The 249,923-nt window shown below is 49.9% G+C and overlaps 3 protein-coding genes and 2 long non-coding RNA genes across 22 annotated transcripts; 2 read left to right on the forward strand and 3 right to left on the reverse strand.

Annotated features, from left to right (window-relative positions):
• The first annotated feature begins 11,483 nt into the window (after nt 1–11,483).
• MEAK7 (MTOR associated protein, eak-7 homolog) lies at nt 11,484–113,213 on the forward strand. Of its 9 annotated transcripts, XR_012328138.1 has the most exons (13): nt 47,419–48,028; nt 55,737–55,914; nt 59,094–59,324; nt 59,684–59,828; nt 69,826–70,248; nt 74,593–74,711; nt 76,315–76,494; nt 76,932–82,778; nt 89,928–90,116; nt 90,786–92,161; nt 92,438–92,853; nt 99,595–108,036; nt 109,706–113,213. XR_012328138.1 is itself a non-coding variant. In XM_033844290.2 (9 exons), the coding sequence occupies exons 3-9, from the start codon at nt 55,762–55,764 to the stop codon at nt 77,043–77,045; spliced, it is 1,365 nt and encodes a 454-aa protein (XP_033700181.1). In that variant the 5' UTR covers nt 47,419–47,890; nt 47,994–48,028; nt 55,737–55,761; the 3' UTR covers nt 77,046–79,921. The 9 variants fall into 9 exon arrangements, 6 of the variants coding, with proteins under 6 accessions (XP_033700182.1, XP_073652510.1, XP_073652509.1 ...); XR_012328139.1 differs by lacking the exons at nt 89,928–90,116; nt 90,786–92,161; nt 92,438–92,853; nt 99,595–108,036; nt 109,706–113,213 and having other exon boundaries at nt 76,932–77,916; nt 78,273–78,427; XM_033844290.2 differs by lacking the exons at nt 89,928–90,116; nt 90,786–92,161; nt 92,438–92,853; nt 99,595–108,036; nt 109,706–113,213 and having other exon boundaries at nt 47,419–47,890; nt 47,994–48,028; nt 76,932–79,921.
• LOC141277178 (uncharacterized) lies at nt 40,107–44,149 on the reverse strand. Its single transcript, XR_012328141.1, has 2 exons — nt 43,883–44,149; nt 40,107–42,889 (listed from the first exon to the last, which is right to left on the reverse strand). It is a non-coding gene; the product is annotated as an uncharacterized lncRNA (long non-coding RNA).
• ATP2C2 (ATPase secretory pathway Ca2+ transporting 2) lies at nt 90,737–181,027 on the reverse strand. 8 transcript variants are annotated; one of them, XM_033844284.2, is made up of 27 exons: nt 165,498–165,747; nt 136,350–136,460; nt 134,853–134,969; nt 127,801–127,890; nt 126,502–126,537; nt 126,336–126,397; nt 122,406–122,514; nt 117,659–117,808; nt 117,504–117,572; nt 117,097–117,172; nt 112,936–113,002; nt 106,638–106,762; nt 106,395–106,492; nt 105,687–105,788; nt 104,446–104,535; nt 103,417–103,518; nt 101,538–101,694; nt 100,073–100,243; nt 99,193–99,290; nt 99,046–99,096; nt 97,127–97,293; nt 96,612–96,680; nt 96,419–96,535; nt 95,070–95,217; nt 92,805–92,903; nt 92,576–92,717; nt 90,737–91,118 (listed from the first exon to the last, which is right to left on the reverse strand). In XM_033844284.2, exons 1-27 carry the CDS (start codon nt 165,594–165,596, stop codon nt 91,000–91,002), a joined length of 2,841 nt encoding a protein of 946 aa, XP_033700175.1. In that variant the 5' UTR covers nt 165,597–165,747; the 3' UTR covers nt 90,737–90,999. The 8 variants fall into 8 exon arrangements, 7 of the variants coding, with proteins under 7 accessions (XP_033700175.1, XP_033700174.1, XP_033700177.1 ...); XM_033844283.2 differs by having other exon boundaries at nt 90,737–92,717; nt 165,498–165,736; XM_033844286.2 differs by lacking the exons at nt 126,336–126,397; nt 126,502–126,537; nt 127,801–127,890; nt 165,498–165,747 and adding an exon at nt 180,986–181,027 and having other exon boundaries at nt 90,737–92,717.
• Nucleotides 181,028–188,483: 7,456 nt separating this feature from the next.
• WFDC1 (WAP four-disulfide core domain 1) lies at nt 188,484–216,512 on the reverse strand. 3 transcript variants are annotated; one of them, XM_073796412.1, is made up of 7 exons: nt 215,994–216,512; nt 201,574–201,757; nt 197,535–197,618; nt 196,293–196,430; nt 191,920–191,961; nt 190,682–190,754; nt 188,484–188,918 (listed from the first exon to the last, which is right to left on the reverse strand). In XM_073796412.1, exons 1-6 carry the CDS (start codon nt 216,135–216,137, stop codon nt 190,696–190,698), a joined length of 651 nt encoding a protein of 216 aa, XP_073652513.1. In that variant the 5' UTR covers nt 216,138–216,512; the 3' UTR covers nt 188,484–188,918; nt 190,682–190,695. The 3 variants fall into 3 exon arrangements, with proteins under 3 accessions (XP_073652513.1, XP_033701118.1, XP_073652514.1); XM_033845227.2 differs by having other exon boundaries at nt 196,293–196,433; nt 215,994–216,505; XM_073796413.1 differs by lacking the exon at nt 191,920–191,961 and having other exon boundaries at nt 196,293–196,433.
• Nucleotides 216,397–220,369, forward strand: LOC141277179 (uncharacterized). Its single transcript, XR_012328142.1, has 3 exons — nt 216,397–216,533; nt 216,647–216,817; nt 219,998–220,369. It is a non-coding gene; the product is annotated as an uncharacterized lncRNA (long non-coding RNA).
• The last annotated feature ends 29,554 nt before the right edge of the window (nt 220,370–249,923 follow it).

Below are 249,923 nucleotides of genomic sequence, written 5' to 3' on the forward strand. Positions count from 1 at the left end.
AGATTTTTGGGTGAAGCATTTAGATTATGCCATGAACCGGCAAACTGCCCTCCTGAAGCCCTGTGTCGATCGACACCCTGCCCCGTGTCCCCACACCCTCACCATCACTGGCTATTAGCCAACTTTTTTGTTATGGTAAAATGCACACAACATCTACCATTTTAACCATTTTATTTTTTTAAGCATTTTGTGAGAATTTATTTTTAATTTATTTATTTGGTTGCACCAGGTCTCAGTTGCGGCTTGCGGGCTCTTTAGTTGTGGCTCGCAGCTCCTTAGTTGCAGCACGTGGGCTCCTTAGTTGCGGCAGCCAGGCTCCTTAGTTGCAGCATGCATGTGGGCTCTAGTTGCCTGACCAGGGATCGAACCCGGGCCCCTTGCATTGGGAGTGTGGAGTCTCATCCACTGCGCCACCAGGGAAGTCCCATTTTAACCATTTTATTTTAAAATTTATTTATCTATTTTTAATTTTTGGCTGCGTTGGGTCTTCGTTGCTGTGCGCGGGCTTCTCATTGCGGTGGCTTCTCTTGCTGAGGAGCACGGGCTCTAGGCGCACGGGCTTCAGTAGTTGTGGCACGTGGGCTCTAGAGCGCAGGCTCAGTAGTCGTGGCTCACAGGCCTAGCTGCCCCGCGGCATGCGGGATCTTCCCAGACTGGGGCTCCAACCCGTGTCCCCTGCATTGGCAGGCAGATTCTTAACCACTGAACCACCAGGGAAGCCCCCATTTTAACCATTTTAAAATGAAGGATCCATTGGCATTATATTCACAACACTGCAACCGTCACCACTACGTAGTTTCAGAACTTTCCATCACCCCGTAAGGACACCTCATACCCCTTAAACAGTTGCTCCCTATCTCCATCCGCATGCCCTGGCAGCCACTAATCTTTTCTCTATTTTTTTTTTTTTAAGATTTTTTGATGTGGAGCATTTTTAAAGTCTTTATTGAATTTGGTACAATATTGCTTTTGTTTTTTTATGTTTTAGTTTTTTGGCCATGAGTCATGTGGGATCTTAGCTCCCCTACCAGGGATCCAACCCAAGCCCCCTGCATTGGAAGGCGATGTCTTAACCACTGGACCATCAGGGAAGTTCCTTCTTTCTGTCTTATTGTTAACCTTTCTACTTTTTTGCCAACTGGATATGCAAATAGGGGTGTTTTTTTTTCAAACTGCTTTGACAGGAGGATAATGCACTGTCCTCCTTGAGCTCAGGCTTGTGTGTTTCAGTTGGGGCTCAACAAACAGCAAATGGACACATCCTCGCCCTCCGGTTCCTCCCTGCGTTCCGCATCTCTGTCGACCTCCATCTCGGCATCGACCACCTCCCAGATGGAGACCCTCATGTCCCTCCTCCCTTACTTGTCCGAGGTCTGTTGATTCCAACTGGGAAAGCCTCCTGCCTCCCATCCTGTTCCCCGCCCCCTTCAGGCCCTCCTGTGGCCGGCAGGGGACAGGGTGCAGGGAAGGAGGCTGAGTGCCAGGGAGACAGCAGGGAGGGGTGGGGACTGCGGCCACGGGGCGAGGCCATGCCCTGGTAAAGAGAGCACCCTCACCCACACTATGGTGGCTGCGTGTTCCCAGATCTTCTGGTTTTCAAAAGAAGCCCCAGATCTGGATACTGAAATAAAAGGGATTGGCATGTTACTCAGAGAGCAAGTTCTCGGTGTTCCGGACAGCCCAGGGGGAAGCGGGGGCAGCGGGGGGAGGCCTAGAGCCACGTTTCCCCACAGGCGGCTCTCTTGCCAGAAGAAGGTGTGGGGACAGCAGTTCCCAGGTTGCCAGAGGCCTGAAAAGCCCCAGGCAGACGTCCCCAGCTAGTCTCCAGGCCCTGCTCCCTCCTGCTAGGCCCTTGAAAGATTCTGGAACGTTCTCTCCAGCTGCCCGTGTGACTATGGCCGTTTCCATAGCGCTGCCTAGCGTCTGCAGAGCAGCAGACCCGTGTGTGTCGCTTTCCGGGGCCAGGGCCGAGCACCCCACCCCGTGTGACAGGGAGATGTCCGGCGGGGGTGTGCGGTGGGTTTCTGAGCAGAGGCGGGGGGGCGGCTCTGACCTGCCCAGGCTGGTGAATTGTGCTGAGAAAGTGTTAGGAGCTGCGGCTATTACTGGGCTGAAAGAAAGAAAACCTCAGCCCCAGGCCAGGCTTTGGGAGCTGGCCGGGGCCACAGCAGCCGTCAGGGAGCGGGACGGGGTGCTGGGCGTGAGGGCAGGGAAGGCTGCCTTTGACAAGCTCCAGGGACCTTAGGACCTGCCTCCTGCTTGCAAGTTTCTCTACAAGGCTCTTCTTGGGAGCTTCCTGCTGGTCTAGTGGTTAGGATTCGGCACCTTCACGGCCAGGCCCGGGTTCAATTCCTGGTCAGGGAACTGAGATCCCACAAGCCGTGCTGTGTGACAAAAAAAAAAAAAAAGGCTGCTCTTGACAATAGCCATTAGGCCCCAAGGTCTGCTGTTACTTAAGATCTCAGGTTTCATTTCCACGTGGGAAGGCATTAGCTCTGGGCTTCCTGCGGGGCCCACCACTAAAACCTCTGTGCTCAGAGGAGAAATTGGCAGTGTAGGTGGGGGGAGGGGAGCAAGAACCCCTCCCTTGAAGAAAGACCCTGTTAATTGAGGGCCTACTATGTGACAAGCCTACCTCATTCTCATCTAGGTGGAAGGCAGTACTATTAAGCCATTTTACAGATGTGGAACCTGAGGCTCAGAGAGGTCAAGCTACTTGCCCAAGGTCACAAAGCTAGAAAGCGGTGGAGCTGGCATTTCAACCCAAGTCTGCTGGCTCAAAAGTGCACCCTGATATCCTTCTCTCCCTCCCTTGCTCCCCCTCTACCTCCTTCCTTCCCTCTCTCTTTTTCCTTTTGTCCTTCCCTTCCCCTCTCCTTCCCCATCACCTACAGAACCATCCATCCTATGGTCTTTTATACTCCAGGTTGGATATTCCACTGGCCTCTCAAGCCTAACAGACGGGGGTGGTCCAAGCTGCCACAATCCTTCGCGTGGACCGTGGCCACAGTCTCCTGACTCCCCTTTTTGCCTGGTTTTCAAGATCTAAGTCAGATCACGTCCCTCCTCTGCTCAGATCCGGTATAGGTCCCCGTTCACACAGAGTGGTTACAACAGCACCAAGGCCAGATGTGACTGGGACCCCGATGTCTCACCAACCTCACTATCTGCCCCTGCATCACCGCCTAGTGTCCAGGCACACGAGCCTTCTCACTGTGCTTCACGCTCATGTGGCACAGTCAGCCTCAGGGCCTTTGCACGACTCCCTCCCCTCCCTGTGCCTGAAGCTTGCTTACGCTGACATTCCTGTGCTGCATCCCTCATTCACACAGCTCTCTGCCCATGATCACCTATCAGAGAGGCCCGCCTTGACCCCTGTTCTAAAACAGCACCCTGCATCCTTCTCTAGGCCCTGGGCCTTACTTACTTTTCTTCAGAGTGCTAATCACCCCCTCGAGCAGAACAAGTCTATCTCTGCATCTGCGTCTGCATCCATATGTCCATCTGCATCTATAGCTGTTTCCATATCTGTATTTCTACTTTTTCTGTATCTGTGTCTATATGCATATCTATCTGGTACCCTAGCTATATGGATAAATAGCTTGGGTTTAAAAAGCTGCGTACGGTTCTGTGACCTTGTTTCACATTGTTCCACCTTATTTCACCTTGTTTAGTGCCCTTGACTTGAGGTCAGACCGGTGATTCTCGACCACAAGTGACTTTGTCCCTAGGAGATGCTGGGCAATGTCTGGAGACATTTTTGGGAATCTTGACTGGAAGGGTGGCGGGTGCTACGTGGCATCCAGTGGGTCCAGGCTTGGACCATCTGCTCCTTCACTTCTCCCTTCCCAGCACCTAGGAGGGCACCTGGGCCACAGTGGACGCTCGGTAAACAGGGTTACTGTCTTCGCCCTAAAATGTCAGCAGTGTGACAAGGACTGGGGAGGGAATGTGGGAAACTGTCCTAAACCTTGTGTTGAGGAGGCTTTTGTGACATAAAAACTGGAGATGATTGAGATGGTCTGTGTATCGATTTCTCCAAAGGCCAGACTTGTTACTTCACTAGTTATTTGTACTGAAGTCAGAAGAATCTTTTTTTTTTTTTTTTTTTTTTTTTTTTTTTTGCGGTACGCGGGCCTCTCACTGTTGTGGCCTCTCCCGTTGTGGAGCACAGGCTCCGGACGCGCAGGCCCAGCGACCATGGCTCACGGGCCCAGCCGTTCCGCGGCACGTGGGATCTTCCCGGACCGGGGCACGAACCCGTGTCCCCTGCATCGGCAGGCGGACTCTCAACCGCTGGGCCACCAGGGAAGCCCAGAAGAATCTTTAATAAACCTGAAAGGGACTTCCCTGGTGGTACAACGCAGGGGACATGAGTCTGAGCCCTGGTCTGGGAAGAACCCACGTGCCACAGAGCAGCTAAGCCCGTGCACCACAGCTACTGGGCCTGCGCTCTAGAGCCCGCGAGCCACAACGACTGAAGCCCACGCGCCACAACTACTGAAGCCCGCGCGCCTAGAGCCCATGTTCCGCAACAAAGAGTAGCCCCTGCTCGCCACAACTAGAGAAAGCCCGCGCGCAGCAACAAAGACCCAACGCAGCCAAAAAAAAAAAAAAAGCCTGAAAGGAGAGGGTCGGGGACGCAGCGGTGAGGGCTCCAGGTCAGGAGAGAGACAACACACATCACCAAATACTCTGGGAACCCCTGGGGCTGTATCCTAAGGATGGGGCGAGATGGCTATTTAATTATTCATGATTCGCACTTTATTTCAGTTAAAAAAAAAAAAAAAGAGAAAGTTAATGCCTGAGGCCTTGGTCATGGGGTCCTCAGGTTCCCCCTGACACGCTGCTTCTGAGCTCTGGTTTCAGTGTTGATTTCAACGCTGGGATGACCCTGGGCCCCTTGGCCTTCGGGTGCCAGGTGTTAGCCCAGTGACCCCATCTGCTGTGCTGGGAATGGGATCCTGCCCGCCCAGGGTCACGGAGCCGGCACTTGAAAGGCTGTCTGTCTGACCCCCAAACCTGCGCTTTCTCGCATGAAATCGTGTTCCCTTCACCCAGCGGAATTTTGAGCATCAACACGTCCACCAAAACAAGAGAAGTTGAAAGGCCAAATGCATCCGCTCAACCCCATGTGTCACTGAGAGGGGCCCTGGGCAGAAAAGGGAGGGTTGGCGGTGTGGGGTCCTGGCTCTGACTCTGGTTGTGCTGGGGACAAGCTGTGTGGCCCTGGGACAGTCCCTTTGTTTCCATGGCTCTCAGTGTCCCTGGGATTAGGTCGGTATCCCCCAGAGTTGCCAGATATGAGACTGGCCATTTCCGTGGTGATTTCAGGGCACACAGAGGAACAGTCATTATGTTAATTGCCGTGTAATAATCGGAACATATTAAAACACGCAACAAAGGGAGCTAACATTTCCCCCAGCAGTTCTGACACTTGGGCAGGCACAGAACCCCCTGGAGGGTGTGTTAATATCCCCAGGACCACCCCTAGCATTTCTGACTCAGTGGGTCTGGGTAGGGCCCAAGAATCTGCGTTTCTGACCCCCAAGTGTTGCTGATGCTGTGCGTCGGGGGACCCCACTTTGAGAACCACTGACCAGCAGGACACTTCCCGGGTGCGATGTGCTCAGCGAGGTGCTGGAGCCGGCTTGACCTGGGGCTCATTCCTCCCAACACCACGGTTGGTGACCTCACATCTGTAACTTGAAATTGACTGTGATGGAAATATTTACACCAGGGAAATTGGAAATTCGTAAACGCTGCAAGTCAGGGCTCCCCTCAGAGCCAGTTGTTAAAGTTCCCAGCATACCACTGCCTGCCCAGAGCTGTTCTAACCACCGCACTTGTATTAACTCATTGAATCCTTTCAACCACCCGAGGCAGTACATGTTATTGTTATTCCCACTCTACAGATGTGGAAACAGAGGCCCAGGAATTTTAAATAACTTGCCAAAGATTACACAGCTCACGCGGGCTTTTCAGCCTAAACATTCTGGATTCACAGTCTGTGTTTTTTTGGTTTTTTTAAATTTTGATGTATTTATTTTTGGCTGCGTTGGGTCTTCGTTGCTGCGCACAGGCTTTCTTTAGTTGTGGCGAGCGGGGGCTACCCCTCTTTGCGGTGCGTAGGCTTCTCACTGCAGTGGCTTCTCTTGTTGTGGAGCATGGGCTCTAGGAGCACGGGCTTCAGTAGTTGCGGCACACGGGCTCAGTACTTGTGGCTCACGGGCTTAGTTGCTCCGAGGCATGTGGGATCTTCCCAGACTAGGGCTTGAACCCGTGTCCCCTGCATTGGTAGGCGGATTCTTAACTGCTGCGCCACCAGGGAAGTCCCCCACTGTCTGTGTTGTTAATCACTGAACTGTATAGCTCATCAAAACCCTGATTTCATGGATATTGCCTAGGGTATGGCTAAGAAAAGAAAAACCACAGTAGGTTGATTTTTTAAAAAATATGAACTGAATAATAGTGCTGCTGTGTTGCAGACGACAGAGTTAGCTCAGATGAGCTTTTCTGGGTTTATTTATAAGGAAAAGGTGTCCCCTCCTTTGGAGAAAATATTCCAAAGCACTTCCACTGTGGTAGAGGGTCATACCAGGTGACAAACAGGGGACTCTTGGGGATTAAGAGTTCAGATGTGTTTCATCGTGTTCAGACGATGTTTCTAGATGTTTCTGAGATGCATGTTATGGCTTTGAATTTTATTTTTTATTTTTATCTTTATCTGTTTGGCTGCACCGGGTCTTAGTTGCAGCACGCGGGATCTAGTTCCTTGACCAGGGATCGAACCCGGGTGCCCCGCTTTGGGAGCGAGGAGTCTTAATCTCTGGACCACCAGGGCAGTCCCAAGGCTTTGAATTTTAAACAGTGATGCCAGGTTGAACTTGTCGTAAAATTTGGATCTATGCCCATTCCTTCAAAGTCTTATCAATATGTAAATAGAAAACAAGATTAAAAAAAATCCACGCTACATCGTCGTGCCTGGATGTGGGGAAATGTGTCAAGGTGACCTTGAATGAAGGTCTTGGGGATGCCACGTGCTGTCGTGGGACCAGAGCCAGTGTTGACTGCACACCTCAGATGTGCTGGGTGGATCGTAGGTGTTCACTGCCTATGTTACACGATAAGGACTGTCTGCCGACTGAAGCTTGGGGAGGCTCCGAATAAAGAAATGATAGAGAAATCGGGAAGTCAAACTCGGGACAGTCCAGTCTCAAGTTCCTGTCCGTCGCCTGTGCCGTCATAGTGCTTCGCAAATCAACTCAGGGCTTTGTGAGTGTGTTCAAAGACAAAATGCCAACTCATGTGTTCATGGAGCAAATAGTTATCGTGCTCGTAGTACGTGCCGGGTGCTGGGCTAGCAGAAGCCAACGATACACTCAGTTAAAAAAAAAATGCAAATAGTCCACATCATTATAGTTAGTGCCACGCAGGAAAGAAGCAAGAGGGTGTGCTAAGAGCAATAGCCGTGGGTGGGAGAGGTGCGAGATCTCCTTTCAAACAGGGTGATCCTAGAAAGCCTCTCTGGATGCTGAAACTTCAGCTGACATTGCAAGGCTGAGGAGGCGGGGTCAGTTGGAGATCTGAGTGTGTTGGGGAGAACGGTGGTAGGTTGCCTAAGAGCCTCCTAAGGTATTCAGGTTTTAATCCCCGGAACCTGCAAATATTACTTCCTATGGCCACAGGGACTCTGTGGGTGAGATTAAGATTCCTGACACACAAGGTGCAGGATCCCAGATGATCCAGGGGGGCCTATGTAATCAATCACACATTTTCCTCTAGGAGGGAGGCAGGGGGATGTTTGATGACAGAAGCAGGTGTGGTGATGGAAGCAGGAGATTGGAGTGATGGGGCTGTGAGCTAAGGAATGTGAGCGCCTCTGGGAGTGGGAGGGGCAAGGAATGGATTCTCCCCTGGAGCCTCCAGGAGGGAACCCACACCATGGACACCTTGATTGTAGCCCAGTAAGACTCATTTCAGAATTCCGACCTGCTGAACTGTAACAGAATCATTTGTATTATTCTAAGCCACTGCCTTTGTGATGATTTGTTACAACAGTGAGCAGTAAAGGATTAACCTTGCCCGATTTGACCTGAGTTCTGGGAGGCGACCTTGGAATATCCTGCCTGAGTGCTTTTTTTTTAACCTGGAGCCTTGGGCCACACTGTATAGTCTAGGCCGACAATGGGATGTATGGTGGCGGCCTTGGACTCAGCCTCTGGAGGGGCTGCAGGTTAAGGTTGACCATGTGGGTGGTCAGGTCAGCCAAATCCATATGACTGAGCCCCGATAAAGACTCTGGACTTCAAGGCTGGGTGAGCTTCTCTGTCTGGCCATATTCTGAGTATGTTTTCACATCAATGATGGGAGAAATAAGTGCTGTCCACACGACCCCCTGGGGAGGGAGCAACTAGGTGCCCGTGCTTGGTCTTTCCCGGACTCCGTCCTTTGCGTCACTGCCCTTTGCTGATTTTAATCTATCCTTTCACTGTAGTAAACTGTAATCACAAGTATAATGGCTTTTCTGAATTCTGTGAGTCCTTCCAGTGAGTCATCAAACTGAAAGGTGGTCTCGGGGACCCCCACGTACAGTTGGTGTCGGAAGTGAGGTGGTCTTGGGAGTCCCAAGCCTTGTGTGCAGCAATGGGAAACCACCGCAAGTGCAAAGGCCCTGTGGTAGGAAAGTCACATTATGCACTTGGAGCTTCACTAAAGCCACTGTAGCTGGGGCATAGAGAATGATGGGGGGTAGGGGGCTGCCAGCCATGGAGACACAGTGTCCCCACCACTGACCATGATGGGGGCTCATCCACACCCCCCCTGCTGGAGATGGGTAACGTGGGCCTCCAAAGCTGGGCTGTTAAACCTGAATCCTTCGCTCCTCTGCCTAGCTCTATCCCTGAGATCCGGAATCTGTTCTGGGATGGTCCTTGGGCTCCTCTTAGATCTCTGCTTCTGCACTGGCCGCCGGAAGTTGTTTACACTGAGTCAGTTTCAGGCAGCTTGTCCACCAGGCATGTCTCACTGTAAAGGAATCTGGCTCTTTCTGGCGGATATGTTTCAGCCTCTTGTGTCCCGAGGTAGCATGAGCCCGGGTGCCAGGAATCTGTCCCCCAGGGTGCTGACAGTCTCATTAGGGGACTCCTGGGGGTCCTGCAGGTCGAGGTAGATGGAGACACCAGTGGTGTCAACGGGAACCACACACAGTAAACATCTGGGGAGCGCTCACCCTGCACAGACCCTGCCATGAGCCTTCCTGCCTCGCTCCCGCTCATCCTTACAGGCACCCTTTGGGGTGACCGATGATTATTCCCATTTCACAGGTGAGGGTCCTGAGGCTCGGGGGGTAGTAACTAACTCTGGTAAGCAGACACACATGTGACTGGAATCCAGGTCGGACTCCAAAGCCCAGCTCTTAGGCCACGATGAGCTGCCTCTCACTCAGCAGGAAGGCTTCACACACCCCGGGGAAATCTGCTTCTTCCCTGGTTTGCTCAAGAAATGGTTTCTGAGCGCCCCGGCTGCCGGGCTCTGCACTGGGGATTTCACGGTTGGTCTCGTTTGGGCTCCCAAACCAAAGAACTCGAGGCAAGGATTCAAGTGCAAGGGGTTTATTTCGGAGGTGGTCTTGGCTAGTGAGGAGGGGAGTGGGGGTGAGACAGGAAGGGGAGGAGCCAGTAACGGGAGGGGCTGTGACTGCCATAGGACGCTTGCGGGACGCGCCTGCGTGTCTTTCCACCCGAGGTCAGGCGTTGGCTCAGGGCTGCTCTCAGCCTGTCTGGTGGGCCAGCCTTACAGGTGGGTCAAGTGGGTCCCGGCCAAAGAGAGCTTCCAGGCAGAGAAATGCAGGTGCTGGCGGTCCAGGGCAGGTGGGGACATCACATGATAAAGGCAAAGGGGAGTTGGGGCTAGAGTGGCAAAAGAGCCTGGTGGGGGGGGCATGTGATTAACATGTAATTAACTTATCACGAACAAGGTCCCAAACTGTGACTCTGGGGCCAGAGGAACCAAAGTGAGCAAATGGTCTGGGTGGGGACCAGGGTGACCAAATGCCCCGGTTTGCCCCAGGAGCATCCAGTTTTAAAACTGGAAGGCCCACGTCCTAGGCAATTCAGCATGATTGGTCCCCCTACCTCCTGCCTCGTGGGGACTGTGGGACCATGCAGAGCAGGTGCTCCCTCTGAAGGGACAACCCCACGTAGTTCCGCGAACTTCACCGTGCTGGGGGTGCGGCTTGGGTCTGCCGGATCATCTAACATTTCAAGGAGAGTCAGGAATCTAGATCTTATGTGAAATTTCTCAATTTGAATTGTTTGGAATTAATCCACATTTTAGAAGCTCTAGGTGTGTCTAGGGAGTGATGGGACAGCTTCCCCCGTAAGTGGTCAGAAGTCATTGCTTTGGTGAACAAGAGGCACCAAGGGGGCAGGACCCAGGGCAGAGCTCTTTGTTCTTTGCCCTTTGGTAATCCAGGCCGCCTGTGGGTGCCCATGAAGGAGCCCGTGGCTGAGGACGGCCCTCGCTGGGTCTACAGAACCCCATGGGAAGGGAGCTGAGTACCTCTAGCCCCTCATTTCACAAAAGAGGCCCAAGACTGAGAATCCTCTCCAGGGCCCCAAAGCAAAACCGTGAACCACCATAGTTCACCCATCCCTCCATCTGTTTGGCCCCCAGCCTCTTCCGCCTCACCACCCCTTCCAAGATTTCTATGACAGGGTCTGAGATTCTTCTCGAACACAAGCACCACGGACAAGCAACAAGATCCTTTGACAAACAGGAAGGGCCAAGGACACAGCTGCTCCTGAGGTTTTATTAGAGAAATCTGCCCAATGAAAGGAAGTTGCTGGTTGACTTTCTTTTCCCCAAAACAAGGAAGCTAATAAAACATTGTCTTTAGAAGGAAGGATAAGTATGCACTTTCCTAGTTTATTTTTCAAGAATCCTATTATGGAGAGAAGCCAGATCTCCTCTGATGTTGCTTCAGCACACAATTATTTTAATGACAGAAGCCTGGGTTTCTATGCAGCTGAGTTTTGAACTCTTACAAACACAAGCCCCCTGCTTCATGCGAACATGGAAAGTGTGAGCACAGCTCTCAGGGTTGCTGGGCCCCACCTGGGCGAACTTACGAGGAAACGAGAGGAATTTATTGGAAGACACACGGTTGACTCCTAGGGAGTCAGAACCAGACGGAAGGCCATCAGATACCCTGGTAGTGTCCCTCCTCCATCTTCTCTCTATGCCGGTCTACTTACTCGCCTCAACCCACGTGGCAGAGAGCTGCCCGCAGCACCTAAAATTATGAATCACAAATCCAAGACACAGTATGATAAGGCATAGGCTCAGAGGAAGAACCTGATTGGCCCAGATTGAGTCAGGTGACCACCCTTTGTCCAATCACCTACAGCCAGAGCAGCTGACTTGCAAGGTGCAAATATGGCCGCTAGCGTCCGAGCCGCCCGAGGGGCTTGTGGAGCAGAGTTGCGGGGAGGTGGGGTGGGTGGGCTCGAGGGTGGAGCCCCTACCTGTGCTTTTCATCTTCTGGTGCTACAGAAAATACCTAAGGACAAAAAGCCACTGAAGATTTAAGACGCCGATGGTAAGGGAGCTGTGTTTTATTCCTTAAAACTTCATTTATATAAATTTGTGAAATAGTGAATATATATTGGAGCCATTTTAAAATTCTGTTCACTAGTGGATTGTAGACCCCTTGCAAGGACCCCACCCGCAGCCTGAAGTTCAGGAACGGAGGTCTCAGATAGCTTCTTGCATAAGGATAATGAACTCTTTGCCGATATCGGCCTTTCTCCCCCAGGCGTGCCTCGCCTGTTTGGGCCCCGGAGAGGAAAGAGCTCGACCTGTCCGCTTTTTAGAAGGTCCCTCTGAGCTGGATTAATCCCCCCCAAGCCGAGGGGCAGGGAGGACCTGCCTGCGTGTTTTCTCCGAATCCTAAAGCAGGTGGAGAGCCAGGAAGGGAGTTGGGGGGGGCGGGGAGGGACCCTGAGGCTTAGCACGTGGGTTTATCAGCTAATCAGTCACCTCCTCCTTCACTCTGGTAACCCGTTCCATTCCTGTATTCATTCCTGAAAGTGTTGACCAATGAGAAAACGTGCTTTCATAATGCTGCCAGACCACTCTGGTGAGGGGTGCAAAGCCCCAGGGCCGGGACCTATCAGAGAGGACAGGTACTTGAATTAGCCTTAAAAGGTGCGTTCATTCATTCATTTACTCATTCGGTCACCAAATACTTACTGAGCGTCAGCTGTGTGCAGACACCATTCTAGGTGCCGGGGATACACTGGGGAGATAAACAACAAAGTTCCCGCCCTTGTTACAGGCCAGGGAATTGATTCCACCATTTAGGGATGAGGGCGAAGCCAGCTGCTAGCGTTTAGACCCATCATACTTGTAACCCAGCAAAGGGCTTACGTGCCCGAGTTTCAGAAAGCCAAACTCTGGCAGCGGGAGTTTGCAGCAGGGCACCAAGCAAAGGAGTGGGAGACCAGCCTCAGACCCACTTGAACTTGGTCTTTGAGTTGGGGGTGTTTTAAAGGCAAAGAGCAAAGAATCTGGGTTTAATCATGGTCTTGTGACATTTCTTTTTTTTTTTTTTTTGCGGTACGTGTGCCTCTCACTGTTGTGGCCTCTCCCGTTGCGGAGCACAGGCTCCGGACGCGCAGGCTCAGCGGCCATGGCTCACGGGCCCAGCCACTCCGCGGCACGTGGGATCTTCCCGGACCGGGGCACGAACCCACATCCCCTGCATCGGCAGGCGGACTCTCAACCACTGCGCCACCAGGGAAGCCCTTGTGACATTTCTTAATCATAGTTTGGGGATTCAGAATGTCTCTGGTTTCCGATTCTCTGGCCAGGTGGTCCATGGCCGGGGGCTCTGTGAGCTCACGTTGCCCTGGAGGAGCAGCCCGAGTCCGTCCATTAATGATGACATCTGTAATGGCCTTTTAGTACACTAACGATGTTATCTACAACAGCTGTCTTAAGTCATCTGATTCTAGCTGATTAGTTAGTGATCAGTTAGGCCGGAATTAAGGTCAAAGGGGACAAGAAAGGGAATAAAGTTTCTGTTAGAGAGGTTAATCATAAACTCGGTTAAGGGAATTCAGTTTTAGGGGGACGCGGTTTCATATTCAGCTGGTGAGACTCCCCGGGCCGGGGTCAGCCCCTCCTCCCCACCTGGCAAGCACTGAGCACCTCCTGCCCGCCAGGCACCGTGCTTAGTGCTTGACCTGACTTTCTCATCCCGTCTTCATGCCAGTTCTCCTCAGTGGACACTCGCGTTAGCCCCACTTTGCAGATAAAGGAACGGAGGCTTAAGCCACTAGAGCCTTGTTCGCACCTGTGTGATTTGCTCTGTCCTGTATGCCGGGAGATTTGTCTGCTCGTCTATTATAATTCTCCATTCATCCGCTGCCCTCTCTGGAGGAGGAGGACCTCCCCTAACACAGGAAGTGCTCAGTGGGGTTCCTGGAGGGGACCAGTGTCTTCCCCACCCCCGGATCGCAGGTGTCTGCCCCCCACCTTGGAACCCTTGTTCTCAGCTCTTTCCTCCATGGTAAGGACCAATAGTAGCAAAGCAGTGCCCTTCCAGGGGAAGAGAAAGGATGACAGGGATGGAGGCTTTCGTGCTGGAATTTCAGGCATCAGGTTGCGGAGAAGATTTTAACCTCCACTTTCCGTGCTCCCGGAAGTGTCCCCATGGAATTGGTGGCAGTAAAAGTATACGGGTTGGGGAAGGATCTGAACCCAAGATTTCCCATTTCTATGTCACTGTGATTTACTGGCCCATGGGGCACCTGCCTGCATTGATGCCCAAGGTCCCCCAAATCTTGGGGAGGGTACCTGATGCTTCTGTTCCCAGAAAAGTCACCCCTCAGCTTACGCCTCGCAAAGGAGTCAGTACCCCTTTCTCAGTGGGTCCCAGTTGCTTTAAAAAGGAGAGCAGAATCGAGAGCTGCGGGGTTTGAAGCCATGTATTCTTGCGGGCAGTCAGTGGAGTTAGAATCCAGAGGGGAAGGGTCCCGGCCTTCTGTTCACTGCAGTCATAGCAAGAATGCAGCTTTAACCTCGAAAGTGACGTTGCCTCCTTCCAGTCCAGATGAAATTAACCTGTCCTGCATGGGTGATGTCCTGAGGGCCCCATAAACCTGGATTCCAGCTACCGCTCTGCTGCCCACCTCGGTGTGTGGCCTCACTTCCTCTGAGTCTCAGCTTCCTCTGCTCAGAAGTGAGAGACTCTTGGGTGCCTACAGGGGCCAGGGCATGGGTGAAGCAGATAGGGAGGTGGTGCCCAGGCTAAGTGAGCCTGGGAGACCCCTGCCCTTACTATGTGGGAATGAGGGTTCGGGTTTCTAGAGCTGCTGATTTTTCAAGAGAAACTAGAACGTTGGCTTTTTTGTCCTTTGAAGATTTTTATCATACTTTTGTCATTTTAAAGTTTTTAATTAACATACAACATTCATGCCCCAAAAAGGTGTTCACGTGCAAAGTGTCCAGCCAGATGGATTTTTGAGAACTGAACACAGTTCACCGCATCCAGAAACAGAGCACACCTGCCCCGAAGTCCCACCTTCCCCCAGCCCTCACTATCACTGCCCTGGTGGTTCCTCATCCCCAGAGGTGACCACCGTCCCAGCCTCTAACACTGGACATCAGCTTTGCCGGTTTGTATCAACACTTTACATCCAGGTGTACTTCTGAGGCTGGCTTCTTTCCCCCACATTGTCTGAGATTCGGGCAGATTTGGGGTGTGCTTGTAAACCATTCTCTCTCAACTTCTGCTTTAGTCATTTTACTGTGATGGGCATTTGGGTGCTTTCGTGTGTGACGCCAATAATAAGAGAGCTGCTGTGAGCATCTTCGCGCGTGCCTCTTGACGTCTACACAAACACATTTCTATCGAATTCATGCCAGGGGTGGAATTGCTGGCTCATAGGAAGGCACACATTCAGAGAAAGATGAATTTGCTCTGAAATCTCCCTACTTTATAGTGACAGAAAGCAATGAATATTCGTTTAAACAGGGATTCAGCCAAGTGAAACATTCTTCAGGCAGATTAGGCCTGCTGGCAGCCAGTTCATACACTATGGGCTGGGTTGAACTTGACGGTCTGAATTAACCCTCATAGTCTACAATTAGCTTCATTGGTGTTTTGTCTTCTTAAATTTTTTAACATTTTTCATCATAAAAGAGCTATAACCGTGTTATAGAAAATTCAGAAAAAGGAGAAAAGTAAAAAGTATCCCTGAGTGTTCATCCCCCTAAAACAAACATGGTAGTATCTTTGTATCCTTTGTGTTCTAGTGCTTTTTTCCCCCTGTGGATATATGTATTTTTTTTTCTTACAAATGTGCAATATTGTGCTGTATACATTTATATATTCTGCCTTTTTGATTCAATCGTAAGCGTTTGCATGTTATTACATGGTCTTCCTATCCAACTGTGGTTGGTTTTAGATTCGTTTAATTTTCTGGGTGGAGAGAAAACAATTCCTGTCTCTGTTATTAGATTTATCATGACATCTGTAAATAAAAGGGCTGCTGGTAAGAGAGCTTTTTCTCTTTTAATAATGAGGCTTTATTCCAGGCGCATAGGAAAGTGGTTTTAAGAGCATGAAGTCTGCGGCCACGCTACTCGGGTTCAGAATCCTGGTTGTACTGATGGCCCGCTGCGTGCCCTCTCAAGGCCTCAGTTTGCTGTATCTGGAAAATGGGCACAATAAACAGCGTTTACCTCATGGTTTGTTGTGAGGATTGAATGAGGGGATCCATGTCACGTGCTCAGAACAGGGTTTGGCATTTCGAAAATGTATAGCAAGGGCTAGGTATTTAGTCTGAGCTACAAGAACTATTTGTTAGGTGTATTTTTCTGCGTATAAAACCAATACTTGTTCATTACAGAAACATGAGAATACTCAGAGCGAGACCCCCTGTGAACATTTATGGGTACATTTTGCCGGTCCAGCGTCAGTGCTTATGTAATACGCATGCTTGTCTGCCCATAACTCGAGATCGCAACATAGGGACTGTTTGTTTCTCGGTGACCCCACATTTCTCTCTCTGTCATTGTTGGGAGCTGTTGTCCGTGGGCCTCTTAGGTTTCTGCGTGTTTTCAATGGAAAACATGGACCCTCTGTTCAAGGATGTTTGTATAGTGGTGGTTAGACGTGGCGCTTCTCTCCAAGTAAAGGCCAGGGTTGTTTTCTGATCAATATCAATACAGAATCTCCCTCCAGGACAAGGTCAGGCAGGCTGCCTGCCCCGCAGAAGAGATCTGGGTGCCTTAAGCTCGGGGTCCCTCAGCAGGGGAGAACATGCAGTGTGAGTGGCATCCTGCCGGGGCCCCCTCATGTCGCCCTGGGGAGCCTGGGCCGATGCTCATGCCGCCTGCGGTGTGCGAGGGATCAAGTCCTTTGTCTCTGATCCAGGACTCTCGTGTCTCCTGCGGCAGCTATGAAACTGTGGCAGGCTCACCTGTGGGCTTGCACGTTCGGTACAGTCTCTGCTCATCACAGGCCTTGAGAGCCATTCCACAGCCTCCTCCAGCATGATTTCCAGTGGCTGTGTCGTGGTCCCTCATTTTGCTTTTCTGTCCCTCTCTGGACCAATCTCTCATCATCAGAAACAGGTTAGTTTTCATTTGTTCACTATTTTAACCTTTTTAAAACTTTTACGATGTTGTTCATTTCTGCTGTACAGCAAAGTGATTCAGTTGTACGTATGTATACATTCTTTTTCATATTCTTTTCCATTATGATTTATCACACGATATTGAATATAGTTCCCTGTGTTATACAGTAGGACTGTGTTTAATTTTTTCACCATTTTCACAGCGTTGCAATGGACGGTCTTGTAGCTAAGCTTGGCTCTCATGTGACTATTTCCGTGCCATAAATAGAAATTCCAAGGAATGACAAGATGCTGGTGTTGGCATATCAATACGCCCATTGTGGATTGAGACCTAGCTGATCCTGAGCCCTGGGATTTTCTGTGTCACAGATTCCCAGCTCTTTGAGAGCAGGGACATCCTCATCCTTGTGTCCCTAATACCAAGCACATAGTAGGTGTGCATCCAGTGTTAGTTGGACTCAAATAGGGTCCGTAAATCAAGAGGGTGCCTCGGCACTGTATTGGATGACGTTGAACCCGCCTGTTCTCTCTCTTCACCGTTGTCCTCCAGGAGACCGTCTGAATGCCACAAAATCCCATTCAGTGTAAGGAGATAGGCAGAAGGCAAAGGAAACCCAGGACTTGGGGGGCTGCCCTGGGGGGAGGGGGCCGAGTCAGCTCCTTCATCCCCTAAATCATCCCCACAGTTATCTGTGAGATCCAGCCCTGTTGTCGTTTGTATTTGTAAGTCATTCTTTCTTCTGTGTGGGTCCCATCACCTGGAAAGGCCCCATTTGTTGAAGAATTCTGCGGTTGATGGGCACTTGGGTACTGCGTTTCCAGCGTAGGGCTCTTGTGAGCAACGCTGCAAAGAACATTGTAGTACAGGTGCTCATACAAGTAGGTGTTCCTCTTGGGTGTCTACGGAGGAGTGGAGTTTCTGGTTGATACCGTTATGCCTATGTGCCGCTTCAGCCGGTGCTCCCGAATGGTTAGAAAGCGTTTATTCCATGAATGACTTTCTGGAATCCAAGAATCAGGGCGATGGATAAATCGGTCATCACTGCAGTCAGGGCTGGCCTCCCGGGCAAACGGCCCTGCGCTCAGACGGGCCTGGGCTTGGGATTTAAGGCTCTGTGGGAGCCTTCTTGAAATTCTAAATAATTTTATCTTTATGTTTGTGTTTTGTAAGTGATGTGTGATGGGTAATGGAGCATGCGCCGGGGGCTGGGCGGGCCTGCCTGCTGCCACCTCCCTGCTTCCCAGAATGAGTTCCGGCCACCGGCTCCCGCCTCCGCCCCTCCCAGTAGCCAGGGCTGCTCTCCACCCACTTGTCCCATGAGCAGCCTCTGTCTGAGGGAGCCTGTCATTAAATAACAAACGAAAAACACCGTGACAGTCTGAGAGAGAGAAAGAAGAAAAGGAAAAGAGGAAGCAGAGGAAGAGGTTTTTTTCTGCACATTTTCCCTTCGCCCGGGCCCGCAGATTCCTCAGCGGCCCTGGCTGGAGTTCACGCCCTGCTCCCTGTGGCCAAGACCTTCTGCCCAAGTACTTCACACACGTGATCACACTTAACCTCTCACCACCCCGTGAGATCAGCATTACTGTCATCAGCTCCCTTGTGCAGACAAGGCGCCAAAGGCAGGGAGCGTGGAAGTAACCCTCCCGAGCAGAAGCTGGGAGGTGGGCACTGGGCAGGTGTGAAGGCTGCTGTTTCTGCCCCCAAAGCCTGTGCTTGTTACCCCCTTAGGGCACCCGGCCTCCCTGCCGGTCTGCACGCCCTCAGGCAGGAAGGGCCAGCTTGTCAGGGCAAGCGGAAGAGCCTCGTGGAGAAGGGGCCTTCTGACGGCTGGTGTCGCCCAGCGCGGCATCCGCAGAAGGCCTGGCGGACGCTTCTGGCCAGGGGTTAGTCCCCGGGGGGCTGGCGTGGGGCAGTGGGGGGCCAGCAAGGGGGCTCTGCAGTGTGTGCCCCGTGGGTGGGTGACGAGGTCGCGATTCATAATGCGTGAGGGGCCGGGTGGAGACGCCTCTCGGGACACAGGGCCTTTGTTCCCGGCTTGTAATCATCTCAGAGAGGAAGGAAGCAAACAAGATTTATCTCCCAGAGTCTAATCAACTTCCTTTTGGGGCGGCCTCTGTCTGTCGCGCAGAACTCTGAATGCCCGCCAGGGAATGCTTTGCGATGAGTTAGTATTGGTCAGACTTTGAAGGGCCGAAGATGTGTAACTTGCTTACAGTGTCTTAGAAAACACGCGTTCTATTGTGTGTGTGTGTGTGTGTGTGTGTGTGTGTGTGTGTAGCTCCTTTCCAGACCAGCCATCTCACAGATCTCTGTATTGTTCACCCTTCCGGCCTCTATGAGAAGTTTTCTTTATTTCAGTTTGGTTTGTTTTTAAATGGGAGGAGAAAGAAAATGACAGGAGGGGAGATGGTTTGCGCCAATCAGTAGCTCAGCTGGAAATGGACTTAAGGTCAAGGGTCGGCTAATCAATCCCCGAATAGGCTTTGAGGAGCTCCCGCCTAGGAGTGAAGCTCCTGGGAGAGAACACCGGGTGCTTAAGCCGTAAATTCCGGGTGGCGGCAGCCAGGGGGCTGCTGACCGAGTGTCACGGGAAGCTTCAGGGCAGATGTGTCTCTTGCCAACTGCTGACTCTGGTTTCCGCCGGACCCTGCCCCCTGGGCCAGAACTGATTGCACGAAGGCTGGACACCCGATCCGCGCTGGGCCAGTCAGCATCTCTGCCCCCTTGAAACGCCATCAGGGCTGATTCTGGAACAGAGGAGATGAAATCCTGGGTGGGGCTGGCAGCCGCTCAGAGAGAGAATAAGCAGGGGTGGAGAAGGGGAGCTCAAGGGGGAGGCAGGGGCGGGGGAGCTAAAGAGAGAGAGACCTCCTTCCCGTTTTCGAGGCCCTGCTTCCAGCACTGCGACACCTAACCACATGCGTGCCTTTGGGTTCCCTGAGACACCCCCTGACCTTCCACTAAATCTCCTTTGGTAATTCAAGTTTCTAGAATGGCTTTATGCAGGACCAGCCACATAATGCTGGGGCCTTAGTGCACAAAGAACCCGTAGGGCCCCTTGTTCAAACATTGTTGAGAATTTCAAGCTGGTGACAGCAGAGCATGAAACCAAGTGGGGACCCTTCTAAGCCAGGCCCTGCGCTGTGACTATGCAGGTTGTGGGCCCCTGGGAGCCGGCCCTGGGTTCGTGTTACCTGCAACCCAGAGAGTCTTGAGCTAGACAGACAGACCCGGCCGGAAAGGTGGTCTTCCCACCTGAACAAAAGGTATTTCAAAATTCTTCCCAGAACTGCATCAAAGAGGGCAGCCACGGACCAGGAAACCAGAATGGACAGAAAAGAGTCCAGGAATAAAATGAAGGAAAAGGCAGCTAGCAGGGAGCCCTGGGGTGGGGTGGGAGCTGCGAGCAAACTCCCTTACATTCCCTCCTGCCGGCCAAGTGCAGACAGAGCCCGAGGTCTGGGGGAGGAACGCGCCGAGGGCAGAGCAGTGCAGCCTGAGGACCCCACACGGGGCCACCACAGTGTGTGACAGTGAAGAGGGGGAGTCTGGCTCAGATCAGCGCAAAGAGAACCTTCCCTGCGCCCAGTGCAGCGGAGGGGGGCCCCATCAGCCGTGCGGAGAGCGGGGCTGCAAAGCACCATGGGCACCTCTCAGTGATGCAGGTGCACATCCCCTCTCTTGGTGTCTGCCGCCGTGTTTAATGAACTGAGGAATTAACTGAATCCTCTTCTCGTTCTCCTTTGTGAGTTCAAGTATTCCCTTCCCATCTACACCCCCAAAGGCCCATCCCCAGCTGCTGTCACGTTTGGGGCTTAAGGCTTCAACCTAACGAATTCTGAGGGGACACAGACATTCAGGCGATAACATCCAGCTGTGTGTGGGTCTTTGCCTTCCGATCCGGCTGTGTATCCTGACTCCGCTGCTGTCAATACAGCTTTGCCATGGAAATGGCTCTGTGCTGAAACTCGTGACTTCTTTCAGTGAGTCTCTGAATGTGGGTGTGGTCTGGGAACCCTCGCCGCAATGGGCGTGTGTGGTTTCTTGCTTTTTTGTTTCTGGTAGGTAGTTCTGTTCCTTTCACAAGGAACACATAAATAGGCTCTAAGATTGTGTCGAACGAACGCGCAGATGCGCAGCCACGATGTTATTTCTGCAACAAGATCCCGTTCTCGGTGCGGCATCCGCATTGAGTGTTTCCAGCCACCGCTCGGCCCGGTGGCTTCCTTCCCACTCCTGGCCCTCGGCTCTGACGTCCCTCCGATGAGGGGCAGATGGTCGGAACCCACGCCCGCCTCTCCTCCTGCCACTGAAGCCAGGAAACTGCTGGGGTACCCCGGAGCAGGGCCTCACCCCTGGAAGGGAAACCGAGCGTGTGCATGTTGCCAGAAACCAGAACTCCCAAGTAGAGAAGGAGACTGTGAGCAGTGGAGGGGCACGCTTCCAGAGCTGGTTCCGAGGTCCTCAGTCGCTCCTGGGGAATTCCTCTCAGGAATGCAGAGGCGACTGGCCGTTCTTTTCTGGAAGGGTCACTGCTTGCATCCCATGCACTGTCCCGGTGACTGTCCTGGTTGCGCCCCAAATGAGGGAATCAGAACGGAGTGATTTCAGCCAGCAGAGTGGGCAAAAGATCGCTGTGCCAACAATGCAAACCCGGCAGAGTCCAGAGTGCTCCTAAATTTGCAAGTCGGTAACATTGTTGCGTTCCTTTGTTCCTGTTCTGGCTTGTCTGCTTGGACAGCGCGTTTGTCCAGAGTTTCCCAACTGGTCCCCAGGGGGCCGTCTTCACACCGGGAGATGACGCCTCTCCCGGCTCCTGGAAGCCGAGGATGGAGGAGGGGAGGGAGAGCGGGCCCGGGGGTGGCTCTTGGGAACGCAGCACGCAAGCCCAGGGTTCCAAACGGTGCAGGCTGAGTGACATGGCAAGAGAGCGCAATGGTTAGAACAAGGGCTGGGGCATCAGACAGACTTGGTCCCCCGCCTGCCTCGGCCCCAGGGAATGGGGGCAAGTCAAGTGACCTCTCTCTCTCTCTGAGCGTCTGCTTCCTCATCTGTAACGTGGTGACAGTATTTGTCCTTCACCTGAGGGTGAAATGAAATTGTGTGTGTGAAGTGCGGGCACTGGGCAGCGGTGGTTCACCTCTGGCTCCCTAGGGCCATCGCGATCGCTTGCCGGCGGAGGGTGGAGCGGGGGAAGGAGCTGACCTTTATCGAAGCCAATAAGGTACCAGGAACTTTAGATTTTCTTGACTCCAAACAAGAATCCCGTGAGGCAGGGCAGGACTTTCCAGACTTTAACGTGCAGACACATTCCCTGCAGGATCTTGCTAAACTGTAGATTCTGGTTTGGCAAGTCGGGGGTGGGGGGTGAGATCCTGCGTTTCTAACAGACCCTGAGACCTCACTGCTGCTGCCGGACCATGACCATACTTTCCTGCAGCCTGGCCTGATTTGTCCTCTCTCCTTACTGTCCATCTCCTAAGCGCCCACCCTCCCTGACCAGGTCGCATTCTTTTTTTTAATTTATTTTATTTTTGGCTGTGTTGGGTCTTTGTTGCTGCGCGCGGGCTTTCTCTAGTTGCGGTGAGCGGGGGCTGCTCTTCGTCGTGGTGCGCGGGCTTCTCATTGCGGTGGCTTCTCTTGTTGCGGAGCACGGGCTCTAGGCGCGCGGGCTTCAGTAGTTGTGGCGCGTGGGCTCAGTAGTTGTGGCGCGTGGGCTCAGTAGTTGTGGCGCACAGGCTTAGTTGCTCCGCGGCATGTGGGATCTTCCCGGACTAGGGCTTGAACCCGTGTCTCCTGCATTGGCAGGTGGATTCTTAACCACTGCGCCACCAGGGAAGCCCAGGTCGCATTCTTCTGTGACCCTTTCTCCTGGTCCTGTTGTATTATCCTTCACAACACTTGTGATCAAGTGTTTATGTACATTTTAAAGATGGGGAAACTGAGGCCAGCTAAAGCGTGGGCGCAGGTCCCACAGCTAGGGAATCTGCAGAGCTTGGCTCCTGGGCCGCCTGTCTTTACCCGGAGGCTCTGCCGTCTGTTTGACGGTGGGTTCATCACAAAAGCTGTTCGGTGCTAAAGGCCAAGGGTATTTCTGCCCTTAAATTCAGTGAGTTTTGATCCTTTTCATGAGCCAAACCCAGTTCTCTTGTGTTTCCTTTCTTTCCTCTGTGGCAGAGGGCAGCATTTAAAGCTCATTGATGCCAAACCGCATGCCCGAGTGTAAGTCCCAGCTCCGACCTCCTTGTGTGATTTTGAGGGAGTCCATTAACCTTCCTGTGCCTCGGTTTTCTCAGCTGTAACACTTGAACCTGCCTAATGCCTGAACCTGCCTCCGAGATGATCAAACGAAACAGTGCCGGTGAAGGGCTCAGAGCAGAACCTGGCAGGTTGTGAGCATGATACGTGTGCTTGGTGTTGTTACATTTTAAAATAACAACAAACCTATGTTTGCTCAAAGAACAGCGCTCTGTTGGAAGATTCTTTTGGCCGGTTCCTGGGTGGCCAGGCAAGCTGCCCTTTCCAGCTGTGTGACATTAGGCAAGTTCCTAGACCTTTCTGAGCGGCATTTCTCCCACCTGCAAAATCAGGGGTCGTCCTCCCCACAGGATTCCTCTGAGCAGTTGGAGAAATACTGGGTCTAGAGAGCAAGGGACTGAACCTGAGAGTCTCTGCCTTGGAACCAACGATCTGAGATTCACACGGGCAAATACAGCTTCAGAGGGAGAATCGTGCTTCTCTGAGCCTGGCGCGTGCGCCGCTGGAGAGCCTCTGGGTCGTCGTTGATGGCGCGGCCGCTGCCTCCCTGTTTCCCACCTTGTGGGCTGCCGAGGGGCTGGGCTCGTCATGTCCACGGTGGGGTTGGTGGGCCTTAGAAGAGCATCAGGAACTCTTCAGTCCTGACCAAAGAGGCAACACACCCGAAGTTCTCCGAGGCCTCGGCCTCCACTGCGCATGTGCTGGGGCCGCTCGCCCCCGCTCTGGGCGTCCCGTGGCTTTCCGGAGCGGGAGGTTATGGAAGGTCGGGGCAGCCTCTTGGACTGGCGGGGCTGGCAAAGGCGGATTGTGCTCTCTGAGGGCGATTTGCATGGAATCTGCTTATGCTCTTAGCTTGGCCGGTTCGGATGAACAAAGGATGGAGGCAGAGCCCCGAGGCCACGTGGCTGCAGGGAGGCCAGGAGGGAGTTTGGGGTCAGCAGGAGAGGGGGAGCCCTCCCCAAGCCTGGGGCTGAGGTGCTTCTCTGCACACAAGGCTTGTGGGGTGGGGAGTGGGGTGCTGTCAGTTCCAAGGTCGGGCTGGGGAGAGGGGCGATGGGGGCAGCCCTACGACAGAGCTCCTGAAAGTGTCTGGGGACCACTGGCTGGTCAGGAGGGGCCTTCCTTAGGTTCTTCTGGGCAAATGGTCAGCAATTCCCTGAACTTTCATCTCGATGTAAAGTAAGGGATGCTTAGCAGTAACTCAAAAAGCGAGTTATTAAGTTATTGTAATTATGAAGTTGGTGTCCATGGGATGCGGAAAATATTAACAAAAAGTATGCACGTCCTTCTCTGCTCTTCCAAGTGGGACTGATGGCAGGATTGCCTGATGGACATCTCTCAGGTCTTTATAGCTCTGATCAGGGAAATGGGTTATGTTTCTATGAGAAAGGGCACAGCGGAAAGATGCAGGGAAGAGGAGACCAGGTGTTTAAAAGGGAGAGAAGGATGGGAGAGAGGAGAGAGCAAGGGTGCTGGGGAGGGAGAGAGAGGGTCGGCTGCTGCTTGGGGTGGGACTTTGGGGAGTGAGATGCACACAGAGGACACGTGTCATGTTGTGGCCATGGGTGTCTCGAATCCCATTCCTGGGTGTGGGGACCCGCCCACCTGCCGGCTCCTGAGCTAGAAGCCAAGTTGAACCCTGTGCCAATTCAGAGGCCTGGTTGGAATTAGACGTGCAAGAGCCTGATTGGGTGGGAAGCCTGTGAGGGATCGGTGGGGAGGGAGAAGGAGGGGAGACCCACGGTGCGGGTCTGACACCCGGGAAAGGAGATGCAGAAGGAAGAGGCTCGGCCTGCAGGGCAGCACAGAGGGGCTCTTGGCCCGGCTGGTGGGGAGCCCCAGAGAGAAGGTGAGGTGATGGAGGAGCCCCCCGGGAGGCTGGAATGACCCATTCCTCCAGGTCTGTCCTCGGCTGGGAGCAGGGAGGCTGCTGAGTTCTCTCTTGGAGAGAGATGTGAGCAGTGCACCCCCATGGCCACCACAAACCCAGGAGCACAGACAGAGTAGCCCTGAAGAGCGTGGGTTCTGGAGGCAAAAGTCCGCTGCAGGACAGGGTTAGAAGAGGAGGGTCCCAGGCTGAGAGCCGCTGGTCTACACCAAGAGCGACGGGAAGCTGGATCTTTCGACTCAGTTATGCTCTGGATCCAACAGCCTGTGCTGTCCAAGTGTGTGTGTCACACGTGGCCCAGCTCAGGTAACCTCCAGCACCTGAGCCCCGAGGCCTGGGGACACTCACAGTCGGTGGGTCTCATCAAAGCAACTCCCAGACCCTTCAGTGTCGGGTGTTAGGTGTTTCAGGAAGCACCGCCAGATGAGCATGCTCGTATTTAGGGCCGGATCCTTCCCTGGTGGCCTCTCCTGGGTGCCCCAGTTTATTTTGTGAAATTTGCTGGTTGGTGGGTGGGGCCCTGTCTCAAGGCCACGCCCCCACCCCTGGGGGAGGAGTGCCACCTGGCGGTCCCTCTCCAGCCTCAGTCTCCTGGTGGGTGTCAGTGGGCGCTGGTGCCACTGTCATTGAGGCTGGAGGCACCTGTCTGGGATGAAGCCAGCCTCTGCCATTAGCTCTCGGAAACTGAAATCTCTTAAAGGAGGATGCAGCCTTTCTTCCTCCCAGATGAGAGTGGAGACTTAAACATAAAACCTCCAGAGAAGAGGGGCTGAGATACTCAGAGGTGTAAGTCACAGAGCAGACCTTCGGGGGGCTGAATGGCAGCCCCCCTAAAAAGGCAGGTCCCAGCCCTCATACCTGGGCCCTGGGCATGTGACCTTGTTTGGAAGTAGGGTCTTTGCAGATATAATTAAGGCTCTGGAGAGGAGCTCATCCTGGATTAGGGTGGGCCCTGAATCCAATGACGGGTGTCCTGATGAGAGAAGTCACAGCCTCAGGAAGGCCGTGCGGTGATGCAGGCAGAGACTGCGCTGATGCGTCTACGAGGTCCCTAATGCCCAGGAGTGCTGGCAGCCACCAGAAGCTAGCAGAGGCCTGGGGCGGTCTGTCCCTCGGAGCCCCGGAGGGAACCCACGCTGCCGACACCTTGATTTTGGACTCTGACCTCTGGGACTGTGAGAGAACATTTCTATTGTTCTAAGCCCCACAGTTTGTGTTGCTTCTTTACAGCAGCTCCAGGAAGCAATAGTTACAAGACCCATTCCAGGAAAATCGAGCTTGAGCACTGGGGGATGATAGCTAACACCTGTCTTATGAAGAATAGGTGGGCTTGGAGGCCTGGGAGGCCCCAACCCGGGAGGCCACCACATTGACCGTGTCCTTGCATTTTGCCTTTAGTGAACCAGGTTGAACCTGGGCGATGCTGGGTCTGCCGGGGGTCTTGTTAAAATGCAGATCCTGAGTTAATAGTTGGGGGCGGCCTGAGGTCCTGCATTTCTAACAGGCTCCCAGGTGATGCTGCAGGCCTAAGGACCACCCCGGGCAGCGAGGCCTGAGGATAGTGGGTCTGTGAGTGCTCCCTGGACCACGTGTGCCAGGATGGAGACGTCCCAGGCCCCCACTCGTGACCTGCAGAGTCAGCCTCTCTGGGACCACGCACCACATCTGCGTGTTTAAGCACCTCCCCAGGACAGCCTTACAACCACTGAATTTAAGGTGCCCAGGACCGTGTGGGTTTCTGGGGGTGGTCAGGACTGGGGAGACAGTGGCCCTGAGGGAGCCAGAGTCCCTTTATTGGGGCCAGGGAAAAAGCATCCATGTTTTTTGAGCTCCTATTGTGTGCCAAGCCCTGTGACAAAATGCCTTCATCATTAGCATATTTAATCATCAGAACAGCTCCTGGGAGGCAGCTCTTATTCTTACCCCCATTTTACAGATGGTGAAACTGAGGCCCAGGGAGAGAGAGGCATCTTACTCAGTGTCCACAGACAGACACGGCGGCGGAGTGGGGTGCACAGCCAGCTGTCTGACGGTTCACTGCCCCCAAATTCACGCTGTCTGAATGCATGCCTTTCTGGGTCTCTGCAGAGCTCGGCTCGGGCAGCCCTTCTCAAGCTTTCCGGTGCCTGCAAGTCACCTGGTGAAACTTGGGTTCTGGCTTCCAGGTGCTGCTTTCTGCTGCCCTCAGACCAGGCATCGATGGGCCCAGTTTAGGAGACATCCGCGGGATCCCTCTGCAAACACTCATAGGAGGTGTGCGACGGCGAGCTCTCCGGGAGGGGCGGGGGGCGGGGTCAGACCGCCCTCCTGTTTTCTAGCCATTTTAACACCTGGATAGTAGAGACCAGGCAATTGAATTACGGAGCAGTTGGTTTCATCAGCTAGAGCTGAGTGAATGAGGACCTGCCAAAGGATTTCTTTGAGAATGAAATCCAGCTGTCTCAAAAATCTCATCAGACACGTGCTTGGAATTACCTTCCCCGAGCAACTCACTTGGCCCTTCCTCGTGAGGACAGAAGGCTCATTCTGCACTAGAGACCCCGGGACAGCAGGCGGCGCTGAGAGCGGGACGGGGGCGCCTGCTGGAGCCTCTCTTTACAAAACGACGCCCTTGGGGACGTTGGTGGGTGAGTGCACGTGCGCAATCCTGGATCCCTTCTTCCCTCGAAGCATCGTGTTGAAAACCATTCCAGGAGGAAGTTACTGCAGGTCTGTAGTAACTGAGAAACGCGAATCTTCTACGAAGCAAAGTACGTGGTTTTTTTTTTTTTTAGCCTCTTAAAATAATCTTGTCTTGCTAAGATTTCGGTGTTAAAGTGGTTTTACTTTATGGAACAGAGGTGATGATAAGTGGCATTACTTTTTTTGTTTTTTAACATGCTTGTCGGTAAATAAGAAGCAGGCAGCCTCGTATCAGCCCCTTGGTGTTTTTAATTCATCTGTGAAATCCACAAATCTGGAGACCTTAGCGTTCGGCCGTTGGTATAAAGGTATCTGCAGAAGGGTGTTAAACGTAACATCACACATAGAACTAAAAGTTGGGGAAATGCTCCTCCGTGGCGGATTGGCTTAAATCCGCTCAGACAGTGGCATGTAATGAAAACAGAGGCTTGTGTGGCTTCGTGATTAAGTAGAGGAAGGAGAGGTATGAAACTGCAGGGCTGCCGGAGTGTGGGTTTAAGGGAAATGGACGGCTGTGAAGGTGGATTCATAGCAGAGCTCTGGGAAAATCCACCAGAAGCTTCTGGCCGTGGTGGCCTCTGGGGAGAAGGACTGGGAACTGTGGGGAGATTTCCTTCCTCTCTTGGACCGTTTGAAATTGTTACTGTGTTGGTGTGTTAATATTTCAACGAACAAGTTAATTAACAAAGAAATTGGGGGGCTCCCCTGGTGGCGCAGTGGTTGAGAGTCCGCCTGCCGATGCAGGGGACACGGGTTCGTGCCCCGGTCCGGGAAGATCCCGCGTGCCGCAGAGCGGCTGGGCCCGTGAGCCATGGCCGCTGAGCCTGCACGTCCGGAGCCTGTGCTCCGCAACGGGAGAGGCCGCAACAGTGAGAGGCCCGCGTATCGAAAAAAAAAAAAAAAAAAGAAATTGGGAACCAGAGTCAGAGGGGGGATGCTGGTCAGGAGGGTCAGGAAGAAAACATCTGGTTTGTGGCTAGCAATGGAATTTGCTTCGTTTCGCTGATGGTTCTTAAAACTCCCACCAGCTGGCTCGGATGGAGGCTGTTAAGTGCACGCCGGGATCGGGGCCCACACCTCTCTGAGGCTTGTTCTCAAACTTGAGGTGCATGGGAATCACGAGGGGGGTGCTCCTTCAAACACAGCTTTCTGGGCCCCACCCCAGAGTCTCTGAAACAGCTCTGCCTGGGGCACGAGCCTCTGAATTTCCAACGAGCTCCCGGCTGGTGCCGAACTACTGGTCCAGGACCCCTGCTTTGAGGACTCCTGGCGTTGGGTATTTCTCTCCGCAGGTAACCCGCTAGCCCTTCACCACAAAGCAGTAGGCAGCAGGTGATCCGCTGGCTGATGGTTAACTGGGGAAGCAGAGCAGTGATTCCAGCCCGGCTACAGCTGGGAACCCCTCAGGAGCGTTACAGACGTCCACCCCTGAGCCTCTGCCTCAGACCCGTTATATCAGAAGCTTTCAATGGGGGCTCAGCTGGGGGCACTTAACCCCCCCCAACTTTGAATACTGAGTGTCCTAGGTCTGGCGCAGCAAAGTACCACAAGTTGCATGGTTTAAACAACAGAGGCATATCCTGTCTTAGCTCTGGGAGCCGGAAGTGTGAACTCAAGGTGGCTCTCAGCAGGGGTGGTCGGTCCTTCTGAGGCCATGGGGAACGGGTCTGGTCCAGGCCTCTCTCTTTGGCTTGGAGACGGCCGTCTACTCTCTGTCTCTCTTTAAAAAAATTTTTTTAAATTTTATATTGGAGTATAGTTGATTTACAATGTTGTGTTAGTTTCAGGCATACAGCAAAGTGATTTAGTTATACATAAACATATATCTACACTTTCTCAGGGTCTGTTTCCCATATAGGTTATTACAGGATATTGAGTAGAGTTCCCTGTGCTGTACAGTAGGTCCTTGTTTGTTATCTGTTTTATATATAGTAGTGTGTGTATGTTCATCCCAAACTCCTAATTTATCCCTCCCCCCACCTCTCCCCTTTGGTAACCATAAACTTTTTTTCTAAGTCTATGTGTCTGTTTTGTAAATAAATTCATTTGTATCATGTTTTTAGATTCCACATGTAAGTGATATCATATGACGTATATATCATGTGACAAATAGTCTTTCTCTGTCTTCACTTAGTATGATAATCTCTAGGTCATATTGCTGCAAACGGCACTATTTCATTCTTTCTTATACTGTCTCTTCACATCACCCTCCCTTTATGCATGTCTGTCTCTAATTTTTAAAGTAAGGACACCAGTCATATTGGACTAGGGGCCACCCTATGCCAGTCTGACCTCGTCTGAACGAATTACGTCTGCAATGACCCTATTTCCAAATAAGGTCATAGTCCGAGGTCCTGGGGGTTAGGACTTCAACGTGTGGATTTTGTGGGAGACAATTCAATAACAGACCGGATGTAAAGTTTGTTTCTCAAACTAATGGGCACACGAATTCTTCGGGACCTTATGGAGATGCAGAATCTGATTGAGAAGGCCTGGGGCAAGGCCCAGGACTCAGCATTTCTAATCAGCATCCAAAGAGTGAAGACTGGGTTATATTAAGGAAATATTGTTAATGGCATTGTGGTTGGGTATGAAGGTGTCATTTTTTACAGAGATGCAGACGGATCTATTTAAGGCTAAAATGTTAGGGTGCCTCTCATTTTCTTTCAAATACTCCCATGAACAATAGGAAATAGGGCAAAATGTTGATCATGGTTAAAGCTAGGTGGAGGGGTAAGGTTTGTTTTATTACCCTGCTTTTCCTCACGTTAGAAATTTCTCTTTGTGTGTGTGTGAATGTTGGTCTGGTATTTTTTTTGTTTGTTTTTTTAAATTGAGGTATAGTTGATTTACAATGTCCTGTTAATTTATGCCGTACAGCAAAGGGACTCAGTTTATATATATACACACACATACACATTCTTTACTGTTCTTTACCATCCTGGTTTCTCATAGGATATTGAAGATAGTGCCCTGTGCTCTACAGTAGGACCTCGTTGTGTGTCCATTCTCTATGTAAAAGCTTACAGCTGCTCCCCCAGCCTCCCATTCTACCCCTCCCCCAGCCCCCTCCCCTTGGCAACCACGAGTCTATTAGGCTGAGGTCGATGGAAGGACAGGTGGACAGGTGGGGGATGTGGGCCTTGGGTTCCGGGGCTGGCTGCTGAGTTCTCTGACTGGAAGCACCAGCTGTATACATCAGTACCTGTGTGTCCTCTGTGGGTCGGCACTTTGTTTTTCTACCATTGTCACTTCCTTCCCTGTGCCTCTTGCTGAGTTCTGGGAGGTGTCAGGAAGGCGGTGGGATTCTAGGAGTCCCCTGCTGGATTTACCTGCTCTGGGGGCCAGGGACAATTCGTGTTTTTGAGCCACAGTCTTTGCTTCTGTGTCCCCAGCCCTTAGCGTAATGCCCAGCATGCGAGAGGCACTCAGTAAATGCACTGAATGAATGAGCAGTTGTACAATTACTTTGAAGGCCTGGTCTACTCCAGAGGAGCCAGGCTCGGGGAGGTCAAGTGACCTGTCCTAACCGCCGAGCTGGGTCTGAACTTCCAGGTCAGCGCTGTCCAGTGGAAACAGGCAAGCCCCGTGCACGATTCTAAATGTTCCAGTGGCGCATTTTCAAAGCGGAAAGAAACGGGCGGCATTAACCCCGATGATTTATTTTGTTTAACCCAACACAGCCGAGATAATATTTCAACATGCCATCGCTATTTTATAATTACTGTATCTCGATCATGGCGGTGGTTACACGAATGCACACATGCGGTGAAAGGACGTAGAATTATACACACGTCAGTTTCCTGGTTTTGATACTGTACAATAATTATGATAATTACATAAGATGTCACCATGTGAAACTGAGTGAAGGGACCTCTGGGTACTATCTTTGCAACTTCCCATGAATCTATAATGATTTCAGAATGAAGCTGAAAATTTTGGAGATAGTTTACAGTTCAGATTTTTTTAACTTAAAATTTAAAGATGCAACCAAGTCTCTGAACTCTGGTGTGTGTTCCACACTCACAGCACATCGCAGCTGGGACCAGTTCAAAGGCTTGGTAGCCACATGTGGCCCGTGTGGCTGCTGCGTTGAACAGCGATCCTTCTCAGAGGGGGATTCCTGGAGGCCTCTTCAGTCTCTCCCACTTGCTGGTTGTCTGGTAGAAAAGCTACTTATCTTACCTTAGATAAGTTACTGCCTTCCTCTGAGCCTTAGTTTTCCTTATCTGCAAAGTGGGACTAATAGTGGTACTTATCCTACCCAGCTGTTGTAAGCGTTAAATGAGATACTGCGTGTCGGGTACTTGGTTCAGGCCTGGCCCATGGTTCACTAGAGCCGACATGTACTAGTATTGTCATCTTCGAAACCCCAAACTGCAGCTTCATCTGGTTCCCCTGATGTTATAATGCCCTCCTGCCTCTGTCTGCTAGCTGCTGGCCTCCCCAGGCAATGAATGTCCAAGCATCTCTTCTGGTTTTAACTGCTGAAAAGGAAGTAGGACCCTGTCCCCGTGCGTCTCTGGCACCTAACTCCTGTTGTTAACAGATACCCTGAGATACCCTGTAGCAAGCTGGCTGGGGGCTTGGAGGCCAGACCTGCAAAGATCGGTGCAGAGCTTCTTGCGAAACTCAGGACTTCCTTTCTGAGCCCTGGGCTGAACCCACAGCGGGCGGGGCAGGCGGGCGGGCAGCTGCTTTTCACCTTATAAGGCAACCCCTTGACACACAGGTGAGCAGGGGTGAGCAGGCCGCTGCAGGGGCCTCGCTCAGCCCAGCCCCCAAGGCGCTCCTAACTGGGGGTGTGCACCACAGGATCTCAGCCATGGGGGCAGGGTGTGTGTGATTTGACATCTTTTATGGTTTTAGAGAAGAAGGAAAAGACCGTGCACCACAAAAGCAGAAAAACAGTGCTTTATCGTGGTGAGAAATGCTGGGTTGACCTCCCAGACACTTATTGCAAAACCAGAATGTAACTAACCCCTCAGAGCAGAGCGCCTGGCTCACAAGAGACCGCGAAGGAGGCTGTGTGTGCCCCCCGGGGTGGCCACAGGAATCACCTGCAGAATTTAAGCCCGGTGGGGGGGGGTGGTCATTGGTTGGGGGGGCGTAAACCCCCATCCCCCCTCCGGAGCCTCAGGGCTCATCCTTGGGGTCTTCCCTGCTGGCCAGGTTAGGTTTTCCCACACGGTCCTTGAACCCTGTACTGTCTTCAGGGGACATCACCCTCTCTGCTCCACTTCATCGAGGCATCTGGGGTAGGGACGGGGGTGGGGGTGGAGGCAGGAAGGTCTCTGGGAGGTGGGATCTGAGCCGAGGCCTGAAGGTGAGGGAGTGGAGAAAGTGGGACACCTGTCCTGGGCAGAGTGGAAGGGCCCTTACAAAGGCCCTGAGCTGGGGAGTCGGTGTGCCCGTGACCCCATAGGTGGAGGGATGTCCAGGCCCAGGGTGTGGAGGCCGCAGGGTCTGCCTGGGACCGGAGGAGGTCACACAAGGGTTTCTAAGCAGAGAGGTGTGATCTGACTTAACTGATGGAAACTCACTGAGCTACAGGGAAGCCGGCCTGGGCAGAGTGGGGTGGGGGGCGGGTTGGGGGCACCAGTCTCCGTTCTGAGCAGCGCCGGTGTGTGTGGGGGGGGGCGCATGCGCGGTGCCGCACTCCTGGGACGCCAAATCCTCGTGCTGCTCCCAGGGCAGCGTGACAGGGTCCCCTCTCCCACCGCTCTCCCTGGCCGCCCTCTCCTGTGCTCTCCTTCCTGTGACCCCTTCGAGGACACTGATGGAGGTTTACTTGGATCATCGGTGAGGTGGGAAGAGGCAAGAACCGCGAGTAACTGTCCTAGACTCCAACCTTTGTACACCCTGGGATGCATGTCTCCACTTCTCATGCCATGTGAGGGGCACCCCCCGCCCCCTCTTCTCACACCCGCCCCCACTGTCCTAACTGAACCAGGGGTGACACGAACTGATTTAAAAAGGAAACCTTTGGGAGTTCCTCGGTGGCCCAGTGGTTAGGATTCCAGGCTTTCACTGCCATGGCCCAGGTTTCAACCCCTGGTCAGGGGAACTGAGATCCTACAGGCCGTGCGTCCAAAAAAAAAAAAGGAAACTTAAAAAAAAACACATGATCCAAGGAGCTCATTATGGAAAAGGGGAGCACGTGTAGAGAGCAGAAGCTGGATGGGACTGACCTCAGCCAGGTGATCAAGGCCAACACCAGCAGTGAGGGGTCTTGGGGCCCGTGTGTGCCCTTGATACCTGGGATGAGAGGGCACTGGACCTCTGGGGTCCTCATTCCCCAAATCCCAACTCCAGTCTAATCGTGAGAAAAACCTCAGACAAATCCCAGTAGAGAGGCACCTTACAGAACACCTACCCAGGTCATTACTAACCAGGAAAAGTCTGAGAAACTGTCAGAGCCCAGAGCTGCCTAAAGAGATACGATGCCTAAATGTAACGTGGGATCAGTATTGGTTCATCAGTGCTGACAAATGTTCGACACTAATGTAAGACGTTAATCACAGGGGAAGCTCGGTCTGGGACACACAGGAGCTCTTTGTATCCTATTCTCAACGAGCTTGTAAATCTAAAACTATTGTAAAATATTTTTTTGTGACAACAATGACCGGAGCAAATTGTTTTGCAGTGACCATGAGCGCCACCTTGTGGGCACACGGCTATATTAGCTGTGTCGGGTCTCCTCAGACACGCAGGGGCACAGACTGGGCTTGGGGAGTGGGATAGGCCTGCTTCCGGCCCTGCACTGGCTGCACATCCAGTGGGGAACGTGCAGAGCAAACACAGGACTCGTCATCGCAGCCAACATCTATCTGCACCTTTACCTTGGGCGGGAGACGGAGCTGATGCATCCCATTGTCACTGGTCCAGGCCAGCCCGGCAGGTGTAGCAGCTTTATTTCCTGCTGTCCCTCCAACCTTCTCAGCGTGATGGAGGGAGGGAGCCACCTTCTCATCCTTGGATGAAAAGCCCAGACATTTCCTGTGGTTTTTTTCTCTCCATTCTTAGGAAATTAGGTCCCAGGGTCACTTTAGATTGAAAGTGGTCCCATTTCATGAATTAAAAGTGTCCAGTCCCAGGTAGTAAAGTTTGGGGCTTGATTTAATATTAAATCTCTCTTCTCCCCTGGAGCACTTGCCGTGGGTGTCAGGGACAGGGCAGTTTTCCTCTTCTTTGCTCTTTTCTTCCCCTACAGCTGCTGTCTGTGGCTAGGGCTGCCAGATACAGCCACAGTATCCAGCTAAATATGTATTTCAGCTGAAAAACAGATCATTTCTTGTCAGTGTAAGTAGGTCCCATGCAATATTTGGGACTCTCCATGCTAAAGACCTAGTCATTGTTTACCTGAAATTCAGAATTAACGGGGCGTCTTGTATCTTTATTTGCTGCGTCTGTCCATCCTATTTCTGTCCCCTCCAGGCTCGTGGAGGAGGGAGGAGAGGTGGAAGGTAGGCAGAAAGTTTGTACTTGCCGGATGACAGTTTATTCATTTCCCATTGCTGCTGGAGCAAATTACCACAGATTTAGTGGCTCAAGATGTTCATTTATTCTCCTACAGTTCAGAAAGTCAGAAGTCTGAAATCAAGAATTCCTTCCCTTGCTTTTTCCAGGTTCTAGAAATCCTTCATCTTCAAACCAGTAGGCATAGCATCTTCCAGTCCCTCCCTCCCTCCTTCCTTCTTCTCCCCTCCCCCCCATCATCACATCTCTTTGTCTGACTCTGACACTCCCAATTTTTTTTAAAAAAACGATTTATTTATTTATTTATTTTTGGCTGCGTTGGGTCTTTGTTGCTGCGCGCGGGCTTTCTCTAGTTGTGGAGAGCAGGGCCTACTCTTCGTCGCTGTGTGTGGGCTTCTCATTGCGGTGGCTTCTCGTTGCGGAGCACGGGCTCTAGGCACGCGGGCTTCAGTAGTTGTGGCACACGGGCTCAGTAGTTGTGGCTCGCGGGCTCTAGAGTGCAGGCTCATTAGTTGTGGCGCACAGGCTTAGTTGCTCCGCGGCATGTGGGATCTTCCCGGACCAGAGATTGAACCCGTGTCCCCTGCATTGAAAGGAAGATTCTTAACCACTGCGCCACCAGGGAAGTCCTGTCCTGCTCTCTCTTATAAGGACCTGTGATGACACTGGGCCCACGTGGATAATCCGGGATCATCTCCCATCTCAAGATCCTTAATGTAATCACATCTGCAAAGTTCCCTTTGCCATGTCAGCTCACATATCCCCGCAGGTTCTGGGAATTAGGACCTGGACGTCTTTGAGGGCTGCTGTTCGGCGTCCCGCGGGAAGCACGCTGGCTTCAGGTCATCTGGGCCTGGCCCATGTTTTGAGCTGACTTTGATCTCATGGTCACCTCTGTGCATCCTTGGGAGGCCTCCTTGGCCACTGCAACTCCCCTGACTGGGCACTGCCTGCCCTGGGCTGGCTGATGCCCTGCAGCCTGTTGCCCTGGGGCCCTGGGGAGACTCAGTGTGATTCCAGGCGTCTGCGCCCAGGGTGTGTCTTGAATCCTGTCCCAGATCCTCTTCCTCTGACGGGCTGCTGGGTGGCAGGGTGGTGACTGCCGGGAGCAGAGCCCGCTCCGCTGCCCTCACACCTCAGCTGTGGCATGTGTGACGTGGCCATTGGCTGGAGCTCTCGGAGGGGCACTGTAGCCCCGAACCCCCAGGGCCTGAGGTCAGAGGCAGGCTCCCCCCTCTCCTCCCGGGGAAACAGACTCGGCCCTCCAACAAGTCTCTCCCCAGATCTCCCCTCATCTCCATGACCTTGACCCTTTTACACCTTCCTCCTGTGAGGGGTTGAGCCTCCCTGCAGTGGAGATGTGAGCTCACGGGAGGGAAGAAAGAAGGCATGCCTGGTAACTGGAGAACGGCCGGTGAGGCTGGGAGAGATGCAGACTGGGCGGAACGTTCCAGAGAAAGCGGAAATACACAGGGGACCAGGGGGTTGAGGGTCCCCGGCCTGCAGGCCAACTTCAGAAGAAGCTGCCTTTGCTGGGTCCGTGATGAGCTGAGGGCTCCCCAAACCAAGGTCACAGAGGGACCCTCTGGTCAGAAGGTCCCATTGTACCCATGTAATTTATGACTGTTGATGTCAGCTGTGATCATCTGCGTGCGGTAGCCTGGTCAGTTTCCTGCCCTGTATGGTTCACTCCGGTCTCCATTTCCATTCTGATCTCTCTGGAAGGAAGTCGCCGTGTGCAGCCCAGGCCCAGGGAGAGGGAGTCATGCTCTGCCTCCCCCACTTGGGAGCATCTGCATAAATTACTGGGATTCTTTGGAAAGGGAGAGGTACCTTCTCTTCCACATTTATTTAATCCATCACATATGTATGAACAAGTTTTATTAGCTTTGCTTTCAAGATTGCTTTCATGAAGCAGCAGCTGTATGAGTAGGGAAGGCCTTAAGCCTAAGGCTACGTTTGACAGAGATTCACCCAAATTGCATTACATGCTACAGTCCAGAAACTGAAAAGCCATTTATGCCTCAGTTCCTTTGGGATTTATTCTAAAGGCTTTTAGATTGTTCTGGAGTTGAGAATTTTTAAGCATAAAAAGTCCAAGTGGTCATGTAGAATGTCAGCACTGAAGTAGCCCAAGGCCTGTTTCTTGGTCATGCGCATCACTGTATTGGTGATGTTTATTTCAAATCTATTCTTTCAACGCAGGGGGGGCTGGAGACCCAAACTGCACCCTGAGTGACCTCAGAAAATTCCAGGTATTTCAAACTTGCTCTTGAGTTGAATGCCTGTAGCTGTATCCATGTGTGTTGGGGCCAGATCTATAACTGGTGTTCTCCAAATAAACCCAGTGTTTTAAAAAAGTCTACTTTTTATTGAAGTATAGTTGATTTACAATATTGTGTTAGTTTCAGGTGTAAACTGATTCACTTTTATATATATATGTGTATATGCGTAATGTTTTTTCAGATTCTTTTCCATTATAGGTTATTACAACATATTGAATATAGTTCCCTGTGCTATACAGGAGGTCCTTGTTGTTTATTTTATACATGGTGGTGTGTATCTGTTAAGCCCATGACCCTTTTTTCCCCTTCGGTAACCATAAATTTGTTTTCCTTGTCTGTGAGTCTGTTTTGTAAATAAGTTCATTTGTATCATTTTTTAAAGATGCCACATATAAGTGATATCATATATTTGTCTTTGTCTGACTTAATATGATAATCTCTAGATCCATCCATGTTGCTGCAAATGGCATTCTTTCATTCTTTTTATGGCTGAGTAATATTCCATTGTATATATGTACCACATCTTCTTTATCCATTCATCTGTTGAGGGACACTTAGGTTGCTTCCGTGTCTTGGCTATTGTAAATAGTGCTGCTATAAACATAGGGGTGCGTGTATCTTTTCGAATTATAGTTTTGTCTGGGTTTATGCCCAGGAGTGGGATTGCTGGATCATATGGCAACTCTATTTTTAATTTTTTGAGGAAACTTTGTACTGTTTTCCATAGTGGATGAACCAATTTACATTCCCACCAACAGTGTAGGGGGGTTCCCTATTCTCCATGCCCTCTCCAGCATTTGTTATGTGTAGACTTTTTAACCATGGCCATTCTGACGGGTGTGAGGTGGTACCTCATTGTAGTTTTGATTTGCATTTCTCTAATAATCAGTGATGTTGAGCATCTTTCCATGTGCCTATTGGCCACCTGTATGTCTTCTTTGGAGAAATGTCTCTTTAGGTCTTCTGCCCATTTTTCGATTGGGTTGTTTGTTTTTTTGCTGTTGAATTGTATGAGCCATTTGTCTATTTTGGAAATTAAGCCCTCGTTAGTTGCATCGTCTGCAGAGATTCTTCTCCCATTCTGTAGGTTGTCCTTCCCTCTTGTTTATGGTTTCCTTCGCTGTGCAAAAGCTTGTAAGTTTGATGAGGTCCCATTTTTAATTTTCATTTTTATTTCTATTGCCTTGGGAGACTGACCTAAGAAAACAGTGGTACAACTTATGTCAGAGAATGTTTTGTCTGTGCTCTCTTCTAGGAGTTTTACGGTGACCTATCTTATGTTTAAGTCTTTAAGCCATTTTGAGTTTATTTTTGTGCATGGTGAGAGGGTGTGTTCTATCTTCACTGATTTACATGTAGCTGTCCAGCTTTCCCAACATCACTTGCTGAAGAGACTGTCTTTTCTGCATTGTATATTCTTGCCTCCTTTATTGAAGATTTATTGACCATAGGTGTGTGGGCTTATATCTGGGCTCTCTGTTCTGTTCCATTGATCCATATGTCTGTTTTTGTGCCGACACCACACTGTTTTGATTACTGTAGTATTGTCTGAAGTCTGGGAGGGTTGTGCCTCTGGCTTGGTTCTTTTTCTTCAGGATGGCTTTGGCAGTTCTGGGTCTTTTGTGGTTCCATGTCAATTTTAGGATTATTTGTTCTAGTTCTGTGAAAAATGTCATGGGTAATTTGATAGGGATTGCATTATATCTATAGATTGCTTTGGGTAGTACACCATTTTAACGATATTAATTCGTCTGATCCAAGAGCATGGGTTATCTTTCCACTTCTTTGAATCATCTTCTATCTCCTTTATCAGTGTTTTATAGTTCTCAGCGTGTAGGTCTTTCATTTTGTTGGTTAGGTTTATTCCTAGGTATTTTATTATTTTTTTTGACGCAATTTTAAACAGGATTGGTAAACTCGGTTTTTAAAGAAATGTCATAAAAATGTACAGTTTGAAGCTTATGTAAATATTATAAATATACATGAAAATATATAAATAAAAAATATAAATATTATTAAAACATAAGCTTCTTCAAGCTCACTAATTCTTCCATATGGTCTGCTCTATTTCCAATGCTTTTTTTTTTTTTTTTTTTTTTTTTGCGGTACGCGGGCCTCTCCCTGTTGTGGCCTCTCCCGTTGCGGAGCACAGGCTCCGGACGTGCAGGCTCAGCGGCCATGGCTCACGGGCCCAGCCGCTCCGTGGCATGTGGGATCTTCCCGGACCGGGGCACGAACCCGTGTCCCCTGCATCGGCAGGTGGACTCTCACCCACTGCGCCACCAGGGAAGCCCTCCAATGCCTTTTAATGCATTTTTCATCTCATTGAGTTCTTCAGCTCCAGAATTTATTTTGTTCTTTTTTAGAGTTGAGTATCTTTACTGAAGTATTTCTTCTGTTCCTTAATTTTAGTCCTGAGCTCACTGAACTGCCTTTCTGAGTTCTCTTGTAGCTCTTTAGTTTGTTTATGACAGCTGTGTTGAATCTCTATCAGTTAGATCATAGTATTCCTTGACTTCATGTTTGGTTTCTGGAGACTTGTCATTTTCCTTTTGTGAGATGATGTTATTGTGGCTCTTCATGCTTGATGAGTTGTTCCTCTGTTGGCACTTTTTTTTTTTTTTTTTTGGTACGCGGGCCTCTCACTGCGGTGGCTTCTCCCGTTGCGGAGCACGGGCTCCGGACGTGCAGGCTCAGCAGCTGTGGCTCACGGGCCCAGCCGCTCCACGGCATGTGGGATCTTCCCGGACCGGGGCACGAACCCGCGTCCCCTGCATCGTCAGGCGGACTCTCAACCACTGCACCACCAGGGAAGCCCTGTTGGCACATTTGAAGTAGCAAACAGCTTTCTTCTTTGGGTAAAGTTTTTTTTTTTTTTTTTTTTTTTAATTCTAAGAATTCATCCTGCTAGTAAAAAATAAACCAACCAAACAAAAAAAAACCGTAACAGTAACTGCAGTCCAGCCACTGTCTGCTTTTATATAGCCAGTGAGCTAAGAATGACTTTCATGCTTTAAACAGTTGGAAACAAAATCAGAAGACTAATATTTTATGATGTGTGAAAATTATGTGAAATTCATATTTCTGTGTCCATAAATGTGTGACATAAACAGCCATGCCCAACTGTTCTTCTATTGCCTGTGGGTATTTTGGTGCCACAAGAGCTGTGAGTAGCTGTGACAGAGATGGTATGGCTTGAAAAATCAAAACTATTTACTGTCGGGCCCTTGACAGAAAAAGTCTGCCAACCCCTGGTTTTGTGCTTAGCCCAATAAAAGGCTTTTTCAGGGAGGAGAATGATGTCACTTGATGTTGCTTAGAATTGCTGGCGCTTGGGGATAAAAAGCAGACCGACTTTTAGTTGGTTTTATTGTCGGTATCTCTACAGCCGGGGGGCCCCCGCTGCCCCCCACTGCCTGCACCTGGGACCACCATAGCCCCCTGGCCCCCTGCCCTGGGCGTGCTCCGGCCTCTAGGAAATTGCCTTTTTGCACAGAATGCCACCACCTCGGATATTCCTGAAAGTATACTCACGAGGTTTGCACGCATAAGTACAGGGGATCTTATCCTTCCACTCCCTTGGCTGCAGGCGGCAGAAACCTGAGCGAGCGGAGACGAAGAGCTGGGGTTACTCCCTCGTGTCCAGGAGGGTGAGGGCGCCTGGGCTGCGGAACACTTTGCTCCCACGGGACAGCCTCGGTGCTCAGACCCATCTCTCCACGAGGGCCTGTGCCTTGCGGGCCTGAAGCATCCAGGCAGTCCCCAGGCAGCAGGCAAGAAGGGGCTCTGGCCAGGAAGCACCCGATTGGCAGGAACGGCGGGGACGAGGGTGAACAGAAAGAGTCTGGAAGGCAGTAGTCCCTTGACACAAAAAAGGAAAATGTTCAGATGGCCTCTGAGTTCTTTTTTTTTTAATTGAAGTACAGTTGACTAAAATGTCGTGTTAGTTTCAGGTGTACAGCAAAGTGATTCAGATATATATATATATATATATATATATATATATATTCTTTTGCAGATTCTTTTCCCTTATAGATTATTACAAAATATTGAGTATAGTTCCCTGTGCTATATCGTAGGTCCTTGTTGGTTTTCTATTTTATATGTAGTGGTATATGTGTGTTAATCTCAAACTCCTAATTTATCCCTCCCCTCCCTTCCCCTTTGGTAACCATAAGTTTGTTTTCTATGTCTGTGTGTCTATTTCTGTTTTATAAATAAGTTCATTTGTACTTTTTTTTTCCTTTTTTTAAGATTCCACATATAAGCAATATCATATGATATCTGTCTTTCTCTGCCTGGCTTACTTCACTTAGTATGATAATCTCTAGGTCCATCCATGTTGCTGCAAATGGCATTATTTCATTCGTTTTGTGGCTTAGTAAATTCCATTGTATATGTATGTATATGTGTATATGTACACTACATCTTCTTTATTCCTCTGTTGATGGACACTTAGGTTGCTTCCATGTCTTGGCTATTGTAAATAGCGCCGTTATGAACGTAGGCATGCATGTATCTTCTCGAGTTATAGTTTTCTATGGATATATGCCCAGGAGTGGGATTGCTGGATCACATGGCAACTCTACTTTTAGTTTTTTAAGGAACCTCCATACTGTTCTCCAGCTCTGAATTCTTTTTAAGCCTTGAAGTCTCTGTGTAGTTTTTAATATCCCATCTATTTTCCCGCCGTAGCTTCTCACCGTCCTGGTTTTTCTCCCTCTTATCTTCCCCAGCCTCTCCTCTGCAGCCAGAAACCCCCCAACCATCCCCTGCCCTCAATTTAATCATGCTCCTCCCCACTCATTCAGCAGGTGGAACTGAATGATAAAGGACTAGAAGACTGAGGGCAGGGACTGTAATGCTCACTGCTGTATCACCAGGCCTGGCAGGTGTATAGCAGGTGCTCAGTATGATCTGGGGACCTGTGACCAGCACTGCCCTTGCCCTTGGGACCTTACAGCTGTCCTAGCCCCACAGGCCCAGGACCATCAAGGTCAACCCGTAGTCTGACAAATCAGGCCTGTTCACCCAGCACACTGGGAGCCCTGGGCAGCTCAAACTGACAAAGGCAAAGACAGATTTCATAGGACTTTGTGGAAAGGTGGGGTTTGGGTGAAACTTAAGAGAAGCAGCGTTTCAACAGGCTCAGGGCCAAACAGGGCTGTGTGGGAAGCGGCCAGCATCTGGCCTGGGCTGCAGTGTAGACTCGGCTCCCGTTCCCTTGGGAACCAGAGTTAGGAGGCCAATGGGCCATCATGTCCAGAAACCACTTATATGGATCTGCACGGGGGTTGGAAATCCAGGCTGCTTCTCCATCAAAGTTGACTTAAATTCTCAGGCGGGAGCAGGAAGTTTCATTCTGCGTGATGTAATTTCAAAGAGTGAAGTTTCTGCTCATCTATGATTTTACAGTTCAAAGTTCTTTTTGAGTAAAACAGTCACTACACAAAAAAGGGGGTGATTATGGCACTTTACAGCTGCAGCTGAGTGTCCTTGAGAAATGTTGTTCCTCGTGAACTTGAGGACAGCAAAACCCAGCAGCTGGTTTCATCTGTGTCTGTTACTCTGCTCGATCCTGGGCTGCCATTTCTCAGTCTTGGGGGCAGGAGGAAGATTTCTGTGCTCACTGTTCCATTGGTTCTGGCTGGGAGATGGGTTGGAGGAGGCAAGGAGACTGTTATTGGGGTCTGGCCCAGACAGGGGGCCCTGGGGACATGGAGGGAAGTGGGTGGATGCAGGCCAGATCTTGGGGGTAAAACAGATTTAGTGAGTAATGGAACACGGGGAGAGAAGGAGGAGGAAGCATCCAGGATGGTTCCAGTTCTCTGACTTGGGCCTGGAAGGTGGTGGACGGCCCTCAGGAAGGAAGTAAATAGGAGATGCAGTTTTGGAGGGAAGAGTTTGGATTTGGCTGGGCTGAGTTTGAGATGCAACCTGATGGGCGTTAAGGGTCAGAGTGCAGTCTAGACCACCAGGTGGACGTGCAGGTTTGGGGGTCAGCAGAGCAGACAGGTGGGAAGTGAAGTCACCAGGAAGACAGGAGGAAGGAATTAATCTCAGGGAGGATGCGTAGCGTGAAAACTACCAGGGAGGGAGGGGAGAAAAGGCAGGGCTGAGTGACCTAGATGCCCAGGAAGGAGAGTTTTAATAAGGCTGACTGTGAACCCCTGCATGTAAGGACTGAAAGTGCCCCATGGATTTAGTGACAGAGCCCCTGGGGCCAGGTTTCAGTGGTTTGGGGAGCGAATGGAAGGTTTATAAATCCGGACAACAGTCCTGAGACATTTTGGAGTGAAGCTGGGGTCGAGGGGTTGAGGATGGGATGGGAGAAGCTGGAGAAGGCCTGAGGGTCTAGCTGAGTTTATTTATCCAGACTGGACAGACTTAAGAACGTTGAAATGCCACTGGAAAGGACTGGGGGTCAGAGAACCAAGACAGAAGTGAGGGCTCCCAGGAAGAGAGAGGGGCTGGGCTGCCGAGGGTTAGAAGCGGGGGTGGGGGGTAGGCAGGAGCCCGGGCCCTGGGATGCGAGGCTGCGCCCAGATTAGTTGGGGGAGGGAGAGGGGTGCCAGAGGAGGGTTGCCTGGGTCTTAATCTATGGAGGCCTCAGTAGCGGAGGGTCCCGCGGCTGGGTTACCTGCCTCTCTCGTCTCTCGCTGGGTCTCACTTAGGCCCGCTCTCCTCTCTCCCAGCTCCGTCCTCATCCCGGCCACACCCCGTACTCCCAAGGCCCAGCTACTTTACCCGAGGCCAGACAACCCCTCCCTCCCCAGGTGCTCCTCCCTGGCTCCTCCCGTGAATCCTCAGCCACTCTCTTTCCCAGTTCCGCCTCTAGCGCCTTTTCCAGCTCCTCCCACGGCGGCTCCCCAGGAATCCCACCTCCTTCCTTCCTGCATCCGGCCCCGCCCTTACCCTTCTGCGCCTGGCCGGCTCCCCATGAGGTGCATATCCATTGGCTGAATTCTTTATAAGGCTCCGCCCCTAGACTTCCGCTTCTGCGATTGGGGCAGATAGCCGTCCGTCAGCGCTGTCGCCTGGCAACGGGGTGGGCGGCTCTAGAGGAGCACCTGTGGACCGCAACCGGAAAGGCAGGTCGGGTCGGCTCTGGGGCTGAGGGTGAGGGCTTCGGTGGGAGGAAGGGTGGGGGTGTGGGAGGGGGAAGGTCGTTGGTCAGGAGGCCTGGAGGGAGCAGCCTGGCCAACTTAGGGTTGGGGGCGATGACCCTGGTCCTGGGAACGAATGGTGCCAGAGTGGACCTGGGCCCTGCCCCTCCCTGGCAGCCCGTGCCTCTCTGCCCAGCGGCGGGGTGGGGAGTGGTGGGGGGATAGCTGCGAGGGAGGAAGAGTCTCTCCGCGTGTTGGAGCACAGAATCACTCCTCACATTCTGCTTGCCGTGTGGTTGAGATCGGAGGGTTCCGGCAGATTCTTACCCGAGGGTTCTCAGGGTGGAGGCCCGCTGTCAGAAGGGAAAGCGAGAGAGAGCTGTAGAGACGCAGGAAGAACTGGGGAGCGTCGGCGGGAGGAGGCGAGGCAGGGGGCTGTACTGGAGTGTGTGCCGGGCTGGGGCGGTCTCTCTAATGACCACAGCCTACTCACTTTGTCCCCGGAGAGTGGAGCTGATGGTTAAATTTAGGGCAGAGGGGAGAGAAGAAAGTGCTCCTAGGCTGACACCCTGCAGATGAGCCACTGGGGCTCCCTGGAGGGAGGGAAGCCAGCACAGGGCAGGAGCGGGACAGGTCACCTTCTGGCTAGCAGGGACTCTGCACAGCTGGCGGCTGGCCCAGGCTCAAGCTGACCCTTCGCGGAAGGTTCTGGGATGTAAACAAAGCTTGAAGCAGATGAGGGGCTGGGAGTCTTCGCAGAAGGGGCGTACTGAGGGCCAGATTGCTGCTCCCAGGACTGTGGCACCTTGGAGGTGGAGGGTCCAGGGTGTCCCTCGAGCACAGGAGTCCTCAGAGAGGCTCTGAAAAGAGGTGCCTGAGCCATGCTAGGATGCCAGCAGGAACTGCGGCCGATTCTGCAGAAAAACAGCTCCTGGCTCCCTCCCTAGCCCTGGGGAGCTTGTTCCTTCCAAGCTGAGCTGTTTTGTTCTAAGGCAAGAAACCTTCTGTTGCCTTGGGCTCATGTGTCTCCTCCTCTGGCCTCCAGAAAGCCGAATTATTGATAAATGCCCGATGCTGCCTCATTTAATCCTTTCCCCTCATTACAGGGCTGGTGGCACTGTCCCTGTGTTACTAGGGTTGGAAAAGGCTTCATAACGTGCCCTCAGTCTTAGCACCGACCAGTGTCAGAGCTTGGACTCGGATCTGTGCACCTTTGCTTACACCGCCTGGATGCCAGCACACTTCAGTGCCCACCCTCCCGCTCTGCCCCACGGCCCTGCATCTTTGGAAGCCAGTTTCTCATTCTCAGTCCTACTCACATTTGGGGCCAGGGACTTCTTTGTTCAGGGGGGGCTGTCCTGTGCGTTGTAGGGTATTTAGCAGCACCCCTGGTTGGTATCCTCTAGATGCCAGCAGCACCCCTCTCCCTGGTCGTGACAACCAGACATCATTGCCAGCTGTCCCCCCGGCAGACAGAACCGCCCCCAGTTGAGAACCGCTGGGGTTAGCCATCTTAAAGGAACACTGAGGCGCGTCCTCTTGAAAGAGAATGTGATATACGTAAACCTGCAGGAGACTCAGGCCAGCGCTGGGTTGTTTTATGCACAGCTTGCCCGGAAAAAAAAGCCTGTGGCACATATCGAGGTGCACCCAGGACAGTCCCGTGAGAAAACCATGGCCAGGGACTGAAAGAAAGTTCAGGAATATGCATCTGGGGAGAAGTAAGGACGCATCAAAGGCCTTCAGTTCCTCCCCAAAGTTGATTGAAGAGATTTCAGGCCTGATAAAATGATGCAGTCCAGGCTGGAGGAACTTGGGGACGCTGTACCACTGCCACTACTTCATCCCGCCGTGTGGAGCTCTAACAGGAGCGGGCTGTCCTTGGAGCTGCCTAAAGATGTGTCCTCTTACCAGTGCCCTGCGGACGCCGAGAATGGTGGGCCAGGGGCCTGGGGCATGGTCTGAGAGGCTGCCCTTCCTTCCACCTTTTGTTGACTCCAGGCCGGTGGCTCCTGCTTGAGGGCGTAGCAGTTCCTCCTCCTAGAAGAAAAGCCAGTGTTGCCAGCTGCCCTGCTTCTGGGCCATCCCTGGCATCTCTTCCAGGGGCCGCCCTGAGCCTACCGCATGCATGCCGATGGGCCGCACCTCTCCTGTGCATTTCTGCCCTCCAGTCCTCCCTGTGGGCACCTCGCCCAGCTCTGGTCCTTTCTCGAAGGCATTTGGACCCTGAGGAGGCCAGGCTGCTGTTTCCAGACAACAGTGGAGGAGCCTGTTTCCGGTGGGACAGAGGAGGGGGCTGGGATGGGCTGGAAGTGAGTGGCTGGGTGGAGGCAGATGAGGCCGCCTTGCTCTGTAGACCCCTCTGGCCCCCTCCGCACACCAGACCTCGCCTGGACGATGTCAGTTTCACCCTGCACCTTTGTGTGCACTGTCCCTGCTTCCTGGGTGAACCACCAGTGGGTGCCGGAAAACCCAGCCAGAACATGTCCTTTGGGACATTTTCCACTCTCGCCCCATCCCTGCCGATCCCCGCAGCATTTGCTGGACGGGACGCTCCTGCAGGCCCTGGGCCTTTCTGAGGCTTCTGTCTGCTCTCCCTCTGACGGGGGCCTGGCCTAGGAGACACTGAGTTATCTGTTGGAGGAATTAGACGCATGTGCTGATGTCAGGAAGGCCAGTGTGCTGGAGGGGGCAGGCCCCATGACCTCTCAGTGGCGCTGCCCCTGGTCGCCCTGATTGCTCAGTCATGGAACATCTGGGAATGTCTGAGAAGAGGCATTTACGTGTTGGCAGCCTTTTAGCCCCAGACGTTCCCCTAAAAGAGGCTGGTATCCCCCGGTCGAGCGATTCCTTGGTTTTGAGAAGGAAGGATGTTTTCCCAGGATGTGGGGAGTTTGAGGTGCGGCATGTAGATGGAGCCCCTGTCCTTGCTGTGAGCTCTCCCTGGTGGCCCAGGCCTGGTGGGCCATGGGGTACAGAGGTGGGCCGGGGACTGGTCACGGGTGGTGGAGTGAGTGGCACTGATCCAAGGGCCCCTGAGTGCCTGGGGTCTGGGAGTGAGTCCCCTGGGGCCCGAACGTGAGGGACCCAGGCAAGGCCGACCTCCTGGAGTGAGCACACGGGATCTCACGAGCTGGTGAGAGAACAGGCTGTCCACCCGAGGGGTGGGTGGGGAACAACATAGCTGTTGGACCGGCACGTCCCCGTGCGTGCGTGTACCAGGCTGACTCAGGTGCTGGCCAGGTGGCCGTGCGGCAGTCTCTTTAATGGCATTCAGATTCTGCGGTGGGTGAGTCAGGCGTGCAGGTGTGGGTGCCGCGCAAGCAGAGTGAGTAAGGAGGGCCCTGTGTCCCCGTCAGTTAAGGCAGCAGTCGGTTCTAGGAAAGTCAGGAATGCTGGGTAGTCGTGGAACCTGAGGCTGAGTAGATGATGAGGGGTGCAGAGGTGGACATGAGGGTCCTCTGAGCCAGACAACGGGCAGAAGGGAACTGTCCACAGAGACTGGTGTCTGACGTTCCGAGGGGACCACACGCATCCGCCAGGTCGGCCTTGGGAGCCCACCTGGGTGGGCACGGCTGTCACCGGCCTGGAGGGTCCAGCTCTGATATGCAGCTGTGCTGACATCTCAGAAACCTTTCCCCGCAGGTGTTCAGAAGGCCGCCATCTCTTCCAGAGTTTAGGTGAGTCAGGGGCCTTCTCATGTCACAAACCTTAAGGTTTTCTAGATGAAGTGAAGAAACGTGGTGATCTTTGCTAGGAAGACCCTGAGAACGAAATAGCTTTCACTAGGGTACATTTTAATTCATTTATCATTTCCAGGATTTCAGCAGGATAACAAGGGAGGGACGCAGGGAGAGTTGTGTGACAGATCTTTTGGTGACTTGACAAATTAACACAGATTTTGAGAGAATCTTGAATTTCCCTGGTTGGAAGGGTGTGAATCTAAAAATACTGTTGACTAAAGCCATCGTGATGTATCGCTAATGGAAGTAAAGCGGGGGTGAACCCACTGAAAGCAAAATCATGCTGTGTAGACAGATCAGGTCACTGTGCGGGGACCCAGAATAACTCGCGGCCTGCTTTCTGGTCCACAGAACAGGGCAGCGTCCTTCTTAATTATCACCCTAGCCCTTCTCTGTTCCTCCTGCATCCTCGATGAAAAGGATTAAGCTACCCGGTCACTGAATGGCATCAACCCCTTCTTTGAGCCTTCCAAGAAAGCAGCCCCCTTCACACTCTCACCGAGACCCCGCGCTTCCTCGCTGCCTTGGGTTGGAAATGCAGCTCTGACCACACGCGTACTCCTGCTTGTCGATAGCCAGGGGGCACCGACCTATTTTCTATTGTGATTTCTCTTAGGCGTGGCTTTCAGACACTTAATACTAAGAGCACGGCTTGGCAGTTGGCAGAATATATTAAATTAACTGCAGCGTCAGTGATGTTCGTACCTTCTTTCTGCCTTTGCTTGGCACTCTTTCCTACTCTCTTCCGGAAGTGGCAGGTAGTTAAAAATCAGATGATGATGGCTCGTCTCCTCATCCACTCCTACGTGATCAGGTTGTTTCCTGGGGCTCTTAGAAAAGTTGACAAACAAGACGGGTCTGCCTTGGCATGGCTGCTTGGGCTGTGCCCCCTGGAGGGGACCAGGCACCCGGTGGTGCCACTCGCTGTATCTTAGACATGAAGAAAGCCTCACGCAGGCAGGACCTTGAGCCCAGGGCCAGAAGTTTTCCTTCTTGGCTCTTAGGCTGCTGAAAAACTTGAGAATTGGAACCAGTTAGATCAGGTGGCCCGTGAATGATAGCCCCAAACTGGGCTGCACAAGCACCCGTTTCCAGCAGCCTTTGCAAGTGCGCTACAGCTCCTGTCCAAGGAGCCGTCTGCTGGACGCTTCCTGTTTGGGGCAGATGGGCACCCCTGCCAGAATGGCTGGATTAAAAAGATGGAAAAATAGCAAGAATGTCAGAGAGGATATGGAGAAATTGGAACCCTCATGCTTTCCTGCTGGGAATGTAAATCAGAAAATAGTTTGGCAATTCCTCAGAAAGGGAACATCAGATTATACAACCCAGCAATTCATTCCTAGGTATAGCACCTGCCGCCCCCAAATTTGAAAGCAGGGACTCAGACAAGTACATGTACACATATGTTCACAGCAGCACTGTTCACAACACCCAAAGGATAGAAACAGCCCCCAATGTCCATCAGCAGACGAATGGATAAGCCAAAGACGGCATCTCCATCTACCATAATTATTATTCACCCATAAAAAGGAGTGAAGTACTGATCGTGCTACCATGCAGATGAAATTTTAAAACATTATGCTGAGTGAAAAGAGCCAGACCCCAAAGACCATGTACTGGATGATTTCATTTACATGAAATGTTCGAAATAGGCAAATCCACAGAGAAAGCGCATTAGTGGTTGCCAGGGGCTGAGGGATCGGGGATGGGGAATAACCGCTCATGGGTGTGGGCTGTCTTTTGGGGTGATGGAAACGTTTTAGAGCTAGATAAAGGTGGTGGTCTCACAATGTTGTGAATGTCCCAAATGCCACTGAATTGTTCACTTTTTTTTTTTGGTACCTGGAGTTTATTTTTTTTTATCTTTTGTTTTTATAAATAGATCTTTTGGGGGGAATAATCGCTTTACAATACAGTTTCTGTTGTACACCAAAGTGAATCAGCCATATGCATACATATGTCCCTTTAGCCCCTCCCTCTTGAGCCTCCCTCCCACCCTCCCTATCCCATCCCTCTAGGTCATCACAGAGCACCGAGCCCATCTCCCTGTGCTATGCTGCTGCTTCCCACTAGCTAACTATTTTACATTTGGTAGTGTGTATATATGTCAATGCTACTCTCACTTTGCCCCAGCTTCCCTCTCCCACCCTGTGTCCTCAAGTCCATTCTCTATGTCTACCTCTTTATTCCTGCCATGCAACTAGGTTCATCAGTACCATTTTTTTTTTTTTTTTTAAGATTCCATAAATATGCGTTAGAATACAGTATTTGTTTTTCTCTTTCTGACTTACTTCACTCTATGACAGACTTTCGGTCCATCTACCTCACTACAAATATCTCAATTTCGTTTCTTTTTATGACTGACTAATATTGCATTGTATCTATGTGCCACATCTTCTTTATCCATTCATCTGTCGATGGACACTTAGGTTGCTTCCATGTCCTGGCTATTACAAATAGTGCTGCAGTGAACATTGCAGCATGTCTCTTTTTGAATCATGGTTTTCTCAGGATATATGCCCAGTAGTGGGATTGCTGGGTCATATGGTAATACGATTTTTAGTTTTTTAAGGAACCTCCATACTGTTTTCCATAGTGGTTGTATCAATTTACATTCCCACCGACAGTGCAGGAGGGTTCCGTTTTCACCAAACCTTTCCCAGCATTTATTGTTTCTAAATTTTGTGTTAATAGCCATTCTGACCGGCGTGAGGTGATACCTTATTGTAGTTTTGATTTGCATTTCTCTAATAATTAGTGATGTTGAGCATCTTTTCATGTGCCTCTTGGCCATCTGTATGCCTTCCTTGGTGAAATGTCTATTTAGGTCTTCCGTCCATTTTTTAATTGGATTGTTTGTTTTTTTGATATTGAGTTCCATGAGCTGTTTGTATATTTCGAGATTAATCCTTTGTCTGTTGTTTCATTTGCAAATATTTTCTCCCATTCTGAGGGTTGTCTTTTTGTCTTGTGTACTGTTTCCTTTGCTGTGTAAAAGCTTTTAAGTTTAATTAAGTCCCATTTGTTTATTTTTGTTTTTATTTCCATTTCTCTGGGAGGTGGGTCAAAAATGATCTCGCTGTGGTTTATGTCAAAGAGTGTTTTTCCTATGTTTCCCTCTAAGAGTTTTATAGTGTCTGGCCTTACATTTAGGTCTTTAATCCATTTGGAGTTTATTTTTGTGTATGGTGGTAGGGAGTGTATTTCATTCTTTTACATGTAGCTGTCCAATTTTCCCTGCACCACTTATTGAAGAGGCTGTCTTTTCTCCATTGTATGTTCTTGCCTCCTTTGTTGTAAATTAGGTGCCCATATGTGCGTGGGTTTATCTCTGGGCATTCTGTCCTGTACCATTGATCTATATTTCTGTTTTTGTGCCAGTACCGTACTGTCTTGATTACTGTAGCTTTGTGGTATAGTTTGAAGTCGGGGAGCCTGATCCTTCCAACTCTGTTTTTCTTTCTCAATATTGCTTTGGCTATTCGGGGTCTTTTGTGTTTCCATACGAATTGTAATGGCATTCTAATTCTGTGAAGAATGCCATTGGTAGTTTGATAGGGATTGCATTGAATCTGTAGATTGCTTTGGGTAGTATAGTCATTTTCACAATATTGATTCTTTCAATCCAAGAACATGGTATATTTCTCCATCTGTTTATGTCATCTTTGATTTCTTTCATCAGTGTTTTATAGTTTTCTGAGTAGAAATCTTTCGCCTCTTTAGGCAGGTTTATTCCGAGGTATTTTATTCTTTTTGTTGAGATGTTAAATGGGATTGTTTCCTTAATTTCTGTTTCTGATTTTTCATTGTTGGTGTATAGGAATGCCAGAGATTTCTGTGCATTAATTTTGTATCTTGCAACCTTACCAAATTCATTGATTAGCTCCAGTAGTTTTCTGGTAGCATCTTTAGGATTCTCTATGTATAGTATCATGTCATCTGCAAACAGTGACAGTTTTACTTCTTCTTTTCCAATTTGTATTCCTTTTATTTCTTTTTCTTCTCTGATTGCCGTGGCTAGGACTTCCAAAATATGTTGAATAAGAGTGGCGAGAGTGGACATCCTTGTCTTTTTCCTGATCTTAGAGGAAATGCTTTCAGTTTTTCATCATTGAGTATGATGCTTGCTGTGGGTCTGTCATATATGGCCTTTATTATGTTGAGGTAGGTTCCCTCTTTGCCCATTTTCTGGAGAGTTTTTATCATAAATGGGTGTTGAATTTTGTCAAAAACCTTTTCTGCATCTGTTGAGATTATCATATGGTTTTTATTCCTTAATTTGTTAATGTGGTGTATGACATTGATTGATTTGCATATATTGAAGAATCTTTGCATCTCTTGGATAAATCCCACTTAATCATAGTTTATGATCCTTTTAATGTGCTGTTGGATTCTGTTTGCTAGTATTTTGTTCAGGATTTTTGCATCTATATTCATCAGTGATATTGGTCTGTAATTTTCTTTTTTTGTGATATCTTTTCCTAGTTTTGGTATCAGGGTGAAGGTGGCTTCATAGAATGAATTTGGGAGTGTTTCTCCCTCTGCAATGTTTTGGAAGGGTTTGAGAATGATTAGGTGTTAGCTCTACTCTAAGTGTTTGATAGAGTTTGCCTCTGAAGCCATCTGGTCCTGGACCTTTGTTTGGTGGAAGATTTTTAATTACAGTTAAAATTTCATTTCTTGTGATAGGTATATTTTTTATCAAAAATAGTTATATTTTTTAAGATATATTTTCTAATTCTTCCTGGTTCAGTCTTGGAAAATTGTACCTTTCCAAGAATTTGTCCATTTCTTCGTGGTTGTCCATTTTATTGGCATATAGTTCTTTGTAGTAATCTCTTGTAATCCTTTGTATTTCTGCAGTATCAATTGTGATTTCTCCTTTTTCATTTCTAATTTTATTGATTTGCATCCTCTCCCTTTTTTCCTTGATGAGTCTGGCTAAGGGTTTATCAATTTTGTTTACCTTCTCAAAGAACCAGCTTTTAGTTTTATTGATCTTTGCTCTTTTGTTTGTTTCTATTTCATTTATTTCTCCTCTGATTTTTATGATTTCTTTCCTTCTACTGACTTTGGGTTTTCTTTGTTCTTCTTTCTCTAGTTGTTTTTTTTTTAAATTAATTAATTAATTAATTAATTAATTTAGGGCTGTGTTGGGTCTTCGTTTCTGTGCTAGGGCTTTCTCTAGTTGTGGCAAGCGGGGGCCACTCTTCATCGCGGTGCGCGGGCCTCTCACTATCGGGGCCTCTCTTGTTGCGGAGCACAGGCTCCAGACGCGCAGGTTCAGTAGTTGTGGCTCACGGGCCCAGTTGCTCCACGGCATGTGGGATCTTCCCAGACCAGGGCTCGAACCCGTGTCCCCTGCATTGGCAGGCAGATTCTCAACCACTGCGCCACCAGGGAAGCCCCTCTCTAGTTGTTTTATGTGTAGGGTTAGATTGTTTGAGATTTTTCTTGTTTCTTGAGGTGAGATTGAATTGCTATAGACTTCCCTGAACTGGTTTTGCTGTGTCCCATAGGTTTTGGATCGTCATGTTTTCATTGTCATTTGTTTCTATGTTTTTTTTTTAATTTCTTCTTTGATTTCTTCAGTGATCTCTTGGTTATTTAGTAGCACACTGTGTAGTCTCCATGTATTTGTGTTTTTTACAGTTTTTTTCCTGTAACTGATTTCCAATCTCATAATGTTGGGGTCAGGAAAGATGCTTGATACGATTTCAATTTTCTTAAATTTTCTGAGGCTTGATTTGTGACCCAAGAGGTGATCTATCCTGGAGAATGTTCCATGTGCACTTGAGAAGAAAGTGTATTCTGCCACTTTTGGGTAGAATGTTCTATAAATATCAGTTAAATCTAACTGTTCTATTGTGTCATTTAAAGCTTGTGTTTCCGTATTTATTTTCTGTTTGGACGATCTGTCCATTGGTGTAAGTGGCGTGTTAAAGTCCCCTACTATTATTGTGTTACTGTTGATTTCTGCTTTCATGGTTGTTAGCATTTGCCTTATGTATTGAGGTGCTCCTGTGTTGGGTGCATAAACATTTATAGTTGTTATATCTTCTTGGATTGATCCTTTGATCATTATGTAGTGTCCTTCCTTGTCTCTTGTAACAGTCTTTATGTTAAAGTCTATTTTATTGGATATGAGTATTGCTTCTCCAGCTTTCTTTTGATTTCCATTTGCAAGGAATATCCTTTTTCCATCCCTTCACCTTCAGTCTGTATGTGTCACTAAGTCTGAAGTGGGTCTCTTGTAGACAGCATATATTTGGGTCTTGTTTTTGTATCCATTCAGCCAGTCTGTATCTTTTGGTTGGGGCATTTAATCCATTTACACTCAAGGTTGTTATTGATATGTATGTTCCTATGACCATTTTCTTAATTGTTTTGGGTTTGTTTTTGTAGATCTTTTCTTCTCTTGTGTTTCCCTCCTAGAGAAGTTTCTTTAGCATTTGTGGTAAAGCTGGTTCGGTGGTGCTGAATTCTCTTAGCTTTTGCTTGTCTGGAAAGCTTTTGATTTCTCCCTTGAATCTGAATGAGATCCTTGCTGGGTAATCTTGGTTGTAGGTTTTTCTCTTTCATCACTTTAAGTATATCCTGCCGCTCCCTTCTGGCCTGCAGAGTTTCGGCTGAAAAATCAGCTGATAACGTTATGGGAATTCCTTTGTATGTTATTTACTTCTTTATTTTTTAATAAATTAATTTTATTTATTTATTTTTGGCTGCATTGGGTCTTCATTGCTGCATGCGGGCTTTCTCCAGTAGCGGCGAGTGGGGGCTACTGTTTGTTGTGGTGTGCGGGCTTCTCATTGTGGTGGCTTCTCTTTTTGTGGAGCATGGGCTCTAGGTGCACGGGCTTCAGTAGTTGTGGCATGGGGGCTCAGTAGTTGTGGCTCGTGGGCTCTAGAGCACAGGCTCAGTAGTTGTGGCGCATGGTCTTAGTTGCTCGGTGGCATGTGGGATCTTCCCGGACCAGGGCTCAAACCTGTTGTCCCCTGCATTGGCAGGTGGATTCTTAACCACTGTGCCACCGGGGAAGTCCTGATCTCACGGCTTTGGCCAACCATGATCACAGCCGTCTGAGGTTGGGCTGTGATTATTCCCATTTTACAAACGAGGAAACTGGGGCACAGAGAGTTTTGGTCGCTTGCCCAAGACCATACAGCCAGCCAGGTGGAGCCAGGATCACAAAGGGAAAAACATGTCTAATAGCACGTCTGCTCTCTAGGTGATATTTGCAGGGTGTTGATTTTTTTAAAATGTGTGTGATCATCCAGCCTTATAGATTATTTTTTCAACTCAGACTTTTAAAAAATAAATATTTAGATTGAAATCCTGATTCTTCTACATTTTAGTTACATTAGCTTAGAAACTGTTTTCGAATAAAGAAATCGACTTTTGGTTGGCAATTATGAGCAGGCCTCAGGCAGTCAGAAGAATTAGAATTGGGTTTTCCCACTTTATTTGTGTCGACCATTAATTTCTGCCACACTGAAACAACATTACATAGCTCTGACGCGTTGTAGCTGCATTTTGCAAGGAGGTCAGTATTGATTACCTTGACCATGTAATTATCGATGTTTATTTTCTGTGATGATTACCTCTTGATTTCCCTGCTAACTGGGTGTGAACTTTCCTTCTGCAGAGACTCCTGCCAGCTACCAGGACAGATGGGGAATAGCAAGAGCCTCTCGGGGCAGAGTCTCTCCCCGCGGTTTCTTCCTGCGGAGCAGGCCGAGATCGACAGATTGTTTGATGCTCTGTCGTCGGCGGAACTCCGCTCCAGTACCTCGCCCAGATCCTTCTCTCTACAGGCACTGAAGGCAAGAGTAACAGTCAGAAGTTCACGTTGAGTTTGGGGAGGGGTCAGGCCAACATTGGCTGTCTGTTCCCGTAAGACAGGTGTGGGAACACGGAGGGGTGTGTTTTCTAGAAAGGGACAGATAGTACCTATTTTCAGCTTTGTGGGTTCCGTGGTCCGTGTTGTAGCTGCTCTGCTCAGCCTTCGTATCACAGTGTTTGGGGGACTTTTCCCACTTGAGGTTGACTAGAGGGGCTGGCCTCTTCCTGTCTCTTGAACCACTGTCGCCGGTTTCCCTCCAGACGAGTGATAGGCTGCCCTTAGCTGTATTTGTGGGTCCAATAACTGCAAAGTTTCAAGTCCACCTTGGCCTTTAGGATTCGTAAGCGTTTGACGTCCTGGGAGTTTGGTGGTTTTCCTAACAAAATAACGAAGTTTCAGAGTCAAGATTCACCTGACAACGAGTGAGAACTGCCCATTTACCCATCTTTTGGCCCCGTTCCATGGGGCTCTTAGCCACATGTTTGGGTGGTTTGGGTGCTCAGACAGAGCGAGACAACAGCAAAGAGACCTCATCAGCCCATCCCCCTGGGCAGTGGGGAGGCGGTGCAATGTGTGAAGACATTTCAGAGCCTCCTCTTTCAAATTTAGTTTTTTATCGAACTCTAGTTGATTTACAACGTAGCGTTAATTTCTGCTGTACAGCAAAGTGACTCGGCTATACACATATACACATTCTTTTTTATATTCTTTTCCATTTTGGTTTCTCTCAGGATATTGAATATAGTTCCATGTACCATATAGTGGGACCTTGTTGTTTATCCATCCTATGTATAATAGTTGACATCTGCTAACCTGAAACTCCCACTCCATCCCTCCCTGACTCCCCCTCGGCCTTGGCAACCACAAGTATGACCTCTTATGTCTGTGAGTCTGTTTCTGTTTTGTAGATAGGTTCTTCTGTGCCATATTTTAGATTCCACATATAAGTGACATCGTATAGTATTTGTCTTTCTCTGTCTGACTTACTTCACTTAGTATGATAATCTCTAGGTCCATCCAATGTTGCTGCAAATGGCATAATTTCATTCTTTTTTATGGCTGAGTAGTATTCCATTGTGTGTATGTACCACATCTTCTTTATGCATTCCTCTGTCGATGGACACTTAGGTTGTTTCCATGTGTTGGCCATTGTCAGTAGTGCTGCTGTGAACATAGGGGTGCAGGTATCTTTTTGAGTTATAGTTTTGTCTGGATGTATGCCCAGAAGTAGGAGCGTGGGCTCATATGGTAGCTCTATTTTTAGTTTTCTGAGGAGAGCCTCCTCTTTTAGGACATGCAGAATAGGAGCGGATGGCATTGGGGATCCCCCCAACATACTCACGTTATAGTTGAGGAAACTGGCCAGGGAGGTTATTGGGGTTACAGCTTGTGCGTGTGTGTGTGTGTGTGTGTGTGTGTGTGTGTGTGTGTGCATCATGTGTATCTCCACTAGACCAAAAGCACCCCAGTCTGCTGGGTCGCCCACTAAGCTGGAGCAGACAGAACAAGACAGGCCACTTAGGGACTTAACTGCTGAGTTCGTGACAACGTTCACAGGTGTTTATCAAGATAAATAGGGTGGGGCTTCCCTGGTGGCGCAGTGGTTAAGAATCCTCCTGCCAGTGCAGGGGACACGGGTTTGAGCCCTGGTCCGGGAAGATCCCGCATGCCGCAGAGCAGCTAAGCCCGTGCGCCACAACTACTGAGCCTGCGTTCTACAGCTCACGAGCCACAACTACTGAGCCTGCATGCCACAACTACTGAAGCCTGCACGCCTAGAGCCCATGCTCCACAAGAGAAGCCACTGCAATGAGAAGCCCGCGCACCGCAACGAAGAGTAGCCCCCGCTGGCTGCAACTAGAGAAAGCCTGCGCGCAGCAATGAAGACCCAGTGCGGCAAAAAAAAAAAAAAGATAAATAGGGTGAAAAGTTGGTCAGAAAACCTTGGCAACCAAATAAAGGTTCCTTTGGGAACGAATTAGAGGTTTCTCTTCCAGTAGAACTTTGGAAACACCGACAGAAATAGGAATACTCTTTTTGAGCAATGAGGGTGGGAAACTGCTTTACAAGAAATACAGAATATTGATGTTGTCACAGACCGTGTAGACACGGGAAGTTGTTACAGGAGAGTTCAGTTTTCAGACCTCGCTGATTTAGTTCATGGTTTGCTTTCTCTCCCCCTGTATTTATGATCCCTGGACAAAATCAGATTTGATGTTGGAGTCAAAGAGAAGAGGATATTTACAGAACGTTACTGGCAAGACGATTAAGAACTAGATTTTTTTCTTTTAATTTTTTGGCCTTGCTGTGTGGCATGTAGGATCTTAGTTCCCTGACCAGAGATTGAACCCATGCCCCCTGCATTGGCAGCGTGGAGTCTTAACCACTGGACCGCCAGGGAAGTCCCAAGAACTAGAGTTTTAAAATTTTTAAAAATTTTTATTGGAGTGTAGTTGATTTACAGTGATGTGTTAGTTTCTGCTGTACAGCAAAGTGAATCAGTTACACATATATCCACTCTTTTTTAGCTTCTGTTCCCATATAGGTCATTACAGAATTTTGAGTAGTTCCCTGTGCCATACAGTAGGACCTTATTCGTTATCTATTTTATATATGGTAGTATGTATATGTCACTCCCAATCTCCCAATTTATCCTCCCCCCCCCTTTCCAATGCATACTGAGCACAAAGAACTCGGATTGATAAAGCTAGCTAATATATTTGGAAGTCCATAGTATAGAGCATGCCAATTTAGCACTACACAGACCGTATGTTCCATATGGAAATGAATTTAGACATGCAAATGACAGCTACTAGAATCTAGAATTGAGGAGATGTTGTAAGCAGAGTGAAGAGCAGACGATGGCCAGAGGCAGGAATGACACAGCCAGTCTGGGAGACTGGGAAGTCTGGAGGGCAGGATGGGAACAGATGATGGAAGAGTCGGACGGCCAAGATGAGCCACGAGCCAGGACGCGTTAGGTGTGTGGGTCCTGCGGTGTCATGATGCCCTTAGGTGGGGAGAGATGGTGCATTTGGGGATCTAGGAAGGTTATGTGCTGGTAGCAGCGGTTGGTCTTTCTCCCTTAGCTATATTTCCATCATCCTGCCTCATTTGACTGGCACCCTGTCTGACCTCTTCACCTACCTGTCCCCGCAGAGCCATGTGGGGGAAGCTCTTCCCCAAGAGATGGTCACCAGACTGTTTGAGGGCATGCGGAGGGTGGACGTGACTGGGAAGACCAAGGGGCCCAGTGAGCGCATCTCCCAGGAGCAGTTCACAGTGTCCATGTCCTACCTTTTGAAAGGAAATGCTGAGGAGAAGAGTCTCGTGATCCTGAAAATGATTTCTGCCACAGAAGGTCCCGTGAAAGCAAGAGAGGTCAAAAAGGTAAGAGGCCACCAGGCCCTTTGCAGCCATCCCAAGCAGCCTTGGTATCCTTTGGTGGGGGACCTAGGACGATTAAGCAGCTGATGGAGGCATTGCGCACAAGTCCACCCCGGGGGGCGGGTACCTAGACCATGTCACTGGTTGAGGTCAGAACTCCTGGACAAAAAGGCACTGGCAATCTAGACCAGCCAAATGTGTCATTGGAAAAATGAGTAACTACCCAAGTTACATGATCTGTTCCAGATTGTGGTCCATCACAGCTGGCCTTAAGGACATGAGACACCCTTCCCCATGTTGATATGATGTAGGTCATAGGTGACAACGGAAATGCGATTAATGGTAAAATTGCGGTCTTCAAGTTTACAGAGGACCTGGTTGGCTCTGTGGCACACGTGCTAAACTACAGACAGGAGCTGAGAGGCTGGACTCAGAAGCAAGGCCCAGGCTCCCTGTCCAGGGTGCAGGTGCTGGCTGCTCAGCTGTGCTCCGAGATGAAGCTTCAAGGCAAGTGCCCTGCCTCCGTCCTTAGACCTTGGCCTTGTAGAGTGGTACCACGCCATCTCCATTACTGTAGGCTTGTACTGAACCTTTGAAGCCAGCAAATGTGGGTCTTCCAACTTTGGAGGACTATTTAGATTATTTAACCGTGGGCAGTCGTTCATAGTATTCCCTTATAATCCTTATTTCTGCAGGGTCAGTAGTGACGTCCCCACTTTCATTTCTGATGTTAGCCATTTGATTCTTCTCCTTTTTTCTTGGTCAGGCTAGCTAATGGTTTGTTCACTTTTTGTTATTTTCAAAGAGCCAACTTTTGGTTTTATGGGTTTTCTCTGTTGTCTAATCTCTTTCATTTATCTTCATCCAAGTCTTTTCTTTCTTTCTTCTGCTTCTTTTAGATTTAGTTTGGTTTTCTTTCCTTTTTTTAAAAAGAAATTTTATTGAAGTATAGTTGATTTACAATGTTGTGTCAATTTCTGCTGTACAGCAAAGGGACTCAGTTATATATATATGTATATATATATATATGAATATATACATTCTTACTCTTTTTAAAAAATATTTATTTACTTTTGGCTGCATCAGGTCTTAGTTGCAGCACGCAGGATCTTTCATTGCAGTGTGCGGGCTTCTCTCTAGTTGTGGCACATGGGCTCAGTAGTTGTGGCACGTGGGCTTAGTTGCCCCACGGCATGTGGGTTCTTAGTTCCCTGACCAGGGATTGAACCAGAGTCACCTGCATTGCAAGACCTGCATTGCAAGTGATTCTTAATCACTGGACCACCAGGGAAGTCCCTATATTATTATTCTTTTCCATTATGGTTTGTCACAGGATATTAAATGTAGTTCCCTGTGCCATACAGTAGGACCTTGTTTATCCATCCTATATATACTAGTTTGCCTCTGCTAATCCCAAACTCCCAATCCTTCCCTCCCCTCCCCTACCTCCCCCTTGGCAACCACAAGTCTGTTCTCTATGTCTGTGAGTCTGTTTTTGTTTCATAGATATGTGTCATATTTTAGATTCCACATATACGTGATATCATATGGTATTTGTCTTTCTCTTTCTGACTTACCTTTCTTAGTATGATAATCTCTAGGTCCCTCCATGTTGCTGCAAATGGCATTATTTCATTCTTTTTTATGGCTGAGTAATATTCCATTATATATATCTGCCACATCTCCTTTATCCATTCATCTGTCCATGGACATTTAGGTTGTTTCCATGTCCTGGCTCTTGTAAATAGTGCTGCAGTGAACACTGGGGTACATGTGTCTTTTTGAATTATGGTTTTCTCAGGGTGTATGCCCAGTAGTGGGATCGCTGGGTCATATGGTAGTTCCATTTTTAGTTTTTTAAGGATCCTCCATACTGTTCTCCACAGTGGCTGTACAATTTACATTCCCATGAACAGTGCAAGAGGGTTCTCTTTTCTCCGCACCCTCTCCAGCATTTATTGATTTTAGATTTTCTGATGATGGCCATTCTGACTGGTGTGAGGTGGTACCTCATTGTAGTTTTGATTTGCATTTCTTTAATAATTAGCGATCTTGAGCATCTCTTCTCTTCTTGGCCATCTGTATGTCTTCTTTGGAGTAATGTCTGTTTACGGCTTCTGCCCATTTATGAATTGGGTTGTTTGTTTTTTTGTTGTTGTTGAGTTGTATGAGCCATTTGTATATTTTGGAAATTAAGCCCTTGTTGGTCATATCATTTGCAAATATTTTCTCCCAGTCTGTAGGTTGTCTTTTTGTTTTGTTTATGGTTTCCTTTGCTGTGCAAAAGCTTTTAAGTTTGATTAGGTCCCATTTGTTTGTTTTGGCTTTTATTTCTATTGCCCCGGGAGCCTGACCTAAGAAAACATTGGTATGATTTATGTCGGAGAATGTTTTGCCTGTGTTCTCTTCTAGGAGTTTTATGGTGTCTTGTCTTATAGTTAGGTCTTTAAGTAATTTTGAGTTTATTTTTGTGTGTGGTGAGAGGGTGTGTTCTAACTTCACTGATGTAAAATGCAGCTGTGCAGCTTTTCCAGCACCACTTGCTGAAGAGACTGTCTTTTCTCCATTGTATATTCTTGCCTGCTTTGTTGAAGATTAATTGGCCGTAGGTGTGTGGGCTTATTTCTGGGCTCTCTCTTCTGTTCCATTGATCTATATGCCTGTTTTTGTGCCAGTATCATGCTGTTTTGATTACTGTAGCTTGGTAATATTGTCTGAAGTTTGGGAGGGTTATGTCTCCAGCTTTGCTCTTTTTCCTCAGGATTGCTTTGACAATTCTGGGTCTTTTATGGTTCCATATAAATTTTATTATTATTTGTTGTATTTCTGTGCAAAATGTCATGGGTAATTTCATAGGTATTGCATTATACCAACAGATTGCTTTGGGTAGTATGGCCATTTAAACAATATTCTTCCAATCCAAGAGCATGGGATATCTTTCCATTTCTTTGAATCATCTTTTAAAAAATAAATAGTTAATTAATTTATGGCTGTGTTGGGTCTTTGTTGCTGCACACGGTCTTTCTCTAGTTGTGGCAAGCCAGGGCTGCTTTTCATTGTGGTGCATGGGCTTCTCATTGTGGTGGCTTCTCTTGTTGCAGAGCACGGGCTCTAGGCATGCGGGCTCAGTAGTTGTGGCCTGCGGGCTCAGCAGCTGTGGCTTGTGGGCTCTAGAGTTCTAGTAGTTTTTGTGTGGAGTCTTGAGGGTTTTCTATATATATTATCATGTCATCTATGTATAATGATAATTTTACCTCCGCCCTACCAAGTTGAATACCTTTTATTTCTATTTCTTGTCTGATTGCTGTGGCTAGGATTTCCAATGCTATGTTGAAGAGAAGTGGTGAGAGTGGTCACCCTTGTCTTGTTCCAGATTTTAGCAGGAAGGCTTTCGGCTTTTCACCATTGAGTATTATGTTGGCTGTGGGTTTGTCATAAATAGCTTTTATTATGTTGAGATACGTTCCCTCTATACCCAATTTTGTAAGGGCTTTTATCATGCATGGGTGTTGAATTTCATCATATGCTTTTTATGCATCTATTAAGACGATCATGTAGTGTTTGTCCTTTCTTTTGTTGATGTGGTATATCATGTAGGTTGATTTGAATATGTTGAACCATCCTGGTGATCCTGGGATGAATCCAACTTGGTTGTGGTGTATGACTTTTTTAATGTGTTGTTGGATTCGGTTTGCTAATAATTCGTTGAGAATTTTTGCATCTATATTCATCAAAGGTATTGGCCTGTAATTATCTTTTTTGGTCGTGTCTTTGTCTGCTTTTGGTATCAGGGTGATAGTGTCTTCATAGAATGTCTTTGGGAGTGTTCCTTCCTCTTCAGTTTTTTGGAAGAATTTGAGAAAGATCAGTATAAGTTCTTCTTTGTATGTTTGGTAGAATTTGCCTGTGAAGCCATGTGGTCCTGGAATTTTATTTTAGGCAGGTTTTGTTTTGTTTGCTGTTTTTTTTTTTTTTTTAACAGGTTTGATTTCTTTTCTAGTGATTGGTCTGTTTAAGTTGTCTCTTTCTTTGTGATTCAGTTTTGATGGGTTATATGTTTCTAGAAAGTTGTCCGTTTCTTGGAGGTTGTCAGATTTGTTGGCATATAATTGTTCATAGTATTCACTCGTGGTTTTTTGTATTTCTGTGATATCTGTTGTGATTTCCCTTCTTTCATTTCTTATTTTGTTTATTTGGGTCTTCTCTCTTCTTTTTGGTGAGCCTGGCCAAAGGTTTGTCAATTTTGTTTACCCTTTCAAAGAAACAGCTCTTGGTTTTATTGATTTTTTTGTTTGTTTTTTAATCTCTCTTATATTTATTTCATTTCTGATCTTTATTATCTTTCCTTTGCTTTATTATCTTTTCCTTTAGGTTTTGTTTGTTCTTTTTCTAATTTTTTTAGGTAGTGTGTTAGGTTGTTTATTTGAGATATTTGTTGCTTTTTTAAAAAAATGTATTTATTTATTTAGTTTTGGCTATGCTGGGTTTTCATTGCTGCGCGCGGGCTTTCTCTAGTTGTGGCGAGCGGGGGCTACTCTTTGTTGCAGTGTGCAGGTTTCTCATTGCAGTGGCTTCTCTTTGTTGCGGAGCACAGGCTCTAGGCACGCGGGCTTCAGTAGTTGTGGCACACGGGCTCAGTATTTATGGCTCGCGGGCTGTAGTGCACAGACTTTGTAGTTGTGGCACACGGGCTTAGTTGCTCTGTGGCATGTGGGATCTTCCCGGACCAGGGCTCGAACCCGTGTCCCCTGCATTGGCAGGCAGACTCCCAACCACTGCACCACCAGGGAAGTCCCGAGATATTTGTTTCTTAAAGAAGGCCTGTATCACTATGAACTACCCTCTAAGAACTGCTTTTGCTACATCCCATAGTTCTTGTATGGTTGTGTTTTCATTGTCATTTGCTCAAGGTATTTTTTAATTTCTTCTTTGATTTCATCATTGACCCATTGGGTTTTTTAAATTATTTTTATTTTTGGCTGCATTGGGTCTTCGTTGCTGTGTGTACGCTTTCTCTAGTTGTCGTGAGTGGGGGCTACTCTTCGTTGCAGTGCACGGGCTTCTCATTATGGTGGCTTCTCTTGTTGTGGAGCAGGGCTCTAGGCTCGTGGGCTTCATTTGTGGCATGTGGGTTCAGTAGTTGTGGTGCATGGGCTTAGCTGCTCTGCAGCATGTGGGATCTTCCTGGACCAGGGCTCGAACCCATGTGTCCCCTGCCTTGGCAGGCAGATTCTTAACCACTGTGCCACCAGGGAAGCCTGACCCATTGTTTTTTTAGTAGCATGTTTAGCCTCTATGTAATTGTTTTTTTCTTGTTTCTTTTTCTGTGGTTGAGTTTTAGTTTCATGCTTTTGTGGTCAGAAAAGATGCTTGAAATAATTTCTTTACTCTTAAATTTGTTGAGGCTTGTTTTGTGCCCAAGTGTGTGGTCAATCCTAGAAAATGTTCTGTGTGCACTTGAAAAGAATGTATTTTTTTTAGATGTAATGTCCTGAAGGTATCAATTAAGTCTAACTGTTCTAATGTATGATTTGGGACCTCTGTTGCCTTATTGATTTTCTGTCTCAAAGATCTATTCATTGATGTGAGTGCGGTGCTAAAGTCTCCTACTATTACTATATTCCTGTCAGTTTCTCCCTTTATGTCTGTTAGTATTTGTTTTCTGTATTTGGGTGCTCCTATATTGGGTGCATATATGTTGACAAATGTAATATCCTCTCCTTGTATTGATCCTTTTATTATACAGTGTCCTTCTTTATCTTTTTTTATAACCTTTGTTTTAAAGTCTTTTTTGTCTGATATGAGTATTGCGACCCCTGCTTTCTTTTCATTTCTGTTTGCATGCAGTATCTTTCTCCATCCCCTCACTTTTAATACACGTGTGTCCTTTGCCCTAAAGTGGGTGTCTTGTAGGCAGCATGTTGTAGACTCTTGTTTTTTATCCAATCTACCACTCAGTGTCTTTTGATGGGAGCATTTAGTCCATTGACATTAAGGTAATTATTGATAGATATATATTTATTTCCATTTTAAACCTTGTTTTCCTGTTGATTTTATATTCTTTTGTCCCTTTTTCTTTTGTGCTTTTCTTTTGTATTATGCTTATAGTTTTTTCTTTTTGATTTTTGTGAGTCTGTTGTATGTTTTTGATTTGTGGTTGCCCTGTTTTTCAAGTATATTAACCCCTTCATTTATCTACTTGCTTTAGACTAGTAGTCACTTAGGCTCAAACACATTCTAGAAAAATAATTGTGATTTTCTCTTTCCTATAGCTTCTTACTACTTTTCTATTTAGAGAAGACCTTTCAATATTTCTTTTAGGATAGGTTTAGGATAGGTTTGCTGTATTTTTTTTAGCTTTTGCTTGTCTGAGAAATTCTTTCTTTCTCCTTCTGTTCTAAATGATCATCTTGCCGGGTAGTGTCCTAGGTTGCAGATATTTCCCTTTCAGGACTTTGGATATATCTTGCCACTCCCTTCTGGCCTGCGACGTTTCTGTAGAGAAATCAGCTGACAGCCTTATGGGGGTTCCCTTGTCGTTAACTCTGTGTTTCTCTCTTGCTGCCTTTAGAATCCTCTTTCTCATGTTTAACTTTTGGTATTGGTGTGGGTCTTCCCGGGTTTGTCTCGTTCAGGACCCTCTGTGTTTCCTGTATCTGCATATCTGTTTCCTTCTTTAGCTTTGGGAAGTTTTAAGCCATCATTTCTTCAAATACGTTTTCAGTCCCCTTTTCTCTTTCTTCTCCTTCTGGGATCCCTATTACGTGTAGATGGGCATGCTTTACATTCTCCCATAGGTCTCTTGGGTTGCTTTCATGTTTTTCACTTGGCTTTCTGTCTGATGTCCTGATTGGATGATTTCCTTTACTGTATCTTCCAGATCACTTATTCGTTCTTCTGCATTATTTATTCTGCTATTCATAGCCTTTGGTTCTGCTTTTGTCTCAGCAAATGAATCTCCTAATGTTTCTTGACTCCTCCTTATAGTTTCTAGTTCCTTTTTAGTTATCTGCATTTCTATTGATAGCCTTTCTTAGTTCCTTCAGTATTTTCATTATCTCCTTTTTGAACTTGGTATCTATTAGACTGAAGAGACCTGTTTCATTGTTCTTTCAGGGGAATTCTCTCGATATTTTAATTGGGAGTGGTCCCTCTGCTTCTTCATTTTACTTGTATTTCTCTTGCTCTATGAGTTTAGGAGAAACAATTATCTACTGTGGTCTCGGAGGGCTATTTTTATGTGGGAGCATCCCTGCGTAGCCTGCATGGGTTTAGTATTTTTTTGGTGCAAGGACTGTTTTCAGTATGGATGCCTGCTGCCTCTTTCCTCAGCGTGTGCTGGCTGTTATCCCCTTGATAGGAGGTGCGACTCGTGTTGCGATGACCAGAGCCAGCACTGGCCAGTGAGTGGGGACTCGTCTTCCCTCTGTGGTTATCACTGCCCTGTCCAGGGCAGGGTCTGCTCTCTAGTTGTTGGTGTAGAAGCCCCTAGCTCTGTTTCTGATCTGCAGTGCAAGAATAGGCGGGATTGGAGCGCTCCCACTGGGAGAGGAGCCACTGAGTATTACTGTGCTGGAGCTGTTCCCCTGTGAGTGTGTCACCTTTCACCTGCTGTGCGGGCTGACCGAGTACACTGTTGTTGGCACTGCCCTCAGCCCCACCTCAGCTCTGGGTGTGCTGGCAGGCAGCCCTGGTGCCTCTCAGGCTTTGTTTTCACAAGGCCACCAGCGCAGATCCACTGAAGTCAGGTCCCAGGACTGCAGTCGTTACATACCTGGACCCACTATGGGAGCTGTGGATGCAGCCCAGACCCTGGCCCAGCCCAGCCCCCGCGTGTACGCGCCCACAAAGCCCACAGCTGCTGAGGCCAGACCCGTCCCAGCTGCGGGAGCACCAGTTGTCCGTTTGGTTGTTCCACAGGCATTGAATTTACAAAGTCGGCCGTGGAGGTATAAATCCAAGGTTCACGCAGCCGTGGGGAGAGATTTCAGCTCCGCTTCCTAAGTCACATGGCCTGTGGGCCTCAGCTGTGATTTCAGCCCCACCTGTGCGTATGGGCAACCCACTGCTGTCTGCTTCTGGGGGCACAGGGCAGTGGCTGGGGCACACGAGCCTGCCCAGGCAGGAGGGGACCGGGGTGGCCGGGGTGTGTGACCTGCCTGGGCAGGAGCCTGTCCTGGAGCCTGCGTAGGCAGGAGCCGGTGGGTGGGGAAAGAGGCTGCGATGGCAGCCCCGCCTCTACCTTGGCCACTTAACAGCGGCGCCCGGGGTTCTTAACAATGGCGGCCCGGGGTTCTTCCGCAAACACTCCTGGTTGCTGTGCCCCACGCTCCAGCCCCTTCAGGCGTCTCTGCACAGCCAACAGCAGTCCTCTCCCTGGGTCTGTCCCCTAAACCCCGTATTACAGCCCCCAGCCCCCACCCATAGCAGCGGACGTGCGTCTCAGGCTGGGGCACACAGGGCGGTGGCACAGCTATACGTGTAGGTCTCTCTCTGTCCTGCCCGCCACTAACTGGTTGCCGTGCTCTCCTCCAAGCCGCTGAAGCTCCCTTTCTGTCCCGGCCGATCTCCCCACCGGTGAGGCTTCCCTGGGTGCGGGAACCTCTCCTCTCCTTCAGCTCCACCCCCCCAGGGGCACAGGTCTCGTCCCACTTCCTCTATTGTTTTTTTCCTTTGTCCTGCCCAGTTACTTGGAGATCTTTCTTGTCCTTTGAGGTGTTTGAGGTCTTCTGCTAGTTTTCTGAGAGCATTGTTCCATTCATAGATGTATTCTTGATGTTTTCGTGGGAAGAGGTGAGTTCCACGTCCCACTACTGACCATCTTGATTCTGATCGCTAGTTTGATTTTCTTTTTTTCATTTCTCAAGTTAGAAGTTTAGGTTATTGATTTGAGATCTCTCTTCTTTTTCATATAGGCATTTATGACTATAAATTTCCCTCTAAGCACTGTTTTAGCTGAAGCCCATAAGTTTTGGTATATTGTGTTTTTGTTTTCATTCATCTCAGTTTTTTCTTTCTTTTTTTAAAAAAAATTATTTATTTATTTATTTATTTATGTGGTCGTTCTGGGTCTTAGTTGTGGCAGGTGGGCTCCTTAGTTGAGGCTCGCCGGCTCCTTAGTTGTGGCCTGTGAACTCTTAGTTGTGGCATGCTTGTGGGATCTAGTTCCCTGACTAGGGATTGAACCTGTGTCCCCTGCATTGGGAGTGTGGAGTCTTATCCACTGCGCCACCAGGGAAGTCCCCATCTCAGTATTTTCTAACTTCCCTCGTGATTTCTTCTTTGGCCTGTTGGTTGTTTAGAGGTATAGTCTTTAATTTCTATGTGTTTGTGAAATTCCCAAATGGCCTTGTTACTGATTTGTAATTTCATTACATTGTGGTTGAAGAACATACATGACATGATTTCAGTTCTTTTCAATTTATTGAGGCATGTTTTATGGCCTAACATATGGTCTGTTCTGGAGAATATTCCAGGTACACTTGAGAAGAATATATATTCTGCTATTGTTGGCTGAGAAACAGTATATAATTAAATTTACTTGCGATTTTAAAATACCTTGTGGTGAATCTCTTTGCAAAGTAGATTCGTTTTATAAAAGTGTTACTGTTTTATTATAAAGCTGGATTTTTAAACACAGTTTGAAAAATTAAGTGAGGTATTTGGAACTTGGAAAGAATAATGACATCATATACTATATAATACTGTTATATATATACACACACATATATACGTGTGTATATGTACGTATATACATATATATGAATGAAGTACCGACAGCTCGTCTCTTGGTATCACCTCCATGTCACCTCTGTTCTTAGTAGATAAGAGATGGAAATCAGAACGACGGGTGCTGGTCGGAAACAATTAAGTATAATTTGCAGTTAATGATATCCGTTCTCCCCAGATAAACTAGGGGGGTGCCCAGGAAGTAACCAACCACTACCCTGCCATAGCTGGAGGACAGCACACTTTCTAAATCCTTTGCAAATGATTTTGTTAGCACTAGTGGCTTTTGGTGTAGCCCTCTCAGGAGGGATTGCTGGGGAGTCTTGGGGCCCTGGGGTGAGGGTGTAGCTGTCTCCTGTGTCTCTGAAATGCAGCTTGGAGCAGAGAGAAAAGATAAGAGTGTCGATATTGAATTGTTTAGATGAGCACTGTCGGATAGAGACAGAATGTGAACTCCAAAGCCAACCACATATGAAATTTTACGTATTTCAGTAGCTACATGGAAATACCAAAAAGAAACAAGTGAAATTAATCTTAAGAATATGTCCAAAGTATACTTTAACATTCGCAATCAATGTAAAGAAAAATGAGATATTTTACGTTCATTTTCTTTTTCACGCCAAGCCTTGGGGTGAAATGGGGTGTGCATTTTACACTTACTGTGCATCTCAATGCAGACGAACCACGCGTGCCTCCCCCGCTGGACAGAGCAGGTTTAGGTAAGTAGAGAAAAGGCGATGTCCTCACCCACTAATACTGTTTTCTCCTCCCCTAGGCGGTGAGAAGCCTCTGGGGCCTCAGCGGCTGGAATGTGACCGCACCACAATTGAGGACTGGGTGTTCAGGGCTCCCCACGTGGCCACGTTTCTGAGCGTGGTCATCCACCAAGGCTTCCTCCTCCTGGGCTCGTCCCTCGATCTGGCCACCCTGGTCCCCAAGCGCCAAGTCGACCAGGGACGGGAGTTTGCGAGCGTCCTGGATGTCCTGTCCGTCATCTACATCAACTCCCACCTGCCCAGGGAGCAGAGGAACCACTGGCGCCTGCTGTTCTCATCCGAGCTCCACGGGCACAGCTTCGCCCAGCTCTGCGGGCGCATCACACACTGCGGGCCCTGCGTGGTGCTGCTCGAGGACCACGACGGCCATGTGTTCGGTGGCTTTGCTTCCTGCTCCTGGGAAGTCAAACCTCAGTTTCAAGGTGAGTCTTGGCCACCAAAACCCCACACGGTAGCACCAGTGCTTGTTCCAAGTTCTGGTCAGACGGCTGCTGTGTGGAGACCTCCGAGCCCGCCAGGGGATGTGCGTGTTTCTTCCATCTCCTCCCGCAAGCGTTTTGCGAGACGTGTTTGGGGGGATAGTGAAACGAGGTGTTTCTTTATGATGGTTTAACTTCATGGATTTCCTTATAGATTCTGGCTGCAGGGTCAGGTAAGCAGGACAGCTGTCCTCACCCCTGGCCTTCAGGTGAGGAAACAGCGGATCAGCATTAAACGATGCCAGGTCCTGACCGCGGGCGAGGCTGGGCCGTAGGTGCTGCATAGGGGACTGGGAGATACCGGCTCTTGCAGGTGGAGTGTGTTTTCTCGGAGGACCGTCTTCCTTTCCTGGAACCCCCTGTGTGGGTCTGCTTTGCTGCTTCTGCCCGTAGTTTTTCGGTTTTGTGATTTTGCTGGAGATTGGAAGCTCTTTGCTAGACCTTGAATGCCCTGGATCAAAGGCCCTGATGAAATACTTCCCTTCCTCAAAGAACTACTCTGATAAACGCTCTTAAAGGACTCTTTTTGAAAACGCTCATCTGTCAGTGGGCTGTTCTCGTACTCAGAGGTGAACCTGTCTTCCCAGGATTGATGTCACGGTGTGTCCCCTGGGACCTGCCCCGGGCTGCCCGAGTCTCTGTTCTCAGAAGGTCTCCTGGGGGCCAGCAGCTGTGAGATGGAGGCCTTTTCCTAGTGGCTCTGAGCAGCTGGATACAGGCCTGTCATCACTCCCCTCAGCTAAATGGGGCAGCCTGGCCGACGCAGTTCCGGGGAGAGTCCCTCCCAGTGAGGGCGCGAGGCTAACACCCTCCCTGGCTGGGTCAGTGGAAGGGAGAACCCAGGGTCCTGAGATGCGAAATACGGGGGAGAAAGGCCACGTGCTCCTCTGGGATGGGGGCTGCACATCGTAGCCAGACAGCTGTCAGCTGCATCCACCTTGCCTGCGTCCCCGCTCCCTCTTCTCTCCACCGCACTCTCACCTGCATTGCTGCGGGTGCCTTCTGCCTGGCCCTCGCCTCCTGGTCTCACCCGTCCAGTTCATTTGCCACATCCCGGCCCACCTGCCGTGGTGCTTGTGCCCTGGAGACCCTTGGACGGACCCCCCGTGCACTCAGAATGGTGAATCCTTATCTCCAGCCTCACGACCTCTCCTGTGCCCTGGGCCCTGGGCTCAGTCTCACTGAATTACCCAGAGTTTCCAGAACAGGCCGCGCTCTCATCTCAGGACTGGCACATGCTGCTTTTTCTCCCTCTTCCACCTGTGCACAGTCAGCTCCTTGTCGGGACTCAGCCCAGGGTCACCTCCTTCAGGAAGCCTTCCCGACCACACGAGTGCCAGCTACTCCCCGCGGTCCTCTACGGGACTGCACGCTTCTGGAATTGTTCCCATCTTCCTTGCACCAGGGAAGCTTCTGCTGGTTGGGGAGCCGTGTCCAGGTGCAGAGGTGCCATTACAGGAGGGGTTTTAGCAGTGGTGGGGTGGCCCTTGTCTGGGGTGGGTGGAAGGGATCATGGTGTGAAGGCTGGGTGCCTTCATCCCCGAGATCCTGTTGCTTCCAGGGTTTGGTTTTCTCTAGGTTTTAGATTGTTCTAGATCTTTAATCCAGCTGTTGCTACCAGCCCTGTGTCAGGGTCCCTTAAGACCACCCACATATCAGTGAGTCGCTAGGAGGACTCGGGGACGCAGCACAGCGCTGTCATCACAGCTGATCTATTACAGTGAGAGGATGCAGAGCACGATCAGCTCAGAGGCTGGGTAGGGGTTGGGAGGGTGAAGTCCGGGGGAACCAGGCTCCAGCATCCTCTCTAGTGGGGTCGCACAGGACGCGCTAAATTCCCCCAGCCGCGAGCTGTGACAGCACGTGTGCAGCGTCGTCCATCAGGGACGTGTTAGAGGTTCAGCGCCCAGGGTCTTTACTGGGGGGACTGGTCACACGAGCACTCTCTGCCTGGCATGCACCCAAACCCCAGACTCGCAGGAGGACAGCAGGAGTCCGGCACCAACACCCCCGTCTGTACACACGGCCTAGGCACAGGGAGCCGCTCATCAGTCTTGGGAGGGGGGGACCCTCCCCAAATCCACCTTCCCAGACGCCAGCCAAGGGCTGACCTTGGAAGGCGGCCCTTCTGGGGACCCCAGTCTCAGGCCTGGGCTTCCACACACCCAGGTCTCTCTGTCACGGTGTCACGGGGAGGGGCTCTGGGGGGGTGACGGGCTGGGTCTCTGTGTGGTTGGAGGATGTGGAAAAACCCTGAGAATCATTATTATAGACGGAACTTCCGCTTCTTCCAGCTCCTTTAGTATTAACTCCAGGTCAGCTCTGCTGCGTCTTCATGTTTTATTAACAAGCAGAATTCATCTTCTTGAAGAAAGGTGGAAAAATGAGATTACCATGTTTTCAGACTTGAGCTCATTCTGTTCTGAAGCGTGAGGACAGAATTCCAGCAGGGGGCAGCCTAGCATCACAGATTCCAGTCAAGTTCAGGGCGTTCCTGTCCATTTGTCCTGGGAAACAATCACTCCGAGTATCTGAGCCTTGAGTATTTGAGCCTTGTGACAGCCGCTGGGTCACTTCATTTTCGGCTCTGTCGTCCAGGGGGCAGCTACAGGCCCGCAGCTCTGAGCTGAGTCCGGCTCTGTCCTGGGCAAGTTGCTTACCCTCTCTGGGCCTCCGTTCCCCAGAACCACAGGAATGGCAGCTTGTAACCCACTGGGCGATGGGTGGTGGTGTCACTGTGAGAGTTGGGTGAGGAGCCCCTCTGTGGAAGTGATGTTTTTACGGGTCTTATGACTCCTTGGTCCTTGCCCTGCACCCTCGAGGGTCATCTTCCCCACGGGGCCCTTCTCTCTGGGCACAGACCGGAGGATGGACTAGAGTGGGGTCCGTTGTAGCCAAGGGGCCCATGCTTTGTGGCCCCATCACCTCACTTAGCATCCGGGACCCAGTAAATGTTGGTTGACAGGCAGCCTTAGGATGGCAAGGCAAAGTGATGCTTAGGCCCAGTGCCCGGGGCCACAGGTGGGACCAGGCAATTCCTTGAGGCTAAACCCAACCTTCTGAGGCACATGGACTCAAGCCGGAGTCTTAAGCCTGGAGGGGAGCCCTGTGCCACCTGGTCCCGGTGACCTCCCCAGGCTCACCTCCCCCTTTCCCCAACCAGGGCTCACACCCTGCACTATAGCCGAGGGCCCTGCTGTTTCCCCCATGCCCTGCGGGGTCCCTCCTCCCTGAGTGGCTCTCACCCAACTGTCTGCACCTCAGGACGTCCTTCCCGACTTTGGGAGAGCTAAGTCCCCGCAGAGGCCCGAGCGTCACTGGTCCTGACTCGGCAGGTCCAGGCCCATCTGTGGCAGAGGGCTGTCCTCCCCAAGGCCCCTCTGGGGCTCAAAGCCCCCTTCCTGTCCGCCCTCCACATTCGGGCTCCCTGGAGCTTCCTGGAGCGTCCTTCCCACCTGACGAATGGCCCGACCCCCAAGTACCTGAGCTCGGTCCTGTGTCAGGTGCCCTCACGCTGTCACCGTCAAGGGGCGGTCCTTCCAGCCAAGGTCTCACAGCTGTGGGCCTCATGCTGTCACCGTCGAGGGGCGGTCCTTCCGGCCAAGGTCTCACAGCTGTGGGGAGCATCTCTGGTCTGGCTCTGGCCTAGCCGGGAGTTCCCTTGGTGAGGTGCAGCCTCCGTCCCCTCCCTAGCGAGTGCGTCGGGGAGGGCAGGAGTCTCTGAGATGGAGGGTGCTGTTCATTTCCAGGATTTTGACCGGTACCTTCTCTGAGTGGTGGCATGCCCACTCCTGTGCCCGGGCAAAGGTAGAGGGTCCCCTTTCCCTGCGTGTCCCCGCCCCTCCCTGTGGGCAGCTGTGTCTGCAGGTACCCTGCCTTCTCCGCTCTGCGTGATGTGCCTGCTTGAGGCCACGTGAGTGCCCAGCCAATACGTGGAGTGGCCGCCTGCCCCTTGCTCCTTAGTTGAGGCTGCTCTTGCTGACTCTGGGGCGGTGGGGCAGGGCTCCCATCTCCCCGGGAGAGCGCTAACAGGTGTTCCCAGCAAGCAGATGTCACATTCCTTTGTAACGGTCACCCGGTCACCCGCAGCTCATCCTACGGTCCCGGGCTCCGCCCGCTGGCCGGCCGGCCCTGCCCCCAATGCACAGGAGCCCTGCGCACGCCGAGGACCCGAGGGCAGCCCTTCCTGCTCAGCCATCCGAGCCACGGCCCGTTTCCATTTCCTGCTTTTCCCCATGCCCAGCGCCGATGGCTGACCTTGCTGCTTTTTGCTCTGATCGATTTCAGGGGATGACAGGTGCTTCCTGTTCTCCATCTCCCCCAGCATGGCCGTGTACACCTCCACGGGCTACAATGACCACTACATGTACCTGAATCAAGGGCAGCAGACCATCCCGAATGGACTGGTAAGGACTTGGGCGGGCAGGGCACGTCTCCCCTGTGGTGATGCACTGACCCCGACGTGCCCGGGGATGCTCCGCCCTGCGTCAGGGCAGCCGTACGTGCTCAGTTCGTTCTGCCCGAGTCTCAGGGTGGTGATGCGATGAGCGACAACGAGGACAGAATTTCTCTCATGGAAAAAAGGGGCCTCTATTGGGGCATTTCCGGGGTTTGTGTGCAAATGACGGAGTCGCCCAGTGTTCCTGGCCGTCAGGTGGTTGGTCTGTGGCCTTCGTGGCTGGAGATGCTGCCCTGCCTGGGGCAGCACCCAGGCGCGGGGCCGGGGCTGGGCACCCCAGACCCTTTGGACCCATTGGGGGTTGTCTGCTCTGTGCTCCAGCCGGAGCACAGGAAGAAGAGGACGTGGGGGAAGGCCGGGGGCGGTGGTGGGGACGGGCGCCCGCACAGATGCTTAGCTTGGGTGAGAAATGTGTGTCCTGGCAGCACCAGCCTATTTCTTTCCCCTGCTTCTTAAAAAGCCCCTCTCGGGAGATTCCAGCCCTGTCTCTGCAAAGCCAAGGGCCGGGGGGGCTGGTCCATCTTGTCGGTGTGGAGAGGGCCCTGTGCTCCTTCCCAGGCTCACTGTGAGGCTCCCACGGGGCCACCTGATGACCCCGGACGCCTTTCAGAAAGGGGCTTCCCTGGTGGCGCAGTGGTTGAGAGTCCGCCTGCTGATGCAGGGGACGCGGGTTCGTGCCCCGGTCCGGGAGGATCCCACATGCCGCGGAGCGGCTGGGCCCGTGAGCCATGGCCGCTGAGCCTGCACGTCCGGAGCCTGTGCTCTGCAATGGGAGAGGCCACAACAGTGAGAGGCCTGCGTACCGGGAAAAAAAAAAAAAGAAAGGTCAGTTTGGTGATGACAGGGGCGAGGGCCTTGGCCTCAGGAGCAGCACCCAGTGGGTCTCGGTGGTGGTCAGTAATCGGCCCGAGGGGAGAAGCAGCCCTGAGGTTAGCTGCGTTTCCTGCCCTGGTCTCTTGCTCTGGCGTTAGCTTCAGGCTCTCCGGGCCCGGGGCGGGGAGGCACTGTTGGAGAGGGAAAGGGATCAGAGAGGTTGAACAGCAGTCTGTTCCCATCGGCCGCTAGCTCAGAGCCCGCCGTGTGCCGAGTGGTTCCCGCCTTCCCGGGGCTGCCTCCTCCTTTCCCTCCCTGCTGTGCTGAGTGAACGACCTGCCTGCTTGAGCACCGGGTCCTGGGCCGGGTACGGATCGGCATCCCTGTCCGGGAAGTGCTGTGTAGACCTCTCCCCTTATTTTACCGATTGGGGTCTCTAGGCCTGAGGGCCTGTATTCTTTTGTCCTCTCTTGTCCCTTGTGTTTCCTGCCAGTGCATCCCCGTGAGAAGGGGCCATGGCGTACGAGTCAGGACACCTTGATGAGTGTTCTAGGAACTTGTCATGGGATACTTAAATTGTATCAATCTGTGAATATGTATTTCACAGTTAAAAAAAAAAGGAAGAAAGGAAGAAAATTGCGTTCACTTCTCATACGCCCCGGTGGCATGACGGCTGGGGTGGGCTTCAGGTGTCTGGTGCTCCAGACCGAGGCGGTGCTATGCCCCTCCCTCCGCAGGGCATGGGAGGGCAGCACAATTATTTTGGCCTGTGGATCGATGTCGATTTCGGGAAAGGACACAGCAAGGCCAAGCCCACATGCACCACGTACAACAGCCCTCAGCTCTCGGCCCAGGAGGACTTCCGGTTCGAGAAGATGGAGGTGTGGGCGGTGGGAGATGCTTCGGTGACACAGCTGGTGAGCATGGGGGCGTTTCTCCCCTTTCTCGGCTTTGTCCCTTTTACTCCTCCATCTGGAGATGGTTTATTCCAGTTTGTTTCCAGCAGCCGTTGCTGGCCAGAGGGATGCCAGTGGGTGGAAGTTTAGTAGAAAGAACCACCCCAGGGAGGTGGGATCCCGGGGGGGGTGGGGACTTGTCTGCAAGATGAGGAGGGTCTGGGGTTCCTTCTAGTTCCAGGGTTTGACGATGAGTCACCGTTGGGGCCCCTGTGTCTTGTCACCTCCCAACGATGGCGTCCCGGGGCGGGGGGACTCAGTGGGGCTCGGGGGAGAGCCTCTACCACATTTCCCTTGTGGCGACAGTAGGAAATTCCCCTCTGATAAACTTGACAGCAGCAGGACGTCACTGCCTGGTTTTGGTCACTGAACACACCCATCCTTCCCTTCTTCCCAAGGCCAAGAACACCAAGAGCGTTCTGGACGTGGACCCTACGGCCCAGGCCCTGCTGGAAGTCAGCGGGCGGATGCGCCACAGCGAAGGGCTCCGGGAGGTGCCTGAGGACCAGTGAGGCGGAGCCCCCAGCACGGGCCTTCCTGGAGCTGGAGCACAGCCTGCAGACTGTGTTTACTTTAATCCAGAGCATGCTGGTCACGTCTAGGTGGTCCTGGAGGTGCCTAATTGAAACAGAGTACAGTCCCTTTGATGCTATATATCGATTGGTGGGTGTGTCTCCCCGAAATATGTCCGATTACCAGCTTGATTCTTGGACTTTGCTCGTTTTGTACAGATGAAATCCAAAGACGATGCTGAGACGTTTGAGGCCGACTGGAATTAGCAGTGGTTGGGGATTTGAGTTCTTGCTGGAGGGGAGGGGGGGGGTCCACTCACTGAGGGTCACTTGGCCTCTGCACAGGCCTCCCAGCTAAAAGCCTCGATGTCCCATTTCTACTGGTAAAGGGCAGAGGTGCTCAGATGGGAATCTCAACCCTTTGGGGAACAGCTTCCTCTGACATGGAATTTTTGTATTTTGGAAAAAAAAAAAGCACAGGAGTGTACTAACGGGGGTAACAGCTGGAGATTTTGAAGATAACAGTGATATAGGTCTTCAGTAAGGTTCAGTATCTGCCTTTCTCAGATGTTTTTAACACATTACTGGCCAGAGACATATTACTACGTCTTTTGTTACCCAAACATCATTGACCAGAGACGTTTCAGTATTCATTTACCTAACAAATCGCCGTCCACAGGCGTTAGTTTCTGCAAAAATCCCCCAGTCAATGATGAGTTAAGTGAGTCTGTGCTATGAGCAAATGGGAAAACCAGGAGGTCTACAGAGAAGCAAAGTTGTGGTTCTCTTACTAATTTAAACGTGGGGCCATTCGGGGCCCTGAGGCTAAGATTCCTGTTAATACACGTATGGCCTGTCGCAGGAATTAGTGGTGAGTAACTAGACTGACCCAGGCTCCTGACCTCCCAGCATCACCCCCACCCCGTGCTGCTTCCCGAGGGGACGTTGGGTACTTTGACAGCATGGACTTGCTTTAAACGAACAGTGATCCTGAAGCGCTAGCACAGATGTTGGTGGGCTGGACCTCAGGCAGAGCTGCCGTGTCCCTTCCAGTCCCTGCATCCCTCGGAGGCGGCCTGAAGAATCTCCGGACACTGAGAATCCTGCTCAGCGGAGCTTTGCCCTTTGCTACCCATTGCCCTTCTGCAGATCTGACGAGATGCTGCCTTGTTACTGAGTTGCCCCCGATTATAAGCCGTAGTAAACCGAGCTGTTTGCATTTCACAGGCTCTGCATTTTCCACCGGGAGGCTCGTCAAACTCTGCGCTGAGCCCTGAGCAGAAGGCCTTGCACATGGGCCTTCGGAAGAGAGGTGCTCAGACAGTGACATGCACGCTCGGTCATGATCGATTTTCCTTATAAAAAGCCAGTTTTTAACAGCTTCTCAGGTACATTTTGTGACTTCTTAATTGATGGGAAGCAGATGCAAGATACTAGGATCCTCACATATCCTTACCGTAATCTGAAGAATTAGGCCCCGAGTCTTCAGTGTGTTACAGAATATTTTTTTAGAAAAATGCAATGAAATAATGCCTCGCTAATAAAAGGTCCGTTGAAGACCACTTCCTACGGCCTCTGTCTGTGGCTGTCAGAGAGGCTGGATGTGTCTGCCGGCCTGTTTTCTGCCTTGTGCCTCTTCTAACAATAGTGCAGGTCATACCTGGGGGCCTGACGGTTTCCTAAGACAGCACACCTCCTCGAGGGAAGCTGGGCGCCGAGCCCAGGCGCTTGGTCACCTGGGGTGTTCGGCCCTCGCAGGGGGTGTGGGGCAGCCGTGTGATTCCCCAGCATGTGTGGTCCCGAGCACACAGACCAGTTTGGTGTCAGCTGTGCCCGGGGCCACAGGACCCGAGGAACCACGCTCCTCCTGGGCCTGAGAAACCCGTGATGCTAGTTTTAACATGTGATGAGTTTGTTCTTTGATAAAATGGGAGTAAGAATTCAGGTTGTAAGGACTAGCGGTCTCCCTGGAGGTGAAGACTCATAAGGGCCCCTGATAGGCGCTGGAAGGAAGGGGTGAAAAAACGCTGTTCATGGTACAGCATGGCTGTTGTTACTTTTCTCCCCCACCATATTTTTTTCTGGAAATTTTTTTCTTTTATTGAATGAAAGAGTCTTTAAATTCTCCAGTGCTTTACAATTTTAAAAGGTTTCACACACGTGGTCTTATATAATCCCATAATCCCCCCCCATATCGCCCCTCCCCACTGGTAACCACTAGCTTGGTCTCTGTATCTGTGAATCTGCTTCTTTTTTGTTTTATTCACTAGTTTGTTGTATTTTTTAGATTCCACATATAAGTGATATCAGACAGGATTTGTCTTTCTCTGACTTACTTCATTTAGCATAATGCCCTCCAAGTCCATCCATGTTGCTGCAAATGGCAAAGTTTCATTCTTTTTTATGGCTGAGTAATATTCCATTATATGTATGTACACACACACCACATACTCATATGTACGTATATATGTGCACACCACATGTTTATCCATTCATCTGTTGATAGACACACCATATTTTTTTTTAATTAAAAAATTAGCTTATGCATACACAGCAAAAAAGGTCAAAATACAAAAGGATGTAACTTGAAAGCTAAGTCTTCCTCCTGACTCCGCTCTAGCATTTTGTTCCCAAGAGGTAATGTGTTGTACACACTGGTGTGTCCCTCACCTTTTTTTGGGTGGAAATTGCTCTGTCTACCCATTTATTCTCATTGTCTATGTGATGTCCCATGAGATGGACGCCCCATCCTTTCTGGTGGTCAGCCATCCCCGGCTGGGGAACGGTCTGTTTGTAGCTAATTGTTACTGGAATGAATTTCGTTTATATACATCTTGGTGTGGTTTTGTCTGGCGAATAAACTCTTTGAAGCTGAATTGCTGGATCAAAAGGTACGTGCTTTTTTATTTAGGTATTAACAAATGAACCTCTTTCAAGCTAGATTTTTACTTTTGAGACCTGGCATGCCTGTTTGCCATGTTTTCACCAATACTATATTAAAATTTAGTTTTTGTTTACCGGATGCTTGAAAACTAATTTTTTTTTTCTCTTATGAATGACAGTGAAGAGCTTCATTTTTCAAGAACGGTGTGTGTCCTATCCCTCACCTGGTTTCCTAGGGTGTGGGTGTTATTGGTTTGCAAAAGTGCTCTTTTTAAAAAAAAAAAAACTTTATTTATTTTTGGCTGCGTTGGGTCTTCATTGCTGCACGCGCAGGCTTTCTCTAGTTGTGGCGAGCGAGGGCTACTCTTCGTTGCAGGGGCTTCTCTTGTTGTGGAGCACGGGCTCTAGAGGTGTGGGCTTCAGTAGCTGTGGCACGCGGGCTGTGTAGTTGTGGCTCGTGGGCTGTAGAGCACAGGCTCAGTAGTTGTGGCGCACGGGCTTAGTTGCCCCGCGGTATGTGGGATCTTCCCAGACCGGGGATCGAACCTGTGTCCCCTGCATTGGCAGGCAGATTCTTAACCACTGCGGCACCAGGGAATTCCAAGAGTGCTCTTTTGAATTAAGCAAAATGGCATTGGCCGCGTGTGGTAAATGTTTTTTCCAGTTTGTCTGCCTTTATTTTTCCATACATAAATTTTGCATTTGATGTCATCATATTTCCCAGCTTCTGAGATGTGTGGTTTGCTTAGGAAGTTTTTCTCCACTCTGAGATTAAACAAAAAGAAATACCGTGTTTTCTTCTACTACTACTGTGCTTTCCACTTATACTTCTGAATCTTTGATCCATTCAAAATGTATTTTAATTTTTTGTTTTTTTGATTCTCTTTAAAACTTTTTTTATTTTATATTGAACTATAGTTGATTTACAATGTTGTATTAGTTTCAGGTGTGCAGCAAAGTGATTTGGTTATACATATATCTGTTCTTTTCCAACTTCTTTTCACATTTATGTTATTATAGAATATTGAGTAGAGTTCCCTGTGCTGTATAGTAGGTCCTTGTTGGTTATCTATTTTACATATAGTAGTGTGTACATGTCAATCCTAAACTTCCAGTTTATCCCCCCATTGCCTTTCCCCTTTGGCAACCATAAGTTTGTTTTCAAAGTCTGTGAGTCTGTTTCTGTTTTGTAAATAAATTCATTGGTATCATTTTTTAAAGATTCCTCATATAAGTGATATCATATGATGTTTGTCTTTCTCTGTCAGGCTTACTTCACTTAGTATGATAGTCTCCAGGTCCATCCATGTTGCTCCAAATGACATTATTTCATTTTTTTAATGGCTGAGTAATATTCCATTGTATATATATACCACGTTCTTTATCCATTCTTCTGTCGATGGACACTTAGGTTGCTTCCATGTCTTGGCTTCTGTAAATAGTGCTGCAATGAACATTGGAACTATGGTTTATAAACTATGGTTTATAGCTTCCGAACTATGGTTTTCCCCAATGTATGCCCAGTAGTGCGATTGTTGGATCATATAGCAAGTCTATTTTTAGTGTTTTAAGGAACCTCCATACTGTTCTCCATAGTGGCTCTACCAGTTTACATTCCCACCAACAGTGTAGGAAGGTTCCCTTTTCTCCACACCCTCTCCAGCATTTATTGTTCGTAGGCTTTTTGATCATGGCCATTCTGACCTGTGTGAGGTGTTACCTCATTGTAGTTTTGATTTGCATCTCTCTAATAATTAGCGATGTTGAGCATCTTTTCATGTGCCTGTTGGCCATTTGTATGTCTTCTTTGGAGAAATGTCTGTTTAGGTCTTCTGCCCATTTTTTGATTGGGTTGTTCGTGTTTTTGATATTGAGCTTCATGAGCTGTTTGTGTTTTAGAGATAAAGCCCTTGTCGGTTGCTTCGTTTGCAAATGTTTTTTCCCATTCTGTGGGTTGTCTTTTCATTTTGTTTATGGTTTCCTTTGCTGTGCAAAAGCTTTTGAGTTTAATTAGGTCCCATTTGTTTATTTTTGTTTTTATTTCTGTTACTCTAGGAGACAGATCACAAAAGATATTGCTGCGATTTATGTCAAAGAGTGTCCTGCCTATGTTTTCCTCTAAGAGTTTTATAGTATCTGGTATTACATTTAGGTCTTTAACTCATTTTGAGTTTATTTTTGTGTATGGTGTTAGAGAATGTTCTAATTTCATTCTTTCACATGTAGCTGTCCAGTTTTCCCAGCACCACTTGTTGAAGAGACTCTCTTTTCTCCATTGTATAGTCTTGCCTCCTTTGTCATAGATTAATTCACCGTAGATGCGTGGGCTTTCTATCCTGTTCCATTGATCTACATTTCTGTTTTTTTGTGCCAGTACCATACTGTTTTGATTACTGTAGCTTTGAAGTATAGTCTGAAGTCATGGGGCCTGATTCCTCCAGTTCTGTTTTTCTTTCTCAAGATTGCTTTGGCTCAAACTGTATTTTAAAATATACCTCTATCTTACCCCCAAATAAATTCCAGTACATTTTATATTAAACTGTGTGTCTCTTTCCCACTGACTTAAAATGCTACTTTCTCACTGAAGGTTTCTGTCTCATGTTTTAATTATCAGAGTTTTGTGATAAAAAGATGTAAGAGCTGGGCTTCGCTGGTGGTGCAGTGGTTGAGAGTCTGCCTGCCGATTCAGGTGACACGGGTTCGTGCCCCATTTCCGGGAAGATCCCACATGCCACGGAGCAGCTGGGCCCGTGAGCCATGGCCACTGAGCCTGCGCGTACGGAGCCTGTGCTCCGCAAAGGGAGAGGCCACAACAGTGAGAGGACCGCGTACCGCAAAAAAAAAAAAAGAGTAAGAGCTATTCCTTTATTACTACTGGGTTTTTTTGCTTGTTTGTTTTGTTTTGTTTTTCCTTCAAATGCTTGCCTGCTTATTTTGTCTGATCTTTGGTAGCACTTTGACTACTTCTAAGAAGTTTGATAGTATTTTCTTTTTCTTTTTGGATAGTATTTTCAAGATGGCATTAAGTATCGATGAACGTAGGCAGAACTGACATTGGCTAATGCTGATTCTTCCAAGAACAGGAACATCTCAGTTTGCTATGTAAATTTTTGTTGTCATTGCTGGCACTGTGGGTGGACTTCCCCCTCCCCCCCACCCCAACTGATGATTCTATGAACATTGGAAAGCTCTTGATTTTTCTACATAGTGTTGTACCCCGTTACCTTACTGAATTCTTTTATCCAGCGGTTCTCGACCTTGAGCCCGCATCAGAATCACCTAGGGGGCTTCTTAAAGTACAGACTGGGGACCTCCACTCCCAGAGTTTGATTCAGTAGTTCTGGGGAGGGACTAGAGAATTTACATTGCTAATACATTTCCAGGTGATGCTGCTGTGGCTGATCTGGGGACCTCACACAGAGAACTACTGCTGTTCATTGTTTCTGATAATCTATGAATTCTCTGGGAGTTTGCAGCTATTATGATTCTTTTTGTCTGAAAAAAATTTTTGCCTTTATTTTATTTTGGCTGCGTTGTGTTTTCGTTGCTGCGTGTGGCTTTTTCTAGTTGCTGCGAGCGGGGGCTACTCTTTGATGTGGGCTTCTTATTGCGGTGGCTTCTCTTGTTGTGGAGCACGGGCTCTAGGCACGTGGGCTCAGTAGTTGTGGTGTGCGGGCTCTAGGGCGCATGAGCTTCAGTAGTTGCGACGCGTGGGCTCAGTAGTTGTGGTGCATGGGCTTAGTTGCTCTGTGACATGTGGGATCTTCCCGGACCAGGGATCAAACCCGTGTCCCTTGCATTGGCAGGTGGATTCTTAACCACTGTGCCACCAGGGAAGTCCTTCCCTTTATTTATTTATTTATTTATTTTACGGTGTGCGGGCCTCTCACTGTTGTGGCCTCTCCCGTTGCGGAGCACAGGCTCCGGACGCGCAGGCTCAGCGGCCATGGCTCACGGGCCTAGCCGCTCCGCGGCATGTGGGATCTTCCCAGACCGGGGCACCAACCCTTGTCCCCTGCATCGGCAGGCAGACTCTCAACCACTGCACCACCAGGGAAGCCCGAAACTGTCACTCTTAATGTGTTCATTCAGTTGGCCCATGTTTAGTGTTTTTGTGGCAGTGTGTATAAATGAGTTGGTCTGTGGTTTCTTGTTTTGTTTTGGTCAGATTTTATGTAAGTCACGCTTTAAAATTGTGCTGGCCTTACAAAAAAAATTTAGAATCTTTCTTTCTTCCAGGTTCTAGAAAATGCAAATGAAAGGAGTTCCTTAAAGTTTGGGTAGAATTCATCTGGTATTTCTTGGTTTGGTGGTGGAGGGAGGGGGTTAATTATTGATAACCTTATCCTTTTTTTTTTTTTTTAATCATCTGGGTTGTCTGAAATCTCTGCTGAGATCAGTTTTGATGATTTTTTATATTTCTTAGTAAATTTTCCACATCATTTAAGTCTTCAAATTAATTTACATAGATTGACTGAAATATTTGAAATTTTTTATAGTTGTAGATTTTTCCTGTGTTTTCCTTTCATTTTTTCCCCTAGGTTAGGTTCTACCAATTTTGTTTTGTAGTTAATATTGTTTTTATATTATTTTTGCTGCTTTTTTATATTTATTTTTCATTTTCATTTTTTGAGTTGATTATTAAATGACTAACTGAAAAGAGAGTAAATGAGAATATATGGGGCTACTACTGTTTTTCTGTGAGCTCTGCTTTACCTTGCGGCGTGACCATTGCATTTACAGATTCTGATTGGCGTGTGTGTGATGAGCTTCCAGGTTTTCTGTAGTTCCATTTTGATTTTTTTCTTGGGCCCAAGAGTTTTACAATTTTGGTGTGCTAGAGAATTTCTCCACAGCTTCTTTTGTGGGTTTTTTTTTTTTTTTTTTTTTTTTTTTTTGCCGTACGTGGGCCTCTCACTGTTGTGGCCTCTCCTGTCGCGGAGCACAGGCTCCGGACGCGCAGGCCCAGCAGCCATGGCTCACGGGCCCAGCCGCTCCGCGGCATGTGGGATCCTCCCGGACTGGGGCACGAACTCGTATCCCCCGCATTGGCAGGCGGACTCCCAACCACTGTGCCACCAGGGAAGACTCTTTTGTGGTTTTGTTGAACAGTGATTAGAGAGGTCGATTGTATCACATCTACTTCCTGGAATCAATCGAGGTTTCAGTGGTGTCCTTACATGGCAGGTTAGTGATGAGTGAGGTCACCTGTATCTACTTTTTGAGGTCAATTTATTTCCTTGCTTGTGGTCAGTTAAGAGTCTCCTAGTGAAGTTTCTGTGTTTTTCCTAAATTTCCTCTACTGTGCTCTATGAATTCGGATGTTGTGTTGGTACATACCGAGGCCTATTAGATTTTCGGTGGTGGTTATGTCTTATTAAATTCCCTTCTTTGTCTCACTGAATGCTTGTGTCCTGGATTTTTAAAATCTCATCTGACGTTAGTAGTGTCACCCCTGTTGCATGTGTTGTTGTCTGCATTTGCCTGGTATATTTTTGCTCAATTTATTTGAGTCTTTTTTTTTCTTTGAACTTTATTTTGAAATAATTTTAGATTGACATAGAAGTTGTAAAAATAGTGCAGAGAGTTCCTGTGTACCCAGCACCCAGCTTCCCCCAATGAAAACATCTTAAATAACCACAGACCAAATGATCAAAACCAGAAAATCAGAGTTAATGCAGTACTATGAACTAAACAGCTCAAACCTTATGTGAATTTTACCAGTTTTTCCATAGTACCTGATTTGAGGCCTACTTGAAGTTAAGGGCACAGTCCTCCAGATAGCAAAGTCTACCGAAGGCTTCTGAAACCAATTGCAAGTTCAGGGAATTCCCCAAACCACCCTCAGGTTGGATAATTTGCTAAAAAAAAAAAAAAAAAAATTCATGGAAACCTATCATACTGATGGTCATATTTATTACAGGGAAGGGATACAAATGAGAACCAGATAAAGGGAAGATTCTGGGAGGGTTCAAAACACAGAGCCTCTGGTTGTCCTCTTCGTGTGAGTCCTTCTAGAGAATCACTGAGCCTGAGGGTAGTCTTGGGGACCCCTGCCACAAGTTATATGAAATTTTATTACACGTGTAGATCAGTGAAACCACCACTACAATTGGGATACAGAACTATCCCATCACCCCCAAACTCCTTCAGGTTCTCCCTCGACAGTCACACCCTCTTAATCCTACCCTTAGCAACCTCAAATCCATTTTCCATCATTATAATTTTGTCACCTTGGGGATCTCTGTAAATGGAACCATTTAGTATGTAACCTTTTAAAACTGGATACTGTCACTCAGCATAATACCCATGAGATCCATCCAAGTTGTTCTGTGCGTGTTCCTTCTCATTGCTGGGGAGAATTCCAGTGTATGGTTGTACCAGTTTCTTTATCTGTTCACCCTCTTAAGGACATTTGGGTTATTTCTAAGATTTGGCTCTTGTAAATAAACCTGCCATGAACTTTCATGCGTAGATTTTTGTGTGGTAAGTCATCTTTAGGATCAATACCTAGGAGTAGGTGATGGGTCACGTGCTAAGTGTATGTTAAAGTTTACAGGATGTTGCCATGTTCTCCAGAGAGGCTGTAGCATTTACATCCGCATCAGCAACATATAAGAGTTCCAGATGCTGTGCATCCTTGTCATCACTTAGTATTGTCAGTATTTTATTTTAGCCACTTTAATAGGTGTGTAGTGTATCTCATTGTGGGTTAAGGTTGCCTTTCCCTACTGGTTAATGATGTTGAACATCTTTTCTTGTGCTTACTTATCGTGGGTATGTCCTCTTTGGTGAAGACTCAGTTCAAGACTTCTGCCCTTTTTGTAAAATTTAACTGTTAAGTTTTGAGATTTAAAAAATATTCTGGCTCAAGTCCTTTGTTAGATATGATTTGAAAATGGTTTTCAGTGTGTAGGTTCTAAAAAATTCTCTTAATTGTAACTTTCATGAGTAAAAGTTTTTAAAGTTGTGAAATTCAATTTATCAGTTTTTCTTTTCTTTTACGGATAGTGCTTTCGGTGTCACGTCTAAGAACTCTTCGCCTAATCCTCAATTCCACAGATTTTCTCTCTTGTTTTCTTCTATGGTTTGGTCTATTGCCCATTTTTGGTTAATTTTTGTAGAAAGTATAAGTTTCTTTTTTGCTATGGATGTCCAGTTGTTGCAGCACATTTGTTGAAATGAATATTTTTTCTCCCTTGAATTGCTGTTGCCTTTTTGTCAAAAATAAATTGGCTATACTTGTGTGGGACTATTTCTGGACTCTACTCTGACATTGATCTGTGTGTCTGTTACTTTACCAGTATTGCCCTGTCTTGATTACTGTAGCTATATAGTAAGTCTTAAAACCAGGAAATATGTTTCTTCCAACTTTTTGCCTCTTTTTCAGAATTGTTTTAGCTATTTGATAGTTCCTTTGTCTTTTCATATAAATTTTAGAATAAGATTGTCTATGTCTTAAAAAAAGATCCTGCTGAGATTTTGATAGAAATTGTGTTAAATCTATAGACCAATTTAGGGAGAACTGATATCTTTACTATATTGAGCCGTCCAAGGCATGAACACAGTATGTCTCCCCATTGTTTTAGGTTTTCTCTGATTTCTTTCATTGGCATTTTGTAGTTTGCAGCACACAAACAGATCCTAAACATGTTTTGTTACTTTAAGTATTTCAATTTGCTTCATTGTAAATGTGTATTATGTTTAAAATTTCAGTTTCCAATTGTTCATTGCTAGTATATAGAAATACCAGTGATTTTTTGTTAACCTTGTATCTGTGGCTTCCCTAGACTCACTTATTGGTTCTGGAAAGGTTTTAGTGTTTAGATTCCTTGGGAGTTTCTGCATACACAGTGTCATGTGAATAGGGACAGTTTTATTTTCCCCTTTTAAATCTCTTTTCCAGTGCCTTTTAATTTTTCTTGCCGTATTGCACTGACTAGGAATTCCAGTATTATGCTGAATAGGAGTGGTGAGGCTGGACATCTTTGCTTTGCTCTTAATGTTATGGGGGAAGCATTCAGTCTTTCATCATTAAGTATGATGTTGACTATAGGGTTTTTTGTTTTTTATTTTTTCTAGATACTTTTCATTTGGTTCAAGAAGTTTCCTTCTATTCCTAGTTCACTGAGTTTTTATCATGAATGGGGTTTGAATGTTATGCTTTTCCTGCTTCAATTGATATGACCATGTGGTTTTCCTTCTCTAGATTATTAATATGGTGGATTGCAGTGATTATTGAATATTGACCTAGCTTTTCATTTTTGGATTAATCCCACTTGCTCATGGTGTCTTGTACTCTTTATATATGGCTGGATCCAATTTGCTAATATTTCATTGAGGATTCTTGTCTCTGTGTTCATGAGGGATGTTGGTCTATGGTACTGTGTTTGTATGGTTTTTTAAAATTTTTTATTATTATTTTTTTTGCCGTACGTGGGCCTCTCACTGTTGTGGCCTCTCCCGTTACAGAGCACAGGCTCCGGACATGCAGGCTCAGCGGCCGTGGCTCACGGGCCCAGCCGCTCCACGTCACGTGGGATCTTCCCGGACCAGGGCACGAACCCGCGTCCCCTGCATCGGCAGGCGGACTCTCAACCACTGCGCCACCAGGGAAGCCCTGTATGGTTTTGATATCAGGGTAATGTTGGCTTCATAAAATGAGTTGAGAAGTGTCCCCTCCTCTTATATCCTGGAAGGGATTGTGCAGGATTGTTATTTCTTCAAACGTTTAGTAAAATTTACCAGTGAAACCATCTGGCTTTGGTGATTTCCTTTTCGGGGGATGGTTTTAATGATAACTTCAGTGTCTTTGCTAGTTATACGACTACTCAGATTATGTATTATTTCATCTTCAGTGAGTTTTAGTAGTTTGTGGTTTTCAAGGAATTGGTTTATTTCATCTAACTTGTTGAGTGCATAAAGGTGTTCTTAGGGTTCCTTTATTTTGGGAATATCTTGAGGGATCTGTATGGTATACCATCTCTCATTCCTAATATTGGTAGTTTGTATCTTTTTTTTCCTTGGATGAACCTCTAGCAAGACTGATACTTCCATTGAGTTTTTTCAAAGACTGGTTTTGATTTTTTTTTTTCTATTTTTGCCTTTGACTTCATTGTTTTCTGCTCTTTCTTTACTGTCTATTTTGGTGAACGGCCCCCTGCTGTTGATGGGTGGAGTTCTATAAAAATAAATGGAGCTAAGCTGCTTAATGGTCCTGTTCTCTCTATTACATCCTTGACGAGAAGAGTGTCTTCACTTGCATGCAGTCCAGTCCATCCTGTATATATAACACTTAGTGGCTAGCTCTTTGTGTCTCATTTGGTAAAAATTTACCTATCCCTATTTTTTCTTTCAAAAGCTTTACTGTTTTACCTTTTACATTTGCAGTTTATCCTGGCTTGTTCTGTATGGTATAAGTAAGGGTTAAGAATACTTTTTTGTTGTTTCTATTGCAAGTATCAGTCGACCCTAGTTATTATTTTAATGAGAAACCTATTGCTTGGGCCAGCAATTTGCTGAAGAATCCTGAAAAGGGAGGGAGCTGCAGGGAGTGTCCCTGACTCAGAGAGAAGCCCCGTAGCAGGCTGTGTGTGTGTGACGTTATTTGGCTTTACGTCTAGGCAATCGCTAAAGGTTGGTAGCTGTGGGCAGGTATCACCCCTGCCCCAAAGGGGTCTTCTCCAGCCAGCCCCTCCCCTCTTCTCGTGGGGATGGCTTTTGTGTGTGTCTCCTCATTCAGCTCTGCTGTCACTGGGGGCCAAGGAGCCTAGTGAGGCTGTGAATCTTACTTTGGAGGAATGCGGGCTTTGCCTGGGAGCTTCAGGGGTCCACTTTGACCTTCTTCACCCTGTCTGGCCTGGGTGTTACCACCCGGGGCAGCCTGTCTCACAGCTCCTGCGGCTGGGTGTAGTGATTCACTTTCGTGTGTCAGTTTGGCTAGGCCATGGTGCCTAGATGTCTCTGGGATTTTTTAGATGTGATTAACATTTCAACCAGTAGACTCTGAATGAAGCAGATGACCTTCATCATGTGGGAGGGCCTCATCCAATCAGTTGAAGGCTAGAAGACTGAGGTCCCCAAGAAGAAAGGAACCCAGACCCGAGCCCTGCCGTACCAACTCCTTCCTGAGTCTCCAGCCTGTCGGCCAGCACTGGAAATGTCGGACTCCCTGGCCCCGACAGTCACGTAAGCCAACTTCTTAACACCAACGTCCTTCTCTTCCTCTCCTCTCCATCCTGTTGGTTGGATTTCTCTGGAAAGCCCTGCGTCGGGGGTGGGGGGGCGTTATAGCTATGGCCTCATTTCATGAAAGGTGGAGTTGCATTTCTGGTTCTCCGTGGTGGTTTTCGCCTGGCCACAGACATCCCCGCTCTGCCATCTTTCAGCTGGAAGGGCGGACACGTGTTAAGAACAGCCCTGGGGCCAGTGGGAAAGAAGCCTCAGGCTGGGGGGACATATTCCGGTTCCTGATTCTGGAGGGCAAGGCCACGCCTTGTTCAGCCTCAAAAGCAGAGGCCTTTGCTTAGGCTGTTCAGGATGTGACTGCCTCTTGCCACATACGTGGTCATGAACATGAGGTTGTGCGTTTCCCACCCGGCCACGTGTAGGAAAGGGCTGATTAAATCCATCAAAATAATCATCATTAAAAATACCGAAAGGCCCCCTTTTACGGCTGAGGAGAGGGGGCCTCAGTTGGGCAGTGCGACCAGAAGCCTGGGTCCTGCCCCCTCCCCCGCCCCCACCTTCCCATCCTACCAGGGGCTGCACGGCGTCAAGCTATGGCACAGATATGTAGCCACACGTGGTTAATAAAAATCATTGTGATTTAATAAATAGTGAGGTGTTTCTGTGCAGGTCCTTCACTGTTTGTCCCAGGGCCTGGCGGGACACAGTGGTGGATGGACGCAAGGCTGAGCCCAAGCTCCCCGCCGGTTTCCCAGGAATAGCCAGGTGAGTGACCTGACGCCACGGTGTCCTGAAAGCACCTCTCGGAAGAGGCGGGGCAGGGGGAGGGCCACAGTCACATAAAAATATAGATTTAGGGGAATTTTACATGGGTCGGGGTCCACTATACATCTTCCTGGTGGATCTGGGCTTTCTGGGCTCTGGAGCAGAATTTTTCACATAGTTTGAAGAGCTCTGACAAAACGAACACGGAGGAGGCCAATCCAGTTAAAAGCAATAGATCTGCCAACAGGTGAAGAGGGAAAAAGGTCAGAGAGCACAAGCTGGCCCCTCTGGTCCCCAGCCCTGTGCTGCCCAGCACTGGAGCCCAGGGGGCCGCGGAGTTCCCCGTGCTTGGTTCGTTCTGAGTCACAGAGGCGAGGGGCCGGGACCCGGGAGCCGAGGACCAGACTTTCCACTGTCCTGATGGGGCAGAGATTTCCCCAGCCCAGCATCCAAAACGCTGCAGAGCCAGCTCCACCAGGACCAGCTGGTCTTTGCAGGCAGCTCAGAGCTGGGGGGCGGGCAGGCTGCAAGCCTCAGCTGTAAGGAGACCCTTCCTTGGGCAGACGCCCGGCCACAGCTCAGGCTCCCAGTCCCGCCCAATTCCGGCTAGTTCTGACCCCTACATTCTCCCCGAGCCTTTTCTGGGCTCCCTGCTGTCAACGGTGCGTGACGGACATGGTGTCCGGCACAGGCCCTGCACTTCCTTTAGACTTGGGAAGCTTCCTGAATTCCCAGTGGATGGAGACATCTGTAAAAAAACATTTTTAGGTTTTTTTCCTTTCTCCGTACCCTCAGGGACCCTGCTTTTTAGATTTTGGGGAAGGAGAAGCTGGGGGTTCCCAGTCTTGCCCAAAGGTTTTCAGTGCCCTTGTCTCCACCACCTCGGACGCTGCTGAGCATTTCAGGATCCTGGGCGGTACCCCGCACTGTGCTCTGCCTTGGAGGCTGCCCTGGGGGGCTGCCTCCCCAGCCCCCTCACCCTCTGGCTCCCCGGTGGGGTCTGGGATTGCCGACGGAAAGCTGGGTCGGCGGTCACCCTGGTGCTCTCCCTGCACTGCTGCTCTCCAGGCCCCCTCCTCCCACTTCTGGTCCCCGTCACCACCGTTTCAGGCACAGGAGGCCAAGCCACCCGGCGCAGCTTCCGAAGAGAAGCCTGCTGAAGATGCAGGGCAGTCCCCGGGGTGCCCCACGTGGCATGTGTGCTTGGGGCCCAGAGAGCTGTGGTCATCGCATGTGGTCCTTTCAGCAGGAAGTGCTTGCTGGCCCACTCCTGCCTCCAGGTAAGCGGGTCCCAGTGACACAGGCCCTGTTAAAACCCCCAACAGGGTAAACTCACTCCTAAGCTGGGGCAGCACATCACAGGCTGAGCCTAGACTGTGGTCCATCCTGGCGCTGCCCCTGGGCCTCGCCGTCCCTGCTCTGAGCCTCCTGCTGTGGGGCGGGGAGGGGGTGGGCCGGGACGTTGAGACCCCTGTGCCCTCCCTTGACTCCTAGGAGGTACCCCCGTGTTTGCCGCCTTCTCCACTCCCCCCATCACATCGCCCCCTCCTACCCAGTGCAGATGTCCAGGAACGAGCCCAGTCCTTTGGGGACAGGAAGGCCCCATGCGGGGACTTCACGGCCCAGAAAGGTCTGCAGCTGCCCCGTGCATGCGGCGAGGACGGCTGCGGTCCCGGGTGACCCCTCCCACTCACCGAGCGCCCCCAGGTTCTCCGTCTGGAAGACCTTCTGCAGGGGCGGCAGGTATATCACCGCTAGCTGCCCCAGGACAGACCCGAGAACAGAGTAGAGGAAGGTGCGGTTCCTGAGGAAGCCGATCTCGGATATCAGCTTGGTCTGCGGAGAAGAAGGTCACAGTTGGGGCACAGGAGCCGCCTAGAGACGCGGGCCGGGAAAGCGTGAGCCGGGGCCGTGGGGGCTCACCTGGGAGCGGCAGGTCAAGGCGTTGAAGAGGTCAAAGAGCACGAAACAGGTGAAGGTCATGGTTGTGGTACGTGGGGTGCTTGCCTTGTCTTCGGGCATCTGGAACATGAGTGCACAGGGTGAGAAGGTGCAGGGGAGGCGGGGACCCCATCCTCAGGACCCCTGTGTGAGAGCTGACAGATCTGTGCCTCTCTCTCCCGCCTGGCTGAGCACACGCGCTGGACAAACGCGGGGCCTCTTCCACCTTCCGGGCCGTTGAGGATGCAAGAGCCCCGCTGCTCCTCGGGGATGGTGTGGGGAACACCTGAGAAAAACAGAGCTGGGGGCTGTCCGGCGCCCCATCCCGCCTCCCGCACATGGGCGAGCTGGGGTTTAAACGCCTGGACGATCACCTGCCTAATTCTCTCTCTAGCTCCCTGGCCATGTCAGCACAGGGGCTGTCTGAACCTGCAGGCCATGGAAAGGTGACGCATAGGAGGAGCCCCTACAGTGAGAACAGACAGCCTCTTCAGTGAGTGGTGTTGGGAAAACTGGACAGCTACATGGAAGACAATGAAATTAGAACACTCCCTAACCATACACAGAAATAAACTCCAGATGGATGAAAGACCTAAATGGAAGGCCAGACACTATAAAACCCCTAGAGGAAAACACAGGCAGAACACTCGGACATAAATCAGAGAAATATCTTCTTTGATCCACCTCCTAGAGTAATGAAAATAAAAGACGACCCACAGAATGGGAGACAATATTTGCAAACGAGGCAACTGACAAGGGCTTAATCTCCAAAATATATAAACAGCTCATACAGCTCAATATCAACAGAACAACCCAGTCAAAAAAGGGGCAGAAGATCTAAACAGACATTTCTCCAGAGAAGACATACAGGTGGCCAAAAAGTGCATAAAAAGATGCTCAACATCACTAATTATTAGAGAAATGCAAACCAAAACTGTAAGAGAGAACACCCCACACCGGTCAGAATGGCCATCATCTAAAAGCCTACAACAATAAATGCTGGAGAGGGTGTGGAGAAAAGGGAACCTTCCTACACTGTTGGTGGGAATGTAAACTGGTAGAGCCACTATGGAGAACAGTAGGGAGGTTCCTTCAAAAACTAAAAATCGAATTACCCAGACAAAGCTATAATTTGAAAAGATACCTGCACCCCTATGTTCACAGCAGCACTACTTACAAAAGCCAAAACATGGATGCAGCCTCAACGTCCATCAACAGAGGAATGCATAAAGAGGAGGTGGTACATACACACAATGGAATATTACTCAGCCAGAAAAAAGAGTGAAATAATGCTCCTTGCAGCAACATGGATGGACCTGGAGCTTATCATACTAAGTTAAGTAAGCCAAAGACAACTATATGCTATCACTTATATGTGGAATCTAAAAAAATGATACAAATGAACTTATTTACAAAACAGACTCACAGACTTTGAAAACAAACTTATGGTTACTAAAGGGGAATCGTTGGCAGGGAAGATAGATTGGGAGTTTGGGATTAATTTATACACACTACTACATGTAAATAATCAACAAGGACCTACTGGGTAGCACAGGGAACTCAGTATTCTGTAATAACCTATAAGGAAAAAGATTCTGAAAAAGAATGGATACGTATATATGTATACCTGAATTACCTTGCTGTACACCTGAAACTAACACAACATTGTAAATCAACTCCACCCCAATATAAAATAAAAATTAAATAAAAAATAAGATCTCGGGCTTCCCTGGTGGCGCAGTGGTTGAGAGTCCGCCTGCCGATGGGGACACGGGTTCGTGCCCCGGTCCGGGAGGATCCCATGTGCCGCGGAGCGGCTGGGCCCGTGAGCCATGGCCGCTGAGCCTGCGCTCCACAACGGGAGAGGCCGCAGCGGTGACAGGCCCGCGTACCGCAAAAAAAAAAGATCTCCCAAACAGTCACCTCCTGAGAATAAGACAGGAGTTTCTTTTACTAGATGTCAGATTGTTTCCTGGGGATAATACAAAGCAGGAGAGGCACTGTGTCCCGTTTAGGAAAAAACCTGCCGCCTTTTCTCTGCCTGTGAGGCCTCACCTCCCTTCCGCCCGGTCCCACCTCTGCAGCGTCAGCTTGCAGTCCCTCCCCACCCTCTGCTGCCCCCTCCCCTGCATGTGTGTTTGTCTCCCCCAGCCACGGCGCCTGCACCCCTGGGGGCCGGGACCACACCCCTGCCCCGCGTCCGCGACCACACAGACCCGCTGGCCAAGCCCATGAGGACTCCCCCACCTCTTTCCAGAAGATGAAGAGGGTCCCGCTGATGATGGTGGCGGCCGACAGGAGGATCTTCAGGATGAGGGCTCTGCCGAGTATCACGTCCTTGACGTTCCGTGGCGGCTGCCTGAGGGTGTCCCTGTCCACCGGCTCTACCCCCAAGCTGCTCGGAACAAAACCAGACGCTTTGAACTAAACCACTGAAAAGACGTGCAGTGGTTAAATGCGCGAGGCCACCGGCAAAGTGACGCACAAGGGTCCACAGTGAAGGCCTGGACGGGCGTGGGCAGTGCCTCCAGGCTGTCCCGGCCCCTCCTGCCTCACGTCCTCTGCTCCGCCGCCACAGCCTGGACCCCACCGGCAGCCTGGCAGCTCCCCCGCCCTCCTGCATCCCCAGCCATGAGTGCGGTGAGAGAAGACCATGCCTGTGGCCGACCACGTGGTCCTGAATGGCGCCCGGTTGTTCCCCATCACCTCGGAGACCCCTGCCCCCAGCTCAGGCCTGGCCTCATCCCCGCTGGCCTGGAGAAATGGGATCCAGGCCCTGCCCACGGAAGAGCCCCCCAGCAACTGAGGGGTCCTGCCTTCAGCCAACTCCAAGGCAGCGGGATCGGGGCCAGGCCCGCAGTGGACGGTGTGGGGCACCCAGGAGGGAGCAGGCTGGGGGATGCCCATGCTGGGCAGATACGGCTGGGTCCAGCTTTGCTCACGGCCCCGTTCCCAGGGAGAGCACGTATAAGAGGTGGCCCTCTCGCTGGGCGTCGTGGGGGGAGCAAAGCCGTCACTGGTGGTGATTAGATTAATAACTAACAATTCAGCTGCACCGAGAGCAACACTGCTATGTGCTCAGACACAGGGAGGTGCCTTGCTTGCTCACATCGGCCTCCCTGCCTCCAGAGCCCATCCTTCCTCCTGCAGCATTCATTCCGTTAGCCTCACGCTCCCTCCTCATTCACCCAGCCAATAACGTCCTGAGCACCTAGTGTGTGCCAGGCACCATTATAGGAGTCTGGGATCCTACAGGGAACAAAAAAGCCTTCCCCCAGGAAGCTGACGTCCTAAAGGGAAGATGAATTATGACCAGATAAACAAGGAAATATGGTCCCCTCTAGACAAAAATAAAGCAGGGTAAGGCGACTGGGAGAGAGGAGGCTGCTGCTAGAGAAATCAGGGAGGACTTCTTGGAGGCAGTGACCTGAATGAAGAGAGGGCTCGAGCCATGCAGGTAGCTCAGGGAGAGCATTCCAGGCAGAGGAGCAGAAAGTTCGGTCGTCCCCCTGCCCGCCCACCAGACGCCTCCTCCTGCGCCTGGTGCATTCCCCTCGCCATCTCCCCTGCACGCTCCCGCCAGCCCACTGCCTTACCTCTGCGCCGGCGGCCCATCCATGATGATGTTGATCCACAGGATCTGCATGGCATTGAGGGGGCTGGGCAGGTTGCACACGGTGGACAGAGTGATGAGGCTCAAGGCCGAGATGCTCCTGCAGGGCACACACAGGGCACTGTCACGAGCTGCTCCCAGACCTGGCACGTGGGGGGACGCCGGCGTCGACTTACGTGCTCAGCTGAAATCGGACAAAGTTCTTGATGTTATGAAAAATCCCCTTGCCTTCCTCTACCGCATTCCTGCAAGAGAGGAGAAAGCATTTATTCACCAAGGCGGCCGGGAGAGAAGGGTCAGCCAGCTCCGTCACCTGCTAAAGGAAGCGACGGTGTCAGCAGAGGTCACGATTCTCCTTGCTGGCATTCTCGGGGAATCACCAGTAGAGGATATGCTCATGTCCTAACAGGTGCCTTCAGCCACTGGGGGCTGGTCGCCAAGCCACGATCGCCCTTCTGTCCAAAGACTGTAGACCATTCTCTCGTCCGAGCCCTGGGACCCCAGCCCTCACCCAAGGCCCCCGAAGTGCCCCCTGCCCCTCGGTGACCCACCAAGGAGACGGAGCCCCCGTGGCCCTGCTTTCCATGGGGGGAGTGGGCCTGGGGACACCGTGTATATACACCACAGCAGAGGAGGCGGCTGCCACCCCAGGCATTTTTGCCACCAAAGAAACACCTAAAGAGCAAATTACATGATGGCTGAGAAGTCGTCGTCCACCAGGATCATGTTGGCGGCCTCCTTGCTGACGTCCGTCCCTGTCCGCCCCATGGCAATCCCGATGTCCGCCGACTTCAGGGCGACCGCGTCGTTCACCCCGTCCCCCGTCATGGCCACGATCGCCCCCGACTCCTGCAAAGCCTTTGGAAAGAGGAGGCCAGTGGAGGCCTGCAGCCTGAGGACCTTCCTTCCAGATCCTTCCCTCCTCCTGCCCCGCCTCTCACACAGAGTGGTCCACGGCAAAGGCCCCTCTCTAGAGGGCACTGGGGTCAGCTGGCCCGGGTCTGAATCCCAGTTCCCCCCGTATGAGCTGTGGGCACTGGGCAAGCCCTGAACCTAACCTCAGCTTCTCTATCTGCAGAGTGGGAGCACGGTCTCTCCTTATCAGGGCTGTTGTGAACCCTAAACTAAGAACACAGAGCGAACAGTGCCCGGCACCGAGCGCAGGCGTGAATGTGTTATCCGTCACCACGCCAGCTAAAAACTACCGCTTGCCGTCTGGTTCTACAAGGTCGAAGTCACTGGCCACTGCAGCCGCTGACCTTCCACACCCGCTGAAAGGGGTTCAGGGCGGAGATCGGGAACGAGGGAAGAACTGGCAGAACAAGCCTCAGATGGTTAGCTGTTTCCAGGAGCAGATTTTATGCGCCCAGATTCGTACAACTTTTCGTATCTAGAAAAGCACTAAAATCACTAACAGAGACGTCTGCTCCTCGTGGCCAGGAGCGGCCTTCTGCCAAAGCACGTGCATGCCTGCTGGTACCGCCTTCACTGGAGTCACATACATACCCCACCCCTACCTCTTCGGAGTGGCCCCTCAGAGACCCTCAGAGCTGAGACGCTGTCTCCCCAGCTGTAGTTCTCTTTTTTTTTTTTTTTGCAGTACGCGGGCCTCTCACTGCCGTGGCCTCTCCCGTTGCGGAGGAGCACAGGCTCCGGACGCGCAGGCTCAGCGGCCATGGCTCACGGGCCCAGCCGCTCCGCGGCATGTGGGATCCTCCCAGACCGGGGCACGAACCCGTGTCCCCTGCATCGGCAGGCGGACTCTCAACCACTGCGCCACCTTCAGGGAAACCCTGTAGTCCTCATTTTGCCCCCAATAAAACTTAACTCACAACTCTCACGGTGTGCTTTCTTTTTCAGTCAACAACCATTAATAATAATCAGCTCGTCCCCTGAATCCATGTGGTACCCAATAAGGATTAATATTTTCTTTGAGGAATGACTGGCACAGAGATTTACTCTGTAGAACTAAAAAACCCCAAAATGACACAAAAGAAAAAACACAAGTGTTAAAGAACAACTTTTCAAAGCATCCACGTGTGGGAACCACACAGGAGTCTCTCGTTCTAGTCGTTTCGTTTTTGATGCGCCATCAGAAGGCACCTGCGGTGGGCCAGGCGGCGGCCAAGGGCTTCACAGGCCCAGCTTCGTTTCTTTCTTTTTTTTTTTTTGGCCGATCCCATGTGGGATCGTAGTTCCCTGACCAGGGATTGAACCCGCACCCGCTACATTGGAAGTGTGGAGCCTTAACCACTGGACAGCCAGGAAAGCCCCCTGGCTTCGTTTCGTCCTCTCCTGCCTTGTGAATTAGCTGGTGTCATTCTGTCATTCATATTATCCCCATTTTACAGATGAGGAAACTAAGGCCTGGAGTTAAATAACAGGAATACGCCAAGGAGCACCCGACTAACGAAGGCTGGCCTCTGCGCTTCTCCCTTTGCACCACCCAATTCTCGCTCCCCGCTTTTGGTACACGTGGCATGGGGCCCCCAGTTCTCCCCTCCCCAGAGGCCAGTGCAGAGGAGGCGGCCACCGCTGGGCTCACCTTGTGAGCAGAGCCGCCACCGCCCTGGGCTGTGCCCTGAGGGACCAGAGAGGCACACAACTGACCTTGATGATTTTGAGTTTGTGCTTTGGGCTGGTCCTGAAGAAGACAGACACCTGCATACGGAGACGGGAGAGGGCCGGGCATCAGTGAATGAGGAGGTGGCACCTTCACCCCGTGCCCCTCGGCGGCGAGCCTCGGGAGGGCCCCACCTTCCCGACGCGCTCGGCCAGCTCGCCCTGCTCGGCGCTTTCCACCTCTTCCCCGGACATGGCGCTCAGCTTCCCGTTGCACAGGCCGATGTTTCTTCCTGCAAGGTGTGGACAGTCCCTTCTGAGGGCCTGAGACTGTGGTCCCTGCACTTGCCCCTCACTCCACCTACCTGACATCAGGCCCCGCCTAGGCCACAGGGAAAAACAAAACCACGGTGGCCCCAGTGAGAGAGCCCCTGCTACGGTATCTGACCTTAATTCCATCCACAGAATGAACTGGCAACCAAGGCCTCTTATCCCCACTCTAAAGATGAGGAAACAGAGAGCGGTGACTTTCCCAAGGTCCTAGGGCTGGTAAGTGCTAATCCTGGAACTGACATGGTTCTTTCTGTCTGATTCCAGAGTCTGTGATCTTTCCATGGTGCCAGGCTGCCTCAAGACAGAGGGGGAAGAAACCCAAGGTGTGGCAACCGTGCTAACAGTAATAAAAAGAGTAGGAGGAGGAAGGTTGCTAGCCCTCTGCTGATGAAAAGCCTGAGGGTCAGAGTGGCTCAATGATTTGCCAAGGGCGCACCGCTGCTGGCAGAAGCCAGACTGGAAGTGTGCACTGGCAGTGATGCTGCCTGTGCAGATGAGGTGAGATCATGGATGGAAGGCCCCAGGGCAGAGAAGGTTCTTGGTGCACGTGAGGTCCTTTCCTCTTTGGGAGAACCTGCCAACATTTTAGAGACAAACACCCACTCGGAAGGTGGGATGCTGGTCCTCGAACCTCAGAGTCTCTTCCAAGCACGTGGAAGGTAGGCGTGAGCTCTCCTGACCAGGTCCCTCGAGGAGTAAGCAGTGGTAGCGACCCTCACCCTCCACCCCATTCCCTGGTTACCTATCGCCAAGGCCGTCTCCAGAGCATCTCCCGTTATCATTTTCACGGACAAGCCCGAATCAGAGAGAACGTGGACCGCTTCCTCCACGCCAGCCCTCGGAGGGTCGATGATTCCGATGAGACCCAGGAAGGTCAGCTCCCCCAGCTCAGGCCCAGAAGCCAGGGCCAGCACTGCGGACAGAGCAAGACCCACAGAAGGTTCAGAAGATTATCGTCCCCAGTCAGCCCCAGCCCCACTGTGTCCCAGACTCTCTTCTGTCCGCGAGGGGCTTGGGCACTAAGTCCCTGGACCACAAAGGGGAGGGATGATCTTTCCGATGGTCGTCAGGCCCGTGCAGGGCAGCGGCTGTTGACGGCTCACCCACGATGGAGAGCAAGGGAAGTAGCAACAACCTGCCCAGCGGGAGATGGGCCTCTGTCTGCTGGTGGTACAGTCCCCACGGGGAGTGGCCACGAGCACACCTGTGGGCTGGCACATAAGGGCACATTTAGGATGGCCTATCTGTCATTGCTCTGCCCTCCTCTGTCATTGCCAGCAGACTGGGGGCGACAGCTACCAAGGTCAAGAAAAACGTGCAGGAGGCAACACGGGTCAGAGGACTCTGTTTCAGGGGCACAGAAGCCAGACCCGGCTCTTGGGGACAGGTGCTCTGAGAGGGGGTGGTGTGAGAACTGACCTTACTGATACTGGAGGGGAGCTATGGCCAACAAGTTCCAGCTGTGACCCCTCAGTCATGACACTGTACCAGTGATGCAGGGGGGTGCGCCAGCGATGCGGGTACCATTCCCCCCTTTCTCAAAGCAACCCTCCCTGCCCTGCCAAGCTCAGCTCTGTCCTGACATGTCCTCACCTTATAGGCTCGTCAGTTTATAATTACTGTCCCCTGAAGGGGAAAACTAGGCCAACTGAAACGAATACAGGAAGCCAACGCTTCTCACTTTCCCCTGAGGGAATACACGTGTTCCAGAGTGTTTTCCGACATTTTCTCCGAAAACGGACGGGCTGACACATGACACTACGGGAAACGTGAGGTTTCATGTTCAGCCCATCGGGGAAGGCGTTGGCCCTGGTGCAGAAAATTGGAAATGGCCAAGGAATGAAACGTCTGTATTAATTTACAAGAGCTTTGGGTTTTCCTGACAGCGAGCCGTGAGCAGGACGACCAGTCGGGAACATCATTGTTTCAGGGGCGGCCTGTCCACCTGTCTTAGAAAACTCAGAACCTCTCCTTGCACGCGTGAGCTGCGTCTGGGATAACGGGTATCGTCTGGCGGCTGAGATGGGTGGGGGTCTCCCTGTCTTTCATCTGCCCAAGAGAGTCCACCCTGGCTTTGCTTGCATTAGCATCCTGCCTGACACCACTCTGATCATCACTGCGTTGACTCGGGACGCTGCGTCAATACACCTGAGAAGTCAGTGTTAGGTGCAAACTTAGAGCTTGGGGCTGGGACCATAGGCACTGACCCCGCAGGCCAAGCGACCCCATCCGCTTCTCCTCCTGCTGGCAGAAGGCTCGCTGCTGGGGCGTCAGCGGCAGGGGGATACCCCCGTGGTTGTACATGGTACAGTAACGAATCACTTCCTCGAAGGCCCCCTTCATGAAGTAGATGTCTTCCTGCTCCTTGGAAAAGACAAAAGGAAAAAAATGGGCTGACACTGGCTGCTTCAGCTCTTGGTGACCGTCACCTCATCCACACAGAGATGTTCACGGCGGGGCTATTTACCCCGGACCGTCACTGTTCACCAATACAGGACAGGTTAGAGAAGTTACAGGAAATCCATGTGATGGAATACCGATCTCTGAGCCAACCCAGGCCTGCCCTACATCGGGCTCCCCGGTTAATGTCACTCAGAGCATCTGCACGTTTCACGAACTGGTCATATCCCAGCCATTGCTGTGTCTTTAAGTGTGTGACTGACCCCTAGATGTCTCTTTCAGGGAGGCTTCCAAGCAAGGCAGGCACCATGAACTTGGCCCATAAGAATGAACCCAAATGAGCAGCTGACCCGTTTCCCGTGCATTTGTGAAGCGCCGTCTCCCTGAGAGAGACCGTAAGCGCCAGGTGCCTTGTCAGTGTGGGTCACCCTGTAACCCCGGCACGAGCACAGCACCTTCCTGCTTGCAGTGAGCAGCGAATGAGCCTGTGCAAACTGACACGGAAAGCTGTCCAAGACAGCACTTCAGGGAAGAGAGCAAATTACACACACTGTATACGGCATGACCTTCTTTTGAAACTACTACCCCCCGTGTTGCATTCGCACATTTAGAACCTGGAACACTCTATCTCTGACTGCTAAGGGGTGTCAGCACGGGTGGGGAGTGGGGAGGGAGAAAAGAGGGGCAGAATTGTCGTGAGCTTGCGTTTTTGAAGTTACATTTCTATAATTTTTTCCAATGAAAATATATTACCATTGCCTTTGGGGGGAAAATAAGATTTGAAGGTATTAAAACATAAAAAAAAAAATCCAAATCCCTTCTTAAGCACCCAGAATTTATATGCCTGTCCACTCATGGCAAAGAGCTGGGATAAGCTGGCCCAGCTACCCGCCACTGTGAACGAGACGGGAAATCTCAGCATGGGCAAGACGTGACATATTCCAGAAAGAGCAGGAAGTTTGGAGAAAAAGGTAGAAGGCGATAAAAATCTCTTAAAAAAAAAAAGTTTCTTCATTGTAGAAAATCTGAAAAGCTACAGAAAAAGAAAAAAGTGGGGGAAAAATGGCTGAATCCCCCCCAGGCACAGCTAGTAGGAATTTGGTACCTGTTCCCCAGGTGGCCTAGAACCTATGGTGCACACACGTGCGAGCCCACCGTCCACACCATCTATGGTGGATGCTGGGGTGTGTGTCCTGGATCCCCCTTCAGGATGAAGGCTCGTTCCCCCGTTACGACAGTTACGTGAGATCATGCGTGTAAAGAACTCAGCACAGGGGTGCGAAAAAAGGACCCTAAGTTAGCAGCGGGGTCAGTGTCATCAGTAAGGACATGCAGTCACTCCAGTGGTAATTACTCAGTCATTGTACTGTAGGCGAGTCTCACACGTGAACTTGCATCAGAACCCCCGGCAGACACAGATGACCGGGTCCCAGCCCTGGAATTTCTGAGTCAGTGGGTCTGGGGTAGAACCTGAGAATCTGCATTTCAAACAAATTCCAAGGTGATGCTTCTGCGGGTTCAGGGACCCCACTTTGAGAACCAGAGATTCAGATGACAATCTCAGAAGAGGACCCGAGGTAAGCAAAGGTTTATACTTTCACGTATTTGGAAGCTCACAGAAGTAGCCAGGAACCTTCTGACGTCTGCATTTTGCTTTGCTGGAAAGGGGCAGAGAGGCAGACTCACCTCATTCCTGGGGCTGCATTGAACCGCCATCCACTTCTGTTCCGAACTGAATGGAATCTCTTTTTTTCGCTTGTATGAATCTTTAATATCATTTAAGCCCATCTAGGAAAATAAAATGGGACGTTTTCAGCGAGTCATCCTAAACCAATCTCTATGCAAAGCTCAGTCTCTTTAAATTATTCATTATTCAAACCACCTCAGGCAGATGAGAAATCCAAGCGTTCAGCACACAGAGAAAAGCCATTTGCTTTCAAACGTCCCACGGGAAAAGAAATCAATCTCTCTTTTCTCTTGTCCCAGGGGCAGAGCCTGATGGCCTCTGCCACAGCTTCTAGCTGGAACCTGTGGGGTTTCTTGCCGGGACGAATGTTTCAGACTTGAAGACGTGGCAAAAGGAGCCCTGGGAAGTGGGGCGCCTGCGGTCACCACCTGGGGTCCCTGCCAGGCCTCACATTCACTCGCTCTTTGATGCTTTCAGGCCAGTTCCTTGACAGCTCTGAGCCTTGGTTTCCCCAGTTGTAAACCAATCCTAACCCGTGCATCCCATCGCCCCCCAAGGGGTGAAAACGGGTTCTTAGGGGGTGAAAAAAATCTCCTTTATGTATAAAGCACAGACACCCATACAGTACAGGAACAGATACATACTATTGGGCTGACAAAAAAGTGCGTTTGGGTCTTTCCATAACATCTGAAGTATTAAAATCTCATGGGGGGAGTAATAAGGGAAAAAACATCTAAAAAGTCTCCTTAGGGGAGTGTCATCGGTTGCACTGTGTCCCTCAAAGACTTACGGAAGGTGTAATTCCCCAGTGCCTGCGAACAGGATCTGATTTGGAAATAGGGTCTTTGGAGGTGTAACGAAGTTAAGATGAGGTTGTTGGGGGAGCCCACGACGGCATGACCGGTGTCCTTCCAAGAAGAGGACAAGGCCACGTGAGGACCTCCCTCACTCAGACAGGACCTCGAATTGTACTGCCAGTGTAGCTCCGAGAGAAGGAATTCCCCACGCAGACGTCACAGACCTCCTACCTTCATTGCCAGGGCCACCAAGGCGCCCTCCGTGGGCTGCCCCATCATGGCGTTCTTTCTGATGGTGGCGTTATTGGCGACACAGCCTGCCTGGAAGGAGAGGTGTCCGAAGGTCGTTTGTTAGTATTTGGAGCTGCACCCGCCGGGGTTCCGGGCTTACTCAGGCACGTGAAAAGGTGCCTGAACGCTGCACCCATTTTCAGAGCTGGGGCTGGCGTGGGGGCCAGGGACAAGTCTACTCTTCAAAATACATCAGTCTCAAAATCCACACGATTAATATTCACTGACTCTGCTGAATGTGGGTCGTCACACAGCTGTCACGAGGAACTACAGTGGGGAGGCAGGCAGACTGGGGGGTCACGCGTGTGGGGTGATGGCCAGTGCCTGATAATGGGGACGGGGTTTCTGATTGGGGCGACGAAGCATCCTGGAATTAGATAGCGGTGAGGGCTGCCCAACCTTGTGAATATACTAAAACCCACTGAACTGTACACTTTAAAAGGGTGAATTCTGTGGTGTGCGACCTACATCTCAATTTAAAATAATAACTGAAAAATGAGAAGTACAAACAAATAGACAAAAAGAGCACGGGGGTGAATCCCGGCTCCCTCCCACTCACTGGGGGACTGTGGGCACTCACGCTACCTCTCTGAGCCCCCGTTTTTCTTTCTGGCCGGCGCTGTGCATGCCAGCATGCCGTATCTTAGTTCTCCAACCAGGGACCGAACCTGTGCCCCCTGCATTGGGAGCGCTGCGTCTTAACCACTGGACCGCCAGGGAAGTCCCAAGCTCCCGTTTCTTAATCTGCACAACTGAGATCATGGGGCAGCCCTCTCAGGGCTCTGTTAATTGTCACCGTGGAGGTGGGACCTGCGCGGAGAGGATGATGGTCAAACTTCCTGTGGGGAGGGGACGTGAGCTCCTGCGAGGACAGGTATGGCTCACGTTACAAGTACTGATGGTCACAACAGGCAGCGTTCATCCCGTGCTTGTTTCCCAACATTCACAGAGCCCCTTCCCTGTCCAGCAAGCAAGGGGGGAGGAAGGGGCTCCCAGCTCTTCCCTTACGTCCCATATTTCCATCTGTATCTGGGCCGCCGTGACAACCTGACCCCTGGGCTGTGGCCCAGTCATCACCGAGAACCAGCTGGTCCAACTGCTGTCTCTCTTTCCGGAGAGAGTCCCCATTACCTCTGTTTTAAATGCATGTTTACTTCCGCGGTGGCGCTTTTGACACTTACCTCCACTAATTTCCCCACTGAGATGTTGGAAAACTGCTTAATGACTTCCTTTGAGGGTAAAAGACAGACAGTCCCTTGGCCGTTGTAGCCAACTCCGCTGACCTACAGGGCAAAGGCAAAAAACGGGGTGTCACTAGGAGGCAAAAAGACGCTTCCCCGGTTGACCCCTATCCCTTTCTGGGGATCCATCCCTAAGGACACGGTCCCACCACGAACACGTCTCCAAGCGTGAAGTGTCCCCTGCAGGATTACGTATTCATCAGACACCTCACCAAGTGCCGTGCTTCAGTAAAATGCAACAGGGCATTCTTCAGCCGGTAAAAATTATGGTTATGAAAACCAAGTATTAGCATACAAGGGTGCTTATGTTCTAGAACCGGGGCGGGCAAGCTCTTTCTTGCAGAGCCGATAGCAAATATCGTTGCCTTGGCAGTAATCTCTGCTGCGATTACTCTGTAGCTGTGATGTGACAGGAAGCACGGACAATGTGAACATCCATCCAATGTGGACATCCTCTGCCAGCCAAAGGGTGGCTGCCTTCCACCAGTCGTGTTCCTTGCTGCTACTGGTAGCAAGGAGATTGTCCAATAACCCATATTTGCTTCTTCCTTACTGTTCTCTGGAAGACTCCGTGTGCTTTCTCTGCGAAGGAAGGGGTCTGGCAGGGCACAACCTGGACTTGAACCTTATAAATTCACACAGGCTCACCTCAGCGTGGAGCCCGTCCGACGTCACAAGTTGGGTGACAGTCATTTCATTGGCAGTCAGAGTCCCCGTCTTATCAGAACAGATGACATTGCAGCAACCTGGCACAAGAAGACACCAGAGTTTATAGGAACAAGAAGTCGTCACCACCAACTCTCAGGCTTAGGAAACACCCAGGTAGAATCAGCACGGCACTAAAATGCCCACGCAGTCCAATTCGTAATCCAACCAGCTGGGTTCCCTCACCTAAAGTCTCCACGATCGGCAGCTTCTTCACAATGACCCGCTTCCTGGCCATCCGCAGCACTCCCAGGACCAGCGTCACTGTGACGACGATGGGCAGACCCTCGGGAATGGCGGCCACAGCCAGGCTGGATCGAAAAGGCCAGGCGGATCACCTCGAGCACGCACTTAACGATGACGTGCATCGCACCTGGCGTTGGCAGCATGTTTACCCGGTGAAGCTTGTCCGTGGTTCCCCCACCTTCTCTGTTCTGTTCTCTGCTGCCAGTCCCATGACACACCTGCCTCCTCCTTCAGCATCCATTGCTCTGAGCTTTCCCCCTGCGAAACCCTGCTTTCCTACCAGACAACCACACTTTAGTGTGAATTAGTCTGTCCCTTGTTTTGCCTATTTAAGTGCTTTTGTCATCTATTAGAGACAAAAGTCTTGGGCCCTATGAAAGCAATCTCCGGAATCAGGCACTAAGTGGGAAGCGGAATTATTAGGTTTAGAGGGTCCTCCCTGGGTCCCTTGAATTTTACTCTAAATTGGTCTAATGGTTTAGACATTTGCTGTGAGAAAACCAGACAAGGAAATGAAAGTTGGGGGAGGTGAAGTGGCGCGGCGACGCCTTTGCCTAAGCAGGCTGTTGTGCTGTCTGCTCATTTGCTTAAGACGCCCCGCACCCCCCACCACTCTTTCTGTACCACGGGGCCCCGCCCTCCCACAGCCAAGGTTGATTGGGTTAGAGGAGAACATATGACTCCAGCTGAACCAATGAGCTCCTCCCTTGGGAATCTGCATTGGGACTGAGCACAGGATCCCCTTCCTGTGGGCAGGGTTTGTGTCTTGCCAGTGACCTCAGGCCGATGGGGGAGGCTGGAGAGTGCGGGGCAGACTGTGCAGAGCTGTGGGGTGAGCATTACCATGCCAAGCCCCAGGGTGGTTCACCCTTTGCAGAGCACAGTGCCGCAGGTAGTCAGTAAATATTTGCTGAGTGAACACACAGGAATGAGTGAACACATGGCAAGTGCAAGAGCCTGGACCCACCCTGGCCTAGCACACAGTGAGCGCTCTACATAGGTTGGTTAATAATCAGAAAGCCCCGCCGCCGCCGCCGCCGCCGCCGCCGCCGCCGCCGCCGCCGCCGCCCCGCCGCCGAGGATGAACCGAAGCCACGCATGGCTACCGTATTTCATCAGATCTAAGGCGCTGCTGATTGGGAAGGGCACCATTATCCTGCGCACCTCTAAAAACATACTGCCCATTAACGGTGCCGGGATGCTTTCTTATCACCTCACTTGTGAGAAGCAGTCTGACTTCAGAGAAGGTAGAAGGTGAAAAAGAATGTGTGTCTTAGAATCAAAGAAATACGGTATATGAATGGCGGCCTTTCACCTGGAGGCCATGGAGCATTCAGGGGTAAGTTATATAAACCAAGGTGACGGAATTTGGTCGAGGGACTGTGCCCGGTTTCTACGGTGACGGCAAGAAGGTTTCCTTGCTTTTATGGCACAGGCTGACAAGGCCAGCTAAGCAAACATTTGCAAAGGGTTCTCACGGGCACTTTCCTTCTACATGGCATGAGAAGGGCATTGTGTGTGCCTGGATGTTTTCATAATAATAAAAAAGTAATTGGCAAACTAATAAAGATTAGAATAGACCAGGAAAAGCAAGTAGACCTTGGGTCATCTTGAATGTCGCTCAAGGCACAGGGAAGTAGGATAAAGTTTCTAAAAGAATGATTCTCTTGCTATTTATTTTGGAGAATCTCTTCCTCACCAGCTATCCTGCCATTTCTACCTTATGACTGAGAGGTGTTGAGTGATTTTCTTCTGCTAAAAACTGAAGAACCTCATCCTTTCAAAGTCACAAGTGAAACGACCACAGTCAGTTTTCTTTCAATTGCAAGTTTCCCATGGACCGAGTGGGATGAGAGAGATGAAAGGGGCTGTTAGACAAGAAATCAGAAATGACCTTGGGGAAGTAGGGATGCGGTGGACACAGGAGCCTTTTCTCTTATTTACCTGGAAATACTTAACAGTCTTTTTGCCTCATGGCACTTTCTGTGGTTTACAAGATGGGATGGAATGCATCCTTATTTGGGGGAGGTTCTCATGCATCATGGCCTCTGAGAGCTCTGCTTTTTCTGGGAGCCCCTCGTGGCTGAGGCTCCACCCTCTGCCACCACCCCCTACCTCTGAAGACCGAGTCACCTGAGCCTTCTTTCTGGGGCTCCACCTTCTTCCCTAGTGCCACCTCTTGCTGGAGCCCCGACTAGGGTAATTGTAGCCATGGCCTCACTGCTCAGAGTGATGCTTCCTGAACCGGCAGCATCACCATCCCTGGGGAGCATGTTAGGAATGCAGAATCTTGGGCCCTCCCCCCAGACCCACTGAGTCAGAGCGCCGGCAATCTGTGTGGGACAAGCTCTCCCAGGGACGCTTGTATGGTGAGGTTAGTTACGGTCAAGTCCAAGACCCCCTGCTCTACGGCGGCCTCCTCTTGCAGGAGGCCCTGCCCTCACCTCAAACGCCACTGTCCACAGCGCAGCCAGCTGCCCGCTGCCCTGTTCCCTCTTCCCCCCTCCCTCCTCAGAGCGAGCCAGGGTTCACCCCTCCCATCACCATTCCAAGAATGGCCAACACTTTTCATCTCTCTGCTCCAAAAGAATAGTAGAGATGGCCTGGCACAGCGTGTTGAGAAGGGTTCTGAGGATGTGATTAGAATTCAGAGAAAAAGGGGCCCATGAGTTTCCGCGTGATCAGCCCCGTCATCTACCCCACCGTCTGGTCTTATCACCCAGCCTGACCACAGCCTCCCCGCTGCTTCCACAGATGCGCTAGGCTCACTCCGCCTCCGCGCCTTTGCCCCTGCCATTCCCCTGCCTGAACGCCCCTCCCACCCTTAGCAGCATCTCTCCAGCTTCACCTCCTCAGAGAAACCTCTCCCGGCCCCCTTTTCCGGCCACATCCCTTCCCACCTCCCTTTTAATCTCTCTCAACCATCGTTCCCTTTGTAGCTTTGATCGTAAGTTGTGATTATTTTGCTAACGTTCACTTAAATTGTTCACGTTTACTTTCCCCACCAGCCTGCAGACTCCGTGGTCCAGCTCCATCAGCACTGGACGATGCAAGTACATAGTGAACAGGTGCTCAAGAAACATGTGTGGGGCAAATAAGCAAACCAAGCGCCATGGCCGGGGAGAGTAGGGAGAGTCCCCGCCCTGCCCGGGAGGTGGCCAGGGGCACTGAGCCGGACCCCGGCTTTGGATCAGAATCGTGGGGTCTGCAGTCTGTCTCCTCCACTCCCTGATCCTGTAACTACAGCCAGATGTGTTGGCCTAACCCGCAGCGTCTCCATCTGTGAAACGGAGACCGGCCTGCCTCTCGGAGCTGTGCCTCGATGAGCGAGGTCACCTGCTGCTCCCGAGTCCTTCCCCCCGACTCCACTCGGCATCAGCAGACCCTGGCTGCGCCCCCTTCACGTTCTCGAAGATTCTAGAACCGCCTCACCTAGCTGGTCAACACTCCGACACTGACACGGAAGGATAAACGGCCAATGAAAGCTCTGGGTCCTATTTTCCTTTATACCATTCACGGCACGTAGCTCAGGATATAAAGTCAGGAAACCCCCGCTCGACTTGAGATCATGACCTCGTCCACTCAAAAGAACGCGTTGGGCTCTGTATCTAGAGCTCTGCAAGCCGTCTGCTGTGGCCACCACCCAAATGTGACGATGATGATCCGGGTGTGTTTCAGGGAAAAGGCCTGAAATCCAGCAGGAACATCTGTACAGCACAATGGCCTGATTTTCATGGTCCCAAAGAGTTTGGGGGGAAGACCCAAGCCCTGGTATCAATCCATTTATTGATAGCTTATATAAAGTGAAAACCTAAAGACAATTGCTGTTAGGGTATCTTTTCTTTTTATACTCAGAATTAGTCTGAGGTGGCGTTTTCCAAATGTTTGCCATTTGTATCTTGCTTTTATGGTTTCTGTCACATAATATTCTAACTGCATAATAGTCTTTAAACCAACGTTTCCTTTTCCTTTTTCATGTCCCCAGGAGTTGGCATTAATGAGATTTTGTTTGTTAAGGACTGGTAGAGCTTCTAAAACCAGACACAGACTTTTCCAGTTTCCATTCAGTCACAAAATAGTCACGGAATAATAGGTACACATCTGCCCGCAGGTGGATTTTGCTGGCCTGCCTCTCAGTGCACACAGGGCATTGACACAGGGCAATGACGCAGTTGAAAGAATGTATATATATATGTACAACTGAATCACTTTGCTGTACAGCAGAAATTAACACAACATTGTAAATCAACTATACTTCAATTTTAAAAAGGGAGGCATTTGGAATTTTACAAGACCTGCATTTGAATTTCTTCTATTGCTAATTGCCAGGTAATGGTGTCCACTCATTTTTACACAGACAGACTTGACTCTGTACCAGAGACGTGTACACTCAACCCCCTAACGCAAGGTTCTCTGGCCCACGTTGGCCGGCCCTGTGGGAAGCAGCTCCCCGCAGCCTCCGTCCTACACTGGGATGCCCCGAGCCATTGTGAGGCGCGTCACTGTAATTTACTGTAATGACAGTTACAACGTGGCTGTCTGCAAACAGTTCACTTTTCATATATAAATTAGAAAGGATCCAAGGATCCTTGTAATAACAGCTTTCCTAATTACCTGCTTTATGTTTTCTTTATTGAGATGTCATTCACGTACCGTAAGATTCGCCCTTTTAAAGTATCTAATTCAGTGGTTTTATATTCAGAGTTGTATAACTATCACTACAATCACTTTAGAGCCTTTCATCACCCCCAGAAGAAACCCCATCACTGTTGGGGTCCCTCCTCGTTCCCCGACCCCAGTCCCTGGCAGTCACTAATCTACGTTCCGTCTGTATGGATTTGCATGTTTGGGGCATTTCATAGAGACAAAGTCACATGGCATGTGGCCATTTCTGTCTGGTCTCCTTCTCCTAGCCTCATGTTTCTATGGCATCCACACCGTAGCACGTGTCAGTGCTTCACTCTTTTTTTCTAATATCTTTATTGGAATATAATTGCTTTACAATGTTGTGTTAGTTTCTGCTGTACAACAAAGTGAGTCAGCTGTACGTATACATATGTCCCCATATCCCCTCCCTCTTGCGTCTCCCTCCCACCCCCCCATCCCACCCCTCTAGGTGGTCACAAAGCACCGAGCTGACCTCCCTGTGCTATGCACCTGTTTCCCACTAGCTAGCTATTTTACATTTGGTGGTGTATATATGTCCGTGCCACTCTCTCACTTCCTGACAGCTTACCCTTCCCCCACTGGCTTCCCTCCTTCTCGTGGCTGAAGAGTATTCCCCTGTATGCTGTTTATCTGTTCACTACTTGACGGGCACCGAAGTTTGTTTACATTGTGGGTTTGAGGTACTAAGTATGTATTTTCGCTCACCGACATTAATCTTCCACGTAACACCTGACCATCTTACAGACAACAACACAAGGGGGCGTCACCCTGAGGAAACCATGAGGGGCCTGACGTGGGTCCTCCACGTCCCGGATTACCGGCTGCCCTTCCGCTGGGACATGCCCCATTAGGGACAATCCCCAGCACCCCGTGTCCCCGAGCAGCCGTGGAAAAGCTGTGGCAACTTCACGCCCCTGCACAGAGCCTGCCTTCTGTCTGCCTCTGCTTCTCCACTGGGACCCAGGGTGGGGCGGTCAGTTATGAGCACCAGCAGGTCGTGGAAGGGCAGGTTCCCGGGGCTTAAAGTCAGGGCCCCGATCCCCAGCCCTGCAGTCAGCCGTGCGGCCTCGGCTACACGGTCTCTGTCCTCTCCTGCAGCTGCCTCCTTAAATCAAGGGCCGAGTTCCAAGTGCGTAATGAGAACACGCACCCCCTGCGCGTTCCGCGTGGCCGCAGGCACCTGCGCAGGGCACCCGGGGCATCCTCACCGCGCCCCTCGGAGGGCTGACATCACACCCGTTTACAGAGGAGGAAAAGAAGGACCAGTAAATGAAGACGCTGGGCCGGGGTCGCATGGCTAGCAAGTGGCAAAGGCAGAATCTAAACGTGGGTTGGCTGGCTCTGGAGTCTGCGCTCAGCCAGGAAGACCCAGACCCACGGGCCAGGGGGACAGTGACAGGGACTCCGAATCGTCAGCTTTCCTTCCTTTTGCAGACATTCGCTGGGCACCCACCTGCCAGACAGTGTGCTACGGGGAGACTGTGGCTTAGGGGGAAGGGCTGCATCTTCCCCCCAATCTCCCCACCTTCTCTTGTACACAGACGAGGGGGGGATGGCCCAGCGCCCTTACCTGACCCCGATGGTGAACATGCTGAGGAGATGCTTCCCTTGCAGCCAGCCCGTGAACATGATCAGGCCTGGGAGGAGATAAAAACATACACGTATGTATGTACACACACACACACACGTGCACACGCACACGCACACGCACGAGTATGTCCTCCAAAGGACGAAGGCATTCCAAACTCATTTCCTTAAAGAGTTTCCAGTAATATAGACACAGGACGGTTATGAATAACCTCAAACACGTGCCACCTCTCCCCTTTTTCTTTTTAAGAAACAACTCCCCTGCCTACGAGAAAGAGGATGGCTTTACTTTTTCAGGAGAAGATCAAGCCAGCTCAAGTAAAAGAAACAGCCAACCAGTTTATTTGGGGCTGTTGTCAACATTTCTGTATTATTCCACAAGTTCCCATGGGCTGCACGCCCCCAGGACTTGCCCCAAGGTGTCTGCTGTGCTCCTGTGACGCACAGATTGGCCGCTGTCTCTTGACTGACTTTATCCTGCGTGTTCATGATTAAATACATTCCTTTTTCCATTTTTCTCCTTCGTCAATCGTTGACCCAACGTCTTCTAAACGCCAGGCACTGTGCTATGCATGGGACACACAGTCAGTCAGAGACGGACCCTCCAGGCACAGGAGTGGCATGAGTCGCTGGGACCCGTGAAAGTGCTGAGACGTTCTGACAATGGGGAAAAGTTCAGGGGCCGCCAGGCGTGGCCTCAGTTTCCTCACCTGCAAAGTGGGTACAATGACCGTGTCTTCCTCAAGGACTTGTTTCAGGATGTAAGATGTGACAATGCACTTGGAGTGCTTAGCACGGCTCCTGGCCCCCAGTAGCACCCAGTCGTGAACTGCTGGGGCCACGGTTACCGGACAGGTGAAGGGAAAAATGTGTGAGGTGAGAGGAGTCGCCTGTTGACACGTCCTGGGAGATTTGCTGAAAAGCACTAGCTTTGTTTTGCAGGGAAAGGGGAGTCAGCGCAAGCTTTCTGCTGGGTAGTAGCGGTGTGCGTGTGTGCGTGTGTGTTGGAGTACGGGGGTCAGAAGAGCTGATTTATTAGGGGCTATTTTCATACTATGTATCTTTCTAATTAATTTATTTATTTTTGGCTGCGTTGGGTCTTCATTGCGGTGCGGTGGCTTTCATCGCGGTGGCTTCTCTTGTTGCGGAACACGGGCTCAAGGCGCGCGGGCTTCAGTAGCTGTGGCTCGGGGGCTCTAGAGCACAGGCTCAGTAGTTGTGGCGCACAGGCTTTGTTGCTCCGCGGCATGTGGGATCTTCCCGGACCAGGGCTTCAACCCGTGTCCCCTGCATTGGCAGGCGGATTCTTAACCGCTGCACCACCAGGGAAGTCCGTATTTTCATACTATGATTAGCAACAGGCTTCAGTAGTCAAATAAAATCTTAGCTGCAATCCAAATGAACCCAGTTGCAAAAGACTGGGTGGGAGGGAACTCTATTAAAAATAGGTGCAGGTCGCACCCACCAGGACCCGCCCCTACCCTGGGGGCCTCCCTGCAGTAGGAGGCTGAGCTTGTTCCCCAGGGGCTCACAAGAGCTGACTGTGCTCATTTCTTCCCAAATCCACGTTCAGTAACTTTGCACTGGTAGCTTGAAATGGGCGGCTGTGACTACTGATACCATGGAAAGGGGCAAACACCGCTTTCCGCTGGAGCTCGCTGTTCCCCTGAATCTCCTCCTTGGACCCTCTGAGGGTTCAAAATTCCCACTCTGCCGAGCAATTCTTCAAATATTTATTAAAAAGAAAACACGTCTGAATGGTATCATGGGCCTGGCCATGCACATGCTAATTTACTTTCTCATTTAACTTGAGGAATAATGGCTTATACGAGGCAATGACCGTGCAGGACCTCTTACTTGGATTTTTTTTTTTTAAAACAAATTTCATCTTGTGGAAAGGCCTGCTAAGAGCATCTATTTGACAATGTGCCTTGAAGCACATCTACTTGGTATTTGCTCTTGGGGCCATTATTACGGCCCAGTCTCCTTCTGGCAACCCCAATGTCTAGAGCAGGTGGTGGAAAGGTCTTCATATAACAGATCAGATAGTAAACAGCATCGGCTCTATGGGCCATATGGTCTGTTACAACTCAGCTTGGCCACTGCAGTGTGCAAGCAGCTATAGATAATACGTGAATGGGTGTGGCCGTGTGCCCATAAAACAGATGTGTGAACACTGAAATTTGAATCTCATATAACTTTAATGTCATAACATATTCTTCTTCTATTTTTTTCAGTCATTTAAAAATGTAAAAAAAATTCTCGGCTTGTGAGCCACACAAAAACAGGTGGCAAACCCGATTTGGCCTGGGAGTCATAGTTTCCATCCCCTGCTCCAGACTGTAAAAGGGTCCTCTGGCCAGCTGGGGCCACGTGGGCATCCAGTCTAGCCCAAAAGCCTGATCAATGTAACCCCGAGGATGGCAGGTGAACGGCGATGCAGAGCCACTTTCCCCTCCTGCGTCCATGACAGACATCACTAATCCATCACAGTTCTCTGCCACCAAGCCCGAGCATGGACTCCAAATCCTCTCACAAGCACAGAGCCCCCTTAGCTGGGATCAGACCTGGCAGGTTAAGATAAAACCCATTTTCCATAACTGCTCCAGGACAAACTAGGGTGGAGAGGAGGGAAGAGGACATAGAGCTACATGAAAACAGTAAAACTACTGACTGAGCAAAGTCTGAGCACTAAATCCAAAGTTGACATTTGGAAACTGGATACTAGAAGGTTGGGATGGGGTGGCCAGGGAGGAAAGGGTGGGCAGGTCTGTCCCCAGCATGACAGAATTGAGAGCTTTGACTTCAGACCATATCCTCTTAACACTTTGCTAAATTTACCACCTCTTACAAGTTGTGAAGGAGTGGGAGATACCTTCCATGCCTTTGAGTCTACCCTTTCCTCTGTCTGGAATTCCCAATCTCTTCTTTTTTTTTTTTTGCACTTGGCAAACTCCTACCCATCCTGCAAGACCCAACTTAATGTCACCTCCTCCTGGGAGCCTTCCCAACTCTCCCATGCAAAATTAACTGCTGCCTTCACATTTCATATTTGTTCAGGCGTCTCTCTCCTATTTCTCTGGGGTCCTTCAAAGGGCACAAGCTGTGTCTGACTCATCTTGGTGGCTTCAGAACCTATCATAGGGTCTAGCATGTCATAAGATACTCACTAAATGAATGAATTGCATCTAGATGCCCAGAAGCACAACAAAACTGCTGCTAGGAGGGACAGATGTTTCTCCCAAGAACATTACTGGCTCTGCAGTTTAGCCAGATTCTCTAGTACTTCCTCCCATCACTGCTCATGCTATGAGCAGTGGTTGGTTGGTTTGTTTCTTTATTCACTCATTCATTCAACCAACATTTATTGAGAATCTACAGTGGCCCAGGCACTGGTTGATCCTGAAAGCTGGGAACGAAGGACACAGACTCCAAACCAGAGCTGGAGACAGCAGGAAGGAGCAGGTGAAGGGACCACGGCAGCCCCATGGGGATCTTCAGGAGTAAGACCTGAATTTAGCTCTGCAGCATCTGTGGATGCTGTTTGGTGTGTTGCCAAAGGCCAGGACGCACAAGCCCAGGCACAACCTGCTTTGTAGAATAGAAACATGGCTGGGTGCACCACCAGACTACATTTCCCAGTCTCCTCTGCAGTTAGGTAGGCCATGTGACTTCATTCCAGCCAATCGAGAATAGGCAAAATTGATGACATCACTTCCTGGTCCCTGCCTTAAAAATTTTCCCTCACAAAAAATTTTCCCTACATAGAATTATGGCCCACCTCCCAGGACCTGCAGGAAGGCAGAGCAACAATACAGTAGGGGCCTGGGATCCCAAGTCAGTGTTTAGAGGTGAGCTATCCAGGAAAGCCATTTCACCAGGAACATGCCCATGGATTGTGGTGTGGGCAAGAAATAGATTTTGACCATGTTAGGCCATTAAAATGTGGGGGCTGCTTGTTACAGCCATTAGCTTGTTCTGATAGAGAAACCTCTTGTTACTGTCCAAGAACCTCTGATCCCAAACCCCGATTCTCACCCAGGTGAGTAGCAGGGTATTTGAGAAACAGCTGTGGGTGCTCCGGACGGCTCCCTCCACACACCCCATCCCCTCTGGGACCCCGTGCAGAAATTGCTTCACCCACCAATTATGCCGAATGAGAAAAGTGTCAATTGCTTCCCCAGTTTGTCCATGCTTTTTTGTAGAGGAGTTTTGGGCGTCTGAAAGGATGAGAACAATGGGTTTGTTAGATGAGATCCCAGCAGCGTCCCCCAGTTTCTGCCTGGATTTTTTAATGTCTTAAGCTGAGTGACGATTACACAAGGACACATATATAAAAATTCATTGACTGCTACGTTTCAGATCTGCGCATGTCACCGTAAGTTATCTTGACAAAAATCCGAATAAATGTTTTAAAAGAAAAAATTTGAAAAAGGGTACTCACGTTAATCATATCATCCTTAGTCCTAAGGAGCAGGCAGGGCTGGTGTCACCAGCTGAGAATCATCTCAAACCCCAGCTTCCACAAACCCAGAGCCCCACTGCCCTCACCTCTTCAGCCTGCATCATCTTAAACACTTCTCCAAACTGGGATCTTTCTCCTGTTCCGATCACAACGCCCTGCGTACAGGAGAGAGGAGCTTGAGTTCTGAGGCTTAAAGCCTGCAGATGACGGAGGCCGGGGCCCCCAGGCACCCGGGGCTTACCTGTCCCTTCCCGTACTGCACCAGGGTCCCCATGAAGACGATGTTGCTCAGGGTGGTGAGGTCGCCCCCGCCCGTCAGCGGGGTGTCCGTCTTGCTGCTCGGCTCGGCTTCTCCCGTGAAACTGGACTCGTCCACCAGGAGGTCTGTGACCTGGGGGAGCAAAGCGAGAAGGCGTGGCACCCACCCTCCCATCTGTGAGCTGGTGTTCAAAGCCCAGAACGGTGTCTAGCATCTTAGTGTCATCGCCAGCAGACAGCAAACAGGAACGTGCTGAAAGCAGGAAGCGAGGATCAGAACGCAGCCTCAGATGCCTCCAGGAAACAGAAAAGCTTTGAATGTACGGCCCCTTTCAGAAAGCAGAAAGGTCTCATATCCTATTTTAACATTATTTTAAATTTTAATATTGTTAAAAACTTAGGCAATGGTTAAATTAGAACATCCCTCTCAGAGCATCCTGTCTTTCCCCTAACACTCCACATCCCACCCGCCTTGGAAGGTCCCGTACAATCCGTGTAGTCTGAGTAGCACTGAGCCGTGTTATGCAGTGACAGCCTAAGGTCATGTCAACACCCAAAACACATACTCGGGCACAGATACGCACACACACCCAGACGTTTCCAGGGTGACACTTCCAGAACACCTACCATGCGCCAGGCCAGGCGCGCAACACTTCACAAGGCTTATCTCTTTTTTTTTTAATTTATTTTTTATCTTTGGCTGCATTGGGTCTTTGTTGCTGCGCGCGGGCTTTCTCTAGTTGCAGCGAGCGGGGGCTACTCTTTGTTGCGGTGCGCGGGCTTCTCATTGCGGTGGCTTCTCTTGTTGCGGAGCACGGGCTCTAGGCGCGCGGGCTTCCGTAGTTGCGGCACGTGGGCTCAGTCATTGTGGCTCACAAGCTCAGTAGCTGTGGCGCACGGCCCAGCCACTCTGCGGCATGTGGGATCTTCCTGGACCAGGGCTCAAACCCGTGTCGCCTGCATTGGCAGGTGGATTCTTAATCACTGTGCCACGAGGGGAGTCCCACACAAGGCTAATCTCTCAATCCTCACAGACTCCATGAGAGATGCTATTATTTTCTCCTTTCTACATTTGGGGTAACTGAGGCATGGACTGATTAAGAAATGTGCTCAAGTCTACACAGCTAGTTAGTGGCAGAGCAGAGGTCTGAACCAAGGCGATGGCTCCAGAAACTGCACTCTTAACCACCTTGCAAAACTGACCACAGGCCCAGTACGTATCATTCAAGAGGTGAGTCTCCTGTGGCCAGAACTGTGCCAGGTACCACCGAGGACATGCAAGGCATCAGGGTGGGCTCTGCCCCTAAGGACCTTCTCATTTAAGCAAAAAAGAGGGCTTCCCTGGTGGCGCAGTGGTTGAGAGTCCGCCTGCCGATGCAGGGGATGCGGGTTCGTGCCCCTGTCCAGGAAGATCCCACATGCCGCGGAGCGGCTGGGCCCGTGAGCCATGGCCGCTGAGCCTGCGCGTCCGGAGCCTGTGCTCCGCAACGGGAGAGGCCACAACAGTGAGAGGCCCGCGTACCGCAAAAAAAAAAAAAAAAAAAAAAGTCTAATCAGACAAGTCCCGATTGCGGCACATTCTACAAAATACCTGACCAGCCCTCCTCACAACTGTCAAGGTCATGACAAACAAGGCGAGTCTGAGCAACTGTCACAGCCCAGAGGAGCCTAAAGAGACATGATTAAATGTAACGTGGGACCCTGGAACAACAACAACAACAGGGCATTAGGGAAGAACTAAGGCAATCTGGTAAAAGTATGGACTTAGTTAATAATAATGTGCCTCGAGTGGTTCATTAATTGGAACAAAGGTACCCTACTAATTTATGATGCTGACATTGCAGGAAAGGGTGTGGGATCTATGGGAATCCTCTCAACTATCTTCTCAATTTTTCTGTAAATCTAAAATGGCTCTAAAAAATAAAGTCTGTTTTTCTTAAAAAGAGGAAAGGAAGAGAGAGATGAGACAAAGGTGCCTCTCTGAATGCAGATGGCCAGAGAAGCAGGAAGAATGGGGCGCGGGGCTGGGAAGGGAAGGGGACGCAGGTGCGGAGGTGGGTGTGGGTTTGGATGTACTGGAATGCAGGTGGGCAATCTGTCCATCTGTCCATCCGTCTCCTACGAGGGGCCAGGCATTCTTCTGGGCCCTGGGAATCCAGCAGGGCTGAGACAGACAAACCCCCTGCCTTTGTGGAGGGACTGGCAATAAACATGAAAGCAAACAGACACTGGAAAGAGCAGCAGATACCCAGGGTGGGGGGGGGGGGTGATGCCTCAGGAGACAGGTCAGGGGAGGCCAGTGAGAAGGGGACAGTGAGTTGAGACCTCAGGAATGAGAACGGCTGTAAGTCATGCTGGTGGAAAGTGGGTTCTGGCGGCAGAAACGGCCCTCCTGAGTGAAGACACACTGCAGGCAGTTGAAAGCATCAATGCGCCTGGCTTCTAAGTCAGGGCTGGGCATACAGCTTGGGCCTCCTCTGCCTAGAACACCTGATTCACGTCCATTCCAGGATGGCTCAAAAGCCACTGCCTCCGGGAAGCCCTCTGTGACTGCGTTGGGCCAGGCAAGTCTGTCCTGTTTGGGAAACCCAGAGTTCCCGGGGCTTTTCCCTCAAGCCCCTGCAGCAATCGTTACCTGTCATGAGTAGATGTGGTTTGTGTGTTACTCTGGGCAATAAACCCATGAGCACAGAGATCTCGTCTGTTTTCTCCACTGCCTCCTCAGCATGCAGCACAGTTCCTGGCACATAGTAGGTGCTCAAGAAATATTTGTTAACTGAATGAGTGATGAGGATATGGGGAGGGGTGCCCTGAGGCAGGGAGGGAGGAAAGAGAGGCTTAGAGGAGGGCTTTCAGTGTGCTGGGCTGAGTAATAGCCCCCGACCATCCGATCCCCCAAAGACACCCAAGTCCTAATCCTTGGAACACGTGAAAGTGTTACCTTAATGGCAAAACAGCCTTTGCAGATGTGACTGAATTAAGGACCTTGCGATGCGGAGATTACCCTGGATGATCCTGATGGGGCCTAAATGTCATCACAAGCGTCCTTTTAAGAGGAGGATCAGAGAAGGAAGTACAAAGACAGAAGCAGCGGTTGGAGCAATTTGAGGCCACAAGCCCAGGAATGCGGGCGGCCTCTGGAGGCTGAAAGATGCAAGGGAACCAATTAATAGCTTAATGTGGTTAATTGGAACTAATTAAGAGCTTAATAGTGGAGAAGAATATTCCACTGTGAGTAAACAAAGCTATTGATTGTTCACTGGAGTTGCAAAAGGACAAAAAAGGAAACCTGTAGAGTGTTGGCGGCTGGCAGCCTTGAAAAAAGTCCTCGTGGTGGCAATGACCAGGCACAATTTCATTTAACAGAAGCGGGGCAGGAAGAGAACCAGCTGAAGTAGGAAAGGAGTCATTTGGGGTTTAAAAAATTGTTTCAAAGAACTGTTGTAGAGCCTGGGACTGATCAACAGTAAAATCAATTGCAGATATTTGTGACTCTGTTCCCCCATCAGGTGCTGCACGAGCAGGCAGCAGGTCTTAGCGTTTCAGCTTCAGGAGAACCCCACAAGGCAGGAATAAACATTAACCGCTTGGATAGATGAGGAAACCGAGGCAAAGAGAAGGTAAGCAACTCGCTCCAGGTCACACAGCTTATGAATGACAGGATCCGGCTAATGCCCAGTCCCAGGGCACTAACCACTCGGCAACACTGCCTCTCTGGAGAGCCTGTAGTATATGTGTATCCTCCCTATCAGCATGTGGACTCCCCACCCCGTACCTGGGGACTCCCTCACATTGTGGGGCAGAGCCCACCCCTAGGGGAGGCATGGACAACGTCACATTGGCTTCCCCAGCCTTCCCGCACGTGGGGCTTGGCCACTGGACGATGGTTCCTCTAATGGGACCCACCTGCCCCGCCTGGAGATCTGAAAGCCAGGGGCAGAAGGGCTTGAAAGCCTGGGTGCCCTCTGGCCTCTGCCTCTACGTCGAAGACTGTCTCAGGATGCTGTAAACACAGCTCCCGGGGGTTAGCTCCCAGCCTCTTTGCCTCTCTCCATCCCCCGACTCCAGGCCACCCTGCAAACAGCCTGCTGTGCATCCTGAGAACATGTCCTCCCTAAATAAATAAATCAGGCTGATATTCTTAAGTATTCCAGGGATCATAAAATAGATTACTCCCATCAACGGATCCCTCTGAACTTGATTTAAGCTTTTCTCCAGAATCAAATGTATCTCGGAGAGCCTCAGGAAATGTTCTGTGAAGCTGTGACACCCTGAGACCCACAAAGGTTGGGGACAGAGCTTGCCCCACACCCGATGTCCCCAACTGCGCTGTTGTAAAATCTTGCGCTACTATTTATGGCTGTACCGGTTGTTCCCATCCTCGTGATTAAGCAGTCAGATAGTGTTTCTCTCCGACATCAGTGTGGCCGTTTCTAGAAGCAACTTTTCCCTCATTCCTCAGCCCCACCCTGGTTTAATTGCCACTGCAGTTTCCTGTAAACTAGAAAAATCACATAACCACAGTTGGTTAGGCTTATACTTAAATGAGAAGAAATAATTTGTGAAGTGCCATTGGAGGAGGTTTATGCTTAAAATGAGCTCGCTTGCTAACTTCCTGTTTGTGTGCACACATGCCTGTATCTGTGCAGTGCACGAGACAGAGAGAACGCCTGCCTCTGAGAAGCTAAGTGTCTGCATGGCCCCTGGACCCAGGGTCTGGGACCCCTCACCTCTGTGAGACGGATGTCTGCAGGGATCCGGTCTCCGATAGAGAGAGACACGATGTCTCCAGGCACCAGGTCTCGAGCAAGAAGGTGATGGAGTTTTCCTTCTCTTATGCTGTGTTTGAAATGGGAAAAAGCAAAAGCACCCATGTTGACATCTCATTTTTAGGCACTTTGACAACCTTGAGCAAAGATTACAGAAACACACTTTCTCTTTCCCTTATGGACAAACCCTTGTGCCTTTACGGTTTTATTATTTTTTAAATTCACCTATCCTAAAAGACTTTTGGGAAAGTGTATGGCTTCTAGGAGACCCTGAGCCTCATTTGAAAAGTGGGGTGACTACTGTTCACTCTGCCTGGAAACAAGGCTGGGCCACACGGCCTCCAGATGCTTCTGCTTGTCTAGGGAAGCGATTCCTTAATGAAGCTGGCAGCTAGCGGCACTTCTGTCCTCAGAGGACACAGCACTCTGGTGTGCAGAGCCCGGCTCGGGACCTCAGGGATGGCAGAGGCTTGCCAAAGCTGGGAGGAGCATCTTAAGTGCTCGAGAAGCTGGGGACACCCCCTCCCACAGGGCCTGGACTGTTCCTCACGGTCATTTGCCGTCTAACGTTAGACACGGATGTGCTTCTGTGCATGGGCTCCCACTGGAATCCCACCACACACTGCCCCTTGCCCGACATGGCAGGAGCCTCCCAGATGGACCTGTGCCCACCCCACCTCCGACCTCCTTCAATTCATCCTCTACGTGGCAACCAGAGAGCTCTTAACGCACAAAATCGGATCACAACTTCCTCCTACTCCAACCGTCTCCAGTGACCTTGGAGTCAAATCCAGAGGCCCTGCCTCCTGTCACCCCGCCTCCGAATGCACCCAACTCCTTCTAGTTTCAAGGTCTTTGCTGACCTGGAATGCTGGAGCAGACATTCCCCTCTTCCCTGTTAACAGAATTCAATCTTATTCAGGTACCGCCCTTCTCCCCACTGCGCAGTGCTCTAGCGGGTGGGTCCTGAGTGGCTGAGACCATCAGGGTGATCCCAGCACCTGCCATGACCGGCATAGGGACAGGCATGATCTACAATACTGGCCTAAGAGACAGGAGTGGATATTTCCTGGGGGCTTGAGAGAAAGTTTTTTTCACTCTGTACACGTACACACACACACACACACACACACACACACACACACACACACACACACACGGCCTCTTCTTCTGTTGGACCTTTTTATACCTGGCTGTGATGCCCGGAGCTGTGGCAGCCATTTTGGGATCATGAGGGAAGCTGGCCCAAGAACAAAGCTAACAAGCTGAGGATAAAAGGCACCAGGTCCTTGGTACCATCTTGAATTAACTAACCCCAGCATCCACCCCCCACTCAGATCCCTTACCATAAGACAACACAATTTCCTTGTGGTTTGCACAGCTGAATTTTCTGGGTTTTGTATCCAAGAGTGCCTATCAGATATACATCTGCTCTTCCCTCAGCTCTTCCCATGGTTGGCTCCTGCTGTTTCTCAGTCCTCAACCTAAAGGTCAGCTCCTCCTTAAATGTCAGATCAGGGTGGGCTGCCAGCCAGTTATTTAAGGTAGTTCCCACACCTCCCCTCGTCACTACCGCATCTCCGTGAGGTTCTCTTCCTTCTAATTTTTGTGCGGCTTTGGGTTTCAGGGGGTCTTTTTGGCTTTAATGCACCTGCCACATTCCAAAATCATCTCATCCTTCACTTCATCATCTGGCTCCCCTGTTAGAAACGTGAGCGCCCCGAAGGCCAGGGCCTTCCCATCGCTTCGCTTGGGACAATACCTCCCTGCACACAGTAGGTGCGTAGTAAGTATTTAGTGAATGCATAAAGGATGGAGGTAACATAGGAAGTGTCTGCAGGGCAGATGCTGTTCCCGATTTGTGACACGGGTCTCAGGGACTCGGGGAGTGAGGCTGTGTCCCTTCAGTGCTCTTTCAACACTACCAGCCTGTCCGCCTCCGCTGCTCTTGAAAATAAAAATATCTTTCAGAAGTGACTTCCAGGGACATCAATAATGCACACTATTCATCCAAAAGGCCAAGACTTGATATTTAAACTTAAGATCTCATCAAGCTGTTTAAATCATAGATACTTCCGTCCGCTTATAGGATTACGTCACACATCACACGTCTGGATTTCTGACAGCCTTGTTCATCCAATCATTAGGCCCAGACGTTTTTACTGCCCCCTGATGAACCTTCTAGAATTGACTCATCCTGTCTCATGCTTTCACATCGTGCTCTTCTGGTCTCTATTTTGTTACTCATTATTCTCTGCCTGTTCCCCCCCCCCCCCCCCACACACACATGCACACACATACTCTTTGCTCGCTGTTTCCATGAGAGGTGGAACTCTGTCTCACTAGATTTTTCTATCCCCCAGCCCTATGCTCCATTTTGCCAAATACACGTTAAGGTTCTTTCCCCCAAATTATCCTTCAGGTAATAGAGAGTTACTGTATGTTTAAATCCTTCCAAAGTACCTCAGATCACGAGATACTTTCAGTTACTTTCTTTTGAGCAACAATGTCTATTTGGGAAAGACACGTGACTTTAAAACAACCTCAACTGACGCTAGCAGTGGTAAGGGAGAAGACCTGGGCCTTTTCCAAAAGAGTTTCATTTTTACAGGGAAAATAACATAGGCATTACTGATACACTAAAAAATTAAACGGACAAAAAAAATCAAGCCTAAAACATTCTCCCGGGGCTTCCCTGGTGGCGCAGTGGTTAAGAACCTGCCTGCCGATGCAGGGGACACGGGTTCGAGCCCTGCTGGGAAGATCCCACATGCCGTGGAGCAACTAAGCCTGTGCGCCACAACTACTGAGACTGCTCTCTAGAGCCCACAAGCCACAACTACTGAGCCCACGCACCACAACTACTGAGCCCGCGCGCCTAGAGCCCGTTCTCTGCAACAAGAGAAGCCACCGCAGTGAGACGCCTGCGCACCGCAATGAAGAGCAGCCCCCGCTCGCCGCAGCTAGAGAAAGCCCGCGTGCAGCAACGAAGACCCAACACAGCCAAAAATAAATAAATAAATTAAAAAACAAAAACAAACCTTCTCCCTTCTGCCTCTGCGGCTCCCTTTACCCATGGCGGCAGCCCCTGAACATCCTCTACGCTGAGCTGTCCGAGACTGCAACCACTAGCCTGTGAGGCTATTTGAATTCAAGTTAAATAAAGTGAAGACTTCAGTTCCTCGGGTGAAGTCCTCAGTAGCCATATGGGACTAGTGGTGCCGTCCCAGGCAGCACACATGACAGAACATTCCAGAAAGTCCTATGGCACGGCACTGCGCTAAGCAGACAGGCCCAGGAGGAATGGGGAGACATTTTCGTCTTCCTTTTTTCCTTTTTAAATGTCTCTGGGGAGGGCTGTGTGATAACCAAATGGCAAAGCAGGAATGTCCGGGCAGGAAAGAGGCTGGCGGGCAGCTGAGCAAATGACCGGAGTTCATTACTGAGCTGTCCACCCCCTTCAGCCAGAGTTCTGATGCCTCAGCTCCTTCAAGCCCCGCCTCTCAGCCTCTTCCGAGCCCCCCTTTGAGAATCCAGTGAAAATTCCGAATGCCTCCCTAGGAAAAATGCACACGTTTTTGCACACTTCATCACAGGTTTTGTGGGCCACCCTCTCCCCAAAGCCACTCCCGTCACCCGTGGCCCCCAGGCCGGGCGCCCTGATTAGACACCAGTGACAGCGGAGGCCCAGAGAGGTTGAACGACACACCCAAAGACATGTAGCAATCGGCCGGCGGGGCAGAGAGACCAGGTTTCCCAACCCCCAGTGAGACATGCTTCTCCCATATCACATTACAAAGGATATTAATATTGCCAAGCTTTTTGTCAAACTCACCAGCCCACTGGCTCCTCTGAGGAACCAAAAAGTCCCAGGGCGGGTCTCTGACTTACCAGTTACATTCGGGAGGCACCAGCTTGGTCAGCTCTTCCAGAGATTTCTCTGACCTGTACTCCTGGTAGGAAGCATGTGAAACGTGGTGTTTAAGAGGGAGGCTTCCACGGAGCTCCCATCAGCCCGGGTGACCCCGCCCAGGACTTCAGGACACACATTACACACCTGGATGAAGGCGACGGTGACCACCATTAGCACGGCCTAGGGGGCAAACGGGAGGGACGTTAACACCCAGCTGCCCAACGAGCAGGCGAACGAGCCCAGGGGAGGCAAGGAGGGGGCATCGTCCTGCAAAATATTATTTCCTTTTTTCTTGCAAAATAAGAACACTGTGCAGAAATTTAGAAAACAGACGAGCCAGAAAAGCACCTCCAATTCTGCCACCTAGAGGTTCACATCTGGGGGTGATCCTTCTAGATTTTTCAGCATAGATACACGTACAACACAGGATCAGCTAGTACAGAGGTAATCGTTTATATCTCAACAGCAGCTAATAAACATCAGTCCACATCAGAAGATGCGGACCTAGCCTCAGGCTTTCGTACAGAAGCGTCGCATTCCACTGCACGGAAGAAGTCTGTTTTTGTATTTTAAACGACGGCACTTGACAGATGGAAGGAGGCAGGAACAAAAGTCATCAGAATATGTTCAGAGCCACATTTAGAAGGTCACGTACTGTATGAGTCCATTTATAGGAACTACCCAGAACAGGTAAATCCGTGGGGACAGAAAGCGATGGTGGTTTCAAGGGGCTGGTTGTGGGGGGGGGGCGGGGGAGGAGAGCATCTGTGTAATGGGTACGGGATCTCTTTTAGGGTGAGGAAAACATTTTGGAACTAGACAGAGGTGGTGGTGGCACAACATTGTGAATGGAGTAAATGTCCCTGAATTATTCACTTTAAAATGGCTGATTTTTAAAATTAAAAAAAACCATTTTTTTTAAAGGTGCCCAACGGTTCTCTCTGTATGATGATTACGAACAATGATTCTTGTTTTGTTTTGTTTTTGTTTTTTTGGACGCACCACACAGGATGTGGGATCTTAGTTCCCTGACCAGGGATCGAACCCACGTCCCCTGAGGCGGAAGCACAGAGTCTTAACCAGTGGACCGCCGGGGAAGTCCCCGAGCAATTATTCTTTGTACTGCGCACACAGCCAGGATCCGGCAATTCCACCCACGGGTCACAGGGGAGGAGTGCATTACAACATTGTTCCTGACGGCAAAGAACCAGAAGCCACCAGCGTAACCGCCAAGAGAGCGACGGCCAGGGAACCAGGACGCCCTATTTGGGGGTAGAGAAGGATGTGGATTTCCTGTCCTTTCTTTCTGTTGTGTTTTCTTTTTCTAAAAAAATCTACAGCCAAACTCTTTTTTCCTTGCATAACAAAGACAAGCACAGACTCAGCAAGCCCCTTGGCAGCCGGGTCTGGGATGGGGCACTGCCCCCCACGGGGTGCACTCACCATGGCGATGCTGATGGCATCCTCGTACTCCTTCGTGAGGACGCTCACCAAGGCAGAGGCCAGAAGCAGTAGGATCAGGGGGTTCTTAAACTGAAAAATGAACACAGGGCAGGGGGATCTTTTCTGGGCTCACAGAGATCAGAGACTGGGCTTTCTCCCGTGTAGCAGCGTGAGCTCTTCACTCACAGCCCGCTTCCAGGCCAACCCTACAGTGATGCGCGGGCTGGGAGACGAGGAGCACCGCCACCCGATGGTTCTCCACCACCTGAAGACCCACCACTGCAGTTTCACTGACATCGACTTCCTGGGGTCATCCTGACACTGTCCCTGTCAAGACGCCAGCCCCGGCCCTGTCTTTGAGTTCTTGGTCTTGCTTTGCCACATCTCCACGACGCTCCGGGTCAGAATCTTCCCCTCTGGTGGGATGCCAGCCCTGGCCCAGCATGGCCAAGGGGTCCCCTCTCACCACACCAGGGCTGCAATCCTGTGTGTCCCAATCACAACGACTCACTCTTGTAACTGCCTCTGGGAGCTCCAGAGATGTCCCTCCTGAGAAAACGTGTTCCAGAAACTTCCCAAAGGATTTTTACTTTATGATTTTATGTACAGTGGTCTTCTCTTATCAGTGGTTTTGCTTTCCACAGTCTCAGTGACCTGCGGTCAACTGTGGTGCAAAGCTATTACATGGAAAATTCCAGAAATACATAATTCATAAGTTTAAAATTCTGTGCCATTCTGTGTAGCATAATGAAGTCTGTGCTACCCCATTCCATCCTGCCTGGGATCCCCAACCAAACACATCCCCTGCTCCTGGCATCCAACCACTGACACCCTCGTGGCTCAATGATCCAGGATGACATGAAGCAGATAAGCCTCCTTCTATGTCACAATGCCTGCGTCACTCCCGTCACTTCAGCTCTTCATGTAGGCATTGTACCGTCTCACATCATCACAAGGAAAAGAAAGGTGAGTACAGGACAATGAGATATTTTGAGAGAGAGAGAGATTAATTCACACGGCTTTGATTACAGTATATTGTTATAATGGCTCTATTTTATTATTACTGCTGTTAATCTCTTGCTGTGCCTAATTTATTAATTAAACTGTATCATAGATATGTATGTACAGGAAAAAACATAGTATATATAGGGTTTGGTACTATCAACTGTTTCAGCCATCCTTTGGGGTCTTGGCATGTACCCTCCACAGGTAAGGGGGGACTACTGTATCTGTCTCATTTCACACATACATTTCAATGGTTACAGACAAGTGAAAGGAAGCATAAACACAAACATATAAAGACAGGATCGGAGAGAGTAGACCAAAGATCAGGATCGGGGTGGGAGTCAAAATATCAATAAGCAAATCATGGTTGTTTAAATTGGGGCTGTACCTTTGGCTCTGAGCTTCCCAGCAGCAAAGGCAAAAAGGGAAATGTGATCAGATGTGTGATTCGTACTGCTGACAGAAAGAAGCACATCAGCATCACGCGAGTGTGGTACATGAAGGGATTTAATGCCTCTCACCCCAGAACTGCTGTGCTTTAACTCCTCTGAATGAGGGACAGGGCACTTTGCGGTCAGCTCACGGGTCACCCGGTGTTAGCCACCGCATCTATTGTGAATCCTCAAGACTGGGCAACTCGAATGTATTTCACCTTCTTAGCTACAATTTTTCTGCGACTGTATCAAATTATTTGTCTCTATTCTCTGCTAGAATGTAATCTTCCTAAGCATACAGGCCATGCCCATCCTGGGGTCCCCAATCCCTCCAGGACCTAGAAGGGGATCTGAGCACATGGGGAGGCAGGCGAGAGCTCAGGAATCTGATAGAATTCCAGCTGTCTCCACCATGAGCTCATTGACAGACTTCGAGCGAGCCTCTGACTTCTCCAGCCTCTCTCGGCTGATGGGACGACTAAAGGGCATAAGGAGGATAGAGTGACCTGCCCAGTGGGTGGCACACAGTAGATGCTCAGTACACGGGAGCCAGAAGGACCAAGACTGATTCCAAAAGGCACTGGATAAACACTGGTCAAAGGGAGGAATCGTGGCTGCCTGAGCTCCAGAAAACGGTCCCTCTTATCAGGGCTCTTGATCCAATAGCTGGCCCTCAGGGAAGCTTTCCCATCGATCCTTGCCAGGGCTGGGCTGGGCTGGGGTAGGGGGGGGTCACCACACCTTCAGAGAGAACCACACCTCAAAGCCAGCTTGCCTGGGAGCCCCGGTGCTCCGGTCTGAGACACACGGGTGGGAGTCAACCCCGGGAGACCCGCGAAAGAGCTTCCCACAAAAACTTGAAACCTGCATCAAAGTTCCTGAGATGGACCTTATTCAATTAGCTACAGGCTTCTTCCCAAGAGCGATGTCTTCAACATGTAAATAAACTATCCATCCATTTTACGGATCTTATAAGCCATTCCATGGGCATGAGTCCACAGATTAGGAAAAGGGATTCGATTTAAAGGGCACTAACAAATCAACTGTGAAGAGGTGCCTTTGAGGCATGTGGGGAAAACCAGCTCTGAACCAGGCACTGGATGATGTGAATGAAACTCTCATGCTCTTAGTGGGATAACAGTATTGTTGTTATGGTTTAAAAGAAAAACAACAAAAAAAGACAGTCTTCCCTGGTGGTCCAGTGGTTGGGACTCTGAGCTTCCATTGCAGGGGGCACGGGTTCGATCCCCGGTTGGGGAGCTAGGATCCTGCGTGCTGCACAGGGCGGCCAAAAATAAATAAATAAATAAAAAATAAAAGAGAGAGAGAGAGAGAGAGAGAAAGAACAATGTCCTCCAGGGCAGAGATACACATCAAAGTATAGATGGTAAAATGATTCAGTATCTAGAATTTGCTTTAAAATGCTGCAGAGGAAAAAGGGGGATAAAAAATGGGGCAAAACGGGTTGACAATTAGTGAAACTAGATGCTGGATACATGGGGTTTATTATCTTATCCTCCCTCCTAATGTATCTTTTTGAAATTTTCCCTAATAAAAGGTTTTGGTCAGAGAAGTTCCAGTTTTGGTCCTGAGAGCACCTGGAAGCACCGGAGATGGGGGTAAGGGGATTGGGGGCAGTTTGCAGAGGGAAGGGGCTGCCGAGAGTCCTTGGGCTAGACTCACAGCTGCCCAGCAGAGCTCACAGCCACGGCCAAACACCACCACCCCAGAGAGGGACACACCCTTTCCTTGGAAATCCAGGGAGGATGAAGGGCCAGATACAAGGGCAAGCCGGCTAACAGTATATTGGTGTCCTGGGGATGTGGTGATAAATGACAACCTGGGGGGCTTAAAACAAGACACTTATTCTCTCACAGTTCTGGAGGCCGGAAGTCCAGAATCAAGGTGTCGGCAGGGCCGTGCTCTCTCCGGAGGCCCCGGGGTCTCCTAGGGGAGGAACCTTTCCTGACTATTCCAGTTCCTGGCATTGCCGGCACTCCTTGGCTTGTAGACACATCACTCCACCTCTGCTGTCACAGGGCCTTCTCCCCTCTGTGTGTGTCTGAGTCTCTTCTAAGGACACCAGTCACTGGATAGGGGCCCACCCTAACCCAGTATGACCTCATCCTCACTAATCACATCTGCAGAGACCTTATTTCCAAATAAGACTGAGGTTCCAGATAGATGTGAATTTTGAGGGGATGCTATTCAACCTTGCACAGGGAAGGAGAACCCCTCAGTTCAGTGGAGTTAAGAATAAGATTTTATTTCAGCCCCGAGCCCATCATAGACTTCCCACCCGGTTGGACAGAAGTGAGGGGGGAGGGGGCACAAATACGCCCTGAACACCTGTCATGCACCTGCATTCTCCAGGCCACCTTCCGAGGCCGGGTTACCCCACATGCACCAGGCCTCTCCTCAGGGCCTTTGCACGTCCCCCTCCTGCAGCATCCTTCATCCAGACCCTACCACGGCTCCTCTCCTCACTTCACTGGGTCTCTGCTCAGACATCGCCCCCTCCAGACGCCAGTCAGATGCCTCTGCTGACCACCCGGCTCCCCACTGGCACGTCCTCACTCCTGTCTTGACTCCTCTCCTCAGGCCACGCCCACTGGGTGCTGTATCACTCACCGAGTGTCTGTTTCCCTGAAACCAGAAACTCGGTTTAGGCCACTGCTCTGTGCACAGTGCCTCGACCTGGCCAGGAGCGCAAAAGGCGCTTATCTAGAATGAATGAACAAACAGCCAACGCCCATCGTTAGGTGGGGGAATTGGAGGCTTGGTGGGGTTGGAGCTCCTGACCCCGGTCACCCAGCACGGTGCAGATCAGCAGTGGGTCTGCACTGCCCCGGCGGCGCGTCCTCCTGGCCAGGTCACTGCTGTGCCGCCGCCTGGATCCCTGCCCTCACCTCTGCCGGCCCTGGCTGGCAGCTCCCTCCCTCCCTGCAGGCTGTACCCAGTGAAGACTCAGAGAGCAGGGTGCCTGTTTCTGCACAAGGGACCCCTCCAGCCATGGGCTCAGGGCTAGCTCATGGGTCCACAGTCCCGGCCAGGATGCTCTGAGAGCTGGGACCAGGTGCTGGCCTCACCCTGAACTCTAATCCCAAGCCCATAATCTCACCCCCTCCCCGTGAGGCTGGACCTGAGCAACCCTCCAGACTGACACTGGTACCATCAGCCTCCCTCCCTCCTTCCCCTCCAGGAGACCATCCCAAGCACCTGCCCTCTCCCACGCAAGACAGGTGAGTCACCGTGAGACACGGCACACAAGTGTCAGATCCAATGGGAAGATCCCACCACGTGCCACTAGGGCTGCCCTGGCCACAGATAATCAGACTCTTCTGGCTCTTGGGGCCCCTTCTAAGCCCACAAGTAAAGGGGGACAGGCAGAAAGCGGTCTGTTGAAACCTTACTGTGCGGTGAAATGGTGGTACACGGGAGACGTTCATTACCATGAACAGTAACAACCGCAACAACCAGCATTTCCTGAGCACCTCCTCCAGGCCACGCCCTGTGCTCAGCGCTTTCCCTGCATCATTTCGTAGGCTCCTCCCAGCCCCAAGACACAGGTACTGTTAAGCAGTCCTGCCTGATAAATGACCAACCTGGGGCTCTGAAAGAAACTGAATTGCCAAGGGTTGAATTAGATCAGGCAACTCCAACACCTGTGCTCTTAACAGCTACGCTCGAATCAAACCAGGGCTAACTGGCAGACACTGGGACTTGGGGCAAGCTTTACTGGGCACTTAATACGGGCTCAGCCTCTTCTTTTGTAAAACTCAGAACAGGAGGTACTTATTAGGCCTATTTTCTAGATGGGGACAATTGAGGCTCAAGGAGGAGTAACAGTCCCAAGGCTGAAGTGGGATCTGAACCCGGCTGACTCTCCTCTGCCTTTGCTTCATGACTCCAGGACAGGGATCTCGGGTCACGCTAAGGTAGAATTCCTGATGGTGAGTCTCCTGAGACGGAGAAGCAGGGCTGCCTCGTGAAGTGGTTGAGTTCCCTGTCACTGCAGGTGACAGACAGGAGAGTCACAGCCTCTGGCATGTAGCAGATGCTCAATGAACAAAAAGAATTAATAAGTGAGAGCACGTGGACTTCCTGTGCCCATCCAGGGCGGGTAAACATGGCCATCGGGAGCTTCCTTCCAATCCCGCGAGGATTCCCTGAGATGGATTCCTGAACTGATGAGGTTAAGAAGAAGAAGCACGTTTCCTGCTCTTAGAAACTGAAGAGATTGCATTCCCGGAAAGGCCCTGGCTGGAGGACAGCCCTTGGCGTGAGGTAGAGGCCAGGTGAGCAGGTCCTAGTGGAAGGGGCGGCCAGGGCAGAACTGACCAAGGCCCCACTCCAGAAGGGAGAATGTCCCTCACAGCCTGCATGTCTGCCCCCTTCACTGAACTTCACCTTCCAGGAGCCTCTGCTGCCTCTTCCCAACACTGGGATTCCAGGAAGTTTCTGGGTTGCCCAGAACCACCTGCATACCTAGAAGCCTATTTTGGGGCCAAAATGCATCCATGAATGACATCCCTAGGGCACTGAGAACCGACCAATGAGCGGGGTGGGGACTGGAGGAGAAAGGAAGGTGGGGATGCTGCAAGGAGGGCTGTGATTGGTTCCTGAACTGACCAATCGAGAGAGCCCTAAATGTGAGCCAGGGGAAGGCAGCTGAAGCGGGGCAGCCCTGAGTTAGGCTAAGAGGGAGGTGTTGGGGCTGGGAGAGGGTGCAAAAGGCCAGAAGGGACACTGAGGCAATCTGCATGGCTTCACGTTCCCATGGCTTCATGGGAAGTTCTGCCTGTTAACTGGAGCTTTCAGAGCTGGTACTGGGGGGGTGGGGGGCTGATTTCTAGACGGGAATTTGCAGCCGTGTCTATTTCCATTTTTTCCCCCTTCCCAATGGCTTCCAGGCGTTTGACTCATGCCCCACGCATTCAGCACCAATGGCAGAGGCTAAGGGGGCCGGGGCTCTGGAACCAGATGTCTGGCTTCACTTCCCAGCAGTGCCACTAACTACTGCGTGACTCTGGGCCCTGGTTGCCAGATAAACTACAGGTCACCCGGTTAAATGTGAATTTCAGATAAACAAGGAACTTTTTTTTTTTTTTTTAAGTATAAGTAGGTCCCATGCAACATTTGGGACATAGATAAAAAAAAAAGAACAGTTTTTTTATGTATGTGAAATTCAAATGTTAACAGGGCATCCTGTAGCTTTATTGGCTAAATCTGGCAACCCTACACAGCCTCGGGAAATAGTTCAACTGCTCTGTACTTCACCCTTCTCATCTCGAAGTGGGGATTAGGAAGATGATTAAGTGAGTTGATGCTTGCGGACTCAGTCAGTGTGTGCCTGGTACATGGTAAACCCTCCCTGAACGGAACAACTACTATTCATGGCCAGGGCTGCTGGGGTAGTTAGTGATCCCTCCTGCCGGCTAAGAGCAGCCTGAATGGGGAGAGCCTTGTTTAACTTTGTAGTACAGTTGCCCCACACCCTGGGACTTGTCCACGGACACCCTCAATCCATACTTAAACAATGAATGTCCGTCCCCCACCCCTACCCCCCAGGCATGCACGAGTTCATTCACGGAATGACACCTACAGTCCTACCTGATCGAGATATTTCTTCCACACGGGTTCTGTGTTATCAGCGACAAACTCATTCCAGCCATGGACCAGCCTGCGCTGTGTCACCGAGAACTCTGACAGTCCGTTCTGTAAATCCACCTGGAGGGAGAAGGATGGACCAGTAAGGATTAAGAAGCCCAGGTCACAGGATACCCACTCTGGAAGGCAGCTGCTTCCATGATGATCAAGGAAAATGGGCTGTCCACAGAGGAGGGGGCACCGGTTCAAAGACACCGAGCAAAGAGGGGCAGAGACAGGAGGAAACCCAGAGTCCAATTCTTTGTCAGTTAGGCCGCACTCTGCCCTCCAGATACTGCAGAAAAGACAGCCTTGGGCCTACATTTCAAGGAGCAACTGTAGTATGGACACCTGGAGATGCAGGAACGCTTACGTTTCATCTTTAGAAAAATGCATGGGCCTGGGAATGTAAAATGGTGCCGCTGCCGTAGGAAACGTTATGGAAGTACCTCAAAAAATTTCAAGTACGGCTTCCCTGGTGGCGCAGTGGTTGAGAGTCCGCCTGCCGATGCAGGGGACGCGGGTCCGTGCCCCGGTCCGGGAAGATCCCACATGCCGCGGAGCGGCTGGGCCCGTGAGCCATGGGCGCTGAGCCTGCGCGTCCGGAGCCTGTGCTCCGCGACGGGAGAGGCCACAGCAGTGAGAGGCCCGCGTACCGAAAAAAAAAAAAAAAAAAAAAAAATTAAAAACAGAACCACCATATAATCCAGCAATTCCATTTCTGGGTGTGTATACCCAGAGAACTGGAAGGCCATCTCAGAGAGATATTTGTCCACCCATGTTCATAGCAGCATAACATACAACAGCCAGAGGTGGAAGCAACCCAGTGTCCACAAATGCATGAATGGATAAGCAAAATGCGGTGAGGACGGACACACACACACACCCCATGTATGCTCAGTTATCTAAGTAAATATAATTAAAAACATAAAGCAAGCAAAGTCCTTCAGCCTCAGAGGGGAGCCTCATGGAATGGAAGTGGTTTTTTGATTTGGGTTTTGTCTTGTACTGGCCAGGAATTCAAATTCGCTGGAGAAACTGGTGAGATTTGTTTTCGGTCACTGGAAACACCATGGATTAAAAAAGATGAAGGGTGTGCACAGCACATGGTGAAGAGTTTGAGCTTTGATGTCAAAACACCTGGACTCAACTCTGGCTGTGCTGCTGTGGAACCGTGTGGGTCCCCTGAGACATCCTCTGTCTCCCATCAACAGGTACACAGAGAGCTGGGAGGATCCTGGCTGCTAGGAAGGGCCTTGACGATTAGCGCCACTGCCATTAACGTGGATGCCACTCCTGGTGGAAATCAGAATGGCTCAACGGCGATAGTATTTTCTAGCAGTGATGATAAAAAGGTACTACAGCACAGAATTCTAAAGCCACTTTCAGGACTTTGTACTGCTTTCTCCTTAATCTAAAAACCCTACCGCACCTGGCATCAGATACAAATTCAATTCTTACATAAAATGCTTTGGCCAGATCCTCTCTGTGGCATTTGCTTGCTTCCTTGGCGGGCAGAGCGACCACTGTCTTCTCTTTCTCGATGGCTTTCAACTCATTGTGTCCGTCAATCTGTGAAAAAAAGCAGGATTGCTATTAGGCACACAGGTTTTGTACTGATATGTCTTTTTAAAGTATAATATACAAAGAGAAAGTGTGCAGATCTTAACTGTACAGCTCGAACTTTCACCAACTGACCCATATAACCAGCCTCCAAATCAAGAAACAGACATTACCAGCCCCCAGGAGATTTGTTTTGCTGGGGTTTGAACTCTGTGTAAATGGTAACATGCAATATATGTGCTTTTGACTCAAGGTTATTAGTGAGATTCATGCATGATGTGTGTAGTGATGGTTCGCTAATTTTCATGGCTGCATAATATACCGCCAAAAGACTATAGCACAATTTCTTTATCTGTTCTACTGCTGATGGATTGTTTCCAGTTGTTGGCTATTACAGATGCAAGCACCGGAACTCACAAAGCTGACAGAACAAGGCAACAATGCACAGGCTTAGAACCCTGGACCTTGAACGTCTGGGATTCTGTGAAGTTTGCCCCATACTACAGAGAGTGCCCCCTGATGGTGACTGGTGATATCACAGCCTGTTCTAGGAGATGTCTGCAATAACCTAAGAAGAGGGGGGAACCCGGCCAAGGTATGGGTGTCTAGCAGGTCTGGGAAGAAGCCACCTGAAACACCTGAAGGGTGTGGGAGGACACGGGAACACAGAGGAGACCTCATAATTAGGAAAACGCTGAGTATTTTTGCAAAATTATTCCTAGTATTCTTACCCCTAGAACATGATAATCATCTTTTCCACCAGGTAGTCTGGCACTGGGAAGGAGGAAGGGGAGTGGCATTGGCTAACCTCTTCCTTCAGCTGGAACAGAGACGGTAAATTCCTCTGTTACTTCTTGCCATTCCCCGCCCCCCCACCCCCATCTCCCAAACGCCTTGTTTGCTTAGAAATGCACTGCTAACCACACCCACTTCCGGGGGGTGCTTCTCACCGTGCCAGTGACCAGGAAGCAACCAATGATTATTACACATATCACTCGACAGACTCTCTCTGCTTAAGTCAAGCTTACTTTCTTCACTGTGCAAGATCCACTTCCCAGAGAAACGCACATCACAGCCGAGACAGGATGTTTTTTCTGCTCTCAAGACCTGGTTCAGTGGTACCAAATCAAGTGCTCAATCCCTGATCACACTGCAGATGGACACAGTCCTGGGGTTACAGGACCTGCCTGCCTGGTGTTCTCCAGCTGACCATTTCTGTCTGGCATGACCACACTCAACTCACTTTTTATGCAGCATCTCAAGCAACCCTGAAGGTATAAATCTTGCCCCCTCCTCTCCCTTCTGCTCTCTGTCTCTTTCTGTCTGTCTGTCTGTCTGTCTGTCTCTCTCTCTCTCTCTCTCTCTCTCTCACACACACACACACACACACACACACACACACACACCCCATGCTGGAAACATCTGGATAGACTCCAGTTACAGGGCAGTACCCAACCGTCTCCAATATGGCTGCAGCAGACCCCGCCTCACATCCACCCTCCATGCTCTCCTGGCCTCGGGTTGGGCAGCAGCATACTAGCTAAAAAATCCACTGCCCACTGGAGGAGTCCTGTGTCCCCAGGAGTGGACTGCTCCGGTGCCCCTGCAGAAGATGGTACACTTTCCCGACTGCCAAACCAAACTTTAAATCCAGGGTTCTCAACCAAGGGCAGTTTTGCCTCCTGGGGGACTCTGCCACTGTCTGGAGACATGTTTGGTTGTCATAATGGGGGTCAGGGTGCTACTGGCATCTGGTGGGTAGAGGCCACTTGTGCTGCCAAGCATCCTACAAGGAATGACCTGGAAAAGAAACGTCCATCCAGCTGAGGGCGAGAAGACCTGCTTTAGAAATAGATGATGAGGGACTTCCCTGGCGGTCCAGTGGTTAAGACTCCACGCTCCCAATGCAGGGGGCCCGGGTTCGATCCCCGGTCAGGGAACTAGATCCCGCGTGCTGCAACTAAGAGTTCACATACCGCAACTAAAAGATCCCGCACACGGCAAGGAAGATCCTGTGTGCCGCAACTAAGACCCAGCACAGCCAAATAAATAAACATTTAAAATAATAAATATTTAGTAAATAATAAATAAATATTAAATAAAAAATTTTTTTGAAGAAAGAAATAGGTGGGGGTCCTGTCCTGATGTCTTCCCAGACCAGCTGAGTTACCCTGCTCTACCCTCTCGGCACCCTGGAGGTCTCCTTGACGGCACTTACACAACTTTCATTTGCAACACGACCAGCAAGTGATTATCACTCGGATGCCGCCATCTGCTCATGACGCAGCCCCTCCAGAAGGCAAGACCAGGGCCTGCTACCCAGGGGCTGCTCCGCGAGCATCTGTCAGTCAGAGCTCAGGACACCAATCCAAGTGCACGTGCACTTAGCGCCACGGTGTGGACGACTGGATACGCACTCTCGGCCACAAGCCTCATTTTACCCTCATTGTCAGCACTGCCCAGGAGACGGTCCAGCTCCACTGGCCAGCATGTCACCTCGGGCAAGTGTTGACCTCTCTGATCATAATTTCCTCATCTGCAAAATGGGGATGATGATGGCTAGCTACCTCGTCCTGCTTTTTTGGAATCAAGCAAGTGTGTGCCTGTACAGGGCTTGACACAGTCCAGACTCACCATGAACTCCGAGTAAATGCTGGCCTGGTACCTGTCTCAGGGACCAGGCCTCCGACACTTGGTTGGAATGACAATGACGGTGACATCACTCGGGTGGCTCAGCCACGTTCAGACAACTCAAGAGCAGGAAGACGCCCAGAGCGACAGAAGGGGCACAGAGGTTGGAATCACACAGACCTGGGTTCAAATCCCCCTCTGTCACTGACCAGCCCCGTAACCAGGGATGATAATCTGTCCCAGGTAGTTTTGAAGATTTAAGAAAACCCAACTCTGTAATTGTGACTTGCACGTGGCAGGTGCATTCAGTAAATATTTCACAAGCGACCAGCAGCCTAAAGAACCAGAGGGATTTAGGAGGTGTGGTGACCCCAGCACTGGAGGAGCTTCTCTCTGGGACTTTGTCTCTTTGAAGATGATATTCCCTGATGTTCTCTCAGAGGCCGAGGCTTCTACAAGTGGCTCTGGAAGATACATAAATATTTAAATCTGTGTGGTTTTATTTTATTTTTAAATTTTTATTCATTTTTTTGAATCTGTGTGCTTTTATTTATTTTTTAAAATTTATTTTATATTTGGCTGGGTTGGGTCTTCCTTGTTGTGTGCGGGCTCTGTCTAGTTGCAGAGAGCGGGGGCTACTCTTCGTTGCGGTGCGTGGGCTTCTCGTTGAGGTGGCTTCCCTTGTTGCAGAGCATGGGCTTCAGTAGTTGTGGTGTGCGCAGGCTCAGTAGTTGTGGCACGTGGGCTCAGTAGCTGTGGCTCATGGGCTCTAGAGTGCAGGCTCAGTAGTTGTGCTGCACGGGCTTAGTTGCTCTGTGGCATGTGGGATCTTCCCGGACCAGGGCTTGAATCCATGTCCCCCACAGTGGCAGGCGGATTCTTAACCACTGCGCCACCAGGGAGGTCCTGAATCTGTGTGTTTTTAACCAACACTGAAAGTACAGGCAGAAAAATTGTGAATTCTATTTTTTAAAAATCTCCTTTGATTTGCATTTGATGCTAGGCTCAAATAATTTCTCTACATTTCAATTTTTTTAAGAAAAGAGATCAGGAAACTTACACAAGCCTCTTAGATAGCCTCATTCACCAGAGGGCAGACAGCAGAAGCAAGAAGAACTACAACCCTGCAGCCTGTGGAACAAAAACCACATTCACAGAAAGACAAGATGAAAAGGCAGAGGGCTATGTACCAGATGAAGGAACAAGATAAAACCCCAGAAAAACAACTAAATGAAGTGGAGATAGGCAACATTCCAGAAAAAGAATTCAGAATAATGATAGTGAAGATGAACCAGGACCTCAGAAAAAGAATGGAGGCAAAGATCGAGGAGATGCAAGAGATGTTTAACAAAGACCTAGAAGAATTAAAGAACAAACAGAGATGAACAATACGATAACTGAAATGAAAACTACACTAGAAGAAATCAATAGCAGAATACCTGAGGTGGAAGAATGGATAAGTCACCTGGAAGACAGAATGGTGGAATTCACTGCTGCAGAACAGAATAAAGAAAAAAGAATGAAAAGAAATGAAGACAGCCTAAGAGACCTCTGGGACAACAGTCAATACAACAACATTCGCATTATAGGGAGAAGGAGAAGAGAGAGAGAAAGGACCTGAGAAAATATTTGAAGAGATTATAGTCGAAAACTTCCCTAACATGGAAAAGGAAATAGCCACCCAAGTCCAGGAAGCACAGTGAGTCCCACACAGGAAAAACCCAAGGAGAAACACGCTGAGACACATAGTAATCAAACTGGCAAAAATTAAAGACAAAGAAAAATTACTGAAAGCAGCAAGGGAAGAACGACAAATAACATACAAAGGAACTCCCATAAGGTTAACAGCTGATTTCTCAGCAGAAACTCTACAATCCAGAAGGGAGTGGCATGATATACTTAAAGTGATGAAAGGGAAGAACCTACAACCAAGATTAGTCTACCCGGCAAGGATCTCATTCAGATTCAATGGAGAAATCAAAAGCTTTACAGACAAGCAAAAGTTAAGAGAATTCAGCACCACCAAACCAGCTCTACAACAAACGCTAAAGGAACGTCTCTAAGTGCGAAACACAAGAGAAGAAAAGGACCTACAAAAACAACCCCAAAACAATTAAGAAAATGGTAATAGGAACCTACATATCGATAACTACCTTAAATGTGAATGGATTAAATGCTCCAACCAAAAGACACAGGCTTGCTGAATGGATACAAAAACAAGACCCATCTATATGCTGTCTACAAGAGATCCACTTCAGACCTAGGGACACATACAGACTGAAAGTGAGGGGATGGAAAAAGATATTCCATGCAAATGGAAATCAAAAGAAAGCTGGAGTAGCAATACTCATATAAGATAAAATAGACTTTAAAATAAAGACTGTTACAAGAGACAACCAAGGACACTACATAATGATCAAGGGATCAATCCAGGAAGAAGGTATAACAATTATAAATATATATATGCACTCAACACAGGAGCACCTCAATATATAAGGCAGCTGCTAACAGCTATAAAAGAGGAAATCGAGAGTAACACAATAATAGTGGGGGACTTTAACACCTCACTTACACCAATGGACAGATCATCCAAAATGAAAATAAATAAGGAAACACAAGCTTTAAATGACACAACAGACCAGATAGATTTAATTCATATTTATAGGACATTCCATCCCAAAACAGCAGAGTACACTTTCTTCTCAATTGCGCATGAAACATTCTCCAGGATAGGTCACACCTTGGGTCACAAATCAAGCCTCAGTAAATTTAAGAAAACTGAAATCATATCAAGCATCTTTTCTGACCACAACGTTATGAGATTAGAAATGAATCACAGGGAAAAAAGTGTAAAAAACACAAACACATGGAGGCTAAACAATACGTTACTAAATAACCAAGAGATCACTGAAGAAATCAAAGAGGAAATCAGAAAATACCTAGAGACAAATGACAATGAAAACACGACGATCCAAAACCTATGGGAGGCAGCAAAAGCAGTTCTAAGCGGGAAGTTTATAGCTATACAATCCTACCTCAAGAAATAACAAACATCTCAAATAAACAATCTAACCTTACACCTAAAGGAACTAGAGAAAGAAGAACAAACAAAACTCAAAGTTACTAGAAGGAAAGAAATCATAAAATCAGAGCAGAAATAAATGAAATAGAAACAAAGAAAACAATAGCACAGATCAATGAAATTAAAAGCTGATTCTTTGAGAAGATAAACAAAATTGATAAACCATTAGCCAGACTCATCAAGAAAAAGAGGGAGAGGACTCAAATCAATAAAATTAGAAATGAAAAAGGAGGAGTTACAAAAGACACCGCAAAAATACAAAGCATCCTAAGAGACTACTGCAAGCAACTCTATGCCAATAAAATGCACAACCTGGAAGAAATGGACAAATTTCTTAGAAAGGTATAACCTTCCAAGACTGAACCAGGAAGAAATAGAAAATATGAACAGACCATCACAAGTAATGAAATTGAAACGGTGATTAAAAATCTTCCAACAGGGGCTTCCCTGGTGGCGCAGTGGTTGAGAGTCCGCCTGCCGATGCAGGGGACACGGGTTCGTGCCCCGGTCCGGGAGGATCCCACATGCCGCGGAGTGGCTGGGCCCGTGAGCCATGGCCACCAGGCCTGCGCATCCGGAGCCTGTGCTCCGCAGCGGGAGAGGCCACAACAGTGAGAGGCCCACGTACCACAAAAAAAAAAAAAAAAAAAATCTTCCAACAAACAAAAGCCCAGGACCAGATGGCTTCACAGGCGAATTCTATCAAACATTTAGAGAAGAGCGAACACCTTTCCTTCTCAAACTCTTCCAAAAAATTGCGGAGGAAGGAGCACTCCCAAACTCATTCTATGAGGCCACCATCACCCTGATACCAAAACCAGACAAAGATACTACAAAAACAGAAAATTGCAGACCAATATCACTGATGAATATAGATGCCAAAATCCTCAACAAAACACTAGCAAACAGAACCCAACAACACATTAAAAGGATCATACACCATGATCAAGTGGGGTTTATCCCAGAGATGCAAGGATTCTTCAATATATGCAAATCAATCAATGTGATAAAACATACTAACAAACTGAAGAAGAAAAACCATATGATCATCTCAATAGATGCAGAAAAAGCTTTTGACAAAATTCAACACCCATATATGATAAAAACTCTCCAGAAAGTGGGCATAGAGGGAACCTATCTCAACATAATAAAGGCCATATACGACAAACCCACAGCAAACATTACTCTCAATGGTGAAAACCTGAAACCATTTCCTCTAAGATCAGGAACACGACAAGGATGTCCACTCTCACCACTATTATTCAACATTGTTTTGGAAGTCCTAGCCACGGCAATCAGAGAAGAAAAAGAAATAAAAGGAATACAAATTGGAAAAGAAGAAGTAAAACTGTCACTCTTTGCAGATGACATGATACTATACATAGAGAATCCTAAAGATGCTACCAGAAAACTACTAGAGCTAATCAGTGAATTTGGTAAAATAGCAGGATACAAAATTAATGCACAGAAATCTCTTGCATTCCTGTACACTGATGATGAAAAATCTCAAAGAAAAATTAAGGAAACACTCCCATGTACCACTGCAACGAAAAGAATAAAATACGTAGGAATAAACCTACCTAGGGAGACAAAAGACCTGTATGCAGAAAACTATAAGACACTGATGAAAGAAATTAAAGATGATACCAACAGATGGAGAGATATACCATGTTCTTGGATTGGAAGAATCAATATTGTGAAAACGACTATACTACCCAAAGCAATCTGCAGATTCAATGCAATCCCTATCAAATTACTAATGGCATTTTTTACAGAACTAGAACAAAAAATCTTAAAATTTGTATGGAGGCACAAAAGGCCCCGAATAGCCAAAGCAGTCTTAAGGGAAAAAAACGGAGCTGGAGGAATCAGACTCCCTGACTTCAGACTATACTACAGAGCTACAGTAATCCAGACAATATGGTACTGGCACAAAAACAGAAACATAGATCAATGGAACAAGATAGAAAACCCAGAGATAAACCCACGCACCTATGGTCAACTAATCTATGACAAAGGAGGCAGGGATATACAATGGAGAAAAGACAGTCTCTTCAATAAGTGGTGCTGGGAAAACTGGACAGCTACACGTGAAAGAATGAAATTAGAACACTCCCTAACACTGTACACAAAAATAAACTCAAAATGGGGCTTCTCTGGTGGCGCAGTGGTTGAGAGTCCGCCTGCCGATGCAGGGGACATGGGTTCGTGCCCCGGTCCGGGAAGATCCCACATGCCGCGGAGCAGCTGGGCCCGTGAGCCATGGCTGCTGAGCCTTCGCATCTGGAGCCTATGCTCCGCAACGGCAGAGGCCACAACAGTGAGAGGCCCACATACCGCAAAAACAAACAAACAAAAAAACCTCAAAATGGATTAGAGACCTAAATGTAAGACTGGACACTATAAAACTCTTAGAGGAAAACATAGGAAGAACACTCTTTGACATAAATCACAGCAAGATCTTTTTTGATCCACCTCGTAGAGACATGGAAATAAAAACAAAAATAAACAACTGGGACCTAATGAAACTTCAAAGCTTTTGTACAGCAAAGGAAACCATAAACAAGACGAAAAGACAACCCTCAGAATGGGAGAAAATATTTGCAAACGAATCAACGGACAAAGGATTAATCTCCGATATATATAAACAGCTCATGCAGCTCAATATTAAAGAAACCAACAATGCAATCCAAAAATAGGCAGAAGACCTAAATAGACATTTCTCCAAAGAAGACACACAAATGGCCAAGAGGCACATGAAAAGCTGCTCAACATCACTAATTATTAGAGAAATGCAAATCAAAACTACAATGAGGTATCACCTCACACCAGTTAGAATGGGCATCATCAGAAAATCTACAAACAGGGCTTCCCTGGTGGCGCAGTGGTTGAGAGTCTGCCTGCTGATGCAGGGGACACGGGTTCGTGCCCCGGTCCGGGAAGATCCCACATGCCATGGAGCGGCTGGGCCCGTAAGCCATGGCCGCTGAGCCTGCACATCCGGAGCCTGTGCTCCGCAATGGGAGAGGCCACAGCAGTGAGAGGCCTGCGCACCGCAAAAAAAAAAAAAAAAAAAAAAAAAAAAAGAAAGTCTACAAACAACAAATGCTGGAGAGGGTGTGGAGAAAAGGGAACCCTCTTGCACTGCTGGTGGGAATGTAAATTGATACAGCCACTATGGAGAACAGTATGGAGGTTCCTTAAAAAACTAAAAATAGAATCACCATATGATCCAGCAATCCCACTACTGGGCATATACCCAAAGAAAACCGTAATTCAAAAAGACACATGCACCCCAATGTTCATTGCAGCACTATTTACAATAGCCAGGTCATGGAAACAACCTAAATGCCCATCGACAGACAAATGGATAAAGAAGTTGTGGTACATATATACAATGGAATATTACTCAGCTATAAAAAGGAACGAAATTGGGTCATTTGTTGAGACGTGGATGGATCTAGAGACTGTCATACAGAGTGAAGTAAGTCAGAAAGAGAAAAACAAATATCGTATATTAATGCATGTATGTGAAATCTAGAAAAATGGTACAGATGAACCGGTTTGTAGGGCAGAAATTGAGACACAGATCTAGAGAACAAAGGAATGGACACCAAGGGGGGAAGCGGCGGGCGGGTGGTGGTGGTGGTGGGATGAATTGGGCGATTGGGATTGACATGTATATATACACTGATATGTCTAAAATGGATGACTAATAAGAACCTGCTGTATAAAAAGTTAAATGAAATAAAATTTAAAAAAAAACAAAAAAACTAATACGAAACTTTCTTTGGGTTATTTGTATGGAAATATGTTAATATAAATGTTTCAGGAAAAAAAAATCCATCAAGAGATAAATGGGTAAGCAAAGTGTGGTCTAACCACACAATGGAATATTATTCAACCTGAAAAAGGAAGGGAATTCTGACACCTACCACATCATGGATGAAGCTGGAGGACATTATGCTAAGTGAAATACGTCAGTTACAAAAGGACAAATACTGTAACGATATTACTTATGTGTGGTACCCACCATAGAGAAATTCATAGAGACAGGAGGTAGAATGGTGGTTACCAGCAGCTGGGGAGGAATTAGTGGGTTTTTTGTTTGTTTGTTTTGTTTTGTTTTTGGCCACGTCGCTCAGCTTGCGGGATCTCAGTTCCCTGACCAGGGACTGAATCTGGGCCACGGCGGTGAAAGCGCCAAGTCCTCACCACTGGACCGCCAGGGAAGTCCCGGGAGTTAGTGTTTAATGGGGACAGAGTTTCAGTGGGAGAAGTTGAAAAAGTTCTGGAGACGGACGGTAGTGATGATTGGAGGACCACGCGAATGTACTTAATGCCACTGGACCGTGCACTTAAAAACAGTTACGATGGTGAATGTTATGTACATTCTACCACACACACACAAAATCCACAAGAAAAAAAAAAAAGGATCAAAGGAATCCACTCCCTCTGCCTCTGTGGGTCACGATTAGCAGGAGTTCCCACCATTTCTCAGGAACTCCCAGTTTGTCCGAGCGCATGTCCCTGGGAACCAGCCAAGTGGCTGAAAGAGGCTTGGGTGTGTAAGGGGAGGGGCCAGGAAAGGCCGCCTAGAGGGGGAGGGTCCACATTCCAGCTGTGTACTGTGACCATGACTGTGGGGACAGAGTCTGAGCCCAAAGTGGGAGGGTACCTGGCCTCCAACTGTGTTCTCTGAGTGAAAGTCATTGACACACTCCCAGGTATGTGAACAAGAGAACAGAAAACAGGGACTCAAATAACTACACGTTCGTGGACGTTCACAGCAGCACAATTCACAGCAGCTCAAAGGCCCGTCAACAGATGAGGGATGAACGAGATGTGCTCTCTCCACACAATGGAATATTATTCAGCCTCAAAAAGGAATGAAGTGCTGATGGATGCTATGCTCTGGGTCGAACTGTGTCTTTTCAAAAAAGATACCTTGATATGGAAGCAACCTAAGTGCCCAGTAATAGATGAAGAGATAAAGAAGATGCAGTGTATATATATGTGTGTGTGTGTATATATATATATATATGTAAACTCACACACACACGATGGAATATTACTCAACCATAAAAAAGAAAGAAACCTTGCCATTTGCAACAGCATGGATGGACCTAGAGAGTATCACGCTCAGTGACGTAAGTCAGACAGAGAAAGACAAATACTGTAGGATATCACTTATATGTGGACTCTAAAAAACAAATGAACAAACATCACAAAACAGAAACAGAGTTACAGACGCTGAAAACAAACAAGTGGTTGTCAGAGGGAAGAGGGGTGGTGGGAGGAGAGAAATAGGTGAGGGAGATTAAGACGTACAAATTTTACAAACTGCAAAATAAACGTGTCACAGGTATGAAATCGACAGTGTGAGAGGGACACATGCAGTTATTAAGTAATATCTTCGTATGGTGACAGATTGTCACTAGACATCCTGGTGATCATTTTGAAATATACAGAAATGCTGAATCACTATGTTGTATACCAGGAACTAACATAGTGTCATAGGTCAATTAAACTTCAAAAAACAACATTTGATCTCATAGAAAAAGACATCAGATTTATGGTTACCAGAGGTGGGGAGGGTGAATTGGATGAAGGTGGTCAAAAGGTTCAAATTTCTAGTTATAAGATAAATAAGTACTAGGCATATAATGTACAAAATGATAAATATAACTAACAGTGCCGTATGTTATGTACAAAAGTTGTTAAGAGGGTAAGTCCTAAGAGTTCTCATCACAAGGAAAAAATATGAGATGGATGTTCGCTAAACTTACTGTGATAATCACTTCACGAAGTGTGTAGGTCAAATCATTCTGCTGCACACCTTAAGCTTAGTGCTGTATGCCAATTATATCTCAATAAATCTGGAAGGAGGGACTTCCTTGGTGGTCCAGTGGTAAAGAATCGGCCTTACAATGCAGGGGACGCGGGTTCGATCCCTGGTCCAGGAACTAAGATCCCACACGCCTCGGGGTACCTAAGCCCGTGTGCCGCAACTACTGAGCTCTCGCACCTCAACCAGAGAGCTGTTGCCGCAAACTACAGAGCCCACGTGTTCTGGAGCCCACACGCCACAGCTACAGAGCCCATGCACCCTGGAGCCTGCGCGCCACAACTAGAGAGAGAAAACCCGCATGGCGCAACTACAGAGAAGCCCACACACCACAACGCAGAGCCTGCACACCGCAACACAAGATCCCACGTGGCTCAACGAAGATCCTGCGTGCCGCAACTAAGATCGACGCAGCCAAAAATAATAAAATAAATAAATAAATAATAAACAAATCTTAAAAAAAAAAATCTGGAATGAAAAAGAAGCTACCTTCAAGTTATAACCCCCAGAACGTCAGAATGCGACCTCATTTAGAAATAGGGTCTTTACAGAGGTAACCAAGTGAGAATGACGTCACTAGCGTGGGCCCTAATCGAATATGCCTGATGTTCTCATAAGGAGTGCTCTGGACACAGGGACAGACCCACATGGCCAGAAGACGATGTGAAGACAGAGCAAGGAGCGATGCCTCTGCAAGCCCAGGACATCAGGGATCGCCAGCAGGACCGGAAGCTAAGAGAAAGGCATGGCACAGGTTCTCCACTACAGCCATTAGAGACAGCCAGGCCCTGCCAACACCGTCATCTGGGACGTCTGGCCTCCAGAACCGTGAGAGAATAAATTTCTGTTGTTTGAAGCCACCATAATTTAGAGTGCTTTGTCTCAGGAGCCCTAGGGAATGACGACAATCCTCCAACACGGATGAACCTCGAAAATTTCACGTTGAGTGAAGGAAGCCGAACACAAAAGCCACATATCACGTGATTCTGTTTTTAGGGGATGATCAGAACAGGTAAATCCACGGAGACAGAAAGTAGATGCATGGCTGCCAGGTGCCGGCGGCAGGGGGATGACTGGAGAGCGGCTGCTCTGGGTGTGACCTTTCTTTTAGGGGTGACCAAAATGTTTGGAGCCCTCCACTGGGGGTTCCACTAGAAGCAGGGGTCACATGACATTAGGGATGCACTCGGTGCCACTGAATTGGTCACTTTAACGTGGGGAATTTTATGTTATGTGAATGTCACCTCAATAAATTTTATCTTTCAAAAAAAAATTTAAAAGCCACTTGGGGACTTCCCTGGTGGTGCAGTGGTTAAGAATCTGCCTGCCAATGCAGGGGACATGGGTTTGAGCCCTGGTCTGGGAAGATCCCACATGCCGCGGAGCAACTAAGCCCGTGCACCACAACTACTGAGCCTGCGATCTAGAGCCCGCGAGCTACAACTACTGAAGCCCGCGCGCCTACAGCCCGTGCTCTGCAACGAGAAACCACCGCAATGAGAAGCCCGTGCACCGCAACAAAGAGTAGCCCCCGCTCGCTGCAACTAGAGAAAGCCCGCGTGCAGCAATGAAGACAAAACGCAGCCAAAAATAAATAAGTAAATTAAATTAAAAAAAGAAAATATTCCTTCTTTAAAAAATAAAAAGCCACTTAGACTTGAACTCCCTCTAAAACCTTGACCTGTGTCCCCAACTCGCTCCTGGGCCCCAACTGCATCAGGTCTCAGACCTCCGCCCCACCCCTGCGGGTCTCCAATCCCTCTGCCGCATTTCCGTGTGGTTTTCCCCGTACCCCTAACCTCCGTTCTGGGCTTCACGCTGGAGACCACACACTCACTCCTCTCCTTCCCCACGATCGAGCTTGGGAAGAAGCCGTCTACACTTGCTGTCTCTGCTTTGTTAACGCCCATCCACTTCCCAACCCACTTCAGCCGGGGTCCCAGGTCCCTCCTGTGTTCCCAGGCTGCTAGGACAGGGCATCCGCAGGGGCGCACCCTGCCTTACTGCAGGGCTGCCAATCTCAGAAACCAGAGCCTCAGATGGGACTGGAATGTGGTCCCTGTTCCCACGGGCACGTGGGTGCTCTCGTGTGGCCCCCTCTACGCCTTAAGGACATGTGCTTTGTGGATTCTGCCGGGTTTGAATCGCAGCGTTTTCCTTCTGTAAAGACTGGCCCATCTTGACTCAGGTCAGGCACCCTCTGGGGCACCCCTCATTCTCCCTTCCTGTCCAGCCTGATTTGGGGGGCACCACCCCTCCTTTCTCCTTTGTGTCTTTTTTTTTTTTTTTTTTTTACGGTACGCGGGGCCTCTCACTGTTGTGGCCCCTCCCGTTGTGGAGCACAGGCCCCGGACGCGCAGGCTCAGCGGCCATGGCTCACGGGCCCAGCCGCTCCGCAGCATGTGGGATCTTCCCGGACCGGGGCACGAACCCGTGTCCCCTGCATCGGCAGGCGGACTCTCAACCACTGCGCCACCAGGGAAGCCCCCCCCCCCTTTTTTTTTTTTTACAAAGTTCTTTTTCACTAAGTTGAAATTCACATAACATAAAATGACCCATCTTGGAGTGAACAATTCAGGGAGATTCAGAACATTCTCAGTGTCGTGCAATCACCCCATCTACCTAGTGGTAAGACATTGCCGTCACCCCAAAAGGAGACCTTGTACCATCATCAGTCACACACACACACACACACACACACACACACACACACACACACACACACACACACACCCAGCTCCCGGCAACCTCCCATCTACCGTCTGCCTCCACAGACTTACCAATTCTACATATTTCATATGAATAGAATCATATAATGTGACCTTCTGTGCCTCCTTTGTGACCCCGAAGGATCGTTTGCTCACAGAGGACAGACCCACACTGGTGATGGTGAGTGGGGTCTTCCCGAGACCCGAGGAAAGAGTCTGGAACATATGAACTTCTTAGGGCATTTTCACCAAGCAAGACAGTCCAGGGCTGATGCTACCTGGCGGAGGCTTCCAAGGGAACCACAGAGGTAAACAGCATCGCTGAAAGATGAGCTGTGAGCTCACGGCAGAGCAAGCGACCACATGGCACCTGGGGGTGAACCGTCTCCTCTAAGCAGAGCCCGGCTTCCTCTGCGTCCCATCCAGCTCTGGTTCACCTCAAACACTTACTGAGTTAGACCCCAATGCTCGCTTCCCTCTTTAAAGGGTTCATGCAAACATTTATTTCTGCAACATATTTGCCCCAAACCTCCCCGGTGCCTCGATTTCCCCCTCTGCAAAGTGGGGGTTATAACAGCAGGGATTCCATAAGCTGCCGTGAGGTAACAGGAAACCAGGGACTCGGAGCCCCGAGTTCAGGGCCTGGCACCCGGGAAGCATAAGCGAACCTAAGCAATGGGGTGATGAACAGGGACAACAGAGGGCGGGGATGTCCTCATCCTCCAGCAGCTCCAAGAACACGGTAGGGGAGGGGGTTCCTAATAGGGCCGCCAGAATAAGCAAAAAAAAGAAAAGAAAAGAAAAAAAGTGCAGGATGTCCAGTTACTTCGAACTCCAGATAAACAATGGATCATCTTTCAGTATATGTGCTTGGCAAACACTGCATAGAACCCACGTATACTAAAAAGCGATTCGCTGTTTATCTGAAAGTCAAATGCAGCTGGACGTCCTCTGGGGATCTGGCAACACCAGGAAGGAACAAGCCAAGAGATGCCCGTGACCCGTGCGGCAATACCGTGACGGGGACACCTCGCCCTACGAAGGAGCCACGGGGCCCCGGTTCAGAGTGCGGGCGCTCAGGAATCGCGAGAAAACAGCCTTGAAGAAGGTGCAGGAGTGAGCTCCCATGGAGCAGAGGGGGCCTTCAGGTGGAAAGGCCACCGGAAAGAGCCAGCAAGTGGCCCACTTGGGAGTGAGAGTCTGCCTGCCGATGCAGGGGACGCGAGTTCGTGCCCCGGTCCGGGAAGATCCCACATGCCGCGGAGCGGCTGGGCCCGTGAGCCATGGCCGCTGAGCCTGCGCGTCCAGAGCCTGTGCTCCGCAACGGGAGAGGCCACAACAGTCAGAGGCCCGCGTACCGCAAAAAAAAAAAAAAAAAAAGAGGGCAAAGGACATAAACAAAGAGGTCACAGAAAGGGAATAAAGATGAATAACTTTGAAACATGAAAGGATCATCAAACTCATTTAAAATCAGAGATTCGCATTCAAGAGACTCCAGTACACCCTCCGCCACCTATCTGATAGGTAAGGTTCCAGAAATTTGTAACAGGAGAGCTGGTGCCGGGGGTGGGGATGGAGCCTCTCATCGAGGCCGGGAGGGGCAGGTGAAGCCAGATGAGCCCCAGGGGAGGGCAGGCGGCAGCATCAAAGTTGAAAACGGACCTGCTCTCCTCATATCGTTTGCAGATTTATTTACTGCAGAATGGCTTCTGTTCAGTCATCCATTGCAATATTGTTTATAATAACGAAGTACTAGAAACAACCCACGTGCTGCTAATAAAGGATGGGTTACATCAATTACGGTAGCACCATACCGTGAAACCCTTTGTTGCCACCCAAAGAGCATAAGCGTTTATTTTTTCTTTGCCTACATGGAAAATGTGAAATATATGTGGCAGTATCCTGTACACAAATCCCGCGTGTGCCTGGACGCACTTCTGCGCATGTGTACGACAGAGTCACCCCACCAGGTGCCACGTGGAACCTCTCCAGCTCCCAAAAGGCTCCCTCGGGCCCTCTCCCGGTTGACAGCCCCCCAGAAGATGACCGACACTGGGGCTTCTATCAACGTGGATTTCTTCTGCCCGTTAGGGAACTCCACACAAAGGAAACCGTACACATGTACTCCTGTAATTGGCTCTTAGCAAGACTCATCCAGCTTGTTCCATGGTCTGTAAGTCACTGTCTTTTGTTGCTGTGTAGTATTCCCAGGATGCCATTGCATGGATATGCACGATTCATGTAACTCTTTGCATGTGGTTGGGTGTTCAGGCTGTGCCCAGTTTGGCCTCTTATACATAACACTGCTGGGACCACTGTGCGCACGTCTTTTAGCAGACAGAAGCCCCCATTTCTCCTGGGCACAGACCTAGAAGTGGACCGCGGGGTCACAGGGTGGGTTTGCGTGCTTTTAGTGACAGTAGACACTGCCCAAGAGCTCTCCCAAGTAGTGGTACCATTAGCAATAGTTTGAGAAGAAATAAAAAAGGTGCAGCATGTCATGAGCAATACGCTAGCCTGTGTATAACCAGAAGGAGAGGAGGGATTTGCTAGTCGAATCAGGGCACACCTCCAGCAGAAGCCACAGAGACCGGGGGCTGGGTCGCCTTTGGGGCTGGGAACAAGGGTGGTGGAAAACCGAGGCAGTGACAGACTCCTACTGGACCCCCTTTTGTATCTTCTTAAATCTTGAACCACGCGTAAGAATTGCTGATTCCAAGGGGGAGAAACCAGTCCCGACCAAGCCTGGGGGCACAGCTGGTGCAGGAGGGAAGGGGCTTCCTGGGAACAGGGATGCTTGGAGAATCAGACTGGGCCGCTGCTAACTTGGGAAGGAGGGGCAGAGGCTGTGACCAGAGGGACCCATAAGGAGGCCGGTAGGGCTGGGCGCACAGAGCAACAGGAGGCCCAGATCCTGGGGCAAGAGTGATGTAATGAACTCAAAGGGCCTGCCCACTACTTTCTTTTTTTTCCCTTTTCTTTTCCCTCTCTTTTATTCCCCCTACTACTTTTTAATACTTGTGGGGTGGTGCGGGGGGAGGAACCCTAACTGCAGAAATTGGGTGGAGGCCCACGTCTCACTGATCTGGGCTCTGATTCCAGTTCCCCCAGCTACCAGCTGTGCAACTCTCAGCAACTCCCTTGACTTCCCTGAGTCTCAGTGTTCTCCTCTGTAAAATGGGAATGATACCACACATGGAGCATTGCCGAGGTGGGGGTTCTTAAAGTCCAGCCTCAGGTCAAGATGGGTTTCAGAGGTGTTTTCCAGTCCCTGAAATCACATCTAGGTAGTGTTTGTGGTCTGTGAGTGTGTGTGTAACGGTGGTGTGACCCCAGACAGCAAAGAACTGCCAATAGGACATGAGATACTCAAGAAAACATATGTTGTTGGGGGGATGGGGTGCAGTGCAGTCGAGGGGCCAAGAGAGAAGACAGCAGAGCTAGGAGGTGGCCAATGGATTGGGGACCAATAGGTGGTTGGCAAGGTGAAGAGCCTGGTTACACACAGGGAGATTGGCAATAAGTAAATATACCAAAGATCCTGGGAGCTGGCGCTCTCCCTGTTGGTGAAGGGACTTACAAATATATAAAGAGCTGGCACCAGCCCTGTGGTATTTATTGCATTGAACTCTATGATCAAGTATATTAAAAATATGTATGTGTACACATACACACAGGTATAAAAGTAAATATGGCTCTAACAGTGTACACGTACACACACACCTGCTCTGGGGGCCCAGAGGCCGTCATACCCCAAGAGCATGAACACACATCATACCAGATCTTGATTTCTAAAGACCATTCTTCCAGTGAAAAGACAGCCAAGACTCCTGGGAGAAATGGCTGATTCCAGGGCTGGGGCAGGGAAGGTACCCAATGAGTCTGGAATTTCTTGGGATGCCAGAGAGCAGGCAAGTGCTCAAAGAAGGATGGAAAAATGTCTAGAGGATGCAAACGTCACCACGAGAAAAGGCTTCTATTGGCCAAATCTGGGCAATCTGGGCATCAGAATAAAAAAAAATTGATGGTAACCAGTTTTAACCCACCTAATAGAATAGGAATTTGTGAGCTCATAACGATACGTGAATGAATACACAAACAACTACGTGAAGAGGGGAAAGGGGCAGCTCTTCCTGATATCAGAACACAGGTAATAAATGAGGGAGGAATGAGAAAACTGGAAATTTTCTGTTTAGCAAACATTATAAAAGTAATGGAAGATGGCCAACAAACACATGAAAAAATGCTCAATACCACTAATTGTTAGAAAAATGCAAATCAAAACTACAATGAGGTATCACCTCACACCGGTCAGAATGGCCATCATCAGAAAATCTACAAACAATAAATGCTGGAGAGGGTGTGGAGAAAAGGGAACCCTCCTGCACTGCTGGTGGGAATGTAAATTGATACAGCCACTATGGAGAACAGTATGGAGGTTCCTTAAAAAACTAAAAATAGAGCTACCATACGACCCAGCAATCCCACTACTGGGCATATACCTAGAGAAAACCATAACTCAGAAAGACACATGCACCCCAATGTTCACTGCAGCACTATTTACAATAGCCAGGACATGGAAACAACTTAAATGTCCATCAACAGAAGAATGGATAAAGAACATGTGGTACATATATACAATGGAATATTACTCAGCCATAAAAAGGAACGAAGTTGGGTCATCTGTAGAGACGCGGATGGACATAGAGACTGTCATACAGAATGAAGTAAGTCAGAAAGAGAAAAACAAATATTGTGTAATAATGCATATATGTGGAATCTGAAAAACATGGTATAGACGATCTTATTTACAAAGCAGAAAGAGACACAGAGTGAACAAACATATAGATACCAAGGGGGAAAGTGGGGTGGGATGAATTGGGAGATTGGGATTGACACATATACACTATTGATACTACGTATAAAATAGATAACTAATGAGAACCTACTGTATAGCACAGGGAACTCTACTCAATGCTCTGTGGTGACCTAAACGGAAAGGAAATCCAAAAAAGAGGGGATATATGTATAATTATAGCTGATTCGCTTTGTTGTACAGGAGAAACTAACACAACATTGTAACGCAACTATACTCCAATAAAAATTTTAAAAATAAATAAATAAAAGTAATGGATTCAGGCAAGGATCACCAACAGAAAATGAGAAACAGGCTATTGACATAGCCTTAATGCGACTCGTCATAAAATACCAGTTGATTACAATGGGGAAACAGTAACTTTACAGCAGAGAAACCTGGCCAGTAGGAGTGGAGAATTCAAGCACAGAAATCAGGCAGACCCAGGTCCGAGCTCCTGGGCTAGTTACTTCACTTTCCAAGGCTCAGATTCCTGCAGGGATTTTTGTAAGGATTCAAAGTAATGTGGTGCTTCCACACATGTTTAGTGGAACATTGTTCTAAAAATTAAAGAAGGGAAACTACTTAAATGCCCATCAGCTGGGGAGGGAGGTTAAATAAAAATGGCTACACGGCCACTAGAAAAGAATGTGCTGCTATTCACAATAGCCAAGACATGGAAACAACCTAAATGTCCATCGGCAGATGAACGGATAAAGAAGATCTGGTACATATATACGATGCACTATTACTCAGCCAGAAAAAGGAATGAAATTGGGTCATTTGTAGAGACATGGATGGACCTAGAGACTGTCATACAGAGCGAAGTCAGAAAGAGAAAAACAAATATCATATTAACACATATATGTGGAATCTAGAAAAATGGTACAGATGAACCGGTTGGCAAGGCGGAAATAGAGACACAGATGTAGAGAACAAATGTATGGACACCAAGGAGGGAAAGGTGGGGAGGGGGTGGTGGGATGAACTGGGAGATTGGGATTGACACGTATACACTAACATGTATAAAATAGATAACTAATAAAAAAAAGAATGAAATAATGTCATTTGCAGCAACAACGGATGGACCTAGAGATTATCACATTAAGCCAAGTAAGTCACAGAGAAAGACAAATACCATATGATATCACTTACATGTGCAACCTAAAATATGGCACGAATGAACCTATCTACGAAACAGGAAGACTCACAGACATAGAGAACAGACTTGTGGCTGCCAAGGGCAAGGGGAGGGAGAGACGGAGGGGTGGAGAAGGGATGGAGTTTGGGAGTTTGGGATTAGCAGAGGCAAACTGTTACATAATAGGACAGATAAACAACAAGGTCCTACTGTACAGCACAGGGAACTACATTCAATACGCTGTGATAAACCATAATGGAAAGGAATATGAAAAAGAATACATAAGTGTATAACTGAATCACTTTGCTGTATTGAAGAAATTAACACAACACTGTAAATCAACTATACTTCAATCACATTTAAAAAAGAAAAGAAAAGAATGTGATTGATTGGGATGTATTGCAGGGATGTGGGGAGAGTGGAGGAGTTGCTGACGGTGTGTGCAGTAGGACCCTATGTATGTAAAAAAAAAAAAAGACTTATGTTGTTGTATATAAATAACAGTAACTACTGTGATCAGGTGCTGCCCTGAGTACTCCGTTAGTACTGAATCATTCCACCCCATAACAGATCTCTGATTTGTGTGCACTTGACACCACTGGAGAGAAAACAGAGGCGCTGGAAATATTAAGAAATTTGCTTAACATCTTCCGCTGGCTGCGGAACTGGACTTTGCAGCCAGGTATCTGGTGCTGCAGACTCCAGTGTTCCTAACCATAGCCTCTCTAGAATTGCATAGAAAGGGGGCCAGGACCACCCAAGCAAACGGTAATCTGATTACTGCAAACTGATTAGCTGGCAAACGGTACCTGCCTCCTCCCCTCACTAAGGAGGAAATTTAAAGCAAAGAAGTGGGGCAGTGAAGCAGGAATCTCAGTCTCCGCAAACTTTTACTGTGGTTCATGAAAAAACAAACAAACAAAATCTAAGACAAGTTTCGAAAGGGAAAAGAACAAAGGACAAAGAGGGAGGCAAATAAAGAAAAAAACCATGCAGCGTTCCTGGTTCATAAAAGACAGTTGAAAAATAGCAAGGTAACGTTAGCCTAATTCAGTGGTCAATGAAGGCGAAACTGTCACTCAAATTTCAATATGCAGGTACTTGGGGGAGGGAGGGGCAGAGAGAGGGGCAGCCCAGTAGGTTGATTTCTGAAACTGGAGATGAGGTGCTGCTGAATGAGACCAGCGACCAGCAGCATCCCCCAGGCAGAGAGGTACCTCCCAGATCAGAGGAGGGAGGCCATGTTCCAGGGCACGCATGACATGTGGCCCATGGAAACAATTAAAATGAGACTATGTCGCTTAAGTGCAAATCTCAGTTCGCCAAGTCCCTGCCACCTCCTCCAGGAAGCCTCCCTGGATTGCAGCAGTAGCGTCCCCACAGGTGACAGGCATACACAGGCGGTATCCAACTCCTTTCTTACATGCACTGCTTTCCTTCATGGGACTTATCTCATTTTGTAATTATATGCTCACTATATAATTACTTGATGACTTACCCACCAGACTATAAGCTCCACTCAGTAGACGGGTGTTTTATTCACTGAAGGGGTCTGGCCTCAGGAGGACAGATGTCACAGGGATGGCGAAGCAATGGTTCTCAAACTCACTGAGCATCAGAACCAACCAACTCAGATTCCTGGGCCCCAGACCACATGTGAGGAAGAGCTGATCTAAAGGAACCACAAAAGTATGTGAGGGTCAGAAGGCTGTGCGGAGCCTGAAAAGGAGGAAACCAGATGGCAAGGACTTTCCGGCATCTCCGACTACGGACCTCACACAAAGATGCCCACCAGGCCGGCTCGGCAGGTGTGCTCAGGAGGGCGTGTGCTGCGTGCAACACCCTGCCGGCGCTGACCTGAAATTCTCAGTCATTTTTCACGACAGGAACCCACACTTTCGTTTTGCAAATTATGTAGCTGGTCCTGCCCTCACCACTGAGCACCTCCCTGGGCACAGAGCTGAGCACTGGACCCGAGGCCAGACAATGAACAAGACAGTGATGATTTCTAATAAAACCCAACGTCACATTTTGAACTAGGCATTGTGTAGCATTTTAAACCGTTCTCTCATTTATTCTGTTTTGTTTTTTAAATTTTTTGGCCGTGCCTCGTGGCATGCGGGATCTCAATTCCCGGACTAGGGCTGGAACCCGTGCCCCCTGCAGTGGAAGTGCAGAGTCTTAACCACTGGACCGCCAGGGAAGTCCCTCTCATTTATCCTTGTTTTGTTACTATGGTCATACTCGTGTGAGTATCTGCATATATCACCTAATCTAATCTTCACCAAGAGTCAGGGAACAGCACCCATGGGGAAACTCGAAGCCACTATGGGCACATCCCCGCTATCAGACAAAGACATTGATGTGGAGAGATGAAGTAAGTTTGCCCAAACTCACGTAGTCATAGTGATGGAACCTGGGCTCCACCTCTGGGCTTCTGGCCCCAGTCCCTTCCCTAAACCAAGACCTCCTGGTTAGGAGCAATCTTCTAGGCCAATATTCTTTCCCCCATATCCACAAGGTCCCCCAGATTCAGTGTTACTGGAGAGGCACAGACCGGAGGATACTGAGATGTACACAGGGTGATCCTGTGTGTCAGCTGTAAATCTACCAGAGCCCGACCACAGTAGTCCGGTTTCAGTGGTTTGAAATATAAAGAATACTTATGGGTAATGCCTGACTTTATTCTAGATGTTTCAAGTCTCTCTTACCCCGGGGACTCCAGAATCATGAACTTTGAGCACGTCTTCCTTGGCATGTACTTGAGTTTCAAGTTGGGTCAGACACGTGCTCTGCTGGGCTCTGCTCCCTGCCCACGGGAAGTTCACGGGCAAGACGAGCTGGAAGAACACGAGCCATTTCCAGGGATTTGGGGCACACTGGTGGGGTCGATCAACACAACCTTAAGAGTGTCTGCAACCTCCACAGAAGGTTACATATTTCCCCAGTGTGACCCACAGCTTTCCCCCCACCCCAAATACCCATCCAGATATTTTCTGCAAGGAACATAGTATTACAGGCTGAATCGTGCTCCCCCCAAATGCCTGTGCTGAAGTCCTAACCCCCAGCACCTCAGATTGTGACTGTGTTTGGAGACAGGGTCTTTGAAGAGGCGGTTAAGGTAAAATGAGGTCATTAGGATGGGCTCGAATCCAATGTGACTGGTGTCCTTGTAGGAAGAGATTAGGACACAGAGGAAAGACCAGGTGAGGACACGCGGAGAAGACGGCTGTCTGCATGCCTGCTACTCCCCTCCCCTTAGGAGCTCGGGGATCTAGGATCCGTTATCCTTACTAATAAGGCTCATGACATGGGACTGGGGCAGGGTTTCTAACAGGGCATCTTCAGACGTACTCTCAAGAGTCCACAAGTTTTCTGAGATCTTCCAAACTTTGAATACGTGTTTTAATAATTAGCCTACCATAATATATAACATAGACCTTCGGGTGGCCAGTTTATAATGAAGAGCTGTGATGTGACCCTAGTGCCACACGTGCATCTATGCCAACACTCAGGTGACACATTGAAGGGATGCAAGTTTCTCAGGGGCTCAGAGAGAAGAAATGGCAGGAGAACGGAGCCATCACACAGCAGGTGGTGTTGACACCGGCGCATCAGCTTTAAAACGTCTCACTTTTGAGGAGTGTCATCTTGTTGCAAGTGAGGCCGTACACGCACCCAGTCTCTGCACGCAGCTGCTTGCCACAGGTGATGTGCAGCAAGTATGGTCATCGCACACAGTGAAGAAACATCCCTTCCACAATGGCCGGCACTCACCTTATCGTCAAGTGAGCCAGCAGGTTCTACGGTTATCAAATGAGAGCCTTTCCAACTGGCATTCACGGGCTGCCCGCTGCCAGTTGGGGTGAAGTATGATGCGGGTGGTCCTAATCTAGCAAACACATTCTTGATCAATTTAAATGCCGTTTTCTACATATGCGTGTAATTAGACATTCCCAGTATGAGCTTTATCAAGATCAAAATTCAAGAGAGTCTAAATAAAGACCGGACCTCAGGACTACTGAACACGCTAACACAACGAGACAGCTGTGCAGCAGACTTTGTGCCAGGTGTGGTTCTGTCATTTAAAGAACTATTCCTTTCTACCACTGTGGTCAGCAGGCTCTAAGACGCCCCCGATCACCCTGCCTCCACTTAATGACATCCTCGTGTAATCCCCATCCCTTGAGAACCAGCTAGATCTAGACTCCTTCCAATGAACAGAACATGCCACAAATGAGGAGATATCACTTCCAAAACTGGGTTATAAAAAGGATCACTCTTCCTTGGGGAAGCCAGGTGTTGAGCCATGAGGCAGCCGCGAGGCTGCCCCTTGGAGAGGCCCATGTAGCCGGGGCCAGAGACCCGCCAACAGTCACAGGAGGGAGCTTGGAAGGGGATTCTCTCCCTTCCACCCAGAGAGCCTTCAGATGACACCACAGCTCTGGCGAGAGCTGGACAGCCACCTCACGAGATACCTGGAGCATCCCCCAGATCTGCGACCCAAAGAAACTGGGAGAGAATCAACATTTGTTGCTTTCAGCTGTTGCATTTGGGCGTGACCTGCTACACAGCAATCCGTAATGAACACAATCATTCGACGTCACTGGTTGACATATTTTTTGTTGTTGTTTGTTTTGTTTTTTGTGGTACGCGGGCCTCTCACTGTTGTGGCTTCTCGCGTTGCGGAGCACAGGCTCCAGACGCGCAGGCTCAGTGGCCATGGCTCACGGGCCCAGCCACTCCGTGGCATGTGGGATCCTCCCGGACTAGGGCACGAACCCGTGTCCCCTGCATTGGCAGGCGGACTCTCAACCACTGCGCCACCAGGGAAGCCCGACTAGTTGACTTTTAATGATACATCACCAGTCACATCAAAATGCACTTGCTACATGTGTACTTCCTAATTTTATTATAAACGTAGTTCGCTTTTATTGAGTTATAAGCACATGGCTATGTTTGTTGCAAATTTTAGGCTTCTACTTAGTTAAGTCACATTTTGATACAAATAATTTAAGACAACACTGGGGGCTTCCAATACATTTCTTCAAGATGACATATAATGGGCTTCCCTGGTGGCACAGTGGTTAAGGATCCGCCTGCCAAGGCAGGGGACACGGGTTTGAGCCCTGGTCCGGGAAGATCCCACATGCCGCGGAGCAACTAAGCCCGTGCGCCCAACTACTGAGCCTGCGCTCTAGAGCCTGCGAGCCACAGCTACTGAAGCCTGTGCACCTAGAGTCCAGGGTCCACAGCAAGAGAAGCCACAGCAATGAGAAGCCCACGCACCGCAACGAAGAGTAGCCCCCACTCGCCGCAGCTAGAGAAAGCCCGCGCGCAGCAACAAAGACTCAACACAGCCAAAAAGTAAAAATAAATAAATAAAACCAAAATAAAATTTAAAAGAAAAAGATGACATATACTGCTAAATTTTGAGAGACACCAATGATGTGTGCATGTGTGTGTGTGTGTGTGTGTAAACCTCAGAACTCCTCTTCCTGCAACCCAAGTGTGATCTCCTAAAAACGCAAATCTGACTGTGTCTGCTCTGTTACCTGCATTCCTCATGTTCGGCACATCTTTGAATAAATGAATGACTACCATGCCCCGACGTAAAACGTGTCGGTGATTCCCTGTTGCGCTATGGATGGAGCCCAAACCCTTTACAAGGCCCAAAGGCTCTGAGTGGTCCACCTCGGCAGCCTCAACCTCTCCCACTAACCCTTGCACCTCACTCCCTTCTGCCTAGAACTCTCCATCAACTCTGCCCTTCCCACTCACCCTAGTCTATGCCATTCCTATGAGTCTTAAACATCCCTTCTCATTAAACAGTCAACTATGATCTGTAGTTTGGGACCCATCTCTGCCCACCAGACACGGCGCCGCGAGGGCAGGGAGTGTGTGCACCTTTTTCTCCACCCCATCCCTGGCGCGCAGCACCACCCTAACACGGGGTAGACGCCCCATGAATCTGGGCTGAATGAATAACCAGGACACAGGTCTGCTGGAAGCCAGGCTTCCCCCTGCAGAGCCCCAGGAAGGTGGATCAGTTCACAAGAGGGAAGGCGGCACAGGATATGGAGCCGTGCAGGTCTCGGTTAAGAGAAGGGAGCCCTGAGGGTCAAAGATAACTTCCTGAGTTGGTACTGAGTCATCTGGGAAGCAGGTATTTCTGGTCCAACATTTTCCTTGTCCAAAGCTCAGATCAGCAGAGAGAGCGTTTTTCCAATAATGAAAGGGGATCTCCCACACATTTTTCTTTTCATGACACTGGAAATGCAGCAAGAATGAACCGTCTGCGGAGCCGTAAGAACTATGCTGATTCAGCCTCAGAAGCTCCTAACTCTGGGTCCTCCCCCATCCCTGTCTCAGCCACCTATCCCCTGCCCGGTCACTCTGCCATTTAAGACGGTTGGATCTTAAATTAAACTTCTCTTGGGGTCTCTGCCGTCAGCCTCCCCCACGAACTCTGTTTTGGATACAACCGTATCCTTACCACCTGGCCGACATGAGCGCCTCAGCAGCCTCATCTAACACACCGGTACAATAACACAACTCAACTAGGGGTGAAGAGACACAGCATGTTCTCAATAATAATTAGTATTATAACTGAGGTGACTCGGCAAAGTGGCGGGGAGGTTCAGGGCCCGCCCAGGACACCCCCTACAACAAGTGCTCATGAAAGAGAGTTACGACTATTACGGAAATGACCACGGTAAGCAAACTTTGCTTCTTTTTCAAATGTTTCTGAGGAAAAAAAAAAAAAGTTCAAATTGGAGGATGTAAGCGTGAGAGCAAAGACTGTCAGCTGAGCTGGCAGGAAGCCGGTCACCTGGCCCGGCCGGTCTCCTCCCTCATCACACTCCCCATTTATCTTTATTTCAATTTCCTGGGTTTGATGAACTGCCTTTAAAGACAGGATACTTTGTTTCTCTGCCAACCTTTGCGGCTGGCGGCCTGGGTCTCCTGTCTCGCCTCATGTCCACACTGCTAAGTCGTCACACACCCTTCGGGGTGCAGCTGAGAACATCCCGACCACACCAGGTGGGCAAGCCCCTGCCAGTGCATACCTATAGACGGGTTGAAGACCTGTCCCACTCTCGAGGGCCCCTCTGGGGGCACGAAGCCCACTTTGGTGCAGAGATCAAATTCGCCCCAGCATCTCTATTCATGATACATCATCCCCATACCTGGCACACCTGGATACCTGGCAAACCTGGACATCCCATAAAATCTGACTGCAAGCAACTACATCAGGAGTGTTTGAAAAATACCTAGCTTGATGCAAAAATCAAAAGATGGAAAGAAAATAGACAAAGTAACATAGAACAGGCAACCATGTTGGCAAACTAACTTCAAACTCCTCCAACAGAATGAGTTACGTGGCATATAGGGAGAGAAATGGATGTCGGCAAAATATTGGAACTCTGCATCCAATCCGTGGTTAACATACATGTCGCTTCAGAATAATAGAGATTATCTGAGAACTGCTAGTTACACGGCACCGTGGTCTACCACCCTAGCACCAGAATTCTCACGTTAGCAACCATTTATAAAATACTAGTTTTTTAAATGCACAAATACTAAGACCCATACAACCAAAATGTTTTGACTGCTGTCAAGTTTTTCCAGCTGACCTCTTTCATTAAAAAGTAAATTTAGGGCTTTCCTGGTGGCGCAGTGGTTGAGAGTCTGCCTGCCAATGCAGGGGACGCGGGTTCGTGCCCCGGTCCGGGAAGATTCCACATGCCGCAGAGCGGCTGGGCCCGTGAGACATGGCCGCTGAGTCTGCGCGTCCGGAGCCTGTGCTCCGCAACGGGAGAGGCCACAACAGTGAGAGGCCTGTGTACCGCAAACAAACAAACAAACAAACAAAAAAAACCAGTAAACTTAACTTGAGGTTTCCCTTCAGCCGTGGAAAGGCCACGAGCACCTCCAGAGTTCCACATCAGGAAGTTTATTTTTGAATGACTGATTACATTTTAAAAAGTGCAGTGACCCAGAGATGCTTTTGCAGAAATTCCATGCTCTCTGCTCTTGTATCACGCACTGAGTTCTGCTTACAAGCTACGGAGAAAGTTGGGGGTCACCCGTTGACCCTGCTTCATCTCTGGGTCCTCCACATGGAAGGAAGGGCTTTTGGGGGCAGCTTTGTCAGTTTCTCTGCTGGTAAAAACTCCCCTGGCCCTAGAATCCTGTAGGCTTATCCTAGAGGGTCCCTTGGAGGCTGCAAAGTCAACACACAAATCTGGGTGTTTTCTTTTAAAGTGTCTCTGGAGATGCGGGAAACAAAGGTGGTAGGCATGGCCACTCTTACCTTGATTTCCACCATTATTCCTACTATTCAAGCTAAAACATTTGCACGACAGTTTTTGTTTTTTACGGCGCTCTAATCCCCCCGCCCCATTCAAGTCACTTTAAAAAATCCGGATAGCAACCTGGTGTGGAGACCCGGTAATTTAAATTTTCTGGAGTCAGAGAAACCAAAGTTAAGTTCCTAGCTGGGTCATTTGCTAGCCGCGTGTCCCTTAAGGGACATATTTCCCCTGTCTCGGCCTCAGTTTCGAGTCCGCAAAATGGGCTGGCAGGCGAGGGTTAAAAGGCGAGCGCCGGGCCCAGAACAGAAACGCGAGCTGGCGTTGCTATGAAGACACCTTCTTTCTAGAACCGGGGGAGGCGGGCGAGCTGGCGGAACGCAGCCCGCAGCGCGCGGACGGGCTCTTGGGGTCGGACGGGGTGGGGGGTGGGGTGTCGGGTCTCACGCCCCGCGCCCGGACTCACCAAGGTTTCCAACTCGCCCCTCTCCAGCAGCTGGTACTGGTGGCCCCCGCCCGAGAAGGCGAGTTTCTTCAGAAACTTGGAGAAGCGTCCCTCGACCATGGTGAGCGGGCGGAGGCCCCTCGCCCAGCCTCCCGTCCCGCCGGCGGCCGCCCCTGCCTGAGTCCCTCGGTCCCTGGCGTGGCCGGGACTGGCTGCGCGCGCCCAAGCCTCCCTGGCCAGGCCCACGTTACCGGGTAGCCGTCTACCTGTGCGCCGCAGCTGAGGCCCCGCCCCCTAGGCGGAGCTACGCCCGCGGCGGCCCTCGCGCACCTGGCCCCGCCCCGTCCGGCGATTCCGCCCGAGACTTTCTCGCCCTTAGGGGCCGCGGCGGCCCGGGAAGGCCCGGGGGCTGCAGAGGCGCCTAGCTGTTTCCCAAACTTGCCAGATGATGAGATGCATCTGGAGCGGGGCGCGGGGGGGCGGAATGGGTTGGAGATGAGCGATAAAGGCTTGTTTAAAATGTAGATTTCCACACCCCTCCCTACCCTGAGCCGGGAAGCTGGACTTTAGCAAGCACCCAGGTGATTCTCATGGGGAGCCACGTGTGGTCAACTAAGGTGTTGGGAGCACGGTTAGCGGGAGCTGAGTCAGACTCCTACAGCCGCTGCGAGGCTCGGGACCAGCCACGTGGCCTCTCTGAGCCGCGGTTCCCAGTTTGTTATTGAAGGAGGAGAAAGCTAAGACCTCACCTCGGCCCTGGGAGTGAATCCCAGGAGCTGGAGAGTTTGAGGACCCCTTTGGGCGCCACCTGGTGCTGCATGATCTCTGAGCTCTCTTTCCTCACCTGCAGAATGGGCTCCTGGCACTCACTAATCGTGGGGCTTGGGGCAGGTTTCTAAAATGTTCAGAGCCTTAGTTTACTGATCTGTAAAACGGCCACCATGATTGCACTTCCTTCCCAGTGAAGTTGAGGGGATTCGATGGACCATGTTATGTAGGAAGACCTCAGGGCAGGGCTTGGCATAGTGTGTGTGTGGGGACATATTCATCACCATCCTCGTCATCATCATCACGGGGAAGTCACTGGGCTCAAAGGGCTCCCAAAGTATGTGGGTGAATGTGCAGTGTAGGCAGTTCCCAGCCTCCAAGTGGATATACTGGAATGTATAAGGGCTTTGGCTTCACGTGGGACTGGAATCCAGAACAAGACCCACCGCTTAGTAGGGAGGTGGCTTTAGAGAAGGCTGTGCCACTCTTCTGTGCCTCAGTTTTCTCATCTGTCGAGTGGGGTTACTTAAGGACTATAGGACAGGGCATGTGTATATGTCCATTAAACGGTGCTGCCCCTTTGGAGCAAAGGTTTGCCACTTACCCCACCTGCCCCCCCAGGGGGTGGCCACCTCAGCCCCACTCAAGCTGATAGGTTCTAGAGACCCTTCCTGTTTCTCCTGCCTCATCCCCCCTTTGCAGAAACCATGCTGCTTGATTCCAGCAAAGGCCCAGAAGTGATGGAAAGAGCAAAAGTCTGGTGTGACTCCAATTTGAATCCCAGGCCTGTTCCTTTCAGATGTGTGACCTCGGGCAACTTTCACCACCTGTTTCCACCTCGGTTTACTCACCCACAAAATGCGGATGACGCTACCTATCCGTCTGAGTGAGGGTCCCAGCAAAAACCAGATGGTGCCTCACACTGAGTGCTTTGGGGAAAGTTTGATAAACAGACTATTTGTGAGCAGGGGGTGATGTGTTGGGCAAATGCCTTTCCCTTGAAAGCCCCACCTCCGCTCCAGCTCAGAGCTGTCAAGAATGTGTGGATCATGTATGAGAATGCCCAGGGCATTCAGGAAGTAAATTCTGGGTAGTGGGTATGGTGCAACGCCCAGACCTGTTGGGATGAAAAAAAAAAAAAAATGGAGTGGGTCACAGCAAAAGCAGTTTAACAGACCAGCTTTGTGACTGGGATGGCTGAAGGGGCATCGTTAGGCTTAAGTTTGCCTAATTTTTGTCTTTGCTGCATAGTGATCAGAAAATGCAGCCTGCACACAGGTCTACTAACTTTCCTTAATTTATTGAGACTTTGTGCCTGGTTTGTATGCAGTTTTTGTAAATATTTCAATCCCAGTAAGGCAAGTTGGTATATTCTTTGTACAAGTATTGGTAAGCTGTACTTTCTTTGTAAATTAGTTCTGTATTTATTCACTCTAACTTTATGACTCCATTGTTCATGTCTTTATTTTTGACTACCTGATCTGACACAAGAAGAAGAGTTTGAAATTTCCCAGTTTAATTGCTTTCCTGTCCATTTTCCCCTTTTGCCTTCAGCCTGTTGAATTCTCGAGTCCACTCTCAAGGAATTAACTCAGACAAGACAGCTGCTGGGAAATTTTCTGAGGTTGGCCGCTCTGGGAGCCATTGATCCTGACGTTCTGGCCTGACCTTGAGAGTCAAGGGCACGACTCAGCCCAAAACATCCAGCCTTTCCTTAAGTATCGGCTCTGGGCATCTTAAACAATGAGGTCACACTCTTCAAGGCCCATTCACTCTCTGTATGAAAGTGGTGTCATTTCATGAACCATAAATTATCTCCCCAAAACACACCGTGTTGGGAAGCCTCAGTGCAGCCCCAGGCACCTGAAACGTATTTGGTAATAAACCTCACTGGTGAATTACAAGGTTAGAATTTGAAAACATCCTTTTCAGAAGGGGTATAGAATACAAAGGATATATATATTAGTTTTAGGACTTAGTTTGAAGTTTTCATGCCTTACCTAGACCCTCAATTCTGTTTTTTTTTTAATGGCTGAGCATACAAGTGATAATATAATCATTTTACAGATGAAGAAATTAGAGAAGTAAAGCCACTTTCATTCCTTCAGCAAATATTTTTAAGCACCTGCCATGTGGCCGTGGAGACCAGCCCCTGCTACAACAGACTCTATTCCCCTTGTCTTGTATCTTATCTCCTAGTGGGTGTGATAAGGTGCAAACAAAACCACCCGTAATGCAGTGTCAGGCAGTGAATGTAGTGGGTTGAGTAATGGGCCCCCCAAAAGCATTCGTCCATGTCCGAATCCCCAGAAGCTGTGTAATGTAACCTTATTGGGGAAAATAATCTTTGAAGACATAATTAAGGATCTCAAGATCATCCCGGATTAGCTGGGTGAGCCCTAAATCCAAGGACTGCTGTCCCTCTAAGAGACAGAAGAAGAGAGACACAGACACAGAGGAGAGGCTACATGAAGATGGAGGCAGAGATGGGAGGGATGCGGCCACAAGCCAAGGACCACCCGGAGGCACCCAAAGCTGGAAGAGGTAAGGAAGGGTCCCCCCACCCCGCCCCAGAGCCTTCCGAGGGAGCATGGCTCTGCCAACACCGTGATTTCAGACTTCTCGCTTCCAGACTGTGGGAGAATTCGTGTTGCTTCAAGCCACCTGGTTTGTGGTCACTTGTTGCGGCCGCCCCAGGAAACTAGCAGCGTGAGCAACGCTGTGAAGACAAGGATGCAGAGTGGGGACCGGAGAGTCGCTTGAGCAGTCAGGAGAGGTGACATTCAAGCAGAGGCCTGAACGAGGTGAGAAGTGACACTTGTGGATATCTGTGGGGGGGGGGGGGCAGTATTCCAAGCAGAGGGAAGGGACGGGACCAAGGCCTCAGGCGAAGGTCCCAGGCGAAAGTGTGCTTAGCTCGTGTCACCATTGTGAGACCTGCTTATGTGAAATGACTCACACATTTGCACCCAAACTCTGGCCACACTCACCCCACGCCCACACAGAGCCTTATTCCAGGCACTCTTCACGTCATGTTCTTTGTCAGTTCTTCCACAGTCATTGTTTGCTGAGTGATGGGGTAACACTGGCTGAGAACCTTCTGCAGCTGAGGGCATCTCTGGGTTTCCAAGGGGCTTGACTCCACCAGGCGAGCGAGGCCCAGCCCTGTGGAACTTGATGCCAAGTGCCAAGTGATCGTGCCTTGGGACTTGCTAAATCCCGAGAGGTAAACACCTAGCACGGATGCCACCCATCCCACCTCCTGCACCCATGGCAGACATCACGTGTCAATCTCAGGGGTGACATTCCCCCGTTGGCTGGGACAGGCCTGGGAATCCTTCTACTTGTCAACTTTAAGTAGCTACCAACAATTCTTTAGGCCTGGCACGTGAACAAACCTGTTTACCGAAAGATTTTCAGAAGAGGAGGGAATGACCTTGGGTGGGGGCCGTTGTAGAACCTTCTAGAAGGTGGTGGTATAGCCGAAGGTCTCCATACGTGAAATCTATCACTTACATGAGGGTTTACTCTTGGTGTTCTGTAGTCTGTGGGTTTTGACAAACGTAGAATGTCATCTAGCTACCATTACAGTATCACATGGAAGAGCTTCACTGCCTAAAAATCCCCTGGTCTTCACGTATTCATCCCTCCCTCCCCCAAAACCCCCGGCAACCACTGATCCTTCTACTGCTGTCGCTATAGTTTTGCCTTTTCCAGAATGTCATAGAGTGGGACATTTGAAAATGTTAACTGTCCAATTTCTGTTGGCTTTTTGATATAGTAAAGAGTTCAAAGTTCTCAGTGCCTGCCCTTTGAAAGTTCAGAAAGCCCCAGGGTCCCCCTGTTAGGTGGTGCTGAAGGGGTGGGGCTAGTTCTCAGTTAAGTGGCTATTAGAATGGCCCCTCTGTCAACCCCGGGCGCCTCCTGTCCCAGCACCACCCCCACCTCGGCCTCCTGGCTGTTTGTCAAACTCGCTGAGCTCAGCCCACCTTTGAACTTCACAGGTCCCTCTGCCAGGTGTGTTTCCTCCAGCTCCTCACAGGACCCAAAATTCCCTCCCTTCAGGCCTAGACTACAGTCCGGGTGTCCACTTTGTAATAACTCATGGAGCGGAACTTGCATTGTGTGTACTTTTCGGAAGGTAAATTTTGTTGCAATAAAAGATTCTGTTAAATAGAGAACAGACTTGTGGTTGCCAAGGGGGAGAGGGGGAGGGGGAGGGATGGAGTGGGACTCTGAGGTTGGTAGGTGTAAACTATTACATTTAGAACAGATTAAAAAAAAAAAGGTTCTACTATTTAGCACTGGGAACTATATCCAACCTCCAGGGATAAACCATACTGGAAAAGAATCTAAAAAAAGAACGTATAGGGCTTCCCTGGTGGCGCAGTTGTTGAGAGTCCGCCTGCCGATGCAGGGGACACGGGTTCGTGCCCCAGTCCGGGAAGATCCCACATGCCACGGAGCGGCTGGGCCCGTGAGCCATGGCCGCTGAGCCTGCGCATCCAGAGCCTGTGCTTTGCAACGGGAGAGGCCACAACAGTGAGAGGCCCGCGTACCGCAAAAAAAAAAAAAAAAAAGAATGTATATATGTGTATGTATATATATATATATATATATATATATATATAAAACTGAGCCACTTTGCTGTACAGCAGAGATTAGCACAGCATTGTAAATCATCTATACTCCAATAAAAAGAAATTCTGTTAACATTTAAAAAAGGAAGCAGATGAAAGTTGAATGAGAAACAAGACGTTTACACCATCTTAAGTGGGTCCCCACAAGATAGTTATGAATTACAAAGGGAAACAGTCACTTTAGTTGGAGAAATCTGGCAGACCCCAGCTGGACCAAGGGATCAGGGTCACCAGGACCACCGATGAGACAAATGACATCGTGCGCCTTGGATACGGTGCACCAAGGAAACACGGCTTCACTTCGGGGGATTCCTGGCAAAGTGCTGAACGCGAGTCCCAGCGTGAGGAAGCAGCCCTCCCACTGCAGAGCAGCCTAGGAAGGGATGTTCCAGGGAGACTAAAGAATCATGGTAACCAAATGCAAATGGAACCCTGGATCAGATCTGGAGCTGGGAAAAATGTCTTTACCATTTGCTATAAAGGACGTTAGTGGGACCAGCGGTGAATTTGAGTGAGCTCTGGAGATAATGGTATTGTACTGATGTGGACTTCTGATTTGGGTCATTGTTCTCTAGTTATAGGAGAGAATGTCCCTTTTGGAAGGGCACCCTGAGGTTCTTACGGGTAACGGAGGCAGGGGAAGCAAGAAAGTGGGGGGCAGGGGGGAGCATGCACAAAGACTCGGGTAATCTGGGAAGGATATACGCACATCTGAAAAGGTCACACAGTGTACGATTCCACTTATAGAACATTCTTGACATGACAAAATTATACAGACGGAGGGCAGATTAGTGGCTGGCGGGGGTTAGGGATGGTGTGACTACAGAGGCAGTGAGAACGAGACCTACGTGGTGATGGAGCAGTTCTGTCTCTTGATGGAGTTGGTACTTACACCAATCTGTACCTGAGATCCGGTGGCTCGGAGACCACACCCCCCCATACCGTACCGTGTCAATTTCCTGGCTTCAGTATGGCACTGTGGTTACACAAGATGTGACATTGGGGGAGTCTAAGTGAAGGGCCTCGCTGTGTAATTCTTGTAGCTTCCTGTCAAGTTGTAATTATTTCAAAATAAAGAGTTTAAAAAGTAAGAGAGGGCTTCCCTGGTGGCGCAGTGGTTGAGAGTCCGCCTGCGGATGCAGGGGACACGGGTTCGTGCCCCGGTCCGGGAAGATCCCACATGCCGTGGAGCGGCTGGGCCCGTGAGCCATGGCCGCTGAGCCTGTGTGTCCGGAGCCTGTGGTCCGCAACGGGAGAGGCCACAACAGTGAGAGGCCCGCATACCGCAAAAAAAAAAAAAAAAAAGTAAGAGAAATAGCATATCCCACTCTGTCACCCTGTTCCCCCCCACCACCCCCCCAATCCTTGCTTTGGGCCATTTGTAGCAGCCAGCCAGGACACAGAGAGACTTCCGATAACCAGCCTGGGCAGCCACGGTGGACCCGGTTTAACCAGTAGGCAAGCTGGTTCATTCATTCCACAAATATTTGAGAGCCTGCAGAGGAAGGAGGCTGCTCGGGCCAGGTGACAATACCACCAGTGAACAGCACAGCTCCTGCGGTGCCGGGCTCTGCGCTCAGGGCTGTGTCCTCAACTTAATCCTCGTAACACGTGCCTGATCTGCTGTCAGCACTGCCCGCACCCACCCTTTCACAGAAGAGGGACTCTAGCGGACGATGGGGTCCTCCACCCAGATACCCTGGCATCCCTTTTCCCGTTTGTGGGCTCCCCGCTCTGACATCCAGCAGCTGCAGTGCCTGGAAATGTGCTTCCCCAGGTTTCCCTCAATGAGGACCGGCAGAAAGCCCACCCTGTGCCCCCCGAGAGGGACAACTCCAAAGCTCCCCAGGGGCCAGGCTGAACCTGGGACCCAGCCTGAAACCTTGCCCCTCTCGTTCCCTTACCAGGTTCTGCTGGAAAGACATCCTTAATAAACCATGAGTCTTGCCTCGGGCTCTGCTTCTGGGGAACCCGACCTGGGACAGAATCGGAGGCACAGAGGGGTTGAGTAACTTGGCCCCAGCCACACAGCTAAGAGGGTGAGCCAGAAGTTATACCACTGGACTCTGATGCCGGAACCTGCACGTCTGACCATCACGCTGCATTGCCTCCGAGGAGGGGCTCAGTCATCCCTTCACAGACCTGCTCAGACCATCCCCTACTGCCAGGCTCTTAGCTGACTGAGGGCAAATACGATTCTCAGGCCGCTTCTCAGAAGCTCTCAGCGTACTCAGGAAGGCAGACCCAACCTCACCCATTGGCTCAGTCACCGATTCAATAATCCAGCATTTAGGGGCTACGGTGTACCTGCACCATGCTGGATACTGGGAGAGAGATGAGCTAGACGTGGCCCCTGCCCTCCAGGAGCTCTGAGTCCCGTGGAGAAGGAGGAAGCCACGTGGCATGTGTCACAACGTTGCCGCGTGCGGGACCCAGTGGGGGCGCATGTCAGTCTACCCGGATGACTCAGGGAAGACTCCCAAGGAGGTGATGTAGAGCCAGGACTGTGGAACACAGAGGAGCCAGGCTGGGGGAGGAGGGTGGAGACAGACAGTCTAGGAGAGGGGCAGTTGCATAATACCCGTGGCTCCTGGTTCGGGCTGAAAGGAGGACATGTAATCACAGCCAGCGTGCTGTTGGCTGGGTGGGGGGTGGCGTGTTCCCACGGAGGTGGCCCCGTATCCCACCCTCCCGTGGGAAGCCCTTAGTGTGGGGTGCAGGCTCCACTACTTTGGGACCCTGGGCCACGTGTGTCCCCCTCTGTCATCTCTAAAAGGGGAAAATGGTCCACACCTGGCAGGTGGTTATGGAGGAATTATCTGGTGCTGAGTGAGCCTGACTGGGATCAGTAGGGCTGCCAAGTGGGCTTGGACAGGTCATGCAGAGGTCCTGGGGGCACCAGTCACACCCCTGTAGATTTGAAGAGGCTCGTGGCAGAGGACAGGTGCCCTTTTTGAGCCCCTTACGAAGCTGTCGTAAGGACCAGCAGTGGCGCTGTCCACGGGGGCTGTTATCGCAGGTGGGGTCCCGCCCTGAGAACTGCCTGGGGAGGGGGCTTTGGTACCCACACACGATCCCCACAGCCAACAGCAGTTCATCAGAGCCCAGAGCATCATGCTCCTCCTTGGGTCTTTGGGTCAAGCCGGGCAGTGGACAGAGCATGGGGCGCGGGAAGAGGGGAGGATTTCAGTGCATAGAAGCGTTGGCGCAGAGACTTAGGGAAAGCAATTCACATGACCAATTTCTACTCTGCAATGGACTTCCGGGAGCCCTGGACAAACGGCCTTGCTTTCTGAACCTCATTTCTTACAAGTTAGAACAGGAGAAGAATGCCCACCGTCATGCCAGTCAAGAAAGGCCGAATTCTCAGCCACACCGCTGCACCCATGAAACCTCACCTTCCCGAGGTTATTGTATCAATCTCTATGTTTTGTTAAGGTTTGAAATATTTCATACACTTGTTCTAACTTTTTTTTAAAGATTCTACTTACTCTTCAGAGCCTGGCGAGCATCATGGGATAGGATAACTTACCAAAACAAACAAACAAACCAATGAAAACCAACAACAAAAAAGCTTTTCTCCCTTGATGAACTGTCCACTTTTTTCCCAGCATTGAACTTTTGGTCTTAGCTGTCAGGAACCTCCGTGCTGTTTAGTGCTCAGTTAACGCTAAGCTTCACCTGGCTGTATCAGTTACCAACCTCCCATCTGCGAGCAGCAGAAACTGACTGGTTATTTTAAACAGAAAGGGAATTTGGCGGAAGGATGTCAGGTCTGCCAAGACTATGCAAGGGGAGGGAGAGAGACCCGTTCTTCTCAAGTTCCCCAGTGGGTGTGGGATGGGCTCCCGGGCCACCCACCTATCCATCCAGCAGACAGTTGCTGAGTGGGAGGAGGTGGGGGCGGGGCACTGGTGGTGGGAGAAACTGTCAGGTAAAGGCTACAGGTGTTCTCTGTAACCAGGTGTTTTAGGGTAAACACCTCCTCCCACTTCATTAGAGTTTTTCTCAGTGTCTTGCTTTGGGTTCTCCCAAACCCAAAGATCTGAACACATGTCGTCTGAGAGGTGACCCCAGAAACGCTGGCAGAGGGGAATGAGGCAGGGCTGGGAAGGGGGACATCTGGTCCTCCCTGATGGGGGCTGAGCGTGTTCCTGCAGTTGAAAGACAGCCCTCGATGGGGAGTCAGGTGTTCGCGGGAGGCAGCTTTCCGCAGAGGAGGGGATGCTGAGCGTCAGGGGGCTGGAGACACGGCCATGTCCGCTACCCCGGGCTTTATATGTGCACTGCAAACATTTTCACACCCCATATTCCACGTGTTGATAAGTCTGCTCTGTCCCGCTCGTTTGCATAATATAAGTTATGAGCCCCACAGACCTTGCTTCTCCTTTGTGCCAATCGCTGTGCTGCTGGTGAAAGAAATGTCAGCAAGATCAGGAAAAGAAAACGTTTTGTCTTCAACAGCTCTGGGGAAGGAGATCCTATCCTACCCCACGGAATCGTCCTTGCAACTGTTACGATTTTTACCTGGTTGAATGGAAATGAAACAGTCTTAGAGGACCACAGAACACAAAGGTACTGCTTAATGAATGATTACCAGGTGAACCCCCTTGGAACCACCAGCTGGGCTCCACCATGTGCCCCCTCCAACGACAACCACCCCCTCCCCACAGATGTACCCATTCTCCTGACTTACGGTCATATGTTCATCACTTCCTATGTCCTGTACAGTTCTTTAACCAACACATTTCCCATCTGCATTTGTTTCCTAGGACTGCTATGACAGACGGTCACAAACTTAGTGGCAACACAAATAGTTTCTCTTAGGGTTCTCTTACAGGTCAGATGTCTGAAACAGTCTTACCGAACTAAACTCAAAGTGTCTGCAGGGCTGCATTCCTTCTGGAGGTGCTGGGGAGAATCCATTCTCTTATCTTTTCCAGCTTCTAGAAGCCACCCACATTCCTTGGCTAATGACCCCTCTCTCCATCTTCAAAACCAGCAACGCTGGTTGGGTGTTTCTCATGCTGCTTCACCCTGCTTTCAAGCCCTCTGCCACCCTCTTATAAGGACCTTGTCACCACCCTGGGCCCACCTGGACCATCCAGGATCATCTCCCATCTCAAGATCCTCAGCTCAGTTACACCCCTGCCAAGGCCCTTTTGCCAGGTCAGATCACATATTTACAGGTTCTGGGGCTTAGGACGTGGATACGTTTGAGAGGCCATTATCCTGCCCACGGCTCCATCCATCTTTTTCCCCTCCCCCCTTACATTTTATCTGTTGGGGCGCCCTTGGCCTTGGCCGTCTGACCTTGGCCGTCCCCACAGTCTGGATTTTGCTGGTTGCACACTCCAGGTGCAGTGCCGCATGGCCCTCCGTCCTGGGAATTTCGTGCAAACTGGCAGTGGGATCCAGAGGCTGGATCGGGCTCAGGCTCCGTCCCCTTGGTCTTGTGTGTTTCCGTCAGGAGGCTCCTTGTGGCCGGTGGTCTCTTTTTGTGATGTCAGTATCACTGACGTTCAATGTCCTGAACCACTCATTCCCTGGGGATTGCAAAACTGTGATATTCCAATCCTATCAATTGCCTTTGTTTGTTTGTTTGTTTTGCGGTACGCGGGCCTCTCACTGTTGTGGCCTCTTCCGTTGCGGAGCACAGGCTCCGGACGCGCAGGCTCAGCGGCCATGGCTCGCGGGCCCAGCTGCCCCACGGCATGTGGGATCTTCCCGGACCGGGGCACGGACCCGTGTCCCCTGCATCGGCAGGCGGACTCAACCACTGCGCCACCAGGGAAGCCCTCAATTGCTTTTAATGTATTAGTTGGGATACTTTCATCAGGAGACGCCTCCTCTCATCTATATAGAGTTTGTTACCAATGGAAACAGGAAGGCAGAATCACTGCTTGATTCCCTCCCTTGACCGATTTCAAGATAACAAGCCAGTTCCTATCAATCTCAGGAGATCCACTAGTTTTTAGAAACATTTTTGTGAACTCATGTCTGTAAACGTAGATGGGTTTCAATCCAGTGCAATGTTATCCTTCCTGAAGCTCCCATGGTCATGTCTTTGACCACCGAGAGCCTTTCCAAGCTGGCTTCAGAGTTCTTTTAGCATAATCCCCGGAGTCTCTCTTTGACAGTTCCCTTGCCATTTGGGAAAACAAAATATTCCAGCCTTCTCTTGTACATTTCCAGCCCTGGAATCAGCTATGTCTCTGAGAAACCCTGCTTTTTTAATTTTCCAAAAAATGGGAAATGGCATTTCAAGACCACAATCTGTGTGTCAGGCTACAGAGGTGACCACTTTTTCTGGGACTTTTAAGGGGGCAGAGTTGGCTAATGTAAGTGTATTTTCAAAATGAAACACCTCCGGAGTTCACACTGTGACCCTCTCCCACGTCTACAGGTGGACGGTGGGCTCATGTCATGACTTACCCTGATCACATTATTTGATTGGCAGCTCTATCCCCTCAAAGGTTAAAACCTATGACTCTTCTCTCACATGCCTGCAGGTAAAAGAAACAAGGTGTCTGTCCCTCTGTTAGATTTTTCATTTAAACCAAGGGTTTGAGAGACTGCGTCCTATTTAAATGAACAATTCTTAACTGAAGTTGCAGAGCCTTGGGGACAACCAAATCTGGGACAATTGCCTCATCAGTGTTAGCTCGGAACCCGGCCATGACCTCCTGCGCCCCCAGCCTGCCTGGTGTCCAGGGCTCCCCAGGATCCTTGACTGTTTCTGCCTCCTGTCTCCCCACCGGGGCCCTGGGGGAGAGGAGCCTTCCTGAGGCTCCCAGCTGCATCACAGCTCTTGCAGCTCAGAGGCCCTCTCCCGCCTTCCCCCCGGGGGCTCTGGGGAACCCATCGCCCTGGGCAACCGTGAGCTCCTCTCTTACCATCTCTGGCAACGGCAGTGTCTTGTAGTCTCCCTGCCTCAGGGGCACTCCCTGCTCTTCCCAGCAGCCCCCAAATCTCCTTCCCGTTCTGTCCCGGGAGGCGCCCCCGCCCCAGCTCTGCCTGTGAGAAGCAGGCTCCCGTTGACGCGTTTCGAGCTCACTCGCAAGCATCCTACGATGGTGTGTACGTTAGGCTATACTTCCCTTGGCTCTTCCACCCCTGTTTGGTCAGAACAGCTAGTCCTTCCGTAATACCCACTGTGCACCAGGAACCATTCTAAGCGCTTAACTAGTCTCTCTGCACAGCCGGACTAGGAGGCCGGTGCTGTCGTCCACGTATTTTATGGAGGAGGAAACGCTGGCTCAGGGACACCTCGGGAGTGGGAGGGCTCACCCACTGACCGCTGGGCTCCTGAGTCGGCTGGAAGGCAATGCTGCTTAAGACCCACCCCTCAGCATCCTTTGGGGAAGGAGCCAGTAGCTACGTAAATAAGAAATCAACAATGCAAGAAGGGAAACACCTCCCTGGGCCGTCCCCCTCCTCAGGAGCAGCAGTTCTGGAGTTCCAGATGGCATCAGAGTCACCGGGAGGGCACGCTGAAATCCAGACTGCCGGGACTGACAAGGGCTTAACCTCCAAATATATAGACAGCTCATACAACTCAACAACAACAAAACAAACAACCCAATCGAAAAATGGGCAGAAGACCTAAACAGAAGACATACAGGTGGCCAACAGGCACATGAAAAGATGCTCAGCATCACTAATTATTAGAGAAATGCAAATCAAAACTACAATGAGGTGTCACCTCACACTAGTCAGAGTGGCCATCATCAAAAAGTCTACAAATAACAAATGCTGGAGAGGGTGTGGAGAAAAGGGAACCCTCCTGCACTGCTGGTGGGAATGTAAGCTGGTGCAGCCACTATGGAGAACAGTACGGAGGTTCCTTAAAAACTGAAAATAGAGCTACCATATGATCATATGATCCAGCAATCCCACTCCTGGGCAGATGTCCAGAGAAAACTATAATTCAAAAAGATACATGCACCCCTATGTTCATAGCAGCACTATTCACAATAGCCAAGATGTGGAAACAAATGAAATGTCCATTGACAGATGAATGGATAAAGAAGATGTTGTATATATATACAGTGGAATACTACTCAGCCATAAAAAAGAATGAAATAATGCCATTTTCAACAACATGGATGGACCTAGAGATCATTATACTAAGCGAAGTAAGTCAGACAGAGAAAGACAAATAGCATATGATGTCACTTACATGTGGAATCTAAAATATGATACAAATGAACTTATCTACAAAACAGAAACAGACTCACAGACATAGAGAATAGACTTATGGTTGCCAAGGGGGAGTAGGGTGGAGGAGGGTTGCATTGGGAGTTTGGGATTAGTGGATGCAAACTATTATATATAGGATGGATAAACAACAAGGTCCTACTGTAGAGCACAGGGAACTATATTCAATATCCTGTGATAAACCATAACGGAAAATAATATTGAAAAATAATGTATATATATGTGTATGTATAACTGAATCATTTTGCTGTACAGCAGAAATTAACACAACATTGTAAATCAACTATGCTTCCAATAAGAAATAATAAAATTAAAAGAAAAAAACCACACACAGACTGCTGGGCCCAACCTCAGAGTCCCTCACTTGTTAGGGCTGGGGTGGCCTGAGAACCTGCATTTCTAATGAGTTCCCTGGTGAAGCTGATGCTGCGGGTCTGAGGACCCCCCGTTTGGAAACTGCTGCTCTAGTGAACTTGCCTGCCGTGGAAGAGCAGGACTTGGCTGGGACCGTGCTCCCTCCCAGGGCACGTGGTGTGGTGGTTCCAATTCGAACTTTCCCGTCCAGGCGGTCCTGTGATAATGACCTTATGATTATGTTAAAAAACATAGTCATCTGTTAGAGATGCAATTCTGAAGCATTCACAGGTGATGTATATGATGTCTGGGATTTACTTTAAAATACTCCAGACTCTACCTCTGCAAAAAGTTGAGGGTCTACATGAAGCAATGGTAGCTGGCTGATGCGTCCAAAGAGGTTCCTTCTACCACTTTCTACGCCTTGTTTATATTTGAAAGTGTTAATAATAAGCCTTTTGATTTCAGGTAGGAAGAAAGCTCGGGCTCCCCACTTAGTAACTGTTTGATCTTGAGCTAGAAACTTGCAATATCTGAGCCTTGATTCTTTCTGCTCTCAAGGCAGGTGGTGGCATCTTCCCAACCTGGATGTCGAGGACACAATGGATGTTAGATGTTCGTGCTCACCTTGGCATATAACCCATGAGACTTTAGTCCCCTCAATATACTCTCTTTAGTCTCCCTCAATATTCTCCAGCCTGGCCTGGCCAGGGCAGTGCCTAATGGGCAGGGGATCGCCCATGTCAAGGCACCTGTTCAACAAGTTCCTGGGCCGAGCGTGGAACTTTCCAGAAGTCTGCCCACTTGGGATCAGGCGGTGTGGATGTGGAATGTGGGGTGGGGAGGCCACGCGTGTGTTCCCAGGACGGGAGGCTTCTGGGCGGTCACAGGCAGGACGGCCTCCCCACAGTGTGGCTTAGACCTGCCAGGAGGTTCTTTAGGGAGCCACCGGGTCTGAGGCAGAAAAGCCCCGGCATGCAGTTCAAAGGTGGTTCCAGGGGCTTCCATGGGGCCCTCAGCTTGCCAGACCATCTCCGTCAAGGCATGTTTCGGTTGGTGTTCTGTATTGGTTTGGTTTTGATTGCAAAACAACAACAACAACAACAACCTATTTGTGCTAGCCCAGGGCAAAGTCAGGGGCAGCCGGCGACTGGGAACCACTGAGCTGTTTCCCTGAACCTCAGTACAGGAAGGGGACGGTGGCCAAGTCTCATATCAGTTGCAAGCAAGTCCTGGAAAGCGATCAAGTACCTGCTGGCTTCTCTCTCTCTCTCTCCCCTTCCCGTCCGTCTTCCCATGGACACGGCAGGAGGTGGCCTCCGCACAGCCCCGAGTCCCACCCCCTGTCTATACCACTAGCAGAGCCAGCTGCTGCGTGCCCAGCATTTTCTGTGCGCCAGGTGTCGGGCAGGAAGCTTCACCACCAGGACTTCCTGTAATCCCACAGCAGCCATGCCGGGAGGGGCTGCTTTCATCGTTCCGACTTCCAAAGAAGGAACTGAAACATCAAGGGGCTGGAGAAGTTACCTGAGGCCACGCTGTTGAGAGGAGGCTCCTGAGCTAGGCTCCTAGTCACGGCCATGCTACCTTCCGGCGTCAAAAAGACTCAAGAGCATTGCGGGGGAGGAATCTGACAGGCTTAGCTGGAGTCACGTGACCTGTTTCTCCACCAATCAGGTGTGGCCGAGGAGGCTGGTCTCAGAGCATCAACATGGCAACCCCCAGGCCCAACATTAGAGAACCGTTGTCAGGTGGGGCAGGATCCTGGCACCTGATCTCACTTCCGTTCCTTTCTTCCTTCCTGAGTAGGCTTCCACGGACACAGATCCCTGCTGCATTTGTCTTCCCACTTATGGAGTTAGATGAGGCCTGAGTCCAAATCCTGCCTCTGCCATTTTCCTGATGGTCTGCTCTTGGGCAAATGCCTTCACCTCTCTGAACCTCAGTGTTTTCATCTGTAAACGCAGATTGTAAGACTGGGCTTCTTGGGGAGAAGCAAACAAGATCAGAACCCAGGTAAAACCTTCAGTGGCTTCCCATTGTTTTCACGGTCAAGTTCAAACTCAAGATGTGAACTGGCTGGCACCTGCTTAACTTTCTAGCCCGCATCCTCCCAGTCCCAGAGTGCCCCCCTTCTCCAGCCATGCCCAGCTGTGCCTCTGCTCATACCGTTCCCTCTGCCTGGAATGCCTTTCCTCTTCTCCCCCAGTCTAAGTTAGCTAACTTGCTCCTGAGTGGGTTGAATTGTGTCCCCCCAAAAAAGTTGTGTCCACATCCGAACTCCAGAACCTGTGTATGTGACCTTATTAAGGATCTGAGATGAGATGGTCTTGGGTTTAGGGTGGGTCCTAAATCCAATAAGTGTCCTTACAAACCAAAGGAGAGGGAAATCCGGGACACACAGACACAGAGGGGAAGGCCATGGGATGATGAAGACAAATTGCAGTGATGGGTCTGTAAGAAGAGGAAGGGCACGGGTTACTGGCCGCCCCCAGAAACTGGACAGGGGCGTGGGACAGCCTCTGGAAGGAGCCAACCCTACGGACACCCTGACATGGACCTCTGGTCTCCAGAGCTGGGAGAGGCTACATTTCTGTTGTTTATGGTAATGTGTATGGTAGTTACAGAAAACTTGTACTGGTGAGCTTAGCTCAGAAGCCCCTCCTCTGGGAAGCCCTCCCTGACCTCTCAGCCTGCACAGATGCCCAGAGCCTACATAAGCTTTATCCTAGCCCTTTCCACCGTGCCTGTGGTCACCCACACACCAGTGTCTCCCCCTCCACCCTCTTCCAGAGGAATCCACACTCCACTGACCTCCAAGCTGTGGACAACAGATGATACTCTGATGGTGGAATTTCAGGCAGCAGCCTACAGGCGCCCACAGGGAGAAATCTGTCTGGAGCTGGGTGCCACCACCGTCTCACCTGAAGGCCTGCTCACCTCTTCCCAGGTGGAAGCATGCAGAGGCCTTCCCTGGGGTCACAAGATAAAGTCTGTCCGGCACTATGTCCCCTGGAAGGGCGCCCCTCTGCCTTCCCTTGACACTGCCTTGCTGATCTCTGTGAGATGGTCTACAGAAAGATCTGGGGTCGGGAAGATAGTTAATCCTGGCAACTCTGGTGGAAACTGGCCCCAGGGAAGACGGTGGCTATGTCAGCCAGCCCAAGGGACAGACAGACTGTTTAATTAAGTTTGTTCTCATGGAAAAGCTGCCCCTGTGGCTGAGGTGTCTGTCCTCACCCAAGGGCCCCCAGGGTCCAGCTGCTTTCCAGGCTCCTTGGAGCAGGCAGGGCTGACTTGCCCAGCTGTTTCCTGGGGCCCTGCTTACCCTCTGGAGGGACGCAGCTCTCTCAGAGGCTGGGCATCCCCCCCGCAACTCAGCCCCCCACAGCTGTGGGACGGTCCCCAGACAGCCAAAGACGTGGCCGTGGTCTCTGTGGTCTCTTCAATACGGGAGGCTTCGTGTGTGTGGCAAGAGAGGAAACTCCAGACTGGGGATTCGGGGGAGTGGGGTCGGCCTCCTGCACTTCCTGGGAGAGTGGGAAAATGGGCAGTTGCAAGCTAGGTGACCCTGGGTGAATTGCTTCTCCCCTCCCAGGCTCCTCTGTAGAACCAGAGAAAACCCACATGCTCTGTAGATGGTGCCACTGCCAGCTTCCTGGTGGCAGTACTGCGCTGTAGTTACACAAGATGTTACCATGGGGGAGGTGGGCCTCTCTGGACTTTTCCTCACATGTTCTGTGAATTTACTATTATTTTAAATTTAAATTTTTTTGGGGGGTGCCGCGCTGCGTGGCACGCGGGATCTTAGTTCTCCAACCGGGGATCGAACCCACACCCCCTGCAATGGAAGCGCAGAGTCTTAACCGCTGGACCGCCAGGGAAGTCCCTTAAAAATGTTTTAAAATTATTTTCAGAAAAGAAAAATAAAAACAGGTAGATGACCATAGTATGAAATAGAATCTGACTTCAACAACTAATGGCAAAAAAAAAAAAAAAAAAAGAGCAGGTGCATTCTTTCCTTCCTAGTCTTTTCCAGAAAGTCTTCCTATAATGTGTACTTCCTGGGAGACTGACAATAACTATGTGACATCACTGTTCCGAATGGCTGCAGATGTAAGAACGTCATGATCAAGTCAACTATCGCATCCAAAACTCAATACCTAGGTGTGTTACCTTTTTCTTTTTAATTAATTAATTAATTTTATTTTTGGCTGTGTTGGGTCTTCGTTGCTGCATGTGGGCTTTCTCTAGTTGCGGAGAGCGGGGGCTACTCTTCGTTGCAGTGCGTGGGCTTCTCACTGCGGTGGCTTCTCTTGTTGCGGAGCACGGGCTGTAGGCACGCGGGCTTCAGTAGTTGTGGCTCACGGGCTCTAGAGCGCGGGCTCAGTCGTTGTGGTGCACGGGCTTAGTTGCTCTGCGGCATGGGGGATCTTCCTGGACCAGGGCTCGAACCTAAATCCCCTGCACTGGCAGGCGGATTCTTAACCACTGCGCCACCAGGGAAGTCCCTAGATGTGTTCTTAAACCACACAAATTAAAGGCTTTTTCTCGCTGATTAAAAAAAAAAAGACAAAGGTCGAACCTCCCAAGGAGTCAGATCCAGAATTCGTTTACTTGGGTCTGTATCTTCACTCTGCCATTTACTGGCTCTGTGATCCTTGCTAAGTGACTATTTCTCCGTGCCTCAGTTTCCCTCATCTGTAAAATGGGTGTCAAGAGTCTCTTCCTCATGGGTTAGAAGAACTCAGATGAGTGGTTGGTTTCTGTAAAGGGCTTCCAGAGGCGCCTGGCACGTGGTCAGCTCTCAGAAGGTGCTGGCGACCACGTTAAGGTTGCCACGAGAGCAGTGAAATAATACAGGGCAAGGGCTGAGCGGAGGGAGATCCCTGTAATTGACTGTCCCCCATGGCTGCCTGGCTGTGTGTGACCTTTGGCAAGTTACGGGACACTGTGGGGTCTTTGCTGCCCTCCCCTGTGGAATGAGAGGTGGAATCTAGGAGACTGTCTGCCCAGCCCCACGTGCGCGTTTTCCTGGGACCCCCTCCTGGCTCGGCATCCCCACCCTCACCCCCATGGCCACTGCTGATGGGGGACCTGCCGGTTCTTCCTCCCTGCTTCCCATGGCCTCAGTCGATGGGCCCAGATGTGGGTGCCTTCCCCAGGGTGTCACAGGGGAGGCATCCCATTCACGGGGAGCATGCGCTGTATGGAGCTCTAGGGCTGCCTGGGGCCACTCTCATGTCCCGAGGAGACAGTGGCTCTGCCCAGAGAAAACAGAGAGACGAGGGGGACTCCATCCCTGGTTCCCGCTGTCCCTGAAGCCCAGGTGTGGTCCTGTCCTCCCAAGGTGTGACCGCTCACTTCTGCCTTAGAGACGAGAACAACAGTAGCAGCGATCGCTTATAGAAGCCGAGCTACGAGCCAGACACTGTTCTGAGAACTGCACACATTTCAACTTTTACTTCTCATCACAGCCCGGAGTATCATCACCCCCTTTTGCAGATGGGGAAACCGAGGCACAGTGACTAACTTGTGCAAGGTCACACACCAGTGAGTGGCAGGGCCGGGACTTGAACCCCATCAGCCTAGCACCAAATCAGTGCCCCCACCCACTCCTCCTGTCTCTCCTGGCGGCCCTCTTCGCCGCAGCTGCTCGGCCGGGATCCTGTCATTGCCAGCAGCACAGCGGACCTCTAGCCCGAGGGTCCTTCAACTCCGGTCCACTGCACTGTCTGCCTTCCTTCTGCCTCTTCACCCTGAGGACCCAGGACAGGCCTTTCCGGGTTTCCCACCTGTTCTCACAACTCTCATCTCCTTCATCCTGCAGCAGGTATGGCAGGTGTCATCCCGTTCCATCGTGGTAGAAACTGAGTCTCCGAGAGGCTAAGCTCTGTGTCCAGGGGCACACAGCTGCGACCACCACTGGAACCCAGCTCCAAGTCCAGAGGTCTCTCACGTCCTGGACAACAGGACCTCTGCTCACACTTTAGCTCAGGTGAGCAGCCCTGTCATCTCGTTTCCAAATCAATCAAGTCCAAGGAAGGGCTGTGCCAGCTCCCAAGGGGACGGTGCTCTGGGCTCAAAGCCAAGAAACACAGCTGAGCTCCGGGTACACACCCCAGTGCCTGCAATCACCCATTCACCTGCGTGTCTTCCTCCAGAATGAGGACCCAGGGCAGGGACATAAGGGGGAAAGCCGGTGAGGGCAGGGCGGAGGTTCCACCAGGAAGGGGGCTTGCAAGCCCACCCCTGGGGCTGCGTGATGGAGGGGCAGAGCCCTGGAGTCAGGAGGCGGTGGTTCCAATTCCCACTAGACCATAAACGCCATGCAGGCAGGGACCGTTTCTGTGCTGTTCCCCTCTGTGTCTCAGATGGAAACTAAGACAGGCAGCATATATCATAATAACCCAAGCAGAACATTATATATAATGAAAAGATAAAAGGCACTGCCAACTAAGCTGCTATGATGCCTTCACCTTTCCATTGTAAACTTAGTAAAGACCTCTTTCAGATTTATTTAGACATAGATTTTAATCATGCCTCATTCTTGTGCAGACATCAGAAAGAAAATGTTAAGTGACATACATGGGATAAGGTCTTTCCTAGAAGGTCATCGTGCTTGGATCCAACCTTTCCGAATCACTTTTTCACTCAGAGTTGCCAGGGTCCGAGTTTTTCTGCCAACGTGGACTCTGAATCCCCAAGATTCTGATGATGTAGGATTTCCCAGAAGGCGGTTCCTTGGTTTTTCCTGGAAGTTTCCACTGGGTTGCTTACACCCAGCCTGCATGTTTAGATGTGCTCACGTGCAGGCAATGACGCCTGGTGGTCACGACTAGGACACTTCCCAGCTTCGGGGACGTGGAAAGGTGAAAAAAAAACGTGCATCTTGCATTCGCCAAGAAAAGGTGGTTCGTGCTTGGTAAATATTTCTTGATAGATGGAATGTATGAATGAGTGAATGAGTACCCGATGAGTGAGTGGGAAAGTTAATGAATTACCCTGAACCTAAGGGAAATGCACCAATGAAACTTACTGATGGATGAAGTGAGATAATTAGAGTCTCGGTATTTGGGCTTAAACAGAGGCGCTCAGCTGGGGGCCCATGGACTCTTGGGCCAAGGTAATAATAATAAAGAATGATAACCATACCCACTGACTGCTCTCTATACACCATCTCTCATAATCCTCCCCGGCAACTCTGAAAGGCAGTTACCCTTATCGTACCCATTTCACAGAGGAAGAAACTGAGGCTCAGCGAGGGGAAGTGCCTTGCCCAGGATCAGAACCCAGGTTGACCAGCCTCTGCTCTCTCCACCCCATCTAGTGGACAGCCCCCCAGAAGTGGGGGTGAGCTCCGCCCTGTCCCCAGGGCCCTCTGCAGATCCGTACAGCGGCAGTGTCCCCTTCTGGGCCTCCACGGCTGGAGGGAATGTGCTTGATGGGTCCCTGGAGCCCGAGCTGTGAGCAGGTCAGACCAGTTTGGAACCCAGACCACTTCCGGGCTGTGTGACTTTGGGTGAGTCCTTTCAGATTTCTGACACCCAAGTCTCTGCTGGTTGTAATTGTTTACCCCTGCCACGTATGGCCAGCCACGAAGGGGACAGTCCCTTAGACCTCTGGGCCTCGGCCCTGATGGTCTGGCTGTTCATCCCCGCCACCTCCCCGGGAGGGAGCTTCAGCCAACTGCAGGCTCAGGTCCCGTCCAGACCAGTGAGATGGACCCTCCAGCACAGACAGATGGGGCACTGGGGATTTCATGGGTGACCCACGCTGGGACCCCTGAAATCACGTGTATAAATTCCACAACATGCCTGGAATGGATTGACATAAACCTCAGCATCTGAGATGGAAACCAGATTTGTCTCTGGTCGGACCTGCCATTCTTGGATAAAGGCGTCTTCCTTTTCCATCAACGGGAAGGTCAAAACCTCCCCCAGCCAGTGTGACAAAGGCACACTTTACACAACTTTGACATGAATCGCTTGACTGTTTTTCTCTCACATGTTCCATACACAAAAACAAAGCAACCATCAAAGTAATTCTTGAGCAATGTGAACGCACGGACGCTCAGAAACGACCAGAAAAAGGCCCATCGGTCATCAGTCTCCACTTTAAATTGGACTTGGCGTGTTTTGCAAGACAGTCTGGATGGTATCTGGAGAAAAAGTGTGGATGTGTGGGCCGGGGCACGAGTGAGGAGACATGCTTGTTTTTAAAATATGGGCGCTCAGGAGCCTCCGCACAAGCCCATTATGGAATTTGAAAGGTCAAGCCCTGCCCAATGTTTGATCATCGATCCCTATCGGTCACCAGTGGGGCTGTGTTACATGCCCAATGAACTGAATCATTTCCCCCAAAAGCCGGTGGATGTGTGTGTCCGTTTGGATGGTGTAACAGATGCCCCCAGGGCTCTGCCCGTGTCCTCTTGGGTGCCCTCCCTGGCAGGGGGTGGGATGCCCCTGGAATTGACAACTGCTCCTCCAAGGGACAGCCCTCCCCCCACCGCTGAGCGGGGCTCGGCTCCCTTGCCTTCTCAAGGGGCAAGCGCCACAGTGGGACTCAAACCCACTTACATCATTTGCAAAATGAACATGCGGGCCCCTTGTTCGACTCTGTTAAACCAAGCACGGGGCCCTTGTGAGCACCTGTATTGGTGCCGCCCCTGGAGCTGGTCCTGGTGGGACACAGGCCGCCTCTGGGACCCCCAGGGGATCTCGCCTCGGGACCGTCTTACATCACCTGGTAGGACCTCTTCTCTTCCTGTCCCACTGCCCCACCCTTCCGCTAGTTCTTCCCAGGAACCTTTCTAATGAATCAAATCCTCCTCCCTCTGCTTCAGAGGGACCCACACTGACACGGTACACGTGTGGCCCAGACAGTGTGGGGGTCCAGAAGCAGAGCTGAGCTGAAACCTCATCCCAGTCACACCCGCCCACCTCCCACTCCCAGGACTCTACGGCGTCAGCACCTCCGATTTAAGATCATCAGGTCGTGAACACTGTGAATCACACGTAAGTAGGTAAGTTCATTTCCATTTTATGATGAGCAAACGTATCTTGAGGACATTTGGGATGGGGACATGCCTCCAAGAGTCAAACCTGGAAGAAATCTGTACCAGCCAAGACACTGACATCTGTCTTAGAAAGGGGCTTCACACAGCTCACAGAGGCAGTGACTTCCCACGGTAGATCTGGGGAGCTGCAAGGTCAAGGGGACTGCTAGGTAGGCCTCATTGCCAGGACAATAAAACAGGGACCCGGAACAGGCGAGTGGCTCCCACGAAGTCACCCTGCCAGGTGGGGCCACCCAGGGGTTGAGAGCCAGGGGTCCTGTCTCCAAGCATCTCTGGGGTCATGCTCCGTTGAGCTGGGCATGACCTCTGGGGGTCAAATCATGTTTTACCCAACGGTTTCTGAGGCTTAGCAGAAAGTGGAGGAATGTTCTTCCAGGTTGGCTGCAAGGGAAGCAAAGAGGGAATGAATATGAACCACTGCTTGGGTTCGTATGAACCCAAGAACGTGGGGTCAAAAGTGTGTCATCTACTTCCTCCACACCCACCAGAAACACCAGAAAGATGCCAGTTTCCAATAAGACTAAATTCTTAACTCACTGCTAAGTCTCTCTAGGCTCCGTCTTCCTCTTCCCTTCCTACCTGATTCTGTGGGGATCTTTCTTACAACCTTGGTTGCACGAGAATCTTTTTGCCAGTTTCCAGTTTGTTTTCAGTGAGCGGTGCTCCACGTGGAGATGTAGTTTTGATGCATTCATTGCGGGAGATGGGCTCTGTGTCCTCCGCCGCCGCCATCTTGTCTCCCCTCCTATCTTACTTAGTTCCTAACGCATCCCTCCCCATCACTCCCATTTTACAGATGAGGAGACTGAGGCTTGGAGAGTGGAAGTCATTTGCCTAAGGTCACCTTGTGGTGGAGCCGGCTGGTTCTTAAGAGCCATCCCAAATCATCTCTCACTGTCCCTTTCTTTCCCACTGGCCCCAGCACATCCCGGTGTAAGGTTCACAGACTCAGGTGGGTCAGACCCACTCCAAGAACTGTTCCTGTCATCATTAGGTAATAGACGTGTTGGCATCAATCCCCATGGACTCTAGACTTTCCTGCAGGACTCACACCTGAGTATTCTGAATCTCAAACCTGATGTTTGCCTTTCAAGGGCACTGCGGTGGGCGGGGGAATCATCCCCTTTCAAGGGCACTGCGGTGGGCGGGGAATCATCCCCTTTCAAGGGCACTGCGGTGGGCGGGGGAATCATCCCCTTTCAAGGGCTTTTGTTTACCATGCACAGACTTGAGCTACCACAGCGCTGGGTGGGTGTTCAGGTTTTCCTGGCCAAGACCCCTGGACCTTTGCGTCCACCTGCATCTCACCTTGAAGAGCATCTGAGAGCAGAGCCTGTGCCTTCCTTACCTGGTCGCCTCTGATGCCAGCCTTCCCCACCATCATTCTGTTCCCACCCCAGTGGCCTCCCTGGGGTTCCTCAAACCAAGATCTTTCCTGCCTCGGGACCTCTGCCCTTCCCGCTCCGCCTGCCTGGGAGCCCATGTCAGATCTTGGCTCAGATATCGTGGCTCTGCTCACAGCGGCCTTCCTTCCCGGCCCGGATCTGAAGCAGCTCCCTCCTCGCCTGGCTACCCCGCATCACATCACCTGTCTGTCCAGCTTCCTTCACAACACTATTGCAGTCTGGGCCTTTCTTGCTGGTTTACTGGTTGCCCAGTTTAGTCTCCTACTAGGATGTAAGCCCCCGAGAGCAGGAGTCCTGATTTATCCACGGCGTCCCCCCCGCACCACGCCTGCATGCTGGAGATTTCCACGAATGACTGCTGAACCTCTGGGCACCCGGTTCGTGCCTGAGAGTTGGCCCCGGATAGCACCGCGTGGCAGAGGGAGGGAGACAGAGGGACCAACTTCATGGGACACAGGAGGGCTCGTCTGTCTGTTCACAGAGGCATGACGGCAAAGGAACGTGTAAGTTACAGTCTAGTCTGGTCCTTGGATATAGGGCTATAGAAACTTCCATTTCTGAGCAGGCCCAGAGCTCTCATATGTTCACTTTGAAATTAGAAGGGAATTTTCAAATTCTCCCCGTAGGTAAAGCCCTACTCTTGCCCTCCCACTGTTCAACTTCGTGATGAAAGCTACCTTGGACAACTGGCTGCCCAAAGCCACCCGCTGTCGCTGACCCATCCCGCCTCCCACTTACCCACTGCCGTCGCTTTACTGAAAGTGCTTCTGCCGTCCTTTCCCGTGCTCTGCCACATTTTTGAAGCCACCCTCTGCGAAAGGAAGTGGGCTCTGTCAGGGAAGGTGTGTCGATTCCTAATCAGATGCTCACGGCTCACCGGCCAAACCAAGTCCAAACACCTCAGCCTGGCCCGGCGCCCTGGCCCTGCCCCCTCTCCTCCCCCAAAGAGGTCCCCCAGTCCCCACCTGCAGCTGCTCCCCCAGCCCGTATGGTCTGCCCTCAACTCCTGCCATTTCCCACCCCAGCCCCATGCTCACGACGCACTCCGGCTGCTGTGATGGCCAAGTTCATCCTACCTCAGGATTTCCACATCTGCTGTCCCTCTGCCCGCTATTTCTTATTCTTGATACTGGGCTTCAATATCCCCTCCTCAGGAAGCCTTCCTTGACATCCTAGTCTAAGGTGTCCTTTTTATTCTTTTCTCTTTTTTTTGCGGTACGCGGGCCTCTCACTGTTGTGGCCTCTCCCGTTGCGGAGCACAGGCTCCGGACGCGCAGGCTCAGCGGCCATGGCTCACGGGCCCAGCCGCTCCGTGGCATGTGGGATCTTCCCGGACCGGGGCACAAACCCGTGTCCGCTGCATCGGCAGGCGGACTCTCACCCACTGCGCCACCAGGGAAGCCCTGTGTACTGTCAATTCTTTAAAAAGATATGGTGGATGAATGGAAGAATGGATGGATCGATGGACAGCTGGATGGATGACTGGCTGGAGGGATGGTGTCAACCATATTTTCTAATTCCCTCAATGAAAGTAGGAGGAACTTTTGCACGTCTAGTCCCAGGTTCTGATGTTTAGCGTGAAGCTGTGTTTGCTGTAAGCCCCTCTTGCCCACCATCAGACAACAGGGCTTCTACCTTATTTCCCAATCTAATTCCCATTTTGTCCGCTATGAGCCATCCCTGAGCTGCTGCCTCAGTCCCGGCCTGCAGCCTGGAATGGCTCCTGCCCACGTGGAGGACCACACAGGCTGGAGGAGAGATTTTTCACAACAGAAGCATCTAGGCATCCCAGCACCTTACCCCCAACATGCCATCTGACAGCATAAAATCAACCACGGAGAATACAGTCACTTTCCTTCATAGCAGCTTCAAACTGTAGTTCTCAGAACAGTCCGTTGGGTTTCTTTTCTTCACCCCAGAAATGCCCACTGCCCTTTTTAGTACCCTCCGCAAAGTACGAACGGTTCTTCTCTTACCTGGATATTCTTTGTAAAATTTGTGTCGTAAGAATCGCCCATCTGGAAAAGAAGTGAGAGGATTAAACTCCTTTCGGGGAGTTTATAAGGCCAAAACTAAGAAATTATTTGTGTTTTCCACTCTCATTCTCTCACAGGTGTCCGGTGGAATTTTCCAGAAGCTACAGTGGCGTGTGACACTGCGGCCGATTAAATGCAGAAGCAGAACGACCCAATTCCCACTGTTGATTGTCATCAACCACCTCCTTCCTCGGCCCCAGCCCTGTCACAGCAGTAAAACATCTTCTGGTGGGAGTCGGGGAAACTTCACGTGGGAGAGCGGAGAAGTCTGGCCAGATCACGCAGACGTTTCAGGTGGCAACGCGTCTATCGGTAAACGCCCCCCTCCCCCCTGTGCATCGTCTCCTCTGACCGCTGTAAGGGTAATAAATCACATTTGTGCCCTTGAAACTAATATTCTGTGCCCATGATAGCTCCATCAAAATCGTGTTTATGTACTCAGGGGCATTTTGTTTCCTCCTCTTCTGTGGCTCTCCTAACAATCATCACGGTGTCCAGGACCAGCAGTGACGTTTACTGTACAAGGCGACAGAACCAACGGCTGACCCACACCCTCGGGCAGAGAGCTTATCAGCAAGCTCAACGACTACCATTTACCACGATTCTTCCATTTACGGCTATTTCCTGAAGCAAATGGCAAAATTCTTCCAGGCCGGAGGCTCTCGGAAACATTCCTGCTCCTCCCTTCTCCCTGGGGGTGAATTATGGCCCCTGATGCCATGGGCAGGAGACGGTGGTCTGTGCGGAGCCGGACCCCTTCCTCACACCAGGTGTGTTTACCAGAGGTGTCACTTTTACAAAATAAACCTAAGGATTTGAGCCCCTGCTCTGGGCTATGCCACCCTGTTATCCTTCCCAGGCAGCGTCCAGTGAAGTCACTTTGTCAGAGGGAAGAGTCGGGGTGGGGGGGCTCATCTCCCACATCTCAGTCTTGGATGGTCAGTATCGGAGCAGCATGGAACCCACTCAGAAGACGCACGCGGTGGGGATAAATTAGGAGGTTGGGATTGACATGTACACACGACTATGTATAAAACAGATAACCAACCAGGACCTATTGTATAGCACAGGGAACTCTACTCAATATTTTGTAATAACCTCTAAGGGAAAACAACCTGAAAAAGAACAGATATATATATGTGTGTGTATATATCTGAATCACTGTGTTGTACACCTGAAACTAACGTGACGTTGGAAATCAATTATACTTCAATAAAGTAAAATAAAATAAAATAAAAAGATGCACTGAGGACCCCGACCCTGCTCTCTGAGAAATCAGATTACTGCCTGTGTTGATGTTCATTTTCCTCTCAAGAAAGACATGAACTCCTCAGACGTCAGGGTCCAGGCTGAACTCACAGCGGTCCTTGGCCCCCTGTAGCAGCCAGCTCTCAGCAGAGACCTGCATCTTAGGCGTGGACAGGAGATCTGTAACTTATTCTCAGATAGTCCCCAAAAGTAACTATGTGGATTTATATATAGAGAGAGTGCAGGGTTGGGGGAGAGGCAGAGAGAGCATGATAAAGGAAAGAGTATTTAACAATTGATGAATTAGGGTGGAGGCTCCAAGGTACTCTCCTTGCCGCTTTTCTGTAAGTCAGAAATTACTTCAGTTCTTCCCTGGTGGCGCAGTGCTTAAGAACCTGCCTGCCAATGCAGGGAACACGGGTTCGAGCTCTGATCTGGGAAGATCCCACATGCCATGGAGCACCTAAGCCCGTGCGCCACAACTACTGAGCCCGTGCTCTAGAGCCCGCGAGCCACAACGACTGAGCCCACGTGCCACAACTACTGAAGCCCACACGCCTAGAGCCCGTGCTCCACAACAAGAGAAGCCACTGCAATGAGAAGCCCGCGCACCACTACGAAGACCCAACGCAACCAAAAAATTTTTAAAAATTAAAAAAAGAAATGACCTCAAATATGCAGTTTTTTAAACACTTAAAATCCGAGGCTTCTTGTTTGGTTACCCTGGGACAAGAGTGCTCCTCTATTCCCAGAGACCATTGCTCCAAGGGAAGTTGTTGGAATTTAAGATGTTTCCAAACTCCTGTACAATTACCAATAATTACTGCTAAGTGACAGCCCTCTGGGGACAAGGCTAGGGGAAATTTCAATTACATTTCTATCTAGAAGGCTCCGATCATTCCTATAGGTGGGGGAGGACACACACCCATGGGCTTTGGAGCAGGTGGCCAGGCTTGGAATTCTCACTCTGCTCCCTGGTAGGTGTATGCATTGTCTGGGCACGTTTCTGATCTCCAGCCCTCCCTCTTCCGGAAGACAGGTGACGGCTGCGCACATTGGTTGGGGACCTACTATGCGTCAGGCGCTGCCCTAAGCACTTTATAAGTGTTCTCTCATTCAAGCTTCATCACTACCCCAAGAAGCAATTACTATCGTGACCCTCACTGCTCCATTTTACAGATGAAGAAACTGAGGCTAAGAAAGCTTAGGTTAGCTGCCCAAGGTCACCCAGGAAGAACGCCGCAGCATTTGAACCCATTTCAGTGGCCTGCAGTCTTAATCCCACTCGACACTGCTCCTGGTCATACTTCTGCCTTTGCAGGCTCGCACTGAAGCTTAGGGGAGCGCCCACAAGGGCCTCAGTCAACCCTGGGTGTCATCGGTACAGCCACCTGGCTGTCTCTTTGTTTATCTCCACCCTTGAAGTGGGTCCTTTTTGAACTGGTTTGGTCCCTCGAGAACGGGTTTGAACCTGTCTGGCTTACTCTGGTCTTGGAGGTCACATAACTGAATGAGTGAGATCAGGAGATGAGAAAGGCCACATAATTCCAGGCCTTTCCAGTTATAAAAATGACATTTCGGTTCAGAGGACTCCTGACTAACTCCCACCATCCCCAGCTCTTTTGGAAAAAGCTGCTCCTTCCAGCGGGTTCCTACAGGCTGGCCTGTTCTTGGGGTTGTACGTCCGAAGGACGGCGTATCCCGTCCACCTGCGTACTCCGTCCACTGTGGTGTCTACAGACAGCAGTGGTGCCAACAGAAGGGATTCAGTTCTGTGCTTGAGAAACTACAGACATGGTTTATTTACATGGATTAACTCACTGGCTCCTCAAAGAGTCCATGAAGTAGCTTAACTACTATTAGCCCTGTTTACAGGTAAGGAAAGCGAGGCCTGAAAAGGTTGGGCGATTTGCCACACACAGCAGCAAGGGGCCAAGTGGCCACTGGAACCCTGGCTGTCTGGCTGGAGAACCTACTCATAACCCTAAAGAGCAAGTGGAATGTAGGAGAAATCTCAGATTCCTGGTTGGTTCCAATCCTTTTATAAGTAATTCTTTTCAAAGCTCAGAATTCCAGGAACCAGGATTCCTGAGACAGTTCCACGTCTCCTAATTTTATTACTTGCAATGACGCTGACGCTAAGTGCATGACAGATTTAACATCTATGTCTTTCTTGAAACGCCTCAGAGAGATAAATTCTCAAATGAGGAAAAAGAAATGCTTTGCCAGATAACGCATGTGATGGGTTCTCTGGGCCGGTAAGGTCGCTGTGATTATCCTCGATTTTGATCGAGGTGCTATCCTCAGCTATTAGGACTAAGAGATGCTAAAGTGGGGACGTGGGCCCTGGAGGGTATGGTCTCAAAGTTCCAATAAGCTCAACTTTGACATGGTTACCCTCCATCTCCCTGGAGTTCCCGATTCTTCGTTTGCCACACATTTCTGGCCAATTCCATGCCTAACCTCTCCACCTTACACCTTGCATGAGGCGGGAGTGGCTTTTAGGTACCCTCAGCAGTCCCTCCTCTGCCGTCCTTGCCCCCCTGGGGAAAAGTATGCAAACTAAAGCCCCACTATTCAGGCCCTTCACTGAACTATTTATTGCCTTGTCTCCAAAGACAAATACTAATTAAGTCACACTGAACAGTCCTAGCAGAGAGAAGTTACGGGTTCTCAGACAATTCAAATTCTGTGCAGTTTAAAAGGGACAGATAGATACAAATTATCCACCTTTTACTGAGCACCTTTAGTCTCTGCTCTGGCATCACACGTATGATTTCAATTAATCCCCATAACCCAGCATGAAGTGGCCCCATTTTACAGATAAGAAAACCGAGGCTCAGAGATTTGAAACAACTGACCCCAAGGTCAGCCAGGCAGGAGGTGGCCGAGCTGGGGTTTGCCCGCATCCTGCTCACATGAGGAGGGAGAAGGTGCAGAGGAGCAGGGCAGAGAGGGGACAGGAGGAGGGCGTGGCCAGGCTCAGGGGCGGGGGCTTCCTTTGGGACAGGTCTCCCGTGGGGGGTTCCGGGGAGAGTGGGGTGGGGCTCGGTGTCCACACTCACCTGCCGGCCGGCGCTGCTTGACACACTGCCCGCTGTTGGGGATGCCCTCAGCCAGGTCACCCGGGCTCAGGATGTGGCACTCATAGCCTGAGGGGCAGAGGAGTGGCTCGGCCCCGTCCTCTGTGGTGCTGCAGGCCTCTGCTGCGGGGGACACACACGCGGGGGGCTCAGGGGTGGCCCCCATGGGGGCAGAGGGGCCGCCTCTCATCGGCACCCCAGATTGCACGCTGTGCCTGGGGTCTCTGCACACACACATGCACACGGGGGCAGCCCAGAGTCACATGATCCCAAACACGCCCTCGCATGCATGCATCGTGACATGCATATTGGGTTGGCCAAAAAGTTCGTTCGGTTAGCGAATGCGTTGTTCCAGAAAAGTTCTTTGTGAAAATGAAAAACGTCAATTTTTACTTAAAACCGAGCGAACTTTTTGGCCAACCCACTACATGTATGTTCATCCCCACACAGTGAAACACATGTGCTCGTGCTTATAATCACACGTACATACATGTTTACCCACCAAAATCCTATACACACACATATCACATACACACATTTTCGCCGTCCCACAAGTCCGAACACACGTATACACACACACACACACAGCCATATCCACACCCACGTTCACACGCACACAAATCCTGCACACACACACACACCCCTACAGTCGCACACATCTGCACGAACACGGATGCACAAGTTCTCAGACACACGGCCACAAGCACAGCCAGCTGGCTTCACGCACAGCCGCACACCCTGACAGCCACGGTCACGCACTCGGATGTACGTAGGGTCACAAGCACAGCTGCACAAACGCAAAGGTGCTCCCGCACAGCCGCACCCCCACAGTGGTCCAGGCCCCTGGGCCTCCTGCCATTCCTTTCAGAAACTGTTCTCCACCCACCCCGGAAGGAGGTCTCGTCAGCAGGGAACAGTGAACCCCTTATGGTGACTTGAGGGATCTGAAAACCCCAAGCCCCCTCCCTCTGAATTCTCCACCCAGGGAGGAGGCCCCGTCACCAGGGACAGTCAAACCCCACACTGTTCTGCGGATTCTGAGAGCCTGGCCAAGCCCCAGCCACCCCCTTCCGTGTCAGGGTGGGGAGGGTCCAAGTGGGCCAGGTATTAGACGACAGGCAGCCTGCCGGAGCAGAGGCTGACCCTGGTTCTCAGTTTTCTGGGGGCACCTGAGAAGGGGGGACCCTGGCTCTGCTGTCGGGTTGGGCATCACCCTGCAGGTACCTTGCAATGCCTCCTCAGGGCCGTCCAGGAGCCAGCCGTTGCCCCCAAGCCATCGAGGTTTCGGCTGCACTAGCCAGTCTAAAACTGACAAGATAATAGATGGTTAAATCGAGGCCCTCCTCAGGCAGCTGAGAAATGCCCCAGCCTCTGGGGATGGGGAGCCTACATCTCATGATGAAACACAGAGCCTCCCCGCAGGAGAAACAACTCGGTTCCCCAGCAAAAGTTCATCCCTTCCTTTTAGTAACAGAACTCCTGAGTTTCAGCTAGGCACTGGCTGGCCAAGCTGGAGACTACATTTCCCAGCCTCCCATGCAGCAAGGTGTGCCATGTGACTGAGTTCTGGCCAATTGGATATGAGCAGAAGTAACCACGCCACATCCCAGCTTTCACTGGTATGGTTACCTGTCGGCTCCCCTCCCTCTCTCTTTCCAGCTTCTTGCAGACTGGGAGCCACCACGTGGAGCAACGAGACAGAGGGAACCTGGGTCCCTGGGTGACTGGAGCGGAGCCACCTGCCTGTCATGGACCACCTGTCGACTCCGGCCTTTTAACCGAGGGAGAAGTAAATGTCTAATAGGTTGGGCCCCTGAGTTTGTGGGTCTTTTTGTTACAGCATCATGGCCTGTTCTCTAACCAACACATTTTTAACAGGAAGAGTGACCATGTAGTAGACTGGACGGTCTTCAAAACCCCAAACAGGGATTGAAAACCCAAATGCCTCTGGAGACAGATAGGTAACATAAAGGAGGACGGTAGGCTGGGTAGGATCACGGCCAACAGGAGAGTGTTCCTGCCTCAGTGGGTCAGCGGCTGGTCAGCTCTGGCCAGCTGTTCCCAGAACTTCTGGGTGGTTTTCGTGTGTGTGTGTTTTTAAACTTTAGGTCTATATTTTAAAAAATATAAACTCTTGGTTTTAAATGTTGACAAATAATTTTTTTTAATTTTAAGTACTTTGGAGATTAAATAAAACTGCTCTGGGATCACAATCGTTTATGACCTCTGCTTTAGTCTGACTCCAAAATAGAGAGATTGATGTGCTGTCCAGTGCCTTTGAAAGTACCTAGATAGGGATTGGTAAAAATACCAGTTAGCTCTTTCTTTAAAAGAGCACAATATGGTTATAAGAAGGTTGCTCTCAGTGTGGAAAGGGAAACAGCAGAACCAGCAGTTTACAACTTCCACACGAGAGGGGTGAGATGTGGTTCCAGAGCCTCTATTTCCAATCTCCTGGTTCTTCCCTCCTTTTCCCCACTGCCTCGGACTTAATGTCAGAAAATGTATTTTCAATGTTATTTTTTACTAAACAGGAAATGTATTAATTTTTCCTGTACAGGGAAATGTACACATTTTGCTATACTTTTTGGAATACTGAAATTTGGTCAAGGTCTCCCATCAATATGCAGGCCCTAAAGGCCTGGAGGCCCAGGGTCTCGCCTCTCTGCTCCCCAACTAGAACTTCCTGGGATCACCTGCTAAATAAACTCCCCTCACTCAAGACCTTATCTCGGGGTCTGCTTTGGAGGAGACCCACAGGCTGCCTGCAAGGAAGTGTGTAAGCTGCTTAGAACAGGGCCTGGTGCATTTCAAGTCATGTTAGATGTGCGGTTCTCAATCTGGAGCGATTTTGCCCCCGCCCTGAGGAAACATCTAGTGAAGTCTAGAGATATTTTTGGTTGTCCCAGTGTGGGGTGGGGCCACCACTGCCACCTAGTGGGTGGAGGCCAGGGATGCTGCTCAAAATCTACACTGCCCAGGTCAGCGCCCCACCACCCACCCCAACTAGAATTACCCAAGCCCAAACGTCAAGAGTGCCGAGGGCGAGGAACCTTGTTCTAGATATTATTATCGTAATTCTTATTATGACTAATATTTTGTCGGCTCTTCCTGTTGGCCAGTGAAAGCTAGGCCTTCATTGCTTCATCTGTTCTTCATCGAGTACCTTTTATGAGTCCAGAGACTATTTCAGGTAGTGGGGATACAGCAGTGAATGAAACAAACCAAACCTCCTGCCTCATGGGGCTGACCTTCAAGTCAGGGGAATGGTCAGGAAACAAATGAAACACAATATTCTAGACTGGGCTATAAAGAAAGCTTAAGCCAGAAGGCAGTTAGCAATGGCCAGAGGAAAGATTACCATTTAGAGAGGGAAATTTCCCTGAGAAAGTAACCACCTCTGCCTGAGATCTGAAGGAGGTGAGGAAGTGAGCTGTGTGGCTGTCTGGGGGAAGGATGTTCTGGGCTGTGAGGGATCCCACAAATGAGCCTGGGGCCCCATAACCCTACACTCAGAGCCTAAGGCAGTGGACACTTCTCCACAGTCAGAAGACTAAATGGAAATGCCAGCTCTGCCTGCTGTGTGACTTTGGGCAACGTACTCAGCTTCTCTGAGCTCCCGTGTCTTCAGCTGTAAAACAGGGCTGATAGTGGTCTCTCTACCCCATGGGAGCATTAAATGAGATGGTGTAAGGAAAGGCTATTTGGAATGTCATGGTCAGTTGTACAGTTTGTGCACTGCTCAGAAGCACCTGTTCTAGGCAGCAAGTAAGGTTGGAGTCCCTATGCCCTGTCTCAGTCCAAAGGAAGGGGCACCTTTTTGACTTGTCCAACCAGATGGGCATACTTTTACGTGCTTCCTCCAAGAGGAAGGGGTGCTATTTTGTCTTTCTCATAAAAGGCCCTGTAGGAGCCAGCGTGGCCATGAGGCAGTGCTCAAAGGCAGCACAGACTGTAATTATGAGCATTATTAAGGGTGCCGAGTCCCTTGTCGTCGCTGTGACCTCACCCCAAAGAGAACTGAGTGTGTTCGTTCTTACCTTGGCCTTGAGGAGGGGGTAGTAATGAAGGCCCGGGGGACCACAGCCTCTGGCCGAAAGTGCAGTCCTAACAGGCTGCAGTCCTCCCTGGAGGCTGGGAGCGGAGGAAACTTCTAGGGTACCTTTTCTCCACTCAGCTGCCCATAATCAGCCCCACCCTGTATTCCCCCCAGGCTCCCTTCCCTCCCCTCCCAAACCTCTCCAGAAGGGATCTGAAACTCCTTCCCTCCACAGATGAACCCCTGAGGCCTGTGTCTCCCACAGAGATTCCCGATTCAGATGCAACAAACATCCTACTGATTCTCTGCTCCTAGCCGGAGGCGGGGCTGAGCACTTCCGGATGCGGCACTCCGCGTGAGCCGCACATTCTCCTTTCAGCCCTGCTTTACAAGTGGGGGTTTAAGTTGGTGACCAGCTAGCCAGTGGATTTGATTGAACCCAGGAGTCTGCATGCCCACCTGGATCGCTAAGGTGTCAGGTCTCCATGTCAAATACCCCCAGGGCCAGGCGTCATGAGTGAAGTGGGCCTTGTGGGGTCCCTGGAAACCTGGAGGCCACCCCCGCTGCCCTCTAGGGGCACCTGAGGCTCCAAAAGATGGTGGCCCAGGGAATGCGGTCCAGGATTTTTAAGAAAAGCTGGAGGACTTCCGTGGTGGCGCAGTGCTTAAGAATCCGCCTGCCAATGCAGGGCACAGGGGTTCGACCCCTGCTCCGGGAAGATCGCACAGGAGGCGGAGCAACTAAGCCCACGCCCTAGAGACCCTGTTCCACAACAAGAGAAGCCACCGCAGTGAGAAGCCCGCGCACAGCAAGGAAGAGTAGCCCCCGCTCGCCGCAACTAGAGAAAGCCCGCGCGCAGCAAGGAAGACCCAACACATCCAAAAATAAATAAAATTTAAAAAAAATTTTTTTTAAAGGAAAAGCTGGAAATCTGGATTTTTTATGAGAAATCTCCCCCATCTTCATAAGAGGGGTATTTTCCTTTTAACGGGCGGCCCCTGGACTGCAGTTCTCTGCCCGCAGTGGCGAGCCCCGCATACAGCAGGCGCTCAGTGCATGCAGCTGGATGCTTGCTCCAGGAGCGCTATGTTCCCATCTCACAGGGCGGCCCGCCCAGGTGGTCCAGGTTTAAGCCCAGCTGTTCCTCCAGTCGGGCAGCGCTGGGTAGGACAGTTCCCCGCGCCCCCCCCCCCACCCCGTCTCCCCCGGCCTGGAGCACCTACCTGGCGGGGGCGGCACGGCCTCCAGGCAGGCGTAGGCGCAGCCGTTGTAGCAGCAGCGCCGGTGCCGCGGGCACTCAGAGTCAGCCTGGCAGCGCGCCGCCTGGCAGGCGCCGGGGGGCAGCGAGCGCGGGGGCGGCGGGCAGCGGTCGGCTCGCGCCTGTCGGGGGCCGCCAGCCTCCTCGGCCTGCGGGAAGAGGGGGCGTTAGCGGGACGGGGCGGGTGCTGTGCGCCGTGGGCGAGTCGCTGGGCCTCTCTGAGCCGCCGCGTCCTCGCGTGATCACAGCAGAACCAGCCTCAGCGGGTTGCTCTGAGGATGAAAGGCTGCTGTTTCTCTTTGTAATAGCCCCAAACTGAAATGACTGTAAGCCCATCAGCAGCAAAAAGGAGAAATGAATCTGGATAAGAGTTGTATGTTAAGCGTCCATCCTGATGTTTATATGTATGTATGTACATATATGTATGTATTTACATATAAAATACGGTATATATATGTATACAAACACAATAGATACACACACATTTATATACTTCTTATAATTCATCTGTTTATATAGAGCTTTGAGAATTTACAGATCACACACAAAATGAATAAATTCACCTAGCAAACGGCTTGGATAAACGTCACAGGCATAACACTGAGAAAAAAAAAGAAGTCAGCTCACAAGAGAACATATAGTATGAATCCATCTACAGTTTTCGTTCAAAAACAGGCAAAGCTGATGTCTGGTGTGAGAACAGGAGCGTGGTCCCCTGGTGGGTGGTGACCTGAAGGGGGTCTGGGGTCCCTGGGGGCCGGCCCCGTTCTGCTTCCTGATCTGGGCGCTGGTTCCATGGTGTGTTCGTTTTGTGGGGATTCATGGAGCTGAACTCAGGATTTTCACACTTTCTGGTACTATGTTTCCAGAAAGAGTTAAAAATATGATATCCTGGGCTTCCCTGGTGGAGCAGTGGTTGAGTCCGCCTGCCGATGCAGGGGACACGGGTTCGTGCCCCGGTCTGGGAGGATCCCGCGTGCCGCGGAGCGGCTGGGCCCGTGAGCCATGGCCGCTGAGCCTGCGCGTCCGGAGCCTGTGCTCCGCAGCGGGAGAGGCCACAGCAGTGAGAGGCCCGCGTACCGCAAAAAAAAAAAAAAAAAAAAAAAAGATATCCTATTTAACATATAGGAAGTGTGGACGCATTACCAATAAAATAAGCATTTTAGAGGCGGGGTTGGGAGAGTTCAAGTCACACCAGGCCCCATCTATGCCGGGAACACTGTTCTGCTTCTGAATATGGAGGTGGGGTGTATGGAGGGCAGGTCTTACACATCCCGACACAGGTGTGCGCACACACACGTGCACACTCGCGCAGAGTTAGATACAGAGTAGGTTCTTTGGGGGAAAACCCACCCCGGCTTGCCCCGCCTCCGGCTTATGCCTGAACCGCTCCACCCATCTAAAATGCTTTACCCACTGATCCCCCGATCTCCCCCAACATATATGTATTGCAAAATCCTGCACCTTGTACTGTCCAAGTAAATAATGCAGACTGCAGACTGGAGTAGCGCGCAGCCACTAAACCTGCTGATGAGAGATCCCCAAGAGACGGTGGTTCATGAAGAGAATTAAGATATAGAACAGTCTGTCTGCTCTTCACCTATGTTTTCAAATATTCATATGCACACACATGTAATATGCATATGTTTAACAGGCCTAGAACATCTTTGGAAGGATATACAAGAATACACAGCAGCCGTTGGTCAAAGATTGCCTCTGGAGAGAAGAATTAGGTTCTGAAGCCAAGGGAGAGTGCTCCTTATTGTACACTTTTTTTCCCTTATTGCATGCTCTTTTGCACAGGTTCCAATATATATATATTGCCATGAACACATTGAGTTTTTTTTCAATTTAAAGAAGACAATTAAAAAACTTAAAAGGTAGAAGTACTTAAGAAGAATGATTAAGGACAGGAAAAACCTTATATGTTAGTAAATAAATAAATAAAAGGCAAGCTACACAATGCTATATGCCCTCAAAGGTCAAGGATGTATGAACGTCCTTCCGCCACAGCTATTGCGGTGGCTGCAAACTCCACGCGCTGCTCCCAGTGCCCAGTAGGGGGCGTCGGGTCACAGAGAAGAGGTCCCGACCAGACGCATCTGCCGATGCGTGCAATCACAAGGACCAGTGGTTCTCAAACTACCTCCCAGGGACCCCTCCCCCCCACCAGGGGCTAAGACTGGGCGGGGTGGGGGGTGGGGAGGAAACCGTGACCAAGTGGAGCGCGGGAGGGGTGCAGTCTGGGGAGGGTGGGGCTCCTAGCCCTCCCTGCTTCAGCCAGCGAATTCCTTTTTTTTTTTTAAATAGAAGCAGGGTTGAGTTCCGATATTGTGTTAATTTCAGGTGTGCAGCAAAGTGATTCAGTTATACGTATATATTTTTTCAGATTATTTTCCATTATAGGTTATTCCAAGATATTGAATATAATTCCATGCTTTACAGTAGACCCCTGTTGCTTATCCATTTTGTGTATAGTAGTTTGTACCCAGAGAGTTCATCTTTTCTCCCTTATATAAATCATTTAATTTGTGAAAAGCAAAAATGAATACAAAGCCAACATTTGGCGGAAACGAAGCCAAAATAAAGGGGCAATCTTGTAACTCCTGGATCTTCTAACTCCTGGTTCAGCCTTTTTGCCATCCTCTGCTCGGCTGGGTGCCCCAAATTCCTGTATCCTCAGGAATAATTTCCAAGATGCAGGCAGGGCACATAATCCCGCACCATTAACTCAGTTCATTTTCTTAAGAATTAGCAACATCGGACCCACGTTGGGGCCCCGCCATTTGAATCCTAATTGGAGGTGACAGCTGCCCTGGCCTCCTTCGGAGGGTGAGGGAGGATGCCTGTGCGTGGCTGGGAAGGGACGGCTGGTTTTTCCGCCCAGCCTGTTTTCACATCAAGCCTCATTTATAAAATTTAACAGAACCTGGAGATCAGACGGGAAATGGGAAACGCTTTCCACCCACCTCCAATGCCTCCCAGGTGGGTGACTTCCTAAGGGCAGCCCCTAACAGGGGCCCTCTCCAGGGAAAATTCAAATGTCGGTTCTCAGAATTTGGAGAAAACAAAAGAGATAAGCGCCTTAGAAGTCAAATGCCCCAGTGATTTATGGTGCTGCCGGAACAACAGATGGTCCTGGGTGATAAAGAACCGATTTCACGGAGGGGCCCAGATTAAAGGATTAAATGTTTTGAAAAATATTTCATGTCATGCAAGGTGATGCTCACAGAGGGTCCTAAACAAAGGATGTTTCCTGGTGTTCTGAGAAAGAACGGACTTTTATAAATGAAATAAATAGATCACCTTCCCAGCCCACGGGGGTTAAAGGTTAAAGGCCAAAGTCCTTGGGCTAAAGGTCAGACCCCAGCTGGCCCCATGCCCCTGCCCCTCCACTTCTCTGGCCTCCCTCCTGTCGTCCCACCACTCTCCCCTTGCTCATTCCTGGCCAGCGCCCTGGCCTGAGGTCCCACCTCCGGGCCTTTACAGGCTGTGTCTCCCTCCTGAGATGCCGGGCTGGTTCCAGCCCTCACTTGGTCCAGGTCTCTGCTCACATGCGCCCGTAGCTGATGCTCCCCGTTCCCCTCTGCCTGCCTTACATAGCTCCAAACCTCTGGTCACCCTGGGAGGACAGTGTATTGATTCACTGCTCGGTTTACTGTTTTTCTCCCTGCTACAACGTGTCCTCCTAGGGACTCGGTCTTCTTCCCACCTGTGTCCCCAGCACCTACGACCGTGCCTAGTGTAGAGCCGGTGTTCAGTTCATTTTTGTTGTGGTTGATTGAAAGCTGTGATGCTGAGAATGATGGAGGCGTGACAGTGACGGGCATCTCTTACTGGCGGTCCACCACGTGCCAGGCATCCTCATCCTTCTAGGCGTTTAACAACCTGCACAGTGTCCCTGTGAAGGTGGCTCCGCAGGCCAGGTGGCCTGCACTGATGTGGAGCTGTCCCTTCGTGTTTGTTTAATGCTGTACCTTTCCCCCAGCATCTGTACACGCCTTCGGTCACGTGAGTCCAGGAGGGGCAGGTCCTATTTTATCCACACTCTAAAGACGAGGCCCCCGAGGCTCAGAGAATTAAAGGTTTGCCCAAGGCCACCGGCGGAGAAGGGTCATATTACACTCCTCCCTCCGGAAGCCAAAATAATGCATCCAGAATATAAGTCTGGGGTCAGTGTTGGAAGGTTTGCTAGGACCCCAAACTCCTCCTCGCCTTGGAGCCTTCCGCACACTGTGCTTTGCACTCAGAACTCTTCCCTCTCCTTGCCCAGCTAATGCCTCCTCTTCCTTTGGGGCGAGAACTTAGGGGTTACATCCCACCTTCAAGTGTACCAAGATGGACAGCGCTGAGGCCGTGACTTCAACAGTCAGGGATTTGAGCTCAGGTGTGGGAATTAGATGAGTCTGGCTTGGACCCCTGTAGCTGTGTCATCATACAGGAAAATGACCTCTCTGAGCCTCCGTCTTCCTCACCTGTGAAATGGGCCCAGAAGTTAAGTGCCCGCTGCGGGGGTTTGCGGAGGCAGCAGATGAGACCACATCTGTGGGTGCTCTGCTCGGCGACGCTGATCGCTTGGTTTTATCATTACTTTTATTTTTGGTCTTTCCTGCTTCCTCCCTCCTTCCCACCCTCGATTCACTCACACACTGATGATGCTTTAGGTGTGATGCTGAGGCGGATGCAAAAGAAACCTACGAGCCGGTCCCTGCCCCCAAGGAGTTCAGGATCTAACTGGGGTCTAAAGGTCCACAAGCAAGAAACCCTCCCGCAGCAGCGCCATCATTTCTAGGGAGGGAGGGGGGGGCGGTGGGGGGAATGGGGGCAAACAACTGGCAGGTTCCTAAGAGGAAGCAGCCGCCCCAGCACTGCTCCCTGAGGGTCCCCTGAGGTAGCATCCATCACTCCCCTGTAGTTACACCTGCTGACCCCATTGTACAGGTGAGGAAACTGAGGCGCATACTCAGCATATGGGGAAGCGTCAGGGTCGGAACTCAGGCAGGTTGATTCACAATCACTGCAGGGCAGGCAGCATTTATTAAGCTCCCACTGCGTGCCAACGCCGTGCTAGGTCCTCACATACTGAGTTTCACGGAATTCTCAGCAGAACCCTCACTGCTATTATTTACCCACTTTACAGATGAGGAAACAGACACAGAAATATTAAAGGCACTTGCCCCAGGTCACACAGCTGGCCAGCAGCAGAGGCAGGATTCAAACCTGGGTCTGTCTGACTCTGGCAACTTCCTGTCCCAGGAGCCTGGATCTGGGGAGCTGCTTCTCAGTCTCGCCTGTGAGATTCTTCCCGTTTTGTCGGCGCGGGGTCCCCCTCTCTCACACGCCCCTGCCTCCTGCCCACCTCTGGACCAGCCCCAGCTCTGGATGTAGTCATGTAACTGCCTCCCCAAGGGATACATTCTGGAAAGAACTCATCCTGGCCCCCGCCGTCCGTTGCCACTCAGCTGAAAACAACACAACAGCATGTCAAATCCCAGCTCACCCCTGACTGACAACGTCCTTCATGAACATCCCAGACAACCCATGATCTCCATCTTTCATTTTCATCCCTGCAAAAGGATGGTACAGCAAGTCTGCTTCAAAGTAGCTGTGAACATACATTTACGGTACAGCTCGGACAAGAATGTCCCAGCGCTGTTTGCCTTACCTGGATAAAGATGGTTCCCTTAAGGTTTCGACCTGGTGGCTATTTTTTTTTTTCATACCCTGGAGGGAGTTTTTGGAGGCCTCTATAGATTTGCAAAGCCATTCCTCTTCTGATATCCTCAGGAAGCAGGTAGGGAAATGCCAATTCTGGGCTGCTTCAGTGGGAAGCCCAATTCCACCAGTCCAAATGCAGGGTCCACTGAAGCAAGTGCCTGGCGGTCCAACCAAAGGAGGCTGGATAAACAAATAACTGCAGATCCACACCTTGGAACACCATAGACGTCTTTGAAAAGAGGACACGGGGGCTTCCCTGGTGGCGCAGTGGTCGAGAGTCCGCCTGCCGATGCAGGGGACACACACACACACAAAAAGAGGACATGGATCTATCATATTAACATATTCACCATATATCGTTCAATGAAAAAGGCACGGTACAAAACAATATGAATAATACGCCAGACACAAATTCCACGTAGTGTATGATCACGTTTATATGAAACGTCTAGAATAGGGAAATTTGGGCTTCCCTGGTGGCGCAGTGGTTGAGAGTCCGCCTGCCGGTGCAGGGGACACGGGTTCGAGCCCTGGTCCGGGAGGATCCCACATGCCGCGGAGCGACTGGGCCCGTGAGCCACAACGACTGAGCCTGCGCATCTGGAGCCTGTGCTCCGCAACAAGAGAGGCCGCGATAGTGAGAGGCCCGCGCACCGCGATAAAGAGCGTCCCCCGCTCGCCGCAACTGGAGAAAGCCCTCGCACAGAAACGAAGACCCAACACAGCCAAAAATAAATAAATAAATAATAGAATAGGGAAATTTACGGAGACCGGAAGCAGACTGGTGGTTGCCAGGGGGCGAGGATGGGAAGGGGGGTGGGGAGCAACTGTTTAATAGGTCTGGGTTTTCCTTTTGGGGTGATGGGAAGATTTTGGAACTAGAGAGAGGTGGTGGTTGCACAACACTGTCGATGCACTAAATCCCACTGAATTGTCCCCTGTAACGTGGTCAATTGTATAGTATGTGAATTTCATCTCAATAAACAAATTGTAAACAATATGAACAGAATACCATTAAGAAAACAACGTGTGCCGATCATAACTGCTTCACGAAAAAGTCTAGGCACTCACACATACCAAAAAGTCAACAGAGCTCGTGTCTCGGAGAATTTAGAATATTTTTACTTATTTGTGACTTTCTGTATTGTCTGAATGTGTGCAGAGTAAACATCACTGTTTTCATAATCCGGAAAAAAATTGAAACCATTTCCATTTAAGGAGAAAGAATTCAGTCTCCAGAGCTGCCCCAGTTTACCCGCATCCCTCCCTCAGCACTCCACCCCCTTCATTCCCCTGCAAGAGCTTTACCCTTCTTTGGAATGTTCCAGAGAGTTAACGGCCTGACCAATAAATATGCACCCCAGGCTGGTTTGCGTGGTGCAGGAAGAAAGCCAATTTTCTTCTAAGCTTTACTTGCTCTTCCTCTGGAATTCGGATGTCAAAGATCTAAAAATATGTCTCTCCCTGGAACAGAGGGCTTAGAGTTTAGCGTGCATTGAATGCCACTTCCTGACGCCCTGAGACCTCCAGGACACGCTGGGCTCCGGGAGCAGAGTTTGGTGCATGGCTAATGGGACGTCCTCGGAGAGGTACTCAAAAACCCAGGATCTCACGCCAGGACAAGCCATCTCAGTGCATGTCGAGGGCAAGAGTGCACACTTGGCCAGCTCCTCCCGCTGGTGTCCACTGAGCCCTGCTGTGCGCCTGAGAGTCTTCTAGAACTTTCCATCCCTGCTCTTCCGCTCTAGAGGGTTTTAATGTAATTCAGTCATTCATTTCACGGTAAATTCATAGTTCCCAGGCCTACCACGTGCCAGGCACTGGCTGCATGTGAGGAGAGCTGACCTAAACCAGAAGACACTGGCCCTGCCTTCACGCGTGGCTCAGCTCCAGGACATGTGACAAACACCAACCCAACACCACACAGAAAGGAAACGAATTGCTTTCTTTCTGTTTATCTGTGAAGGCAGGTAATGAAAAACGAAACAAAGCCAGAGTAAAAAAAAAATTCATGCAGATCATAATAAGGGAGGTAAACGTTATGAAGAAGTCGAGAAGAGACCTAAATAGGGGATCAGGGAACGGGCCTCTGAGGAGGGGACCATGAAGCTGAGACAAGCCTGACCAGGAGCCCCTCACAGAATCCCTAAGATGTACCTTAGGTTCCCACTGCTTTTTAAAAAACTCACCGTGGTAAAATACATTGGGTTGGCCAAAAAGTCTGCTTGGTTTTAAGCAAAAATAAAAGACACATTTTTCGTTTTCACCAAGAATTTTATTGAACAATATATTCACTAACCAAATGAACTTTTTGGCCAACTCAATATAACATAACATTTGCCATTTTCACCATTTTTAAGTGTACAATTCTATGGCACTGATTAAATTCACAATATTGTGCAACACCTGCCTCTTATCTGTTTCTAAAATATTTACATCACCCCAAACAAATTCTTTTTTCTTTCTAACTGAAGTATAGTTGATTTACAATGTTGTGTTCGTTTCTGGAAAACTTCTATTCTCATTAAGCAGTCCCTCCTTCACCCTCACGCCCTCAGCCCCTGGCAACGTCTAATCTGCTTTCTGTCCCTATGAACGTGCCTTTTCTGGGCATCTCGTACAGACAGCACAGGCTATGTGGCCTTCTCTGACTGGCATCTTTCACTGAGCATGATGTTCCCAGGGCTCATCCATGCTGCAGGGTGTCTCAGTGCTTCATGCCTTTTCATGGCTGAGTAATATTCCATTGTGTGGATGGACCCCGTGGTGTTGATCTATTCTGAGCTTATGGACATCTGGGCTGTGTCCACTTTGGTCACCGTGACTAGTGCCACCATGACAGGTAAGTTTCCCTCTGCTTTCCTGCCTCCTCGCACGCAGGGTCCCAGGTTATAACCACATGGTTCTTAGATACTTTTCCCCTTGCTCGTTTCCACCTGGAATCAATTTCAGGACTGAAACCTCAGGTACAGAAGCCAGATTCAGAGAGGAGGAAGTCACCCCCGAGGTCACACTATTCATTTGTTTTTCCTCCCTTCCATCTATCCGCCCATCCATCCAGCTCCTCCCCCTAGTTCTTCAAATGTTTCTGAGAGTCTGTGACGCGTCAGGCACTGCGTTAGGGGCTCAGGGAGGGCCGAGCCTCCAGTGGGGCACTTCACCGCGGTATGTCACGTCCCCCCCTCTCCAGCCCCCAGGGGGGACTTGCGGGGTCTTGACCATGAACACTCTGGGACCCACTGAGCAGCCCCTCCCCTCCAGATGGAGGCGTCCTAGTGGTGCTGATGATAGGGTCCTGCACGGGTGCAATAAATCTCACATCTTTCAAGGAGCAAGGAAAGCCTCTAGGACTCTGAGGGCACAGTGATAGCTTCACCAGTGCACGGCCAGAATGGTGCGGGGTGAGTCACTCTCTGCTCTGGCCGGAATTCCCTCATCTGGGAAGTGTCTACCATTGGGGTTGCTGGTTGCAAGCAACAGAACTGACTATGTTGGTTCCCAGAGGCTGACCGTATGAGTGTGCTAGGGCTGCTGTAACAAACACCACAGACTGGGGGCCTTAAAACAATGGAGCTGTGTTCTCTCACGGCTCTGGAGGCCAGACGTTCAAAATCCAGGTGTCGGCAGGGTTGGTTCCTTCTGAGGCTGTGAGGGAGAATCTGTTCCGTGTTTCTCTCCTGGCAATCCTTGGAGTTCCGCGACTTGAGATGCAACACTCTAATCTCTGTCTCTGTCTCCACACGGCCTTCTCCCTGTGTGTCTCTGTCTCTCTTGTCTTCTTCACCAGCCACATCGGATTAAGGGCCTACCTAATTTCAATATGTCCTCATCTTAATTAATTACACAACAATGACCCTATTTCCAAATAAAGTCACATTCACAGGCACCAGGGCTTAGGACTTGAACAGATCTTTTTGGGGTAGGGGAGACAAAATTAAACCCTGAGACTAGGATTTTAGTGCAGGTGGTATATTTGCGAGAGGGTCCCAGGCAGCTCTAGCAGGGGAGGGGGCACGTGAGGCAGGGAAGGGGGGGGCCACCTGGGGACCGTTAATGCCCAGGTGACTGCCCTGGGCACCTGGAGCTCAAACCCAAGGGCAACCTCTGAGAAACTGTCCAGATCACTCTTCAGAGGCGTCCCAGCCTGGGCTGAGGAAGCCAGGCCGTGGTCCTTCAGCTCCGTTTGCTCCCACGTTATGGACCCGAGCACCTTGGCCCGTCCTGTGTGCCGGCCGAGCGTGTTCCAAGGACAGAGTTTCCAGGCTGAAGGTGAGGATTCAGGACTCAGGGAATGATGAGAGCAGAGGGGAGGTACCCACAGCTCCCGGCCACCTGCCTCTCCCACTCTTGCTAACTTAGCAAAAAATAAAAGATGCACCAGAAAGCTCTCGAGCTCAGAGAAGTAACAAGGGAAAGGAGGACCAGCCTGGGGAGACTGGGGAACACGCCTTGCACGGGGCCTCTGTGCTCGTCACCAGAAGATGCTGCTCTGGGCAGGCCAACTGCAAAGGGGTGCCCCGTCCGGCAGGATGCATTACGTCCTCTCTCTGGGCTGCTGCAGCCCCACGCTGCCCCTCCACTGGGCAGGCCCCTTTGGGCAGGGTGCAAACTGCCTAGCCGTTTCCAGCTGCCCCGAATGGGAGCTTAGGGTACAAAACAGACACACAGCCACAGTGACACGTGGGGATCATGGGGCTACCCAGTCCCCAAGCCGACATGGCGGCTCCAATAAGTCCCACCTGGTAGGTTTGTTCAGAGGATCCTGAGACAGCCTGGCCTGACACACAGGAACGCTCAGCAAAGAACTGTTCTTACAACTTTCACCAAACGGCAGGAAAGCAAGTCCCAAAACACCAGCTCCACAGAACTGACCCTGAGCTCCCCAGAAAGCCTCTTGGGCTACTGACCAACATCCCTCTTCCTAGCCTATTCCTTTCCGTCTTATCTAGCCTCGTAAATATCTTTGTTTTCCTTTTATTAGTACACAGAGAGAGGTGTTCCCTGGCCAGGCACCAGGCTGAAGGCTCTCGGGGTCTTTCCGCTGGATCGCAAAGTAGCACTGCCATCTCCCAGGCTGCAGACGAGGAAACGGAGGCTCACGGAGGACAAGCCTTCTTCTCCCTACAAGCCTCCCTACAGGGCCTCCCGTGTCTTCCTCTCAGGCACTGTCTCTTGGGCAGGAAAATGCACACAGCATCCAGGAAGTGCCCCGGACCCCCTCAGGCCCCTCTGCCCACTCTGTCAAGGGGCGGAGAAGGGGAGGAGCCAAGATGCAGGCAGCCACGTGCGGGTCCGGGTTTAACACCCAGTTCTCCATGTGCAGCCTTTGCCAATTTCCATGGTGTAAATACTCTCACTGCGGCTGATTTCAAGCTACCAATGTGAGGCCACTGAATGAGGAGTTGGGAAGAGACGTGTAATAGCTCCTCGAGAGATGGTGTTTCTACCAGGCAGATGCCACAGACATGAATGACCTCGAGAGCAGGGAGAATGGTAAGAATGCAACCAAAATAATTAGGAAGTGATATGTTTCTGATAAGGAGGATTTCCTTCCTTCCTTTTTCATGTAAATTATATAAGTTTATATGACTTCATTTTTTTTTTTTTTTTTTTTGCGGTACGCGGGCCTCTCACTGTTGTGGCCTCTCCCGTTGCAGAGCACAGGCTCCGACGCGCAGGCCCAGCAGCCATGGCTCACGGGCCCAGTTGCTCCGCGGCATGTGGGATCTTCCCGGACTGGGCACGAACCCGTGTCCCCTGCATCGGCAGGCGGACTCTCAACCACTGCGCCACCAGGGAAGCCCTATGACTTCATTTTTAATAAGGGCTGTTTAACTCTCTGGAGTGGGTATGAGCTGGCTTCAGCATAATCCTAAACACCTGGCCTCTCCTCGCCCTGACCTGCCCCATGGGGTCCAGGGCCAAGGCTGAAGGGCTGACCCAGCTTGGGGTGGGCAATGGGGGCCACATAAGAAGTTCTGCCCCTGAATATGCAGAGCTGCTTCCTATTACTCCTAGATTCCCTGTTGGACATTTGCATGGATGTTAGAACTGAAAGGGCCCTGGAGGTCATCTGGTCCTTCGTCTTCATTTCCCAGGTAATGACCTGAGGCCCAGAGAGGGGCAGCAAGCAGCCTGAGGCTGCACAGCTCATGAGAGATGTCACTGAAAGATTCCTAGGCCTGGCGCCCTGCCCAACCTCCATATCCTCTGAGCCACCAGTCGACAGCCTGTCTTTCCCCAGCGGCTCTCTGTGAGGCACAATCTGGGCACAAACCTCTCCCATGTCTAGGCACCGGAGAGGGAAGCTGATATCTGTTGGTAGCAGGGAAGAGTTCCAGTCTAGTGAGTACAAACTCAAAGTGCTTGCATTCTGACAAATGGTGGCTAGGAGTAATTTGGTTCCTGAAGCCCACCCAGGCCTGTGTTTTTAAAGAGACTCCCCCTGACCCCCAGTGCATATCGTCCCCAACCTCCTAGCCTCCTCGTTCCTCCTAGTGAGATGTCACGGCCTCAGCCCGTGACGCTCCAGGACAAGGTGGAGATAAGGCCAGATGATGTATTGGAAATCTCTCTGTGGTCCTAGAACCAAAGTGCTGGATGCTTTGAGGCCTAAATCGTCCTGTTGGAACAGCGAAAAGCATGGGGGAGTCCAACCTGACAAGGGTCTCTCTTCTCCCTCCAAACACCTACCACCATTTCACTTGCTACTGTGATTTTCTACACCCACGTGGCCTCCTGCTTGACCTATAGTGTGAGCCCTGGAGGCTGAGATTAGCCTCCATACAGTTTCATTTCACATGGTGCCTGGGGTCATTAAACATTCCCTTCTCCCTCTTCTCTGCCTGGAAAACTCCTATTCATCCTTCAAAGCCCTGGGTTGAATGTCCCCGATCCTGGAAAACCCTCCCTGACTCTCTTGGGGCAGAGCTGCACACACTCTTCTGTGCTTCCATTGCACTTGCCCATAATTTACCCACAAGAATGTATGGGCGCCTACTTCATGGCAGGCACCAGGAACACTGCACTGACGGAGACAGAATCAGGCCCTACTGTGAGGAACCTACATTCCACCTGGGGAAGCAAACACCAACCAATTTCCTAATATTTGAGTAAAAGTCACCAAGACGCAAGGACCACTCGCTATGCGCTGTGTTTGACAGATACGGAGTCATTTACACGCTCACCCACACGCTGAGAGTGCTGGTATTGTCTTCCCGAACCTTCTATGCCTCTGTGCTCCCTTTTGGGGTGGGGCATCTAAAGTGACACCCTTCCCACCTCCACTCTCTCTCCTGGTCCCCTTCCTGCTTTATTTCCCTTCTCAACACTTGTCACCAAATACACTACCGGCAGGCCTTGGAGATACTGTGGTTTGGGTTCCGGACCACTGCAAGAAAGCGAGTCACAAGAATATTTTGGTTTCCCAGTGCATCTAAAAGTTAGGTTCACATTACACCGTAGCATATTAAGTGTGCAACAGCCTTATGTCTAAAACACTCAATGTACGCACCTTAATTAAAAAAGAGCCTGTTGCTGAGAAATGCTAACCATCGTCTGAGGCCTCCGTGAGTCGCGATCTTTTCGCAATAGTCACGTCAAAGATCACTGACCACAGATCAACGTAACAAACAGAGTAAAAATGAAAAAGTTGGAGGTAGTGGGAGATTTACCAAAATGTGACACAGAGACAAGAAATGAGCAAACACTGTTGGACAAAAGGCGCTGAGAGACTTGCTCAAGGCCGGGTTGCCACAAACCTGCAATTTGTAAAAACGCAGTTTCTGCAAAGCACAATGAGATCAGGTGTGCTTGTATACATTTTCCTTTCACTTCTCATTCATTCTCTGCAAGCCCAGCCCTGTGGGGTAACACGAGTCTCCCAAGGCTTGGGGACATATAAGTCTGTATCCCCACAGCCTAGGGCAACAGTGACCTAGGTAAACAGTGGCGATCAGACATACATATTTGATGAAAGGAACTGAAAGGAACGCACCAATCTGTCTTTTTCAGATGAGATCACCGGCGCTCACAGACGTCCAACAACTTTCCTCAAGTCACACAGCCTGTGAGCAGCAGAGCTTGGATTCAGACTTAGGGCTGCAGGGCGCATGCTCCTCGCCTCCCACCACAGCGAGCCGACCCTTTGTATTGCTGTCACATGTCACCTGACTGCCTCCCCCACTCGACCACCCTGCAGGGTGGGAGCTGGTGTCTCCATGTTGTACCTACAGGAACGCACAGAGCGCCCGGCCTGGAGCAGTTTCCACTAAATGTTTACTGAATGAGTCAGGAATGGCACGGAAGCGTAATTGCATCCTATCGACTATCGACATTTGGTTATTGACTGTTGAGACAAACACTCAGTTTTAAGTCCTCGGACTCTAAAATCAGGTGCTCTTTGTCAGGAGAAAGTAAACGTGGGTAGGCAGAAGCACGTCACCGGCCCCCTGTGCATTTTTAGGGGCCCCTGGCTTCTTTACTCCCAGGCTCGGAATCTTTGGAGGGCTGTGAGTTTCCTCTGCTCCCCACCCGACTTCGGCACAACTCAGATAAAGAAAGAAGGACGCCTGCCCTGTGCTGTCCGCATCTGGGTGGAGCGCTTGTACACCGTACAGTGCGGGCATCACCCATCTCCTCCCAGCACCCCCCAGCCCGGGCACTTACACGGGTCCTCTCCGCCAGCCTCGCGTGCAATGCCCGTTTCCAGATATTCCTGGCAGAACTGGCTTCAAGGAGCAGCAGCAGGCAGCACAGAGTCCAGCTGACCTTCCTCCGGCCGCTGCCCATCCTGCAGCTGGTCAAAGGCATTTCCTCCCAGATGGTCAGAGGAGAGGGGCCCTCTGGTCGGGGCGGGGGGGGGGCGGTCCTGGAAGTGTGGAGCAGAAGTGTGCACGGTCTGCCGGACGGTCTCAGCTCCACTCGGCCGGGTCCCGGGGATCATGTGTCCGCGCCCAGCCCAGACCCCCCCACCCCGACCCGCACTCCCGATGGGGGCCGCCCACCGGGTTATTTTTAGCTTGCCCTATTGCATCTGGCCCGGAGACTCCAAGCCAGACAGACGTCTGCAGCCCAGGCAGCTCAGAAGTCAGCGGCGGCGGCAGCAGGCGGGGGTATCACGCTGCTAGGAGACGTGGCCGGGAGCGGCCCTGTCACACTGGGATAAGGAGTACTTCCTTGCAGGCTGGGCGGTCCCCTCCCCAGGAGGTGTGCTGGCTCTGGGGGGCGGGGGTGGGCACGCAGGGAATGGGTGGGGGGCTTCCGGCTGCTACTTTGTCCAAGTTTTGAGCTGGTCTGACAAACTCTTCTGCCCACAAAAGCTTCTTTGGAAGACTTGTTGCCGAACGGGGACCAGTGGAGCGCGTCACCGTGGGAAGAGCGTCCTGGAACCCTGGTGACCTCCGCTGTAATGTGGGCGTGTGGACGGTTACATCGTGTGTTTCTTGGGAGAGTTCTATGCAATTGTGTGTGTAAAGCGCTTCACAGACGTCGTAAGTGTGCTATAAATGTTGGCTTGCGTGTGTTTTATACAAGGATCCATATCTCACAAGCTTTATACTCTATCGCCTGTCTCAGCAACCCCAAGACAGGCACTGCTTTGATGTCCATTTTACAGATGGGGAAATAGAGGTACAATACTTGCCTGAAGTCAGGCAGTAGTAGCAGAGCTGGGGCTCAACCCAAGCCCCATCTGATCACCACGACACCCTACCAAGCGAAGCAGAAGGGACCCGAGCTCTGGATTCAGAGCCCCTGGGCTGAGTCCCAGCTCAGCCTCTGTGTCTGTGGGATGCTCGCTGCTCCGCACTTCTCTCATCTGAGACACTGAGTTTGTGGTCATTCACTACAGCGGCAGAGGGAAGTGGCTACACCCTGGAGCAGGTTGTAGGCTCTCAAGGTCAGGTACCCACGTCTCTCTTACTGCTTGCACCCCTGTGCCTTGCACAGTGCTCAGTAGGCACTGGCCCACTGCACAGAACAAATGTCATCATCATGACACAAAGGCATATCCCTGGTCTACGGACTAAGAGATGGTCACAAAAGCCAGGCGTGTTTCCCAAAGCCCCCATTCATGACTGACCTCCCAGGCGCCTTCCTCAGGACACGGCACAGGGCTTGGCCACAGTAGGGGCTTAATACATGTTCCTCAATTGAGCTATCAGTTCCTCAGCTGTATTCAGACCACAGGGACCCAAGGCACCGAGCTGTGTGCCATCCGTTGATTTCTTGTAAACGTTAACTTACAAAAATGATCTTCCCACGTCTTGAAGACAGGGGGTGGCTATTCTGGGAACACGGCTGCCCTCCGGGTTTCATGTGGAAGGAGAAAAGGCTCTGAGTCGAGAAATAAACAGCCGCTTTCCTTTGACCAGGACGAGGCAGGATCCTGTCCTGCCAGCCAGCCTGGGCGCTCCCAGCTGAGGCCGAGGGGGCCGGCCAGGGCCTGGGGCCCCTCGTGATGTCAGGGCGGGCAACTCCTCCCCAGTTCCTGCCAAGCCTCAGAACTTTATGTTCCAAGTGGCGGAGGGCCTTCTGGTTTATCTGGGCTCTGGAGACCTGGATTTGAGCCCAAGCCTCGTGGGCTGCACTCCTGGGATTCATCAAGCCTGAGTGTGACTTCCTGCAGATCTGTGGGCGGGGCTTCCTCTGGGAAAGCCTTGGAGCTGGCAAGGTTTTTCAACTCCTCTGCTGCCAGAGGCCAGCTGGCGAGGCCTGCCCACAGGAGTCTGACAGCCGCTGCCTGCTGGCAGCTTTGCTCCCTCCAGAAAGGGAGAAAAATATCTCCTTTAAAAATACAAAGGGTGGGACTTCCCTAGGCGCGCAGTGGTTGAGAATTCGCCTCCCAATGCAGGGGACACCGGTTCGAGCCCTGGTCCGGGAAGATCCCACATGCGCGGAGCAACGAAGCCCTTGCACCACAGCTACTGAGCCCGCGCTGTAGAGCCCACGACCCACAACCACTGAGCCCGCGTGCCACAACTACTGAAGCCTGTGTGCCTAGAGCCTGTGCTCCTCAACAAGAGAAGCCACCGCAGTGAGATGCCCATGCACCGCAACGAAGAGAAGCCCCCGCTCGCCACAACTAGAGAAAGCCCGTGGGCAGCAACGAAGACGTAATACAGCCAAAAAAAGGAAATACAAAGGGTGCAAGTGCAGGGCCTCCCTCTAAGGAGCAGAGGACATGGCTCATGGTGCCAGGGTCCAGGAAGAAATCCTGCCCTTCCAACCCCCATGAAACTCCCCCACCTGATCACTGAGGTACCACGTTCCTTCCCCAAAGAGGCAGAACATTTCTTCCACAGTGATCAGGTCAGGCAAATAAGTGCTCTAGGAAAGGGGACAGGGTGGCATTCATTCATACTTTATACTAAAGTGTGAGTGACTTCCAGCAGAAACAGACATAGAGGCATACAAGGAGGAGCAGAAAACATTCATTCATTCAAACCTTTGAATATCTACTATGTGCCAGGCCTGGGGATGCTGGGGAGAAACCAGGCCCAGGCCCTGCCTTTATGGGGCTTAACAAGTAGAGGAGTCAGATAATAATCAGTGTTTTAAATAAACACTTAGATGACACTTTTTGGCTCCAGGCATGGTTTCAAGTGCTTCAAAAATACTAATGTACTCTATCACAACTCTACTAGATAGTTACTATCATCATCCCATTTTATAGATGAGACTGAGTCTCAGATTAACAATGGAGTGCTTTAAAAATATTCACTCATCTAACCCATCAAAACCCTGTTAGTCAGGTACTCTTACTATCCCCACTTTACAGACAGGGAACTGAGGGTCAGAGAAATGAACAACCTGCCCAGCTATGCATGGCCGATAACTGGCAGAGCTGGGATTGCAACCCAGACACTCGCTCTCAGAGTCTGGGCTCAAAACTATTGCACCGTGTGTCCACAGGACCAAGCTGCAACAAGGGCATATGGGGGGAGGGGGAGTGACCTAGTCACAGAAGCCAGCAGAGGTCCCCTGGTGAAGTGGCCACGCATCTGGGAAGTGAAGGACGAGGCTGGACAGAGAACGGGCTGGAGATGCAGCCCGATGCCCAGGAGGAGAGCCTCGCCTTACCTAAGTGGGAGGGGGTGTCACCATCCAAACAGAGCCATGTTATTCCACGAGCCCTTGGTGCTTTTGCCTTCCTGGGCCCTTTCCTCTATCAGAAAAAAAAAAAAAAAATTAACAATGATCTATTATGACGGCATTGATAAAAGGACAAATACAATCCAACCTGGAATATATTCTTTTTATTTCCTCTGATTTTAAGAGAATTTAAAACACTCTCCTGGGCCCCTAAAAGCCTTGTGGGCCCTGGGACGCACGCCTGAAGATGGCCCTGGTTCCAAATACTGCTGTGTGACGTCGGGTAAGCCTTCGCACCCTCTGGGCCAAGATTAAATAGAGAGGGTAGTCAAGCCTCTATAGGAGGTGCCTGGTTCTCGGCAGCGTCCTCTGCAAGAGCAGGGAGGACCGCTGGGAAAGGCCCTGGAGTTGCACAATCAGCCTGCAGAACAGCCCCGCCCAGCTCTGCTCCAGCCCATGAATGAAAGCAGATGTCCCCTGGGACGCCCATTCTTGGACAGCCAGGCCCTGACCTCACTCCACCCCGCCACCCTGTTCCTGACCTCCACTCACTGTCCCTCTCCCCACTTAATTCACAGCGGATGCCCTCCCAGCCGGGAAACTCCCAGCTTCCCTCGTCCAGCGCCCCAGAGTGACTGGTCCAGGGCCAGACCCCACCACCACCTGGAACTGACCCCTTCTCTCCGGCCAATGGGACCTCCCTCGCTTCCTTCTGCCTTTCGGGATTGCTGCAGTACAAGGTCCCCTTTCAAGCAGTAGGAAGCCATGAAGCCAACGGACATGGATGGAAAGGTCCGGCAGGCAGGCTGGCTGGCTCGCGACCCCCTTCTTCCCGCAGCCGAGGCTGGTACCAATTCCATCAGCAGGCTCAGGCCCTCTCTAGCTGCCAGGCCAGATCGCTAACAGGCTTCTCTCGGTTTTTTCTGCAGGACCTGGACCCACCCCCAAAGCAAGGTTTACTTCTCAGCTGCTCGCTTTTGTTTCTCCCCCAAAGCACATGTGATCGTGAAACCCCTCCTCGTCCCACGTCCCAAGCTGAAGACCTTGCCATGGCCCTGCTGGGATACGGATAAAAATGCATGCCCCACGGGCCTTGCTGGTCTGGCCCGGCCTTTCTCCACCTGGCCACGCGGGAGCATCACCCATGGGAAGGGGTTTCAATCACACCCATACCCAGGTCCAGCACAGACCAAGTGAATCAGACCCAGATCAAGGAAATCAGAACTGGTGGTTTCCAAAGTTCCCCAGCTGATTCTTTATTTTTTTAAATAAATTCATTCATTCATTCATTCATTCATTTTTGGCTGCACTGGGTCCTTGTTGCTGTGTGCGAGCTTTCTCTAGTTGCGGCGAGCAAGGGCTACTCTTCGTTGCGGTGCGTGGGCTTCTCACTGCGGTAGTTTCTCTTGTTGCAGAGCACGGGCTCTAGGCACGTGGGCTTCAGTAGTTGTTGCACGTGGGCTCAGTAGTTGTGGCTCACGGGCTCTAGAGTGCAGGCTCAGTAGTTGTGGCGCACGGGCTTAGTTGCTCCAGGATATGTGGAATCTTCCCGGATCAGGGCTCGAACCCGTGTCCCCTACATTGGCAGGAGGATTCTTAACCACTGTGCCACCAGGGAAGTCCCTCCCCAGCTGATTCTAATGAACTACCAGGGCCAGGAGCCCTGATAAAGTTGGCCTCTCCCCCACTGGCCCCCACCCTGACCTCGGGGGCCACGTGTCCCTACACGCTCCCTCCTGCTTCTCCCTGCTGCCGCGTGCTAGACTGCCCCCTACACACACTCACCATGTGCCTTAGCCACAGTGCCTTTGCATATGCTGTTCCCACTTCCCAACACTCTTCCCTGTTTTCTTTGTTGAATAAACTTGTTAAGCCTTCTTCATATCTCCGCTCTCGGCAAAACAGTTAGTCCCTTCATCCCAGAAACATTCCCTGATCTCCAGAGTAGCTCAGTTCCGCTAGAACAGGCTTTCACGGCCCCGTGTACCTCTGCTGGACAGGGCTCACACAACCCGATGGTGGAAGTGACCATTCTTTGTTACCATGCCCGACTTTCCTGATAGACAGAAAGCACCCTAAGAGCAGGGACAGCATCTTTATTGTTTCTGGTTTATTCTTTCTCACGTACTGTGCACCTGGCACGTAGTAGGGTCTCAGCAAATACTCACTGATGGGCTAAATGGGTGCTCCCACATTCCTCACCCAGGGCTCCTGCCCAGATGGCTTTGACGGGCCATCCTAATGCCAGCCAGCGATCCGAGTCGCTGACCGCCTGGCACCAAGTCCCCTGGCCTGGTTGGACAAACTTGAGCCCCTGCATGGGAACTAAGATCCCACAAGCCACGTGGCACGGCCAGGGGGGGAAAAAAAAAAAGGACTAGGGCAGAAACAGATTCCAGCTATCTGTGCCCATATCCTACACCAGGGCAAGGGAGTAGCTAAATTCAACAGCTCAGCAATATCACCAAGAACTCAGCTCAACCACCAAGACAAGCATGATGTAGCTGTTTCTTTCGGCCAATCGCTCGACCGGGTCAACCTCGTGGGGGTCGAGGGCAGACAATCCAGGATGCTGCTAATGTGGGCTCCACAACACCTAAGCTAGGTGAAACCACCCAAGATGTTGTTTAAATGCCAAGGATGACATTTTTAAAAAATGAAAACAAAAACCCTCTGACTCCAGATAAGTTGGACGTCAGACCATTCCCCTCTGCTGATACACGGCTGGGAGGTGAGCTGGAGAGTTCACCATCCTTTCCCGGGAAACGCTTAACTTTCCAGGGAAGCAAATGCTTCCCACCTTCATACACACCAGCCTCATCTTGTGTTTTCCTGGGGTATCCAGGATCTCTGTGTCCTGTGACACAGTAGGACCCGGATAAAATGGGGGAGATCCCCTCTGTCACGAAGGGGGCGGTCCAGCGGGGAGACACAGACCAAGAAAGCAGGTAAATTACGCTAAGTGCTGAAACGACACAAAAGTCTGAGGAAGTGACTCTGGGGTGCCGTGTGGGATGGGGAACCCCCTTTAGATTGGGTGGGGAGGGGCAGCGTCCAGGGGGTGACGCCTAAACCCAGAGATGGTAAGGAGCAACACGTCTGGGATGGGAGGTGGGAAGAATCTTCCAGGCAGGGGCCACCTGCCTCTGGCTCCAATTCTGCTGGCTTGTAAAGTCATGAGGGTCTTAAGGGGTAAGAAGAAGGCTCTAGCTGTATCCAGAGATGAGGGAGGAATTGGAGAAAAGGGTGGAGAGCAGGATTTCAAAGAGCAGTCACCTAGTGATGAGGGTGGCGGATCACCCCATAGCCCTAACCACCTGGATGATTGGCTGAAGCCAGTCATGTATTCCCACCCGCCACCTACTGGTGATTGGCTCAGGAATGGGTCTGTCATCTGATCTGGGCCAATGAGGTGTGAGGGGAAATCAGGGGAGGTGCTTCTGGGAAAGTGGTCCTCACCCCAGAGACTAGCAGGAAAGTGGTGGTTCTTTTGTGTGTCTGGACTTTACCCAGTCAGGATGCAATGCCAGGATCTGCAGCAGCCACTTTGCCACAATGAGGGGAGCTGATCGGACAGTGAGGCCAACGCTGAAATGGCCGCATGGGAAACAAAACAAAACAAAAAATCTGAATTCTTGGGAACATTGCTGAGCTGTTGAATTTAGTCAGCCTTGGAGCCGTCCTACCTCTGGGCTTGTTATTACAAGGACAAACTAATCTTCCTTAGGGCTAAGCGGGTAGAGTTGGAGCTTTTTCTTACTGACCGCCAAATACATCCCAACTGATACAAATCAAGTTTGCGTTGCGTCCAACCTGACTGATGAGCATCTATGAAAGCAGAAGCTAAAGGAGAAAGAAGCTAAAGGAGAAAGACAGTAGGGACTCACATTTCTTGAGCACCTACTATATGCCGCACTTTGTACTAGGCACTTTACATAGGCCTCTCCTTTATCCTCAGACCAGCCCTTTGAGGTGGTTCCTACAACGTTACCCCACTTAGCAGACGAGGAAACTGAGGCTGTGAGCTGAAGACACTTGCCTGATTCCAAGCGGTGGGAGCAGCATGTGAACCCAGGTCTGCCTGGGCACTTGGCCACAGCCTGCTTCCTGGAGGCATGATGGTGCTGCCCTGGCAGGGGAGGAGCCTCAGCTTGGGCTAAGCCAGGGTTTTCTGCAGACATCCAGCATCTCCCAAGAGCCAAGGACGCTGATCTGCCCGGTGGCCAGCAGCCCCCGAGAGCCAGGAGCCCACCTGCGAGAGACTGGGAGCCTGATTGGGCTCCATTTGACCACGGGGACACCACTGTCAAAACCCACATGATGATTCCACACAAACCCTTCTTTCTTCCTTCTTCCTTCTCCCTTCCTGGGGGTCAGTGATTCGGGCCACTTGACTGGGAGTGGTCAACAGGTACAGCAGGACACCCCTTCCCCGCACAGACCTTGAAGAATGCTTTAGCTTGACATGAGTTTAAAAAAAGAAGAGAGGGGCTTCCCTGGTGGCGCAGTGGTTGAGAGTCCACCTGTCGATGCAGGGGACACAGGTTTGTGCCCCGGTCCGGGAAGATCCCATATGCTGCGAGCGGCTGGGCCCGTGAGCCATGGCCGCTCAGCCTGCACGTCTGGAGACTGTGCTCCGCAACGGGAGAGGCCACAACAGTGAGAGGCCCGCGTACCGCAAAAAAAAAAAAAAAGAGAGAAAGAAATAATCTTTGACCCTTATTATGTAGTGTGCCTGGTGCACATAAATCTATCACTTGGCAAACACAAGCTGTCCCATCGTAAATCGTGGTGTGATGGGCGCATAAATTCAGAAGGCGATTTCTGCCTGGCTGGGCGTGCAGGGTCCCGGCCCTGGCAGGCGGGCGGGAAAGGTGGCAGCCCTTCTCGGGCCCCTGTCCTACCCTCCCCCTCGCCCATTCCTCAAAAACCAGCCCCCAACCACTTTTCTGGCTTTTATTTATCTTTTTTTCTTATTATAGAGGCATAGATTTTGTATCACAGGAAAATGAAGATAATGACGGGCATTTAAAGCAGACAGAGTAACGCAGGGATAACGCAGGGACTTGGTCACACAGGCTGCAGAAGGGCTGAGAAACTAAGCATGGGACAGTGAGATGACCCGGAGATAAACAACAGCAATTCAGGGCTGCCCCATCCCCAGGGCAGGGCACGAAGAGATGGGGTGGTGTTTCTCAGGCCCAGGACCTGGGGTCACCTGGAAGAAGCTGAACCACGGGAAGATGATGCCTGGTGATGCTGGAACCACAGAGGAGACATGGCCACTGCTCGGGGCCCTGCCCCAGGCGCAGAGATGGGGAGAACCCCCTGGCTTCTGCCTCGTGCCCTCCCACCCTCCATCAGGGTCTCCCATTGGCTGAACCCAGTGACACAAGAGCTGGGGACAAGCTGCACACTGGAATCAGTCCCCTTGTAAAATCCCCCAGAGCAGGAGAGGAGGGTGGATCTAGGAGCAAACGAGCCCAGGCCCAGCACAGGTAGACAGGCAGTCACTGCAAAAAACCCCCACCCCTTACACACACACACACACACACACACACACACACACACGGTGACTGCTTCATTTTCTCCCTTCCCTTCCTCCTCTTGTCCTTCCTCTAACTGGATCAAAAGCTGACAGAACCCAAGCAACAATGGCAGAAATTTCCCATTCATCTGTTAAACATATTTACTGAGCACCTACTATGTGCCGGGTATCACTGTAGGCCTGGGGCGCCTGCATTCTAATAGGGGGAGTGGGGAGAGTTGCTCCCTGTATCAGAACACGAAACAAATGAAGGAACAAGGTAATCTCAGGGTGATGGGTACTGTGAAGAAAATAAAACAGCCATGAGCAGGGAGAATGAGATGGGTAGGGTGGTGGGCAGGGAAGGCCTCTCTGAACAGGTGACATCCTAGCCAAGATTAGAGTGATGAAAAGGAATCACCTGTATGGAGAGAAGGTCAAGGCATTTTCCAGGCAAGGGGCAAAGCAGGTGCAAAGGCCCTGAGGTGAGCACCAGCTTGGCTTGCTGTAAGAATCGTAATATAATCGACATGCCAAAGGGTCTCGAATCAGCGGTGCAAAACCAAGCAACAGCTTCTCGACTGTGCTATCTGGGATCTCCTGGCTCCACCCTGCACATCAGGACACTTTGTTATGAAATCTTGGCCAGCTATGCAAACTCCAAGCTCATATCTAGTTCTGAGTTCTCTTGGAGAGGAGGCCAGTTGGAGGCTCCAGGGGACCACACACCAGTCTTGTCCCTCCTTGATCCCCCCAGGCACCTCAGGCTCTTTGTCCTCTGGGGCAGCTCTTCCTCCCAAAGACACTTTTTTTTTTTTTGGCGTTACGCGGGCCTCTCACTGCTGGGGCCCCTCCCGTTGCGGAGCACAGGCTCCGGACGCGCAGGCTCAGCGGCCATGGCTCACGGGCGCAGCCGCTCCGCGGCATGTGGGATCTTCGGCAGGCAGACTCTCAACCACTGCGCCACCAGGGAAGCCCCCAAAGACTTGTTCCTCTTCTTTGAACCTAAATACCAAAGCCTTCCCAAGCATATTAACAAATGCAAATAGGTAGAGGGTGGGTTGGAGAGTTGTGGTGTTGGGGGCACCCAACTCTACCGGCCACAGTGACCTGTGACACATTAGTGGGCAGGAAGAAAGCCCCAAGCCAGGATGAACAGCGAACACCATTCATAGCCTTGCATCTCCCATCAAAAATGCTCATGTGGGCTGCCCTGGTGGCGCAGTGGTTGAGAGTCCACCTGCCGATGCTGCCGATGCAGGGGACGCGGGTTCGTGCCCCGGTCCGGGAAGATCCCACATGCCGCGGAGCGGCTGGGCCCGTGAGCCACGGCCACTGAGCCTGCGCGCCCTGAGCCTGTGCTCCGCAACGGGAGAGGCCACAACAGTGAGAGACCCGCGTACCGCAAAAAAAAAAAAAAAAAAAAAAAAAAGCTCATGGTGGCTTTCTCTGGATGGTAGAATTTCAGTGGGTTTAATTTTACCTCCATTGTTACTAATATATAGTTTCCAATTTGCCTACAATGATCGTCTATTACTCAGAGCATGGCCCTGGGTTCAAATCCCAGCTCTGCCACTTCCCAGAAATGTCCCCTGGGGCAGAAATGCATATGTTCTCTGAGCTTCACATGCTGCCCCATCAAAAATGGCCCAATAGGGACTTCCCTGTTGGCACAGTGTCCCCCCAATGGAGGGGACACAGGTTCGAGCCCTGGTCCGGGAAGATCCCACATGCCGTGGAGCAACTAAGCCCACGTGACTAGAGCCCGCGAGCCACAACTACCGAAGCCCACGCACCACAACTACTGAAGCCCGCGTGCCCAGAGCCCGTGCTCCACAACAAGAGAAGCCACCGCAATGAGAAGCGTACTGCAACAAAGAGTAGCCCCTGCTCGCCACGAGAGAAAGCCCGGGCACAGCAACGAAGACCTAACGCGGCCAAAAATAAAAATTAAAAAAAATTAAATCTTTAAAAAAAAAAGGCACAATAATGGCACCTGGCCCATAGGACTATTGTGCAAATTAAAAAAAAAAACAAAACTTTGTATAGAACATAACATAGTCAGTGCTTCTTTACATGTTTATCATGGTGATCTCATTATAGAAAATTGCAAAGTCACTCTAAATAACTAACTTTCATGGTGCTTGTGATCTGGGGTCACCACAAAGTGACATTGCAAAAGGCACTGGAAAAAAAAAAAAGCTGGGGAATGATCTCATGCCCCTGGATCAGCCAGAAGGACTGGAAATCAGACGGGAGTGAATGAATGATGAGCATGTCTGGGACACAAAGTCATGTGTCAGTGTCAAAGGGACCAGCCGCACTCGACCAAAGCTGAAAGCTTCTGACGTGAAGCGGGCTGCTCAGAGGGTGCCTGACACCCACCCCAGCTGGGGGGTGTAGGCAGCAGCTGGGATCCTGTAGGCTTCCAGACGTGACAGAGAACCTGTGGAAACCCCACCCACTGCTGCCCACACCCCTTATTCTAGCAGTTTCACCCCCTTGCATGCGGAACATGTGAATTTTGTGTACATGGTCTGGGGCAGGGCATAGGACAATGATAGCTATAATAATAACTAATCCTAATAATAAAAAGAACAATAATCACACTTAAATAGTCTTACTCTAAGCTGTGAACTTCACATGCTCAATGCATATGATAACTCTATGGGGCAGGTACTGTCATAAGCCTTATGTCACTGATGGGGAAGCTGAGGCTCACAGGTAGCTTATCCAGGGTCACCGAGCCCATCAAGGGCTGGGATGGCTGCATTATAATCGGAACACTGTCGCCCGGGGCTCTGCCATTTGCTGCCCTGACATGTCACCATGGAGATGAGTCTCAAGTTACCTGATGGCCCAAGACATGAACTCCCCTCACCGCCCCCTCCACACACAAGTACCTGCAGTTACAGGGGCCCCAGCTTCCCTGACCCAAGGATTCCACTTTGACACAATACCCAGCTCCTGCACTCTGGGGTCAGCCTGGCCCAGCCTGGCCCAGCTGAGAACTGGCAGAAATGTCCACACACCCTGCTCGGCTCCCCGGGAATTGCACAGGAATTTGGACCCTCCCTGAGCATCTCCTCAGTGGTGAAGCCTCAGTGTGCTGTGTGTCCGATGCCCAAGCAGCCCAGGTACACGCACGGCAACGCGCCTTCGCTGGTGCCCTTCCCTCCTCCCCAAATGTCCTTCCCTGCTTCTAGCTAAATCCTACTACTCAGTGCCAGAACCCAAACCTCTCGGGGTTGGGGAAAGGAGGAGGCAGCAGCTCCTTGGAGAACAAATGGATGAGGCTCTCAGCCCCACTGGGAGCCATGAACCCCCGCTTTCTTCAACCAGAGAATCTTTGCTACTCCCCACCTCCCAGGTCGTCTGCTCACTGAGCGAGGACCCTAAGGCAGCAGGTAGCAAGCAATTTGCTTCCAGCGATGCCCCTTCATACTTGCATCTCAGTTTCTCCTTCCCACCCCTAGATAAAACTGATAAAAATTTCAAAACTTTTTTGGGTCACTCTTAGTAACAAAAACCCAGCCCCCTATGTACTTTTCTAGCTTGTCCTATCCCTCTAGTGATCAAGGAGTGACATCTCCGATTCTTGATAAATGTGTCTAACAGAAGGCTAGGAAAACTGGTCCAAGATGGGTAGAGGAAGTGAGCACAATTGAATCTTCAGAAAGAATAAGAGAAAGAAAGAGATGGAAGGAAGGGAGGGACGGAGGGAGACTTATATGAAATCTACAACAGATTTCAGAATTGCCAACAAACTCTGAGAAAGCTAGGGAGGGCCCCAGGCAATATTCAGCGGGGACTGAAACCTACCATTAATTATGAAGCGGGTACCAGGTGTCAAGGATGGATGTAGGACTGGGTCACAACACCCCCTGCTGGAAGCAGCCCGACGCTGCTGGAGAAAGGAGAAAAGGGAGCCCACTTGCACTGCTGGTGGGAATGTAAATTGATACAGTCATTATGGAGAACAGTATGGAGGTTCCTTAAAAAACTAAAAATAGAGCTACCATATGACCCAGCAATCCCACTCCTGGGCATATACCCTGAGAAAACCATAATTCATAAAGAGACATGTACCACAATGTTCATTGCAGCTCTATTTACAATAGCCAGGACATGGAAGCAACCTAAGTGTCCAGCGACAGAGGAATGGATAAAGAAGATGTGGCACATATATACAACAGAATATTACTCAGCCATGAAAAGAAATGAAATTGAGTTATTTGTAGTGAGGTGGATGGACCTAGAGTCTGTCATACAGAGTGAAGCAAGTCAGAAAGAGAAAAACAAATACCGTATGCTAACACATATATATGGAATCTAAAAAAAAAATGGTTCTGATGAACCTAGGGGCGGGATGGGAATAAAGACGCAGACGTAGAGAATGTACTCGAGGACACAGTGGAGGGGGAAGGGTAAGCTGGGACGAAATGAGAGAGTAGCATGGACATATATACACTACCAAATGTAAAACAGATAGCTAGTGGGAAGCAGCCGCATAGCACAGGGAGATCAGCTCGGTGCTTTGTGACCACAGAGGGGTGGGATAGGGAGGGTGGGAGGGAGACGCAAGAGGGAGGGGATATGGGGATATATGTATACGTGTAGCTGATTCACTTTGTTATACAGCAGAAACTAACACAACATTGTAAAGCAATCATACTCCAATAGAGACGTTAAAATTTTAAAAAAGGAAGAGTAACTGGTCTGACTTTATTCCCTCTGCCTGATTTGCTAGGCAAAGAGCAATAAAGACAAATCGGGAAAGATGTGTGTTCAAGAGAGCCCATCACTGCATTGTGTATCATCGTAAAACATGATGAACGGGGAGAGGGCAAATGTTCACATCACAGTCGCATAGTAAGAACTGAAAAGAACTAGCAGAATATGGGGAGTGAATGAATGAAATGGAGTGGGATGTCCACAATGAAGCAAAGTGGGCTAGTGTGAATGGGGGAAGGGGATGATGGGATCCAGTGCATGGACCAAAATGAACAAATGAGACGGAATGGGATGAATGAATGAGAGAGGGGAGGGATGGATGGATGGATGGATGGATGGATGGATGGATGGATGGATGAATGAATGAAGGAAGAAGTGGTTGCTGACCCCAAGGGGATTCTGGTGTGGCAGGGGAAGGAGACATGTAACCAAGATTTACAGGAGTGTTTGACCGCTGCCCAACCACTAACAGGCCATTTGTGGAGTAAAGGGCATTGGATCTTGCGGGCTTATGCAGTGTCTCATTTAACCCTGACACTGGAGGTTCTGTTAGTTCTGTTTTGTGAACAAAGAAAGAAAAACTGGGAAAGCTGTAGTCAAGTCCCTAGAAAGAAGCAGTTCTGGGTCAGGCTCCCAGGAAGCAGACTCTGATGGAGCCTTGCGGCCCAAGGTTCATCAGGAAAGCTGGGAGGAACTACTCCCATGAAGGGAAGGTAGGAGCCCGGCTGGGCAGAGGGGCACGCTGGTGGAGGTGCAGTCCCCACAAAAGCCTCAGCCCATCCCACCGGAGCCCTGAACCTGGGATGGTCCTCAGAGGTGTCCTGGGGTAGAGCAGGGGGACCCCTTTCCCACTGACCAGTCACAGGAGAGAGGCTGTTTTGTTCTCTCATAGTCGTGGAGGCCAGAAGCCTGTAATCAAGAGCCGGTAGGGTTGGTTCCTTCTGAGGGCTCTGGGGGAGAATCTGTTCCATGCGTCTCTCCCAGCTCCTGGCGATGGCCGGCATCCTTGATGTTCCTGGGCTTGTAGACACATCACTCCCATCTCTGCTTCTGTCCTCACGTGGCCTCCTCCCTGTGGGTCTGTCTCTTCTCATGAGACATCAGGCATATTGGACGTGGGGTCCACCCTACTCCATCCAATATGACCACATCTTAACTAATCACATCTGCCACAACCCGATTTCTAAGTAAGGTCACATTCACAGGTACAGGAGGTCAGAACTTCAACATATCATTTTGTTGTTGCTGCTGGGGGCGGGGGAGGAGAAAGGACACAATTCAAACCATAACGTCAGCAAAGGCCTTTTCCAGACGGCTGGTAGCTGAGTGCCGTGTGCTGCTAGCAGTGTTCCCTGTAGCTGGGGGACTAAGTCCTTTAGTCGTGAGGGGCTTCTGGGCAGCAGGACATCTAGTACAGAGACCACGGCTTGGGGAGTTTCCATCAGTTTACCAGGGTCACGGAGCTAACAGGAAAATGGGCAAGGACTTGAACTCTGGGTTCGGGCATGTGCTCAGGAGCTGGAACCTTATCCTGAGGTCAAGGGGAAGCCCTTAAAGGAATTTATTTTTTATTGATTGATTTATTTAATTGGAGCATAGTTGCTTTACACTCTTGTGTTTCTGCTGTACAGCAAAGTGAATCAGCTATCACTACCTACATCCCTTCTTTTTTGGATTTCCTTCCCATTTAGGTCACCACAGAGCATTGAGTAGAGTTCCCTGTGCTCTACAGTCTGTTCTCACTAGTTATCTATTTTATACATAGTATCAATAGTGTAAATATGTCAATTCCAATCTCCCAATCCATCCTACCCCCGCCCCTTGGTGTCCAATTTGTTCTCTATGTCTGTGTCTCTATTTCTGCTTCGCAAATAAGTTCATCTATACCATTCTATTTCCCAGAAAAGCACTCCTGGTAACTGTGGAGCATGGACAAGAGTGTGATGGCAAAAGGCTGTGAGGATGGGACCCCAACTGTGCTTGACAGAACAAAGACCCCCCCCCAAAGACATCTGTATCCTGATCCCCAGAACCTGTGAGTGTGTGACCTCACGTGGCAAGAGGGACTTTGCAGATTCAGGTCAGCTAAGTATCTTGAGATGGGGAGATTACCCTGGATTATCTGGGTGAGCCCAGAGTAATCATATGGGTCCTTATAAGAGGGAGGCAGGGGTGGGGGTCAGTGTCAGAGAAGAAGGTGTGACAATGAAAGCGGAGAGAGAAAGAGATGTCAAGATGCTGTGCTGTTGGCTTGAAGAAGGAGGAAGGGGCCAAGAGCTAAGGAATGCAGGTGCCTCTGGGAACCTGAAAAGACAAAGAAACTGCTTCTCCCTCAGAGGCTCCAGAAGGAACCAGCCTTGCGACAACTTGGTTTTAACTCAGTAAAACCCTCTTCAGATTCATGACCTCCAGAACGGTAAGATATTAAATTGGTGTTGTTTTAAGGCACTAAATTTGCAGCAAAATGTTAGAGCAACAATAAGAAAATAATACAGGGCTAAGGCAGGAAAGATGGGGTTGGAGACACTCATACGGTCAGATCGAGTCACACTCCTCCAGTGGTGATCACTCTCTGTATTTCTTAGTGGGACTTATAGGGTCCTCAGACCTGGCTCCACCCTCCCGCAGATCATCACCCTCTGCTCTCTCCCCGCCTCTCCCTTCCCAGACCCACTGGCTGTACTGTCCCTCAAACACACCAAACTCATTCCTGGACCAAGCCTTTTCGCTTGCTATTCCCTCCATCTAGAATGCTCTTGTCCCCCCACCAAAAAAAGTGTGTATGTCTGTATCCTTACCACTTAGGTGTCAGCTCAAATGTCACCTCCTGAGAGAGGGGTCTTCCCTACTACTCTAGCAAAAGCAGCCACCCAGTCAATCCCATTGCCCTATTTCAATTGTCTCTCCAGCATCCATTGCTCTCCTATTTTGTTGTTTACTTTGTTTACTGCCTGTCTCCTGCTTAAGAAGGTCAGCTCCACAAGAGAAGAGACCTTGTCTATCTTGTGTGCTGGTCACTCTCCAGTGCCTAGAACAGAACCTGAGATAAGCAGGCATTCAAATATTTATGGATGGAGATAAATGGATGGATGGATTGAAGACTGTTGGATGAAAGAAAGACAAAAGGATGGTGGGTGGGAAAATGGATGGATGTAGAGATGGAAAGAAAGATGGAAGCATGGGTAGATGGCTGGATGGAAGGATGGATGGGTGGAAAACTGGTAAAGGCAAGAAAAAAATGGAAGGGTTGATGAACGGAAAGATAGGTGGTTGGAAGAATGGGTAGATGGAAGGATTGGTGGGTGGATGAAAAAATCCATTTGGGTGGGAAGGATAGGCGGATGGGAGGAAAGATGGAAGGATGAATGGATAGGATGATGAATGGGTAAAGGGAAGGATGCGTGGATGGATGGATGGATGGGTGGATGGAAGGAGGGATGGATTAAAGACTGGTGGATGAAAGAAAGACAAAAGGATGGTGAGTGTGAAAATGGATCGATGGAGAGATGGAAAGAAAGATGGAAGCATGGGTAGATGGTTGGATGGAAGGATGGGTGGGTGGAAAACTGGTAAAGGAAAAGAAAACTTGAAAGGTTGATGAATGGAAGGATAGATGGTTGAAAGGATGGGTGGATGCATGGAGAGATGAGTGGGTAGAAGAAAGGATGGGCTGATGGGACGACAGGTGAATGGAAGGATGTAGATAAAAGGAAAGATAGGAGGAGGAATGGACAGAATGATGGATGGGTGAGTAGAAGATGGATGGAAGGAAGGAGAGATGTAACAGCTCCACGACGTGGCTGCCAGACTAGGCTGGCTGGATGCCGCTGAGGCTAAATACTTCCCATCTGTGTCTGAAGGGGGCCCGGCTGCTCTGCACCTTGCTGTGAGGACTTTTGTTGCCAAGTGACAGAAGTCGACAGGCTGTTTGCACCTCTAATCCTTGGAAGCAGACTCCATAATCACCTTAACTCATCCACGAATATCTATATTGAATGAATTCCCCACCCACGCCCAGCTATTGACGTAGCAGCTTTATCACAGGGCTTGATAATCCCGGTTCAAAGCATTAGCGTTAACTTCTCCTGCCACCAGTGGGGTCCCTCTGCGCTCTGGCCTCCTTCCAAACAAAACAAGCGTTGCTCACATCGCTTCCCTGCTTAAAAACCTCAGGAAGCAATGTGTGGCGCACAGGACAGGTGCAAATTCCAGGGCACTCGAAGTCCTCACGCCGTGGTCCTGGCGTAGCCCTCCAGTCTCGCTTCTCATCACCCTCTTGCTCCTGTCACTTGAACCCCCTGTGCTGCCATCATACGAAATTCCTCTCTGGTCTGAGGACAGATCCTTCTCCCTCAGGCCTCCAAGCCCCATACATGCTATTGACCCGGCACATAGGCTTCCCTTCTCTCCACCTATGGCATGTCCTTCCTTCTAGAAGCTCACCTGTCAGGGAATGGAAACGCTGGTCCCTCAAACACAGCGTCTTCACAACTGAAGCCATCATCATCTCCTGCCAAAGCTGGTCCTTCTGTATTGTCCAGGTGCTTCAAGGATCCGCCCCGTACCCCAGACCACAGACTCACGAGGCACCTGGACACTGCCCTCTGCTCCATCCTTCTCATCCCATCGAACGCCAAGTGTCAGCAACTCCTTCTCCTGCAGCCTTCAAGCTCTCCTGGCCTATCACCCTCTCTGCAGCCGCCAGCTCCCAGCCCCCTTCCCTCTGCCACGGATGAGGCAGAAGCCCCCGCACTCACTGCCCCACCCCCATCCTTGCTCCCTCCACCCACTCCCACTGCAGCCAGCAGGACCGCAATCCACTGTTAAACTGGCCCCAGCAGGCCCCCGGGTCCTATGGGCCTCTGCTACCCTTGGAATAAAATCCCCAATCCTCTCCTCACCTCACAAAGGCTTTCTGGTTTACCCCCGCCTACCTCTCCAGCCTATGACTACCATCCCCCCAAACTCTGCCCATCTGCTATATAGGCTTCCTTTCAATGCTTTCTGGGCATCAGGTTCTCTCAGCTCCTGGCTGGAGCAGAGGCTGTTCCCTCTGCTTAGGACCCTCTTTCCTATCCCCCTTAGTCTGGATAATCCTCCGCATTGTCAATATCACATCATCATCATGATGTTAACCACAGTAATAGCAACGGCAGCTAAATTTGAGAACTTACTATGTGCTGGACACAGTGCTAAGTGTTTTACAGGAACATCCTGTTGGGTTATGAAGCAAGGATGATTGTTATGCCCATTTCATAGATGAGGAAATTGAGGCAGAGAGCTCAAGTGTCTGGTCCAAGCTCTTGGCAATTGAAATCAGGATTTGAACCCAGGCAGTCTGACTCCAGAGTCCTCCTCTTAACCATTTCCCTAAGGAGCCACGCAAGAGGAGGTCCCATGTCCTCAAGAAAGCCCTCTGTCTACCCCCAGTCCAGGTTTATTGCCTGCTATCTGAGCTCCCACCCAGCTGGCACTCCGCGCATAGCCCCTAACATCTCTTGGAGCCCGGCTGCCATGCTCTGAAGAGGTCCAGGCTGGACTACCTCCCAAGGAGGGGCTCTATGGAGAGATGCCCCAGCAAATGAGGCCACCTTGGACATTCCAGCCCCAGCTGAGCTCCCTGCCAAGCTCCCGGCTACAGGACTGGGCTCAGGGGAGACCAGCCAGAACCATCAGCAGAGCCCCAGCCAATGCATGGAATTGTGGGAAAATCACAAATCATTGCTGTTTTAAGTCCCTGGCCTGGTTCATCTTTCAGCCTCAGTTTCCCCATCTGAAAAATGGGGAGAGCAATTTTTACCTTCCGTGTTTGTTGTGAGAAAGTAAGGAAGATGGTCAGTGATTGGTTGCCAGTTTTTAATTTTGGACCAGCCAAGGGAACAACTCTTCCTTTCGACTTTTCTCCCCCATCCACTGTGACCCAAGGCCAGGCCACTCTCATATCCTCAAGTTGCCCAGACATACAACTCTCTGCTCCCTCCCCTACCTTGTCCTTCTGAGACCAGCCTGGTGCTGGGCTCCAGTCGTACTGGCCAGGCACATCGGGCAGGGCCATCTCCCACTCACCCAGAGCAGCAGGTCCCGGGGGCAGTGAAGGAGTCAGAGAAATGACTCCCTCCAGATGGGTATCCGCTCTCCAGGGACAGCTGTGACGTGGGTACAGAAGGAACCTGACCCACTTCAACATCTGGCTGTCAAATACATCTCCACTGTGTTGTCTAAATTAAGGGATGATTTGACCCAGACCTGCTCCTAGGCGAAAGAAACCAGAAACAAGAGATACTCCAGTTGGAAAACACTCTCAAGACTGTTTATTCCCAAAGTCACAGATTTGAACTCCTGGGGAACCCAGGCAGGTGATGTAAATGTACAAGACAAGCAAGTGTAAGACCACAGGAATTAGGAGCTCAGGGCAATTCCTACCAGGCACACTGGCTCTTCAGTAACTTTTTCATTTAAATATAACTACATACACACTTAAGAGTGTATAACTCTCTACAAATAATAAATGCTGGAGAGGGTGTGGAGAAAAGGGAACCCTCCTACGCTGCTGGTGGGAACGTAAATTGGTGCAGCCACTATGGAGAACAGTATGGAAGTTCCTTAAAAAACTAAAAACAGAGCTACCATATGATCCAGCAACCCAACTCTTGGGCATATATCCAGAAAAGACAAAAACTCTAATTTGAAAAGATACATGTACCCGAATGTTCATAGCAGCACTATTCACAATAGCCAAGACATGGAAACCACCTAAATGTCCACTGACATATGAATGGATAAAGATGTGATACGTACATGCAATGGAATACTCCTCAGCCATAAAAACAATGAAATAATGCCATTTCAGCAACATGGATGGACCCAGAGATTATCATATTAAGCGAAGTCACTCAGACAAAGACAAATACCATATGATATCACTTATATGTGGAATCTAAAATATGATACAGATGAACTTATTTACAAAACAGAAACAGACTCACAGACACAGAAAACAAACTTATGGTTACCAAAGGGGAAAGTGGGGGGGGATAAATCAGAAGTTTGGAATTAATAGATACACACTGGGGCCTCCCTGGTGGCGCAGTGGTTGAGAATCTGTCTGCTAATGCAGGGGACACGGGTTCGAGCCCTGGTCTGGGAGGATCCTACATGCCACGGAGCAACTAGGCCCGTGAGCCACAACTACTGAGCCTGCGCGTCTGGAGCCTGTGCTCCGCAACAAGAGAGGCCGCCATAGTGGGAGGCCCGCACACCGCGATGAAGAGTAGCCCCGCTTGCCACAACTAGAGAAAGCCCTCGCACAGAAACGAAGACCCAACACAGCCAAAAATAAATAAATTAATTAATAAACTCCTACCCCCTACATCTTCTTTAAAAAAAAAAAAAAGATACACACTACCATGTATAAAATAGATAACCAACAAGGACCTACTGTATAACACAGGGAACTATATTCAATCTCTTATAATAACCTATAAAGGAAAAGAATCTGAAAAAGAATATATATATATTATATATACACCTATATAACTGAATCATTTTTCTGTACACCTGAAACTAACACAACATTAAAAATCAACTATACTTTAATTAAAAGAAAATAAGAGCGGTGGTGGGATGAAGTGGAAGATTGGGATTGACATATATACACTAATATGTATAAAATAGATAAGTAATGAGAAGCTGCTGCCTAAAAAAAATAAAAAGATTGGAAGACAAGTTAAAAAATAATAATAATAGCCAAAAAAAACACAAAGAGTATGTTAACTCATACGGTAGATTAGTGGTTGCCCCGGGCCAAGAGAAAGGGGGTACAGAGGGAATGACTGCTAGCGGGTACCAGTTTTCTCTTTGAGAAGATGAAAATGTTCCAAAACTAGATGTGGTGATTGTTGCGCAACTCCGCGAGTATACTAAAAACCACTGAATTGTACACGCTATGTGGGTGGGGTTTTTTTTTGTTTGTTTTTGTTTTTTGTGTTTTTTTTTGCAGTACGCGGGCCTCTCACTGCTGTGGCCTCTCCCGTTGCGGAGCACAGGCTCCGGACGCGCAGGCTCAGCGGCCATGGCTCACGGACCCAGCCGCTCCGCGGCACGTGGGATCCTCCCGGACCGGGGCACGAACCCGTGTCCCCTGCATCAGCAGGCGGACTCTCAACCACTGCGCCACCAGGGAAGCCCCATGGGTGGGTTTTAGATATGTGAGTTATATCTCAAATAAAACTGTTCCAAAAAAATGATAGGCATATAAAAAACATGAGTATCGAGCTTGATGAATTTCCACAAAGCAGATGGACTCACGTAACCACCACTCAGAGGAGTTGGGGAACCCTGCCAGCATCCCAGACCCCTTCCCACGCCCTATCTCATTAACTACACAACTGCATCCTCCTCTCAGTCTTAAAAGGTAACCACGATTCTGACTTCTACTAGACTAGACTAGTTTTGCCTTTCTAGTCCTTTCTATGAACGGAATTATTCAGTGTGCCTTCGTTCATGCCTGGCTTCTTTTACTCAACGGTACTTGTGAGATTCATGTTGACACACAGCGGCGGGTCGCTCACCTTCTCTGGCGTAGAGTTTTCCATTGTACGACCACAGAGTAATCCATTTATCCATGTTGACGGGCATTTGAGTGGTTCTACGTTTGGGCTACTCCAAATGGAGCTGCCGTGGACACTCTTCTGGTCTGTGTCTTTCGGTTGGCAAGAGTATTTACCGTCTTCAGGAAAGAGCTAGGAGTGGGATTACTGGGTTCTAGGGTAGGCATAAATTCAGTTTAGTAGAAACTGCCGGTTTCCCAACGTGTTTGTTCCAAATTCCACTTCATTCACATCGTTTTAATAACACTGTGACGGCCGACCCAAAACACTCCTGCAGGCTATACCCTGGCTGCGAGCTGCCAAGGGCAAAATCTGAGCTACATTTTTAGAGCCATGTAAGAACTCCACTCACGAACGGTCCAGGGTCCCAGAGCAACGTGATAGCAGCACGCATATTCGTGGGCAAGTTGTCCGCCCCTCAAACCTCAATGTCCTCATCTGTGAAGTGGGGCAGTAATAACATCTTTCACACTGAGTTGTGGGGAGGATCGAGTAAAACAATGCCTGGAAAGCAGTTAGCACAGTGCCTGGTTTACGGGTGCTGCACAGATGTGAGTTGTAATTGCTGAGGCCACTGTCAGGTTTTCTCAACCTGGGTCTATCACCTTTCATCAAAACCCATTCACACTGGTACATACTGACTGCTAAAGATAAACATTTGATTAGCACTGACATTTCTTACTCCACAACTGATACAGCTAAGTTGTATCAACCCTCAGAAGGTCAAGCCCTATGACATCCCTCTGAACCCTAAGAAACTGCGTTCGGATGCCTGGGTTCTGTGACACCACACCGATTATAAAATAGCTGTATTAAAAATGTGTTCTCTCTTGAAACTGTTCTTGAATTATGTGTTAGTATCAATATGTTGTTTCAACTTGGGGTTTTTCCAATTTTGTGAAAGACAAGTTGATATTAAAGGTTTAAGATTTATAATTTATGTTAAAACAAAAAAGTTTAAATAAAAGTCTTCAATTTTGTTGAAAGAAAGGGAGGAAAGAAGGAAGGGAGGGAGGAAGGAAGGAAGGAAGGAGAGGAGGAAGGAAGGGAGGGAGGAAGGGAGGGAGGGAGGAAAAGAGCAAAGCAAAGCATTCTGGGAGCTTCTGGAACTCAAAAGTTCCAAGTCTAGTCAGTGGTGTCCTTCCACTGAAGGTTAACTTAAGGTTGGAAACATGTCATTCTAGTTACACTGTGAAATGGTCTCATGTGCCATTAACCACTTTGTGCAGGTGTGAATTTTCCCAGGGCCCCATTTTTGCCCAGGGAACTGATGGCCTGAGACGGGAAACTGGAGGCTGGGGGAGGCAATGTCCCGTAAAACCCAGGTTTCATGACCATTGAGAAGATTAAGCTTCTGTATGCCTTATTGTTCATTCCAAGCGGTCTCAAGGGATGCCTTTTAGTCTCCAGGTGAAAGCTGGTGATTCAGAGGGTGATAACAAGCAATTGTGTTCCAAATGGTCTAGAAAGGCAACTCAGCCTGTCCCACTGTTTTGTCTTCTTGCCTTTTTTTTCCCTCTCATTTGAGGTATCTGATGAGGAGTTACGATAATTAACGTGGTGGCAGGGGCGGAAGATAAAACAGCTTTTTGAGAGAGGAAATTTTTCCAACTGAGCTAAGAGGTCAGTTAAATCCCAGGCTGAGATATCAAATCATTTGTGCCTCTTAATCCAGAGGTGGCTCAAATCTGCCAGGGAGTGTGGAGGGGGGGCATGAAGACCCTGGGCTGGTGCTGACAGGGCACCAGTCAGGGAGTGCAAATGGGGTAGGTGGGTCCTAGGGGGTCAAGGTGAGGCAGGTGGCAGGAAACGGAAATGGAATGCGTCAGTTTCTGCCCTGGTGAACTTAGGTGCTGAGCCCAACTGAGCAAACTCAGCAAGCAAAATGCACTTTGAGGCCAGTCCTTTCCCTATTTCTTTCTGAGTGTTAAAAGTTGCCCATCTGCACAAATCAGAGATGGCCACAGGCCCCCAAATCCCACCCCTTGCCTTCTAACTGGGTGGTTGTGTAAATAAACTCCTGAGTTTGCTTACCAGCTACAAAATCCTGGAAGTGGTACTAACTCTCTCTGGGCCTCAGTTTTCTCATCTGTAAAATGGGAGCAAATAATAAACACACCGTTTCCCAGGACAGCTGTGGAAATGAAATGAATTAAACGATAGCAAAGCTCCTGGTCTTAGGTAGAGCTCATCGGGCAGTCCCCTCTCACCCCTAACCTTTCATTTGAATGGTGGGTGTGTTTTAATTTCTTTAAACCCAAAATGGGTGGGATAATTTGGAGGTTAAAGGAGACCAGCTCTTCAGATTCATTCTTCCAAACGAGGCCAGGTTCCCTCCCGACCTGAATGATTTCTACATCTCCTACTCATGCTGACATGTGGCGGATGGTACAAGAATTAACTGTACAGGTTGTTGAAGTGTTGAAATCTTTCCATACCAATTAGCAAACAGCACGTGCTCAAGTACCTCCCCCCGACTCCAGCCTCCAAGATCCACCCCACTCCTCAGCTTCCCCCCCATGGTCTGGCAACTAAAGGGCTGGCTCTGCACAGTTGGGGCCTCTGGGATCTACGCTCAAGTCCATTCTGATTGGTCAGGGGCTGCTATAGAGGTGCTGCATTGGGCTTAAGTCCATTCTGATTGGTCAGAGAGCTGCTGTACAGGTGTTGCATTGGGCTCACCAATACACGCAACAGGCACTTGGGCTTTACCATCCCCCACCCCTACCGTAGAGGAAACTGGGGCACCCAGAGGGGAGGTGACCAGCTCAAGGTCACTCTTTCAGTGAGTGGCAAAGCCAGGAGCTGCCAGACTCCTGGAGACAAGGTGGGACTGTGCAGGGTGTTTGGGGGGGCATGTTCGGTGCATCCCACACCTCGCCCCACGGTACGTACCAACCCTCACCTCTGCACTGAAACTGCCTGGGTTTGAGTCCTGACTCTGCCACTTCCAAGCTCTGTCACCATAGGCAAGTAATTTATGCCCTTTGGCTTCAGTTTTCCTATATGTAACAAAACAAAACATAAAGCAGAGCATTACACGCTCAGTAGTATTGACATCTGGAACCGGATCATTCCTGTGGGGTGGACTGTTCTCTGCACTGTACGATGTTAAGCGGCATTCCTGGCCTTGACCCAGGAGATATCAGTAGCGCTCCACACCCACACACAGTCAGGACCATCAAAAATGTCTCCAGACATTGCCTAAGGTCCCCTCTGGGACAAAATCCTCCCCAGTTGAGAATCCCTACTTTACTAAGGCTGTTCGGAGGGTTAAGGGTTTATAGAGCGGCCCTGACCTATAGTTAGCCACTGTTACCACCCAGCTCATCAGTTAAAACTGGGTTTGCCTGCAAGTAGCACTGACCAAAAATAACAGTGACTTAACCCAGACAGCAGCTTGGTTCATGCTCACATAAAAGGCCAAACGTTAGCAGTTCAGGGCTGTATGGTGGCTCTGCTCCTCTTCTCCATCCCTAACACTCAGTCTTCTCCTCAGGAGCCACAGTGACAGCTGCAGACAGCAGAATGGAAAAAGGGATAAGAGGGAAAGGGAGGGGCAGAGGGCACATGCCTGCCAGCCATCTCTTAAAATAGATCCCCAGGGGCTTCCCTGGTGGCGCAGTGGTTGAGAATCTGCCTGCTAATGCAGGGGACACGGGTTCGAGCCCTGGTCCGGGAGCATCCCACATGCCACGGAGCAACTAGGCCTGTGAGCCACAACTACTGAGCCTGCGCGTCTGGAGCCTGTGCTCTGCAACAAGAGAGGCCGTGATAGTGAGAGGCCCGCACACCGCGATGAAGAGTGGCCCCCGCTTGCCGCAACTAGAGAAAGCCCTCGCACAGAAACGAAGACCCAACACAGCAAAAATAAATTAATTAATTAATAAACTCATACCCCCAACATCTTGTTTAAAAAAAAAAAAGATCCCTAGATGCTGGCAGGTTGACCCTCTACTGACATCCCATTGGCAGAACTTGGTCACATGACCATACCTAGCTGCAAGAGAGGCTGGGAAATGTAGTCTTTGCTCTGCGTGGCCATGCGCTCAGCTGACATGATGTTAGTGTGGAAGAAGAGAGAATTGGCTACACAAGGGCATGGAATCTCCTGAGCCTGCTGCAGGCAGGAAGCTGATTAAGGGCTGTCAGAGCCACCAGGCCATGAGTGTGATATAATCCTTAGAGCATCTGGTACATTACTTTTAATAAACCACTAGACAGGAAATATTAGCACAGCCTACTCATCTTTAAAAACAAATCCTGGGAAATGCTGTGGGACCAGCATCCTTTATAATCAACTCCCTCCCCCTTGCCCACCACCCCCCCACCTGCCCTCCATGCTCTGCGTGAACTTAGGGTAAGAGGAAGGGAACATGGGACACTGGATCAGGAATCTGAGGGACTCCCCTTTTGATTCTGCCACCCAGAGACTGCATGACATAGATCAAGTCACCAGCAGGGCCAGTACTGGAGTCCCAAACATCAAAATGAGACATATTTGTGAACATGCGTTTTGTGAACTTTGTAGCAGCTCTAGCCAATAAAACCTTCTGTGATGATGGAGTGCTCTAGATCTGCACCATCCAACGTGGCAGCCACCAGCCGCTACATGTGTTTCCGAGCACTTGAAACGTGCACCTACAATAGAGAAACTGGACTTTTGGTAGCGTTTATTGGAGAGCACAACTCTGGAGCACTTGCTGCATGTGATGGAGCCATTTATACTGTTTCCTCTCAAGGACTTTCTATCTCCCAGGTCCCTCGTGCTATCATCCTCTTCCCCTTATCTTGAGCCCTTAAAAAAGCCACCCATCGCACCCATTAGCATGGCTATTATTTTTTTAAAGATGAAAAACAGAAAATAATAAGTGTTGGCGAGGATGTGGAGAAACTGGAACCCTTGTGCACTGCTGGGAATCATGGAAAATGTTGCAACTGCTTTGGAAAAACAGTATAAAGGTTTCTCAAAAAAGTAAACACAGAATTACTAAATGGGGCTTCCCTGGTGGCGCAGTGGTTGAGAGTCCACCTGCCGATTTGCAGGGGACATGGGTTCGTGCCCCAGTCCGGGAGGATCCCACGTGCCGCAGAGCGGCTGGGCCCGTGAGCCGTGGCCGCTGAGTCTGCGCGTCCGGAGCCTGTGCTCCGCAACGGGAGAGGCCACAACAGTGAGAGGCCCGCGTACCGCAAAAAAAAAAAAAAAAAAAAGAATTACTACATGATCCAGCAATGCCACTTCTGGGTATGTATCCAAAAGTACTGAACATGAACTGATATTTACACACCCCTGTGCACAGCAACGTTATTCACAACAGCCAGAAGAACCCAAGAGTCCACCAACGGATGAATGAATAAGCAAAATGTGGCCTATATGTACATATAATGGAATGTTATACAGCCTTTAAAAAGAAGGAAGTTCTGACACAGGCTGCAGCATGGGTGAACCTTGAAGACATCATGCTAAGTGAAATAAGCCAGACACAGAAGACAAACACCACATGATTCCACTCATATGAGGTACTTAAAGTAGTCAAATTCATAGAGACATACCATTTCATAGCGACGAGAGTTTCAGTTTTGCGAGTAAAAAAAAAGTCTGCAGATTTCACTGCAGTTTTGCGAGTGAAAAAAAGTCACAACAACGTGAATGCACTTGATGCTATAGAACTGGACACTTAAAAATGATGAAAATGGTCAATTTTAGGACATGCATAGTTTTATCTATATAATTTATATTTTTATTTATATAAATTAAAAAAAACACCCCAAAGAACTCAAACTCATCTGTACTATGAAAAAATGTCTGGTAACAGACTGGGAGACTCTGTGTGGGTCCGAGGAGGTCAGAGTCTCCAGCATTAATGGTGGAAGTCGAGGTGGCTGAGGAAGATTTAGGGTGCTCCCCTGAAGCCCTTTGCCAGAAGAGCAGTCCCGCAGGATGATGTAATCAACCACGTTGAGCCCAGAGGGCTAAAAACAGATGAACCATTTCCAGAACAGGGACCTTTTCTGTCTCCTTCTTGGTGCTAACGAGACTATAATATGGGTCTTAATGGTAAAAGAAAATGTTAGAATAAAAGATCACCCAGTCCCCAGGGTGATCTTGCCTGGGGATTATGCTGGCCTGGAGGTATGGCTGGTTCAGAGGCCACAAACGTGGGCCAAGTTTGAATCTGACATTCAGACAGTTTTGTTTGGGATGTCGGGTATTTGCATTTCCTTTTAAAGTAGCTGTCAGCATTTAAGAATTGTGAAGTTCTATATTAAAATCTCTGTTCCGGCTTGTCTTGAACAAACAGGGAAACCTGGCTGCGAGGAGCCCACTCTCCCATGTGGCAGCAGGCAGCTTTTCCTAAGTAGCAGTGACCCCTTCGAATGGGACTCACCCTCCCCAGTTCACCACAATCCCCACCACTCCCTATTGTCTCCCCTCCCAGCCTGTCTGTGTTTGTGACCAGCTCCTTCCCCACCAGTGAGGTTTTGCCATCTGCATGAACTGGAACAGGAATTACAGACTCTAAGAATGTCTTATATACACAGGAAATTTACAGATAATCTAGGTTAAGTTTGTTTCATAGAAGGGGAAGCCCAAAGAAGATAACTTGCCCAGGATTTTAGAATCATCAATGAGCTGCAAGGAAATGAGAACTCAGGTCCCCAAGACCCCATTCCTAATCTCTAGCCATTCTCATGGCCTTAAAAGACATGCATGTGCACCCACGCATGCACACATGCACACGGCCACTACCTTTGGCAACAAAAATAATAACAGCGGTGAATGTTTACTGATGGCTTGCTACGAACCCAGGAGCCACCAGGCAGGCCTCCCTGCACAGTGCTGCTATGCTGTAGACACTACCCTTATCCCGTTGAGATGACAAGGGGATAGAGCCTTAGCTGGCGAAGTGAAGCATTCTCCCTGAGCAATGCTGCTTGGAGGAGGGTGAGCTGGGGTTTCCGCATGGGTCTGTCCAGTTACCCGAGGCTTAACCAGAACTGCAAATTCTACCCCATTAAATGCAACAGTTACCATCTCACCCTCTAAAAATTACATCAACCCCAGGCGTTTAATAACTTTGAGCTGGGGAGACAATGGGACTTGATGATATTGAGCTCAGATGGAACATCTGGCTTCTCCACATACACAAGGATCAGAATGAGGCTGTGGGAACCCATTCGATGGCCTCATTACAGTGTTGTCACCATCAATTGATTCCATAACTAAGAGTCCATGTTCTACCCAAAGCAACAGTGAGTCTTCCGTGTAATTTCTGATGGCCTAAGTGTCCCCAGCGACACCATGGGACTTATTTTTATTCCTAAATACGTTTGCAAATGGTTGTTTCTCAGCCTCAAATCAATATATCAAGAATAGGAAAAGCCAGAGTCACAGAAGCCTCAATGAATGCTTTCTGCAGCAATGCATATATCTTGGTATTGAACCAGCCGCGGAGGAACAGTGGACGTAAAAGTCATAGAAACTTTGAATTTGGGTTCCAATTCCTGCTCTGGTCTTTTGAATCTGTGTGACCCTGGGCCAGGTACTCGACCTCTCTGGCCCTTGGCATCCTTATCCATGAGAGTGGAGTGATACACCCGTATCAGAGACCTCCCAGATCACCTAAGACTGAACTACATAGTGCAAGTTAGTAAATTATAAGGCTTCATGCAGGTGTCGGCTACTGTTCATGTTTGTCGAGCGTGAAAAATATTCTGGCAATATTTGACAGTTTGGACCTCCTGCTTTTTAATCTAGGTTTACCCTGTCTCAAGTTCAAATGCTTTTCCTTAAATAATTAATTTCTCTGCATACTTTAATCTTCAAACCTGTCGACACCTGCAGTCAGTGTAAGACGGTACAACCGAAAGCAACTCAATTCCTACCACAGAGAAATGAAATTCTACCCTCGCCGCCTGGAGAACAGAACCTGATGGTATCAAAGTGATTGCTGACCCTCTGGAAGGAGTTCCAAGTGACAGAGAGGACAGGCTGGCCACCGGGGTTCAAGACTTAAGGCAGTGCCTCTCCGCTGCCCTTTAGCCTCCTCGGCACCCCTGGGCTGTTGGAGCCTGGACTCTGAACGCACTTGAGCCAGGTCTGGGAGAGAAATGATCAGGTCCTCTGCACTTATCAGCCAGCTGTCATCCTCACCTTTGCCCATTAAAAAAATGAATTTACCTTTGAAATCACAAAAAAATACATTTGCAAATTAATTTGCTATATTATGTTTGCAAGGACAGAGCAGTACAGGAGGATGTTTAAGGGCATGGACTCAGATGTCAGGTCCTCCACCCCCCTCATTGCTGTGTGACCTCAGACGAGTTGCTTAACCTCTCTGAGCTTCTGTTTTCATATCTGTAAAAAGACAATATGAAAAGCCTTCATCTGAAAGTTGCTGTTGGGGTGGTGGCTAACTGAGGCCACGAAGAAGAGCGTGCAGCAAGCCCTCAAGCATATAATACAAAATGCATCGAAAAGGGTCCGGAAATAGGCACAACAAGATAAAAACAGTGATTCTTTGCTAAGAGGAGAATGTGCATCTGCCTTCTTTGTACATAGTCATAAATTTTGTATGAATATATGAAAACAACACATGCTCATTCTAGAAAATGTGGGAAATTATTTGGAATAAAATAAATCTTGTTTTCTGCAACCCCAGCACCACATCCCTTAGGGACAGATGGTTGGGCTTTAATAAATATTCTTATCGTTAGCCAGGTAAACCTCACATGGAATGCAGAAAAAGGACCAAAATGTGTCCTTTCCTTTGGATTCTGGTCATAGCTCCCAAGCAGAGCTTGGGAGTCCCCAGACGCTCAGGGGTCAGCAAAGTGTCTCCAACTCCACTTAATTCCTCTATTTATCCACCCATCCAATGCTACTCATCTGTAAAATGGGGCTATCAATAGGACAATAGCACCGACCTCAGAGGTAGGATGGTTGTAGGATTAAATAAGACAATGCATGTAAAGCACTTACCATAGTATCCAGGATTAAGTAAGCAGTCTAGGTTCGGGATTATTCTTAGTGATATTATTACTAATAACTATGTCCATTCCATGCCAGCTGTTATGCCAGGAGCAAAACTGACAGACTTCCAGCTCTGGCCCAACTTTACCCTCTGCAACAGTGTAAGATGTGATCCCATCTCATCAGACCCAGGCCGGCCCTGCTCCTGAGACACAGTGCTGCCAGGGGATTCGTCTTCCACCATGGCTGGATGAGGGGACCATCACACCACCTCCCCACCACTGTCTGCTCCTCCAGACTTGCTCTAAATGCACAACTGATAATCTGTCTGTCCTTCCTATTTATTTAGTTAGAAAGGGTATTGGGTGCAAAAGCAGTCAAAGAAACATTTCTTTTTAGGATAACAAATGTTTTTGTGTTCCAGCAGAGAAAGAACAAAGCTTCTGCATTTTAAAAAAAATTAAGGTCAATGATTTCATTGCTTTTAGCTTCTCAGCCTTGCCCGATTGAGGGCTTGCTCTAGAATACTGAGGATCCACGGATAGCACACTTTTCTGTGACCTTCTCGCTCCCCTCTAAGGAAAATAACTGCCCTAGATTTTCAAAGTCTTCAGGAAGGTGGAATACATCTGGAGCAATCAGCTCTTAAAAGGTGTGAGAGCAAATTATGAGGTATTTTTCCAGCAATAAAACTGGCTTTAGGCTCCTGATAAAACACACATACACACACACACACACACACACACACACACACACACACAAACACTAACATGAGATGCTGTTGTCAGGACATTAGAAACAGTTAAGACCCAGTTATTTTTTTTAAGGGTTCTCTGTAATTCTATAATTTGCCTTTTTTTTGTATAATTGTACAACCTTTGCTTGGTTATCTTTTATAAAAAGTTGTTAGTAATAATACCACTAAGAATAATCCCGAACCTAGACTGCTTACTTAATCCTGGATACTATGATAAGTGCTTTACATGCATTGTCTTATTTAATCCTACAACCATCCTACCTCCTCTGAGGTAGGTGCCATTGTCCTATTGATAGCCCCATTTTACAGATGAGGAAACTGAGTTTCAGAGAATCAAAGTAATTTGCCCAAGCTAGAAATTGAAATAACTGAGATGTGAAGCCAGATGATCTGACTCCAGAGCCTGCAAGCTTGATCTCCACATGATACTTGAAATTTGTACAGAAAGAAAAACACCTATTCGTGACAACAAAATAGAAATCATGTCTAAACCTTCCATTCGGAGATAACCACTTAGCACCTTGGTAGACAGTCTTCCATTTTATTTTTCCTTTGCCTCTTTCACTTACCAAGTGTACAATGAATATTCTCTTATGTCAATAGGCATATTTTCCACCCTCATGATCAGAAAACCAAGAGAAAGGAGATACCATGACTGGATAAAAACCCCAAGGACAAAAGTCAGAACTGGGAACAAAGATTAAACCTGGAGGTCTGCTCTTCCCTTGGCTCTGACAAAGCCTCATGGTTTATTATGATACATGGGAGGTTACAAGTCATCAAATGACCAAAAAGGAAAGAAATTTAAAGAAGCAGTAGCAGCTTTAACACGACCACAGAGTCTTTGACGCCCCTCCCATTGAGGGGCAGGGCTGTGACCCCTCCTTTGAGTATAGGCAGGCTTGTGACGGCTTTGACCAATAGAGGACAGCAGAAGTGACACCATGTGACTTTTTAGGTTGAGTCATAAAAGACCATGTAGCTCCCCTTTGGCCCACAGGAGCACTGAGCTGCCATGATAGAGGTCCAACCACCTGCTGAGGCCACCGTGCTGGAGAGGCCACCAGGAGATGCTCCGGCCAACGGTCCCAACGGAGCCCAGCTTCCGGCCACCCCTGCCAAGATGCCAGCCCCAGACGCTGAAGCCACACCGGCTGCCGAGTCTCCCGGCCGACATCACAGAGGAGACACTAGCCTTTTTTTACTGCAACCAAATTCCTGACCCGCAGAATCCACGATTCTTTTTTATGCGTAATAAAGTGCTCGTTATTTTACGACACTAAGTTCACGATGGTTTGTTTTACAGCAACAGATTCCTAGAACAAGATTTGGTACCTGGAAACACAGACTGACTTAAACAAACGGAGCCGAACTCTGTGCTACTCCACGTGCATCTAGGCACCACGAGACCAAAAATCCTCTAAAAGGTCCCGACAGCCCCCTGGGCCTGCCCTGCCTGGGCCTCTAGCAGGCATCAAAATATAACTTTCAAAAAGTTAAAAAAAAAAATGCCTCTTGTAGGATGAACACGTGTGGAAAATCTATTTTGCTCACGAACGAGGGGGCCGATGGGATGGCAAAGCTGGTCCAAGAAGCACACGAGCACCGAGTGTTTATAGGCACCTGACAGTGTCGGGACGAGATTGCTGAGCGAGATTCAAAACCAGTGAGAACTTCTGCAGGGCAAGGCAACCATATCCCTGGGGGTTTCTTTGCTAACAGAGAGAGATCATATTCATCTCTACCAGACACAAATTTGCCACTTAGCATGTTCACTTCAGAATCCGGACCCTAATGAATAGTAATCAGTGAGTCGAACAAAGGCACGGTTCCTTGGAGAATTAAACATAAATTACTCCCGGGCTGGCCTGTTAGTTGAGGCTGCAGTGTGACATTGAAAGGA

This window comes from Tursiops truncatus, chromosome 19, assembly GCF_011762595.2.
Source record: "Tursiops truncatus isolate mTurTru1 chromosome 19, mTurTru1.mat.Y, whole genome shotgun sequence".
Lineage (NCBI taxonomy): Eukaryota > Metazoa > Chordata > Mammalia > Artiodactyla > Delphinidae > Tursiops > Tursiops truncatus.

Coding starts and splice junctions, on each gene's coding strand:
- WFDC1 (XM_033845227.2), bottom strand. CDS start 216,137: ATGCCTTTGACCAGCTGCAGGATGGGCAGCGGCCGGAGGAAGGTCAGC. Junction 196,434..197,534: donor CCCTGAGGAGGCATTGCAAG/GTACCTGCAGGG, acceptor TGTCCCCCGCAG/CAGAGGCCTGCAGCACCACA. Junction 190,755..191,919: donor ATTTTACAAAGAATATCCAG/GTAAGAGAAGAA, acceptor TTCCTTTCGCAG/AGGGTGGCTTCAAAAATGTG.
- ATP2C2 (XM_033844283.2), bottom strand. CDS start 165,596: ATGGTCGAGGGACGCTTCTCCAAGTTTCTGAAGAAACTCGCCTTCTCG. Junction 134,970..136,349: donor ATCTGGCCAAAGCATTTTAT/GTAAGAATTGAA, acceptor TTCTCCCTCCAG/GTGGATTTACAGAACGGACT. Junction 126,538..127,800: donor ATGCCATCAGCATCGCCATG/GTGAGTGCACCC, acceptor TTTGCCCCCTAG/GCCGTGCTAATGGTGGTCAC.
- MEAK7 (XM_033844291.2), top strand. CDS start 55,762: ATGGGGAATAGCAAGAGCCTCTCGGGGCAGAGTCTCTCCCCGCGGTTT. Junction 70,249..74,592: donor AGTCAAACCTCAGTTTCAAG/GTGAGTCTTGGC, acceptor GATCGATTTCAG/GGGATGACAGGTGCTTCCTG. Junction 74,712..76,314: donor AGACCATCCCGAATGGACTG/GTAAGGACTTGG, acceptor CTCCCTCCGCAG/GGCATGGGAGGGCAGCACAA.